The sequence below is a fragment of the Syngnathus typhle genome, linkage group LG12 (genome assembly GCF_033458585.1).
Source record: "Syngnathus typhle isolate RoL2023-S1 ecotype Sweden linkage group LG12, RoL_Styp_1.0, whole genome shotgun sequence".
Taxonomy (NCBI): Eukaryota; Metazoa; Chordata; class Actinopteri; order Syngnathiformes; family Syngnathidae; genus Syngnathus; species Syngnathus typhle.
The window spans coordinates 11,515,734-11,804,091 of record NC_083749.1 but is presented as its reverse complement, the minus strand read 5'-3'; the positions used below and the strand labels follow the sequence as shown (position 1 = coordinate 11,804,091).

Here is a 288,358-nt window from a genome sequence, read left to right as displayed (position 1 = left end):
GGTAACTACCTCCTGTTAACTCACCGCCATGTGGCTCACCTGCACCCTCTCTCGTCATACCTGTGTCGTCAGCCCTGTCCCGCCCCACCTGCCTGGGTTCTCTACCACAAATTCACTATCTCCTGTGACAACTGCATACGCATCATATCTCAGGTCCACCCACAGATGTAAGTCAAATAGTGCATTCAATACTTTAAGACGTCTTATTTAATATATACATAGTTCAATTAGCTTAAACACACAAAACTAGACACTTTTTATTTAACAAGAGTATTTGAGACAGAAAGTACTTGCTATTACGTTTCTCAGTCAGGTTTTTTTCAAACCACGTAACAATTCTCAGGGTGTTTGTATTGGTTCCGTTTTAGTTTGCTACGTTAACAAATGGTTAAAGGCAAGTTAATACCAAGTGTAAATACTGAAATTGATTCACCTTTATTATTGTTATTATTATTATTATTGTGAGTATTATTCATTTATCCGCCCATCCATCCATCCATACAAAATCCATCCACCCAATCCATCCAACCATTCATCCATCCATCTATCCATCCGTACCGCTTGTCCCCACGGGGGTCGTGGGCATGCTGGAGCCTATCCCAGCTGTCATCAGGCAGTAGGCGGGGGACACCCTGAACTGGTTGCCAACCAATCGTAGGGCACACAGTGATCATCATCATCATCGCCGGTCACTCCTTGTAGTATGACGGTCCTCCTTCCTGGTCTTTGTGGGTCTTCAGGTGGGTGAAGAGACTGATCCTGGACCCGATAACTCTAGTACAGTGTGGACAGGGGAATGTAATGGTGGTGGAATTAGGTTGGGCCTGCTTTGTGGAGGCATTCTCCTTTCTGCGTCTGCGTCACGGACAAGGTTTCTCCACGTCGTCCTGTCTGTGGCCTTGTCTTCCCAAGTTTTAAGGTTTATGTGACACTTCGTCAGGTTTGCTTTTATGTTGTCCTTGAACCTCTTCTTCTGACCTCCCGGGGCGCGCCTTCCTTCAGCGAGCTGGGAATAAAGGACTTGTTTTGGGAGGCGAGTCAGGCATGTGGATTACATGGCCAATCCATCGGAGTTGGTTTTGGGCAATGGTGGCAGTGATGGTAGGCAAGCCAGCCTCCTCCAGGACGCTGGTGTTGGTACGTCAGTCCTTCCGGCTGATCCTGAGGATTTTCCGGAGGCATCTCTGATGGTAGGTCTCCAGTGCCCTTAAGTGCCTGCTGTATATGGTCCAGGCTTCTGACCAATACAGATGGGTGGGGATGACCACAGTTTTGTAGACCAGGATTTTGGTCTTTGCTTGGAGGTCACGATTCTCCAAGACTCGCTTCGGTAGCCTTGAGCAAGCCCCACTGGCACAGCTGAGACGATGGTCAATTTCATCTTCAATGGTGGCTTTAGATGACAGGAGGATGCCGAGATAGGGGAAGTGGTCAACCTTTTCCAGTCAGATGTTATCAATAGAGATGTTTGGGGGGCGGACAGGCAAACTGCAGTTTGGTAGTGGTTGGTGGAGGATTTGGGTCTTTTTTACATCAATGGCTAGACCAAGCTGTTTGTATGCCTTCGCCAAGGCAGACAGAATACTCTGTAGGTCTTCTTCCAACAGGGCTACAAGGGCATTGTTGTCCGCATACTGCATCTCCATGATGGATATGGTGGTGGTTTGACCTTTAGCCCTAAATCGGTTGATGTTGAGAAGTTGACCGTCAGTTCTGTACATGATTTTGACTCCGTGGGGCAGATGCTTGCTTGTGTGGCGGAGGATAGCAGCGATAAAGCTGGAAAATAGTTTGGAGCGATAACGCATCTCTGTTTGACACCTGTGTCAACCCTGAAGGGTTCCGTCTCGTCTCCACTGCCGCTGACCACTGTGGCTGACATGTTATCATGCAGTAGTCTCAGTACTCTGATGTATTTGTCTGGGCAGCCAAGCTTTAATAGAACCAGCCAAAGGGCCTGACGGCTAACTGAATCGAAGGGCTTGGTGAGGTCTATAAAGGCCATGTATAGTGGTTGATTTTGTTCCCGGCATTTTTCTTGCAGTTGTCGAGCAATGGAAACCATGTCTGTGGTGCCTCTACTTGGGCGAAATCCACTCTGAGACTCAGGAAGGATGCTTTTTGACAGGGGTGTGAGTCTGTTGGCCAGAACCCGAGCAAGGGCTTTCCCTATAGTGGAGAGGAGAGAAATGCCACGGTAATTCCCGCAGTCCGCCTTGTCTCCTTTCTTGAATACGGAGACGATTAAGGCATTTCTGAGCTGCGCAGGGATTTCCTCTTCTTCCCAGATCTTAAGAAGCAGGGCATGGATGTGCTTGAGAAGGTTGGGTCCGCCTTTCTTCAAGACCTCTGCTGGAATTCCATCGGGCCCAGCAGCCTTGTTGTTCCTCATCTTCCTAATGGCATCCTGCAGCTCGTTCAGGCTGGGTGGCTCTCCCATGCTTTCAGCTGTGGGATGTTGTGGTAGTTGATCAAGAGCCTCCATCTCAGGTATAGTGTCCCTGTTTAAGAGGTTCTCGTAGTGTTCTTTCCACCTGTTTGCAATTGCCTCCTTGTCCTTCAGCAGCATGCCATCCTTAGAGCTAAGGGGTTAGGCCAGGGGTGGGCAAACTACGGCCCGCGGGCCACATCCGGCCCACGGGACCGTTTAATCCGGCCCGCCAACCCTGAACAAATTGTATTATTAAACTTTTTTTTTTTGGGTCATTTTGCCTGCAATGACTGCGTTTTCCCAGTAGATGGCGAAGCGCTCGCCTGCGCATTTACTACCGGAAGCCGTGTCAGAAAGCTCGGTGCACACTCACAAGTGCGTGTACGTACTCAGTAGTACGGACTTGGCGCACTCTCGCTCTATTCGTATCAGTCCCGAATTTAGAGCGTGGGCTTTGACGACAGCATTCTTATAATTCGCGCGCTGAGCTTTCAGATGCAGTTTTGCGCTAAAGCCACCCACAAACCTTCCCCTGGAATCCTTCCATTAAAATGAGTGGCCCGAAAAAAAGAAGTGAGTGCCGAGTGTTTAAAAAAGAGTGGCCGATTTGGCTCGACGTACGCAACGTGACGTTCAGCCACATCAACATCAACCCGTCACAGATCAAGGTAAACGGACCAACACCTCGGATCTCGCCTAAGAATTGCCACAACAAATTTTACTCCAGACTATGACGCACTAGCAAAAAAGGGACACCAACAACACTGTTCCCACTGAAAATGAACGGGAGGCTCTCAAGTTTATTGTAAAAAAATGCATTTTGAATATGATTTGTACACATAGCAGGGATTGAAACTAGCGACCATTCTCATTTTCAAACAATGCAGGATGCTCAAGGACATTGATGCACCACCTATTTGCGACTAATCTTAACCTGTAAAGTTCTTAAGTGTTTCCCGTTTCCTCACCTCTGTTACCAGGTGTTTGCGAGTTAAAACTCTGCTCTGATTTTCAGATACCCCTCACCGTGTTGCTGTTTTGATTACTTTATTTGGATGTATGCTTTCACCGATTCTTCAAGATGATATATTTGGTCAAAATGTTTGCCGTTTGATGTGATCCCATAAGATAAACATCTTTCATTAATCTGACCTGCAGGCACTGAAGTGATGGAGATTGTTATTCATAATAACAGTGTCGTATTTTATGAGAATCACTGATAGCAGTTTTTTAGTGAATTTTTTTTTTTTTTTAATGCTGTTAATGAATGCATTTGTTTTCAAAAAACTTGTTTGGAATATCCATGCTTTACTACCTACTAAAGGCCAAGATCTTTTATGCAATGACCTTTACAGGTCGCTTATATGACTTCACACAACGCCTATACCATCTGCTCCTGGTCCGGCCCTCCGGTCCAAATTTAGAACCCAGTTCGGCCCGCGAGTCAAAAAGTTTGCCCACCCCTGGGTTAGGCAGTGGTAGCTGGGACCATACACCGCTCTGGCATGAAAGAAGCCTCTCGTGTCTCCGAAGTCAGCAAGCTGGTCGATCTCCAGAGCCTTCTTTGTCCACCATTGGTTCTTCAGTTTCCTAACCTGTGTTTGGACGGCTGCTTTCGCTTTGGCATGGGCTACTCTTTTCACCCTGCAGTGGATGTCATTTTGCCAGGTGATGAAAGCATGCCGCTTGTTGTTAATTAGCTGCTGGATCTCAGTGTCATTCTCATCAAACCAGTCTTGATGCGTCCACTTTTTGTGACCGAGGATGTTTTTGCAGGTGTTAATTATGGTAGTCGAAAGTGTGCTCCAGTGTGTTTCAGTATCTTCTGGGTTGTGGTTGGGCAGCGCTGCACTAAGAGCCTCCTGCAGTTGTTGTTGGTAGGCGGTGTCATTCAACAGCTCGATGTGAATTCTTGGCCGGCACTGTCTTTTCTGCATCTGTTTTTTCTGCATTAGGCGGATGGACATGATGGAGCGAATGAGGCAATGGTCGGTTGAGCAGTCGTCTGCACTGGTCATTGCTCTGGTGTTTAGGACATCGCGGCGGACTTTAGAGCGGACAATGACATAGTCGATGAGATGCCACAGTTTGGAGCGAGATTGCATCCAAGATGTTTTGAACTTGTTTTTTGACGGAAAAGTATGTTGGTGATGACCAGGTTGTGTTCTGAGCACTTAGTAGTAATGTGCCATTAGAGTTTGTTTTTCCAACCCCTTCTCTCCTCAGCGTACCCCTCCATAGGTGGTGGTATCGTCCCACTCTGGTGTTGAAGTCTCCAAGCAGGGTTAGCTTATCCTCCTTGAGAACTTCCGATAGGACTGTCTAGGTCAGCGTAGAAGGCCTTCTTCACTTCGTCCTGTGCATCAAGTGTTGGTGCATAGGCACTAATGACCGTGGCCATCTGATTGTTGGCAAGCATCAGGCGTATGGTCATTAGGCGCTCGTTAATGCCCACAGGCAGTTCATGGAGCTGGTTGATGAGGTGGTTCGTGATAGCAAAACCCACACCGTGGATTCTTGGCTCAGTTGCAGGCTTTCCTTTCCAAAAGAAAGTATATCCACCTTTTTCCTCCATCAGCTGCCCTTCATCTGCCAGTCGGGTCTCGGAGAGTGCTGCGATGTCGATCTGGAACTTCTTTAGCTCTCTGGAGATGATGGCAGTTCGCCTTTCAGGGTGATCGCTGGCTTGGTTGTCCGTTAGGGTCCGCACGTTCCAGGCTCCAATGTGTACATGTTTTTGTTTCTGACCGCGTGGTGGTGATCCCTCTGGATGCGGTATTCCAGACAGAATTTTGTGAGGCAGGCTATGTTTAGGGTACCTTTTCTACCCCCCTCCCCTAATAGGGTGAGCAGAGTGGATCCTGAATAGGGCTGCTCAGTCATGGGTGCAGCTGCCGAGAAGTTTAGTAATTTGGTTTGTCTTCATTCGTGAAAAACATTGATATAAAATTATCCATGAGCTGATGCTGGGCTAGTAATTTACCGTTTTTTTCCATGTATAATGCGCCCTCATGTATAATACGCACCCTAGAAATGGCATGTTGATGCTGGAAAAAAGCCTGTACCCATGTATAATACGCACCCAAATTTTGACTCCTACTTAAGTCCGTAAACGTAAAATTATTTCAGAAAAAAGATCATCTTCGGGAACAACCGGATGTTATTCTGCCGGTCAGTATCACTGCGCATGCACTAGAAAACTCGATAGCGAAGAAATGTTTCGGATTTGTGTAGGGTACATTGTGACAGCAAACAAGCAGGTGATCGAGCAAGCGTCTGATACGAGAGCATTGTATCCGTATGGAGCGTGTTTGAAGTGAACAGCAGAGAAGAAAGCACATCTGTAATGGCGGCCTCCGTATCGTATCTGGATTAAAAAAATAATAATAATTTGTACCCATGTATAATGCGCACCCCAGATTTTAGGACAATAAATTAGACATTTTGCGCATTGTACATGGGAAAAAACGGTGTTGAGATGGGAGGGGTTAGCCGCGCGTCGGTTTATTAACTTGTAAAAATAAGACAGTATGAGCGGATTCAAGATTCAAGAGTTTTTATTCGCCATGTTTGAGCGTGCCAAACAAGGAATTTGACTTCGGTAAAAACACACCCTCTGTTCAACATTTAGGTGACTAACAACACTCAGGACATGTGAATAATGGCAAAAACAGTGTAGACAAATTCAAAAAGGTGTGAAGAGCAAGATGTTATTGCACAGTAATGACTCTGAGACTCTATGAGTGGTGTGAGTTCATCAGAGCAACAGCCTGGGGGAAGAAGCTCCCCCAGAAGTCTCTGTGTCTGCTGGTTTTGGCGTACCGAGCTCTATAACGCTGTCCGGAGAGGAGTAGTTCAAACAGACTGCAACCTGGGTGAGAAGGGTCTGTAGAGATGTTCCTTGCACGTTTCCTGGTTCTGGATAGGTACAAGTCTTGGATAGATGCGAGGTTGATTCCAATGATCTTTTCTGCAGTTCTGATTGTCCGTTGTAGTCTGTGCTTGTCTTGTTTGGAGGCCGATCCAAACCAGACAGTGATGGAGGTGCAGAGGACAGACTGGATGATGGCAGTGTAGAAGGTCTTCAGAAGCTCTCGCGGCAGGTTGAACTTCTTGAGCTGTCTCAGGAAGTACAGCCTCTGCTGGGCCTTCTTCTGGACAGAGTCTATGTGGCTGGTCCATTTCAGGTCCCGAGAGATTGTGGTTCCCAGGAACTTGAAGGTGTCTGTGGAGAGAATAGTATTACTGCGGATAGTAAGGGGTAAAAATGGTGAAGGGTCTCACCTGAAATCCACTGTCATCTCCACGGTCTTGAGCGGGTTCAGCTCCAGATGGTTTTGGCTGCACCAGTGGACCAGCCGCTCCACCTCCTGTCTCATCACCGTCCTGGATCAGTCCGATGAGAGTGGTGTCGTCTGCATACTTCAGGAGCTTCACAGAAGAGTCACCTGAGGAAAAATCATTGGTGTAGAGCAGTGCTTCTCAATTATTTTCTGTTACGCCCCCCCCTAGCAAGAAGAAAACTATTCGCGCCCCCCCTTCCCCACCGTGACTATCCTAACTTGTCTTGTAAGTCGTAAAATGTTGCACTGTCGCAAACGTCACAGAAGTAACAATGAGAGCGCCACTGCCCCCTGCTGTGAAGATTCGCAATTACACTTTATTCTAGTACTGCCAAAAAAAAAGCCTGTTCCCCAGGGTCACACGCGCCCCCCCAGGAATAGCACCGCGCCCCCCAAGGGGGGCGCGCCCCACTATTAGAGAAGCACTGGTGTAGAGAGAGAAGAGCAGTGGAAAGAGGACGCACCCCTGAGGGGCTCCAGTATTGGTGATCCGGGTGTCAGATGTGATGCCCCCCAGCCTCACACGCTGTCTCCTGTTGGTCAGGAAGCTGGTGATCCACTGACAGGTGGAGGCAGGCACCTGCTGTGAAGATTCGCAATTACACTTTATTCTAGTACTGCCAAAAAAAAAGCCTGTTCCCCAGGGTCACACGCGCCCCCCCAGGAATAGCACCGCGCCCCCCAAGGGGGGCGCGCCCCACTATTTGAGAAGCACTGGTGTAGAGAGAGAAGAGCAGTGGAAAGAGGACGCACCCCTGAGGGGCTCCAGTATTGGTGATCCGGGTGTCAGATGTGATGCCCCCCAGCCTCACACGCTGTCTCCTGTTGGTCAGGAAGCTGGTGATCCACTGACAGGTGGAGGCAGGCACCTCAAGCTGGATGAGCTTCTGTTGGAGGATGTCAGGAGCGATGGTGTTGAACGCCGAGCTGAAGTCCACGAACAGGATCCTGACGTACGTTCCTGGGGTGTCCAGGTGGTGCAGGATGTAGTGCAGTCCCATGTTGACCGCATCATCCACTGACCTGTTTGCCCGGTAGGCAAACTGGAGGGGGTCAAGCAGGGGGCCCGTGACCCCGTGGTTCAGCACTAACCTCTCAAAAGATTTCATGACCACAGTTGTCAGTGCGACGGGTCTATAGTCATTCAAACCTGTGATGGCGGGCTTCTTGGCCACTGGAACGATGGTGGAGCTCTTGAAGCACGAGGGCACCTCACACAGCTCCAGAGAACGGTTGAAGATCCGTGCAAAGGTGGGCGCCAGCTGCACAGCGCAGACTTTCAAGCAGGAAGGTTACACGCCGTCTGGGCCCCGTGCCTTCCTGGTCTTTTGTCTCCGGAATATCTGGCGCACTTCCTCCTCGCGGACCTGGAGTGCGGGCGCGGCCTCTGCAAGAGAGTGAGTGGGTGACAACGATGATAGAGGTGTGGACAGAGCAGTTGTGGGGAGAGGTGAGTATGTAGATTGTGCTGCAGGAAGTCCCGTTGTGTGGGAGGACCGATCAAACCTGCAGTAGAACTTGTTTAGCTGGTTAGCAAGTCTTGGGCTCTCTACAGGACGGGGGGTTCGTTTCTTGTAGCCCGTGATGCTCTGCAGAGCTTTCCACACCATTGAGGGATCAGGATTGGCAGAGAGGTGTCTCTTCAGGTTCTCCCCGTAACACCTCCTGGCTTTCCTGACCTCTCGGTTCATTGTGTTTCTGGTCTGCCTAAACAGGTCGCGGTCGCCGCTCCTGTAGGCCTCCTCCTTGACTTTGCGCAGCCTCCTGAGGTTCGGTGTAAACCAAGGTTTGTCGTTGTGCAGAAGGTCTTAGTCTGCACACACAGATCCTCACAAAAACTGATGTATGATGTGACAGTGTCAGTGAGTTCATGCAAGTCTGAAGTTGCAGCTTCGAAAGCTCCCCAATCGGTGCAGTCAAAGCAGGCTTGGAGGTCCTGCCTTGACTCCACTGTCCACTTCCTCACAGTCCTCACCACAGGCTTAGATGTTTTTAGTTTCTGCCTGTAGGCCGGGATCAGATGAACTAGACAGTGGTCCGAGAGTCCTAAAGCTGCACGAGCCGCAGAGTGGTATGCATCCTTGATCACGGTTTAGCAGTGGTCCAGAGTCTGTGCCCCTCCATCTTGTTCGCCAGGGAGCAAACATTCGCCAGATGAATTGACGGTAGGGCAGAACGGAACCCTCTCTGCCTCAGCCTTACGAGTGCTCCGGCTCGTTTTCCGCGCCGCCGTCGTCGTGCTAGCTTGTACAGCACCGCCGCTCCGGAGAGAACAGGAGAGAAAATACCAGAAGAAGTCTGTCCGATGTTTAACAGCGCTTCTCTGGTAAAAGTGATCCGGGATGGACAGCAGAGGACACAGAAAACACACAAAGTAAGACAAATAAACAGAGAGCGACTCACCGTGGCTGCCATCCGCGGCGCCATCGTATGCCTTACGGTTACGAACGAGATGGAGTAATGGACGCTCGCAGCAGGACCCACAAAGAAACTGACACTGATGGAACGGGAGATGCTCAAAATCAGTCTGGCACTGATTCATGTATTATGTGGATAAGCAAAGCCATGTATTTTGATAGCTCATTTTATAAAGGTAAATTGTTGACCATTTAAAATAGAAGTGAATAAGAAGTGATGATGTGGCTGATTTTTGTGCATTTTCAACTTCCATGATTCTATGTTGCATGCAGGCTTGTGGAGCTAACACCTCAGTACTTCCTGGGAAACCTTCCCTCTAGTGATGGCAAGGAGCTGCTCATCAAGCTGAGACAGAATACACAGCCTTACGGTTACGAACGAGATGGAGTAATGGACGCTCGCAGCAGGACCCACAAAGAAACTGACACTGATGGAACGGGAGATGCTCAAAATCAGTCTGGCACTGAGCTCTGTGTTGTTCAATGAATACTACATGTGGGTAATGTAGTGATGTGCTTTATCTTAAACTGGGCGTTTATCATTTACTGGTACAGGAAAACACTAATAGATTTTAATGATAAGTTCTCTAATGATTTTGGAAGAATGCACACCTTGTGTCTTTGTCCTTATTGCAGTGTACTGTACTGTTAACTTATTTATAGAATTCTGTCAACTTTTAAAGAAACAACGTTATTTTACTTTTGATATTGATAGGGGATTTGTTTCTTTCCATTTGTTCTTCAGCATATATTCCATTTGGAGAGTATTTGTAGAGAAAGGGAACCTGATAATATTTAAATTAACCATAGTCATTTCTCAGAATATGCAGTGTGTGGTAATGCACAAAAATGTCTCCAGACTATATATATATATATATATATATATATATATATATATATATATATATATATATATATATATATATATATATATATAGGGGTGTAACGATTCATCGATACACATCGATGAATCGATATATTGCTCTACGATTTATTGGCATAGATGCTAAACGTAAACATCGATTTATATCGCCGTGTTTGACCTCGGACATTAGACGCGACTTTATTTTGAAATCCAGTTCATTGTTGCTTGCTTCCTCTTTCCGGGAGCAGTGCGCGGCGTTGTTGTGTTGTGAGCAGAGCAGGCACGTGAAAGGGGAGTCGACAACTAGTACGCGGCTCCTGGGCTGGTACTATGGCTAGTGTCCAAAAAGACGAGGAAATTTGCTCCCCTTTAGGCTTCAAGTCATTCGTTTGGAAGCACTTTGGATTCCAAAGAAAAGATGGCTCAACGGACAAGACACGTGCAGTTTGTAAATCCTGCCATGCGGTGATCAAATATTCAGGGAGCACAAATCTCGCCGCACATTTAAAGATAAAACACGACATCAAAGTTCAGTGTTAAAATAAGCACTTTGTATACTACAATACTCTTGTAATTTCCTAAATAAAGAGTTTGCAGTACCTTGTTGATGTTGCGTATGAATTGTTATAAATCAGGATATTGTTCTATATTTTTTATTTAGAAAAAAAAAAATCAATCGAAGAGCACTATATCGTGATATATCGTCAATGAATCTACATGAATTTACACCCCTAATACATATATATATATATATATATATATATATATATATATTTTTTTTTTTTTTTTTTAATACTTCGATACTGTTTGTAGAGTCTTTGAGAATTCTACCTTGCTTTTTATCTGGCACTTTGGAAATAATGAAACACCTCTGTTTACAGACTCCTATTGAATTGGATGCATCTGTAGGTATTGCAGGGCTCAGATATTTAAGTCTTAAGATCATGTAAGTCATGACTTCAAAAATAAGGCCTGATTTTTAATGAAAATGTCTTAAATCATTCTTTCTTAAGAAGTGTTAACACATGGTCAGTAGAATTGTATGCTTGTAAATAGTCTCAAATCTAGATACCGTTTTTTTCCATGTATAATGCGCCCCCATGTATAATACGCACCCTAAAAATGGCATGTTGATTCTAGAAAAAAGCCTGTACCCATGTATAATACGCACCCAAATTTTGACTCCTACTTAAGTCCGTAAACGTAAAATTATTTCAGAAAAAATATCATCTTTGGGAACAACCGGATGTTATTCTGCCGGTCAGTATCACTGCGCATGCGGTAGCAAACTCGATAGCGAAGAAATGTTTCGGATTTGTGTAGAGTACATTGTGACAGCAAACGAGCAGGTGATCGAGCAAGCGTCTGATACGAGAGCATTGTGTTCGTATGGAGCGTGTTTGAAGTGAACAGCAGAGAAGAAAGCGCATCTGTAATGGTGGCCTCTGTATCATATCCGGATTAAAAAAATAAATAAATTCTTTCTTTTTTTTTTTGTACCCATGTATAATGCGCACCCCAGATTTTAGGACAATAAATTAGTACTGTCACATCTTTTGGCAACATGGAACATTGGGTATATTGTCATATTTCAAACTGAAGAAAAAAACAAAGTCTTGAATTTTAACTTACCTTAAGCTGTGGAAACCTTGCTTTTTTTCCCCCCATGAAATATAGACGTACAGACACTAAACAGCACAAATACAATCAAACACAAATACAAATCTGTGTAGCTCCAGTTAAGCCACTCCACCCATTTTATTTGATGTTCTAAAAATATTTCTGAATTATTCCCTGAATGTATTTAGTCCTGGGAGAGACAAAAATCCTGGAACCATGCCTGCTTTTTTTTCCTGATTTCATCACTTAGATTAGTGTTTCCAAACCATTGTGACGCATGTGGCACACTGGTGGGCCGTGAAAGATGTTCAGCTTTTCTGTGGGAAATTGTCCAATATTAATTATGGAGGGCATTGTAAACAGGAATACCAAACCACTGGTCAGTTAGCACAAGGCCTGGTCAGCTAATCGCTAATTACTAATCGCGCGTGCCTGGCTAATCTGAAAATCTTGAAATTTCATGTTGTGTCGGTCTGATTGTGATGCGTCTGCACATATTCAGTTTATGTGTGCTGCTGTGTGCTTTTAATAACAGTGACGCTTTGACGGCCGTGGTCCGTTTGCGGACGACTGGAGAAACTGTATTGTGCATACCGTATTGGCCCGAATATAAGATGATGTTTTTTGCATTGAAATAAGACTGAAACTTTTTGGTATGGCGCCGCTGTGAGTGGCAGCCTCCCAGCAGTGTTCTCTCTTTTCCTCTTTATTTCCTTCTTTTCTCCTTTTTCTTTCTATTTGTCCATACAGCGATGCTGGTGCCTTCTACCGCACCTCTGTGTGTGCGGATCGCTTCGGATCAGATATTTTTTTCCCTGGGACCGGGATGGCTGCGCACATCGGTCAGGACTGGCGTGACTCTACAACGGCTTCTTGCTCATCCGGCCGGTGCTGACCGGGCCCCTCGCCTTGGCCTCGCAGCCGCGACCCCTGTGGGGAGTCCGCTCCCTCATGCTCGTCGGAACCAACGACCTTCGCTGTGCCAGCCCCATGGTGACCATCTGCACATGCCCCCACTGGGTGCCCAGGACGCTGCTCACACCTTTGCCTGTTTTGTGACATTTTCACCGATTCACGACCACGGTCCATTGGGCGCCGTTGAACTTGACTGCCCTTACACCTCTTTATGGACCCCGTGGAGGCTATTTTGTGGGTTTTGGGGTCTTCTTTGGTATTGAGGAGGGCTGGTTAGCCGCTGTTACTTTTTTTTTTCCTTTGTCTCGTTGCTTTGTTTTGATGGCTTTTAACTTTCGCACTTTCTGGCTTTCTTTGTGGCGCCGTTGTGTGGCAGCCTTATAATAGCATATTGAGTTGCGCTCATGCCATCTGTGTGTCTTTTATATACCCGCTCTGTGGTATGAATACTGCTGGGGCCTGAATTTCCCCACCCCCGGGGATCAATAAATGTTCAATCAATCAAGAAGTGGGGGTCGTCTTACATTCGGGGTCTAGACATTATACCCATTCACTTGTGCGCAGCGGTAAGTTAAAGGTTGCTGGTATTGACTGAGTATGTTGCTGTGATCGTGTGCGTCTTTGACACAAAGTGAGTATATACATTTCATTGTTACTACTGTCCACTGTTGTGCCGTTTGTCTGATCGCGGCATGCTTCGTGTGCGCGCCGTTTAATTGACAGCTGCGGCGCGCTCTTTTAAGTTTACCTCGCATCGTACGAGTAGCCGTTACGCAGCGGCACGGCGACGAACGGTCGCCAGCAAATGTATTTTGTTGTCTCGATGACTTAAGTTTGGTGTGTTGCCGACAGTATTTCATTTATAGTTATTTAGTATAGCGCAGGGGTCGGCAACCCAAAATGTTCAAAGAGCCATATTGACCCCCCCCCCCCAAAAAAAACATAAAAACATGTCTGGAGCCGTAAAAGTCTAAAAGCTTTTTATAAGACCTTAAGATCAGGGGATGCTTTGAGAATAATTGTCAATTTCTGTCTATGTGAAGCCCTTTGAGACTGCTTGTGATTTAGGGCTATACAAATAAACTTGACTTGACTTGACTTGACTTGACTTGATAAGGCAACATAGACTGTCAATGCATGAGCTGTATGCCTACTATTAAAATAATTAAGTAGGCTACAAATACCATCTGCAATATCAGCAACGGTGATATTGTTTGCCATTCAAATGACCATTTCCTTCACTGTTTTTGCGGAGAGAGGCACGTCTTTAATTTTCTGACTGATCTCGGTTTTATTTTTGAAGTCCGAAAATAGGCACTCTGATATGTTAACGAATGAAACCTTCATGTACTCGCCATCGGTGAATGGTTTTCCGCGCTTTATTATCTCCCGGGATGCAACAAAACTTGCAGCAGTAGTAGAGTTTGGAGATGCAATCCACTTCTTGGAACTGTTTTTTTGTTCCTCAAATTGCACCTTTCCTCTCAGTTCCAACTGGGTGACCGGCAGGCAATTTAGCATGCTTTAGCTGAAAATGTCGCTCCAAATTGCTCCTGTTATATATGACAACTTCTCATTGCAAATCAAACATTCAGGCAATCCTTCGGCATTGGCAATGAAAGCAATTAGTTGAGTCCATTCTTTCTTAAACCCTCTGTTCTCATCAGCAATCTTTCTCTTTTTGCCTTTTGAATCCATGGCCCGTCACTCACACACCTGTTTTTTTGTTTTGTTTTGTTTGTTTGTTTTGTTTGTTTGTTTGTTTACAACTCGCCTGTGCTGTGTCGCTTGCTATGATGCAATTTTGCGCCATTCTGAAATTTGGTATTTTTAATATATTTACAACTACATACATTTTCTACAGCATAAGAATGATTACAATCTAAAAACCATATTTACCGTTTTTTTCCGTGTATAGTGCGCCCCCATGTATAGTACGCACCCCTAAGAATGGCATGCTGATGCTGGAAAAAAGCTTGTACCCATGTATAATACGCACCCAATTTTTATGGATTTTTAAAAAAAAGAAATTTAATTTTTTTTTCTTTTTTTTTTTAAGTCCCAATGATCGTCACACACGCAGGGAGGCAATGGGTCCCATTTTTATAGTCTTTGGTATGGTCTTAACTAGGCTGGATGTAATTTTTTTTTGTTGGCGTTGATTTCTCCGACTGCCCATAAACGCACCACCGCGCTCCGTGCGCACACGGGAAAGAGGCGGCTCTGTATGGGAGAGACGTTGAAGAGGAATAAAAACACCCTTGGAAACCAAAACTTGCCCCTCGTCGTGACTCGGAGCCGCAACAAATGTTTCGGATTTGTGTAGGGTACATTGTGACAGCAAACAAGCAGGTGATCGATCAAGTGTCTGATACGAGAGCATTGCGGTCGTATGGAGCGTGTTTGAAGTGAACAGCAGAGACGAAAGGAACAAGGCAAAGTGTTGTGAAATAAAATATGACCTGTAATATGCATTTTGTTATTTGCTGATTGAAATTGCTAATTAAACTGTGAATTGAAACTAATAGGAAGAAAACAACTCTCGCTCTTTATATAGCTGACGTGTCTTGCGCATCCGTTCTGCGCATCGGATCCATAGTGCGCATGCGCAGTCATACTGCCTCCGTATGACGTCCGGTCCGCGATGGAGATTAAAAAACAAACAATATTTGACAATAACACACCATCAAGGATTTCACCAAAGCATCAAACGATGTGTCGTCAATTATGAATTTTACTGACTAAGTGTGTTGGGCAGGATGGCTGAATGCGATGCGCGATTGACAACAAACAAGAAGAAAGGTGAGTTTTATTTCGGGGGAGATTTGTCATGTCTCGTCCCCAGTTTTGCTATGTGTCTAGGTTGCCATAGTTTCTGTTCGCGTCGCCCCTCTCTTCCTGTGTCACCTCAATCGATGTAACGTGTTTTGTATTTAAGTCCTGTCTGCCCCTCGCTCACCGTTGGATCATTGCATGTGTTACTGTCATTCTGTTCCTGTCTTTGGTAATGTCACCCTGTCTTTTTGTTCGACGACTTTGTCGGTCAGTCCTGTTGTTGGTTTTGTTGTACCATGACTTTCTTTAAAAAAAAAAAAAAAAATTAAAAAAAAAAAAAAAATTAAATTTTTTTTTCTTTGTACCCATGTATAATACGCACCCCAGATTTTAGGACAATAAATTACCGTTTTTTTCCGTGTATAGTGCGCCCCCATGTATAGTACGCACCCCTAAAAATGGCATGCTGATGCTGGAAAAAAGCTTGTACCCATGTATAATACGCACCCAATTTTTATGAATTTTTTAAAAAAACATTTTTATTTTTTTTTTTTTATTTTTTAAGTCCCAATGATCGTCACACATGCAGGGAGGCAATGGGTCCCATTTTTATAGTCTTTGGTATGGTCTTAACTAGGCTGGATGTAATTTTTTTTTGTTGGCGTTGATTTCTCCGACTGCCCGTAAATGCACCACCGCGCTCCGTGCGCACACGGGAAAGAGGCGGCTCTGTATGGGAGAGACGTTGAAGAGGAATAAAAACACCCTTGGAAACCAAAACTTGCCCCTCGTCGTGACTCGGAGCCGCAACAAATGTTTCAGATTTGTGTAGGGTACATTGTGACAGCAAACAAGCAGGTGATCGATCAAGTGTCTGATACGAGAGCATTGCGGTCGTATGGAGCGTGTTTGAAGTGAACAGCAGAGACGAAAGGAACAAGGCAAAGTGTTGTGAAATAAAATATGACCTGTAATATGCATTTTGTTATTTGCTGATTGAAACTGCTAATTAAACTGTGAATTGAAACTAATAGGAAGAAAACAACTCTCGCTCTTTATATAGCTGACGTGTCTTGCGCATCCGTTCTGCGCATCGGATCTATAGTGCGCATGCGCAGTCATACTGCCTCCGTATGACGTCCGGTCCGCGATGGAGATTAAAAAACAAACAATATTTGACAATAACACACCATCAAGGATTTCACCAAAGCATCAAACGATGTGTCGTCAATTATGAATTTTACTGACTAAGTGTGTTGGGCAGGATGGCTGAATGCGATGCGCGATTGACAACAAACAAGAAGAAAGGTGAGTTTTATTTCGGGGGAGATTTGTCATGTCTCGTCCCCAGTTTTGCTATGTGTCTAGGTTGCCATAGTTTCTGTTCGCGTCGCCCCTCTCTTCCTGTGTCACCTCAATCGATGTAACGTGTTTTGTATTTAAGTCCTGTCTGCCCCTCGCTCACCGTTGGATCATTGCATGTGTTACTGTCATTCTGTTCCTGTCTTTGGTAATGTCACCCTGTCTTTTTGTTCCACGACTTTGTCGGTCAGTCCTGTTGTTGGTTTTGTTGTACCATGACTTTCTTTATTAAAAAAAAAAAAAAAAAAAAAAAAAAAAATTTTTTTTTCTTTGTACCCATGTATAATACGCACCCCAGATTTTAGGACAATAAATTAGTTAAATTTTGCGCACTATACACGGAAAAAAACGGTAGTTAAATTTTGCGCACTATACACGGAAAAAAACGGTAACACTTTTTTCATTTTCATGCATTTTTGCATGAGCTCCAGGGAGCCGCTAGGGGTGTGCTAAAGAACCGCATGGGGCTCTGAAGCCGCGGGTTGCCCACCCCTACCCTATACAGTCCTCATGCTCCCCAAGAGTAGCGGTAGCAGTTTGCACTATATATACCGTTTTTTTCCATGTATAATGCATCCCCATGTATAATACGCACCCTAAAAATGGCATGTTGATGCTGGAAAAAAGCCTGTACCCATGTATAATACGCACCCAAATTTTGACTCCTACTTAAGTCCGTGAACGTAAAATTATTTCAGAAAAAAGATCATCTTTGGGAACAACCGGATATTATTCTGCCGGTCAGTATCACTGCGCATGCGCTAGCATACTCAATAGCAAAGAAATGTTTCGGATTTGTGTAGGGTACATTGTGACAGCAAACGAGCAGGTGATCTAGCAAGCGTCTGATACGAGAGCATTGTGTTCGTATGGAGCGTGTTTGAAGTGAACAGCAGAGAAGAAAGCGCATCTATAATGGTGGCCTCCGTATGATATCCGGATTAAAAAAAAAAAAAAAAGTTTTAATTTTTTTGTACCCATTGCGCACCCCAGATTTTAGGACAATAAATTAGTTAAATTTTGCGCATTATACATGGAAAAAAACGGTAATTATTTATTTTATTCAATTATTCAACTTTCTCCATATATAGAAATAGGACTTTGTTTATATCGCACTTTCACAACGCCTTTTGTCATAACATAACTAATTTTAATATAGAACCTGATGTAACTCCATGTAACCTTGGTGGTTGTGTGCTTTGAGATTTTTTCCATTGAAAAGATGTGCTGTGGATGAAGAAAGGTTGGGAAACACTGACTTAGATGTGGTTTGGAGCATCTGTGTTGAAAATGTGAGATCTCCTCTTGACAGACTCAAGGCCTTTAGAGGCACAATAACTTGAAGTCAAATCAACAATTAAGAGTCATTTAAGCTATGTCAAAATCTTTTTACGTTTACACAGGGTGCTGTTGTGATTTGCAAATGTAAACTATAATTATGTCCATATCTATATATACTACATGTATAGCATAGGCTATATATATTTTCATTATTCTTTTCAAATTGAAAATATTTCAAAACTCGATGTCATTTGTTCTTAATGGTGAAGAAATTGTCACAACACACGTTTACCTTCAGTTTTATTGTAGTTAGTGTACACATCATATCACATGTTCAGGTTACTTCCGCTCCACTTGAGTCATCTGTGTGTAGTTCAGTCTGACATGACTTTCTTTTTCTTCTTCAGCTCCATCTCAGTTTGCATGCGCATGGACTAAAGGTAGACCGAGAAATGCCATATTAATAAGTGACAAAACAATTATTGGTAGTGACCAAAAAACAAGGATTTTCTCACGCAACAATGAGACTACAGTAAATCAATTGTAAATATGTATTGTACTATAAATTGCATGAATGCACACAACCTAAAATGAATACTTTTTGGATTCCCTTTCTGCCAACATTGAGTAGTTTAGTAGTGTGAGGGCCCTGAGGCACTGTATGGGGTGATGGAATGGAGTGATAACAATTCCAAAGGGCCCATGACTAACACGAGTGCAAGAGTGCCCAAAGCTATGCTTTTATTTTTTTACCATAGCACATTTTTCAACTGTCTATAGCCCTCTATACACCCACAGTAAAAATAGTCTTACCGAACTTAAACCATAAACCATGTCCACCAGAGTCTCTTGCCATTGTACCAACTCCTACTGTATCACTGTACCTCCAATTCTTTGGTGATAGTATGGTTGGGGCCGTGGGTGACCATTAGAATGCCGTATGCTTTGCAGATCATGTTGTGTCCCAGCTCAGTTTGTCCCGACTGCCAATGCATGACACCTGCACGCATGTTGGCCAAGCCCAGTAGCGCGTTGTTGTGGGGATATAACTTCCTGTTGGTAAACATAGTTCGTTCAGTTTGAGTTCAACAGTAAGAGACAATACTGTGGTGTTGTGATATGTAGTAGATAGTGAGGCATGCCTTACGTGTATCCATCCACCATCCTCTGAGCGTACACTGCAGCCTCAGAGAACAAGCGCTGGTATGAAAGCACCTCGCTGGCTACACTTAGCACACGCAGTTTGTACAGATGAGTGTCAGCCAAGACGTTCTCCTGCTTATCCAAACACTCAGCACACAGCTTCACCACCTAAGAGCAGAAGAGGCCATCATCACACAGCTTCACCACCTAAGAGCAGAAGAGGCCACTTTGGGCGAAGCCCTGTTGGACGTGGCCATATTGGCGAATCAGAAAAAGAAGTCAAAGTCAAAGTCTGCTTTATTGTCAACATCTTCACATGCCGAGACACACAAAGAGATCGAAATTACGTTTTCCCTATCCCACGGTGACAAGACATATTACACGATAGACATACTACAAGTAAACGAGGCAATATAAAAAACAAGAAGGCACAAACAATAAATAATAAGAGTAACAATAAATAATAAATAAATAGATAACACAACGGATAAAAGCCAGTGTGCATACAGACAGTAAAAGTACAGGACTCTACGCAGAACGGGGAAGCGAGAAGAAGGCAGGTTCTCATGTTCTGATCATTGCCTTTCAAACTTTTTTTTTTTTTTACAACCCTGTTCCCATAAGCCATTTGTCCCTCAGCCTGTCAGTTAGTAGCCTCATTGTTTCCACCTGCTCCCAACTCTTTGTAACCTGCTCTATAGTTCTCTAAAGCCTTTATTTACCAACATGTTCTCAGACCCTGCTTCCTGCTCCCTTCTAGATATTGACCTTTTTTTCCATGTATAATGCACAAAATGTAACAAATTTATTGTCCTAACCTCTGGGGTGCGCATTATACATGGGTACCATTTAAAAAAAATATATATATATATATTCTTTTTTCTTTTTTTCTTTTTTTGACACGCGTATTACAGGTAATATTTTATTTCACAACACTTTGCCTTGTTCCTTTCTTCTCTGCTGTTCACTTCAAACACGCTCCATACGAACACAATGCTTTCGTATCAGACGCTTGCTCGATCACCTGCTCATTTGCTGTCACAATGTACCCTACACAAATCCGAAACATTTGTTGCGGCTCCGAGTCACGACGAGGGTCAAGTTTTGGTTTTCAAGGGTGTTTTTATTCCTCTTCAATTTCTCTCCCATACAGAGCCGCCTTTTTCACATGTCCGCATGTCACTTTCCTCTCTTTTCATTTTCACCTAACTGAACAAAAAAAATACATCCAGCCTAGTTAAGAAATCACCAGAAAGATCACCATGACAATTGTGAATAATAAATAATTATTATATATATTATATATATTATTATTATAATAAATAATTGTGACAAATAATTGGAACATCACTCAAATATTGGTGATCCCGTTGAGAGTCTCACATATTTCTTCACTATCGAGTTTGCTACTGCAACCTACAGCGACAACCGCATAGTGAAGTTTGCTGACGACACGACTCTGGTGGGTCTCATCACCAAGGGAGACGAGACTCAATACAGGCTGGAGGTTGACCTTCTGACCACGTGGTGCAGGGACAACAACCTCCTGCTGAACGTCGACAAGACCAAGGAGATTGTTGTGGACTTCCGGAAGGGTCACACCCAACACCTGCCGCTGACCATCGACGGTGCTGTGGTGGAGAGAGTGAGCAGCGCCAAGTTCCTGGGGGTGCACATCAGTGAGGATCTCTCCTGGTCCACCAACACCGCATCACTGGCAAAGAAAGCCCAGCGCCGCCTGTACTTCCTGCGGAAACTCAGGCGAGCGAGCGCTCCTCCGGCCGTCATGACTACATTTTACCGCGGCACCATTGAGAGCGTCCTCTCCAGCTGTATTGCTGTTTGGGGTGGCGGCTGCACTGACTACAACTTGAAGGCCCTGCAGCGCATAGTGAACACGGCTGGTAAGATTATTGGTGCTTCGCTCCCCTCCTTGAAGGACATTTACACCTCCCATCTCACCCGCAAGGCGACCACGATAGTGAGTGATGTGAGTCACCCCGCTCACTCTTTGTTTGAGCTTCTGCCCTGTGGAAAGAGGTACAGGAGCCTGCGCTCCTGCACCACCAGACTCTCCAACGGCTTCATACTCCAGGCTGTTAGGATCCTGAACTCGCCCCCCATTTCTGCGTAGCGTCCTGTACTTTGCGCTATGCTTACTGTCTGCTGTACGCACACTGGCTCAGTTTTGCTCCTCTTATTTATTGGGTTATTTGTTTATTATTTATTCATCACTCATTTTATTTATTTATTATTAGTTATTGTTTGTGCCTTCTTGTTTTTATTTCGTGTCGTCTACTTGTATGTTTATCGTGTACTGTGTCTCGTCACCGTGGGATGGAGGAAACGGAATTTCGATTTCTTTGTGTGTCTTGACATATGAAGGGATTGACAATAAAGCTGACTTTGACTTTTGACTTTGATACTGACCGGCAGAATAACATCCGGTTGTTCCCAAAGATGATCTTTTTTCTGAAATAATTTTACGTTTACGGACTTAAGTAACCCGTCCGGGTCATACCAAAGACTATAAAAATGGGACCCATTGCCTCCCTGCTTGGCACTCAGCATTAAGGGTTGGAATTGGGGGGTTAGATCAACAAATGATTCCCGAGCGCGGTGCAGCTGCTGCTCACTGCTCCCCTCTGCCCAAGAGGATGGATCAAAATCACACAGGGATGGGTCAAATGCAGAGGACAAATTTCACCACACCCAGATGCGTGTGTGACGATCATTGGGACTTAAAAAAAATAAAATAAAAATTGGGTGCGTATTATACATCGGTACAGGCTTTTTTCCAGCATCAACATGGCATTTTTAGGGTGTGTATTATACATGGGGGCGCATTATACATGGAAAAAAACGGTAAGTCTCTCTCTGTCTTCTCAGTCTTCTCAGTTTCCTTGTAAATTGGAAAATGGATTTGGATTGTTGATGCTTTTTGATATTTTTGTTTATAATGGATTCCCATTATTGGCTTTGGGCCTGGCTTAGATTTGGATTGCAGACCTCTGCCTCTCCCTTCCGGTCAGTCATCATAAGCACCAAGTAACTCAATATTTACTTGTCTGCTTTCGTCCCTGTTCCATTCCATCTGCTTTCCTCAATCTGTGCCTTTTTTCCTCATCATCCTGTGCCACATGTCTCAAGGGCGCTTACTAAAACCAATTCTTGTGAGTAGAACTAATTTGGACAATAGGCATCTTGTCACTGGATTCCTTTTAGACGCTCCATCCAGCATTTGCCATTGCAACTCGTTTGTCAATTAAAGACACACACTTGTGTTGTGGTGTTGAGTCGTACATTTGAGTCTAAACTGGTGAAATAACAGTAGCAGATTCAGAGACAAAATGATCATACCTCATGGAAATCTTTCTCAGAACGGCATTTCTCGATCTTGTCCAGACAGTCTTTACTGAAGGCAGTCACCTCTTTCAGCTTCTCAGCAGATGGCTATGAGGGATACATAAGCAGGTGCTACATGTATTTGACGGGACTCCTAGTGTGTTCAATAAAAGTACAAGAATCCAATATGCCCCTGCCCCATCTCACTTTGCCCTCTGCAGCAGCCATCATAAGGTCATCCTTGAGTTGTTGGCTGCAGTGTTGGCACATGCACTCAAAGTGGTAACGCTCCATCAGCTTCTTCTTGCGGTCACCAGACAGGTTTAAGAAGTCGATGTAGCTGACAGTCAATTCTTGACCCTCAGGGATTTTTCCTAAAGCTCGAAACTCAACCCTGACAAACAGGACCGAACTACTGCATTTAATGTGTCTAAGAGGCAAAATGACAAAAGCATTTGATCATGTTTATCCAAACCGTGGGGGTTATGTGTTCATTGTTTGGGTTTTGTTTGTAACTTCTGCCAAGAGTGAGAGCTTTCACTTTTCCATCGGTTTCAGTGAATATCTCAACAAAAGTGTGGTTAGGGTGGTTTATTTCACTTGTCTAAATTTTTATAGTCACTATGGAAATTCCGTCTTGTCCAAAAATGTGTATGGTGGAGTCCATCTGAGAAGGTTGCCCTGAATGACACGGCGTTTGTTTATCTTTTGCTGTAGTTCTGATTACACGTATTTGATACGGCTTCCATTGTTTGATTTCTACTGCTTCTTTTTGAGGTGCAACAAATAATCGATTTATTGACAACTATTGTTGTCTATTTTCCAACATGCGACGCACAAAAATGATTCATTTGTTTTTTGCATTATCAATTTGAAGTATGTTATATTTGGGTAAAGGGATGACAGTAAAAACATTTAAAATCAATAAAATGATCAACAGAATAATCTGTTATGGAACTAATCATTAATTGCAGTTTGTTTCAATTATGAAATACATACCTCCTCTGAGAATGGAGAGCAGAGCTCACAGCATTTTGGCTGCAAAAGAAAGCTGCAAATGAAATGCTTATACGGGATGAACCAAGCAGCCTTAATTAGAATCTAAATCAGATACGCTTAAATATGAAGCAAGTGCTACATACTTGCCATGGTTGAGGACAACAGAGCAGTTGGGCGAACAGTCATGGTTGACCAGACACAGGTTGGGGAAAAGCCCCAGGCCGACAGCTTGCAAGCCGTTCTGGTCCCTCATGGTGAATCCGTTACACATAATCTGCACAAACAAAAAGGAAACCTGTCAAGATGAACGTGGTGGTACCACCACAGTTAAAAGTAATAAATCTGTTTGTTCAACATTACAATGCCAAAGATGTGCGAGACGTAGTCAAATGAGTGCTGTTTGCTTCCATGGGACCAATATTTCAGGAAACTCTGAACATTGAGCCCGAGCTGTTTAAGGTTCTTCTCTGGCAGGTCAGGCACGTGGTCCTCCAGCTGTTCGACTGAGAGCAACTGACTGTCTGAAACAATGCCTGTATCCTTGTGAAGGCGCCACAGCACTCGAGCTGCAAGACTGCAGGTGAAATAAAAGCAGGAGGAGACATTTTTAAATTATATGGGGGAAAAAAACTAAATCAAAAACACTTGTTTTATTCTGATTCTGGTCTATGTTGAGACAATTAAACAGCCTGTTGTCGTCTTGAAAGGCAAACATAATTTGACAACACCTACTGCACAGAAGTGCTCTATTCTGCAACACGACAAGCCAAACAATAAATATTTTTGCAATTATCGTGCAGCCTCAGTCCATGGCATCTTGAGTGTCTCTTTGCCACTCATTTGGAACCACATCCAGAACATGATGACAGAGATCGAGGGGGATAGGCAAAGCATTTTTACATGATAACAATACCATATTCAAATTTAAATGATTTCCTTTTCCCTCCTATCATCCTCAAATATAATCACAAATCTGGTCCTTGAGGTCAATTTGAGCCTAGGCACATTTACCTACAGAAAATAATTTTAAGGATTTTGTTGCCCAACTTTGTGTGAAAGGCACTTTGTTTATTCGTTGAATACATAAATAACCATGAAAATCAGTGAGCTGGACTCTGGCGTCACCATCAGGTCAAATCTTTAAATTACAATTAATTTATCTTGAAGTTTTCATGCAAATCTTCTCAAATTTACTTCTCAACATTAATGACAAGTCTGGTTATGCTGATGATGGAATATGACCTATGGATATGACCTTTTTTTTTTAATCCAATTTTGTAATATATTTGTGGCTAGTAACTGTCACATATCACTCACCCATCCTCTTTTTGTTATCCAGGCTTGGGACCGGCTGCCCATATTCTTATGCTATATATGGCTGGTTTACTGCTAGGCATATATTGTCAGAATGGACAGCGCCCACGAAACGCAACTAAGCACTCATCAACAGTTTATACGGATTATAAAGTAGGGGTAATTGCAGCACCCACTTGTCCCACACATCCCACATATCACTCACCCATCCTCTTTTTGTTATCCAGGCTTGGGACCGGCTGCCCATATTCTTATGCTATATATGGCTGGTTTACTGCTAGGCATATATTGTCAGAATGGACAGCGCCCACGAAACGCAACTAAGCACTCATCAACAGTTTATACGGATTATAAAGTAGGGGTAATTGCAGCACCCACTTGTCCCACACATCCCTTACTGCCGCAAGTTTGTCATGTTCTCGTCGGCCCCGCCTTGTTTGTTTGTCATCAAATTGTATGGGACAAAACTTGGAATGTCTTCAGAGACATGAAGGTTGGAAATATTGCTCTTCTAGTCACAGCAGGCTGGCTGTTGCTTCACCTTTTGATTGGTAAACCCCAGCCAAAATTAGTAAACCAATGTAGGCTTCCAAGTCAGCTACATCCAAGTCTTTCCAACTGTCCTTATACACTCGCTTCACCTCTAAATTTGTCATCCCAAGAACAATATTTCTGAATGATGGTGTTGCGAAAAGCTCGAATGATGACTTGATGTCATCAACATGGGTGCCTCCATATCTGGTGGGTCCTGGAACCATTTTGATAACGTTGGGAGCACCAAGTCTACCCTGCTGATTCAGTGGGGAAACTGACCATCTATCTTTCAATTTTTAGAAATAAATTTGATTTTGCAGGAACCATCAATGTCCTTGTGGAATACCCCACCCTCCACAGTGCGTGAAAAAATCCGTTTTACTTTAGCAAGTGTGAGTACAGTAGGTCTCTCTCTCTCTCACACACGCACACACGCACACACACAGACACACACACCTTCATACCCATGGTGCGGGAAATCTCAAAGTTCTTGTGGTAATTGAAAAATAAAATACACAAAAATAAATATAATACAATAAATACAATGTATCAACTCAAATGTATCAAATTTGCACCTGCAGCTGTGGGAATGTTAGGTCACATACACTGACAGATAAATTTTAACAACTTTAACCGCTTGAGAACGACCAATGCGTGCAATATGTATTCAGTACAGTGAAAAAATATCATAAAAAAATTTTGCTAGGTCAACTGTCCCCATCAATTTTGGAAAAATTATGAAATATGAAGCAAAAAAAAAGTCAACTACTATTTTTTGAATGCTAAACATTGAATGGGGTCAACTTGACCCCTAGGACAATAGGAGGGCTAAGAAACAGGATTGATATCTCACTCAGTCCTCTATGAGCCCTGATCAACATTCCTGTTGAACATATAGTATGGAGAGAGCTGACACATGTCATCTGAAGACAGTTTCCTTCCAAGTTGGAGCAGTTTGGTCATGAAGGGTGGGCCAAAATACCTGTTGAAAGGTCCAGAGGTCTTAGTGACAAAACTTAAAAAAAATAATTGTAGTAATTGCCTCAAATAGATAGTTGTGCACTGTTCTCAATGCATTCAATCCGTAGCAGCTGGATTGATAGGTTTTTGGCCTCTCGGTGAAGCAAGCTTCAGTTCATGCGCATATGCTAGCTCAGCCAGCGCGCTTGCTTATTCCAGTGATTTTGTGTTGCAGCTATTTTTTTTTTTTAATGATCGACTGATGAGATGAACATTTAAGCATCTATTTAGGAGTTGTGCATTTGGATTCAAGCCTGGTTTGCTCGTGACATAGTGAAAGGAAAAATTTAGTCGCAATAAATCCCACGTTCTCTTATTCTAAATTTGGGCTGGATGCTTACCGAACATTTTCATTGGGTGCCTTGCCAATCTTCTTTATGGCTGCACATTCCCTCTTGTGTTCATCCCAGCATGCAACCTGACAAGTGCGGTTGCAGTAAAAGGCAAACTGGCATTGGGCGCAGCAATGTAGACTGGCCTGCTGACGGAAACAGCTATGGCACACCTGCATGAACAGACTGAGAGAGAGTAGAATAAGCATCAAAGAAACATGGCCCTGTCGGAAATCCTCATTTAGTATATAAAGCTTTAGATTACACTGGTAAACAGCAAATTCTAGGTCTATATGTCTATAGTATGTGGTATATATGAATATTTTACGCAAATTTAGAAAAGTTTATTTTTTTTCCAATACATCACGTTTTTGAGATACCGTTTTTAAAGATGGACCTAAACAAGCTTGTACAATAAAGACTTTACCATTCCATGTAATTTATAGCTGTTATATTTGAGAAAAAAAAACTTCTGTTGCTGAACCGAACCCTTAATTAAAAAATATTTCAAAATACTATATTACATTTATCACATTTGTATACAATATATTACGCATATTGGTGTCATTTGTAAGTAACGATCTAATTACATTTGTGTTCATTCAAATGGAAAAGTTGAATCCAAGTTTCTTTTCTCAGAACTGCAATTTGTGATGAATGATGTTGATTGTATTGCATGTAAAGCTCACATTTGTGTTGACGTGGCTGTGTAATGAAATATGTACAGTGTTATTCAACATAACACTAATTGTTTGCACAAAGTCTTTTCATCCACTCACATTTTATTGATACTGAACTAAAAGTGTAATTATATTTTAAAACTCAGAAAACACCCTTACATTGACACTGTATTACGTAGACCAGGTGATTAAATAGTAGTCAGGTTTTTTTTAGAACCATAAGACTCTATTTTTCCAGTGAGCAATTAGTATTCAAAGGTCTTGCAATTAATACAAACAAGTCCAAAATGAAGTCATGTCAAAGAACATCGTGTCAGACACTGTATCTGGTTTTACTGGTGTCATTGCAGTCTGAGCATTTAGAAATGAGCTCACCCAGACAAGGCTGGGGGAAGCATCTGTCGTCAAAAGAACAAGCTCACTGAGAAACGATGGTTGTCTTCTGTCTAATAGAACAATAATAGGATCCTCTTACCTGTCAAAGACAACAGCAGCAAAGCTGGGCTCTGCAAAGACCACCTCCCCGGTGCTGAGGTCTCTGCTGGCTCTAAGGCCGCGACCTTTCTGCCCAGCATCGAACAGCTCGACACTATCTATGTTCCCCACCGTCATTGTGCAGGCTGAACTAAACAACAGAAGAAAACAGGAGCAGAAGGAGGAACGGGTAGGGACCTCAGAAAGGCTACAGGGAAGTGGTAGGTTCTAAGGAACGTTAAGGGGCGCTGGCTCCTTGGCCCGACCCCTGCCACAGCCAAAAATACATTCACCTCCTCAAAGTAGCACATGTCCCAAGTTCAGGCTGGAAGACTTGCAGAGGAAGGTGAGAGGGTCCGAAGTGCCAAGGTGGGAGTCGTTCCCTTGTTAGGTTGCCTCCCCCTTATTTATTTTAGTCTGTGGCAGCTGTCGCCTTCCATCACAGGCACAAGTGAGTGAAATGGGGAAACTTGTTTTTACGGGATGTGGGGTAAACAAACACTAAGTAATAGGGGTGTAAATCGCGGGTTTTGTCACGATACGATATAATATCGATACAAAGAACTACGATACGATATTTGCCGATATCTTAAAGCCTGCTGCGATTCATTCACGATATATCGCGATATAGTGCTCTACGATCGATTTTTTTTTTTTTTTTTTTTTCAAAAACGTAAACATCGGTTTATATCGCCGTGTTTGACTTCGGACATTAGACGCGACTTTATTTTGAAATCCAGTTCATTGTTGCTTGCTTCCTCTTTCCGGGAGCAGTGCGCGGCGTTGTTGTGTTGTGAGCAGAGCAGGCACGTGAAAGGGGAGTCGACAACTAGTACGCGGCTCCTGGGCAGGTGCTATGGCTAGTGTCCAAAAAGACGAGGAAATTTGCTCCCCTTTAGGCTTCAAGTCATTCGTTTGGAAGCACTTTGGATTCCAAAGAAAAGATGGCTCAACGGACAAGACACGTGCAGTTTGTAAATCCTGCCATGCGGTGATCAAATATTCAGGGAGCACAAATCTCGCCGCACATTTAAAGAAAAAACACGACATCAAAGTTAAGTGTTAAAGTAAGCAATTTGTATACTACAATACTCTTGTCATTTCCTAAATAAAGAGTTTGCAGTACCTTGTTGATTTTGCGTATGAATTGTTATAAATCAGGATATTGTTCTATATTTTTTATTAAAAAAAAGAAAATCGATCGTAGAGCACTATATCGCGATATATCGTGATTGAATCGCAGCAGGCTTTAAGATATCGGCAAATATCGTATCGAAGTTCTTTATATCGATATTATATCGTATCGTGACAAAACCCGCAATTTACACCCCTAGTATTAATGATTTACAGAAAATAATGTATGAATAATATAAATATAAATATGATACGTGTGTAACATATGTAGATTTAGCTAAAGTACCGTAATTTTCTGACTATAAGTCGTGTTTTTTTCAAAGTTTGGGTGGGGGGGCGACTTATACTCAGGTGCGACTTGTTTTTTTTCCACAGATTTTTACTTGATCATTAAATTACAACACTTACAAGTATAGTTGACCACTTCACATGTTATTTTTTAGTATAGTTGATCACTTCACATGCTTTGATATCTTTATCTTGAACATATTCAAAACGTGAAAAATACAGAGAAAAAATCAAATAAAGTAATTAACACTTTGAAGCGCCATATCCTCTGGACATGTCCTCTGTCACCAGGATGACCTAAAGGACAAGAAATTTGAACGATGTTAAATAAAGGGCCGTTTACCAAACCCACGTCTTCCCTTGTACTTTGTTAACGCTACAATATATTTATATACTACATCTGTGGCATAAAAGGAGTCGCAACTGACTCAACTGACTCACGAGGCTGACGTCAGCTGCTCACGCGCGGCGTTGTTGACATAAAGGATGAGAAATTTGATCGATGGATTTAATGATTTGGAGTGACACAAATGGTTTGATAATATTGTTGTTTATGTGATAGTTATTTAAAATATAGTTTATATCGTTGTATGGGCGTGTGGAATAATTTGAACCGCGACACGGCACACGGCAATGTTGACAAAGGACTATCGATGGATTTAATGAATTGGAGTGACACAGATGGTTTTATAAATGTGTTATTTATGTGATAGTTTTTTTTTACATAACTGAATGTTACGTCAGGCCCGTTCTCAGCTCCTTGTTTGTGTTCGTCACGTTAGCATACCGTATCGTTTAGCCTGTTGTTGCTCGTTCATGTCTGTTCTTGGTGTTGGATTTTGTCGAATAAATTGCCCCCCAAAATGCGACTTGTACTCCGGAGCGACTTATATATGTTTTTTTTTCACATTTTTGGGCATTTTATGGCGGGTGCGACTTATACTCCGGAGCAATTTATAGTCCGTAAATTACGGTATACTTAGTGTAAATGTTTTTAGAACTCTTATTATAACAACTTTTTTATAACAAGTGTACATACTGTAAATACTGTCTTTAGCACTCTTATTATCATAACAATTTTTTTATAACAATTGTTATAAAACGTGAGTCGTCACCTTATCGTGGTGGAGGGGTTTGCGTGCTCCTATGATCCTAGGACCCATGTTGTGTGGGGCTTCATTCCCCTGGTAGGGTCACCCATGGCAAACGGGTCCTAGGTGAGGGGCCAGACAAAGCACGGCTCACACGAGCCCCTTATGACGAACAAAATATATGGATCTCGTTTTCCCTCGCCCGGACGCGGGTCACCAGGGCCCCCCTCTGGAGCCAGGCCTGGAGGCGGGGCTCGAAGGCGAGTGTCTGGTGGCCGGGCCTTCGCCCATGGGGCCCGGCCGGGCACAGCCCGAAAAGGAAACGTGGGTCCCCCTTCCCATGGGCTCACCACCTGTGGGAGGGGCCAAAGGGGTCGGGTGCAGTGCGAGCTGGGCGGCGGCCAAAGGCATCGTTCTACTGGGTGACTTCAATGCTCACGTGGGCAATGACAGTGAGACCTGGAAGGGCGTGATTGGGAGAAACGGCCCCCCCGATCTGAACCCGAGCGGTGTTCTATTGTTGGACTTCTGTGCTCGACACGGATTTTCTATAATGAACACCATGTTCAAACATAAGGGTGTCCATGTGTGCAATTGGCACCAGGACACCCTAGGCCGCAGTTCGATGATCGACTTTGTAGTCGTGTCATCGGATTTGCGGCCGCATGTTTTGGACACTCGGGCGAAGAGAGGGGCGGAGCTGTCAACTGATCACCACCTGGTGGTGGGTTGGCTCAGATGGTGGGGGAAGATGCCGGTCCGGCCTGGCAGACCCAAATGCTCTGTGAGGGTCTGCTGGGAACGTCTGTCAGGAAGAGCTTCAACTCCCACCTCCGGCAGAGCTTTTCCCACGTCCCGGGGAAGGCGGGGGACATTGAGTCCGAGTGGACCTTGTTCCGCGCGTCCATTGTTGAGGCGGCCGACCGGAGCTGTGGCCGTAAGGTCATTGGTGCCTGTCGTGGCGGCAATCCCCGAACCCGCTTGTGGACACCGGCGGTAAGGGATGCCGTCAAGCTGAAGAAGGAGTCCTATCGGGCCGTTTTGGCCTGCGGGACTCCGGAGGCAGCTGACAGGTACCGGGTGGCCAAGCGGAACGCGGCTTCGGCGGTTGCTGAGGCAAAAACCCGGGCGTGGGAGGAGTTTGGCGAGGCCATGAGAATGACTTCCGGACGGCTTCGAGGAAATTCTGGTCCACCATCCAGCGTCTCAGGAGGGGAAAGCAGTGCAACGTCAACACTGTTTACAGTGGAGATGGCGTGCTGCTGACCTCGACTCGCGTCGTGTGTCGGTGGGGAGAATACTTCGAAGACCTCCTCAATTCCACCTACACGCCTTCCATTGCGGAAGCAGGGCCTGGGGACTCTGAGGCGGACTCTCCAATCTCTGGGGTCGAAGTCACTGAGGTAGTTAAAAAACTCCTCGATGGCAAGGCCCCGGGGGTGGATGAGATCCGCCCGGATTTCTTAAGGGCTCTGGATGTTGTGGGGCTGTCATGGCTGACACGTCTCTACAACATTGCGTGGACATCGGGGACAGTGCCTCTGGATTGGCAGATTGGGGTGGTGGTTCCCCTCTTTAAGAAGGAGGGTGTGTTCCAATTACAGGGGAATTACGCTCCTCAGCCTCCCTGGTAAAGTCTATTCAGGGGTGCTGGAGAGGAGCGTCCGTCGGGAGGCCGAACCTCGGATTCAGGAGGAACAGTGTGGCTTTCGTCCTGGCCGTGGAACAGTGGACCAGCTCATCACCCTCAGCAGGATCCTCAAGGGTGCATGGGAGTTCGCCCAACCAGTCCACATGTGTTGTGGACTTGGAGAAGGGGTTCGACCGTGTCCCTCGGGAGGTTCTGTGGGGGGTGCTTCGGGAGTACGGGGTACCGAGCCAAGTGATAAGGGCGGTTCGGTCCCTGTATCACCGATGCCAGAGTTTGGTCCACATTTCAGGCAGTAAGTCGGATTCGTTCCCAGTGAGGGTTGGACTCCGCCAAGGCTGCCCTTTGTCACCGATTCTGTTCATAATTTTTATGGACAGAATTTCTAGGCGCAGCCGAGGCGTTGAAGGTGTCCGGTTTGGGAAGCGGTCGGGATGAGGGTCAGCACCTCCAAATCCGAGTCCATGGTCCTCGATCGGAAAAGGGTGGAATGCCCTCTCCGGATCGGGGATGAGATCCTGCCCCAAGTGGAAGAGTTTAAGTATCTTGGGGTCTTGTTCACGAGTGAGGGGAGGATGGAGCGCGAGATCGACAGGCGGATCGGTGCAGCGTCGGCAGTAATGCGGACTCTGTACCGGTCCGTCGTGGTAAAGAGAGAGCTGAGCCAAAAGGCAAAGCTCTCAATTTACCGGTCGATTTACGCTCCTACCCTCACCTATGGTCACGAGCTATGGGTCGTGACCGGATAAACGGAAGAAGATGGATGGATGGATGGATGGATGGATGGATGGATGGATGGATGGATGGATGGATGGATGGATGGATGGATGGATGGATGGATGGATGGATGGATGGATGGATGGATGGATGGATGTTATAAAATGTACAATACTGTAAATATGTTTTTAGAACAACTTTTTTATAATAAAGTACAAGTGCGTGTACTACAATTGTGTGGGAACTCCCTGCCTTCTGCTGGCGTGCGGTCAACCTTCGTGCCATAATTCCTCAATTTAGAATTTTGATTTTGAATTTGTGATTTTCTTTGGGGGGCAAGTCCGTGATATACTGAAGCCGTGGTAAATGAGGGATTACTGTGTTGCTAAATTGTTCTTCACATGAACCATCAATAAAATGAACTGGGGGGGATAGTTTAACTATTTTCATGTCCTTTCGTACATCTACAACATGTACCACTTCTCCCCACGAGCGCTAGGGTGCTTGAGCCTTTCCCGACCTGCTGAGGAAGGACGGCCTTCACCCTAACCGTGCAGGCGCCTTCACTCTTTCTAGGAATATAGATTACTGTTTGAGCCACACATGACAGGTCACTTTAGAGCAGGCCGGGTCACAGGTGATTAGACCACCTGTCAGAATGGGTTTGGAGTCTGTTAAGATAAAGTTAACTAGCGCTAGGCTAGACTCCCAGCATGCACATAGCTCCTTGTGTAGACTAGAGCGTGATAGTTTGAATAGTGCTACAGTACACATAAATGCACTTTCTACTGGGGTAGTAGACAAATCCAATCACTCCACCCCGACCGGTTTTGCTGATGAAACGGTGCCGGTTTCAGATAATTCTACACGTGTAACAAATATTTACTATCAGATTCCCACGGTCGTATCATCCCACCGCACTAACAAACATTTGAGAGGTGATGTCAGGCCTAGAGAAAACAATCTTACTCGCATCTCGTATAAATATCCTTCGATAGATACGCACCCAGATCGACCAATTACACTTAAACTTGGTTTTATGAATATTAGATCGCTTCATACGAAAGCCATTCTCGTTAATGATCTCATCACAGAACATAATCTAAACGTTTTTGGTCTCTGCGAGACCTGGTTAAAACCTAATGAACTGATGCCACTTAATGAGGCCTCGCCTCCAAATTTTGTGAGCTCGCATGTGGCGCGTCCTCGAAAAAAGGGTGGGGGTGTCGCCCTCATCTCTAATTCCGAGCTTAGTTTTAGGCCTCGTTTGATCAACGTATTTAAAACATTTGAGGTTCTCAATGTCCGATCCACCGCTTTACCGTCATTTTATCTTGCTGTTATTTACCGTCCACCCGAGGCTTACTCTGGCTTCCTGGATGAAATTTCAGAATTTATGGCTGATCTAGTAACCAATGCGGATAATATAATTATCATCAGACTTTAACTGATACGTTTGGTTTTACGCAAGCCGTACATGCAGCAACGCATAAGAATGGAAATACCATAGATCTGGTATTATCCCGAGGACTTGCAACCTCAAATATAGCAGTACTGCCATACACTACTGTTTTGTCTGATCATTACTTAATAAAGTTTGAAATTCTAGTTCCTTGTCAAAGACAAGAGAGCAATCAGCATTATTGGAGCCGTCATGTCAACTCCATGACTGCAACTGCGCTATCTGAGATCGCCGGCAACCGCTATATTTCTCACATACGCCGGCTCTATTGATAATCTTACAAATGAATTCAATGAGACATTGTTAAATGCCATTGACGCTGTGGCGCCGTTACGTCTGAAAACTCGCCGTAGAGTGCCTACTCCGTGGTTCACAGATGAAACGCGTACGCTTAAGCAATTATGTAGAAAGCATGAGCGCAGATGGCGTCTGACCAAACTTGAGGTTTTCCATCAGGCATGGCAGGATAGCCTCCTGAAATATAAAGATGCGCTTATCTTAGCAAAAACTCTGTATTTTTCGCAAGTTATTAATCTCAATAAAAATAATCTGAAACACCTATTTGATACAGTGGCAAAGCTGACTCTGCGCCAGACGACCACCGTTCCTTCCACTCAGCTGACGAGTTCATTTCAATTTTTTGCTCAAAAGATTGAATCCATTAGGGATGAGATCAAGAATACCATTCCAATCGCTCGGTCGAGCCCGCCGTTTACCAACGCTGATGATCATGCAACAACCCTCTCAACTTTTAAAAGCGTGTCTCTTGAAAGGCTTACACAATTGGTTAGTGCGGCTAAACAAACAACATGTTTACTCGACCCTCTTCCAGCCAAACTACTTAAAGAATTATTTCAAATTTTAGGACCGTCCGCCTTAAATATAATCAATCTGTCTGTCTCCTCTGGGATAGTGCCAGCAGCCTTTAAAACCGCTATCATTAAACCGTTACTTAAGCGACCAAATCTTGACCCGGACTGTCTCAGTAATTATAGGCCAGTTTCAAACCTTCCATTCATAGCAAAACTTCTTGAAAAAGTAGTAGCGCAGCAGCTTATTGATTACATGGTCGCCAATAATCGATATGACACTTTTCAGTCTGGTTTTAGAGCTAATCATTCCACTGAGACAGCACTTGCTAAAGTGACTAACGATCTCCTCATAGCTATGGATTCAAACACTTCGTCTGTACTGTTACTACTCGATCTTAGTGCTGCCTTCGACACTGTAGACTTAGATATTTTATTAGGGCGTCTTAAAAGTTGTGTTGGTATTTCAGGGTCAGCACTAGGCTGGTTCCATTCCTATCTATCAAACAGGACGCACCGAGTGGTCCATGGCAATGCGTCCTCGGAGCTCTATAATGTTACGTGGGGTGTCCCACAGGGATCGGTTCTCGGACCAATTCTTTTTAATATTTATATGATTCCGCTTGGCGACATAATACGTAAATATAATATTAGTTTTCAATGCTATGCGGATGACACCCAATTATATATGCCGTTATCGATGACAGATCCGCGGGATTGTTGTAATCTTGAGGCGTGCCTTGCGGAGCTCAAGCAATGGATGTCTCTCAACTTCCTTCGTCTTAACCCAGATAAAACTGAGATGTTGATAATTGGGCCAACTCGTTATCAACACTTATTCAAGGAAACCGCTATAACTATAGATAACCGTACTATCACTCAAAGCGATACTGTAACTAATCCCGGGGTAATATTTGACCAAACTCCCTCCTTTCAAAAGCACATTAAGAATAGAACCAGAATTGCGTTTTTTCACCTCCGTAATATTGCAAAGATTCGTCCGATCCTCTCGACCGGTGATGCAGAAACTATTATTCATGCGTTCGTCACGTCGCGCCTGGACTACTGTAATGTACTATTATCGGGTCTTCCTAAGTCCTGCATCAAAAGTCTACAGTTAGTACAAAATGCTGCTGCAAGGCTGCTCTCTCGGGCAAGAAGATTTGATCACATTACCCCAATACTAGCCAACTTACATTGGCTCCCGGTCCATTTAAGATGTGATTTCAAGGTTCTTCTATTAACCTATAAATCACTGCATGGCTTAGCGCCTTCATATCTCGTCGACCTAGTTGTTCCTTATGTTCCGTCTCGTAACCTTCGTTCGCAAAACGCTACCCTTTTAGTGACACCGAGGGCCAAGAAAATGTCTGCAGGCTCTAGAGCATTTTCTATTCGGGCTCCAGAGCTTTGGAATGCCCTACCAATGGATATTAGAACTGCTACCTCAGTAGAAACATTTAAGACACGTTTAAAGACACATTTCTATGACATGGCCTTTAACTAACCTGTAGTGGCCGATTCGGCTGGAGTTTGTTTTCTCTCCCTCTCCACTCCCTCCCTCCCCGGCCGGGGAGGTGGTTAGGTGGCACTCATGCTGACAGCGACTATCTGGATTCTCGTGGGTTAATTCAGGATGGGGGAACTGCAGCTCAACCTCCTCGTAGACACTGCCAGGACAATTGAGGGCTCCTTCGGCAGCCCTCTGCTCTGACATGGACATCCACTTTTTATTTCATTGATGTTCATGTTGTATCATTTGTGCCCTCTCTGCATCCATTCCAACCTGGTGATCCTGAAAAAGGGATCCTTCCATCTGTGGTCCCTTCTCAAGGTTTCTTATTTTCCCCCAGTAGGGGTTTTTAAGTTTTTCCTTGCCCTTTTGGGAGCTTAAGATCAGGGGATGCTTTGAGAATAATTGTCAATTTCTGTCTATGTGAAGCCCTTTGAGACTGCTTGTGATTCAGGGCTATACAAATAAACTTGACTTGACTTGACTTTCCCAGCCGTCCTGGGGCAGTAGGCGAGGTACACTGAACTGGTTGCCACAGAGTCGAATAACCATCCACACACGCACTCACGCATGTGGGCAATTTGGAGTGCTCAATTGGTCTACCAAACACATTTTTGGGATGTGGGAGGAGACCGGAGAACTCGGAGAAAACTCACGCAGACACGGGGAGAACAAACTCCACACAGGAAGGGCGGAAGTGGGATCAAATCCACACCCTCCGAACTGTAAAGAAGACGTGCTAACCAGTGCTTTACTGTGCCGCCCACTATTTTCATGTATTTAATTTTTTAAATTGTGAAATATTTTGAATTTTTATATTTTATTTTTACAAGTTACCTAATAGTGACATGGGTACTTTAAAAAAAAAAAAAAAATATATATATATATATATATATATATATATATATATATATATATACAGCTCAAAATAATTAATGGAACACTTTGAAAACACATCAGATTTCAACGGTGACAACAAAAATGTTGGATATCTATACTGATATGGACATTTTAATGTCTCAGGAACAAAAGGATGCCACATCTTTTGATGGAAATAAAAGAGGGCTCAGTATATACCGTAATTTTCGGACTATAAATTGCGTTTTTTTCTCATAGTTTGGGTGGGGCGGCGACTTATAATAAGGAGCCCCTTGTATGTGTTTTTGTTCCAAAATTTTCAAAAAAAGTGGAACCGGGATGTAGCAAGGGATTACTGTAATTTGAATTTCAAGTGACGTCAGCTGCGCGACGCGGCGTGGCGGTTGTTTACAAAAAGAACAAAGATTGATCACGGGATGGCGAAGGGCCCCACGTACTATTGGCACCATTAGCGGCTTTGTTTCTAAGTGACACGGAGGACGAAGAGTTTGAAGGATTTAAGGATTTGGAGTGACACTTTTACGCACGCCCGGTCCTACTCTACGGAGCTCTCTTTCACCTCCGTGGATTGAAGTCGGGGGCCGGCGCTCGGCTCGGGTGGCTGTCCGGGGACTGTGGATTGGGCTCGGACATGGCTTTTGTGCACGCCCGGTCCTACTCTACGGAGACTTGGTTGACTGTCAACATTCCGGACTCTGCTGTGCATCTGGAGCGGCTAGCGTGCTATCGGGCGGACCGGGCCATTGTAAAAGGGGGAAAATCGCGAGGAGGTGGAATATGCGTCTACATCTGTGACGAATGGTGCCGGGACTCTGTAGTGGTATGCAAGCACTGCTCGCCACTGGCGGAGTTTGTGATCATTAAGTGCCATCCTTTTTACCTGCTGAGGGAATTTACTGCAATTCTGCTAGTCGCGGTATACATCCCGCCTTCCAACATCGAAGGCGACAGGATCGCGGCTCTTAGTGAACTGTACCAGACTGTCAGTGAACAACAGACGGCGCACCCTGACGGTTTCACCATCTTCGCTGGGGATTTTAATCATGCCAACCTGAAGTCTGTTTTTCCAAGGCTTCACCAGCATGTTAATTTTCCAACACGTGGTGACAGCTTCCTGGACCTGGTCTACTCTACACATAAAGGAGCTTTCAAAGCCGCCCCCCTCCCCGATCTTGAACTTTCTTACCATCTCACTGTTATGCTTTTGCCCGCATACAGACAAATGGTGAAAGCATCCAGGCCGGTTCGCAGCGGATAAGGTTGTGGCCTGAGGGTGCCTCTGATGCGCTTCGAGACTGCTTTGGCACTACTGACTGGGAAATGTTTAAGCAGGCGGCCACTTGCAACGATCGGACGGACATAGAGGAGTATACCGACTCTGTTTCCTCTTACATCACGAAGTGCATTGATGATGTGACCCACTCGAAATTCATCGTCACTCGGGCTAACTGGAAGCCATGGCTGACAGGGGCTGTCCTCAGGCTGCTGAGGGCCAGGGACAAAGCCTTCAGAGCGGGGGATGAGGCTGGCTTGAGGACAACGAGGGCCGACCTGTCCCGGGGCATCAAGGAAGCGAAAAGGGCGTTCTCTTGCAAGATTACCGCCCACTTCAAGGACAGCAGGGACGCACAGAGCCTTTGGCAGGGCATTCAGACCATCACGGACTACAAGCCCGCGCCGCAGAGCTGTGAGGGCGACGTCCGTCTGCTCAACGATCTTAACCGCTTCTTTGCTCGGTTCGACGCTCAGAACAGCACTTGCCCGCTGAATACCCCTCCCCCTCCACACGAGTAGTCCGTGTGCCTCTCTGCCGATAGCGTGAGGAGGGCGCTTGCCACTATCAACACCCGTAAGGCGGCGGGCCCTGACAACATCCCAGGTCGAGCGCTGAAGGACTGCGCTGAGGAGCTGACGGGTGTCTTCACAGACATCTTGTCAGGTCTAAATACCATCAGACATTTAACCACACGCTGGAAGGAAGAGGAGAAAAGAACCAGAACAGGTTTACTCGCGAGGAGAACGATAGAGAGAGGAAACTCAGTTACAATCTCCATCAATTCTGAGTGCTCCCTCCACGTGCTCCTCTATTTAATGTTTTGGTTGCCCTGGTTACAGAGGCGTTGCTACACTAAAGGGAGGGAAGATTGTGTCTGTAGCAACGTTGATTAGCTAAGGAATGTAGTGTGGTGTGAATTAGCACTTCATTGTCGGCCCGTGACCCCCGCAGAGTTTGTCCATCTGTTCTTCTCCAGTTGTTGGCCGAGTAGTCCGCGAGTGAGATCAGATAACTTCAATTGCCGCTTTCCTGTGGAACAATGCAACTAAACCTTGGCTAGACTTTATCTACTTAGTAAATTAACACGCAATAACAATGAGTGACTTGTCCTAAACACTTGAACAAGACTTGAGTAAATATGGGATAACTTGTACGCAACCACTTCAAACTGTGTTTAACACTTAATAAAGAAAAACAGTTCTGATCAACAACAATCTATGAACCAAACCTACAGTTAACTAAAAAGAATGAAGTTTCTTTCAACCAAATAAGAACACTTCGCCTATGCAAATAAGCTCTGCTCATTGTTAGTGAAGGCCTCTTACAGGAACAAAAACACACAGATAACATAAGGACAGGAAGGATACATATGGCTGACAGGGATCAAAAGACATCCCTGTCACTAAAGAGAAAGAACCTAGATAAGAGGAAAGCCATAAACTCATAAATGACAAGGCTTTACTTAAATTATTCCAACACATCTTTAACATTTCCCTGCAGCAGGCCATTGTCCTTTTGTGTTTCAAGGCTGCCACCATCGTACCTGTGCCGAAGAAACCTGCTCCGTCCTGCTTCAATTTCTACCGCCCCGTGGCACTGACGCCCATCATCATGAAGTGCTTTGAGCGGCTTGTCATGGAGCACATCAGATCCATTCTCCCCCCCACCATAGACCCCTTCCAGTTTGCGTACCGAGCGAAACGGTCCTCTGAGGATGCCATCTGCTCTGCCCTCCACTTGGCCCTCACCCACCTGGAGAGAAGCGACTCGTATGTGAGATTGCTGTTTGTGGACTTCAGTTCTGCCTTCAACACCATTGTGCCACAACGACTCGTCTGCAAACTCGACAAGCTGGGCCTCAGTACCTACCTCTGCAACTGGCTACTGGACTTCCTCTGTCAGAGGCCTCAGGTGGTACGTGTTGGCGACAAAATCTCCGCCAGCATCACGCTGAGCACAGGGGCCCCCCAAGGCTGCATGCTCAGTCCGCTGCTCTTCACCCTGCTGACGCATTACTCCACTGCAACCTACAGCAACAACCGCATAGTGAAATTTGCTGACGACACGACTTTGGTGGGTCTCATCACCAAGGGCGACGAGACTCAATACAGGTTGGAGGTCGAGCTTCTCTGACCACGTGGTGTAGGGACAACAACCTCCTGCTGAACCTCAACAAGACCAAGGAGATTGTTGTTGACTTCCGGAAGGGTGACACCCAACACCTGCCGCTGACCATTGACAGTGCTGTGGTGGAGAGAGTGAGCAGCACCAGGTTCCTGGGGGTGCACATCAGTGAGAATCTCTCCTGGTCCATCAACACCGCATCACTGGCGAAGAAAGCTCAGCCCCGCCTGTACTTCCTGCGGAAACTCAATGGAGCAAGTGCTCCTCCGGCCGTCATGAATACATTCTACCGTGACACCATTGAGAGCGTCCTCTCCAGTTGCATCGCTGTTTGGGGTGGTAGCTGCACTGAATACAACATGAAGGCCCTGCAGCGCATAGTGAACACAGCTGGTAAGATTATTGGTGCTTCACTCCCTTCCCTGAAGGACATTTACACCTCCCATCTCACCCGCAAGGCGACCACGATTGTGAGTGATGTGCGTCACCCCGCTCACTCTTTTTGATCTTCTGCCCTCTGGGAAGAGGTACAGGATAGGGGTGTAAATTGCGGGTTTTGTCACGATACGATATAATATCGATATAAAGAACTACGATACGATATTTGCCGATATCTTAAAGCCTGGTGCGATTCATTCACGATATATCGCGATATAGTGCTTTTTTTTTTTTTTTACTAAAAAATATAGAACAATATCCTGATTTATAACAATTCATACGCAAAATCAACAAGGTACTGCAAACTCTTTATTTAGGAAATTACAAGAGTATTGTAGTATACAAATTGCTTACTTTAACACTGAACTTTGATGTCGTGTTTTTTCTTTAAATGTGCGGCGAGATTTGTGCTCCCTGAATATTTGATCACCGCATGGCAGGATTTACAAACTGCACGTGTCTTGTCCGTTGAGCCATCTTTTCTTTGGAATCCATAGTGCTTCCAAACGAATGACTTGAAGCCTAAAGGGGAGCAAATTTCCTCGTCTCTTTGGACACTAGCCATAGCACCAGCCCAGGAGCCGCGTACTAGTTGTCGCCTCCCCTTTCACGTGCGTGCTCTGCTCACAACACAACAACGCCGGGCGCACTGCTCCCGGAAAGAGGAAGCAAGCAACAATGAACTGGATTTCAAAATAAAGTCGCGTCTAATGTCCGAGGTCAAACACGGCGATAAAAATCGATGATAAAAACCACCAGACTCACCAACAGCTTCATACTCCAGGCTGTTAGGATCCTGAACTCTCTCCCCCCTTCTGCCGGGAGACAGTACAGTTGGCTCTGTCCTGTACTTTTGCGCTATATTCTGACTGTCTGCTGTATGCACACTTGCTCCATGTTTGCTCTTCTTATTTATTATGTTATTTGTTTATTTATTATTTATTCATCACTCTTATTCATTCATTGTTTGTGCCTTCTTGTTTTTATTTTTTTGTGTTGTTTACTTCTATGTATATTGTGTACTATGTCTTGTCACCGTGGGATAGTGGGAACGTAATTTCGATTTCTTTGTGTGTCTTGGCATGTTAAGAAATTGACAATAAAGCAGACTTTAACTTTGACTTTGAGCTCTCTTTCACCTCCGTGGATGGAAGTTGAGCGCCGGCGCTCGGCCGGGTGGCTGTTTGGGGACAGTGGATGGGGCTCGGTCATGGCTTTTACACACGCCCGGTCCTATTCTATGGATCTCTCTTCCACCTCCGTGGCTGCAAGTCCACGCCGCCACACACCTGGAAGTTTGTTTTGTTAAATAAAAAGCCGTTTACCAAACCCACGTCTTTCCTTGTACTTTGTTAACGCTACAATATAGTTATATACTAGATCTGTGGAATAACGACGAGGCTGACGTCAGGAAGCGAAAAGGGCGTTCTTGACAAAGGACGAGGAATTTGATCGATGGATTTAATGATTTAGAGTGCACAGATAGTTTGATAATATTATTGCTTATATAATAGTTAATAGTTACCGTTTTTTTCCATGTATAATGCGCAAAATTTAACTAATTTATTGTCCTAAAATCTGGGGTGCGCATTATACATGGGTACAAAAAAATATATATTATGATTTTTTTTTTTTTTTCATCCGGATATGATATGGATGCCGCCACAGATGCGCTTTCTTCTCTGGTGTTCACTTCAAACACGCTCCATACGAACACAATGGTCTTGTATCAGACCCTTGCTCGATCGCCTGCTCGTTTGCTGTCACAATGTACCCTACACATAACCGAAACATTTCTTGGCTATTGAGTTTGCTAGCGCAAGCGCAATGATACTGACCAGCAGAATAACATCCGGTTGTTCCCAAAGATTATCTTTTTTCTAAAATAATTTTACATTTACGGACTTAAGTAGGAGTCAAAATTTGGGTGCGTATTATACATGGGTACAGGCTTTTTTCCAGCATCAACATGCCATTTTTAGGGTGCGTATTATACATGGGGGCGCATTATACATGGAAAAAAACGGTATTTGATATCTAATTTATATATCGTTATATGGGGCTGTGGAATATTTTGAAGTGCAAGCACCGTCAGCGGCACGCACCCATTGTTGACAAAGGACGATCGATGGATTTAATGAATTGGAGTGACACAGACGGTTTTACAAACATGTTATTTATGTAATAGTTTTTTTTTTAATAACTCTGAATGTTACGTCAGGCCCGTTCTCAGCTCTTTGTTTGTGTTTATGTCACGTTAGCATACCTATCGTTTAGCCTGTTGTCTTGGTGTTGGATTTTGTCGAATAAATTGCCCCCCAAAATGCGACTTATACTCTGGAGCGACTTATATGTTTTTTTTTCAGTTTTTTGGGCATTTTATGGCTGATGCGACTTGTACACCGGAGCGACTTTTAGTCTGAAAATTACGGTAGACACCCCAAAAATCAAAGTGAAAAAATGATGAGGCAGGCTCGTCCATTTTGCCTAAATTCAATTTCTGCAACTCAAAATTCTTTTCAATATCTTGTGTGGCCCCCACGAGCTTGTATGCATGCTTGACGACGTCACGGCATGCTCCTAATGAGACAATGGATGGTTTCTTGTGGGATGTCCTCCCAGATCAGTCTAAGGGCATCAGCAAGCTCCTGTAAAGTCTGAGGAGCAACCTGGCGGCGTCTGATGGACCGAAACATTATGTCCCAGAGGCGTTCTATCGGGTTTAGATCAGGTGATCGTGAGGGCCATTCAATTGTGTCAATTCCTTCATCCTCCAGATACTGTCTGCATACTCTTGCCACATGAGGCCGGGCATTGTTGTGGATCAGGAGAAACCCAGGACCTATTGCAACAGCGTAGGGTCTGACCATGGGTACAAGGATTTCATCCCGATACCTAATGGCAGTCAGACTGCCGTTCTCTAGCCTGTAGAGGTCTGTTCGTCCCTCCATGGAAATGCCTCCCCAGACCATCACTGACCCACCACCGAACCGGTCATGCTGAATGATGTTGCAGGCAGCATCGCACTCTCCTTGGCTTCTCCAGGCCCTTTCACGTCTATCACAGGTGCTCAGGGTAAACCTGCTCTCATCTGTGAAAAGCACAGGGCACCAGTGGCGGACTTTTGCTGTTCTATGGCAAATGCCAATCGAGCTCCACGGTGCTGAGCAATGAGCACAGGGCACACTACAGGACGTCGTGCCCTGAGGCCAGCCTCGTGAAGTCTGTTTCTGACTGTTTGGGCAGAGACATTCACACCAGTAGCCTGCTGGAGGTCATTCTGTTGGGCTCAGGCAGTGCTCAACCTGTTCCTCCTTGCACAAAGTAGCAGATATCGGTCCTGCTGATGGAATGAGGACCGTCTACGGCCCTGTCCAGCTCTCCTAGAGTAACTGCCTGTCTCCTGGAATCTACTCCATGGTCTGGAGATTGTACTGGGAGACACATCAAATCTTCTTGCAACAGCACGCATGGATGTGCCATCCTGGAGGAGTTGGACAATCTGCGTAACTTCAGGAGGGTTAAGAAATCGCCTCATGCTCCCAGTCGTGATAATGACTCTAGCTAAAGCCAACACTAGTGGAAAAACAGTTAAAAAAGATCAAGAGGGAGGAACTTGAAATGGCCTCTGTTAGGGTTTGCAGAATATCTTTATCGTATGATTATGTTGGAATGTAACCTGTAATAATTTAACCAGCTTGTCCTGTCTTAACAAAAGTAGTAGACCAAAGTGCTAAGATCTTTTCAACTGATTGACTAGACGCAGAGGAAGCAATCAAAGTTGCTTTGTTTACAGAAAGTCGTAAAAGGCCCCCTGCTATGCTTTGATCAGCAGGGGAGCGGCGTCACCCTATCCTGTGTGTTCCCACACCCCCACTTTCAACCCCACTCTGTTTCTCTTAATAAATATGCACCTGAAAAGGCCTGAGTCAGACCTCCATTCGACCATCGCTGTAAGCACAGCTATGAATGGACTCTCCGCCTGCAGGTGTTTGAAATGACTTGCTTGACTCCTGTGTGGTTCTTGCAAAATAAGTTAGAGTGAGCACCACCCTAACAGCCTCCACCTGCAAAAACCAGTCCTGTTTTGGGGACCATCTCTGTTGGAATAATTTAAGTAAAGCCTTGTCATTTACATGTTATGACTTTCCTGTTATTTAAATTGTTCCTCTTTAGTGACAGAGATGTCTTTTGTTTCCTGTCAGCTATATGTCTCCTTACTGTCCTTTTGTTATGTGTGTGTGTTTTTGTTCCTGTAAGAGGTCTTCACCAACAATGAGCAGAGCATATTTGCATAGGCGAAGTGTTCTGATTTGGTTCATAGATTGTTGTTGGTCAGAACTGTTTTTCTTTGTCAAGCGTTATATACAGTTTGAAGTAGTTGCGTACAAGTTATCCCATATTTACTCAATGTTTGTTTAAGTGTTTAGGACAAGTTACTTATTGTTATTGCGTGTTACTTTACTAAGTAGATAAAGTCTAGCAAAGGTTTAGTTGCATTGTTCCACAGGAAAGCGGCAAGTCAAGTTATCTGATCTCACTCGCGGACGAGTCGGCCAACAATGGGAGAAGAACACCTGGACAAACTCTGCGGGGGTCACGGGCCGACAATGAAGGGCTAATTTACACCACACTACATTCTTTTGCTAATCAGCGTTGCTACTAGGGGTGTAAATCGCTGGTTTTGTCACGATACGATATAATATCGATACAAAGAACTACGATACAATATTTGCCGATATCTTAAAGCCTGCTGCGATTCATTCACGATATATCGCGATATAGTGCTCTACGATCGATTTTTTTTTTTAATAAAAAATATAGAACAATATCCTGATTTATAACAATTCATACGCAAAATCAACAAGGTACTGCAAACTCTTTATTTAGGAAATTACAAGAGAATTGTAGTATACAAAGTGCTTATTTTAACACTGAACTTTGATGTCGTGTTTTTTCTTTAAATGTGCGGCGAGATTTGTGGGCCCTGAATATTTGATCACCGCATGGCAGGATTTACAAACTGCACGTGTCTTGTCCGTTGAGCCATCTTTTCTTTGGAATGCAAAGTGCTTCCAAACGAATGACTTGAAGCCTAAAGGGGAGCAAATGTCCTCGTCTTTTTAGACACTAGCCATAGCACCAGCCCAGGAGCCGCGTACTAGTTGTCGACTCCCCTTCCACGTGCCTGCTCTGCTCACAACACAACAACGCCGGGCGCACTGCTCCCGGAAAGAGGAAGCAAGCAACAATGAACTGGATTTCAAAATAAAGTCGCGTCCAATGTCCGAGGTCAAACACGGCGATATAAATCGATGTTTACGTTTAGCATCGATGCCAATAAATCGTAGAGCATTATATCGATTAATCGATGTGTATCGATGTATCGTTACACCCCTAGTTGCTACAGACACAATCTCCCCTCCCTTTAGTGTAGCAACGCCCCTGTAACCAGGGCAACCAACACATTAAATAGAGCACGTGAAGTGAGAACTCAGAATTGATGGAGATTGTAACTGAATTTCCTCTCTCTATCGTTCTCCTCGCGAGTAAACCTGTTCTGGTTCTTTTCTCCTCTTCCTTCCAGCGTGTGGTTTAATGTCTGATGGTATTTAGACCTGACAATCTCGTTGTTGCCCCTCTAGTGCACCTGTTGTTAATTCCATCAACACCAATGCAGCTGAAACTGATTAACAACCCCTTATGCCACCTACCTGACCAAAATCTTATCAGAAAAGTCTAATTGAATATATATATTCGGCTGGATAGCTCAGTAGGATAGTCGCCAGACTATCAACCAGCGGGACCCGGGTTCGAGACTGGGTACCGCTGGTTGCCCCAAGAGGATATGCAAGCCTGAACAAGACAGCAACTGATCTGAAAGAAAAGATCATGACTCAAATGAACAGCGGCCAACCCCGAGGCCAACTACAATGGCTAAGTGAAGCACCACCAGAAAGTTTGGTAGAAGATCTGAATGCAGCACTGAGAGCAATCCCTACAACCACCATCACTGAAACCAATGAGTTGATATACACTTCAGCAACAGTGATCCTGGAGATGCTTGGTTACAAGAGCAATATCAAGCAAGAGATACAAGACCCACCATGGAAAAGAGGCTAAGATCAAGACAGTGCGGAGAGACGTGAGCCAACTATCAGAGATCCAGAAAGGTGCAATGAAGAAACCAGCACCCAAGAAGTACAGCCAGATGAACGTACCTGAAGCACTGGAGACTGCCAAACAGAGGCTCCTAGCCCTGTCCAGTCGCCTAAAGAGATGCACAAGAGAAAGTGAAGCCAGGCGAATAAACAGGCTCTTCACAACCCAACCAGAAAGTGTACTCTCAATGGCAGGGTAACAACAGCAGAACAGACCCACCAAGGCTGGAGACTGAGCAATACTGGAAGGGCATATGGGAGAAGGACACATCACACAACAGTGAGGCACAATGGCTAGCTAGTCTCTCTAAGAGAAGACCACAGCAACCACCCTGAGCAGAACCCAGTTACCATCACTGTGGCAGACATCCAAGAGAGAGTCTCAGGTATGAAGAACTGGACGTCATATCATTAAGAAAATGATATGTTCAAATAATGATTCAGAGGAATTGTCCCGTGCTATGAATGAAATACGTAAATGATGTCCACCACTCACACTCACATCCATTCAGAAATTCTTGTCACATGCAAACAGGGAAATTTTTGTCACCAAATTATCAGGTTCATCAAGGTTGAGGCTGCTTCATGTGCTGTATGCCCAGATGAACGCAACACAAGAGATCACTATTTAAAAAGTGTCATTGGTTTTGTTTTATTGAGTTTGTGACGTAGTGCATGATGATAATACAGTATTCATAAATGTGTCAGTAAAATAATTATGTTTTCTGATTCATACAACATCATTTAAAGACATACATACAACATGAGGGACAAAATGGAGACTTTAATACTTTGGTCTGTTTTAAAAGTTTGAAATGCAAAGGAGTGACGATAAACGTGTGGTCCTTATGTTATAAGCAAATATATCATCTCATCACACCAAGAACCACTAAAAACCGCCACTGTATGTAGCGCAACTGTCCAGTACGAATGGAAGAGGAGATTTAAATATGAATGATATACGAGAACAATTGAGTGGCAAGCTTCATCACGGAATGACTTAAACTCGTAAGTCACGGTACCGCACATCTCCTCCTCTGCATAGTCATGCGCGAACACGAAGACCACGGTGCGTGGGACAGTGCACTGGTGTTGTGAAGACGGAAGTGACAGGACGACTTCCCTCAGGCAAACACATTTTTGGAAATAGCTGCATGAAAAGATCGACGCTTGCCCAGATATGTCAGTTGCATACAAAAACAGGTACGTTCTGCGTGAGAAGATGGACGGGAAAATACCTCAAACATGCAATAAATAATTTTTGCTTTTTTTACTAGAGTGACAAAAGCATCCCGACCACACGATTGCATTTCGGGTTAGCAAAACAATAACTTTTGTTCAAGAGCTGCCGTAGATTGTATCACTTTGATTTCATTTTGCTCAGTTTGACATGTGACTGATGTCGTCAGGAAATCGTAGCGTTGCCCCCAAAACATATTCAGGTGTCTGTTTGACAAGCTAGCGATGTTAGCTCTCCGCTAGCATGTCAGCTGATAACCAACAGGAGCCTCTAACGGCTAATTTTGCTATCTCCCCGACTGTATAGTGTGTTAGAATGTGAATTCCAAAAGTCAGACTATCTTTAGGTGAATTAATGGACTGTGGTTCATTTTGTATTCAACCCCGTTTTCGTCAAATATACCCATTTCAGCAATAGGTATTTTGCCTCCGAATGGTGCTTATTTGACAGGAGTACGTTCTGAGACGGATCTAAATAACGCTTGATATTCTCATGAAAATAATGATTGTCAAATAGTATTTATTTATTTATTTATTTCGGCAAGTACAACACACTTATTACAACGTAATTTTACATGACTTGTCAAAAAGGGAAGCGGGTTGATGCTATTCTGCTTATCTCGTCCTGTCCCGATTACAACCAAGGATTTCACTGCCAGACACACAATCTCAAAAAGCCCCTTATGACGAATAAAATATATGGATCTCGTTTTCCCTCACCCGGACGCGGGTCACCGGGGCCCCCCTCTGGAGCCAGGCCTGGAGGCGGGGCTCGAAGGCGAGCGTCTGGTGGCCGGGCCTTCGCCCATGGGGCCCGGCCGGGCACAGCCCGAAAAGGAAACGTGGGTCCCCCTTCCCATGGGCTCACCACCTGTGGGAGGGGCCAAAGGGGTCGGGTGCAGTGCGAGCTGGGCGGCGGCCAAAGGCAAGGGACCTTGGCGGTCTGATCCCCGGCTGCAGAAGCTGGCTCTTGGGACATGGAATGTCACCTCTCTGGCTGGAAAGGAGCCCGAGCTGGTGTGCGAGGCAGAAAAGTTCAGACTAGATATAGTCGGACTTGCCTCCACGCACAGTTTGGGTTCCGGTTCAAGCCCTCTCGAGAGGGGCTGGACTCTCTTTCACTCTGGAGTTGCCCACGGTGAGAGGCGTCGAGCAGGTGTGGGTATACTTATTGCCCCCCCGGCTGGGCGCCTGCACATTGGGGTTCACCCCGATGAACGAGAGGGTAGCCTCCCTCCGCCTCCGGGTGGGGGGACGGGTCCTGACTGTTGTTTGTGTCTATGCACGAAACGACAGCTCAGAGTACCCACCCTTCTTGGAGTCCCTGGAGGAAGTGCTGGAGAGCGCTCCTTCTGGGGACTCCATCGTTCTACTGGGTGACTTCAATGCTCACGTGGGCAACGACAGTGAGACCTGGAATGGCGTGATTGGGAGGAACGGCCCCCGCGATCTGAACCCGAGCGGTGTTCTATTGTTGGACTTCTGTGCTCGACACGGATTTTCTATAATGAACACCATGTTCAAACATAAGGGTGTGCACTTGGCACCAGGACACCCTAGGCCGCAGTTCGATGATCGACTTTGTAGTCGTGTCATCGGATTTGCGGCCGCATGTTTTGGACACTCGGGCGAAGAGAGAGGCGGAGCTGTCAACTGATCACCACCTGGTGGTGGGTTGGCTCCGATGGTGGGGGAAGATGCCGGTCCAACCTGGCAGACCCAAACGCTCTGTGAGGGTCTGCTGGGAACGTCTGGTGGAATCCCCTGTCAGGACGAGCTTCAACTCCCACCTCCGGCAGAGCTATTCACTCGTCCCGGGGGAGGCGGGGGACATTGAGTCCGAGTGGACCTTGTTCCGTTCTCAGTGAGGGTTGGACTCCGCCAAGGCTGCCCTTTGTCACCGATTCTGTTCATAGTTTTTATGGACAGAATTTCTAGGCGCAGCCGAGGCGTTGAGGGTGTCCGGTTTGGGGACCTCAGCATCGCGTCTCTGCTTTTTGCAGACGACGTGGTGCTGTTGGCTTCTTCAGGCCGTGATCTCCAGCTCTCACTGGAGCGGTTCGCAGCCGAGTGTGAAGCGGTCGGGATGAGGGTCAGCACCTCCAAATCCGAGTCCATGGTCCTCGATCGGAAAAGGGTGGAATGCCCTCTCCGGATCGGGGATGAGATCCTGCCCCAAGTGGAGGAGTTTAAGTATCTTGGGGTCTTGTTCACGAGTGAGGGGAGGATGGAGCGCGAGATCGACAGGCGGATCGGTGCAGCGTCGGCAGTAATGCGGACTTTGTACCGGTCCGTCGTGGTAAAGAGAGAGCTGAGCCAAAAGGCAAAGCTCTCAATTTACCGGTCGATTTACGCTCCTACCCTCACCTATGGTCACGAGCTATGGGTCGTGACCGAAAGAACGAGATCCCGGATACAAGCGGCCGAAATGAGTTTTCTCCGCAGGATGTCCGGGCTCTCCCTTAGAGATAGGGTGAGAAGTTCGGTCATCCGAGAGAGACTCGGAGTAGAGTCGCTGCTCCTCCACGTTGAGAGGAGCCAGATGAGGTGGCTCGGGCATCTCATCAGGATGCCTCCTGGACGCCTCCCTGGGGAGGTGTTCCGGGCATGTCCCACCGGTAGGAGACCCGGGGGACGACCCAGGACGCGCTGGAGAGACTATGTCTCTCAGCTGGCCTGGGAACGCCTTGGGATCCCCCGGGATGAGCTAGATGAAGAGGCTGGGGAGAGGGAAGTCTGGGAATCCCTCCTGAAGCTGCTGCCCCCGCGACCCGACCCCGGATAAGCGGAAGAAGATGGATGGATGGATGGATGGATGGATGGATGGATGGATGGATGGATGGATGGACACACAATCTGGCAGTAAACAGTCCTACCTGTAATAGTACCATAACAATTGATATCAATTTATTTTGAATAGAGCAATGCCAAGTTGATGCAACATGGTTGACATCCCAGTCAAAAACCGTAATACCGAATATTGGCCTGAATATAAGACGACCCTGATTATAAGACGACCCAGTCTTTTTCAAGACTCAAGTTTGAAAAAATACTTTTTGAACACCAAATTTAAGTTTATACTGAAAAGAATTACAGTACATCTGAAACAAATGATTATTATTATTATTTATATTTTGCCTCATTCAGATCATGCAAAAACTGTCTCTCACATCTTAATATCTGAACATCTAAATATGTAAACTAAAGTGCAATCACATGAGTAAAGTCACAGTCTGCTTTATTGTCAATCCCTTCATATGTCAAGACACACAAAGAAACAGAAATTCCGTTTCCTCTATCCCACAGTAACAAGACATAGTACACGATAGACATACAAGTAGACGACACAAAGTAAAAACAAGAAGGCATAAACAATAAATAATGAATAAATAATATGAGTGATGAATAAATAATAAACAAATAACACAATAAATAAGAGGAGCAAAACTGAGCCAGTGTGCATACAGCAAACAGTAAGCATAGCGCAAAGTACCGTTTTTTTTCCGTGTATAATGCGCCCCCATGTATAATACGCACCCTAAAAATGGCATGTTGATGCTGGAAAAAAGCCTGTACCCATGCTTAATACGCACCCAATTTTTATGATTTTTTTTTTTTAAAAAAATTATTAATTTTTTTAAGTCCCAATGATCGTCACACACGCAGGGAGGCAATGGGTCCCATTTTTATAGTCTTTAGTATAGTCTTAACTAGGCTGGATGTAATTTTTTTTGTTGGCGTTGATTTCTCCAACTGCCCATAAAGGCACCACCGCAATCAGTTGCGGACACGTGAAAAAGGCATGCGGACGTGAAAAAGGCGGCTCTGTATGGGAGATACGTTGAAGAGGAATAAAAACACCCTTGGAAACCAAAACTTGCCCCTCGTCGTGACTCGGAGCCGCAACAAATGTTTCGGATTTGTGTAGGGTACATTGTGACAGCAAACGAGCAGGTGATCGAGCAAGCGTCTGATACGAGAGCATTGCGGTCGTATGGAGCGTGTTTGAAGTGAACAGCAGAGACGAAAGGAACAAGGCAAAGTGTTGTGAAGTAAAATATTACCTGTAATACGCATTTTGTTATTTGCTAATTGAAACTGCTAATTAAACTGTGAATTGAAACTAATAGGAAGAAAACAACTCTCGATATTTATATAGCTGACATGTCTTGCGCATCCGTTCTGCGCATCGGATCCATAGTGCGCATGCGCAGTCATACTGCCTCCGTATGACGTCCGGTCTGCGATGGAGATTAAAAAACAAACAATATTTGACAATAACACACCATCAAGGATTGCACCATCGCATCAAACGATGTGTCGTCAATTATGAATTTTACTGACTAAGTGTGTTGGGTAGGATGGCTGAATGCGATGCGCGATTGACAACAAACAAGAAAGGTGATTTCAAGTTTTATTTCGAGGGAGATTTGTCATGTCTCGTCCCCAGTTTTGCTATGTGTCTAGGTTGCCATAGTTTCTGTTCGCGTCGCCCCTCCCTTCCTGTGTCACCTCAATCAATGTAACGTGTTTTGTATTTAAGTCCTGTCTGCCCCTCGCTCACCGTCAGATCATAGCATGTGTTACTGTCATGATGTCTGTTTGGTTTCTGTTCCTGTCTTTGATAATGTCATCCTGTCTTTTTGTTCCACGTCTTTGTCGGTCAGTCCTGTTGTTGGTTTTGTTGTACCATGATTTTCTTAAAAAAAAAAACAATAAAAAAAAAATTGTACCCATGTATAATGTGCACCCCAGATTTTAAGACAATAAATTAGTTAAATTTCACGCATTATACACGGAAAAAAACGGTACATGTAAATGTAAAGTAAATGAATGGCTTCTGGTTTTTGAGTGCCCGGAGAAAACCCACGCGGGCCCGGGGAGAACATGCAAACTCCACACAGGGAGGGTCGGAGGTGGAATCGAACCCGCACCCTCCTAACTGTGAGGCGGACGTGCTACCCTGTGCTCCACCGAGCCGCCTCAATCAAACATAAGTAAGAAAATATAAAGAAGAATAGTAAAAACAATAAAAAAAAATCAATAAAAACCTGAGATGACAGCGGACGGGTTGAGAACGTGTAGGGTGAAACACGACAAAAACAACAAACAATGATAGCAACAACTTCCAGTGAAGATGAGGACCTTCCTCAATACTCCAGTTCAAACTTATTGTGTGATCTAAAAACCTGCTGGCCGATGTTAATATGCAGGAAAAGTCTCACACGGTCCCTCTGCCTTAGACAACCAGAATGCTAACAATAAAAAAAGAAAAAGAAAAACACAGAAACAGTACATCATTGTATCCATCACTTGCGAAGCATTTTTGATGGTCAAATCATCAAGTTTCTGTAAAACACGCTCTGTATAATAGCACCTACGCAATCCGCGTTTCATCATGGTCATCACATCCGTCACGACTAAGAAGTTGTATATGTACGTGTGCTACGGTAGAAGAGACAACCCTCGTCACAGCAGACTTCAAACATGGGATAACACAGGTCGTAAACAAGCACAACAACACCAGCACAACAAGCACAGGAGACACTAGTTTCAACAGCAGTTGCCACCAGTTGCCAGAGAATAGCCATGAAAAGAAACCCCACTGTTGTGGAACTTTGTCATTTGACATGGCCTGCTGTAAGTTCTTCAGTGAAGCCATGGCGTCGTAGATATGTGTGTCATTTTCTCCAGAAATGTATGTGCAACAGGAAGTCCCAATGATGTGGCACACACCACCTTGTGCTGCCGTCAATAAGTCCAGAACCATCCTGTTTTGCAAGACCATCAGCCTAATAGCCTGAATCTCTCTATTTTGTCCATCGTTGACTTGTAGTGAGAGATTCGCAAAGGATTGAAAACGATAGTTCAGTGTCTCGATGAAGAGTGAATGTTTTCCAACCGACCCAGGGAAAAAGCGCATGAACAACTTTGTCTCCAACGGACCATACTTTATGGTCGTCTGGAACATTCGCACCCCAGATAGGGTCATGAGGGTCAAAGGTTGCAACCGCTCTGCGTTGACGTCCAGAAGAGTTGTGTGCTGTCGTCAGCTGTCGATGTCGTATCCTGTAGGTGTGGTCTGTCACCCACACTGGTGCACACACTCCTGTCCAGTTGGCGGGCAGCATCGGATAAACCTTGTGACCACAAAGCCACCAGCCATTCTGTATGAAGTATGTTCCGTTCGATGGTGCAGACATGTTAGTCGGAGAGCCCTCCCTAACTGAAATGGCTCTCCTATCTTGACATTCAGCGGCGATGTCCAAAGCTCCCATCCAGTTTCCTCCTGGAGAGCAGTCACTGTCAATGCATTTGTGGGTCTTACTTCCTTGGATGTAACACGTATAGTTCACTCCAGGTCGCCGCTCTGTGTAGGCCACCTGCGGTAATGTTCGTCCTTTAACAGTCACATTGAGATTTGTCCAGAAAAGCTGATCACAGGTAGAGATGCACCGATCCGACTTTTTCAGTTTCGATACCGATGCCGTGGCTTTGCGTATCGGTCGATACCCGATACCGATCCGATATTATGGTTGACTCAACAAGCTACATATCTCTACATCTGGAACAGAAAAGACTAAAGGCAATGGCATCAGGCATGACTACACAGTTCTTTCCTAAGACAAAATGTAACAAGATAAAGCAGATTAATGCAATGAACTATTTATTTGTAACACAAATTGTGCAACAGCAGCAATAAAGTGTATCAGCATTTAAATTCAAGGAAATTAGGATACAAACTTCTTAAAAAGAATACAAATGTTGCAGCTGAAACTGCACTGGGCAAATATAGAAAGGGTGATCAAGCACACAGTAACCAAATATTAAAATAAATAGTAAACATGTAAACATTAGGTGCCGTTCCACACCACTCATGACCTGTTGATGCTCTAAATGCTCATTTAAGCAGCAATGAGAAGTGCTCCCTGAAAACAAGCTTTGCTAAGTCGAACACAAAAAAAACCCATTCATAATTATTTCTAAATACTGAAAGTGCAGAGTGGAATTAAAAATAAAATATAGCATCGGGACAAGAGAATAAACAAGTGACTTGGTCAAATACAATAATCAAGCAACGTAAACATGTCTCTACATAGTGCAATCGCACCATTCATGACCTGGTGCTCTGAAACTTGTGCAGTGTCACCCCCTCGTTAATGCTCACTTAAGCAGCAATGACAAATTCTTTGTCAAGAAGACAAGCATTTCTGCTCTGTCTGCAGTCAGTCTGTTTTGCTTGTCATTCACAGTGTTGGAAACTGTGCTGAACAATCGCTCACTTTCCACACTGGTGCAGGGGGCACAGAGATACTTTTTGGCAGTAGCAGCAAGATCAGGTAGCTGATGTTTGTTGGCTTCCCAGTAATTGTATGGGCTGTCTGATGCAGTGATGGTTTTCTCAGCTAAATATTCATTCAGTTGAACTGCAGGGCTTGAGCTGCTTGCTGCACCTGCATCCTCACTCTCCTCCAGAATTTGCTCAAATGCTTCCATGAAACTGCTCTTGCTTGGAGTTGCTACTGCTTCTGCTGCAGTCTCCATCCGAGGGACCTTCTCTGGTCGCTGTGAAGCCTCCACTGCTCCTGCTGTGCTGGTCAAGCCCCTGTCTTCAAGCTCCTTCAACAGTGCATCTTTTGCATGCTTGGTAGAGGTCTCACTTGTAAAGTATCTGAAACAGACATAGAACAGCTTAGGCTAAATATGAAAATATTGATCAAATTATAAACCCCATTGTTAACATACCGTTTTTTTCCGTGTATAGTGCGCAAAATTTAACTAATTTATTGTCCTAAAATCTGGGGTGCGCATTATACATGGGTACAAAAAATTTTTTTAATTTTTCTTTTTTTTAATTTTTTTTTTTTTTTTTTTTTAAGTCCCAATGATCGTCACACACGCAGGGAGGCAATGGGTCCCATCTTTATAGTCTTTGGTATGGTCTTAACTAGGCTGGATGTAATTTTTTTTGTTGGCGTTGATTTCTCCGACTGCCCATAAACGCACCACCGCGCTCCGTGCGCGCACGGGACAGCAAACGAGCAGGTGATCGAGCAAGCGTCTGATACGAGAGCATTGCGGTCGCATGGAGCGTGTTTGAAGTGAACAGCAGAGAAGAAAGGAACAAGGCAAAGTGCCATGCGTATTATACATGGGGGCGCACTATACACGGAAAAAAACGGTATGTGATCTGACAGTGAAACTTGAGACAGATCAAAATAATATACAAATACTGTAATAACATAATTAGTGTATAAGAAAGCATTTTTTTAATGTTATACTCAAATGCATGTCAAAGCATCTTCACATTCACATGTTAAACACTTTGCAACGTGACCCCAGTGACGGACAGTTTTTCTATGAGTGTACAGTTAATGGGAACGTTCAAATTAGCTCATGTGAATAAATAAACTCTGGTTAGATCGCTCACTAGCTTGAAAGCTAGTTTAGCAGTTTACTAACGTTGCATAGCAACCGCAGGCAGCCGGAAACTACTTTCTTGTAAATGACTTGTAATGTAGGCTAATTGTTATTAAATAAAACCGTTTTTATTGGATTGTGTCTATAACTTTCATATTGCCATACTTGGTATCTGTTATATAAAAGAAATAGCTCACTTCAGACCGTGATATGTTGTGATTATATCACAGCTAATAGCTCACGGCCTGTTGAGTATTTCAGCTTAAAATATCTTACCTGTCCTTATATATTGGGTCCAACAAAGTGGCCAGGGCGTACAGAGGCTCATCTTCTACTGAGTCAAAACGTTGTTTGACAGCTTGGAGCAGGGTCTTTTTCATCGTTTTAATGCCAGCATCTGCCTCGTCTTCCTTGGTCAGGATGCGCTTGAGGACAGTGATGGCTGGAATGACATCAGCAGTGGAGGCGGTGGATGAGCTTATTTTCCTGGTCAGCTCTTCAAATGGTTCCAAAACAATGCTAGTTTTCTCCAGCAAGGCCCACTGGTTAGCAGTCAGTGTTGTGGGCAGATCATAATCCACAACATAGTGCGCGCTTCTGTTCCAGCAGACTCTGTATCATGAAGTAGGTGCTGTTCCATCTTGTTCTGACGTCTTGTTGTAAGCGTTTAGGTTGCATTTGCATCTGGAGTTGGACGTCATATAGCCGTGAATAAGCAAGTGGAGAATGTTTGAAATGTTTCACAATCTGTCGGCCGTTTGCAATCGCATCGCTCACACTTCGCTGAGACAGTAGCCCCTCGTTAACAACGAGCTGTAGTGTGTGAGCAAAACAGCCCAAGCTGCACACTCCCATCTTTTCCATGGCCTTTTTCATATTGCTGGCATTGTCCCTGAGAATGACATGCACTTTGTTGAGCGGAATATTCCACTTATCAAGCATTGCCTTAATGGCAGTCGAAATTGTGTCACCGTTGTGTGCTCCAGGGAAGTTTTTAGCTTGCAGCACGGCACTGCGAGGGGTGTGATTCCTGTCTAACCAGTGCACAGTTAAACCCAACATAGACATGGGGCACACCTCCGAGCTCCAGATATCAGTTGTGAAGCTCATGGCATCTACATCTCTTAATTGTTGTGACAAGTGTTCGCACACTTTTTCATACATTTCTGACAGTGCGGTCTCAGAAAAATACTTGCGCGATGGCAAATTGTACCGTGGCTCCAGGTGCTCAAGTAAACGTCGGAAGCCCTCGTTTTCAACAACACTCATCGGTTGTCCATCCAAAACCATGAATTCCAGCACTTTCTCAGTAATTCTCGTTGCTTTTGCGCTATTGCCTAGGAATTTCTCCCGTCTTTGCAGTGCATCTGCTAACGTTAACTGCTTTGTAGGTCCACCTCCCGCTCCCTTTGATTTGCTCAACTGCTGGAACTCCTGGTGCTCCGTTGCGTGGTGTTTCTGGAGATGCTTAATTAAATTGGTAGTACTATAACTGGCAGTACTACCACCACCCCTGGCAACATTAGCATTGCATATATTACAAACTGCCGTCGAGCTAGTTGTCGTGTTAAGTTTAAAGTACCTCCACACAGCTGACTCTTTCGTTCGCTCCATGTTTGCGTTTGTTTAGAAAACTCTCGTGGCACGCGGCACACGTGCTGCTGACGTATGACGTAGACCGCGTCCCGCGGCACACGTGCTGCTGACGTATGACGTAGCCCGCGTCCCAATAGATTAAGGAAAGGATCGCCTCACAGATCGGCTGCATTTTTTGATACCCGATCCATTAATTTTGTTGATATCGGGGCCGATATCCGATCCAGATATCGGATCGGTGCATCTCTAATCACAGGTGCCTTCCGCAAGTCCAGGGCGGAAAGGGTCTTCATCGCTCACTTTGACAGCACGGTGTTGATATCCAACTCCTCCCATGGATGCCATACATTTCTCTTCAGTGACATTCATTGCTCTGGCCTCCAAGTGAACTTGCGTGGAGGAAGGGGGGAGTTTCGAACACACATAACATCCCTCCTGTGTGTGGGCTCTCACAGTGAACTTGACGTACCGGTACCACGTGTTGGTTTCGTATGGGTTTTTGGGGTCCCATGACCAGTCCTCAAAGTTCTCATCGTGTGACCATCGTTTTCCACGGTCAACATTGTCACTTGGTCTGTTCAAATGAGTCCATAGACCATAGCACGCTCCAACCACAACGCAGCAGAGGATCCATCTGGCATATGGAGCCCCGTTGCTACTAGGATGGCAGAGACACCGGGACATCCCCTCGCCTTGCGGAGTGGGGATCGTTGTTTTCTTCACCAACATTGAGACGTCCTACCCTAAACGATCATCATCATCATCGGCGGTCACTCGTAGTCGAGTATGACGGTCCTCCTTCTTGGTCTTTGTGGGTCTTTAGGTGGTTGAAGAGGCCGATCCTGGACCCGATAACTCTGGTGCAGTGTGGACAGGGGAATGTAATCGTGGTGGGTTTGGGTTGGGCCTGCTTGGTGGGGGCTCTCAGTTCTGGACATGATTTTGACTCCGTGGGGCAGATGCTTGCTTGTATGGCGGAGGATAGCAGCAATAAAGATGGAAAATAGTGTTGGAGCGATGACGCATCCCTGTTTGACACCTGTGTCAACCCTGAAGGGTTCTGTCTCGTCTCCACTGCCGCTGAGCACTGTGGCTGACATGTTATCATGCAGTAGTCTCAGTATTCGGATGTATTTGTCTGGGCAGCCAATCTTGGATAGAACCAGCCAACGGGCCTGATGGTTAACTGAATCGAAGGCTTTGGTGAGGTCTATGAAGGCCATGTATAGTGGTTGATTTTGTTCCCGGCATTTTTCTTGCAGTTGTCGAGCAATGAAAACCATGTCTGTGGTGCCTCTGCTTGGGCGAAATCCACTCTGAGACTCAGGAAGGATGATTTCTGACAGGGGGGTGAGTCTGTTGGCCAGAACCCGAGCGAGGGCTTTCTCTAAGGTGGAGAGGAGAGAAATGCCACGGTAATTCCCGCAGTCTGCCTTGTCCCCATTCTTGAATACGGGGACGATTAAGGCATCTCTGAGCTGCGCTGGGATTTCCTCTTCTTCCCAGATCTTAAAAAGCAGGGCATGGATGTGCCTGAGAAGGTCGGGTCCGCCTTTCTTCAAGACCTCTGCTGGAATTCCATCGGGCCCAGCAGCCTTGTTGTTCCTCATCTTCCCAATGGCATCCTGCAGCTCGTTCAGGCTGGGTGGCTCTCCCATGCTTTCAGCTGTGGGCTGTTGTGGTAGTTGATCAAGAGCCTCCATCTCAGGTGTAGTGTCCCTGTTTAAGAGGTCCTCGTAGTGTTCTTTCCACCTGTTTGCAATTGCCTCCTTGTCCTTCAGCAGCAGGCCATCCTTTGAGCGAAGGGGGGTTAGGCAGCGGTGGCTGGGACCATACACCGCTCTGGCATCAAAGAAGCCTCTCGTGTCTCCGAAGTCAGCAAGCTGGTCGATCTCCAGAGCCTTCTTTGTCCACCATTGGTTCTTCAGTTTCCTAACCCCTCCATAGGTGGTGGTTTCGTCCCACTCTGGCGTTGAAGTCTCCAAGCAGGATTAGCTTATCCTCCTTGGGGACTTCCGATAGGACTTTGTCTAGGTCAGTGTAGAAGGCCTCCTTATCTTCGTCCTGTGCATCAAGTGTTGGTGCATAGGCACTAATGACCGTGACCATCTGATTGTTGGCAAGCATCAGGCGTATGGTCATTAGGTGCTTGTTAATGCCCACAGGGAGTTCATGGAGGTGGTTGATGAGGCGGTTCTTGAGAGCAAAACCCACACCATGGATTCTTGGCTCAGTTGAAGGTTTTCCTTTCCAAACAAAAGTATATCCACCTTTTTCCTCCTTCAGCTGCCCTTCATCTGCTAGTCGGGTCTCTGAGAGTGCTGCGACGTCGATCTGGAACTTCCTTAGCTCTCTGGAGATGATGGCAGTTCGCCTTTCAGGTCGATCACTGGCTTGGTTGTCCGTTAGGGTCAGCACGTTCCAGGCTCCAATGTGTACATGTTTTTGTTTCTGACCGCGTGATGGTGATCCTTCTGGATGCGGTATTCCAGACAGGATTTTGTGAGGCAGGCTATATTTAGGGTACCTTTTCTAACCCCCTCCCCTAAATGGGGTGAGCAGAGTGGATCCTAAATAGGGCTGCTCAGTCATGGGTGCAGCTGCCGAGAAGCTCTTCTGCCTCAGTCCAAGAACTTAACGGCTGAATCTAACACCCACCGCCTGTGTGCCAGGTTGTGGCTAGGGGCTGCCAGACCTCACTGTCCTGCTCCCGTTACCACTTCCTGATCGCCACAGGACTTTGTTGTCCAGGATGTAAAATGGAATACGTTCCCTTCAGGAGGACGCCTGCGCGTGACTCACGTCTTTTAACGTGGGGAGACTGATGCGCCTGCAGCCACCACACGGTCCTTGGCAGAAAGGGGCCGGGATCCAATGGCATGGGTCCATGACGATTGGAGACCACCCTCTGTTGCAGCCTTCGTCCGCCTTCAGTGCCGTTGTGACTCACAGTGTCATCCTCCGCCACTCCCACCGTTGAGGCCCTAAACGATAGGACCCCTTTGAAGTTAGCCTTCCCCACCACTCCGAATTAGGGGTCCAGCACTCTCTGCAACTTGCAGTGGCTGAGGTGAATCCAGCTGGGCCGTTCAGCAATCTTCACTGCGGTGGGGGTAGTCAGCAAGACTTGGAATGGTCCCTCCCACCGAGGGCTGACCCAGTTCTTTCTTTTAACGACCTTGATGTAGACCCAGTCTCCTGGATTGATGGGGTTGTCGACCTGTGAGGAGGAAAGATCAGGCGGCAGTAGATTTGTATTTGACACATCTTTCAGTTTGAGCGTCCTTATCATAAAGTCTGCCAAGGACTGTTCTTCATCTGCTTTTTGCAAATCTGCAGGGAACACAGGCAGTCTATATGGTCTCCCATGGATGATTTCAAAAGGTGTTAGCCCTTCTGAAGTGGGAGTAATTCTCATATAGAGCTTCACTAAGTCTAGGCACTCTGGCCAAGATCTGCCTGTTGTTTCCATGCATTTTTTCAACCTGCTTTTGATAGTGGAGTTTGCTCGTTCCACCAGGCCAGCGCTCGCAGGATGCCAAGCGCAGTGGTTTTTTTAACGTTATCCCAAGGTGTACAGCCATGTTCTGTACAACTTGGTTCACAAAGTGTGGAGCATTGTAACTGTAAATTGTTTGGGGGATGCCATGAGTCGGTATGATGGCTTTGCAGATGGCTTTTCCCACTGTTAAGGCATCTGCTTGTTTAGATGGAACTATTTCCACCCATTTGGAAAATGCATCAATCATCACTAAGCAATATTTGTGAGGTCCACTTTGTGTGAGCTCAATAAAATCCATGTGCATGATTTGAAATGGGTAAGACGGTTTTGGAAATGAGCCTCTCTTAAGTCTCATATTTCCTTGTGGATTATGTTTCACACAAACAGGACATGCTTTACAAACATTTTTAAGTAAGCATCTAAACCAAAGGAAGTGAATTTTTGATGTATGATAGACTCAGGGCTCGAAACTAACGTTTGCCCGATTGCCCGGGGCAAGTAGCGTTGGCAGACGGGCAAGTAGAATTTTTTCCTCACTTGGCCGAACTTGCCCTGCCATAATACCATGTTTTCAAGCTGTAAAAAGACGATTTTGTGCATAATTTCTCGCAACTTCTGCCGCTTCTGGTCCGACATTTTGTTTTCTAGGGAGCGGTTAGTTTCTCGTGTAAGTCTGCAATACATTGATAACGGCAAAGCGCTTCGTAATTAAATGCATGCTGCCTCACCCGTCCCTGGCTCTTCTGCGCCTGCGCACCAGCAGAGCTTGTTTCCGGTTGGCGGATACGAAGGCATATGAAGGCAAAACTTATAGTGTTGTCTTTTTTATTGCAAAAATGTGTCGGGCAAGTAAAAATCCACTCCAAAAAAATTCGGGCAAGTAAAATTTTGTTTCGGGCAAGTAAAATTTTCTCCAACTTGCCCGAGGGCAACTTGGGCAAAAAATAAGCTTCGAGCCCTGAGACTTCATCCCTCCTGTCGACACATGGCAAGGCCCATGTGTCGCAATCTCTGCTGCCTTAAAAAGTGATTTTGGTAAAACAGGTTTGTCATTGATGCGGTGGATATTATCTGTATCCATCATTGCACCTTTTGTCGTCCACATTCGTTTTTCCACCATTGGAGCATTGCCCTGCATATCTGTCAGTATAGTCTTATCTATGAGTTGCGTGTCCTCTGAATCTATTTTAAAAAATTAATGGCCATGTTTCCCTGCTTCTGCTTCTTTAGCAATTTTGTCTGCTAATCTGTTTCCATTTGAGACTTCATTTGTGCCAGTGGTGTGAGCAGCACATTTACACACAGCTAATTAAGCAGGTAAATGAATGGCCTGCAACAAGTCTTTTAACAAGGAGGCATGGGTAACCGGCTTACCGGTCGATGTTGTCATCCCTCTGCGCTCCCATTGTTTCGCAAAATAGAACAGAGTGGAAAACGCATACTGACTGTCTGTGTATACAGTGACTTCCTTATCTTCCGCTAATTGACAAGCTCTTGTTAGTGCAATTAGCTCAGCAGCCTGCGCTGACCTGTTGTATGGAAGCTTCTCTGCTTCAACAATCTGGTTTGGCAATTTCACAATTGCATAACCACTTTTATTGTTTCCTTTAGGATCCTTTGAACATGATCCATCCACAAACCATTTTTCCCTTTTGTCAAGTGGCGTGTCACGTGAATCGTCTCTGGGCAGCTGTAGATGTTCTGTGGCATCCAAACAGTTATGTGGGGTACCATCCCCTGGCAACGGGATCAACGTTGCTGGGTTAAGGACTGTGCACCGTTTTATCACAATGTGTGGTTGTGACAGAAGTGTAGCAGTGTAAGACAGGTGTCTGGCTGGTGACAAAAAGTTCATTTTACTTTGCAGTAGCAACACGTCTACAGCATGTGGAACCAGCAGCTCCATTTTGTGAAAGAGCACCACATCTGCAGCCTGTCTCACTGCAAGCGCTGCCGCGCACACTGCTTGGACACAGTCTGGCAAAGGCCGAGCCACTGGATCCAGTTTTTTGGAATAAAATGTGTTAGGGTGGTGCTCACTCTAACTTATTTTGCAAGAACCACACTGGAGACAAGTTAGTCGTTTTAGACACCTGCAGGCGGAGAGTTCACTCGTCGCTGTGCTTACAGCGATGGTCGAATGAAGTCTGACTCAGGCCTCGTCAGGTGCTTATTTATTGAGAGAAACAGAGTGGGGTTGAAAGTGGGGGTGTGGGAACACACAGGATAGGGTGAAGACGGTCCCCTGCTGATCAAAGCATTGCAGGGGACCTTTTACGACGTTCTGTAAACAAAGCAACTTTGATTGCTTCCTCTGCAGCTGGTCAATAAGTTGAAAAGATCTTAGCACTTTGGTCTACTACTTTTGTTAAGACAGGACAAGCTGGTTAAATTATTACACGTTACATTCCAACATAATCATACAATAAAGATATTCTGCAAACCCTAACATATCCCTCCTGTTTTATCATATGATTATGTCAACCTCGATCAGTCAAACATAAGAAAATAGAATGAAAGCAATAACTTCCAGTGAAGATGAGGTTTTTCCTCAATACTCCAGTCCAAATTGTGTGTGTAATTTAAAAACCTGCGGCCAGATTAAATGCAGGAAGAGTTACACGGTCCCTCTGCCTTAGGCGACCAGAAAGCTATCAATAATAACAGTTCAATACAAAAATTGCTCGTGATTGTTCAGGCGTTGGGGGCTTGGCACGCCCACTGGTGGAGGGTGAGCACGATTCTCACCCCCTTCGCAGCTCTGCTCCGTCCGGGGAGAACTTGGAAACATCTGCTGCGCGGTCGTTGTCTTCAGTGGCTCAGGGTGGACTACCTGGCCACCAAGGGGGAAAAGGATTATTCTGCCTCTGTTTGTACTGGGGGCGGGGACGCTGTCGATGGCGGATCTGGTTCCTTGCAGGAACCCTTCACTGGGGCGCACTGGAACAGATGATACCACGTATCTCCTTTGCCGGCCAGCTGATGCGCTCCACCAATTTATAGGGTCCAGTCGACGCAGGCTCCGTCCCCCTCCTTCTTGGGACCTTCAGCCAGAACGTTGGGGTGATCTGGACCTCGGTCTTTGCTTCCGTATCCGCAGTAGTTTGCTGACCAAATCCTGATCTGGATCCGCCACCGAAAGAGCAGCAGCATGTCCGGAAAACAGCAAAAAACAGCACCTTTTCTGCAACCTTTGCATTAGTCATTTGAGATGTTTCTTCTGCTCCTTTTATCACTGTTTTGGTTGCCCTGGTTACAGAGGTGTTGCTACACCAAAGGGAGGGAAGATTGTGTCTGTAGCAACGTTGATTAGCTAAGGAATGTAGTGTGGTGTGAATTAGCACTTCATTGTCGGCTCGTGACCCCCGCAGAGTTTGTCCATCTGTTCTTCTCCAGTTGTTGGCCGAGTCGTCCGCGAGTGAGATCAGATAACTTCAATTGCCGCTTTCCTGTGGAACAATATAACTAGAGCTTTGCTAGACTTTATCTACTTAGTAAATTAATACGCAATAACAATCAGTGACTTGTCCTAAACACTTGAACAAACATTGAGTAAATATGGGATAACTTGTACGCAACTACTTCAAACTGTGTTTAACACTTAACAAAGAAAAACAGTTCTGATCAACAACAGGAAGGATACATATGGCTGACAGGGATCAAAAGACATCCCTGTCACTAAAGAGGAAGAACCTAAATAAAAGGAAAGCCATAAACTCGTAAAGCCAAGGCCTACAGGTCTAGCAGGCCAAGGCTTCACTTAAATTATTCCAACATGTCCCTCCTGTTTATCACACATTTGCTCAATTTTGACATTACCAAAAACAACCACTTCTCTTATATTTCCACCAAAAAGGATAAATGTTGCGACATCATCCTTCGGAAACACAGAACTGGGAAAAAGCCTGTAAACTCAAGTGCAAAAATTGCATCATCATCATCGTTATCATCAACATGCTGCCGTTCAGACATTAGGCATACCCAAGCCATCTCGTCGTCCATGGGCGAGATTGCTGTAGTGATAAGACGATTAAACCGAGCACGGAGACATGGAATACAACAACATCCACACAAGGTGAGTATAGCAGTAATTGAGGACACAAGGGCTCTATACTTCCCAAAAGCAGTCGTCCACTTGTTGTGCTCTTTCATCCTCGTGTTGAGGGATTGCAAGCTTGCAATCACCTTCGTCAGGCTCCCATCAGGGGCGGTGTCATTCTGGATGAAGGTGCAGCATCGTTCCCTGAACATTGCGCAGACCCTTCCTTTCCCAGACAACAACATAACAAGAGCATTGCGGTTCTGGATTGACATTAGGGAAGGCGTGGCTAGCTGTTCGTGCACTGCCTCAAGTCCCGCTTGTGACCGTTTGCCCAATTTCTGCATGTTGCAATGGATGTAATTTATCCTGCCAACGTTCTTGTTCATCGTCCACCAGCAGCAAATGGAGGACTCCCATCCCGCTTCAATTTGGTCAATTAATTCTTATTAATCAGGAACTCCTCTGGGGACTCTAATTGCATCAATTTCAGTCAGATCATCGTCGCCTCTCAAATTTAAAGACATTATGTTTTTGTTTTTTCCAGCTTTTTCCCAGATCTTGGCACGTCGGTACATATATAATTTTGGTAGACTACAGTCTCTAAAAGCAATGGTTTCTTTTCTTTTTTTTTTCTTTTCAACGGATATTATTTAGAACACATTTCACAATCAGTAGACAAACTATCCACATTCATTTTCAAGATATTGATTCCATTCTTTAACATCTACAGCAGTTGTTGACAAACTATTATTTCTTTACATAACGTTTTTTCCTCTGTTAAGGCATTCAGTGTTTATTTTGAAGCCAATTCAATCCAATTTTAGAATGCATCTATTATGACCAGGCATTATAACCCTGTGGATTGTGTTTAGCACATGTTAAACAAGCTCTACAAAAAATGTTTTTACAAACGTTTTGAATATGAATCAAATTCATATGTTGTATAAAGCTGACTGAACTGCCCTTCCATCCCCCCTGTTGGCTCAATACAGCTGCCCATTTGTATCGTTTCCTTTCCTTTCTCAACGTAACAACCCAATCCACCAATCGAATAAAAAAAAAAAAAAAAAAAATCAACAAAATAACTGCTGGTAAAGTAATATAATAGTTAACGGACAAAAAAAAAAGAATACGCCCTCCTTCAATTAAGAAAACGAAGCTCTCTTTTTTCTTAACCCGTTCCTTCCACTGGGACTTGAACCCAAGCTGTTCTTTGGCCGGAAAAACGTACAAAGAAAAATCTACACTCTTCTTTGACTAACAAAAAAGAAGCTCCGTGTTTCTTAGCACGTTCCTTCCACTGGGACTCTAACCCAAGCCAGATCCCTCAGCTTGGAAAAACAGACAAAGAAGAATCTACACACTTCTTCGATGAACGAAAAAGCTCTGCTTTTCTTAGCCTGTTCCTTCCTCTGGGACTTGAACCCAAGCTGTTCTTTGGCCGGAAAAACGTACAAAGAAAAATCTACGCTCTTCTTTGATTAACAAAAAAGAAGCTCCGTGTTTCTCAGCACGTTCCTTCCACTGGGACTCTAACCCAAGCCAGATCCCTCAGCTTGGAAAAACAGACAAAAAAGAATCTACGCACTTCTTCGATGAACGAAAAAGAAGCTCTGCTTTTCTTAGCCTTTCTTCCTCTGGGACTTGAACCCAAGCTGTCTCCCGTGTACCTTTTACGCGTTTCACAACCACACAATTTTTAACTTACCTGACCCATGGTTTGTTGCATTGCCGGACCCCGTCAATCCACCTCTGGCAGACGAAGGCAGACCCAAGATGCTGGCCCAGTGAAGAAATTCTCTTCCCAGGACTTTCTTTTCCAGGTCCCCCTAAAGGACGCTGGCTTGTCGACAATACAGCACGTCCTCCTCCGTCAGCCAGATGGCGGGTATGAGGGTCCCGGGTTTCGGCACCAAAATGTTAGAGTGGTGCTCACTCTAACTTATTTTGCAAGAACCACATGGGAGACAGTTAAGTCTTTTTGGGCACCTGCAGGCGGAGAGTTCATTCGTCACTGTGCGTACAGCAATGATCGAATGACGTCTGACTCTCGCTTCCCACAAGAGCATCTTTATTAAGAGAAAAAGGGTGGGGGTGACAGTGGACTGAATAGACAAGTTAAAAGCCCTTGACCTCTAGATTAGCAGAGCAGGGGATGTTTTACGACATTGTGTAGGATGGAACAAGCTAGGTTATTTATTACTGGTTACACACCAACATAAGCATAAAACTAATCTACCTAGGTTATTTATTACTGGTTACATACATTCCAACATAATGATATGATCAAGATAGTTTTGGAAAACCCTGACATCCTCCACTTGGGGCAGGATCTCATCCCCGATCCGGAGAGGCCATTTAGGCAGGCACCAACGACCTTACGGCTACAGCTCCGGTCGGCTGCCTCAACAATGGAGGCGCGGAACCTGGTCCACTCGGACTCAATGTCCCCCGCCTCCCCCGGGACGTGAGAAAAGCTCTGCCGGAGGTAGGAGTTGAAGCTCTTTCTGACAGGGGATTCTGCCAGACGTTCCCAGCAGACCCTCACAGAGCGTTTGGGTCTGCCAGGTCGGACCGGCATCTTCCCCCACCATCTGAGCCAACCCACCACCAGGTGGTGATCAGTTGACAGCTCCGCCCCTCTCTTCACCCGAGTGTCCAAAACATGCGGCCGCAAATCCGATGACACGACTACAAAGTCGATCATCGAACTACGGCCTAGGGCAGGGGTGGGCAAACTACTGCCCGCGGGCCACATCCGGCCCACGGGACCGTTTAATCCGGCCCGCCAACCCTGAACAAATTGTATTATTAAACATTTTTTTGGGTCATTTTGCCTGCAATGACTGCGTTTCCCCAGTAGATGGGGAAGCGCTCGCCTGCGCATTTACTACCGGAAGCCGTGTCAGAAAGCTCGGTGCACACTCACAAGTGCGTGTACGTACTCAGTAGTACGGACATGGCGCACTCGCGCTCTATTTGAATCAGTCCCGAATTTAGAGCGTGGGCTGTGACGACAGCATTCTTCTAATTCGCGCGCTGAGCTTTCAGATGCAGTTTTGCGCTAAAGCCACCCACAAACCTTCCCCTGGAATCCTTCCATTAAAATGAGTCGCCCAAGGAAAGGCAAGGTGGACACAGTGCCGAACGTTTAAAAGAGAGTGGCCAATTTGGCTCGACGTACGCGACATGACGTTCAGCCACATGAACGTCAACATCAACCCGTCACAGATCGAGGTAAACGGACCAACACCTCGGATCTCTCCTAAGAATTGCCACAACAAATTTTACTCCAGACTATGACGCACAAGCAAAAAAGGGAGACCAACAACACTGTTCCCACTGAAAATGAAGGGGAGGCATTTTGAATATGATTTGTACACATAGCAGGGATTGAATCTAGCGACCATTCACATTTTCAAACAATGCAGGATGCTCAAGGACATTGATGCACCACCTGTTTGCGACTAATCTTAACCTGTAAAGTTCTTAAGGCTTACTTTAAGGAATTGTTTCCCGTTTCCTCACCTCTGTTACCAGGTGTTTGCGAGTTAAAACTCTGCTCGGATTTTCAGATACTCCTCACCGTGTTGCCGTTTTGATTACTTCATTTGGGTGTATGCTTTCACCGATTCTTCAAGATGATATATTTGGTCAGAATGTTTGCCGTTTGATGTGATCTCATAAGATAAACATGTTTCATTAATGTGACCTGCAGGCACTGAAGTGATGGAGACTGTTATTCATAATAACAGTGTCGTATTTTATGAGAATCACTGATAGCAGTTTTTTTGTGAATTATTATATTTTTAATGCTGTTAATAAATGCATTTGTTTTCAAAAAACTTGTTTGGAATATCCATGCTTTACTACCTACCAAAGGCCAAAATCTTTTATGCAATGACCTTTACAGGTCGCTTATATTACTTCACACAAACACTACGTCCATCTGCTCCTGGTTCGGCCCTCTGGTCCAAATTTAGAACCCAGTACGGCCCGCGAGTCAAAAAGTTTGCCCACCCCTGGCCTAGGGTGTCCTGGTGCCAAGTGCACACATGGACACCCTTATGGTTGAACATGATGTTCATTATAGAAAATCCGTGTCGAGCACAGAAGTCCAACAATAGAACACCGCTCGTGTTCAGATCGGGGGGGCCGTTCCTCCCAATCACGCCCTTCCAGGTCTCACTGTCATTAACCACGTGAGCATTGAAGTCACCCAGTAGAACGATGGAGTCCCCAGAAGGAGCGCTCTCCAGCGCTTCCTCCAGGGACCCCAAGAAGGGTGGGTACTCTGAGCTGCCGTTTGGTGCATAGACAAAAACAACAGTCAGGACCCGTCCCCCGAGCCGAAGGCAGAGGGAGGCTACCCTCTCGTTCAACGGGGTGAACCCCAATGTGCAGGCGCCCAGCCGCGGGGCAATAAGTATGCCCACACCTGCTCGACACCTCTCACTGTGGGCAACTCCAGAGTGGAAGAGAGTCCAGCCCCTCTCGAGAGGGCTTGTACCAGAGCCCAAACTATGTGTGGAGGCAAGTCCGACTATGTCTAGTTGGAACTTTTCTGCCTCACACACCAGCTCGGGCTCCTTTCCAGCCAGACAGGTGACATTCCATGTCCCTAGAGCCAGCCTCTGCAGCCGGGGATTGGACCACCAAGGTCCCCGCCTTTGGACGCCGCCCAGCTCACTTTGCACCTGACCCCTTTGGCCCCTCCCACAGGTGGTGAGCCCAGGAGAAAGGGGACCCACGTTTTCTTTTCGGGCTACGCCCCATGGGCGAAGGCCCGGCCACCAGGCGCTCGCCTTCCAGCCCCACCTCCAGGCTTGGCTCCAGAGGGGGGCTCCTGTGACCCGCGTTTGGGCGAGGGAAAACTAGATCCAATTTTCTTAATCATCATAAGGTGTATATGTATGTATATGTATATATCGATATGTATAAATATGTATATATGTATATGTATGTATATATATATATATATGTGTATGTATATGTGTATGTGTATATGTACGTATATAGTATGTATATGTCTATATATGTATATATAGGTATATGCATATATATGTATATGTATATGTATATATTAGGGGTGTAAATCGCGGGTTTTGTCACGATACGATATAATATCGATATAAAGAACTACGATACGATATTTGCCAATATCTTAAAGCCTGCTGCGATTCATTCACGATATATCGCGATATAGTGCTCTCCGATCGATTTTATTATTTTTTATTTTTTTATTTTTTAATAAAAAATATAGAACAATATCCTGATTTATAACAATTCATACGCAAAATCAACAAGGTACTGCAAACTCTTTATTTAGGAAATTACAAGAGTATTGTAGTATACAAATTGCTTACTTTAACACTGAACTTTGATGTCGTGTTTTTTCTTTAAATGTGCGGCGAGATTTGTGCTCCCTGAATATTTGATCACCGCATGGCAGGATTTACAAACTGCACGTGTCTTGTCCGTTGAGCCATCTTTTATTTGGAATCCATAGTGCTTCCAAACGAATGACTTGAAGCCTAAAGGGGAGCAAATTTCCTCGTCTCTTTGGACACTAGCCATAGCACCAGCCCAGGAGCCGCGTACTAGTTGTCGCCTCCCCTTTCACGTGCGTGCTCTGCTCACAACACAACAACGCCGGGCGCACTGCTCCCGGAGAGAGGAAGCAAGCAACAATGAACTGGATTTCAAAATAAAGTCGCGTCTAATGTCCGAGGTCAAACACGGCGATATAAATCGATGTTTACCTTTAGCATCGATGCCAATAAATCGTAGAGCATTATATCGATTAATCGATGTGTATCGATGTATCGTTACACCCCTAGTATATATATATGTATATGTATATTTATATGTATATGTATGTCAGTTTAACAGCGGAAATTAGTTAATATAGCCACAATGTTTGAACTCTTGACACAGAGCAGTTCTGTCCAACTGCATAGCCTGTCATCATAGACAGGCGTGTGATTACGCAATCCTCAGAGGAGGCTAGACCGGAAGTTGGCTCCTCCGAGCGAATAGTCTTCGGTTTTAAAATAACTATAAAAATTCAGCGATTTTGGTTCAAAATGATAGAAAACTATTGAAATTAAAAGGAAAATGACTTCATAATAAAAACATTTTTTTTCCCTTTTTCATGATGGCAGGGGAGGCGCCTCCTCTGACCGCACGTCCCTGCTAAATAACCATAAATGAAATACTCTTGGCAACACACCAAACATAAGTCATTGAGACAACAAAATACATTTGCTGCCGACCGTTCGTCGCCGTGGCGCTGCGTAACAGCTACTCGTACGATGCGAGGAAAACTTAAAGGAGCACGCCGAAGCTATACATCAAACAGCGCACACACAAAACAAACAGTAGACAGTAGTGACAATGAAATGTACAGTGCCTTGTGAAAGTATTCAAAGTCAAAGTCAAAGTCTGCTTTATTGTCAACGTCTTCACATGCCGAGACACACAAAGAGATCGAAATTACGTTTTCTCTATCCCACGGTGACAAGACATATTACATGATAGACATACAAGTAAACGACGCAATATAAAAAACAGTCTCTCGATGTTGTGTTGAACCTTTCAACATTTCGCCAAATTTCAGGTTTCAAACATAAAGATATAAAAGTAAAATTTTTTGTCAAGAATCAACAAGTGGGACACAATCGTGAAGTGGAACAAAATTTATTGGATAATTGAAACTTTTTTAACAAATAAAAAACTGAAAAGTGGGGCGTGCAATATTATTCGGCCCCCTTGCGCTAATACTTTGTAGCGCCACCTTTTGCTGCAATTACAGCTGCAAGTCGCTTGGGGTATGAGTTTTGCACATCGAGAGACTGGAATTCTTGCCCATTCTTCCTTGCAAAACAGCTCGAGCTCAGTGAGGTTGGATGGAGAGCTTTTGTGAACAGCAGTCTTCAGCTCTTTCCACAGATTCTCGATTGGATTCAGGTCTGGACTTTAACTTGGCCATTTTAACACCTAGATACGTCTATTTGTGAACCATTCCATTGTAGATTTGGCTTTGTTTTGGATCATTGTCCTGTTGGAAGATAAATCTCCGTACCAGTCTCAGGTCTTTTGCCGACTCCAACAGGTTTTCTTCCAGAATGGTCCTGTATTTGGCTCCATCCATCTTCCCATCAATTTTAGCCATCTTCCCTGTCCCAGCTGAAGAAAAGCAGGCCCAAACCATGATGCTGCCACCACCATGTTTGACAGTGGGGATGGTGTGTTCAGGGTGATGAGCTGTGTTGCTTTTACGCCAAACATATCGTTTTGCATTGTGGCCAAAAAGTTAGATTTTGGTTTCATCTGACCAGAGCACCTTCTTCCACATGTTTGGTGTGTCTCCCAGGTGGCTTGTGGCAAACTTTAACGAGACTTTTTATGGATATCTTTGAGAAATGGCTTTCTTCTTGCCACTCTTCCATAAAGGCCAGACTTGTGCAGTGCACGACTGATTGTTGTCCTATGGACAGACTCTCCCACCTCAGCTGTAGTTATCTGCAGTTCATCCAGAGTGATCATGGGCCGCTTGGCTGCATCTCTGATCAGTCTTCTCCTTGTTTGAGAGGAAAGTTTGGAGGGACGGCCAGGTCTTGGTAGATTTGCAGTGGTCTGATACTCCTTTCATTTCAATATAATTGATTGCACAGTGCTCCTTGAGATGTTTAAAGCTTGGGAAATCTTTTTGTATTCAAATCCGGCTTTAAACTTCTCTACAACAGTATCTCAGACCTGCCTGGTGTGTTCCTTTGTCTTCATGGTTCTCTCTGCGCTTTAAACAGAACCCTGAGATTATCAAAGAGCAGGTGCATTTATACGGAGACTTGATTACACACAGGTCCATTCTATTTATCATCATCAGTCATTTAGGACAACATTGGATCATTCAAAGATCCTCACTGAACTTCTGGAGTGAGTTTGCTGCACTGAAAGTAAAGGGGCCGGATAATATTGCTCGCCCCACTTTTCAGTTTCAAATTTCGTTCCACTTCACGATTGTGTCCCACTTGTTGTTGATTCTTGACAAAAAAATACAATTTTATATCTTTATGTTTGAAGCCTGAAATGTGGCGAAATGTTGAAAGGTTCAAGGGGGCCGAATACTTTCGCAAGGCACTGTATATACTCACTTTGTGTCAAAGACGCACACGACCACAGCAACATAATCAATACCAGCAATTTTTAACTTACTGCTGCGCACAAGCTCCAACAATCGCGTTAAAATGAGGTACCGTTTTTTTCCGTGTATAGTGCGCCCCCATTTATAATACGCACCCTAAAAATGGCATGCTGATGCTGGAAAAAAGCCTGTACCCATGTATAATACGCACCCAATTTTTATGAATTTTTTTTTAAATTTTTTTTTTTGTTTTTTTTTTAAGTCCCAATGATCGTCACACACGCAGGGAGGCAATGGGTCCCATTTTTATAGTCTTTGGTATGGTCTTAACTAGGCTGGATGTAATTTTTTTTGTTGGCGTTGATTTCTCCGACTGCCCGTAAACGCACCACCGCGCTCCGTGCGCGCACGGGAAAGACGCGTGCGGACGTGAAAAAGGCGGCTCTGTATGGGAGAGACGTTGAAGAGGAATAAAAACACCCTTGGAAACCAAAGCTTGCCCCTCGTCGTGACTCGGAGCCGCAACAAATGTTTCGGATTTGTGTAGGGTACATTGTGACAGACAGCAAACGAGCAGGTGATCGAGCAAGCGTCTGATACGAGAGCATTGCGGTCGCATGGAGCGTGTTTGAAGTGAACAGCAGAGAAGAAAGGAACAAGGCAAAGTGTTGGGAAATAAAACATTACCTGTAATACGGATTTAGGTAGAGAACTGAACTCTCGCTCTTTATATAGCTGACGTGTCTTGCGCATCGGTTCTGCGCATCTGTTATGGCGGCCTCCGTATGATATCCGGTTTGCGTGTGTGCGAGAGCGAGAGAGAGAGCGCGAGCGAGAACGCTCAACCGTAGCGCGCCGCCGACCGCCCAACTGCACCGCGCTGGTCGCATTATTGTGACAGAGCCGTCGCTGAAATCTAGAAGATATTCTTAAAGTCCTGATGTACTTTCTAAAATTTAAGTGGACCTCACTGCGCACTGCGCAGGGAGCTTAATTTGGTGCGGTCGCGCAACCGCAGCGCGCCGGGCGCTCACTGTCGCATTGCTTAAAGAGCGCCTTTGTGTTTTAGGATGAACAGCAGAGACCAAAGGAACAAGGCAGTGTTGTGAAATAAAATATTACCTGTAATACGCATTTTGTTATTTGCTGATTGAAACTGCTAATTAAACTGTGAATTGAAACTAATAGGAAGAAAACAACTCTCGCTCTTTATATAGCTGACGTGTCTTGCGCAGCCGTTCTGTGCATTTTATTTCACAACACTTTGCCTTGTTCCTTTCTTCTCTGCTGTTCACTTCAAACACGCTCCATGCGACCGCAATGCTCTCGTATCAGACGCTTGCTCGATCACCTGCTCGTTTGCTGTCTGTCACAATGTACCCTACACAAATCCGAAACATTTGTTGCGGCTCCGAGTCACGACGAGGGGCAAGTTTTGGTTTCCAAGGGTGTTTTTATTCCTCTTCAACGTCTCTCCCATACAGAGCCGCCTTTTTCCCGTGCGCGCACGGAGCGCGGTGGTGCGTTTACGGGCAGTCGGAGAAATCAACGCCAACAAAAAAATTACATCCAGCCTAGTTAAGACCATACCAAAGACTATAAAAATGGGACCCATTGCCTCCCTGCGTGTGTGACGATCATTGGGACTTAAAAAAAAAAAAAAATTAAAAAAAAAAATTAAAAAAAATTTTTGTACCCATGTATAATGCGCACCCCAGATTTTAGGACAATAAATTAGTTAAATTTTGCGCACTATACACGGAAAAAAACGGTAATTCACGCGAGACTTAAGCCGCGGTGACGTAACTGTCCAACATTTTGACATCAACATAGGTATCTTTCTAACAGTTTCTCCATTTTCTGTTATCTTTTCTCTTATTTTCTTCTCTTTTCTTTCTTACCGCTATTTTTTATTTTTCTTCTTCATGCTACCGCTATTTTTATTTTTATTCTTTGTAAAGGGTTCGCTTTGGCCTGGGGAGTTAAATTCAGCATTCGCTTTAAAGATATATGGCGCCATCTAGCGTTGTGAATGGGTATAATGTCTAGATCCCGAATGTAAAATGAACCCCACTTTTTCAGTCTTATTTCAATGCAAAAAAACACCGTCTTATATTCGGGTTCTAACGGTTTTTAACTTTTAAAACATGTTTTAACATTTTCAACTTTCTGCCGTAATGGAAACAATAGCTACTATAACTTGTTGCTATCAGTTAAGTACTATGTTAAATACTTTTTTTCCCCCATTTGTTTCTAGGTTTGCCTAAACATGTAATACTGTAACATTACACCTGTGCAATTGTCCACATACATGGGGTTTATTCAGGACATTCAATGAACACATGCTGTAAATAAAAATGCTGTAAAGAAAAATTAAGGCAATTGTGGTTGTCTAATTTGTAAAGAGACGGACGGGTGCCTTGTTTAAGGATTTCAACCTGAAGAGACACTATCAGACTAAACATGCTAACACATACGACAAGCTAACAGGGAGTGACCGCGCTGATAAAGTGAAGCAGCTCCAAGCTGAACTGGGATCACAACAGTGATTTTTCACGCAGGGCGGTGAGTCAAAAGTAAATCAAAAGTAAATATTACTTATTAACGTAATTTTCGGACTATAAGTCGCTTTTTTTTTTTTCATAGTTTGAGTGGGGGGGCGACTTATACTCAGGAGCGACTTATATATATATACTTTCGTGTAATATGTCTTGTCACCGTGGGATAGAGAAAAACGTAATTTCGATCTCTTTGTGTGTCTCGGCATGTGAAGACGTTGACAATAAAGCAGACTTTGACTTTGACTTTTTGATATGTTTTTTTCCACAGATTTTTACTTGATCATTAACACATCACTTACAAGTATAGTTGACCCCTTCACATGTTATTTTTAGTATAGTTGATCACTTCACATGCTTTGATATCTTTATCGTGAACATATTCAAAACATGAAAAATAGAGAGAAAAATCAAATAAAGTAATTAACATTTTAAAGCGCCATATCTAAGTCCACTGTATGCACTTTTTGCTCCTCTTATATTTATTATGTTATTTGTTTATTTATTATTTATTCACACTCTTATTTATTCATTGTTTGTGCCTTCTTGTTTTTATTTTTTGTGTTTCTTTGTATGCATATTGTGTACTATGTCTTGTCACCGTGGGATAGTGGGGACGTAATTTTGATCCCTTTGTGTGTCTTGGCATATGAAGAAATTGACAATAAAACAGACTTTGATGAAACAACCAAATTTTTGTTATGGTTATTTGATATATATTTTATTTTGTGTAGCAACTTCTATATGTTTTTATCATTACAGTTCATAGTTGTTGGCTCGTTGAACTCTTGTTTTGTTAAATAAAGGGCCGTTTACCAAACCCACGTCTTCCCTTGTACTTTGTTAACGCTACAATATATTTATATACTACATCTGTGGCATAAAAGGAGTCGCAACTGACTCACGAGGCTGACGTCAGCTGCTCACGCGCGGCGTTGTTGACATAAAGGATGAGAAATTTGATCGATGGATGTAATGATTTGGAGTGACGCAAATGGTTTGATAATATTGTTGTTTATGTGATAGTTATTTAAAATATAGTTTATATATCGTTGTATGGGCCTGTGGAATAATTTGAACTTCGGCGCGGCACACGGCATTGACAAAGGATGATCGATAAAAGACGAGAAATTTGATCGATGGATTTAATGATTTGGAGTGACACAAATGGTTTGATAATATTGTTGTTTAAGTGATAGTTATTTAAAATATAGTTTATATATCTTTGTATGGGCCTGTGGAACAATTTGAACTGCGGCGCGGCACACGGCATTGTTGACAAAAGAGATGATAAAGACGAGAAATTTGATCGATGGATTTAATGATTTGGAGTGACACAAATGGTTTGATAATATTGTTGTTTATGTGATAGTTATTTAAAATATATTTTATATATCGTTGTATGGGCCTGTGGAATAATTTGAACTTTGGCGCGGCAGACGGCATTGACAAAGGACGATCGATAAAAGACGAGAAATTTGATCGATGGATTTAATGATTTGGAGTGACACAAATGGTTTGATAATATTGTTGTTTATGTGATAGTTATTTAAAATATAGTTTATATATCAGGGGTCCCCAAACTTTTTCCTGTGAGGGCCACATAACCTTTCCCTTCTCTGATGGGGGGCCGGTGTCAGTTTGTAACAGAAAAAGTATGATGATTGTAGGGGAGCTTAAAAAATTTATTGTTTTCCAGAAAGCCACACATAACCAAATAACGGTTATTTAATAACCCTTTCCAGGTTCTTTACAGAAAAAAAGTCAGGAAACAAATAATAACACTATTAATGAAATAAATAATAACTAAATAACCCTCTCTGAGTTCTTCACAGAAAAAACAACTAAAAAAATAACTAAATAACTCTCTCTGGGTTCTTCATAGAAAAAAAACCATGGAACATTAACTTTCTGTTGTGCCATGCACAATCTTAACAGATAAAAGTTCAGCTCAATTGTCAGAGCAGAACCTCTCTGACACATATGAGCAGTCTCTTAAAGTTCTTGTGTTCCTTCCTTATAATCCTTTTGTAGGTTCCAGTAGGCTTGTAGACACCGCTGTCTTTTTTGTTAAAGTTTGATAGTGCGTCATAGTCTGGAGTAAAATTTGTTGTGGCAATTCTTAGGCGAGATCCGAGGTGTTGGTCCGTTTACCTCGATCTGTGACGGGTAGATGTTGACGTTCATGTGGCTGAAACTGCATCTGAAAGCTCAGCGCGCGAATTACAAGGATGCTGTCGTCACAGCCCACGCTCTAAATTCGGGACTGATACAAATAGAGCGCGAGTGCGCCATGTCCGTACACGCACTTGTGAGTGTTCACCGAGCTTTCTGACACGGCTTCCGGTAGTAAATGCGCAGGCGAGCGCTTCCCCACCTACTGGGGAAACGCAGTCATTGCAGGCAAAATGACCAAAAAAAAAAGTTTAATAATACAATTTGTTCAGGGTTGGCGGGCCGGATTAAACGGTCCCGTGGGCCGTATCCGGCCCGCGGGCCGTAGTTTGGTGACCCCTGTTATATATCGTTGTATGGGCCTGTGGAATAATTTGAACTGCGGCGCAGCACACGGCATTGTTGACAAAGAAGATGTTAAAAGACGATAAATTTATCAATGGATTTAATGATTTGGAGTGACACAAATGGTTTGATAATATTGTTGTTTATGTGATAGTTATTTAAAATATAGTTTATATATCGTTGTATGGGCCTGTGGAATATTTTGAACTGCGGCGCGGCACACGGCATTGTTGACAAAGGACGATCGATGGATTTAATGAATTGGAGTGACAAAGACGGTTTTATAAACGTGTTATTTATGTAATAGTTTTTTTTAAATAACTGAATGTTACGTCAGGCCCGTTCTCAGCTCCTCGTTTGTGTTTGTCACGTTAGCATACCGTATCGTTTAGCGTGTTGTTGCTCGTTCATGTCTGTTCTTGGTGTTGGATTTTGTCGAATAAATTGCCCCCCCAAAATGCGACTTATACTCCGGAGCGACTTACTATATATGTTCTTTTTCACATTTTTGGGCATTTTATGGCTGGTGCGACTTATACTCCGGAGCGACTTAAAGTCAGAAAATTACGGTATTAAATGTTACAAAGTGGCCATGTTAATACTGTTGATGTTATGAACCTGTAGACGTGACACAAACTATTACCTTCTGAAAGATATTATAAATGACAAGACCAAAATTCACTTGTTTTAATTTTTAATAATAACAGCCAACTTTGCATTACTTATAACTCCTGTTTAAAACGTTCATGAGGCAAAAATTATTTTAAACTCATGTAAATTTAAGGTATTTCATACAGTTTGTTCAATGTTATCTGACTTCAGATATGAATGAAAGGCAGAATTTGTGTTTTTAGAGTTGTTCACATCTGCCTGAGTTGCTTATATTTGGTTATTTTGTCATTTAAAAATAAAGACAATTGGGACAATGAAATTTGTTTTATAACAGTGTGTATTTGCATGACATTTTTGTAGTTAAAAATGTCCAAAATAACTATTCCTTGGGCCCCTTCACTTTATCAAATCTGGCCCTCCTTGCAAAAAGTTTGGACAACCCTGGTGTACAGAAACACAACAGCAGCACATGGAAATACTTGGACCTCTTTCTGTCTATTGATAGCGCCACAGCACCAGTAACCCATCCATCCGTTTTCTATACCGCTTGTCCCCACCATCAGTGGTTAATTCTAGAACGAACAAACTTTGACAAGTACTGTACAACGGGGCATTATGAGAGGATTGGACATTATTTTCTGTTTGTTAAATCTTAAAACAGTTAAATCATAGTCCATTTCAGAACTTCCACAGGCACATGGTATTTTTCCTAACCATATCCTCCTGATGGACACAGCAATCATGAGTTAGGTAAAAATGACAATTTTGACTGTAAGATTAACTGCATGAAAGAAGTTTTACAAAAAAAAATCCCTAGCACCTTTGTAAAACATGCATGACCCCTTGTAAGTTAACCCTGTAATATTTTGTAATATGGACAGAATACAACACGCTGGCATGGTGGCATTTCTGTTTGGATTACTTTAATTCAAGATGTAATTCAGGTTCTGCATTTCTCCCTTCTTTTTCACAGAATACAGGATTTCAAAGTAACTTTGATGGAAGAAAACATAAACCTGAAAACACTAAGAGAGCTGTGCTTCAATGGTAAGTTTCCATCATCTTGCACAGGTGTCAAACTCCAGGCCCGGCCGGGCACAAGAATCCAGCCTGCTACATAATTTTGTGCAGCTTGCCAAAGCAAATTAGGTGCATCAACTTCACGGTTCTTGCTAAAATACATCCATCCATGCATTTTCTATAACGCTTGTCCCCACGGGGGTCGCGGGCGTGCTGGAGCCTATTCCAGCAGTCATCAGGCAGTAGAATACAAAAACTGCAAATTGTTTTCACTTTTAAAAATTTTGAGATGTCTATTCAAATTACAGTATTTTCCGCACTATTAGGCTCACTTACAAACTTAAAATTTAATAAAAAAAACACAGTGCGCCTTATAATGCAGAGCGCTTTATATATGGATCAATTGATGAATTTGTTGATCCATACCCGTTGTACACAGCGCTCTGCCAAAATGTTTTAGTACGTTTCAGTACGACTAGTAAATTACAAGGTCGCATCGCTTCCCCGCATTACGGCAACCGTGGTCAGGGGGCATCACTGAATAGCTGTTGTACCCGCGAGGCTATTTCATTTCAAAATACCGTTTTTTTCCGTGTATAGTGCGCAAAATTTAACGAATTTATTGTCCTAAAATCTGGGGTGCGCATTATACATGGGTACAAAAATTTTTAAATTTTTTTTTTTTTTTTTTTTTTTTTTTTTTAGAAAACAAAACCAACAACAGGACTGACCGACAAAGTCGTGGAACAAAAAGACAGGGTGACATTACCAAAGACAGGAACAGAAAGCAAACAGACATCATGACAGTAACACATGCAATGATCCGACGGTGAGCGAGGGGCAGACAAGACTTAAATACAAAACACGTTACATTGATTGAGGTGACACAGGAAGAGTGGGGCGACGCGAACAGAAACTATGGCAACCTAGACACATAGCAAAACTGGGGACGAGACGTGACAAATGTCCCTCGAAATGAAACTTGAAATCACCAAGTTTTGGTTTCCAAGGGTGGTTTTATTCCTCTTCAACGTCTCTCCCATACGCCTTTTTCACGTCCGCACGCCTCTTTCCCGTGCGCGCACGGAGCGCGGTGGTGCGTTTATGGGCAGTCGGAGAAATCAATGCCAACAAAAAAAAATTACATCCAGCCTAGTTAAGACCATACCAAAGACTATAAAAATGGGACCCATTGCCTCCCTGCGTGTGTGACGATCATTGGGACTTAAAAAAAAAAGAAGAAAAAAAAAAAGTCATAAAAAAAAATTCATAAAAATTGGGTGCGTATTATACATGGGTACAGGCTTTTTTCCAGCATCAGCATGCCATTTTTAGGGTGCGTATTATACATGGGGGCGCACTATACACGGAAAAAAACGGTAGGCTGTTCCGTTAATGTTTTCGAGTACGTTTACGGATCAATATCCAACGGAATCATAAATAAGCAGCACCAATGTGTTAAATCAGTCTTTAGTCGGTTCGGATCACTTGTATGGGAGAGATTTTTAGAAACGTGATTGTTTACAGGGGGCTGCCACGTCACTTTGCTGAGACTCATGGGAGTTTACGGGTGGCTAATGCTATAATGATAGCTGCTATACGCACGAGGCTATTTCATTTCAAAATAGGCTGCTCTGTTAATGTTTCGAGTAAATATACGGATCGATATGGAAGGGAAAAATATGTAAGCAGTACCAATGTGTTAGATCGAACTTTAGTCAGTTCCGATCATTTTATAGGAGATAGTTTGAGAAACGCCATTGTTTACAGGGTGCTGCCACGACACTTTGCTGAGGCTCATGGGCGTCTGCGAGCTGAGGCTCATGGGCGTCTGCGAGCTGAGGCTCATGGGAGTTTGCTGGTGGCTAATGCTATAATGATAGCTGCTATACGCACGAGGCTATTTCATTTCAAAATAGGCTGCTCTGTTAATGTTTCGAGTACATTTACGGATCGATATGGAAAGGAAACATAAGTAAGCATTACCAATGTGTTAGATCGAACCTTAGTTCCGATCATTTTATAGGAGATAGTTTGAGAAACGCAATTGCTTAGAGAGGGCTCATTGGTTATTGGCTAGTGGATGCATACCCCAAGCCTAGTCAAGAATAGAATAGAATAGAATAGAATAGAATAGAATAGAATAGATCTTTATTTGTCATTGTCACCTGTACAACGAAATTTAAAAAGTGCCAACCGATCCGCGCATGAGATAAAAAAATAAATAGAATAATAGAATAATAAAAAATAAAAAAATATTTAAAAAAAAAATACAAGCTAAAACCCACAGAAGAACATACACAGACATAATCATTTATGTTTAGTTGCAGTCAATGCGACTACCGCTGTAGGGTAAAAACTGTTGGCAAATCTGCTAGTCCTTGACCTAATCGCTCTGTAGCGTCTGCCTGATGGCAACAGTTCGAAAAGGGAATGGGAGTGTCCTTCAGAATGTTCTGTGTTTTTTTGAGACAGTGGGTTCTGTGTAGCTCTTCCAGTGTGGGGAGAGGGCAGCCAATGATCTTCTGTGCTATGTTGATGACCCCTTGGAGTTTTTTCCTCTGAGCAGCAGTGCAGCTGGAGTGCCAAACACATATACAGTACGTTAAAGTGCTTTCTATGGAGCAGCGATAGAAGGACACCAGCAGTCTTTGTGTAATGCTGTGTCTCCTCAGCACCCTTCAGAAGTAGAGTCTCTACTGGGCCTTTTTGAGCAGCTCAGAGGTGTTCACGCCCCAGGTGAAGTCCTCCTCGATGTGGACACCCAGGTAGCGGAAGGAGGACACCCTCTCCACACAGTTGATGATAAGTGGTGGAATGTCCGTTTTATTTTTCCTCCTAAAATCAATGACCAGTTCTTGGGTTTTAGCCGTGCTTAGGAGCAGATTGTTCTCTCCGCACCACTCCGATAGCCGGACCACTTCGTCCCTGTAGGCAGACTAATCCCCCTTTGAGATGAGTCCCACCACGGTTGTGTCATCCGCAAATTTCACAATGATGTTGCTACGGTGGGCGGGGGTGCATGCATATGTGTAGAGTAGGTATGTGTAAATCGTGGGTTTTGTCACAATACGATATCATATCAATACAAAGAACTACAATACAATATTTGCCGATATCTTAAAGCCTGCTGTGATTCATTCACGATATATCGCGATATAGTGCTCTACGATCGATTTTCTTTTTTTATTTTAAATAAAAAACATGGAACAATATCCTGATTTATAACAATTCATACGCAAAATCAACAAGGTACTGCAAACTACCGTTTTTTTCTGTGTATAGTGCGCAAAATTTAACTAATTTATTGTCCTAAAATCTGGGGTGCGCATTATACATGGGTACAAAAAAATGTAATTTTTTTTTTTTTTTTTTTTTTTTTTTTAATTTTTTTTTTTTTTTTAAAGTCCCAATGATCGTCACACACGCAGGGAGGCAATGGGTCCCATTTTTATAGTCTTTGGTATGGTCTTAACTAGGCTGGATGTCATTTTTTTTGTTGGCGTTGATTTCTCCGACTGCCCGTAAACGCACCACCGAGACGTTGAAGAGGAATAAAAACACCCTTGGAAACCAAAACTTGCCCCTCGTCGTGACTCGGAGCCGCAACAAATGTTTCGGATTTGTGTAGGGTACATTGTGACAGACAGCAAACGAGCGGGTGATGGAGCGTGTTTGAAGTGAACAGCAGAGACGAAAGGAACAAGGCAAAGTGTTGTGAAATAAAATATTACCTGTAATACGGATTTAGGTAGAAAACTGAACTCTCGCTCTTTATATAGCTGACGTGTCTTGCGCATCCGTTCTGCGCATCTGTAATGGCGGCCTCCGTATGATATCCGGTTTGCGTGTGTGCGCGTGTGTGCGAGAGCGAGAGAGAGCGAGAGAGAGAGCGCGAGAAAGAACGCTCAACCGTAGCGCGCCGCCGACCGCCCAACTGCACCACGCTGGTCGCATTATTGTGACAGAGCCGTCGCTGAAATTTAGAAGATATTTTTAAAGTCCTGATGTACTTTCTAAAATTTAAGTGGACCTCAGTGCGCACTGCGCAGGGAGCTTAATTTGGTGCGGTCGCGCAACCGCAGCGCGCCGGGCGCTCACTGTCGCATTGCTTAAAGAGCGCCTTTGTGTTTTAGGATGAACAGCAGAGACCAAAGGAACAAGGCAAAGTGTTGTGAAATAAAATATTACCTGTAATACGCATTTTGTTATTTGCTGATTGAAACTGCTAATTAAACTGTGAATTGAAACTAATAGGAAGAAAGCAACTCTCGCTCTTTATATAGCTGACGTGTCTTGCGCATCCGTTCTGTGCATTTTATTTCACAACACTTTGCCTTGTTCCTTTCTTCTCTGCTGTTCACTTCAAACACGCTCCATGCGACCGCAATGCTCTCGTATCAGACGCTTGCTCGATCACCTGCTCGTTTGCTGTCTGTCACAATGTACCCTACACAAATCCGAAACATTTGTTGCGGCTCCGAGTCACGACGAGGGGCATGTTTTGGTTTCCAAGGGTGTTTTTATTCCTCTTCAACGTCTCTCCCATACAGAGCCGCCTCTTTCCCGTGCGCGCACGGAGCGCGGTGGTGCGTTTCCTGGCAGTCGGAGAAATCAACGGCAACAAAAAAAATTACATCCAGCCTAGTTAAGAACATACCAAAGACTATAAAAATGGGACCCATTGCCTCCCTGCGTGTGTGACGATCATTGGGACTTAAAAAAACAAAAACAAAAAAAATAAATTAAAAAAATTCATAAAAATTCATAAAAATTGGGTGCGTATTATACACCGTGTTCCAAATTATTATGCAAATGATATTTATCTCAGATTTTCCTAAATAGTCGATGCAAATGAGTCAGCATAATTTTCAAGTCATCAACCATTAGTTTAATGAATTCGAATGTTATTGAACAAACCTCCCAATGATAACAGAATTTTTCAAAAATAAAAAACTTAAAATGCACTGTTCCAAATTATTACGCACAACAGAGTTTTATAACATTTTATAGGTTGTTATGAACTGAAATGCTCATCTTTAGAATTTACAGCATTAGGAGGTCATATTTACTGAAATCAAAAGCTATTTCAATCAAAAACATCTTAACAGGTCAAGTTACATTTTAACATAGGACCCTTTATTTGATAGCAGCTTCACAATTCTTGCATCCATTGAACTTGTGAGTTTTTGGAGAGTTTCTGTTTGAATTTCTTTGCAGGATGTCAGAATAGCCTCCCAGAGCTGCTGTTTGGATGTGAACTGCCTCCCACCCTCATAGATCTTTTGCTTGAGGATGCTCCAAAGGTTCTCAATAGGGTTGAGGTCAGGGGAGGATGGGGGCCACACCATGAGTTTCTCTCCTTTTATGCCCATAGCAGCCAATGATGCAGAGGTATTCCTTGCAGCATGAGATGGTGCATTGTCATGCATGAAGATGATTTTGCTACGGAAAGCACGGTTCTTCTTTTTGTACCATGGAAGAAAGCGGTCAGTCAGAAACTCCACATACTTTACAGATGTCATTTTCACACCTTCAGGGACCCTAAAGGGGCCAACCAGCTCTCTCCCCATGATTCCGGCCCAAAACATGACTCCGCCACCTCCTTGCTGACGTTGCAGCCTTGTTGGGACATGGTGGCCGTCCACCAACCATCCACGACTCCATCCATCTGGACCATCCATGGTTGCACGGCACTCATCAGTGAACAAGACTGTTTGAAAATTAGTCTTCATGTATTCCTGGGCCCACTGCAGCCGTTTCTGCTTGTGAGCGTTGTTTAGGGGTGGCCGAATAGAGGGTTTACGCATAACTGCAAGACTCTGGAGGATCCTACACCTTGATGTTCGTGGGACTCCAGAGGCACCAGCAGCTTCAAATATCTGTTTGCTACTCTGTAATGGCATTTTAGCAGCTGCTCTCTTAATCCGATGTTTTTGTCTGGCAGAAACCTTCCTCGTTGTGCCTTTATCTGCACGAACCCGTGTGTGCTCTGAATCAGCCACAAATCTCTTTACAGTACGATGATCACGCTTAAGTTTTCGTGAAATATCTAAGGTCTTCATACCTTGTCCAAGGCATTGAACTATTTCACGCTTTTCGACAGCAGAGAGATCCTTTTTCTTTCCCATGTTGCTTGGAAATGGTCATCTGCTTAATAATGTGGAACGCCATTCTTAAGTAGTTTTTCCTTAATTGGGCTCACCTGGCAGACTAATTATCACAGGTGTCTGAGATTGATTTCAGTGATCCAAAGAGCCCTGACACACAATACCGTCCATGAGTTTAATTGAAAAACAAAAAATGTAATCTTTATGACACTTAAATACAATTTGCATAATAATTTGGAACACGGTGTACATGGGTACAGGCTTTTTTCCAGCATCAGCATGCCATTTTTAGGGTGCGTATTATACATGGGGGCGCACTATACACGAAAAAAAAACGGTATTTAGGAAATTACAAGAGTATTGTAGTATACAAAGGGCTTATTTTAACACTGAACTTTGATGTCGTGTTTTTTCTTTAAATATGCGGCGAGATTTGTGTCCCTGAATATTTGATCACCGCATGGCAGGATTTACAAACTGCATGTGTCTTGTCCGTTGAGCCATCTTTTCTTTGGAATCCAAAGTGCTTCCAAACGAATGACTTGAAGCCTAAAGGGGAGCAAATTTCCTCGTCTTTTTGGACACTAGCCATAGCACCAGCCCAGGGGCCGTGTACTAGTTGTCGACTCCCCTTTCACGTGCCTGCTCTGCTCACAACACAACGCCGCCGCGCCCTGCTCCCGGAAAGAGGAAGCAAGCAACAATGAACTGGATTTCAAAATAAAGTCGCGTCTAATGTCCGAGGTCAAACACAGCGATATAAATCGATGTTTACGTTTAGCATCGATGCCAATAAATCGTAGAGCATTATATCGATTAATCAATGTGTATCGATGAATCGTTACACCCCTAGTGTAGAGCGTGTAAAGCAGTGGGCTCAGTACGCAGCCCTGTGGGGAGCCGGTACCAAGACTAAGAGGTGTGGATGTATGACGGCCCACTCTCACCCTCTGGCTGCGACCCGTCAGGAAGCTTTTAATCCACCTACAAGTATTACGTGGAAGTCCCAGGCCCTCCAGTATGTCCACCGGTCTGTGGGGGAGGATGGTGTTAAAAGCAGAGCTAAAGTCCACAAAGAGCATCCGCACATAGCTCCCCGGCTGCTCCAGGTGGGACAGTGCAGCGTGGAGGGCTGTAGCTACTGCGTCCTCTGTGGATCTATTTGCCCTGTAGGCAAACTGGTGGGGGTCAAAACCTCTGAACAGGAGTGCTGTGATGTGACCCCGTACCAGCTTTTCAAAGCACTTCATGACCACCGGGGTGAGTGCGACTGGCCGGTAGTCATTACGGCTGGTGATGTGACGTTTCTTGGGCAGGGGGACTATAGTGGAGGATTTTAAACAGGATGGGACGGTGGACTCTGTAAGGGACTGGTTGAAAATCTTTGTGAAGACTCCAGCCAGCTGATCTACGCAGTCCTTCAGTACACGCCCAGTGACGCCGTCAGGACCCGCAGCCTTCCTCGAGTTGATGGTCCGCAGCGTACGCCTCACCTCGTGCTCCTTCACTGTGAAGGTGAAGCTGCTGCGGTCTGCGGGATGTGATGTGGCCGCTTTAGGTGGCTCGGACTCGAACCGGGCAAAGAAGGTATTGAGGACCTCTGCCAGTGAGGCGTCCCCTTCAGCAGCTCCGATGGTGGTTCTGTAGTTGATGAGATGCTGAACTCCCTGCCACACCTACTTGCTGTTGTTGCTGTCCAGGTGATCCTCAATCCTCTTTTTGTAGGCAAGCTGGGCCTCTCTGATGCCTCTCCTCAGGGTGGCTCTGGCTGTGCTGTAGAGAGCCCCGTCCTCAGACCTGAGGGACAGAGCGATGTCCCTCTCCTCCAGCAGCCGAAGGACCTCCCGGGTCATCCAGGGCTTCTGGTTGGGGTATATCTGTATAGGTTTGTCCACTGTGACAGTGTCTGTGCAGTGCTTGATATAACACAGAACACTGTCTGTGAACACGTTCAAGTCCCGGTGTTCGAAGATGTCCCAGTTAGTCCTGTGGAAGCAGTCCTGCAACTGCTGAGAGGCGTCATCAGGCCAGGTTTTAACAGTTTTAGTGATGACAGGAGCTGATCTGCTGATGGTGGTATATGCCGGGATTAATAGCAGTGACATATGGTCAGACTGGCCCAGGTGAGGTAGCTGTTTTGCCCTGTAGCCTAGCTTAATGTTGGAGTAGACCTTGTCCAGAGTGTTAACTCCTCTAGTGGCACATTTAACATGCTGGTGGAAACTAGGGAGTGCTGCTTTCAAATCTACATGATTAAAGTCCCCTGCCATGATGTGGACTGCGTCAGGATAACTGCTCAGCTGGCTGCTAATACTGCCATGTAATAGTCCAATAGCTAGCTTAGCATTAGCATCCGGAGGTATGTAAACAACAGTCGTCATGACTACGGTAAATTCACGAGGGAGGTAAAAGGGCCTGCATTTAATAGTCACATACTCCAGGTCCGGGCAGCAGTGACTGTCTACAGTCACCATATTAGTACACCAGTTGTTATTGACGTACATACAGAGACCCCCCCCCCCTTGCTCTTGCCGGAGTTCTCAGTCCTGTCATGACGCTGTGTGGTGTAGCCTGCTAGCTCGATAGTAGAGTCCGGTATGAGTGGATGAAGCCAGGTTTCGGTGATCAGTACCATGCAGCAGTCCTTCACGGTCTGGTTCGCAGACATCTGTAGCCTTAGTTCATCCATCTTGTTAGCAAGAGACCTGGCGTTGGTAAGAAACAGGCTAGGGAGCGGTGGTTTGAACGGCCGCTTCCGTAGCCTGGTTAGCGCGCCGGCCCTGCAGCCTCGTTTCTGCCTCCTCTCTATGCGCTGCCTTCGCTTCTTCCCAGCAGGGATGGTGATCCAAGGGGAGCCGGGGCGTCTGATGATATCCTCCGGTATGTTTTTCGAGCGGTGAAACTCCGCTGCGACACTCAACTCGCAGCAAACACCTATCCTGAGGAGCTCCTGCCGGTTGTAGGTTGTGTATGAACGACAGTGGGTACAAACACTAACAAAAAACAAACAATGCGTAGATCGGGAGAGCACTGAGCCGCTGCAACTGCGTGCGCCGCCATCTTGTCCGCCATCTTGTCCCCATCTTAATTTTCAGTCAACCTCAGTTTGTTGCAGTATAGCTTCTATTTTATGCGCGTTTTAATCCGGTGCGCCCTCTATATGAAATAATTTCTAAAATAAAAACATTATGTGAGGGTGTGCATTATAATCTAGTGCGCCTTATGGTGCAAAAATTACAGTAATGTAATAATTAATCAAACATATTTCACAGGTCTCTTCTGATTTCAAATGTAGTATATTATATGCACATAATACATTTGTTTGAGTTCACAGTTATAGAAAATGGATGGATATGTTGTTATATGAGTCGATAATACATTTGTTTGGGTTAAGAGTTATAATAGCCCTTTGAAGGAAAACCTAACAACGATGTGGCCCTGTGACAAAATAAAGAGTTTGGCACCCCTGCTGTATTGCATCGTATTGTTCTGCTAAGTTATTGTCGAACAGTGTTTGACCGTCCTTCATTCATCGTAGGAATTCCATTTGAAGGAGGCATTCGGGCACTTTGCTGGAAGGTAAGCATGATTTATGCGCTTTGCAGTAATTGGTTCTTCCTGCCATAATTTGCTTATTTAGTGTACTGTTATTACATATGCATTAAATATGTCTGAAGCTGTTAATATATACTGTACTGCATTTCATGTGAGCAACGGTGGAGGGAAGAGTGAATTATTAGCCTTCCTTATGTTATCGATGGTCGGAAATCTAGGAATCTCCTGTGACCTACATTTAAAGCCCACACCCCACTGAGCGGTGAACGTTGGGTTGCGTTTTTTTCAGGGTTCATTCAAGATCACAAACGCTTGCCAACAGTTGAGAAGTTTGTTTTTTTGTTTGTTCAAAATCTGTCTGGGATGCGGGCTTAAGGGATCTGACCACCATTTGCTTTTGTTTTAGTGAATAATGGGAGTTTGTAAAACGCACGTTGCAAACGTTTTTTTCGTCAGGGTCCTAATTGATTACCTTGTCACAAATAAATTTTGAACATGGCTTTCTACTCTACTCATTTTAGATCCTTCTTAATTACCTTCCTCTTGATCAAACACGATGGGACTCATTCCTCAAAAAGGAAAGGTAGGGCAAATATTCTGTTGGTTAAATGCCACATTGCTTATTATTGTATGGCATTGTGTTGTAGTGGGAAAAAAAAAGAAGTGCCAGCGGTCTTGGATATGACATACTATTTATTACATTCCATTACGGTCTTCTTATACTGTCTGGGGAGGGGCATCATTGCCGATTCTAGAATTGTTGCCATGTCTGACTCCACTGGTTTTAAATGCTTTCAGCTAAAATATGACTCTTTTGGAAATATTAGAAAAAAAACAGATTCCAATAAATATTCATTAATACTCCATCCATCCATCTTCTTCCGCTTATCCGGGGTCGGGTCGCGGGGGCAGCAGCTTCAGGAGGGACTCTGACATCCCTCTCCCCAGCCACTTCATCGCGCTCGTTCCCAGGCCAGCTGAGAGACATAGTCTCTCCAGCGCGTCCTGGGTCGTCCCCGGGGTCTCCTACCGGTGGGACATGCCCGGAACACCTCCCCAGGGAGGCGTCCAGGAGGCATCCTGATGAAATGCCCGAGCCACCTCATCTGGCTTCTCTCAACGTGGAGGAGTAGCGACTCTACTCCGAGTCCCTCCCGGATGACCGAACTTCTCACCCTATCTCTAAGGGAGAGCCTGGACATCCTGCGGAGAAAACTCATTTCGGCCGCTTGTATCCGGGATTTCGTTCTTTCGGTCACCACCCATAGCTCGTGATCATAGGTGAGGGTAGGAGCGTAAATCGACCGGTAAATTGAGAGCTTTGCCTTTTGGCTCAGCTCTCTCTTTACCACGACGGACCGGTACAGAGTCCGCATTACTGCCGACGCTGCACCGATCCGCCTGTCGATCTCGTGCTCCATCCTCCCCTCACTCGTGAACAAGACCCCAAGATACTTAAACTTTTCCACTTGGGGCAGGATCTCATCCCCAATCCGGAGAGGGCATTCCACCCTTTTCCGATCAAGGACCATGGACTCGGATTTGGAGGTGCTGACCCTCATCCCGACCGCTTAACACTTTGCTGCGAACCGCTCCAGTGAGAGCTGGAGATCACGGCCTGAAGAAGCCAACAAAAAGCACAGACGCGATGCTGAGGTCCCCAAACCGGACACCCTCAACGCCTCGGCTGCGCCTAGAAATTCTGTCCATACAAATTATGAACAGAATCGGTGACAAAGGACAGCCTTGGCGGAGTCCAACCCTCACTGGGAACGAATCCGACTTACTACCTGAAATGCGGACCAAACTCTGGCATCGGTGATAAAGGGACCGAACCACTCATCAGTTGGCTCGGCACCCCATACTCCCGAAGCACCCTCCACAGAACCTCCCGAGGGACACTGTTGAACGCCTTCTCCAAGTCTACAAAACACATGTGGACTGGTTGGGCAAACTCTCATGCACCCTTGAGGATCCTGCTGAGGGTGAAGAGCTGGTCCACTGTTCCACGGCCAGGACGAAAGCCACACTGTTCCTCCTGAATCCGAGGTTCGACCTCCTCTCCAGCACCCCTGAATAGACCTTACCAGGGAGGCTGAGGAGTGTAATTCCCCTGTAATTGGAACACACCCTCCGGTCCCCCTTCTTAAAGAGGGGAACCACCACCCCAATCTGCCAATCCAGAGGCACTGTCCCCGATGTCCACGCGATGTTGTAGAGACATGTCAGCCATGACAGCCCCACAACATCCAGAGCCCTTAAGAAATCCGGGCGGATCTCATCCACCCCCGGGGCCTTGCCACCGAGAAGTTTTTTAACTACCTCAGTGACTTCGACCCCAGAGATTGGAGAGTCCGCCTCAGAGTCCCCAGGCCTTGCTTCCGCAATGGAAGGCATGTACGTGGAATTGAGGAGATCTTCAAAGTATTCTCCCCACCGACACACGACGTCCCGAGTCGAGGTCAGCAGCACGCCATCTCCACTGTAAACAGTGTTGACATTGCACTGCTTCCCCCTCCTGAGACGCCGGATGGTGGACCAGAATTTCCTTGAAGCCGTCCGGAAGTCATTCTCCATGCCCTCGCCAAAATCCTCCCACGCCCGGCTTTTTGCCTCAGCAACCGCCGAAGCCGCGTTCCGCTTGGCCACCCGGTACCTGTCAGCTGCCTCCGGAGTCCCGCAGCCCAAAACGGCCAGATAGGACTCCTTCTTCAGCTTGACGGCATCCCTTACCGCCGGTGTCCACCAGCGAGTTTGGGGATTGCCGCCACGACAGGCACCAATGACCTTACGGCCACAGCTCCGGTCGGCCGCCTCAACAATGGAGGCGCGGAACAAGGTCCACTCGGACTCAATGTCCCCCGCCTCCCCCGGGACGTGGGAAAAGCTCTGCCGGAGGTAGGAGTTGAAGCTCTTCCTGACAGGGGATTCCGGCAGATGTTCCCAGCAGACCCTCACAGAGCGTTTGGGTCTGCCAGGTCGGACCGGCATCTTCCCCCACCATCTGAGCCAACCCAGGACCAGGTGGTGATTAGTTGACAGCTTCGCCTCTCTCTTTGCCCGAGTGTCCAAAACATGCAGCCGCAAATCCGATGACACGACTACAAAGTCGATCATAAACTGCGGCCTAGGGTGTTCTGGTGCCAAGTGCACACATGGACACCCTTTTGTTTGAACATGGTGTTCATTATAGAAAACAACACCGCTCGGGTTCAGATCGGGGGGGCCGTTCCTCCCAATCACGCCCTTCCAGGTCTCACTGTCATTGCCCACGTGAGCATTGAAGTCACCCAGTAGAACGATGGAGTCCCCAGAAGTAGCGCTCTCCAGCACTTCCTCCAGGGACTCCAAGAAGGGTGGGTACTCTGAGCTGCCGTTTGGTGCATAGACACAAACAACAGTCAGGACCCGTCCCCCCACCCGAAGGCGGAGGGAGGCTACCCTCTCGTTCACCGGGGTGAACCCCAATGTGCAGGCGCCCAGCCAGGGGGCAATAAGTATACCCACACCTGCTCGACGCCTCTAAGAGAGTCCAGCCCCTCTCGAGAGGGCTTGTACCGGAACCCAAACTGTGCGTGGAGGCAAGTCCGACTATATCTAGTCGGAACTTTTCTGCCTCGCACACCAGCTCGGGCTCCTTTCCAGCCAGAGAGGTGACATTCCATGTCCCAAGAGCCAGCTTCTGCAGCCGGGGATCAGACCGCCAAGGTCCCTGCCTTTGGCCGCCGCCCAGCTCGCACTGCACCCGATCCCTTTGGCCCCTCCCACAGGTGGTGAGCCCATGGGAAGGGGGACCCACGTTTCCTTTTCGGGCTGTGCCCGGCCGGGCTCCATGGGCGAAGGCACGGCCACCAGACGCTCGCCTTCGAGCCCCGCCTCCAGGCCTGGCTCCAGAGGGGGGCCCCGGTGACCCGCGTCCGGGTGAGGGAAAATGAGATCCATATATTTTATTCGTCATAAGGGGCTCGTGTGAGCCGTGCTTTGTCTGGCCCCTCACCTAGGACCCGTTTGCCATGGGTGACCGTACCAGGGGCATGAAGCCCCAGACAACATGGCTCCTAGGATCATAGGGGCACGCAAACCCCTCCACCACGATAAGGTGACGACTCACGGAGGGGTCATTAATACTCATGTTTTATTAATCATGGTCAGTGATGCCAGAGGTTTACATTTGCTATTTGTCATGAAAAAAAACATATTAGTATCCAAAAGCTGATGGTTTACTTTTTTATTTTAAACATTAGTTGTTGTTTAGTTTTGTATAGATAATAATAATAATACCGCACCACTGAAAATGGTAGACTTGTGCCATAAACATTTTCATTTGGCCTCGAGCAGAAAACAGAATTTACTTGTTTTGAATTGGTATGAAGGACTTGATAAGGTTCTTCTACTTCCTACCCCTTTTAAACATGGATTGTATTTTGTCTGATGACACGTCAATTTACCTACTGTTTTACTAATACCGTCCACATCAAATATCTGTGGTTAATTCTTCTTTTTTTTATCCCTGTCTTCTTTAAACTTCCTCAATTAATCAATCAATCATTTGCTACAGGGAAGTTTATTCGCAGTTTCTGAAAGAAATGATTATCCAACCCGGCATTGCTAAAGCCAACCTGGGTCTCTCTCGAGAAGATGTTACAATGGAAGACCATGTAAGTCTTTTTTTTTCTCTACAGACTGTTGCTTGAATCAATTGACACCAACACATACACACAGACCAAATTGTTGATACCCTTCCATAAAAGAAAGTGAAAACAGCCATCATTGTCACTGAAATAACTTGAAATCTCTATGACTAATTTACTCTAAAACCCCTGAAAAGTGAAGAGAAGAAATTTGACATACCACAGGTGTTAGAGTGGTGGTCACTCCACCTTATTTTGCAAGAACCACTTGGGAGACAATTAAGTCTTTTAGGGCACCTGCAGGCGGAGAGTCCCTTCGTCACTGTGCGTACAGCAATGATCGAATGGAGGTCTGACTCTCGCCTCCTGCATGAGCATTTTTATTAAGAGAAACAGGGTGGGTGTGACAGTGGACTGGAAGAGAAAGCCCTTGACCTCTAGTCAAAGCATAGCAGGGGATGTTTTACGACATTGTGTAGGATGGGACAAGGTAGGTTATTTATTACTGGTTACACACCAACATAAGCATAAAACTAATCTAGCTAGGTTATTTATTACTGGTTACATACATTCCAACATAATCATACGATCAAGATAGTTTGGAAAACCCTGACAACAGGGAATAGTGTTGGTAGCCTGATAATTGTGAATGGATAAATAAATTGGCACGGGTATTGAAATAGGGCTAAAAAAATGAAAAACTGAGTTTCCCTCAGCTCTCGGACTCTGTGGGCGTGTCCACTGACTACTCTGTAAGCACCTTTCTTGACTGTTACTCATCTGGCATTATGTGCTTAAGTGTCTTGTCATGTCAGTAGTATAATCCACAATTTGAACAACATGCACCATTTCAATAAACAGTGGCTGGATAAATGTTTATCTATGGTTGAAGCCTGTGTGACAAAAGGTCAGAAGGTTTAAGGGGGCCAATACTTTCGCAAGGCACTGTCTGTTCAGATCTAAGTTGTCCATTTTACTGAAGCTACATAAGACCGAAAGCAACTTGTTTGTTGCACTAGCTAATGGTTAAGTCTCTAGTGATTATAATAAAATAAATATTTTGGTTTTCAGCCTCTAAATCCAAATCCAGAGAGCAGGTGGAACACATACTTCAAAGATAATGAAATCCTACTTCAAATTGATAAGGATGTAAGGTATGGACTGAACTCAATACGGGAATATATTTCTATCTGAATCCGCTTTTGTCTTCTTCAGTACATCAGAATTAAATTACTGAATATTTGGTGCTTACATTTTCCAGGAGGTTGTATCCAGACATGGCCTTCTTTCAGCGTCCTACGGACTACCCTTGCCAACTTATCCTGGACCCTCAAAATGATTATGAGACATTGCGTCGGCGAGTGGAACAAACTACGCTGAAAGCACAAACTGTAAATCGCAACCGCAGTGGAGTAACCAATGTATGTTTGTATGTTTCTTCTCTCACAAATGTTATTTGGGAAAACACCTGTTTGATTAGTTATGTTCAATTTGTAAAGGTGAAGAGAAAAGGAATATTCATTGACCACGACGTAAAGCTGGAGCAGCCGCTGTGTGAATAGAGGAAATCTTTTTAAGGCTCATTTGTCACTCATTTGTGTTGAAAGCAATTGTCATTGTCTATATTAGTATTGCATAATAGGGAATGAACAGAGTAGTTGATGCATTAACTTTGCCATTCCACATTTCTAGTTAGTGCTTGAAGTTGATTACCGTAATTTGCGGACTATAAGTCGCGTTTTTTTTTCATAGTTTGGGTGGGGGGGGATGCGACTTATAATAAGGAGCGACTTATGTGTTTTTCTTTTTTTTCAACCCCCCCCAAAAAAAAGGGAAACCGCGATAAACGAACCGCAATGTAGCAAGGGATTACTGTAATTTGAATTTCAAGTGACGTCAGTAGCGCGACGATCAAAGGACAAAGATTGATCACGGGATGACGAAGGGCCCACCGTACTACCGGCATCATTAGCGACTTTGTTTCTAAGTGACACGGTGGACGAAGAGTTTGAAGCAGGGCTGTGGACTCGGTTGGATTTTTGCACCTAGTCCGAGTCCGAGTCCGGCCTCTTGGCCATGAGTCCGAGTCCGAGTCCGGCTGTCCATTTTTTCTGTTAAATCATGTGACTGCTTAGTCTTTATTCAAGGCTAATTTAGATCAAAATCTAAATAATTACAACAGTTTTGTGCTGGCTTTGTCTTTATTAAACATATAAACGAATACAATAAACAGATACTTTCAAGTTTTAATCATTAATTACACCATTATAGCTCAGACATTTATCTAAACACAAATAATTAGTGACGACCCCTTATTTGGAAAGCGAAAAACCCATGTCGTACGGCGTCAGCACTACGTTGTTTTCAATAAAAACATGAAGAACTCACGTTTGCGTCAGTCAATTTTTATTTTTATAAAGGATTATTCTCATTTGATGCCATCCGCGTTCTGCCATTGAAGCGGGGTGCATTCAAAGACCAGTCGTACAGACGGAACACTCATTCACTTCACCAAAACGCAACAATATAATTACGTGAGCTCTTTCATAAACCTCGATGCAAAGAAACTCCTCTTTTTGGGTACAGGCTACAAGGAGTATATATTACAAAGGGGACTTTATACTTAATTGTGATCATCATTCATCCATCCATCCATTTTATTTTATTACTCAGGTATTTTCAAAGCAAATTAATATTGTTGCATTTATTAATTTGCTTTAACATGACAGCGCAGTATAATTAAAAGCTGACACGATAGCAATGTCAAACGTGTTGATTTAAGAAAAAGCCACACACGTTTTGTGATCAAATCTTTCATAACGAGAATGATTTGAGTGGATTGATTTTACAATTTTAATCCCCCCTCCCCACCATCTGTCACTTTGCTTGGGACAAAAGTAGCCTTCAGAACTGAAATTTCGTCTCAATTATTCATTCAAATCAATTCACTCAAATCATTCTCGTTATGAAAGATTTGATCACAAAACGTTTCCGTCTGTACGACTGGTTTTTGAATGCACCCCGCTTCAATGGCAGAACGCGAATGAATTTAAAGACATCAAATGAGAATAATCCTTTATAGAAATTAAAATTGACTGACGCAAACGTGAGTTCTTCATGTTTTTATTGAAAACAATAAATAGTAGCATAGTGCTGACGCCGTGCTGACGCCGTACGACGCCGTACGACATCGGTTTTTCGCTATAATTCGGTATAATTTGAGGTAGTCCACGCGCACCCAAAGTTAAGGTTTCATGGGAATATTATTGTCATAATTGTCTGGACCATATATGATAATTGTCTAATGTCAGTTATTGATAGATCTTGAAGATGTCAAGTTATAGGTGCATATAGCACGTTCATTGTAAGAGGGGAAGAGATGTTGTGTATTTTGGGCTAACTCAAATTCCGGGATGGGCGCATTCTGTGTTGTTGTGGTACGCCCTGTGAACGCACTGTGAGTAAGGAATAAAGCAGTTATCATTCACGTCGTTGTCCGACCTATTCTTGCTATCTAAGAACCTGGAAAATAGTAAGGATATAACATATATCACGGGTCATTACGACGAGTTTGGTGGAGTTTTTACTGCTTCTTCCAACTCCTACCGCGCTGACTGTAACCTGACACTCTCTGGCTGCGTCTTGCCTCTTTTTTTTTTATTGTCGGACTCGGTGGACTCGGTCAAAATCAGCACTGAGTCAGAGTCCGAGTCCGGCAAAAATGACCGAGTCCGATTCCCCGAGTCCGAACCAAGTCCACAGCCCTGGTTCGAAGGATTTAAGGTTTTGGAGTGACACAGAAGGTTTGAAAAACTTTTATGGCTTTTACCCACGCCCAGTCCTACTCTACGGAGCTCTCTTTCACCTCCATAGATTGAAGTCGGGGGCCGGTGCTCGGCCGGGTGGCTGTCCAGGGACGGTGGATGGGGCTCGGACATGGCTTTTACGCACACCCGGTCCTACTCTACGGAGCTCTCTTTCACCTCCGTGGATGGAAGTCGAGGGCCGGCGCTCGGCCGGGTGGCTGTCCGGGGACGGTGGTTGGGGCTCGGTCATGGCTTTTACGCACGCCCGATCCTATTCTATGGATCTCTCTTCCACTTCCGTGGCTGGAAGTCCACGCCGCCACACGCCTGGAAGTTTGTTTTGTTAAATAAAGAGCCGTTTACCAAACCCACGTCTTTCCTTGTACTTTGTTAAGGCTACAATATTATTTTATACTATCTATGGAATAACGACAAGGCTGATGTCAGCGCAGCGTTGTTGACAAAGGACGAGGAATTTGATCGATGGATTTAATGATTTAGAGTGCACAGATGGTTTGATAATATTATTGCTTATATAATAGTTATTTGATATCTAATTTATATATCGTTATATGGGCCTGTGGAATATTTTGAAGTGCAAGCGCCGTCAGCGGCGCGTACCATTTTTGACAAAGGACAATCGATGGATTTAATGAATTGGAGTGACACAGATGGTTTTATAAACGTGTTATTTATTAGGAGTGTAACGATTCATCGATACACATCGATTAATCGATATAGTGCTTATTTATTTATATAGATTTATTGGCATCGATGCTAAACGTAAACATCGATTTATATCGCCGTGTTTGACCTCGGACATTAGACGCGACTTTATTTTGAAATCCAGTTCAATGTTGCTTGCTTCCTCTTTCCGGGAGCAGTGCGCGGCGTTGTTGTGTTGTGAGCAGAGCAGGCACGTGAAAGGGGAGTCGACAACTAGTACGCGGCTCCTGGGCTGGTGCTATGGCTAGTGTCCAAAAAGCCGAGGAAATTTGCTCCCCTTTAGGCTTCAAGTCATTCGTTTGGAAGCACTTTGGATTCCAAAGAAGAGATGGCTCAACGGACAAGACACGTGCAGTTTGTAAATCCTGCCATGCGGTGATTAAATTTTCAGGGACCACAAATCTCGCCGCACATTTAAAGAAAAAACACGACATTAAAGTTCAGTGTTAAAATAAGCACTTTGTATACTACAATACTCTTGTAATTTCCTAAATAAAGAGTTTGCAGTACCTTGTTGATTTTGCGTATGAATTGTTATAAATCAGGATATCGGCAAATATCGTATTGTAGTTCTTTGTATCGATATGATATCGTATCGTGACAAAACCCGCGATTTACACCCCTATTATTTATGTAATAGTTTTTTTTAAACAACTCTGAATGTTACGTCAGGGCCGTTCTCAGCTCTTCGTTTGTGTTTATGTCACGTTAGCATACCTATCGTTTAGCCTGTTGTTGCTCGTTCATGACTGTTCTTGGTGTTGGATTTTGTCGAATAAATTGCCCCCGAAAATGCGATTTATACTCCGGAGCGACTTATATATGTTTTTTTTTCACATTTGTGGGCATTTTATGGCTGGTGCGACTTGTACTCTGGAGCGACTTATAGCCCGAAAATTACGGTAATCACATCTGTTTTTGTGTAGGACTAACAAAACTAACTCCTCCTGACTTAAATCAGCAGGTGGTCAGTCTCGCAGTACAGTAATCCCTCATTTATCGCGGATAATTGGTTCCAAAAACCACCCGCAGTAAGTGAAATCCGCGAAGTACGGTCACCAACAAGAAGTACTGGGCAGGCTAATGAGTTAGCAGAAAGATGCTAGTTCGCAATCGTGCTAATTCATGATCGTGGTAACACGCGAAAACGGACTTCTAAGGGAATGTAAATGAACATTTGGAGCAATACTACATTGTCCTAAAGGTTAGACACGTTTCCTCAATTTAGAAGTTTTATTTTGACTTTTAAATGTTTTTTTTAGTTTGGAAAAGAAAATGCGCGATGTAGTGAAGCCGCGATAAACGAAACGCGAAGTAGCGAAGGGAACACTGTAGTCTTAAATATTCAGCTAAAATTGGGAATTAAAAAAAATATTGTTTTAATCATGAAATTCCGCCGTTTGCTGTGTGTAAGCACCATCAGACTGGTTTGTATTTTTATTCCCTGAATGTGCTGCGTAAATATGATAATTGCACATTACTACATCACTATTGAAGAAATTGTATCTATCCTCCCAGGTCAGCTCCCCTGGAAAGTCTTTGAATTTGTACCCATCTAATGAATACGAGGTGTTGCCCAATGGGAGTGAAGCTCACTGGGAAGTGGTGGAGCGCATCCTCTTCATCTATGCCAAACTCAATCCTGGAATTGCTTACGTCCAGGGCATGAATGAAATTGTTGGTCCAATTTACTATACCTTTGCCACAGACCCCAACAGCCAATGGAAAGGTAGGTAGGCCCTGTTGTTTTAAAATGTTAATTGCAGGAAGAGGAAGAACAAAGTGAACACTCATTACATTTGCATCTCAAAATAAAAGAAATAGTCACCTGGGTTTTTATTTTGTATTTTTGCAGAGCACGCAGAAGCGGATACTTTCTTCTGTTTCACCAACCTGATGTCAGAGAACAGAGATAATTTCATCAAGAGCCTGGATGATTCCCAGTGTGGCATAACATACAAGATGGAGAGTGTGTATTCAATGCTCAAAGAAAAAGACCAGGAGCTCTATTTCAAGCTGGTATGGACACAATAAAAAAAAAATCTAAGGACAGTCATGCATTCACCCAAAGAAATGTGTGGTTTTATTTAGGGTATTGAAAGACAGAACTATCTTAAGTCTACACACCCCTGTTCAAATGCCAGGTATTTGAGGTGGAAAAATAGTGACAAAGATAAATGTAAAATAAAAAAGTGAAAGTGGTTTCACAAGTGCATAACGTATAATTTGTTTATTCAGAGTGAACCAATCGCATTCAAAGCCATCTACCACTATTTAAAGTACCACAAATGCAGTTCATTTTGGCATTAATGGTGTGGTTTTCCTCCTTTTTCTTTGCACGTAGCTAGAGCAGAACATCAAGCCTCAGTACTTCACCTTCCGCTGGCTGACCCTGTTGTTATCGCAGGAGTTCCTCCTACCAGATGTCATCCGCATTTGGGACACTCTGTTTTCTGACCAGGACCGCTTCTACTTCCTCATCCTGGTCTGCTGTGCCATGCTCATGTGAGATGCTCAGCCCCATGATAAAATGAATACCGTTTTTTTCCGTGTATAGTGCGCCCCCATGTATAATACGCACCCTAAAAATGGCATGCTGATGCTGGAAAAAAGCCTGTACCCATGTATAATACGCACCCAATTTTTATGATTGATATGACAATTTTATTTTTAAGTCCCAATGATCGTCACACACGCAGGGAGGCAATGGGTCCCATTTTTATAGTCTTTGGTATGGTCTTAACTAGGCTGGATGTAATTTTTTTTGTTGGCGTTGATTTCTCCGACTGCCCATAAACGCACCACCGCGCTCCGTGCGCGCACGGGAAAGAGGCGTGCGGACGTGAAAAAGGCCGCTCTGTATGGGAGAGACGTTGAAGAGGAATAAAAACACCCTTGGAAACCAAAACTTGGTGATTTCAAGTTTCATTTCGAGGGACATTTGTCACGTCTCGTCCCCAGTTTTGCTATGTGTCTAGGTTGCCATAGTTTCTGTTCGCGTCGCCCCTCTCTTCCTGTGTCACCTCAATCGATGTAACGTGTTTAGTATTTAAGTCCTGTCTGCCCCTCGCTCACCGTCGGATCATTGCATGTGTTACTGTCATGATGTCTGTTTGCTTTCTGTTCCTGTCTTTGGTAATGTCACCCTGTCTTTTTGTTCCACGACTTTGTCGGTCAGTCCTGTTGTTGGTTTTGTTTTCTAAAAAATAAAAATAAATAAAAAAATAAATAAATTAAAAAAAATTTGTACCCATGTATAATGCGCACCCCAGATTTTAGGACAATAAATTTGTTAAATTTTGCGCACTATACACGGAAAAAAACGGTACTTAAGCAATGTCATCTTCCTTATGGTTTCTCTTGACCTAACACATTTACAGACTGATCCGGGATAACCTTCTGGCCGGAGACTTCACAGTGAATATGAGATTACTACAGGTAGGTGTCTTTTGGTAAACGCTACAGAGGTCTTTCTTCAGTATATTTAGTTGGTTGGCTGGTTTTCTTTTCTTACCCATTCTTAAAATCAACGCAAACTCAAATGCATCCCAACAAACCATATGAGAAGGCTAATTTCTTATTGGATTTAGAAACATGAACAGAACTCAAATATCCTATCTCAAAATATTAGAATATCATAAAAAAGTACACTAGTAGGGTATTCAACTACCGTAATTTTCGGACTATAAGTCGCGTTTTTTTTCATAGTTTGGGTGGGGGCGCGACTTATACTCAGGAGCGACTTATATATGTTTTTTTCACAAATTTTTACTTTATCATTAACACATCACTTACTTACAAGTATAGTTGACCACTTCACATGTTATTTTTAGTATAGTTGATCACTTCACATGCTTTGATATCTTTATCTTGAACATATTCAAAACATGAAAAATAGAGAGAAAAAAATCAAATACAGTAATTAACACTTTAAAGTGCCGTATCCTCTGGACATGTCCTCTGTCACCAGGATGACATAAAGGACGAAGGCTAATTTCTTATTGGATTTAAAAACATGAACAGAAAGGTTTGTGGTTTAAACTCACCTTAGAGCAAATATTTTAATTTGTTGACAGGCTTTATTGCTTTTTTGTTCTTTTTTTCTTATTTATTTTGCCTCTGTGCTGGGTTGTAACAATAGTGATTTGAATTGGAAATTTTTTTTTTATTTTAAAGAAGCGTCCATCAAATCAAACTGAATCAAATCATTCCACTTTAAAATATATTGAGATCTGTACCAAATTGTCTTATTGGAAAAACATATCTAAGGGAGCTCCACATTTAAATTAGTAACACGTTCTTTCACATGTACATGTGCATAAAATGGCAACAAGAAACTCATTGCATCATACCATCTCAAACAGAGCCATACCATATAGAATCGAATCATTCCACTTTAAAATCGAGCCATTTCCGATTGTATGGCTCCTATGTATCAAGAAGCATATTGAATTGTCTCTTATTGGAGTGATGCATAACCCTACCTCTGTAGCATAATGCACATTTTGGAAATTAACACTACACATACAGGACCGTCTCAGAAAATTAGAATATTGTGATAAAGTTCTTTATTTTCTGTAATGCAATTAAAAAAACAAAAATGTCATACTTTCTGGATTCATTGCAAATCAACTAAAATATTCCAAGCATTTTATTATTTTAATAATGCTGATGATGGCATACAGCTTAAGAAAACTCAAATATCCTATCTCAAAATATTAGAATATCATAAAAAAGTACACTAGTAGGGTATTCAACTACCGTAATTTTCGGACTATAAGTCGCGTTTTTTTTCATAGTTTGGGTGGGGGGGCGACTTATACTCAGGAGCGACTTATATATGTTTTTTTTCACAAATGTTTACTTTATCATAGACACATCACTTACTTACAAGTATAGTTGACCACTTCACATGTTATTTTTAGTATAGTTGATCACTTCACATGCTTTGATATCTTTATCTTGAACATATTCAAAACATGAAAAATAGAGAGAAAAAAATCAAATACAGTAATTAACACTTTAAAGTGCCGTATCCTCTGAACATGTCCTCTGTCACCAGGATGACATAAAGGACGAGAAATTTGATCGATGGATTTAATGATTTGGAGTGACACAAATGGTTTGATAATATTCTTGTTTACCGTTTTTTTCCGTGTATAGTGCGCAAAATTTAACTAATTTATTGTCCTAAAATCTGGGGTGCGCATTATACATGGGTACAAAAATTTTTTTAATTTTTTTTTTTTTAATTCTTTTTTTTTTTTTTTTTTTTTTTTTTTAAGTCCCAATGATCGTCACACACGTAGGGAGGCAATGGGTCCCATTTTTATAGTCTTTGGTATGGTCTTAACTAGGCTGGATGTAATTTTTTTTGTTGGCGTTGATTTCTCCGACTGCCCTTAAACGCACCACCGCGCTCCGTGCGCGCACGGGACAGCAAACGAGCAGGTGATCGAGCAAGCGTCTGATACGAGAGCATTGCGGTCGCATGGAGCGTGTTTGAAGTGAACAGCAGAGAAGAAAGGCAAAGTGTTGTGAAATAAAATGCACAGAACGGATGCGCAAGACACGTCAGCTATATAAAGAGCGAGAGTTGTTTTCTTCCTATTAGTTTCAATTCACAGTTTAATTAGCAGTTTCAATCAGCAAATAACAAAATGCGTATTACAGGTAATATTTTATTTCACAACACTTTGCCTTGTTCCTTTGGTCTCTGCTGTTCATCCTAAAACACAAAGGCGCTCTTTAAGCAATGCGACAGTGAGCGCCCGGCGCGCTGCGGTTGCGCGACCGCACCAAATTAAGCTCCCTGCGCAGTGCGCACTGAGGTCCACTTAAATTTTAGAAAGTACATCAGGACTTTAAAAATATCTTCTAAATTTCAGCGACGGCTCTGTCACAATAATCAACCAGCGCGGTGCAGTTGGGCGGTCGGCGGCGCGCTACGGTTGAGCGTTCTCTCGCGCGCTCTCGCTCTCTCTCGCTCTCGCACACACGCAAACGGGATATCATACGGAGGCCGCCATTACAGATGCGCAGAACGGATGCGCAAGACACGTCAGCTATATAAAGAGCGAGAGTTCAGTTCTCTACCTAAATCCGTATTACAGGTAATATTTTATTTCACAACACTTTGCCTTGTTCCTTTCTTCTCTGCTGTTCACTTCAAACACGCTCCATGCGACCGCAATGCTCTCGTATCAGACGCTTGCTCGATCACCTGCTCGTTTGCTGTCCCGTGCGCGCACGGAGCGCGGTGGTGCGTTTATGGGCAGTCGGAGAAATCAACGCCAACAAAAAAAATTACATCCAGCCTAGTTAAGACCATACCAAAGACTATAAAAATGGGACCCATTGCCTCCCTGCGTGTGTGACGATCATTGGGACTTAAAAAAAAAAAAAAAAAAAAAAATTTAAATTTTTTTTTTTTAAAAATTCATAAAAATTGGGTGCGTATTATACATGGGTACAAGCTTTTTTCCAGCATCAGCATGCCATTTTTAGGGGTGCGTACTATACATGGGGGCGCACTATACATGGAAAAAAACGGTATGTGATAGTTATTTAAAATATAGTAGTTTATATATCGTTGTATGGGCCTGTGGAATAATTTGAACTGCGGCGCGGCACACGGCATTGTTGAGTGATGTGAGTCACCCCGCTCACTCTTTGTTCGAGCTTCTGCCCTCTGGGAAGAGGTACAGAAGCCTGCGCTCCCGCACCACCAGACTCTCAAACAGCTTCATACTCCAGGCTGTCAGGATCCTGAACTTGCTTCCCCGTTCTGGGTAGCGTCCTGTACTTTTACTGTCTGTATGCACACTGGCTTTTATTCGTTGTGTTATCTATTTATTTATTATTTATTGTTACTCTTATTATTTATTGTTTGTGCCTTCTTGTTTTTTATATTGCGTCGTTTACTTGTATGTCTATCGTGTAATATGTCTTGTCACCGTGGGATAGGGGAAACGTAATTTCGATCTCTTTGTGTGTCTCGGCATGTGAAGATGTTGACAATAAAGCAGACTTTGACTTTGACTTTGACAAAGGACGATCGATAAAAGACGAGAAATTTGATCGATGGATTTAATGATTTGGAGTGACACAAATGGTTTGATAATATTGTTGTTTATGTGATAGTTATTTAAAATATAGTTTATATATCGTTGTATGGGCCTGTGGAATAATTTGAACTGCGGCGCGGCACACGGCATTGTTGACAAAGGACGATCGATAAAAGACGAGAAATTTGATCGATGGATTTAATGACTTGGAGTGACACAAATGGTTTGATAATATTGTTTATGTGATAGTTATTTAAAATATAGTTTATATATCGTTGTATGGGCCTGTGGAATAATTTGAACTGCGGCGTGGCACACGGCACTGTTGACAAAGGACGATCGATGGATTTAATGAATTGGAGTGACACAGATGGTTTTATAAACGTGTTATTTATGTAATAGTTTTTTTAAAATAATTGAATGTTACGTCAGGGCCGTTCTCAGCTCTTCGTTTGTGTTTATGTCTCGTTAGCATACCGTATCGTTTAGCCTGTTGTTGCTCGTTCATGTCTGTTCTTGGTGTTGGATTTTGTCGAATAAATTGCCCCCCAAAATGCCACTTATACTCCGGAGCAACTTATATATGGGTTTTTTTTCACATTTTTGGGCATTTTATGGCTGGTGCGACTTATTACGGTAATCACTTGAATCGTCTAATTAACTCGAATTACCTGCAAGGGTTTCCTGAGCCTTGAAAAACACTCAGCTTGGTTCAGTAAACTAAATCACAAGTATAGGGAAGACTGCTGATATGACTGTTGTCCAGAGGAGCATCATTGACACCCTCCATCAGGAGGGTAAGACACAAAAAGAAATTTCTCAAAGAGCAAGCTGTTCACATACTGCAGTTTCAAAGCACATCCACAGTTTTTTGGAAGGGGGAAATGTGGCAGGTAACGCTGCATAACCAAGAGAGATGACCGCAGCCTTAACAGCATTGTGAAGAAGAATCGCTTCCAGAATTTGGGGGCGCTTCAAAGACTGAAGCTGGAGTCCAGGTACCAAAAGCCACTGTTCACAGACGTGTCCGGAAAATGGGCTACAATAGCCGTATTCCCATGGTCAAGCCACTTCTGAACTCAAGACAACGGAAGAAATGTCTGACTTGGGTTATGGAAAAGAAGCACTGGACAGTTGCAGAGTGGTCCAAAGTCCTCTTTTCAGACAAAAGCAAGTTTTGTATTTCATTTGGAAGTCAAGGCGCCAGAGTCTAGAGAAAGGCTGGAGAGGAGCAAAATCCAAGTTGCTTGAAATCCAGTGTAACGTTCCCGCAGTCAGCGATGGTTTGGGGAGCCATGTCAGCTGCTGGTGGTGGTCCACTGTTTTATCAAGTCCAGAGTAAATGCAGATGTGTACCAGGAGATTTTAGAGCACTGCATGCTTCCATCTGCTGAAAAGCTCTATGGAGATGATGATTTCATTTTCTAGCATGATCTGCCACCTGCCCACAGTGCCAAAACCACCAGTAAATGGTGTACTGACCATGGGCTTACTGTCCTCGATTGGCCTGCCAATTCCCCTGACCTAAACCCCATAGAGAATTTGTGGGCTATTGTGAAGAAGAAACTGAAAGACAGCAGACCCAACAATGCAAATGAGCTAAAGGCCGCTACTGAAGCATCCATAACACCTCAGCAATGCCACAGGCTGATTGCCTCCATGCCACGCCGCACTAATGCAGTAATCCGTGCAAAAGGATTCCCAACCAAGTACTGAGTGCATTAATGGACATTTTCAAATTAATTTGTTTTGCTGCTATAGATGTTTTTTTTTACTTGGTCTGAGGAAATATTCTACTATTTTGAGATATGATTTGAGTTTTCTTAAGCTGTATGCCATAATCAGCAATATTAAAATAATAAAAGGCTTGCAATATCTCAGTTGATTTGTAATGAATCCAGAATGTATGACGTTGTTGTTTTTTTAATTGCATTACAGAAAATAAAGAACTTTATCACAACATTCTAATTTTCTGAGACAGTCCTGTACATAAGAGAAGGGGGGAGGGGGGCAAAACAGCCCTACTTATGATTAAATATTAGTATATTGCACATAAAATAAAATAAATGATATTAAAAAATTCGATAAAAGTTAAGAAACAAATGGGTCTTGGAAATTAAATCTAAGTGTACTGCACTAGAATTTCAGTACAACTAAACAGTGCTTGGCCAGAAATTATTTTGTGTAACACTGGAGAGAGCTTGTGTACCTCCAGTACAAATAAACTTTGAGAATCACTTCTTTGAAGAGACGAGGGTTGAAAAAATCCACCTGGAATTGACAATGTACTAGACTCGTGACGTCACCTCTTGGAGCCATGTGCTGGTTTTGTCTTCAGCAGGACTGTTTTGTGCTGATGCCGTTTAAAATAACTCTATAGCGAGCGTTTAGCAAGAACTCAGAGCACGTACCAAAGTAATGTAAACGGTATGCTAACGTTACATGACACAACGAACTGAGAACGTGACTGGTATGTTAACATAACATCTTAAGAGTTATCCAGACAACCATGTACAGCAGTGGTCCCCAACCTTTTTTGCGCCACGGACCGGTTACATGTCAGAAATATTTTCGCGGACCGGCATTTATACAAATAAATAATACATTTATATAAATAAATAAATAAATAATATATTTATAATAAATAGGAGGGTGCGGGTTCATCATCGGTTTAAAGTCCGCTTTCCAGGCGCCGCTGGGTTGGACTGGGTTCTCGATATGGCCTTCTTCCACCGGGAACGGTCCATGGCCATCTCGTGGTTGATGCCGAGTGCCTCCATGTCGGCTGCCACGGTCACCTGCCAGGTCTTTTTAGGTCGGCCACTGGGTCTTGTTCCCTGTACGTTATACAACATAACTTTCTTCACCCAGTCGTTCTCGTCCTTCCTCACTACATGTCCGTACCATCGCAGTCTGCCTCTCCTCACCACATCCACTATGGCCTCCACTCCCATCTTCTGTCTCAGCTCTGCACTACTCTTTTCTTCCCTCATTGAAACACCACACATCCATCTGATCATTCTCATTTCTGCTCGGTTTAGTTTGTCTTCGTGTTCTGTTTTCAGGGCCCATGCCTCACTTCCGTACGTCATACTACCTCTAACACAGGCTGAGTACACTTGGCCTCTCATCTTCAGGGATGGGGCCTTAGATGTTAAAAAGGGCATGAGTTCCCTGAATTTCTTCCACCCGCTTCTCACCCTTGTGGTCACTGCTAGGTCCACCCCCCCATCAGCGTTAAGCATGTCTCCAAGATAGCAGAAGCTGCCCACCACCTCGTACATCTCCCCATCTACCACAAGCCCCTCTTGCTCAGCTGGGTTTGCTTGGGCGACTTCTACCCTACACCGCTTGCAATGGAAGGTCTCACTTGCAGCTAGTAGGCTGCCTTTTACTCCGCTGCATCTTCGATGTACCCATCTGTGGCAACCCTTGCACCGAATAGAGTAAGCTTGCACTCCCTTCCCGCAAACTCCACATGGCCATGCTCCTGACTGCAATATCACTCCCAGGCCAGCACCACCGACCATGACCTTTGATTTTGCCGCATTCACCTTCATTCCTTTCACTTCCAGGCATGTCTTCCAGGCCGCTAGCTTGCTTGCTAGGTCTTTTCGGCTGTGAGCCATCAATACTAGAGGTGTAAATCGCTGGTTTTGTCACGATACGATATAATATCAATACAAAGAACTACGATACGATATTTGCCGATATCTTAAAGCCTGCTGCGATTCATTCACGATATATCGCGATATAGTGCTCTACGATCTATATATTTTTTTTTTAATAAAAAATATAGAACAATATCCTGATTTATAACAACTCATACGCAAAATCAACAAGGTACTGCAAACTCTGTATTTAGGAAATTACAAGAGTATTGCAGTATACAAAGTGCTTATTTTAACACTGAACTTTGATGTCGTGTTTTTTCTTTAAATGTGCGGCGAGATTTGTGCTCCCTGAATATTTGATCACCGCATGGCAGGATTTACAAACTGCACGTGTCTTGTCGGTTGAGCCATCTTTTCTTTGGAATCCAAAGTGCTTCCAAACGAATGACTTGAAGCCTAAAGGGGAGCAAATTTTCCTCGTCTTTTTGGACACTAGCCATAGCACCAGCCCAGGAGCCGCGTACTAGTTGTCGACTCCCCTTTCATGTGCGTGCTCTGCTCACAACACAACATGCGCGCACTGCTCCCGGAAAAAGGAAGCAAGCAACAATGAACTGGAATTCAAAACAAAGTCGCGTCTAATGTCCGAGGTCAAACACGGCAATATAAATCGATGTTTACGTTTAGCATCGATGCCAATAAATCGTAGAGCATTATATCGATTAATCGATGTGTATCGATGTATCGTTACACCCCTAATCAATACCAGGTCATCCGCGCAGAGCAGCTCCCATGGTCGTCCACCCCTCACTTCCCTCGATACCACATCCATCACGATAGCAAACAGTAATGGGCTGAGCACTGATCCCTGGCGCACCCCTACCCTTACTTCAAACCCATTACTGTCGCCAACTCCTGTTCTAACAGTTGTGCAGGCTCTGCAATAGAGAGCCATCACAGCCTTTACTAGTCCCTCTTCCACACCCGACTTCCTTAGGGCCCACCTCACCACCTCCCTTGGCACCCTGTCGAACGCTTTTTCCAGGTCAACAAAAGCAAATTACAACCTCTTCCTCTTCTCCTGATGTTTCTCTTGCATCTGTCGGATGACAAAAATTGCATCTGTTGTACCTTTACCAGCCATGAAGCCATACTGCATCTCGCCCACCTTTACCCGTGTCCTCACCCTCCTTTCCAACACCCTCTATAATAACTTCATTCCATGCTCCAGGAGCTTTATAGCCCTGTATGACCCGCATGCAAGTGGGTCCCCCTTCCCTTTGAATAGAGGCACCAGGACGCTTCTTGTCCATTCCTCCGGAACGTGCCCCTCAGCAATGACACTGTTACACAGGTCGGTCATCCACTGCACACCGACGTCTCCTGCTGCCTTTAGCATCTCTGCCACCACTCCAGATGGTCCAGCTGCCTTTCCATCCTTCATGGCCTTCATGGCTTTTCCCACTTCTGTCCGTGTGATCGGGTCACATTCACCCTCCACTTCGTCGCATCCTGTCTCACCATCCCAGTCATTCTCCACATTCAGCAGCTTCTCCATGTACCTCCGCCATACGTCCTTCACTTCTCTGTTGTCTGTCACGATGTTGCCATCCTCGTCCTTCACACAGTTTGCACCGGTCACACCACGCCTGTCCTAAACCATTTGCTTCGATATCTTGAAGAAGCTCTTTTGTCCTCTCTCACTCTCCAATTCACTTGCAAATTCTTTCCTCTTGGTCTCTTGGGCCTCCCACACCGCTGTCCGTGACGCCCTCCTTGCCTCTACATACGGCACTCGGTCTGCCTCCCTTTTAGATTTCTTCCATACTTTATGGCACCTCCTCTTCTCATTCACCGCTCTTTCGACGCTGTCATTCCACCACCATGTCTCTCTTTGTCTTGCTTTATCCTTTGACCATCCGCACACCTCCTCTGTGGCTTCAAGCAGAGCCTTCTTTATTGCCTGCCACTTGCCATCCACACCACCCGACTCCATCATCTCCTCCACTTCTTCTGCTATATGCTCAATCTTCTCCCTAAACTCGTTTTTATTCCCTCCGCTATGTAGCTTCCACACCTTCAACTTGGGAGGATACTTCTTAGCCCCCACATACTTGATCCACAGAGTTAGGTCCCCGATGACTAGGCGATGCTGAGATACACACTCTTCTCCGGGGATTGCCTTGACATCCCTAACCAGGACGCGGTCCTCCTTTCTGACCATGATGTAATCTATTGTGCTCTTGCAGCCACCTGAACTGTATGTTACTAATTTGGCTTCGTCCTTCTTGAAAAACGAATTGCACAGCACCAGCTCCAGTGCGTCGCCGAACTCCAGGATCCTCTCTCCCTCTGCTTTCCGCATGCCGTACCCCTGTCCCCCATGTACCCCCTCAAAGCCATCCGACTCCCTCCCCACGTGTCCATTCAGATCACCTCCCAGAATTATAACCTCATTCTGGGGGATCCCTGACAGCACCACGATGGCCTTGTCCCAGAACGCATCCTTCTCGTCCTGACTTCTGCCAACTTGAGGGGCATAGATTGAAATTATGTTTGTCAGACGCTTCCCAATGATCAACTTCACAACGATGATCCGCTCATTTACCCTGCTAATAGTTAGCACTTGATCTATCCACTTTTCAGCAATAAGTACACCAACACCACCAGTCCCTTCGTTGCAGCCTTGCCAAAAGAACTTGTACCTTCTGCCGATTGCACCCAGCATCCTTGCACTTCCACCCTTCCATCTCGACTCCTGGACACAGCAGACATCCACCCTTCTCCTGTGTAGAGCCTCAGCCACCTCCCCCGATTGGTGTGACATGCTGCCGATGTTCCATGTAGCCACCCTAACACGTGCCTCCTGCCCCTCTCTATTCCGGTTCAGGCCTCCCCGCAGTCCATCGGGCTGAGGGCCGTCATATAATCTACCTGCAGTTTGGCCTCCTTTTCCATCATTCTTTTTGTCGTAGGCTGATGAAAATGCCCACGGAGTACTTAAGGCTGTACCCCGCCTCTCCTGTGTTTGTCTAGCCATACTGAGAATTTTCGGAGCAAAAACTTTTTACAGCCGGATGCCCTTCCTGACACCAACCCAATTGACTCCCTTAGCCCATTCCTCTCCCGAGGAGCCCGCTGGGCAGTGGTACTATTTAACCCATAGTTGGGGGCTGGTTCGTGGGCACCAGGGCGTGTCCACACACCGGTGGGCCTGCGTGCCGCACGTCTAGGGGCCAAACCTCCTCCGAGTCCCTTGTAGTTTAGCCTGGGTCCGTGTTGTACCCAGTTACCATGTGTCGCCGCGTGGAGGCACTACATAGGGCTTGCTGTTAGAGAGGCTGTGTACTGGCAGGGAGAGACTTACGCACTCGGTTCTCCCGTTCGCATACTGCTAGCCAGCGGTGAGGGTTGACAGAGAAGTGACATGCACTGGGCACTCCACCAACACGCTAGACGCATCACAACAACCCGACTTGGTGTTATGAAGTCAGACACATAGTTCGATTCCACCTCCGGCCCTCCCAGTGTGGAGTTTGCATGTTCTCCCCGGGCCCGCGTGGGTTTTCTCCGGGCGCTCCGGTTTCCTCCCTCATCCCAAAAACATGCTTGGTAGGCCGATTAAAGACTCCAAATTGTCCCTAGGTATGAGTGCGAGTGCGGATGGTTGTTTGTCTCTGTGTGCCCTGCGATTGGCTGGCAACCGGTTCAGGGTGTCCACCGCCTACTGCCCGATGAGGGCTGGGATAGGCTCCAGCGCGCCCGCGACCCCCGTGGGGACTAAGCGGTTCAGAAAATGGATGGATGGATAATAAATATATAAATACGATGAAATAAAATGATACGACTGTCATAAAAACAAGTACAAATGACAAAAATAAAACTCACCATTACGTTGAATTAGTGGGAGCACTGAGTTTGTTTCTCAGAAACGAGCCGGTCCCATCTAGACGTAATCGGAGACAATGACACCCGAAGTGATTAAGGTTTGTCTTTTATTGCAGGATGCTTGGTCTCCATGTGTTGAAGCAGTTTTGAATGCTTCATTGCCTGGATAGTTAGCCTGTCGCCACATATTAGCTTTGCGGGCTCGACTGGGGAAACATGTCACGTGACCGGGACGAGTGTCTTGACCTGAATTAATTGATCGTCGATAATTTTGTTTTTTTTCTGTGCGTCTTGGCGGCCCGGTACCAAGTGACCCACGGACCGGTACCGGTCCGCGGCCCGGTGGTTGGGGACCACTGATATACAGCATAAATAACGTGCTAACAAGTTTATCGAACCGTTCATGTACTCCAAATCATTAAATCAACGAAATCTTCATCCTCTGTGTAACCTAGAAATAACTCCGTTAAACCCCGGAAGTAGAAGATGCAGCGCTTCCTCTTCTACGTGGCTTACGTCACACTCATCATCAGTTGCAGTTCCAATTATTCCCCAGGCCTAGAGCGCCCTCATGCGGTTTAGTGTGAAAATAACATGTGAAATGACATAATGTGTTAATAATTTCACACATAAGTCGGTCCTGAGTATAAATCGCGCCCCCGGCAAAACTCTGAAAAAAGCTGCGATTTATAGTCCGGAAAATACAGTAATTAAATTCATTGTATACTATTTTTTTATTTCATGATTTTATTTTCTACTCAGGATTACCCTATCTCAGATGTCCATACCATTCTGACTAAGGCCAAAGAGCTCCAAGACAACTCGTAACCTGTTCACCCTTCCAGTGGCTGCTTCCTGTCAGATTAAGTTAGTGGAAGCACAAACAACAACAAAACATTTTCAGTTATATTTAAAGGACCTCAACGCATATGTTGTGTGGAAGAAAAAAACTGCATATTGCCTTTTAACTGTATGACTGATCTTGTGGTCAGAGGTGACTGCTAAGAAAACAACAAAGCAACCATCATTGTGGTGAGGAGGAAATGCATCTCAGTGCATGATGGGGAACAGGTCCCTGTGTGGTCATCCTCCATTCTCAGCCATCTCTCCCATGGAGACTTGTTACCCTGACTAATTTAGCATCTGGAGCAGTGGGAGGCATATGGCATCGGTCTAACTAACTAACCAACAATCATTCTGAAAACATTCCGGAGAGCTTCAACAATGTTGTCAGCATTTTAACGAAACACTGCAATCGTATTTGTTAGCGTATTAAATTTGTTTTGTTTTTTTCTCGATGTTTTTGGTTCTTGTGTGTTTTAAAAACGTGATGAATCCTGTAATTTTCTGATCTTTGACAGTGACAATGTTAGAAAGGTAATTATGATGAAATAACGTGTTTTGGAAAATAATTAGTACGACACTTCAGCATTGTGCCTTTAGCCCTGTTAATAAATGTATTTTGTTCTATATCACACCAACATATATTGAATTTTATTGAAAGGATTGGGAAAACAAACAAAACATCTCGAGACAATTCACACTACCAATTATGTTCTGTTCTAAGTGCAGTAAATTTGCCAACTTTTTTTTTATATATTATACTTTTAAAAATACTTGATAAACTAGGTTTATGTTGCAAGCTACCTTGGGAAAAAATGTTGTCATCCATTTTAATTTTCTTTGCAGATTATGTGCCCTTCATGCAATCATTCAAAACTCACTTTTTCAACATTCTAAGGTTATTTACTGATCAACCCATTTTTTATTCGAAATTTTAAATCCTTTCTCCCAGTTTCCTGACAGATTAAATCATTGCAAGCCTTTTGGCAGTTTTGAATTACAATATGAATGTAAAGAATGTATCCATAAGCCTTGGTCTACCACATATCATCGTCTCACGAACATGTTAACAGGGTAAAATCTATAAGTAAACTAACGTTTCATCATATCATAATTACTGTTTGTTTGTTTATTGCGGCGCGCTGGAGCACTGGGTAGCACGTCCGCCTCGCAGTTAGGAGGGTGCGGGTTCGATTCCACCTCCGGCCCTCCCTGTGTGGAGTTTGCATGTTCTCCCCGGGCCCGCGTGGGTTTTCTCCGGGCACTCCGATTTCCTCCCACATCCCAAAAACATGCTTGGTAGGCCGATTGAAGACTCCAAAATGTCCCTAGGTGTGAGTGCGAGTGCAAATGGTTGTTTGTCTCTGTGTGCCCTGCGATCGGGCTGGCAACTGGTTCAGGGTGTCCCCCGCCTACTGCCCGATGACGGCTGGGATAGGCTCCAGCACTCCCGCGACCCCCGTGGGGACTAAGCGGTTCAGAAAATTGATGGATGGATGTTTATTGTAATGCACATAAACTGTAATGGAGTTCCTTATTGATTAATTACTTTGTGCATTGGTTGAATGTCGAGAAAAAGTGTTTAATGTTGGCCAATCTCTTTATGTGTAATGCCAACTATTATTATATATATATCTTTTAATCTGTGTTTTGGGAACCGCAGTTACTGACTATTGGGGCACTTGACCACACACCATGTACACCATACTACCCTATGGTTTTTTTACACTAAATAAACTCTCCATAGAAATTTGAATGTTGCACATTTCATGATTCACTGTTGATGTACTGGTACTTTTTGTGTTCAACATTAACTTTGTTTTCATCAGAAAGCTGCTTAAAGGAATGTATATTTGCTGAGGAGAGGGTGAAGATGAGAAACTCAACAGGGCTATTGGCATTGTGTGTTGCCAATGTAAAAATAGCTTATCAAATGTTTCAAATTCAAGAGACCAATATTAATTCTCCAATGTTACAATGAAACTTTTGCATTTTTACCACATCTACTTTTTATTGGACAATTGCTATTTATTTCATATATGTATAATATTGGCACCAACACAATCAAGGAAATAACATTTTCCTTCCAGTAGTCTCCATACAATCATTATAAAAGTGCCACCTCCAGTTTAATTGTACCAAAACTGTAACATGTGCATGTATTCACTACAAATAAACCTTTTTAACGTCAAAGAACCCCTAATTTTAACATTCTAATATTCCAGGTGTGTGCAGTGTAAACCATTATGAAGAACCTTACAATAGAAGTTTGTGTTGGGGACTGGTGGAGAGTGGAATAATAGTGTTCAATATACTTGATATAAAGGGTTGTCATGTTGCATGTTCCAAAGTTTATAATCATCATTTTGTAATGGATCCGGTGTTAATAGTTGTATATATGTTTTTACTTGTTTTCTGATGTGCATTAAATTGAATGATGATGATACAACTTCCTTTACAGGAGTTTGAATTTAGCTGTCAGATGCTGGGTTTTTAATTAATATGATGAATGGTGTTAACAAAAATCAATCCTGTCTGCCATTTTGATTGGGGATGTACTTCTACTGCCAAAGAGTAACATTGCTCAAATCTGAATTTAGTCCTCGAGACTATTAGCTCTAGTCTCTCTTCAAGACAGAAGATATTTAACTCAAGACGAGGATGAGTCTGAAACGATTTTAATCCATATTTTAGAAAGCTATTCCTATAAAGCCTGGATTAAAAAGTGAATTCACCTAGAACTAGACTCTGCAAGAAACTGGTGCCGTTATGTTTAAGTTATAGCAGAGTATCTGCATATTCATTGAGGATTGCTACATCTGAGCAACATACATTACACATTTCGCTCACCAAGTGGGGAGAAAATTGGACTGATGTATTACTCCATTGCTTGCATTATTATAAATGGCAAAATGGTCAAACATTACCCAAGTACATTTCTATTACTACTCAATGATTCTCATTTGATTTATACAGTATTTAACATGTGTTAAACATAATCAGGTCAGTTGGAGTGTTCGGCTGAATCCAACAATCTTCACATTGGTCGTTGCATTTTATTTGGCAAAAATACCCCTGAGAAAAAAAAGTGGCGAACGGAAAAACAGATTCCTGGACACAATGTTTTTCTTTTGTCTGGCTTATGTATCGTTTAAATAAAACGCAATGGAACCTTGTATGGTACAGCCACTGATGCTCTCCATGTTTTATTTATGGCAAGAGGTAACAGGCTCATTCATTCAATCACACCTCACACTGACACTCACAATTTGTGCTTTTTCACCTTGACAAGACAACTCACAACAAAGAGACAAAAACAAACAGCAACCTTTTACCTTGGTCAACTACAAGTATTTACAAAGAGTGCTACACTATCACCACCATATAATAATGGGTGTATTTTAAGTTTGGATCATCAACTCACATTTTTACCGTGTTCATTTCCATAAAAAAATGCTGTGATTACTTCATGACTGTACACAACAATGCTGCAGTACAACAAAATTATACTTTTACTTTAATGAAAGGCAAATCTCACTGCAACGACAATAAAACACCCCCCCCCCCCGCCCCCTCTACCTTTGCATAGCAACGCGAGAAAACGAGGAAGAGGGACAGAGGGTAGGTCGGACTTGTAGTAGAGGTAGGAGGAGGAGTCTGTTTGTTGACATCAGACGAAAACGAAAATCAGATGAGCGAAGACTGGTGATAACTCCGTTTGTCACCTTTATCAAGACGCAAAGCCTTGGCGAAAGCTAAGGTAGAGCATTAGATGATGACTTATCTACTCAGAAATCGCTGACCATTGATTGTTTCCTGTATTTCCACAAATGTTTGGACCTAGCGCTAGCCGCACAGCTAAGTTCGCTAACATTGCAGGGAAAGTCATCGTTAGCCGAAAGCTAACGTAACCTGAAATACACTAGTGATGCCGGCTATTGGAACACAATATAGAATAACAACTACTTGTAAGTAGTGTGTGCAACTGATCAAGTAGTTCGCTGCCCGGTCATATCTGATTGTTAGGCGTTGGTGTTATTTAAGAAAATTGTTCTACTTAATCGCTATCTAGCTTGCTTGCTAACTTAGTCGCTTTGGATTCATTGCTTAATTGCTAACAACCCAGTAATAGCCACCACAAGAAGGTGAATCTATGCATTTATCCAATGTCCACCTACAAGAGTTGTATATTACGACAATAGATCATATTGTTTTAAATGTTGAACAAGTTGTAAAGTAGTGAAGTTTAGTCACCAACAATCAGCAAGATGGCCAATATTGTACTTTTTTTTTTTTAATGTAAATTGTATTTACACAGTCCTTCGATTGGGTAACTGCATGACAATTTTTCCTTCACACGGTTTTTAAAAAAAATGTTTTTTTTATTTCGAAATTAATCCAGAGACAGGATACATTTTAGATCTAAGATTTTTTGGGGGGGAATGGCAAGTGTGCCACTTGCATCCGCTTTAAATGTATATATTAGGGGTGTAACGATACATCGATACACATCGATTAATCGATATAATGCTCTACGATTTATTGGCATCGATGCTAAAGGTAAACATCGATTTATATCGCCGTGTTTGACCTCGGACATTAGACACGACTTTATTTTGAAATCCAGTTCATTGTTGCTTGCTTCCTCTTTCCGGGAGCAGGGAGCAGTGCGCGGCGTTGCTGCACGTGAAAGGGGAGTCGACAACTAGTACGCGGCTCCTGGGCTGGTGCTATGGCTAGTGTCCAAAAAGACGAGGAAATTTGCTCCCCTTTAGGCTTCAAGTCATTCGTTTGGAAGCACTTTGGACTCCAAAGAAAAGATGGCTCAACGGACAAGACACGTGCAGTTTGTAAATCCTGCCATGCGGTGATCAAATATTCAGGGAGCACAAATCTCGCCGCACATTTAAAGAAAAAACACGACATCAAAGTTCAGTGTTAAAGTAAGCAATTTGTATACTACAATGCTCTTGTCATTTCCTAAATAAAGAGTTTGCAGTACCTTGTTGATTTTGCGTATGAATTGTTGTAAATCAGGATATTGTTCTATATCTTTATTAAAAAAGAAAAAAATCGATCGTAGAGCACTATATCGCGATATATCGTGAATGAATCGCAGCAGGCTTTAAGATATCGGCAAATATCGTATCGTAGTTCTTTATATCGATATTATATCGTATCGTGACGAAACCCGCGATTTACACCCCTAGTATATATATATGTGACGTGCGGTGAGGTTCATGACTGGGGAGGCCTCCGAGCGAATCATCTTCAATTTTAAAATAACTATAAAAATTCAGCGATTTTGGTTCAAAATTATTGAAATTAAAAGGAAAATGACTTTCCCCTTTTCATGATGGCAGGATAGGCGTCCTCTGACCGCACATCCCTGATGTTATATATATATATATATATCCACCCAATACACACACCACACACTTATATCTATATAGTATCTATCTCTATATATGTAAATACACACATGGAGTTAGGTCGTCCTCAGACGAGCTTCCATAGTAGAACCTATACATTGCTAACTGACTGTGGGGCGCAGCTCCTCACAGCATCCCCAATCCAACCCTTAATGCTGAGTGTCAAGCAGGGAGGCATCGGGTTCCATTTTATAGTCTTTTGGTATGACTCAGCCGGGGATCAAACCCACGACCTCCCAGTCTCAGGGTGGACACTCGTACCACAAGGCCACTGAGCTGATGTATGTATGTATGTATGTATGTATGTATGTATGTATGTATGTATGTATGTATGTATGTATGTATGTGTATATGTATGTGTATATGTATGTATGTATGTATGTATGTGTATATGTATGTACGTGTGTGTATTAGGGGTGTAAATCGCGGGTTTTGTCACGATACAATATCCTATCGATACAAAGAACTACGATACGATATTTGCCGATTTCTTAAAGCCTGCTGCGATTCATTCACAATATATCACGATATAGTGCTCTACGATCGATATTTTTTTTTTTTATAAAAAATATAGAACAATATCCTGATTTATAACAATTCATACGCAAAATCAACAAGGTACTGCAAACTCTTTATTTAGGAAATTACAAGAGTATTGTATACAAAGTGCTTATTTTAACACTGAACTTTGATGTCGTGTTTTTTCTTTAAATGTGCGGCGAGATTTGTGGTCCCTGAATATTTGATCACCGCATGGCAGGATTTTCAAACTGCACGTGTCTTGTCCGTTGAGCCATCTTTTCTTTGGAATCCAAAGTGCTTCCAAAGAATGACTTGAAGCCTAAAGGGGAGCAAATTTCCTCGTCTTTTTGGACACTAGCCATAGCACCAGCCCAGGAGCCGCGTACTAGTTGTCGACTCCCCTTTCACGTACCTGCTCTGCTCACAACACGCGCGCACTGCTCCCGGAAAGAGGAAGCAAGCAACAATGAACTGGATTTCAAAATAAAGTCGCGTCTAATGTCCAAGGTCAAACACGGCGATATAAATCGATGTTTACGTTTAGCATCGATGCCAATAAATCATCGAGCATTATATCGATTAATCGATGTGTATCGATTAAGGGTGTAAATCGCGGGTTCTGCCACAATACGATATAATATCGATACAAAGAACTACCAGGGCTCGAAACTAACGATTGCCCGATTGCCCGGGGCAAGTAGCGATGGCAGACGGGCAAGTAGAATTTTTCCTCACTTGCCCGAACTTGCCCTGCCATAATACCATGTTTTCAAGCTGTAAAAAGACGATTTTGTGCATAATTTCTCGCAACTTCTGCCGCTTCTGGTCCGACATTTTGTTTTCTAGGGAGCGGTTAGTTTCTCGTGTAAGTCTGCAATACATTGATAACGGCAAAGCGCTTCGTAATTAAATGCATGCTCCCTCACCCGTCCCTGGCTCTTCTGCGCCTGCGCACCAGCAGAGCTTGTTTCCGTGTCGGGCAAGTAAAAATCCACTCCAAAAAAATTCGGGCAAGTAAAATTTTGTTTCAGGCAAGTAAAATTTTCTCCAACTTGCCCGAGGGCAACTTGGGCAAAAAATAAGCTTCGAGCCCTGACTACGATACGATATTTGGCGATATCTTAAAGCCTGCTGCGATTCATTCACGATATATCGCAATATAGTGCTCTACGATCGATTTTTTTTTTTTTTTAATAAAAAATATAGAACAATAACCTGATTTATAACAATTCAAGTCCCAATGATCGTCACACACACACCTGGGTGTGGTGAAATTTGTCCTCTGCATTTAACCCATCCCCATGTGATTTTAATCCATCCCCTGGGGGAGAGGGGAGCAGTGAGCAGCAGCGGTGCCGCGCTCGGGAATCAGTTGGTGATCTAACCCCCCAATTCCAACCCTTAATGCTGAGTGCCAAGCAGGGAGGCAATGGGTCCCATTTTTACAGTCTTTGGTATGACCCGGTCATACGTAAAATCAGGTGCTTATTTTAACACTGAACTTTGATGTCGTGTTTTTTCTTTAAATGTGCGGCGAGATTTGTGCTCCCTGAATATTTGATCACCGCATGGCAGGATTTACAAACTGCACGTGTCTTGTCGATTAGGGGTGTAACGATACATCGATACACATCGATTAATCGATATAATGCTCTATGATTCATTGGCATCGATGTTAAACGTAAACATCGATTTTTATCGCCGTGTTTGACCTCAAACATTAGACTCGACTTTATTTTGAAATCCAGTTCATTGTTGCTTGCTTCCTCTTGCAGGGAGCAGTGCGCGGCGTTGCTGCACGTGAAAGGGGAGTCGACAACTAGTACGCGGCTCCTGGGCTGGTGCTATGGCTAGTGTCTAAAAAGACGAGGAAATTTGCTCCCCTTTAGGCTTCAAGTCATTCGTTTGGAAGCACTTTGGATTCCAAAGAAAAGATGGCTCAACGGACAAGACACGTGCAGTTTGTAAATCCTGCCATGCGGTGATCAAATATTCAGGGAGCACAAATCTCGCCGCACATTTAAAGAAAAAACACGACATCAAAGTTCAGTGTTAAAATAAGCACTTTGTATACTGCAATACTCTTGTAATTTCCTAAATAAAGAGTTTGCAGTACCTTGTTGATTTTGCGTATGAATTGTTATAAATCAGGATATTGTTCTATATTTTTTATTAAAAAAAAAAATCGATCGTAGAGCACTATATCGTGATATATCGTGAATGAATCGCAGCAGGCTTTAAGATATCGGCAAATATCGTATCGTAGTTCTTTGTATCGATTATATATCGTATCGTGACAAAACCCGCGATTTACACCCCTAGTGTTAAAGTAAGCAATTTGTATACTACAATACTCTTGTAATTTCCTAAATAAAGAGTTTGCAGTACCTTGTTGATTTTGCGTATGAATTGTTATAAATCAGGATATTGTTCTATATTTTTTATTAAAAAAAAAAAAATCGATCGTAGAGCACTATATCGCAATATATCGTGAATGAATCGCAGCAGGCTTTAAGATATCGGCAAATATCGTATCGTAGTTCTTTATATCGATATTATATCGTATCGTGACAAAACCCGCGATTTACACCCCTAGTATCGATGTATCGTTACACCCCTAGTATCGATGAATCGTTACACCCCTAGTGTGTATATGTATGTATTAGGGGTGTAAATCGCGGGTTTTGTCACGATACGATATAATATCGATACAAAGAACTACAATACGATATTTGCCGATATCTTAAAGCCTGCTGCGATTCATTCACGATATATCGCGATATAGTGCTCTACGATCGATTTTTTTTTTTTTTTTTAATAAAAAATATAGAACAATATCCTGATTTATAACAATTCATACACAAAATCAACAAGGTACTGCAAACTCTTTATTTAGGAAATTACAAGAGTATTGTAGTATACAAATTGCTTACTTTAACACTGAACTTTGATGTCGTGTTTTTTCTTTAAATGTGTGGCGAGATTTGTACTCCCTGAATATTTGATCACCGCATGGCAGGATTTACAAACTGCACGTGTCTTGTCCGTTGAGCCATCTTTTCTTTGGAATCCAAAGTGCTTCCAAACGAATGACTTGAAGCCCAAAGGGGAGCAAATTTCCTAGTCTTTTTGGACACTAGCCATAGCACCAGCCAAGGAGCCGCGTACTAGTTGTCGACTCCCCTTTCACGTGCAGCAACGCCGCGCACTGCTCCCTGCTCCCGGAAAGAGGAAGCAAGCAACAATGAACTGGATTTCAAAATAAAGTCGCGTCTAATGTTCGAGGTCAAACACGGCGATATAAATCGATGTTTACGTTTAACATCGATGCCAATAAATCGTAGAGCATTATATCGATTAATCGATGTGTATCGATGTATCGTTACACCCCTAGTATGTATGTATGTGTCTGCATGTATCCATGAATGCATGTATCTATGAATGCATTTATGCATGTAGTATGTATGTTCAATTGACCTTTACTTTCAGTAGTGTTAGAAATTATTTCTGATTTGGTGCTGTATCTGTTTCCCTTGCCAAATTAATCTCTCATCTCCATAGCCTTAATGTCTTTATATGGTTCTAAACATATAAAATATAGAATGATCAAAATTTGGGTACTGCTCATCCACACTGTTTTGAAGGATGTCCTCGTCCTTAGAATGCCTGTAATTTGTCGTTGTCTCTTCAGGTCTCCTGCACTCCCCAGTCTTGGATCTGAGCCGGACAAGAAGAGGCAAACATGGCAGCCAAAGAAGGAGACAACCCTGACAGCCTCATGACTCTGGCCACAGTATTCTGCTTGAGGAACCTCAGAAAGACAATGTGCTATCAGGGTTTGAGGGACAAGCTCTGTTTGCGCTCAGACATCTTTCTTCCCAGTGAAATCTGCGACAAATTGGTCAACGTGTATGTATATGGAATTATTATGAACACTTGTCTAATTTTCATGTTTTTAGTTTAGTCAGTGAGCTTTCTTATTGTATTACAGATTCCATGCATTTCAAGTTGTATGATTTGTTTGCTTAAACAGGTACATGGAGTTGGTCCATACAGACAGTAACTTTGAACCAGAAGAGAACTTTTTCCAACTATTCTCGGAACCCCGGAGCACCAGACTCACCAGGGTGCAGCTGAAGGAAGACTTTGTCCATGACAGAGACTTGGAGGCTATAAGAAAACAGGTAAAAGGCTGTACTGTATTTGAATGAAGATCAATTTTCATAATGTGTCTTTATTAGGGGTGTAAATCGCGGGTTTTGTCACGATACGATATCATATCGATACAAAAAATTGCGATACGATATTTGCCGATATCTCAAAGCCTGCTGTGATTCATTCACGATACATCACGATATAGTGCTCTACGATCGATATAGAACAATATCCTGCTTTATAACAATTCATACGCAAAATCAACAAGGTAGTGCAAACTCTTTATTTAGGAAATTACAAAGTGCTTCCAAACGAATGACTTGAAGCCCAAAGGGGAGCGAATTTCCTCGTCTTTTTGGACACTAGCCATAGCACCAGCCCAGGAGCCGCGTAGTTGTCGGCTCCCCTTTCACGTGCCTGCTCTGCTCACAACACGCTGCGCACTGCTCACGGAAAGAGGAAGCAAGCAACAATGAACTGAATTTCAAAATAAAGTTGCGTCTAATGTCCGAGGTCAAAAACGGCCGATATAGATCGATTTTTACGTTTAGCATCGATGCCAACAAATCGTAGAGTATTATATCGATTAATCGATTTGTATCGATGAATCCTTACACCCCTAATATTTATGTGTAATAGAACAGACCATATGCGGGGAACAGTTATAAGTGAAGTACATTCACATTGTTTTTATACTCATCTGCTCTGTGTAATTCTGACAACAAATATAAGCTTTGTAGTTAATCAATTTCCAGGATACTATTGAAAACTAAAAAAGAAAACACTCAAAAGACAAACTACTAGTAATGGACAGCTTAATCATCATCATTTTCATTGTTTCATATTTTCATTAGACCAAAGCAATAAAAGATTTTACTTTGGCGCCATCGAGTGGAACATTGGTGCTGTTAAGTGTATTCGTTGATACTGTTGTGTTTTCACTCTGATGCGTTCGTTTCAAAGTGCTTTATAAATAAAAGGAAGTTCAGTTGTAAGTCCTTGAATGGACGTCATGCACAGTAAATGTAAAACTGAAAGTATTTCTCTGCTTCTCTCCCAAAGTACTATTTGTGTAGTTTACTTTGCTGTTCGACTTGTTATCTTAAGATTTATTATCCTGTCTAAATGTCACAAGGTGCATTTATTAATTTAATGCCTGTTTGCATGAAGCGCCAGTACACATTTGTTTGCCCATGTGTGGAGGGAGGTCACATCCATTTGAACTTTGAACCAGTTAGTCAGTTTTACAAATATTAGTTAGCATTGTAGGTAATACTGTAATATTCGGACTATAAGTCGCTCCGGGTTACAAGTCGCATCAGCCATAAAATGCCCAAAAAGTGAAAAAAAACATATATAAGTCGCATTTTTGGGGGCAATTTATTAGACAAAATCCAACACCAAGAACAGTCATGAACGAGCAAAAACAGGCTAAACGATAAGTATGCTCACGTGACATAAACACAAACGAAGAGCTGAGAACGGCCCTGACGTAAAATTCAGAGTTATTCAAAAAACTATTACATAAATAACACGTTAATAAAACCATCTGTGTCACTCCAATTCATTAAATCCATCGATCGTACTTTGTCAACAATGCGTGCGCGCCGCTGATGGCGCTTGCACTTAAAATATTCCACAGGCCCATATAACGATATATAAATTATATACAGTGCCTTGCGAAAGTATTCGGCCCCCTTGAACCTTTCAACATTTCGCGACATTTCAGGCTGAAAACATAAAGATATAAAAGTTTAATTTTTGGTCAAGAATCAACAAGTGGGACACAATCGTGAACTGGAACGAAATGTATTGGATAATTTAAACTTTTTTAACAAATAAAAAACTGAAAAGTGGGGCGTGCAATATTATTCGCCCCCCTTGCGCTAATACTTTGTAGCGTCACCTTTTGCTGCAATTACAGCTGCAAGTCGTTTGGGGTATGTCTCTATCAGTTTTGCACATCAAGAGACTGGAATTCTTGCCCATTCTTCCTTGCAAAACAGCTCGAGCTCAGTGAGGTTGGATGGAGAGCTTTTGTGAACAGCAGTCTTCAGCTCTTTCCACAGATTCTCGATTGGATTCAGGTCTGGACTTTGACTTGGCCATTCGAACACCTGGATACGTCTATTTGTGAAACATTCCATTGTAGATTTGGCTTTATGTTTTGGATCATTGTCCTGTTGGAAGATAAATCTCCGTCCCAGTCTCAGGTCTTTTGCAGACCCCAACAGGTTTTCTTCCAGAATGGTCCTGTATTTGGCTCCTTCCATCTTCCCATCAATTTTAGCCATCTTCCCTGTCCCTGCTGAAGAAAAGCAGGCCCAAACCATGATGCTGCCACCACCATGTTTGACAGTGGGGATGGTGTGTTCAGGGTGATGAGCTGTGTTGCTTTTACGCCAAACATATCGTTTTGCATTGTGGCCAAAAACTTTAAATGAGACCCTTTTATGGATATCTTTGAGAAATGGCTTTCTTCTTGCCACTCTTCCATAAAGGCCAGATTTGTGCAGTGCACGACTGATTGTCCTATGGACAGACTCTCCCACCTCAGCTGTAGTTATCTGCAGTTCATCCAGAGTGATCATGGGCCTCTTGGCTGCATCTCTGATCAGTCTTCTCCTTGTTTGAGATGAACATTTGGGTCTTGGTAGAGTTGCAGTGGTCTGATACTCCTTCCATTTCAATATAATTGCTTGCACAGTGCTCCTTGAGATGTTTAAAGCTTGGGAAATCCTTTTGTATCCAAATCCGGCTTTAAACTTCTCCACAACAGTATCTCGGACCTGCCTGGTGTGTTCCTTTGTCTTCATGGTTCTCTCTGCGCTTTAAACAGAACCCTGAGACTATCAAAGAGCAGGTGCATTTATACGGAGACTTGATTACACACAGGTGCATTCTATTTATCATCATCAGTCATTTAGGACAACATTGGATCATTCAAAGATCCTCACTGAACCTCTGGAGTGAGTTTGCTGCACTGAAAGTAAAGGGGCCGGATAATATTGCACGCCTCACTTTTCAGTTTTTTATTTGTTAAGAAAGTTTAAATTATCCAATACATTTCGTTCCACTTCACGATTGTGTCTCACTTGTTGGTGATTCTTGACAATTCTTTTTATATCTTTATGTTTGAAGCCTGAAATGTGGCGAAATGTTGAAAGGTTCAAGGGGGCCGAATACTTTCGCAAGGCAGTGCCTTGCCTATCAAATAACTATTATATAAGCAATAATGTTATCAAATAATCTGTGTCACTCCAAATCAATAAATCCATCGATCGTCCTTTGTCAACAATGGGTGCGCGCAGCTGACGGCGCTTGCACTTCAAAATATTCCACAGGCCCATATAACGATATATATATATAAATTAGAAATCAAAAAACTATTATATGAGCAATAATATTATCAAACCATCTGTGCACTCTAAATCATTAAATCCATCGATCAAATTCCTCGTCCTTTGTCAACAACATCGCGCATGAGCCTGACGTCAGCCTCGTCGTTATTCCACAGATCTAGTATAAACAGTTTTTTTCCATGTATAATGCGCAAAATTTAGCTAATTTATTGTCCTAAAATCTGGGGTGCGCATTATACATGGGTACCAAAAAAAAAAAAAAAAAATTTCTCAAAATCTTTTTTTTTTTTTTTTTTCTTAAATCCGGATATCATACGGAGGCCACCATTACAGATGTGCTTTCTTCTCTGCTGTTCACTTCAAACACACTACATACGAACACAATGCTCTCGTATCAGACGCTTGCTAGATCACCTGCTCGTTTGCTGTCACAATGTACCCTACACAAATTCGAAACATTTCTTCGCTCTCGAGTTTGCTAGCGCATGCGCAGTGATACTGACCGGCAGAACATCCGGTTGTTCCCGAAGATGATCTTTTTTCTGAAATAATTTTACGTTCACGGACTTAAGTAGGAGTCAAAATCTGGGTGCGTATTATACATGGGTACAGGCTTTTTTCCAGCATCAACATGCCATTTTTAGGGTGCGTATTATACATGGGGGCGCATTAAACACGGAAAAAAACGGTAACTATATTGTAGCCTTAACACAGCACAAAGAAAGATGTGGGTTTGGTAAACGGCTCTTTATTTAACAAAACAAACTTCCAGGCGTGTGGCGGCGTGGACTTCCAGCCACGGACGTGGAAGAGAGATCCATAGAATAGGACCGGGCGTGTGTAAAAGCCATGACCGAGTCCCATCCACCGTCCCCGGACAGCCGGGCGTGCGTAAAAGCCATAATAGTTTTTCAAACCTTCTGTGTCACTCCAAATCCTTAAATCCTTCAAACTCTTCGTCCGCTGTGTCACTTAGAAACAAAGCCGCTAATGATGCCGGTAGTACGTGGGGCCCTTCGTCAACTTCGTCATCCCGTGATCAATCTTTGTCCTTTATGTAAACAACTGCCGCGCCACGCCGCATCGCGCTGCTGACGTCACTTGAAATTCAAATTACAGTAATCGCTGTATATAACTATATATAACAATAACTACATCGCGGTTCGTTTATCGCGGTTTCACTTTTTTTGGGGGGGGGGGTGGAATTTAAAAAAAAAAAAACCATATATAAGTCGCTCCTTATTATAAATCCCCCACCCCCCCCCCCCGCCCAAACTATGAAAAAAACGTGACTTATAGTCCGAACATTACGGTACTAATACTACTAGTACTTCTAGCTTATTCTGAAAATGGATCATTTGTAATGAGTAATTTAACTGAATCCAGTTGTTTATTGTTTATGATTCAGTACATGCTAGAATGGTTTTGATAATTTTCATCTCCATTCAAGATATAACCCGGACGTAAGATTGAGTTTCATTGATGATCTTGATTATTTAGGATTATTGACAGTGCCCCTCCCCCAAAAGTTTCTATTGAGCCTAAATTTGCTGTCCACTAAAAGTCCTTTAATACTTTTGAATGTGTTCCTCCAGGACCTGATTGAGCTTCACCTCACCTACTGCAACAGTCTGTCATCCCGCAGCTTGAAAACACTGACTTGCTTCCGCGAGACGCTGGTCTCTCTTTGTCTTTTTGGCTGCAGCAACATATTCTATAGAAAGGGCGGCGCCCCATTAGCTTGCAATGAAGATACAGAGGATGACGAGGAAGAAAGCCCTGTGTCAAGGCAGGCATTAAAGACGGACTTTAACTTTCAGGGGTTTAACCGCCTGCGGTTGCTCAACCTGGGTGGCCTACCAGATGAGATGCATGCTGAGACTTTGATCAAACCCTTGAAGTCGCTCACCTCACTAGATCTGTCAAACGTACAGTTACTGGGGACAACCTTTCTAACTCAGTGGAAAGACAGACTGGCATCTCTTGTTCTCTACAATGTGGACCTTTCAGAAGAGTTGGTCAATACGGTGGTGGAACTTGTCAATCTCAGGTAAGTTCCAAGGTTTGTTTCTCCTCATTTTTCAACAAGTCTGTTGCCTAAAATTTTCTTGCATTTCTTTTTTTTTTTTATTTATATATATATATAAATTATTAAAAGATACATTTGCAGACAAATGTGCTAGTCCGCTTCTTTGAGAGGTTTTGGTGGTTGCTTAACGGTAGCTCAGCAGTGCTCAGAAAGACATCTCTTGAGCAACCAGTCCTAATGGATGTTGCTTTGTAAACTCGTGAACCGCAAAAAAAGTGATAACCAATAAATAGGCTTTTGCACCGTACTCGTGGAGAGTGGTTTTACTTTCATTTCAATATCTGATCAAACACAATCTTAGTTTAGTTGTTAAAATGAGCATGTAAACCATTCTGAAAGTCCACCATTAACTAATAAACCTGCATTCCTCAGGCACCTTGACATCTCGCGTGAGAGTAGGAGGACTTCCAAGTTTAAGATGACAAGGAAGATCTTGACTGCTATCGTTCAAAGACTGGTCAGTCTGGTCTCACTGGACATTTCAGGTCACATCATGCTTGACAACTGCACAGTTCCACACCTAGAAGAAGCTATGGGCCGTCCAAGGTGGGTAAATAGCATTAAACTAAGCTGACGATGGTTATAAAAAAAAAAAAAAACGTTTATGATCTTCTGAGAGCATTTATTCTTCTCTAGTAACGAGCCATGCAAGAGCAGCATCTACCCTTTCCAAGAGCTGAAGAGGCCCCTGCAGTTTTTGGGTTTATATGACACTACCCTTTGTAATGTGACGCACATCCCAGCTTATAAGGTACTACTGACACAAATGTCTTAAATCTTGAAAGTAAGGTATTTCTAATGCATTATCTTATAAACTTGTGGTGTAAACGTAGCCTAAGAAACCAGAAAACTCCAGCTGTGATCGATTCAATGGTCTGAGAGTGACCAAGATGATGAGACAATTCATAGGCGCAATCAACAATATAACAAATCAAGTTACGTTTTAGTATACCAGTAACAGTTTTTGTTTGTGCTTTTTGGTGGTGTGGTGCATTTGCAGGTGACTGGTTCAAAGAATGAAGACCAGGTCCTAAATGCTATTGAAGCTTACACTGAGTTTCGTCCTGAATTGGCCCATAGAGCTATCAATCAACTGTTTGACATTGCCAGAATACAACACTGCGTCCAGCTACTCCGAGCGTTACAGGTATGAGACTTTAAAAGCAAGACCATCAACGAATCGACAAAGTTCTTTTGACAAAAAAAAAAGTTGGATAATGTCATGTTTCAGCTTGTTATAGCAGCATTGAAGTGCCACAAATATGATAAGAGCATTCAGGTGACAGGAAGTGCTGCGCTCTTTTACCTGACAAACACCGAATACCGCAGTGACCAAAGTGTGCGGCTTCGCCAGGAGGTCATCCGAGTGGTTTTAAATGGAATGGAGCAATACCAGGAGGTCACTGTAAGTGTGCTCTTTTTATTAATGCCATGAAGAAGGTTCATCCTTTTCTAGTTCTGTTATGTATGAAGTGTACCATCCATCCTTCCATTTTCTGAACTGCTTCTCATGAGGGTCGCAGGCGTGCTGTAGCTTATCCCAGCTGACTTCGGGCAGTAGGCGGGGGACACCCAAATTGGTTGCTAGCCAATTGCAGGGCACAAATAGACAACCATTTACACTCAGACTCACAGCTATATGCAATTGGGAGTGCGCAATTGCCCTACAATGCATGTTTTTGGGATGTGGGAGGAAACCGGAGTGCCCGGACGAAACCCACGCAGGCGCAGGGAGAACATGCAAACTCCACACAGGAAGGCCTGATGAGCTAACCGGTCGACCATCATGCCACCATAGTGTACCATGTTGTTTCAATCTGTATTAACCAGGGATGAGAATTTTCCGCGGATTCGCGGGTTTCCCTGTTTTTTTCCGTCGAAAGTATCATTTTCGTGAATCGTGTAAATCTGTCGATAAAATGTTGTTTATATATATGGGGGGGGGGGCTGTAGGGAAGCGGGCAACGTTAGCCTCGGCACTCACGAGCATTAGCTCGCCCGCCGTGAAGTTATCTTCTGGAAATCGGCTTGCCTCTGTAAACCTAACTAACTGGCAACACTGATGCGACAACATCCGCCTTATTTTCTGCAGCATTTTGGCGCTACTTTCGTCACATCATTTCTCCTTGTTAACTTAACTTACGCAGAGAACTAAGTGTTTTTACACCACCACAATGTGAATTTGCAATTGGGTTTTCATCACTTGTAGACGAGTTATTTAGTTGGATAGATCTACGGTAGATACGTATATATAAATATATATCACCCCCCTAGAACCCCGGCTACTTTTAAGTGATTTTTCACATTTGCCATTCTCATCCCTGATTAACACATTAAGTAAAGAACTGAACTTTATGATTTTGGTCGGGGAATGCAAAGCTTCTTTGCAAAATTAAAAAAAAAAAAGTACTAACATAAAATTGTCACTCTTATTATTCATTCTCTTACTGAAGTCTGCTGTGTCATTTGTTTGTTTGATCTAATTGAGCTGGTAAAAATGTAGAATAAGCATGCATCATTACATTGCACAATGTTAAGTGTTAATTCCCTCCCCATCTCCACACAAGGTTCAAAGGAACTGCTGCTTGACTCTGTGCAACTTCAGTATTCCCGAGGAGTTGGAGTTTCAGTACAGTCGGGTAAACCAGCTGCTGCTAAAAATCCTGGAGCCGGCACGGCAGGATGAATCCATTCAGAGAATCGCTGTGCACCTCTGCAATGCTTTAGTCTGCCAGGTTGACAACCACCATAAGGAAGCTGTGGGAAAGATGGGTTTTGTGAAGGTAACATTAAGATGAAGTTTTTGATTAGTAGAGTGAGTCTTTTTTCCAACCAAAAACACATATTTAAGGCTTTATCAGAACGGGTGGATGTATTTGCTGTTGTAGTCTTTTGCAGCAAAATATTTTTTTCTTGTCATCCCTAGATGGTGCTAACCGCTTTATTTTCTGATCATTTTCAATTCATTCTTCTGTGTTCTCAGACAATGTTGAACTTAATACAAAAGAAGTTACAGGATCGAATGGTGAGTTGCAAGTCATTGATTTCGGTTTTCATTGAGGTTGTCTCAGTATGTTCATTATTTTAGAATTCTATGTACCGTAATTTTCGGACTATAAGTCGCGTTTGTTTTCATAGTTTGGGTGGGGGGGGGCGACTTATATATGTTTTTTTTAACAAATTTTTACTTGGTCATTAACACATCACTTACAAGTATAGTTGACCACTTCACATGTTATTTTTAGTATATCACATGCTTTGATATCTTTATCTTGAACATATTCAAAACATGAAAAATAGAGAGACAAAATCAACTTTAAAGCGCCATATCCTCTGGACATGTCCTCTGTCACCAGAATGACCTAAAGGACGAGAAATTTGATCGATGGATTTAATGATTTGGAGTGACACAAATGGTTTGATAATATTGTTGTTTATGTTAAAAAAAGTTAAAAAGTCCCAATGATCGTCACACACACATCTGGGTGTGGTGAAATTTGTCCTCTGCATTTAACCCATCCCGGTGGGATTTTGATCCATCCCCTGGGGGAGAGGGGAGCAGTGAGCAGCAGCAGTGCCGCGCTCGGGAATCTGTTGGTGATCTAACCCCCCAATTCCAACCCTTAATGCTGAGTGCCAAGCAGGGAGGAAATGGGTCCCATTTTTTTTATAGTCTTTGGTATGACCCGGCCGGGGTTTGAACCCACAACCTTCCAGTCTCAGGGCGGACACTCTACCACTAGGTCACTGAGCTGGTCTATGTGATAGTTATTTAAAATATAGTTTATATACCGTTGTATGGGCCTGTGGAATAATTTGAACTGCGGCGCGGCACACGGCATTGTTGACAAAGGACGATCGATGGATTTAATGAATTGGAGTGACACAGATGGTTTTATAAACGTGTTATTTATGTAAAAGTTTTTTTTAAATAACTGAATGTTACGTCAGGCCCGTTCTCAGCTCCTCGTTTGTGTTTGTCACGTTAGCATACCGTATCGTTTAGCCTGTTGTTGCTCGTTCATGTCTGTTCTTGGTGTTGGATTTTGTCGAATAAATTGCCCCCCAAAATGCGACTTATACTCCGGAGCGACTTATATATGGGTTTTTTTTCCACATTTTTGGGCATTTTATGGCTGGTGCGATTTATACTCCGGTGCGACTTATAGTCCGCAAATTACGGTATCTTGTTTTAATGTGAAGTCGATATGCTAGCGCTGTTGAAGGTATTGAATATGAATAAAACTGTATTGTTAGTTAACTTACGTTTGTTTACACTCAGTGTGACCAGGTGATGGAGTTCTCTTGGAGTGCTCTGTGGAATATTACTGATGAGACACCAGACAACTGTCAGATGTTCCTCAACTGTCATGGAATGACTCTCTTTTTAGACTGTCTAAAAGTGAGTTTGTTGTTCCCACATGTTCCAAAGACTCAGAAATCTCTGTGGTTTATATTTTTAGCTGTGATTAAAGCCTCTTCTGTTCTTTTGAAACTTAATTGAAGGAGTTTCCAGACAAACAGGAGCTACATCGCAACATGCTGGGGCTTCTGGGTAATGTTGCTGAGGTCAAAGCGCTACGACCAAAGCTGGTCACACCACAGTTCATTTCTGTTTTCAGGTAAAACCAGTGAGGCATGAAGTCAATTCTCATTGATATATATGAAAATACAAAGTCTGTGTTGAAGGGACTGACTGTGTCTAAAGCCACCACTTGGGTACCATACCACTGTCAGAGTCAGAGTCAGCTTTATTGTCAATTCCTTCATGCCAAGACACACAACAGTTACTCTTAAAAAAAGAGACCTAATTAAAAAATTCCCAATATGTTTTGGTACCTGTCACTACGTTTGACAATTGAAAAGCAAATTGTGTCTCATGGTGAAATTCCATCTTGCAAATTTAAAAAATTCTCTCCAAGTACGTAATATTATTGTCTTTTTTCCTTTCACCTACGTGGCAGTAATCTACTGGACAGTAAGGCCGATGGTATTGAGGTATCATACAATGCATGTGGCGTGCTTTCCCACATTATGTTTGATGGACCGGAGCTTTGGTCGATGGAAGAGCCACTAAGAGACACGGTGATGAACAAGATGTGGGATGCGATCCAAAGCTGGGACGTCAGCTCACGTCGCAACATCAACTACAGGTACAGGTGACAATATCATCCTCACCATGAACATAATGTGACTAGAGTATGTTAGTTTACTTAGTTTGGTTGTTAGTATATACAGTGGGACCTGCAATTACAAAATTAATTGGTTCAATGAGCCCGTTGTTACACAAAAAAATCATAAATCGAAGTACCGTAATTTTCGGACTACAAGTCGCGGTTTTTTTTCATAGTTTGGGTGGGGGGGCGACCTATACGCAGGAGCGACTTATATGTTGGGTTTTTTTCAAAAATTTTCAAAAAAAAAAAAAAGTGGAAAAAAAAAGCAGCTCGTCGAGTCAATCTTTGTCCCTTATGTAAATAACCGCCGCGCTGCTGACGCAGCGTCGCGCTGCCTCGTCGTTATTCCACAGATCTACTATATAACTATATTGTAGCGTTAACAAAGTTCAAGGAAAGACGTGGGTTTGGTAAACGGCTCTTTATTTAACAAAACAAACTTACAGGCGTGTGGCGGCGTAGACTTCCAGCCACGCAAGTGGAAGAGAGCTCCATAGAATAGGACCGGGCGTGCGTAAAAGCCATGACCGAGCCCCATCCACCGTCCTCGGACAGTCACCCGGCTGAGCGCCGGCCCTCGACTTCCATCCACGGAGGTGAAAGACAGCTCGGTAGAGTAGGACCGGGCGTGGGTAAAAGCATTGTCCGAGCCCCATCCACCGTCCCTGGACAGCCACCCGGCCGAGCGCCGGCGCCCGACTTCAATCCACGGAAGTGAAATAGAGCTCCGTCGCGTCGCGCGTCAGCAGCGTGACGTCGCGTCAGCAGCGCGGCGGTTGTTTACATAAAGGACAATGGTCGACTCGTCCAGGGAGTCCACACGCCTTTAAATTTGTTTTGTTAAATAAAGAGCCGTTTACCAAACCCACGTCTTTCCTTGAACAATATAGTTATATAGTAGATCTGTGGAATAACGACGAGGCTGACGTCAGGGCGCACGCGCGGCGAAGTTGACAAAGGACGAGGAATTTGATCGATGGATTTAATGTTCTCCCCGGGCCCGCGTGGGTTTTCTCCGGGCACTCCGGTTTCCTCCCACATCCCAAAAACATGCTTGGTAGGCCGATTGAACACTCCAAATTGTCCCTAGGTGTGAGTGCGAGTGCAAATGGTTGTTTGTCTCTGTGTGCCCTGCGATTGGCTGGCAACCGGTTCAGGGTGTCCCCCGCCTACTGCCCGATGACGGCTGGGATAGGCTCCAGCACGCCCGCGACCCCAGTGGGGACTAAGCGGTACAGAAAATGGATGGATGGATGGTCCCCTACATTTTTTGCGCCACGGACCGGTTACATGTCAGAAATATTTTCGCGGACCGGCATTTATATAAATAAATAATACATTTATATAAATAAATAAATAAATAAATAAATAATACATTTATAATAAATATATAAATACGATGAAATAAAATGATACGACTGACATAAAAACAAGTACAAATGACAAAAATAAAACTCACCATTACGTTGAATTAGTGGGAGCACTGAGTTTGTTTCTCAGAAACAAGCCGGTCCCATCTAGACGTAATCGGAGACAATGACACCCGAAGTGATTAAGGTTTGTCTTTTATTGCAGGATGCTTGGTCTCCATGTGTCGAAGCAGTTTTGAATGCTTCATTGCCTGGTTAGTTAGCCTGTCGCCACATATTAGCTTTGGGGGCTCGACTGGGGAAACATGTCACGTGACCGGTGTCTTGACCTGAATTAATTGATCGTCAATTAAAAAAAAAAAAGAAAATTTCTGTGCGGCTTGGCGGCCCGGTACCAAGTGACCCACGAACCGGTACCGGTGGTTGGGGACCACTGATTTAGAGTGCACAGATGGTTTGATAACATTATTGCTTATATAATAGTTATTTGATATATAATTTATATATCGTTATATGGGCCTGTGGAATATTTTGAAGTGCAAGAGCTCTCAGCGGCGCGCACGCATTGTTGACAAAGGACGATTGATGGATTTAATGAATTGGAGTGACGCAGATGGTTTTATTAACGTGTTATTTAGGTACCGTTTTTTTCCGTGTATAATACGCACCCTAAAAATGGTATGTTGATGCTGGAAAAAAGCCTGTACCCATGTATAATACGCACCCAATTTAAAAAAAAATTTTTTTTTTTAGATTTTTTTTTTTTAAGTCCCAATGATCGTCACACACGCAGGGAGGCAATCGGTCCCATTTTTATAGTCTTTGGTATGGTCTTAACTAGGCTGGATGTAATTTTTTTTGTTGGCGTTGATTTCTCCGACTGCCCGTAAAGGCACCACCGCGATCAGTGCGGACGTGAAAAAGGCGGCTCTGAATGGGCGAGACGTTGAAGAGGGATAAAAACACCCTTGGAAACCAAAACTTGCCCCTCGTCGTGACTCGGAGCCGCAACAAATGTTTCGGATTTGTGTAGGGTACATTGTGACAGCAAACGAGCAGGTGATCGAGCAAGCGTCTGATACGAGAGCATTGCGGTCGTGTGCAGCGTGTTTGAAGTGAACAGCAGAGACGAAAGGAACAAGGCAAAGTGTTGTGAAATAAAATATTACCTGTAATACGCATTTTGTTATTTGCTGATTGAAACTGCTAATTAAACTGTGAATTGAAACTAATAGGAAGAAAACAACTCTCGCACTTTATATAGCTGACGTGTCTTGCGCATCCGTTCTGCGCATCGGATCCATAGTGCGCATGCGCAGTGATACTGCCTCCATATGACGTCCGGTCCGCGATGGAGATTAAAAACCAAACAATATTTGACAATAACACACAATCAAGGATTGCACCATCGCATCAAACGATGTGTCGTCAATTATGAATTTTACTGACTAAGTGTGTTGGGTAGGATGGCTGAATGCGATGCGCGATTGACAACAAACAAGAAGAAAGGTGATTTCAAGTTTTATTTCGAGGGAGATTTGTCATGTCTCGTCCCCAGTTTTGCTGTGTCTGGTTGCCATAGTTTCTGTTCGCGTCACCCCTCCCTTCCTGTGTCACCTCAATCAATGTAACGTGTTTTGTATTTAAGTCCTGTCTGCCCCTCGCTCACCGTCGGATCATTGCATGTGTTACTGTCATGATGTCTGTTTGGTTTCTGTTCCTGTCTTTGGTAATGTCACCCTGTCTTTTTTTCCACGTCTTTGTCGGTCAGTCCTGTTGTTGGTTTTGTTGTACCATGATTTTCTTTAAAAAAAAAAATAAAAAAAATTCGAATAAAAGAAAAAATTTAAAAAATATTGTACCCATGTATAATGCGCACCCCAGATTTTAGGACAATAAATTAGTTAAATTTCGTGCATTATACACGGAAAAAAACGGTGATAGTTTTTTGAATAACTTTTTACGTCAAGGCCGTTCTCAGCTCTTCGTTTGTGTTTATGTCACGTTAGCATACCTATCGTTTAGCCTGTTGTTGCTCGTTCATGACTGTTCTTGGTGTTGGATTTTGTCGAATAAATTGGTCGGCCGATTGAGCACTCCAAATTGTCCCTAGGTATGAGTGCGATTGGTTGTTTGTCTCTGTGTGTCCTGCGATTGGCTGGCAACCAGTTCAGGGTGTCCCCCGCCGACTGCCCGATGACTGCTGGGATGGGCTCCAGCACTCCCATAGGGACTAGCGGTACAAATAATGGATGGATGGTTGACTTCATACTTTCTTTTTTTCCCCCCCTAGTTAAATACTCTGGTTAGGAGCACAAGAGCAAAAAAACGTGATTCTATTTTATTATTTTCAAGTTTGCTGGATGTTGACTGGCTGCAAGGCTGTCATGGGGTTTGCTCTGTTAAAATTTTTATTTTGCCTTAGGTCATTCGAGCCCATCTTGCGACTTCTGCCTCAAAGTATCGCTCCAGTTAGTCAGCACTGGGCCACGTGGGCTCTGTACAACCTGGTGTCAGTTTACCGTGAGTATCCTAAGGTGTAGCCGTTGTGTCAAAATAGCAATATGATATGCAATATAAAAAAAATATGCAAACAGATTCAGCAGTCACACATACAGCGTTTGAGTTATATTTTCCTCTTGTTTTTATTGTATATCATGTATTTACTATATGTCCACTTTAAGTATTAAATTGTATCGATCATTTGTTTCTGTTTTAATATTTCACTTACCTGCTTGTTCTTATCCTCTCTTTCAGTACACATATACATACATGCACAGACATACACGTGCAGTGCTTCTCTAAATACATTTTGTGGTATGCCCACGTTCTTCAAATCTTTGCTCATGTTCCATGTGCAGCAAGCAAGTACTGTCCCCTGCTCATAAAAGAAGGAGGAATTGGCCTTTTGGAGAAAGTTTTGGAGTTGGAAAGTTCGCAGCCAGAGACAAAAGACATGGCCGTGTAAGACAGGCTTTTTCACACGCTCAATGCAAGTTACATGACATCTTTTTCATAAAGCTAAAGACTACAGCAAATACCTAAACCACATTAAGCGATGGGGGGGTAGGCGGGGGATTAGACTTATGGCTGATTGGACAAGAGGGACTGTATTCCTCTCCTCAAATCAGACAGTATTGCATCTATTTATTTATAAATAAGAAATTTACCATATTTAGTCATAATGTTATTTGTGTAAAAAAATTAAACTAATAAATAATAATTGGATTGCATCATCCCACAGTTCTTTCCAGGCATGTGAATTTCTTGATTTTCTTTTTTTCAGGAAAGTAATGGAGCAGTGTGAGAGCTTCAAAGAAGACCCCATGGAAACAAATCATGTACACGAGGTAAACTATGGACAAAGAGGTTGACACGGCGGCACCTTGATATCTGGCAAAACAACCTGAAGCTCCTCGTTATCACCGCAAGGGTCAATGTGTGCATTTTCTTCTCGTAATTAGATTTTATTTTGTTGGCAGAGCTGCGTCTCTGACCCTTTTCACAGCAGTCTGAGCACCAGCTTAACATATATGACGTATAGGGGTTAAGAAGGTGGATGGTGTTTTTACCTTTGCTGCTCATAAACGTCTCCTCTGATGGGCTGGAGGGTTGTGTTGGTGGGTGACTGTTATCGCTCAGTGTGGGTTTTGTGAAATATTACTTGATAGAACATAGCAGTTGATGCTTGATTCTCAGTGGAAGGAAACAGACACGCTTCGCAGCACACAACAATAGCCGGGTGGCAATGACCTCAGTAGAGGTTAAAGGTCATGTGGTGTTTTCCAACACCTACAAATGGTGGCCACCCCATCCTAGTTGTGGTCACGTTCACAGTGGAGATGAGCCAATGGGCAAGTAGGCAGGGGTTGGCCGGAGGGAAGGCTCTGCAGATAGTCCTTTTGTTATATATGTAAATATTGTTTGTCCCCTCCTTTAAATGTGTGTATGTTTTATAATATAACTGTAAACACTTAAGGCTGTACCCTCCATTTAAAATTATTTAGGTTGGACTGGCAAATGTTCAGTGCATACTCAACTGTGGTCTAACCGCCTGTGGTCGATAAAAGATCATTTGGATTTGATGCAGACTCACTTTATTCTGGCTTTTTAAAATTTTTATCCTTTTTTTTACATTTCCATTCACTTGAGAGTTGGCGAGAAAAAGTCAGCAAGCTTCCCTTGAAACATGGAAGGTAACATATAATTCATGTTCAGTACCTTCTTAGTCACAGTTTCACACTCGCACAGCAAGTCAGAGTGTCAAGGTACAATTTGCCAGTATCAATAAATAACATCATCTTGGTTAAACAGCAAATAGAAACCGCAATCATGGTGGCTATAAATGCAGATATTTCTATATAATTATATGTTCAATGTGTGTCCCAGGTTCCTCATTTGTCATTGCTGCAACAGCGTTGATTACATTCATATTTACATAATAGCGTACATTTGTTGCCTTTTGTTTGCATCCACAAATCACAGCCATTGCCTATTCACGTCAGATGGATGGAAGATGTTTATGTTGAAAGAAATGATTATTCAGTTTTACTGATTAATCAGATTGCTGCACTATCACTTTAATCATCAAACGTTTCATAAGCTACTGAGGAAAACCATTTAGAATTTAAATTGAGTACTAATGAAGCATGTGGCTCTCAAAGATTTGCTCAACAAAATTAATACGAGAGTTGAGTGCTACATCATGTAGCACAGGTTAGACGACTCCTAAACTTTCATGGCTTCGGTTCTTTGGGGTTTAAAATATTTTTGAGCTAGCTTTCTCCAATGCATTTGCTGTTGTTAAAGTAATGTAGATATCTTGCAAATAGTTTACATGCCTATCATTGGTGCAGGCAATGTGTGTTCACTTCCCACTCAGTGTGACAGCGAATGAAGGGTTATCTGTCTTGAAATGGGTCCTGTGACTGACTGGCAACTAGTCCAGGGTGTAGTAAGGTGGCTTTGGCTTTAGCTCACCAGTGACCCTGAAGAGCATAAGCGGTATAGAAACTGGATATTTTATTCTTTTCACATTTTTCTTTTGGCCCTTGTACTACCCTTTACCAAACTCATTATGCTGCTTGCACAAGATGCCACAAACATGGCCTCAACTTAAAAGCATCGAATAGTATTTTGTGACATGCTACCTGTAAAATCGCATTATTTGTGAATTGAGTTAAGGATCCACCGTTTTAACAATTAAAAAAAAAATGTATTTGGCAAAAACAGATTGGTGTGACCTTTGGCTTTTGTACCATATGGGTGAGGATTACTGAGTATTGTATATGGCGTCAAAACAGATCAAGGAAATTGACTTACATTTGTTGAACTAGTGAGTACAACCCATTGGATTATAACATTGGTGGAGAAAGATAATACCATCTGTTAGATTTTGTCCCAGTTCTTTATCTTTAACTCTCGCTATGCTAATAGTAATTACCAGGAGTCTGCCTTCTCAGTTTAACTATTTTTGTACATTGTACAGATTCATATTACATAGCTTTACTGTTATTTCATTCAATTGTCTTTTCAGTGTTTGTGTGGAGCAAAAGTGATTATAAAGTATTCCCTGAATTGTAATTGATTTCTTCATTGGATTTTTTTTCTGTAAATTATTTCAATCTGATTGACTGTATCGAAAAGGATTTTAAGAACTCTAATCTTTACATTGTAATGTTTTTTTCAATGGAGTATTTCTGTTCCCTCAAATACATCAATCCATCCATCTGATTTTTGGAGCGCTTATCCTCATCACAGGTGAGGTGGAACCTATCCAGGTAGACTTTGGGCGAAAGCCAGAATGCAACCTGTACTAGTCCTACATATTGTATACTCGCTGGCCGAAAATAATGGGAGCTGCTATTAATGAGCAGCAATCAAACAGTCCTTTCTTCAGGTTCCCACAGCAATCAATTAAATATTCACATTGTTGCCACTTGCACCTGACATATTTCATAAGCTAATGGAAATGCATCACAGTGTGTGTTGCAGGATCTGGTTCCCAATATTAACTAACAACCTCTTTAGAGTGCATCACTGAATTCTCTTCCACTATAACTAATATATTCATGCCTTTTATGAAAGCCACGCCCTATCAGTTCATGATCCATGTTGGGTTTACTAACCACTTTTCTCATGTACAGTTGTGCGTGTGCGTGAGTGCGCGCGTGAGCGCACCTTACTCATGGCAGTCTCAATTGGTACTTTCATTGGGGCAGTTTCGTTTTTAGTGATTCGCATTCATGAAGGTGAGGTTGTAGTTTGGAGTGGAAAAAAAAAAACACTCTTCAAGTCTTCAGATTCATATTTCTATGTGAACGAGTTTTTGATTATGAAAATCTCAAGTGCTCACTTTTCCTAAGCTTTAATACAGTTGAAAGGGCGTCATGCTGTTGCTACTATTGAGATGCCGTCTTTATTGATCACATACTATTTATTTAGTTAATACTGAAAGTAGAGATAATCATTTGGGATTTCTCAAACCATAGTATATCAATTTGACCAGTAGTTATATAAAGTCAACAACTGGTTTATTTTGTAGCTGCAAGTGTAATTCAAATCTGAGTGAATTTGATCCTCACATTGTGGATTTGTATTCCTGATATAAATAGTACCTGGCCATTACTGTAAAGGTGTAAAAGCAATAAACATGGAGTGGTGAACAAACTAATCGAAGTTTGTTATTTTCTGGGGTGGGGGGTGTAATCTCCAAGACAGTGATAAAACCTTTATTATTTCGTTTTACATACCATACCATCACTGTCAGGCGAAAACGTTCTTAATGCAAACAAAATCAACATGTATGTTTAAAAACTTCATTTGCCAAATGACTGTTCAACCCTTCCTTTTGCTGCACGCTAATCCAAAAATAAACACATTTAAAAGTAGATCATAAAATATTTTATATGAAATTGACAAAGATGAAAATGAAGGACATTTATGCACAAATGTAAGTTGTTCAATAAACATTAAAGGTAGTTTCAGTTAATTTTTTTAAACCACTTCACTTTTAGTTTAGTTATTTGAATTTCTTTACTTTTTGTTAATTACAATAACCTCGGTTCGTACATCCATAGTCTTTGAAACGTTTGTGTAATTGTTTTAATGAAATGGCAAAAGCAACAGCTCCACTTCCTCAAGCGATAGCGTGTAATCATGCAATCCACTAATCAGCTATGTCAGAAGGAGCGCTTGTAGCGTGGTATTTGTTAATGCTGTCAAAAACACAGTCCGTCGGATTAATGAGCGAGATTATGAATATTTCTCAGTTCTGGGGAAAGTGTATGTAGTTAGAAATCGTGTTTCATCGTGTCACTGCCGTCGTGAATTGTAACTGGATGTGCTGTCTCTTTAAACGCAGGGCGGAGAGTCGATTTCCAATTGTGGATGGGGTAGATTACTGCTTTAGTCTGATGCTACATCATCTCATTTGACTCTGACAGAGGATTCCCTTTGTGGGGGAGCAACCAACGAGCCTCCTGTGCAAAATCAGCTCAGTCCAGCAGCATGGATTTTAACGTAAAAAAACTGGCTTGCGATGCGGGGGTCTTTTTTACCAGGGCGGTGCAGGTAAGCAAAATCACTCATCGATTTACAGTCAGTGGAACTGCATTTAGCATCGGGCCTCTGCTCGATCTACCTCTAAGTGCGACGTTGTAAGGAATTTGTGTTTGTGTAAATGCTAAACCAGTAATGTATTTTCGCTTCACGGGTACAAGTGTAAGATGATGAAGGTCCCTCAAACCTCCATCTATTATTGATGAACGTGAGGGTTACAAGTCACGTGATTCGACGCTCTGCTGCCCACCGTCAACAGAAAGCGCCAAAACTCTACAACGCCAATGTCTGACCCAAAATAACGCACACTTAACACACGCACACGAAAACGGAAGACATTTTAAATGACTAACTTTACGTTCATCAACAGTACATACTTCCAGATAAAAACTTAAAATGCATGTAGTATACCGCTTTATATTGCGGGGGTTGCGTTCCAGCCCCACGTCTGAAAATCCGCGGTATTAAGAGACCAGGTTCACTAGTCTTACAATTCCCACATGCTTCAAACACGTTTACACTCATTATAACGCTCAAATTTACACTTTCGAAGTTCTTGCGTTCTTGTGTTTGCTTCAAGGGGTTTCATTAGTCACTCTCGGTTAAAGTTTACTTATAAAAAAAAAAAACCTCACCACACTGTACTTTGCAACGATCAACTCCCTGACGACCTCTTTCATTATGTCATTGGACAATGTTCTATTTTAGAGTGGCCACATCGTAATGTCACAAGGCGCATCCAATAGGAGAGGGACTGGCAGAGTGATTTCAGATTTCAGCTGTTTTGACAGTTCTGTTAAGACTCTTTCTTTCTTAAAATATTACAAAAATGCGTTTAAACTGAAACATGAAACAAAATCAAATAAAATGCATATTACAATACCATACAATAAAAAGTCCAACAGTTTAATCTTATTTTAGACATCCATCCATTTTCTGTACCGCTTTGTCCCCACGGGGTTCACGGGCATGCTGGATCCTATCCCAACAGTCATCGGCCAGAAGGCAGTGGACACCCTGAACTGGTTGCCAGCCAATTGCAGGGCACACAGAGACGAACAACCATCCGCACTCACACCTAGGGCCAATTTGGAGTGCTCAATCGGCCTTCCAAGCATGTTTTGGGGATGTGGGAGGAAACTGCCGTGCCCGGAGAAAAGTACCCACCTACGAGTACGAGTACCCTCCTAACTGTGAAGTGGACGTGCAAACCAGTGCGCTTGCATCTGAGACCGTTAATGTATATTGTTGTTTTGGTAATTAAAACCACAAACATTACTTTAACATACACAAAGCTGGGGCCTATCATCCACTTACATAGGGTCATGACATGATTGCAGCAGCGTTAGATGTATTGTCTTGGCATCGTCTCTCATCCAGTCAGATACTCAACCCACTTCATCTGACTCCTCTCAACGCAGAGGAGCAGTGGCTCTTTCCTGAAACTTTTTTCATGATCGAACTCCTCACCCTACAATAGTGCACACACATGTAGAGGAAACTAAATGCGTCTGTTTGTGTTCACTACACTGACAGTTTACCACTACAAGGTTAGGACTGTGCATAAACCAATAAATTGTCTTCTCAGCAGACTGATGCAGACTTTGCACCACTGCAGATAGACCCAAGAGCCTGCCTGTTGATCTCCCACTACTAAGAATTGATTGATTGATTGATGGATTGATGGATTGATTGATGGATTGATTGATGGATTGATGGATTGATGGATGGATTGATGGATGGATTGATGGATGGATTGATGGATGGATTGATGGATGGATTGATGGATGGATTGATGGATGGATTGATGGATTGATGGATTGATGGGTTGATGGGTTGATGGGTTGATTGGTTGATTGGTTGATTGGTTGATTGATTGATTGATTGATTGATTGATTGATTGATTGATTGATTGCCCTGGAATATGTTTCTAGTTCACAGAAGAGAAGTTGGGCCAGGCTGAGAAGACTGAGCTTGATCCTCACCTTGAAAATCTGATCACTCGGGCAGACTGTACCAAGAATTGGACTGAAAAGATCTTGAGACAAACGGAAGTGCTCCTGCAGCCAAACCCAAGTAAGCACTCTCATGGTTTTCAGTGAAAAAAACTACATTAGTAGTCCTCACTGAGGACTTGAGAGACACCAGCACCTTGCTGCTCATCAGTGCTGTTTTCTTGATGTAATATATTTGCCTGACAGAAGCTTTACTTCATTCACCTTTATTGGAAGGAACCATTTTGGTCTTTGAGGAAGACACACATTTTTTAATAGAATAGAATAGAATACAATAGAATACAATAGAATACAATAGAATACAATAGAATGCCTTTACGTATTGTAATTGTACAACAGCTATACAACAAAATTGCTCCCTTGGTGCTTTGTAGGGGGCAGAGGGGTGTGGAACATAGAGTCGCATAACATAGGCATATATAAGGAGGACAGTATAGAATTTAACTTTGCCCACCGGTGCAGGATTGGAATTGTTGAACAAGTGAGACAGCACACTTTGATTGCGTAATCCATCTCACATGAGGTCAGTCTGTTGTTTTTTTGGTATGCACAGTATGGTTTTCACTTTGCATTTTTTAAATGTTCTTGAACCCATGTATCATTAGAGTTTTTTTAATGCAGTGCCGTTTGAGGGAAGTGGTGGTCACAAACGTGCACTCAGATTCTGAAAATCTTTTGATATCATGGACGCAAGGAACATGCTGCAGGTGTATAATTTACAATGAGAGAATATTTGCAAAAACAATTGCGTTGATCTGTTTGAACATTAAATATCATTTTACTCTATTCCTTTTCATTATGTTGGAAATGATTCAAATATAATTTTATTCACTTTTTATGTTTTACACGATGTGCCAACTTCATCGGAATTGGGGTTTCGATTCAACGCTGTTCATATATAGATAGTTCCCCCCCCCCCCCCCATCAGTCATAAAAACTGCATGGGCTAATTATGTCAAGAAACTTCTTTAAGTGTTTTTTCTTTAATTGGGCTTGACTGTGTTGTTAATTATCAAACCTGTCCAAGATTATCTGTCAAAATAGACAGGAGAAACAACATATATTATTAAAACTTCCCCATTGTGCTTAAAAAGAGGAAAATAATTAGAATATTCAATTTCAACGGAACTATCCTCAACAAATCTACTGTACAGGATAAACAAGTTTATGCACAGTATGAGCAGTGAATTCAGTGATTCTTCCACATCCCACTGTAGGGAGTCTGCATACTTGTACCACATTTTAAGCACCATTGCGCTAGAATACAGGCTGACAGGCAGGAATAGGAACACAGTGCTAGAAAAGTGTATTATTAACCATGTACTTGTTTTAAACCCGCCCCACCCCATGCTTCAGTTGACCACACTGGTGAGTTCTGCCTTTATTTTCTAATGTAAGATACTGTATATAGTATAATAACTAAAAAGTATAACTAGGAAATGCCCTTTTCAATTGTTTCAAAATGGAGACAAAAAAACTCAATATTTCACTGAGGTGCATCGTTGACTTCTGAATGTAGTTCCAAGTGTAGTTATTAAGACTAAAAGAATTCCAAGAAATGTGTCAAATAGATGCATCTTGTGTCAACTGGTGCCCAGCGAGCCGTATGTAGGAGACCACTATCTTAGTGGAACCTTTAACTTATTTTCTTATACGTGTGTAATAAACATACCGTATTTTCCGCCCTAAAAGACGCACCTAAAAACCTAAATTTTTATCAAAAGTCAACAGTGCGCCTTATAGTCCGGTGCGCCTTATATATGGATCAAGTGATGAATTTGTTGATCCATACTGGTTGTACACAGTGCTCTGCCAAAATGTTTTAGTACGTTTTAGTACGACTAGTAAATTACAAGGTCGCATCGCTTCCCAGCATTACGGTAACTGTAGTCAGGGGGCGTCACCGAATAGCTGTTGTACTCGCGAGGCTATTTCATTTCAAAATAGGCTGCTCCGTTAATGTTTTGAGTAAATCTACGGATCGATATGTAAGGGAAACATAGGTAAGTAGAACCAATGCGTTAGATCGAACTTTAGTCAGTTCTGATCATTTTATAGGAGCTCGTTTGAGAGACGCGATTGTTTACACTTTGCTGAGGCTCATGGGAGATTGTGAGCTGAGGGTCATGGGTTTTTGCGGATGGCTAATGCTATAACGATAGCTGCTATACGCGCGAGGCTATTTCATGTCAAAATAGGCTGCTCTGTTCATGTTTCGAGTAAATCTACGGATCGATATGGAAGGGAAACATAGGTAAGTAGTACCAATGCGTTATATCGAACTTTAGTCAGTTCTGATCATTTTATAGGAGCTCGTTTGAGAGACGCGATTGTTTACACTTTGCTGAGGCTCATGGGAGATTGCGAGCTGAGGGTCATGGGTTTTTGCGGATGGCTAATGCTATAACGATAGCTGCTATACGCGCAAGGCTATTTCATGTCAAAATAGGCCGCTCTGTTCATGTTTCGAGTAAATCTACAGATCGATATAGAAGGGAAACATAGGTAAGTAGTACTAATGCGTTAGATCGAACTTTAGTCAGTTCTGATCATTTTATAGGAGCTCGTTTGAGAGACGCGATTGTTTACACTTTGCTGAGGCTCATGGGAGATTGCGAGCTGAGGGTCATGGGTTTTTGCGGATGGCTAATGCTATAACGATAGCTGCTATACGCGCGAGGCTATTTCATGTCAAAATAGGCTGCTCTGTTAATGTTTCGAGTAAATCTACGGATCGATATGGAAGGGAAACATAGGTAAGTAGTACCAATGCGTTAGATCGAACTTTAGTCAGTTCTGATCATTTTATAGGAGCTCGTTTGACAGACGCGATTGTTTACACTTTGCTGAGGTTCATGGGAGATTGCGAGCTGAGGGTCATGGGTTTTTGCGGATGGCTAATGCTATAACGATAGCTGCTATACGCGCGAGGCTATTTCATGTCAAAATAGGCTGCTCTGTTAATGTTTCGAGTAAATCTACGGATCGATATGGAAGGGAAACATAGGTAAGTAGTACCAATGCGTTAGATCGAACTTTAGTCAGTTCTGATCATTTTATAGGAGCTCGTTTGAGAGACGCGATTGTTTACACTTTGCTGAGGCTCATGGGACATTGTGAGCTGAGGGTCATGGGTTTTTGCGGATGGCTAATGCTATAACGATAGCTGCTATACGCGCGAGGCTATTTCATGTCAAAATAGGCTGCTCTGTTCATGTTTCGAGTAAATCTACGGATCGATATGGAAGGGAAACATAGGTAAGTAGTACCAATGCGTTAGATTGAACTTTAGTCAGTTCCAATCATTTTATAGGAGATCGTTTGAGAAACGCGATTGTTTACAGTGGGCTCGTTGGTTATTGGCTAGTGGGTGCATACCGCAACCCTAGTCAACCTCAGTTTGTTGCAGTAAAGCTTCTATTTTATGCGCCTTACAGGCCGGTGCGCCTTATATATGGACAAAGTTTTAAAATGGGGCGTTCATTGAAGGTGCGCCTTATACCCCGGTGCGCCTAATAGGGCGGAAAATACGGTACTTATCAGACTTGCCCAAGTGATACACCTAGAAGTCTGTCCTCTTGACACATTTACTTTCATGATTTTTGTAGGTGCTCGAATCGAGGAGTTTATCTATGACAAACTGGAGAAAAAGCTTCCCTCCAGGACAACCAATGCAGAATTGCTTGGCCAATACATGCTGGATGCTGCCAATGAATTTGGCTCCGGTACACCTTACGGTCAGTTGATTCGTTTCTGACATTAACACTGTTAGCAGTTTATGAGACTTTTAATGTTGCCAAATTAATATTGAGAATAAAATTGTGTTATTTGATTCCTACACTTTTACCAAGGTCTGCCGCACATCAAGCGACAAAGCTGAACGCAATGGAAATGTAGAATTGCAAACAAATTACAGTGCCCATATTATACCCGCACACTTGGCGATCGACCCTAACACACACACGCTGAATTATCTATGGAAAAACTGCGAGCCCCGGTGTGTTCTGTCTGCATGATTTTCAAGGAAGAAATTGTGACGGTCACTCTAGCAGAAAAAAAGGCGAGAAATAGAGTGTTTGGAGTGTGGATATTTGAAAGGCTGTGCAATGATTGGGCCATTCATTGATTATACTCATGTACAGTAATCCCTGGTTTATCGCGGACAATTGGTTCCAAAAACCAACTGCGAAATCCGCGAAGTACGGTCACCAACAAGAAGTACTGGGCAGGCTAGCGAGTTAGCGGAAAGATGCTAATTCGCGATCGTGCTAACCCGCGAAAACGGACTTCTAAAGGAATGTAAACGAACATTTGGAGCAATACTACATTGTCCTAAAGGTTAGACCAGGGGTCCCCAAACTTTTTCCTGTGAGGGCCACATAACGTTTCCCTTCTCTGATGGGGGGCCGGTGTCAGTTTGTAACAGAAAAAGTGTGACGATCGTAGGGGAGCTTAAAAAATTTATTGTTTTCCAGAAAGCCACACATAACCAAATAACGGTTATTTAATAACCCTTTCCAGGTTCTTTGCAGAAAAGAAGTCAGGAAACAAAAAATAACACTATTAATGAAATAAATAATAACTAAATAACCCTCTCTGAGTTCTTCACAGAAAAAACAGGAAATAATTAATAACTAAATAACTCTCTCTGGGTTCTTCATAGAAAAAAAAGCCATGGAACATTAACTTTCTGTTGTGCCATGCACAATCTTAACAGATAAAAGTTCAGCTCAGTTGTCAGAGCAGAATCTCTCTGACACATATGAGCAGTCTCTTAAAGTTCTTGTGTTCCTTCCTTATAATCCTTTTGTAGGTTCCAGTAGGCTTGTAGACACCGCTGTCTTTTTTGTTAAAGTTTGCTAGTGCGTCATAGTCCGGAGTAAAATTTGTTGTGGCTATTCTTAGGCGAGATCCGAGGTGTTGGTCCGTTTACCTCGATCTGTGACGGGTTGATGTTGACGTTCATGTGGCTGAACGTCATGTCGCGTACGTCGAGCCAAATTGCCCACTCTCTTTTAAACGTTCGGCACTGTGTCCACCTTGCTTTTCCTTGGGCAACTCATTTTAATGGAAGGATTCCAGGGGAAGGTTTGTGGGTGGCTAATGCGCAAAACTGCATCTGAAAGCTCAGCACGCGAATTAAAAGAATGCTGTCGTCACAGCCCACGCTCTAATTTCGGGACTGATACAAATAGAGCGCGAGTGCGCCATGTCCGTACTACTGAGTACGTACACGCACTTGTGAGTGTGCACCGAGCTTTCTGACACGGCTTCCGGTAGTAAATGCGCAGGCGAGCGCTTCCCCATCTACTGGGGAAACGCAGTCATTGAAGGCAAAATGACAAAAAAAAAAGTTTAATAATACAATTTGTTCAGGGTTGGCGGGCCGGATTAAACGGTCCCGTGGGCCGTATCCGGCCCGCGGGCCGTAGTTTGGTGACCCCTGGGTTAGACAGATGTTTCCTCAATTTAGAAGTTTTGTTTTGACTTTTAAATGTTTTTTTCATTTGGAAAAAAAATCCGCGATGTATTGAAGCCACGATAAACAAAACGCAAAGTAGCAAGGGATCACTCTATTACAAAGACTCTCCATGATTAGCTTTTTAAGCACAGGTACATATAAAATTGTAAATGTGCTTTTGAGTGTATTTGTCTTCATTTGATTGGTTATGTGTGGTTTGCTTGTTTGAAACGAATAAATTCAATTAAATTCAAAAAGTATACAAACACACACCTGCACACACACATACATATTCATAGATTTACACTCATACACATAAACACATACTGTTTAATGTGTTTTTTGAACGTCTCTAAATTACATTAATGTAGTGCAAACAGTTTTGCTAAGGCAAAAGATTAAAGTATATCAGACCCGTATCGGAAAATGCACGCCTAAAAAAATCGTATAAAATCGAAAGACTCAACAAACTTGATGGGGACATCGCTAGTTATGACATGGCATTTGTGATTGCTCGTTACGTGTGTGCCATTGCAATGCCCTTCAAATTTCAGATCGCAGCAAAAGTAGTTGCTGACTGTTGGCCATTCATGAAAACACGTTTTTTGGTGCTCCATGCAACAAAACTTCGCACATTGATCATTATATCATAACAATGTAACTGTAGCGTGTGACTATGGTTATATCTTTGTGTATGCTGCCAACTCTAGGTAGTACCCTGATTACTGTGGGTGAATACCAGAAAAGACTGGGAACTGCTGAGCGAGAGTTCCTTCAAACATCTGCCACTACATTTCTCACTCCATTACGTAACTTCCTGGAAGGAGACTGGAGGACTATATCAGTGAGTGCAACCTTCTCGCCAATATTGCTTGCATTATTTGTTGTGTTTATAAGCCTCATACACTTTCTGACTGTATTTCACTTGGCCTCTCACAGAAAGAGAGGCGAATACTGGAGAATCGCCGGCTGGATCTTGACATCTGCAAAACACGTTTGAAAAAAGCTAAGCAGGCAGAGGTCAAAGCAGCAGTGAGTTTTGTTATCATTATTATTATTGTTATTATCTTTTACCTTGTGAAAGTGAGTGGTAATAAGCAAGTAGGTGATGAGTATAAATGAATGGTATAAATTATTATTAACCACAAAACTCACAGCAGACAATAGTACCGTAATTTTCGGACTATAAATCGCTCCGGATTACAAGTCGCATCAGCCATAAAATGCCCCAAAAAGTGACAAATAAAACATATATAAGTCGCTCCGGAGTATAAGTCGCATTTTGGGGGGCAATTTATTCGACAAAATCCAACACCAAGAACAGTGATGAACGAGCAACAACAGGCTAAATCAGTGCTTCTCAATTATTTTCTGTTACGCCCCCCCCTAGCAAGAAGAAATCTATTCGCGCCCCCCCCTCCCCACCGTGACTATCCTAACTTGTCTTGTAAGTCGTAAAATGTTGCACTGTCGCAAACGTGACAGAAGTAACAATGAGAGCGCCACTGCCCCCTGCTGTAGTAAACGCGCAATTACACTTTATTCTAGTACTGCCAAAAAAAAAAGCCTGTTCCCCAGGGTCACACGCGCCCCCCCAGGAATAGCACCGCGCCCCCCAAGGGGGGCGCGCCCCACTATTTGAGAAGCACTGGGCTAAATGATAGGTATGCTAACGTGACATAAACACAAACGAAGAGCTGAGAACGGCCCTGACGTAACATTCAGAGTTATTAAAAAAACTATTACATAAATAACACGTTAATAAAACCATCGGTGTCACTCCAATTCATTAAATCCATCGATTGTCCTTTGTCAACAATGCGTGCGCGCCGCTGACGGCGCTTGCACTTCAAAATATTCCACAGGCCCATATGACGATATATAAATTATATATCAAATAATTATTATATAGGCGGCTCGGTGGCAAACTGGGTAGCACGTCCGCCTCACAGTTAGGAGGGTGCGGGTTCGATTCCACCTCCGGCCCTCCCTGTGTGGAGTTTGCATGTTCTCCCCGGGCCCGCGTGGGTTTTCTTCGGGCACTCCGGTTTCCTCCCACATCCCAAAAACATGCTTGGTAGGCAGATTGAAAACTCCAAATTGTCCCTAGGTGTGAGTGCGAGTACGGATGGTTGTTTGTCTCTGTGTGCCCTGCGATTGGCTGACAACCGGTTCAGGGTGTCCCCCGCCTACTGCCCGATGACAGCTGGGATAGGCTCCAGCACGCCCGCGACCCCCGTGAGTACTAAGCGGTACAGAAAATGGATGGATGGATGGATGGATAACTATTATATAAGCAATAATGTTATCAAACCATCTGTGTCACTCCAAATCATTAAATCCATCGATCGTCCTTTGTCAACAATGGGTGCGCGCAGCTGACGGCGCTTGCACTTCAAAATATTCCACAGGCCCATATAACGATATATAAATTAGATATCAAATAACCATTATATAAGCAATAGTATTATCAAACCATCTGTGCAATCTAAATCATTAAATCCATCGATCAAATTCCTCGTCCTTTGTCAACAACGCCGCGCGTGCGCCCTGATGTCAGCCTCGTCGTTATTCCACAGATCTAGTATATAACTAGATTGTAGCGTTAACAAAGTACAAGGAAAGACGTGGGTTTGGTAAACGCCTCTTTATTTAACAAAACGAACTTCCAGGCGTGTGGCGGCGTGGACTTCCAGCCACGGAGATGGAAGAGAGATCCATAGAGTAGGACCAGGCGTGCGTAAAAGCCTTGCCCGAGCCCCATCCACCGTCACTGGACAGCCACCCGGCTGAGCGCCGGCCCCAGACTTCCATCCACGGAGGTGAAAGAGAGCTTCATAGAATAGGACCGGGTGTGCGTAAAAGCCATAATAGTTTTTCAAACCTTCTGTGTCACTCCAAATCCTTAAATCCTTCAAACTCTTCGTCTGCCGTGTCACTTAGAAACAAAGCCGCTAATGATGCCGGTAGTACGTGGGGTCCTCCGTCATCCCGTGATCAATCTTTGTCCTTTATGTAAACAACCGCCACGTCGCACTGCTGACGTCACTTGAAATTCAAATTACAGTAATCCTTTGCTTCATCGCGGTTTCACTTTTTTTTGTTTGGAAATTTTTTGAAAAAAAAACACATATGTCGCTGCTTATTATAAGTCCGCCCCCCCACCTAAACTATGAAAAAAAACTGCGACTTATAGTCCGAAATTTACGGTAATATGAAAGGAGTTAACCATTTGCGGTTGTGACATGTTAGATTTTGATTACTTAATCATTCTTAATGTGCATAAAATATACATAATGTATTTTAATTAAGTTCAAATATGAACGATGGTGTAGTTCACAGCACTTTTGCACGATTACAAACAAACACAATTACTGTCAAGTTGTATTCTGACTTAACATATTGTTAAAACACTTCACTCACTTCACTCTTAAGACTTCACTTAACTTTAACTTATTTTGAGGCACGTTCTTTTATGCTTCATCAAATAATTTTTGACTACTAAACGAAACATCAGAGATTTTAGCAGAGCATGAGTACCCAATGTGGCTGTGCTGACAATTTACGTTACTTTGGCCTGGCCCCTCCCCACACGGCTTTTTAAGCATGAGTCTTGTCTTGTCACAAGCTACTGCATGTTTTGCACTTAGCAATTTTGAGTCCCTAAATATGAAATACTGCTGCATTTAGCTTGTCTTTAATAACTTTTTAATGCTTTTGTCACATAGTTATGCTTTTGGTGCTCTTGTTTCGTTTCACTAATGATTGGAAATCCATGACTTTGCCAATGTTTGTTCCCTCCTCCCTGCTCGTAGGCTGCACCTGATTTTCAAGAGACAAGGCCTCGAAATTATGTTCTTTCTGCCAGTGCATCAGCGGTAAGAATCCCAAGCAGAGCAAATGGCACAGACATTCAATACCAGGAGCTAATAATATGCTTACTGTTCTGCCATCTATCTATCAATACCCATAGCAAAATTAATCAATGAGCTCAGTTTTTTTTTACAAAAAAATGTAAATGTCAATTTCACAGGAAGTCACAGAATCAAAGTCAAAGTCAAAGTCAGCTTTATTGTCAATCTCTCCACATGTCACAACACACAAAGAGACCGAAATTACGTTTTTCTCTATCCCACGGTGACGAGACACATAACACGATAGACATACATGTACGCGACACAATATAAAAACAAGAAGGCAAAAATTCAAACAATCAATAGTAAGAGTGATGAATAAATAATAAATAAACAGATAACACAATAAATAACGGAGCCAGCAAGCATAGCGCAAAAATAAAAAACATCATAAACAAAAAGGCACAAACAATAAATAAGAGTAATAACAAATAATAAATAATAAGAGCCAGTGTGCATTCAGACAGTTCAGACAGTAAAAGTACAGGACGCTACGCAGAACGGGGGAGCGAGTTCAGGATCCTAACAGCCTGGAGTATGAAGCTGTTTGAGAGTCTGGAGGTGCGGGAGCGCAGGCTTCTGTACCTCTTCCCAGAGGGAACACATTATAACTGTAGGAGTCTGAATAATTGTCTAACTGAGAAAATGTTAGCATGGGAATGTTTCAGCATGTTTGTTTTTATTAATATTTGTTTTGTTAGAATTAAGATTCAATCACACTGGAACTTCTGAGTTCGTACACAGTTTGTTGTTGAGTGCTCTCTCGTGGGAAATACCGGTTATGAAAAGAACAAATTGCCGGCACTCAAATGTTTGCCATCAGAAAACCATTAAGTGTACTGATACTTCAGCAACAGTTAATATTAATAATAAACAACTGTTAATATAAGTCAACCATTGTGAAATCAAATACTAGGACTCCATTGTCTGTCAGGGGCACCACTAAGTTGACCCCCTGTACCTCCCACCACACCCCGTTGGCAAAATAGTTTCAGTGCATGAAAAACCGGTATTCGTACGATTTGCACGTTGTCAACATTATCCTCCGACTTCTTTCCTTATTCATTTACCCCGTACCTTTTGGGCACATTTTCCAGCCACCATTTTCCATGCCCGTGTGACCTGACATTATGATAAATACTTAAAGTCCACCTTCAAGAAGTTAAAAAACCACTTCATGAAAATAAATTCCCAATGACAGTGGCACATTGGGGTTTACGTCAGTATTTTTGGTGTATTTAGTGGGATGGGAATGTGGCGCTTACAGTGAGATTATAGTGTATTGTAAATCTGTGATGTCATGCACGTGCATCTTGGACTGAAAGCTTATAGTACGTGCATGACATGCACTGCATGTGTAGTCAGGGGAAGGAAACTGCACAGTGTGTAAGAGGAAATGATGCCGCAGTGACCATGACAAAATGCATTTTTTTGCTTTGTTTATTTCAGGGCTGTGGACTCGGTCAGATTTTTGCTCCGAGTCCGGCCTCTTGGCCATGAGTCCGAGTCCGGCTGTCCATTTTTTCTGTTAATTCATGTGACTGCTTAGTCTTTCTTCAAGGCTAATTTACATCAAAATCTAAATAATTACAACAGTTTTGTGATGGCTTTGTCTTTATTAAACATATAAATGAATACAATAAACAGATACTTTCAAGTTTTAATCATTAATTACACCATTACTTCTCTGGTTCTTCTAGAAGGCGGAAGATTCCACCGAAACATGTCAGGTAAATGAACCTAAAACAAATTTGTTTGATATAGAAGAACCAGAGAAGTAATTGAGAAAGAAAAAAACAAGATGAACCTAGTACAACTATTAATTACACCATTATAGCTCAGACATTTATCTAAACACAAATAATTAGTGACGACCCCTTATTTGGAAAGCGAAAAACCCATGTCGTACGGCGTCAGCACTATGTTGTTTTCAATAAAAACATGAAGAACTCACGTTTGCGTCAGTCAATTTTAATTTTTATAAAGGATTATTCTCATTTGATGCCTTCCGCGTTCTGCCATTGAAGCGGGACCATTCAAAGACCAGTCGTACAGACGGAACACTCATTCACTTCACCAAAATGCAACAATATAATTACGTGAGCTCTTTGCATAAACCTCGATGCAAAGAAACTCCTCTTTTTGGGTACAGGCTACAAGGAGTATATATTACAAAGGACATTCATCCATCCATCCATTTTATTTTATTACTCAGGTATTTTCAAAGCAAATTAATATTGTTGCATTTATTAATTTGCTTTAACATGAAAGCGTAATATAATTAAAAGCTGACAGGATAGCAATGTCAAACGTGTTCATTTAAGAAAGAGCCACACACGTTTTGTGATCAAATCTTTCATAACGAGAATGACTTGAGTGAATTGATTTTACAATTTTTATCCCCCCTCCCCACCATCTGTCACTTTGCTTGGGACAAAAGGAGCCTTTAGAACTGAAATTTTGTCTCAATTATCCATTCAAATCAATTCACTCAAATCATTCTCGTTATGAAAGATTTGATCACAAAACGTTTCCGTCTGTACGACTGGTTTTTGAATGCACCCCGCTTCAATGGCAGAACGCGGATGAATCTAAAGACATCAAATGAGAATAATCCTTTATAAAAATTAAAATTGACCGACGCAAACGTGAGTTCTTCATGTTTTTATTGAAAACAACATAGTGCTGACGCCGTACGACGCCGTACGACATCGGTTTTTCGCTATAATTCGGTATAATTCGACGTAGTCCAAACTCACCCAAAGTTAAGGTTTCATGGGAATATTATTGTCATAATTGTCTGGACCATATATGATAATTGTTTAATGGTAGTTATTGATAGATCTTGAAGATGTCACGTTATAGGTGCATATAGCACGTTAATTGTAAGAGTGGAAGAGATGTTGTGTATTTTGGGCTAACTCAAATTCCGTAGTAGAAAAACCCCAGAAGTGGGATGGGCGCATTCTGTGTTGTTGTGGTACGCCCTGTGAACGCACTGTGAGTAAGGAATAAAGCAGTTATCATTCACGTCGTTGTCCGACCTATTCTTGCTATCTAAGAACCTGGAAAATAGTAAGGATATAACATATATCACGGGTCATTACGACGAGTTTGGTGGAGTTTTTACTGCTTCTTCCAACTCCTACCGCGCTGACTGTAACCTGACACTCTCTGGCTGCGTCTTGCCTCTTTTTTTTAATTGTCGGACTCGGTCAAAATCAGCACTGAGTCCGAGTCCGGCAAAAATGACCGAGTCCCCGAGTCCGAACCGAGTCTACACCCCTGGTTTATTTCATTAAATTTATTATTATGTTGTCTTTTAGTTAGTGTTTATTAATGTTTTAATTTATTAATAATTACCTTTATTATTATTATTGTGTTGTTTTGTTTTTCAGGAAGATATACTTTTACATATTGCAAGAGCTAAAGGGAATCCAATAAACAATAAATCACCAGATTAAATTGCTAATATTTTACACATGCACGCACACACACGACTGTACTTCTAAGTTTCTTCTCTTGTATCCTACCCACCCAAATTCTTACATATGCTCTTACACTGCTATGGGGACAAGTCCTTCAGTCAAACTGCCCCTCAACCTGCAACTTGATCGCCACACCTCCAAACACACATCTTCAAATGACCCTGCTCTCTCATTATTACACCAACTGCAAGATTTGTCAAAAGTTACATGGACGGTTTTCCAATACACTTTACTCATTGTTCTTCTTATTCCACAAATGCAAATTGGGCATTACTTAAAAGGTATATGAACAGGTATCTGATGGCATAACATTTACAGTTTGTGATACTATCAAATGATATTCCTTGTAGTTTGTATTTTTTGGTTTATTGTTTTATGACTGTACCAGTTGCAGAGCGATTGGGAGAGTTGGGATGTGGAGGCAGAGCCTAGTAAAGCAGAGCAGCAAAAGGTTGTAAATATGGGCCTTGTGTCAACTTAGAAATGTAAACCCTTTGTTGTGTGTCTGGACAGTTAAGTGTTTAGTTACATCCCTCATGCAATTGTAGTTCACATGTAGTCATTTTGTCACAAAAACGTTTTGGACTATGACTTAGTAGTTGAAATCAGGTTGGTTTCATTTGTATATTGCTGATTCGGAGCAAGGCATATTTTCTTACGAAGCAGGCCCAGGATCATGCACCTCACACATTTGAGTAATTGATGTGGTAATATAAACCTGTTCATGACAGGCTTCAGGATAAGGTAATGCTATTGTCTTTCATAAAGTTTGTTGCTGGAGTTCTGACTTCCCATGGACTAAAATGTTGTTTTGGCACATTTCATAATTAGAGTGAATGATTGGAGTTACAATAGTCCCACAATATTATAGAAGAACATTTTGAACAGATCCTCCTTATCATAGTCCACCTCATAGTTTCACATGTGTGATACACACATATTTAAATTGTTAAGATGATGTGATGTTGAGAATGGCTTTCTGTTTCTGCTCTCTCAGCTCCTGAGTGAGGAAGTGGACAAAGTAAGTGACACTTTCAAAGCAAATTTGCTCATCAATACAAGACAAAATCAAAGTGTGTGGTTGTACACATTCTGTATTATTAATGAATAATAAGATTTATTGACGCTTCTTTCCTTCATGATCCTTTGCTGCAGGCAGAGCATGAGCTCCGTGTTGCACAAACTGAGTTTGACAGACAAGCTGAAGTCACCAGACTGCTGCTTGAGGGCATTAGCAGCACCCATGTGAGTGTGTCATGATAATCGCAACTCCTACACTGCTGTATGGTGTCTCAGTCAAAAGGTATACCATAATGCAATGTAGCCTTATCAACGTTAGCTTCTGATAAATAGAAAATGCTTGTTTGCTGAAATGGTGGTAGGGTTAAAGTGTTCCCACGGATCCTTAAAGTAATGAAAGGCACTGAATCCACAAACCTAAAATAAGTTATTGATTAGCATTAAAGTGCTAATATATTTCCCAAGAAACTCGCACACTAATGGCACACAGAGACGAACAACCATTAGCACTCAAACCTATGGGCAATTTGGAGTGCTCAATCGGCCTACCAGGCATATTTTTGGGATGTGGGAGGAAACCGTAGTGCCTGGTTGAAGCCCACGTAGGCGCGGGGAGAACATGCAAACTCCATATAGGCAGGGTCGGAGGTGGAATCAAACCCACACACTCTGAACTGTGAGGCGGACATTCTAACCAGTGCCCCCACCATGCCACCCTACTTAGAAATGTCCTTATTTTTAAAATAAAATGACTATTTATTTCAAAGAGGATAACATTAAAATAATCAGGAATATCACCTATACATTGTTAATATGGTAAATGACTATTCTTGCCGTGAACCTCTGGTTTTTAATGCAATATAAATCAAAGTCCATTTCCAGCAACGATCCCTCCAGTGTTCTAATGGTCCATTGTGTTTGCTAATTGGGTTAGAAAGCTAATACGTTGATGATTAGAAACCCCTTGAAAACCCTTGTGCAATTATGTTAGTTTTCATAGAAAACACTAAACACTTTGGTGACCCCAAACTTTTGAAGTAAGCAAGTCGTATCAAAATTTATGAGTGAGTTGATTTTTGAGGAGAAAATGTGCCAAATGAGATCAGAACTTGATGTTGCTTTCCCTTTGAGCAGTTTTGTGCCATCTGTGAATGGGAATATTCTCTCAAATACAAAATTTGGTTTGCAAGTGCCCAGTCCGGTCTGGCAGGGGCGCATGCTTGCAAAAATTTGGGACCCCTTCCAGTTGCCCATTCTTGCTCTAGATTATCTAAATGTTTTTTGTGTGCACTGTGCTTGGCTGGCAAAGTCAGCTGGGATAGGCTGCAGGTCAACTCACAATCTCAATATGCATAAATAGTATACAAAATGGATGGATGGATGGTCATCGTGCAAGTCATAATGTTGTCTCGTACCGTATGGTTTCACTTAAAAGTGAAGATCGCAATTTTCCTATAGTAGAATTTGATTGCTGTCATGGTAAACAATTTTGCAGGATCCTTTTACGAAGTCATCTTTCTCTTCACAGCTAAACCACCAGCGTTGTTTGCAAGATTTTGCGGAAGCCCAAGCCACCTACTATGCTCAGTGTCATCACTACATGCATGAATTACAGAGGGAACTTAGTAGGTGAGTGCAAAAGACAATTCAACCTTTTGTGACATTACGGACATGATGACAGAATCGCTTATAATTGGTATGATATTTACGATACTGAATTACTTCTAAATCTATTTTATTCCACGATCTTCATACAGATGTGCTAATTCAGTTAGCGTCCCCCACCAGTCTGCTGCTTGTCCCAACCCTGTATCTGCTGCATTCCCATCTGGACCATCTTCACCTGGTACCATAGTCCCCACCTCTTTGAGCAATAAGCCCAAAACACTGGCTATGGAACAAACCCAGCTTCCCATTACAGGCACCAGAAAGGCCAAAGTACTGTATGACTACGATGCTCATGATTCAAGCGAGCTGTCCCTATTGGCTGATGAGGTACGGTTGAGAATTATTTTGAATTCTACCAGTCCAAAGTACAAATTCTCACAATGTCTGTTTTTATTATCAACCGTAAATACAATACGATACGATACGATACAATACAATGCATCTTTATTGACAGAGTGCTTTCATGACTGCTTCCACTGTAACAAATCACTCTACAAAAAAATAAAAACAATAGCATTTGGGGCATTGAAAAATGAAGGGCAGTGGTCTTAAAAGTTAACAACAACTTTGACAAAACCATCTCCGCAAAGCACATATTCGATAACCAATTAATTTGGTTATCGAATATGTTTGTTAGCATGATTACACGAACCCTACGCTGAGGATTTTCACAATTCTTTGTGGTCCCACTGCATTTTGACATATTGATTAAACAATTTACAGCATCTTCTCTTTGCTGCCTGAGACATATTAGAATGATTTGAATAATTCCTCATAAATTAGTAATGATAAAAAGTATACAAACATGGAAGGCAGTACCAGACCGATTATGTTTGGGGCTAATGAATAGGTGGTATATAACACTGCACTGTTTCTTACTTTACTCATTTGAATATATATACGGCCGTAGCTTGTTGCAGCTGTGTAGAATAAATAATTTGTATTTTTTTTGGTCCTGAAAATTATTTGGGGACTGCTTTTCAGTCCTCTCACAGGGGCTCTCACAATGTTTTTCTTTTTATATAAACAACAAACCAACTAAAAATCATATAGTAATTTGTGTTGGAAACATAATGAAAAAAATTCTTTGATATACAGTAAACAGTGTTGTCTTTTTTCAACCCCCAAAAGTCTTGGGCTCATCTCAATGCTCTGTAGTATCAATTTCTTTTTCTTTTTATATAAACAACAAACCAACTAAAAATCATATAGTAATTTGTGTTGGAAACATAATGAAAAAAATTCTTTGATATACAGTAAACAGTGTTGTCTTTTTTCAACCCCCAAAAGTCTTGGGCTCATCTCAATGCTCTGTAGTATCAATTTCTTGGTCTTGGTTGGTGTGTTGACTGCAAAATTCAACACCTGAAGTGACAAGATTTTAAAAAGTTGCAAAGCTTGTTACTGTGTGTTGTTGCTGACCACATTTTGTTATATATCCTTCACACCTGCTTCAATAATAGGAAGCAATATTGAAATGTTTTATTACGTATTTATGATGCAACATCAAGATTTGTTTGTGTTTGTAGTATACAAAAAAGTTATGTATATCGGGATCAGTTTGGAGAAGTAGGAAGTTATTGATACGGGTCGGACACAAACTGTTATTGTGCATCCCTGATACAAACCCACACCAACAAAAATCATTTGGAAACAAATCGGAACAGCTACACCTAAACACTTACCCATGACCTTGTGGTGGCTATACAAATTAATTTTTAGATTAATTTTATTGACAATTTTTCATGTTTGTTTGAATGAAGTGTTCTCTGTGGTCACAAATAATAAGTATGGTATAAATAATAGCAAGATGGCAAAATAATTTACACATTTCCCCCACTGTTAAAGCAATCCATAGTAGACATAATGTGAGGTGTAATAATTGGGGTAATGGTGTTGGCTAACCCTAACTCCTTAAATACACCCAGTATTGTTACTTGAATAAATGAGAATGTGATTTTGCTTTTGGTTATATTTCAGCTTATTACCGTCTACACTGTACCTGGCATGGATCCTGATTGGCTGGTTGGAGAACGAGGCAATGAAAAGGGAAAGGTCCCTGTCACCTACCTTGAACTGCTGAGCTAATGGACCACATAACATTACAAACATAAAAATGCAAAATGCTCTTTCTATTGTCACTCTGTATGTTAATTTAGTGCACTTCATTACTCCTACTTTGGCTGGTATATGAAACACATTCAAACTTTCTGTGACTATAAAGGCAGAAATCGCATATGTGGCTATAGCCATAGATTCAGTTCACATGGAATTGCAAATGACGATAGTAATCTGTTTTAGCAAACCACCATCGCTTTGCTAATGTATTCATACATTTTATTTATTCATTTAATTTTGGAAACAAGTCACACCACCTACAGCTAAACATTTACCATGATGGACCTTGCGGTGGCTTTACAGTAAATCTTTAGATCCCTTTTACAAACAATTTTTCAGGTTAGTTTGAATGAAGTGTTCTCTATGGTCACAAATAATAAGTATGGTATAAATAATAGCTAGAGGACTAGATAAGGAATACAATTCTGCATTTGTCTAATTATTTTCTGGTAAAAATGTTTTGATTAGTACAAGCACGTAATTCCTGACAAATTTAGTTTGAATTTTGTCAAACCTTTGAATTTGAGCGGACTTACTCTACAAATATTTTTTAAAAATGCGTAAAACTGAAAGTCCACACCAACTTATTGCAAACATTCTTTGAACTGAATCCATAAGTGATAGCTTATTTCCTTGAATATTTTTAAGTTGGTCCAATGATTTTGATACTTAAACAACAGGAAAATAGAACAATCTTCATCAGAGGAGAGACATTGTTCAAGAATGTGAAACACATGGGTTTTAAGCAATTCGTCATTCTACTTTAATTTATAACCACATGTATCAGAGAAGTTCCATGACTGGTGTCACATAAGATACATTTCACAATTTCAAATTTTTCCCTTTGAAGCCTTCATGTACCCCAGCAGGAATTATTTCCATCTCAATCTCATTCATATTGACCCATTTGAGCTGGGTTAATAAGAAGAAAAAAAGAAAAGAAAATCACACGCCGCCAGGTCTGGTAACTGGGGAGGTTGATTCAGCATGGCACTGTTCGTCTTGGCCTGGAACTGCTCAAAACTCAGGACAATGTGAGCAAGCGTGTTGTCATGGTGAGGAATGGTGTTGTCCTACCACAATTCTTGCCTTTTTCACTGAACAAAGTAAACACTGAATGAACTCTTTGTCGACGGTGAAAACTCGTAGTTTGGGTTTTGTGACCTCAATTCTGGACCTTTTTGAACACACCATAGATTGAGCACTGTTCTGAAAATATTAGAATAATAGTTGAGAAGAGATATCTAATTGCGATGGTGACTGCATTCTGCTAGATGTACCATTTTAACTTAAAAAATAAATTTGAGTTCAGAAAATTGTATTGATAACCAGCACTGTTTAGTACACATGAATTGCAAACTTTATTCTAAGTTTGAAGTGAGCTGAAGTTTATTAAATATATGTGATGATAGTTATCTGTGATTGGTTTATGTGCAAAATTGAAATTAGAAATGACTTGTGAAAAGATGTAAACTGCAGGTCGAGTACTGCTGTTCATTAACATGTACCGTATTTTCCGGGCTATAAGGCGCACCTAAAAACCTGAAATTCTCTCAAAAGCCGACGGTGCGCCTTATAGTCCGGTGCGCCTTATATATGGACCAAATTCCTAAATTTAAACTGGCCCGAACAATTGTGTCATGAAATCAATCATAAGTGGCCCGCTGAAGACTATGAATCATGAATCAAAAAGACTACGGATCATTATTTTGTCATTATAAAGTAATTAGTTGCGTCTGAAGTTGAAATAAAAAAAGATAAAATGGAGAATGATTTGATTAGGATTAAAAATCTGACACGACGCATTCATGGTGCGCTTTATAGTCCGGTGCGCCTTATATAAAGACAAAGTTTTAAAATGGGCCATTCAATGAAGGTGCACCTTATAGTCCGGAAAATACGGTAATTGTTTTACATGGATTCCCCAAAATAATGTCACAAATTTTCAGTATGCATGAACAGTTGTCATGTATGTAACAATGTGGGGGTTAGTAGTATGCGTGGCTCAATTCAGAATTTTTCATTAGTTTCTTTCTGCTGTTCATATTTTGAATTTAATGTTACGTCCACAGCCAAAACTAGTAATGGCACTTGTTAACCTAGTTTTTGTCTGGCATGGAGCACAATAAACTTGCATGAGTGGAACAGTAACAAGTGATTTTGATTTTTAATAGTTTTTTTCAGTTACCCTTGAGTCCCTGACATTCATTTGGTGTGAGGTAAAAAAACAACTGGAATTTCAACTGCAACCACCCCAGGGGACACACCCACCAGAGAGATACTGTTAATAGGACCCTACACCTAAAATTTAGAACTCAACAGATGTACAGGACTGTCTCAGAAAATTTGAATATTGTGATAAAGTTCTTTAGTTTCTGTAATACCATTAAAAAAACAAAAATGTCATACATTCTGGATTCATTACAAATCAACTGAAATAGTGCAAGCCTTTTATTATTTTAATATTGCTGATTATGGCATACATCTTAAGAAAACTCAAATATCCTATCTCAAAATATTAGAATAGCATGAAAAAGTATACTACTAGGGTATTCAACTAATCACTTGAATCGTCTAATTAACTCGGAACACCTGCAGGGGTTTCCTGAGCCTTGAAAAACACTCAGCTTAGTTCAGTAAGCTAAATCACAAGGATGGGGAAGACTGTTGATCTGACTGCTGTCCAGAGGACCATCATTGACACCCTCCATCAGGAGGGTAAGACACAAAAAGAAATTTCTCAAAGAGCAAGCTGTTCACAGAGTGCAGTTTCAAAGCACATCCACAGAAAGTCTGTTGGAAGGGGGAAATGTGGCAGGAAACGCTGCACAACCAAGAGAGATGACCGCAGCCTTAACGGCATAGTGAAGAAGAGTCGCTTCCAGAATTTGGGGGAGCTTGAAAGACAGTGGATTGAAGCTGGAGTCCAGGTGTCAAAAGCCACTGTTCACAGACGTTGCCAGCTGAGGCTCATAGGAAATTGCGGATGGCTAATGCTATAACAGTAGCTGCTATACGCGCGAGGATATTTCATGTCAAAATAGGCTGCTCTGTTCATGTTTCGAGTAAATCTACGGATCGATATGGAAGGGAAACATAGGTAAGTAGTACCAATGCGTTAGATCGAACTTTAGTCAGTTCCAATCATTTTATAGGAGATCGTTTGAGAAACGCGATTGTTTACAGAGGGCTTGTTGGTTTTTGGCTCGTGGGTGCATACCGCAACCCTAGTCAACCTCAGTTTGTTGCAGTAAAGCTTTTATTTTATGCGCCTTATAGTCCGGTGCGCCTTATATATGGACAAAGTTTTAAAATGGGCCGTTCATTAAAGGTGCGCCTCATACCCCGGTGCGCCTAATAGGGTGCAAAATACGGTACATAATAACATGTTTATAAAACCATCTGTCACTCTAATTCATTAAATCCATCGATCGTCCTTTATGGAAATGATGTCGCGTGTGCACCGCGCCGCTAACATCTAAATATTCGAAATATTCCACAGACCCATATAACGATATAAAGTATATATCAAATAACTATCATACAAACAACAATATTATCAAACCATCTGTGTCACTCCAAATCATTAAATCCATTGATCAAATTCCTCGTCCTTTGTCAACAACGTCGTTATTCCACAGATCTAGTATATATATATTATAGCGTTAACAAATTACAAGGAAAGACGTGGGTTTGATAAACGTCTCTTTATTTAACAAAACAAGAGTTCAACGAGCCAACAAGTACTGAACTGTAACGATAAAAACGACTAGCAGATTCGCCAACAGTTTTTACTCTACAGCGGTAGTCACATTAAATGCCGCCAAAAAGGGATGATTATGTCTGTTAGGGTTTGCAGGGTTTGCAGAATATCTTTATCGTATGATTATGTTGGAATGTAACCTGTAATAATTTAACTAGCTTGTCCTGTCTAGACAAAAGTAGTTGACCAAAGTGCTAAGATATTTTCAACTGATTGACTAGACGCAGAGGAAGCAATCAAAGTTGCTTTGTTTACAGAAAGTCGTAAAAGGCCCCCTGCTATGCTTTGATCAGCAGGGGAGCGGCGTCACCCTATCCTCTGTGTTCCCACACTCCCACTTTCAACCCCACTCTGTTTCTCTCAATAAATATGCACCTGAAAAGGCCTGAAGCAGACCTCCGTTCGACCATCTCTGTAAGCACAGCTATGAATGGACTCTCCGCCTGCAGGTGTTTAAAATGACTTTCTTGACTCTTGTGTGGTTCTTGCAAAATAAGTTAGAGTGAGCACCATCCTAACAATGTCTGTGTATGTTCTTCTGTGGGTTTTTCGCTTGTATTTTTTTATCTTTTTATTCTATTTATTTTTTATTTTATGCACTGATCAGTTGGCACTTTTTAAATTTTGTTGTACATGTGTGACAATGACAATAAAGATCTATTATATTATATTCTACAAGTTGCATACATAAATAGTTGCGATACGAAAATTTGTGAAAAAATTCACATATAAGTCGCTCCGCAGTATGAATCGACCACGACCCCCCCCCCCAAAAAAAAAACAGCCGTCATCGGGCAGTAGGCGGGGGATACTCTGAACCGGTTGCCAGCCGATCGCAGGGCACACAGAGACAAACAACCATTTGCACTCGCACTCACACCTAGGGACAATTTGGAGTCTTCATTCGGCCTACCAAGCATGTTTTTTTGGGGATGTAGGAGGAAACCGGAGTGCCCGGAGAAAACCCACACGGGCCCGGGGAGAACATGCAAACTCCACACAGGGAGGGCCGGAGGTGGAATCGAACCCGCACCCTCCTAACACGTGCTACCTAGTGCCCCACCGAGCCGCCTACATCGCAGATCGTTTTTCAAAATATATATTTTTTTAAAAGTCAAAGTAAAACTCTTAAATTGAGGAATTGTGGCCCACACGCCAGCAGAAGGTAAGGAGTGCCCACACAATTGCAGTGCGTACACTTGTACCTACCTTTTTATAAAAAAAAAATGTTATAAGAGTTCTAAAAACATATTTAGTGTTGTACCTTGTTATAGAATTTTTTTTATAATCATAGAGTTCTAAAAACATATTTATAGTATGTACACTTGTACCTTGTTATAAAAAATGTATACCGTAATTTTCCATGTAAAATACGCCCCTGTGCATAATACGCACCCTAAAAATGGCATGTCGATGCTGGAAAAAAGCCTGTACCCATGTATAATACGCACCTAAATTTTGAAGTCCGTAAACGTAAAATTATTTCACAAAAAAGATCATCTTCGGGAACAACCGGATGTTATTCTGCCGGTCAGTATCACTGCGCATGCACTAGCAAACGCGATAGCGAAGAAATCAAAGTCAAAGTCTGCTTTATTGTCAATCTCTTCATGCCAAGACACACAAAGAAATCGAAATTACATTTCCCCTATCCCACGGTGACGAGACACAGTACACGATAAACATACAAGTAAACAACGCAAAATAAAAACATGAAGGCACAAACAATGAACAATAAGCGTGATGAATAAATAATAAATAAACAAATAACACAGTAAATAAGAGGAGCAAAACGGAGCAAGAGTGCACAGCAGACAGTCAGAACAAAGCGCAAAAGTACAGAACGCCACGCAGAAGGGGGGAGAGAGTTCAGGACCCTAACAGCCTGGCGATCACAAACTCCGCCAGTGGCAAGCAGTGCTCGCATACCACCACAGGGTCCCGGCACCATCCGTCACGGATGTAGACGCACATCCCACCTCCTCGCGACTTTTTCCCTCGTACAATGGCCCGGTCCGCCCGATAGCACGCTAGCCGCTCCAGATGCACAGCAGAGTCCGGAATGATGACGGTCAACCAAGTCCCAGTGAACACGAGTACACAGCAGTTACGCACTGTCCGGTTCGTAGATCTCAGCAGGCGAATGTAAACCATGTTGATGTCCAGCGACCGAACATTCGCCAGAAGAATGAAAGGCACGGCCGGGCGAGCTGGGTTGGCCGCCAGCCTGGCCCGGACGCCCCCGCGCTCGCCCCTCTTCAGCCTCCTTGTACACCGCTTCCGACGCTTCCCAACCGGGGGAGGAATAGCAGGCGAGTCCGGCGACGCTTCAGGACCTTTAATGTCCCCGCTTCAAACTTGTGACAGCAAACGAGCAGGTGATCGAGCAAGCGTCTGATACGAGAGCATTGTGTTCGTATGGAGCGTGTTTTAAGTGAACAGCAGAGAAGAAAGGAACAAGGCAAAATGTTGTGAAATAAAATATTACCTGTAATACGCATTTTGTTATTTGCTGATTGAAACTGCTAATTAAACTGGGAATTTAAACTAATAGGTAGAGAACTGAACTCTCGCTCTTTATATAGCTGACGTGTCTTGCGCATCCGCTGTGCGCATACTGTCATGGCGGCCTCCGTATGATATCCGGTCTGCGATGGAGATTAAAAAACAAACAATATTTGACAACAACACACCACCAAGGATTGCACCATCACATCAAACGATGTGTCGTCAATTATGAATTTTACTGACTAAGTGTGTTGGGCAGGATGGCTGAATGCGATGCGCGATTGACAACAAACAAGAAGAAAGGTGATTTCAAGTTTTATTTCGAGGGAGATTTTCTTCAAAAATTGTTGTACTCATGCAAAATGCGCACCCCAGATTTTAGGACAATAAATTAATTAAATTTTGAGCATTATGCATGGAAAATCACGGTAATAATAAAAGTTGTTCTAAAGCAGTTGTTTAAAGTATTTGTTAAGAATTCTCCATGTTATTTATGTTATTCACCCGTGCTTTGATTTGAGTTAGAGTGATTTATTTTGAAGGCCGTTTTCAGGCGATACCACTTCCTGTTTTACGTTCGTGTACGTATGTCGGTTACAGTGGTACAGGAGTCATTGACGATGTAAGTGGGTCTCCTAACAAGAGAAATGAACGATCACATGTGTCTAACCTTTAGGACAATGTAGTATTGCTCCAAATGTTCGTTCCTTTAGAAGTCCGTTTTCGCGTGTTAGCACGATCGCGAATTAGCATCTTTCCGCTAACACGTTAGCCTGCCCAGTACTTCTTAACATGTTCCACGCACACACGTATAATATTTATATTTTCAGTATTTATCAAAAATATGTATGTGTGTTATTTATACTATTAATGTATTATTTACATGTTTGAAACAATTATTTAATGTTTTAATAATAAAATTGTTTCATATACATTTATTGACACACAAAAAATCTACAGATAAAAAAAAAAGTGAAAGAGTGACCGTACTTTGCGGATTTTACTCATCGGGGGTGGTTTTTGAAACCAATTATCCGCGATAAACGAGGGATTACTTTATCATTATTTTTTCAATAAATTGTGCAGCCCTACTCTGCAGTTTGCATGGCTTTAAAATGCTGCAAGCATGTATGTGTGGCAAAATCAAACGTGGTCTACCAAAATATTTACAACAAAGTCTACATCTTTATTTGGCTGGGTAATGATCATGTTCCTTCATTACACTAGGCTTTTCTTTAGCTTTCTATATTTTATTTGAAATCATTTAGTCCAAATCTATTTACTTTTTATTCACACTCACACACATATACACTTAAGGCCAATTTAGAATATTCAGTTAAACCTAGATGCATGTTTTGGCAATATAATAATTCATTTAATTTAATTTCAATATGTGAGGAAACTAGAGAACAATGGAGAAAACTCAAGCGTGTGGAGAAGATAGACTTCGTTTGGGAAGCAGAAGGTGAGATTCAACCCCTCAGTCTCAGAACTGTGAGACAGTAAGTTGCTTTAACTCTTCACAAATTAGTATATATCTATTTGCTATGCTCTAGCACCCACTGACACAGCCGAGTGCAGTACATCTGCGGACTTACTGTGGAGAATGTCCGTCCGGGATGCCTCAGTCTCTTCCACCAATATTCCAATCTTTTCTTTAAACTGTAAACTGTAAAAATATCAATGATGCCAATGAAGTAGCGTTGATCAGGTCCATCAATGACATGCAGAGCATTCTTTAAATTGAGCAGTAAACGTCTGTTTTGGACTTCAAAGTCTGGCAGCTCTTCTGTTTCATTGCCAGCAATGTGATGTGTTTCTCCACTTTGGCCGTCTCTTGCTTGCTTCAAATAGTCACTATCAATTTGTGATGAAATGAAGGTGGCGTGATCCTCTGGGACTGCCCCGGTAACAGAAGGGATACTATAGATGGGGCTGGTGCTTGGATTCACGGATCTACAGCAATTGACACACACATGCACACGCAAGCACATGCACACGCAAGCACATGCACACGCAAGCACATGCACACGCAAGCACGTGCGTGCGCGCGCACACACACACGCACACACACACAAAATCAGTCAAGCAATGAGCAATCACATTTGTGTGAAATCGATGGTTGGATTTTATGATTTTATGATGAAAGATGTGTTTCAGGTACCATCTTAGAGTCTGAATATAATTGCTAATTTAGGCTGTGCTTTTATTTGCATTTTTGTACTACAGTAAAAAAACACACACGTGAAGTTGCAATAATGTACATTTGTGGGTTATTGTGTGACGAATCAACTTTTAAAACATTAAGGCTATCTTCTTGACTATATGCTTATGTGTTGTTAGGCAAGGTATCAAAAAGGGCTTTAGATATTATTACCGTTTTTTTCCGTGTATAGTGCGCCCCCATGTATAGTACGCACCCTAAGAATGGCATGCTGATGCTGGAAAAAAGCTTGTACCCATGTATAATACGCACCCAATTTTTATGAATTTTTTTCAAAAATGTTTTTGATTTTTTTTTTTTCTTTTAAGTCCCAATGATCGTCACACACGCAGGGAGGCAATGGGTCCCATTTTTATAGTCTTTGGTATGGTCTTAACTAGGCTGGATGTAATTTTTTTTGTTGGCGTTGATTTCTCCGACTGCCCCTAAACGCACCATCGCGCTCCGTGCGCGCATGGGCTGCGGACGTGAAAAAGGCGGATCTGTATGGGAGAGACGTTGAAGAGGAATAAAAACACCCTTGGAAACCAAAACTTGCCCCTCGTCGTGACTCGGAGCCGCAACAAATGTTTCGGATTTGTGTAGGGTACATTGTGACAGACAGCAAACTAGCAGGTGATCGAGCGAGCGTCTGATACAAGAGCATTGCGGTCGTATGGAGCGTGTTTGAAGTGAACAGCAGAGACGAAAGGAACAAGGCAAAGTGTTGTGAAATAAAATATTACCTGTAATACGCATTTTGTTATTTGCTGATTGAAACTGCTAATTAAACTGTGAATTGAAACTACCGTTTTTTTCCGTGTATAGTGCGCCCCCATGTATAGTACGCACCCCTAAAAATGGCATGCTGATGCTGGAAAAAAGCTTGTACCCATGTATAATACGCACCCAATTTTTATGAATTTTTAAAAAGTCCCAATGATTGTCACACACGCAGGGAGGCAATGGGTCCCATTTTTATAGTCTTTGGTATGGTCTTAACTAGGCTAGATGTAATTTTTTTTGTTGGCGTTGATTTCTCCGACTGCCCGTAAACGCACCACCGCGCTCCGTGCGCATGGAGCGTGTTTGAAGTGAACAGCAGAGAAGAAAGGAACAAGGCAAAGTGTTGTGAAATAAAATATTACCTGTAATACGGATTTAGGTAGAGAACTGAACTCTCGCTCTTTATATAGCTGACGTGTCTTGCTCATCCGTTCTGCGCATCTGTAATGGCGGCCTCCGTATGATATCCGGTTTGCGTGTGTGCGAGAGCGAGAGAGAGAGCGCGCGAGAGAACGCTCAACCGTAGCGCGCCGCCGACCGCCCAACTGCACCGGGCTGGTCGATTATTGTGACAGAGCCGTCGCTGAAATTTAGAAGATATTTTTAAAGTCCTGATGTACTTTCTAAAATTTAAGTGGACCTCAGTGCGCACTGCGCAGGGAGCTTAATTTGGTGCGGTCGCGCAACCGCAGCGCGCCGGGCGCTCACTGTCGCATTGCTTAAAGAGCGCCTTTGTGTTTTAGGATGAACAGCAGAGACCAAAGGAACAAGGCAAAGTGTTGTGAAATAAAATATTACCTGTAATACGCATTTTGTTATTTGCTGATTGAAACTGCTAATTAAACTGTGAATTGAAACTAATAGGAAGAAAACAACTCTCGCTCTTTATATAGCTGACGTGTCTTGCGCATCCGTTCTGTGCATTTTATTTCACAACACTTTGCCTTTCTTCTCTGCTGTTCACTTCAAACACGCTCCATGCGACCGCAATGCTCTCGTATCAGACGCTTGCTCGATCACCTGCTCGTTTGCTGTCCCGTGCGCGCAAGAAGCGCGGTGGTGCGTTTATGGGCAGTCGGAGAAATCAACGCCAACAAAAAAAATTACATCCAGCCTAGTTAAGACCATACCAAAGACTATAAAAATGGGACCCATTGCCTCCCTGCGTGTGTGACGATCATTGGGACTTAAAAAAAAAAAAAAAGAAAATTAAAAAAAAAAAATTTTTTTTTTTTTTTGTACCCATGTATAATGCGCACCCCAGATTTTAGGACAATAAATTAGTTAAATTTTGCGCACTATACACGGAAAAAAACGGTAATAGGAAGAAAACATATCTTGCTCTTAATATAGCTGACGTGTCTTGCGCATACGTTCTGCGCATCTGTAATGGCGGCCTCCGTATGACGTCCGGTCCGCAATGGAGATTAAAAACAAACAATATTTGACAATAACACACCATCAAGGATTGCACCATCGCATCAAACGATGTGTCGTCAATTATGGATTTTTTTGACTAAGTGTGTTGGGCAGGATGGCTGAATGCGATGCGCGATTGACAACAAACAAGAAGAAAGGTGAGTTTTATTTCGGGGGAGATTTGTCATGTCTCGTTCCCAGTTTTGCTATGTGTCTAGGTTGCCATAGTTTCTGTTCGCGTCGCCCCTCTCTTCCTGTGTCACCTCAATCGATGTAACGTGTTTTGTATTTAAGTCCTGTCTGCCCCTCGCTCACCGTTGGATCATTGCATGTGTTACTGTCATTCTGTTCCTGTCTTTGGTAATGTCACCCTGTCTTTTTGTTCCACGACTTTGTCGGTCAGTCCTGTTGTTGGTTTTGTTGTACCATGACTTTCTTTAAAAAAAAAAAAAAAAAAAAAAAATTTTTTTTTTTTTTTTTGTACCCATGTATAATACGCACCCCAGATTTTAGGACAATAAATTAGTTAAATTTTGCGCACTATACACGGAAAAAAACGGTATTCCCTTTTTTAAGCTACGCGTTGATGCAAGCACACACAGATGGAGAGATACAGATCCTAAGATGTGATTCAGACACCTTTCCACTTTACTTTTAGCTGTCACTAACACTGCTCCATGAAGCAATCGCACTAACTGAAGCAAACCGAGACGTGGTCTGTTTTGTTTTTAGATACACTCCATCAGTGCAATTTCGTTTGAACCTAACATGACAATTGTGAAAAAAGTTACTAACCGCTTAGTTCTCATGATTAATGAAGCAAAAGAGATAGCACGGTGACGTTCATCTTGTTGCAAAGGCTGATGGGCAAGCAGAAGACTGTAATCCAATACGTTGAGGCTTCGGAGAAAGTCTGTGTCTATCTCCATTTGCCGCAGGAGCCAGGAACGCTGTTCGTCTGAGTGCACACATTCACACATATTATTTTACTCCATTGCATATTATTCACATCCGATCCAATCCAAACATATAGATAGTAAAAAAATTATACACAACACTTTCCCCTACCAAGAGTAATGTACTGTCCTTCAAAGTTGAGGTCTTTGAGGACCACAATAATCTGGCATCCATCTGGTGACGGATCTGTCCAGCGACTCACTTCACAACCTTTTATATCGTACCTAGCAAGTAGCATCACAAAGCCCCAATTAACATACATAGAGCTCAAGTATTGGTATTGTTCTTTGTAATAATACTTAATTACTAGGGGTGTAACGATACATCGATGCACATCGATTAATCGATATAATGCTCTACGATTTATTGGCATCGATGCTAAACGTAAACATCGATTTATATCGCCGTGTTTGACCTCGGACATTAGACGCGACTTTATTTTGAAATCCAGTTCATTGTTGCTTGCTTCCTCTTTCCGGGAGCGCACTGCGCGTGTTGGGTTGTGAGCAGAGCACGCACGTGAAAGGGGAGTCGACAACTAGTACGCGGCTCCTGGGCTGGTGCTATGGCTAGTGTCCAAAAAGACGAGGAAATTTGCTCCCCTTTAGGCTTCAAGTCATTCGTTTGGAAGCACTTTGGATTCCAAAGAAAAGATGGCTCAACGGACAAGACACGTGCAGTTTGTAAATCCTGCCATGCAGTGATCAAATATTCAGGGAGCACAAATCTCGCCGCACATTTAAAGAAAAAACACGACATCAAAGTTCAGTGTTAAAATAAGCACAATACTCTTGTAATTTCCTAAATAAAGAGTTTGCAGTACCTTGTTGATTTTGCGTATGAATTGTTATAAATCAGGTTATTGTTCTATATTTTTTATTAAAAAAAAAAAGATCGATCGTAGAGCACTATATCGCGATATATCGTGAATGAATCGCAGCAGGCTTTAGGATATCGGCAAATATCGTATCATAGTTCTTTGTATCGATATTATATCGTATCGTGACAAAACCCGCGATTTACACCCCTATTAATTACATGTGTAGACGATGGGGGTGGTGGTTGGTGCATTCCCTAATAGGGGAGTTTGCCCCAAAAAAGAATTTATTTTGCCATACAGTTTGTTAAAACTGTCTGAATGACCTAAATGATTTTAAAACTTGTCACATACGGCAAGGAGAGCCTATCACAGACTGTTGTGGCAGAAGGTGTGACCAAAGCAATAATTAGAATATTGCCGTGCAGACATATTACTCACACACTCAGTCTGCCACACGCAGACACCGCGTTTTTAGTTTTTTCGTGTATATTATGAAACTAGGGTGAGTAAAAATTGTTACAAATCTGAAAATTGAAATTTTTTTAAATAATTATATTGATTGAGTGTATATTCCACCCAAATACATTAAACCAGTATCATTTAGGGCCCTATTTTCAAGACCAACGCAAGCTACCATATTTTTAAAAAAGCCGTGTGCGCAGTTGTGGGTGTGACTTCATTCACCATCAATCATTGCAGCTCATCTCATTCCTTTTAAATGTGCCGCACTCATATCATGCATTGAGACACCTCTTTGTGGATAAGGACGCAGTAATCCATGCGTGATCAGAGCATTGTCACTGCACTTTGACAGCATCAGATAAAGTAAGCAAGTGGGTCTATGTACATTGCCGCAGAACTCAGAGTAGGCCTGTCTGTGCCAGGATCAAATTAAGCCAAATTGCATTAGATCATCTGTGCTAGTATTTACACATGGCATAACTTTAGAACAGGAGTATCCAATTAGTTGATGGAGGTCTGTGCACCAATCCCAAGACAACTGGGAGGAGTGTAGGGGGTGGGGGGAATTATAACATTTAAAAAATAATAATAATAATAAAAATAAACACCACAGCCATTTATGGGGCATGGCTTTGGTTAGGGACCAAAAGGGGAACGGGAGGAGTAAAGCATACCATTCGAATCATAGCAACTTTCAAGTTACGTTTAGAATTTATTGTGTCCAAGTTTTGGGTAAAATAATTCTTACCTGGCATTTATTCGTTCATCTGGATAAAACACACTGTGCATAACGATGAAGTACTTCTGCAAATGAAATGAAAATTTGCTTGACAAGAATGCTTTGGTACACTGAAAAAGTGGTTATACAAACTTACTGTACCTTTTGCCAACATGAAATTTTGATTCTGTGAACACCTTACAGGAAAAAATTAAACAGAAAATCATGTAACAAGTTATTTCAGTTATGTGGTGTCTCAGTGTGAACACTAGGGGCACTCTGTAAATGGTATACATAAGAGATACGAGATAGATTCAGTGACTGGTCAGCTGACCTGACGCACGTGGAAGGTGCTTAGGAGTGGAGGAGCTCTGAAAGGTATGGTCACGGTGGAGTGAGACTATTTAAAATCAATTAAAATAATATTTTTTATAGTAATAAAACCAAATAATTTACAGACACAAAGAGGCTTTACAATTTTAGAAAGTCAGGAAAAACACAGTTAAAACATATATACTAGTTGTAACTGTTAGAATTATATATGTGTTTTGAAATATAGAAGTTCCTTCAAAATATAGAAATATACATTTTAGAAAGTCAGGGAAAACATATACTGTATTTTCCGCACTATTAAGCGCACTTAAAAACTTAAAATTTACTCAAAAACGCACAGTGCGCCTTATAATGCAGAGCGCCTTATATATGGATCAATTAATGAATTTGTTGATCCATACTGGTTTTACACAGCGCTCTGTCAAAATGTTTCAGTACGTTTTAGTACGACTAGTAAATTACAAGGTTCCATCGCTCCCCAGCATTACGGCAACCGTGGTCAGGGGGCATCACTGCTGTTGTACCCGCGAGGCTATTTCATTTCAAAATAGGCTGTTCCGTTAATCTTTTCGAGTACGTTTATGGATCAATATCCAACGGAATCATAAATAAGCAGCACCAATGTGTTAAATCAGTCATTAGTCGGTTCCGATCACTGCTGTCCATCCCGGATCACTTTTACCAGAGAAGCGCTGTTAAACATCGGACAGTCTTCTTCTGGTATTTTCTCTCCTGTTCTCTCCGATTCAGACTGTTTGTCGGAGATTCTGCCCAGCGGTGGGCAAACTACGGCCCGCCAACCCTGAATAAATTGTATTGTTAAACATTTTTTTTTGGTCATCTTGCCTGCAATGACTGTGTTTCCCCAGTAGATGGGGAACCGCTCGCCTGCGCATTTACTACCGGAAGCCGTGTCAGAAAGCTCGGTACACACTCACAAGTGCGTGTACGTACTCAGTAGTACGGACATGGCGCACTCGCGCTCTATTTGTATCAGTCCCGAATTTAGAGCGTGGGCTGTGACGACAGTATTCTCGTAATTCGTGCGCTGAGCTTTCAGATACAGCTTTACGCTAAAGCCACCCACAAACCTTCCCCTGGAATCCTTCTATTAAAATGAGTCGCCCAAGGAAAAGCAAGGTGGACACAGTGCCGAGTGTTTAAAAAAGAGTGGCCAATTTGGCTCGACGTACGCAACGTTCAGCCACATCAACATCAACCCGTCACAGATCGAGGTAAACGGACCAACACCTCGGATCTCTCCCAAGAATTGCCACAACAAATTTTACTCCAGACTATGACGCACTAGCAAAAAAGGGAGACCAACAACACTGTTCCCACTGAAAATGAAGGGGAGGCTCTCAAGTTTGTTGTAAAAAAAAAATGCATTTTGAATATGATTTGTACACATAGCAGGGATTGAAACTAGCGACCATTCTCATTTTCAAACAATGCAGGATGCTCAAGAACATTGATGCACCACCTGTTTGCGACTAATCTTAACCTGTAAAGTTCTCAAGGCTTACTTTAAGGAAGTGTTTCCCGTTTCCTCACTTCTGTTACCAGGTGTTTGTGAGTTAAAACTGCTCTAATTTTCAGATACCCCTCACCGTTATGCCGCTTTGATTACTTTATTTGGATGTACCGTTTTTTTCCGTGTATAGTGCGCCCCCATGTATAGTACGCACCCTAAGAATGGCATGCTGATGCTGGAAAAAAGCTTGTACCCATGTATAATACGCACCCAATTTTTATGAAATTTTTTTAATTTTTTTTTTAATTTTTATTTTATTTTTTATTTATTTTTTAAGTCCCAATGATCGTCACACACGCAGGGAGGCAATGGGTCCCATTTTTATAGTCTTTGGTATGGTCTTAACTAGGCTGGATGTAATTTTTTTTGTTGGCGTTGATTTCTCCGACTGCCCCTAAACGCACCACCGCGCTCCGTGCGCGCATGGGCTGCGGACGTGAAAAAGGCGGATCTGTATGGGAGAGACGTTGAAGAGGAATAAAAACACCCTTGGAAACCAAAACTTGCCCCTCGTCGTGACTCGGAGCCGCAACAAATGTTTCGGATTTGTGTAGGGTACATTGTGACAGACAGCAAACTAGCAGGTGATCGAGCGAGCGTCTGATACAAGAGCATTGCGGTCGTATGGAGCGTGTTTGAAGTGAACAGCAGAGACGAAAGGAACAAGGCAAAGTGTTGTGAAATAAAATATTACCTGTAATACGCATTTTGTTATTTGCTGATTGAAACTGCTAATTAAACTGTGAATTGAAACTAATAGGAAGAAAACATATCTTGCTCTTAATATAGCTGACGTGTCTTGCGCATACGTTCTGCGCATCTGTAATGGCGGCCTCCGTATGACGTCCGGTCCGCAATGGAGATTAAAAACAAACAATATTTGACAATAACACACCATCAAGGATTGCACCATCGCATCAAACGATGTGTCGTCAATTATGGATTTTTTTGACTAAGTGTGTTGGGCAGGATGGCTGAATGCGATGCGCGATTGACAACAAACAAGAAGAAAGGTGAGTTTTATTTCGGGGGAGATTTGTCATGTCTCGTCCCCAGTTTTGCTATGTGTCTAGGTTGCCATAGTTTCTGTTCGCGTCGCCCCTCTCTTCCTGTGTCACCTCAATCGATGTAACGTGTTTTGTATTTAAGTCCTGTCTGCCCCTCGCTCACCGTTGGATCATTGCATGTGTTACTGTCATTCTGTTCCTGTCTTTGGTAATGTCACCCTGTCTTTTTGTTCCACGACTTTGTCGGTCAGTCCTGTTGTTGGTTTTGTTGTACCATGACTTTCTTTAAAAAAAATAAAATAAAAAAAAATTAAAAAAAATAAAATTAAAATTTTTTTTTTTGTACCCATGTATAATACGCACCCCAGATTTTAGGACAATAAATTAGTTAAATTTTGCGCACTATACACGGAAAAAAACGGTATGCTTTCACCGATTCTTCAAGATGATATATTTGGTCAGAATGTTTGCCGTTTGATGTGATCTCATAAGATAAACATCTTTCATTAATCTGACCTGCAGGCACTGAAGTGATGGAAACTGTTATTCATAATAACAGTGTCGTATTTTATGAGAATCACTGATAGCAGTTTTTTAGTTTTTTTTTTAATGCAGTTAAATGCATTTGTTTTCAAAAAACTTGTTCGGAATATCCATGCTTTACTACTAAAGGCCAAAATCTTTTATGCAATGACCTTTACAGGTCGCTTATATTACTTCACACAAACACTACGTCCATCTGCTCCTGGTTTGGCCCTGCGGTCCAAATTTGGAACCCAGTTTGGCCCGCGAGTCAAAAAGTTTGCCCACCCCTGTTCTAGCCGGAGCGGCGGTGCTGTACAAGCTAGCGCGACGACGACGGTGCGGAAAACGAGCCGGAGCACTCGTAAGGCTGAGGCAGAGAGGGTTCCGTTCTGCCCTACCGTCAATTCATCTGGCGAATGTCCGCTCCCTGGCGAACAAGATGGACGAACTGCTGCTCCTCACTTCAAGGAACACGGACTTCAGTAGATCCGCCGCGCTGTGCTTTGTGGAAACGTGGCTCAGCGAACGAACCCCCCACCACGCCGTGGAGCTAGCCGGGTTCAGGCTAACGCGAGCAGATCGCAGCGCGGAGCTCTCCGGAAAATCAAAGGGAGGTGGTCTCTGCTTCTACATTAATGAACGTTGGTGTACTGATGTCACGGTGTTTTAAGAGTTTTGCAGCCCTCTCCTAGAAACACTTTTCATAAACTGCCGGCCGTACTATTTACCACGGGAGTTCTCCTCGATCGTCATGGCGGCTGTTTACATCCGACCACACGCACGTGCGAGTGAAGCCACGCAGATGCTGGCTGACCAGGTAACAGACATGGAGAAACTTCTACCAAACTCACTAATCATTGTTCTGGGTGATCTTAACAGGGCGAACCTCGCACACGAACTCCCCAGATACAGACAGCACGTAACGTGTCCCATCAGAGGGGCACAGACTCTGGACCACTGCTACACCGTGATCAAGGATGCATACCACTCTGCGGCTCGTGCAGCTTTAGGACTCTCGGACCACTGTCTAGTTCATCTGATCCCGGCCTACAGGCAGAAATTAAAAACTTCTAAGCCTGTGGTGAGGACTGTGAGGAAGTGGACAGTGGAGTCAAGGCAGGACCTCCAAGCCTGCTTTGACTGCACCGATTGGGGAGCTTTCGAAGCTGCAACTTCAAACTTGCATGAACTCACTGACACTGTCACATCATACATCAGTTTTTGTGAGGATCTGTGTGTGCAGACTAAGACCTTCTGCACGTACAACAACGACAAACCTTGGTTTACACCGAACCTCAGGAGGCTGCGCAAAGTCAAGGAGGAGGCCTACAGGAGCGGCGACCGCGACCTGTTCAGGCAGACCAGAAACACACTGAACTGAGAGGTCAGGAAAGCCAGGATGTGTTACGGGGAGAACCTGAAGAGACACCTCTCTGTCAATCCTGATCCCTCAACAGTGTGGAAAGGTCTGCAGAGCATCACGGGCTACAAGAAACGAACCCCCCCCCCCGTCCTGTGGAGAGCCCAAGGCTTGCTAATCAGCTAAATAGGTTCTACTGCAGGTTTGATCGGTCCTCCCACACAACGGGACTTCCTGCAGCACAATCTACATATTCACCTCTCCCCACAACTGCTCTGTCCACATCTCTATCATCGCTGTCACCCACTCTCTCTTGCAGGGGCCGCGCCCGCACTCCAGGTCCGCGAGGAGGAAGTGCGCCAGATGTTCCGGAGACAAAAGACCAAGAAGGCACCGAGCCCAGACGGCGTGTCACCTTCCTGCTTGGAAGTCTGCGCTGAGCAGCTGGCGCCAACCTTTGCACGGATCTTCAACCGTTCTCTGGAGCTGTGTGAAGTGCCCTCGTGCTTCAAGAGCTCCACCATCAGTGGCCAAGAAGGCCGCCATCACAGGTTTGAATGACTATAGACCTGTCGCACTGACATCTGTGGTCATGAAATCTTTCGAGAGGTTAGTGCTGAACCACCCGAAGGAGGTCACGGGCCCCCTGCTTGACCCCCTCCAGTTTGCCTACCGGGCAAACAGGTCAGTGGATGATGCGGTCAACATGGGACTGCACTACATCCTGCACCACCTGGACACCCCAGGAACGTACGCCAGGATCGGCGTTCAACACCATCGCTCCTGACATCCTCCAACAGAAACTCATCCAGCTTGCGGTGCCTGCCTCCACCTGTCAGTGGATCACCAGCTTCCTGACCAACAGGAGACAGCGTGTGAGGCTGGGGGGCATCACATCTGACACCCGGACCACCAATACTGGAGCCCCTCAGGGGTGCGTCCTCTCCCCACTGCTCTTCTTTCTCTACACCAATGATTTCTCCTCAGGTGACTCTCCTGTGAAGCTCCTGAAGTATGCAGACACCACTCTCATCGGACTGATCCAGGACGGTGATGAGATTGCGTACAGACAGGAGGTGGAGCGGCTGGTCCACTGGTGTAGCCAAAACCATCTGGAGCTGAACCCGCTCAAGACCGTGGAGATGACAGTGGATTTCAGGCGAGACCCTTCACCACTTTTACCCCTCACTATCCGCAGTAATACTATTCTCTCCACTGACACCTTCAAGTTCCTGGGAACCACAATCTCTCGGGACCTGAAATGGACCGGCTACATAGACTCTGTCCGGAAGAAGGCCCAGCAGAGGCTGTACTTCCTGAGACAGCTCAAGAAGTTCAACCTGCCGCGAGAGCTTCTGAAGACCTTCTACACTGCCATCATCCAGTCTGTCCTCTGCACCTCCATCACTGTCTGGTTTGGATTGGCCTCCAAACAAGACAAGCACAGACTGCAACGGACAATCAGGACTGCAGAAAAGATCATTGGAATCAACCTCCCATCTATCCAGGACTTGTACCTGTCCAGGACCAGGAAACGTGCAAGGAACATCTCTACAGACCCTTCTCACCCAGGTTGCAGTCTGTTTGAACTACTCCCCTCCGGACGGGGTTATAGAGCTTGGTACGCCAAAACCAGCAGACACAGAGACAGCTTCTTCCCCCAGGCTGTTGCTCTGATGAACTCACACCACTCATAGAGTCTCAGAGTCATTACTGTGCAATAACATCCTGCTCTTCACACCTTTTTGAATTAGTCTACACTGTTTTTGCCATTTTTCACATGTCCTGAGTGTTGTTAGTCACCTAAATGTGTAACAGAGGTTGTATTTTACCGAAGTCAAATTCTTTGTTTGGCATGCTCAAACATGGCGAATAAAAACTCTTGAATCTTGAATCTTTTATGGGAGAGGGTTTGAGAAACGTGATTGTCTACAGGGGGCTGCCACGACACTTTGCTGAGGCTCATGGGAGTCTACGAGCTGAGGCTCATGGGATTTTTGGAGTGCTCAATTGGCCTACCATGCATGTTTTTGGGATGTGGGAGAAAACCGGAGTACATGCAAACTCCACACGGGAAGGCTGGAGCCGGAACCAAACCCATAACCTTCACACTGTGAGGCGATGTGCTAAGCATTGCTCCACCGTGCTGCCCAGAGATAGGTATTAACAATACAAATTTTGTGAAACATGGAACCCGCGATGAAAGGGGGAAAGGAGGTGCTTGTATGAGGGTATGTATACCTAGCAACTTCACCAAAAGAGAATGGGGGTATTTCTGCAAATGTGCCATGTAGTTCTTCAGGTTGTCCAGAAGGAATCGTATTTCCCGTTCATTCTGAGTCTTCAAAAAGAAGCGTTTATCATTCCTACAATGTAAAGACACCAAAGAAAAGCACATCTCAGTTGAGCTAATTCACTCTTACGTTTATTTATTTGTTATATTTGTTAGTGAATAGAACGCAGTCTTATGGGGACACAAGCCAGTGTAAACGCGATCCCAAAAAGCTCGGATAAATGCAGAGGGTTGCGCCATGAAGGGCATTTGGCGTAAAACTAAAAGATTGATAGACATAATGAGGAAAGACATGTGGGCTGTTCGAGTTAAAGAGGAGGATGCAGATGAGAGGCTTAAATGGAAAAGGGTGATTCGCTGTAGTGAACCCTAGCAGGATAAGCCAAAAAGAAAAGAAAAGAGGTTTTTATGTAAGATTTCAAAAGTTGATTAGTGGGTTTACACATCAATTCACTCCAAAACAATTATGTTGAAGTGAATTGTTTCATTTAGATAACAGCAGTGCTTTGCCATTTTGGTTCCAAGGAACTATGTGAGTTGAACAATTTAATTTAGAAAAAAAAAAAGTATTTTGCAGCCAACGTTTGGAATCATAATGCAAGAAGATACTCTTTTAGCGTGTCAGTTTTTCATGAATGTTCAGATATGTGCTGTACAGTAACATCTCTGCATTATTCTCATTTCATTCTAAAAAAAAAAAAAGTCATGCAACATTGCCTAGTGACTCACGTGAGGAAGAAGTCAGCCTTGCTTTTAGAGTTGCTTATGAACTGAAGGTAGCACTTGTCGGAGCAGAGGGATTGCTGATACTCCTGTTCTGTCACACCTAAAGATCGCCGTAGATTGGCAAACACTGGGGCAGCAAATGTCTCCAACATAAAACCCTACACACATACATGTAAGTTGGCAAAACAAACCAGGGTCATGAATGTAAATGAAAAAATTACATTCACCTTACCTTATGAATCTGAGTGTCCTCTGCTCTGAAATCATCTTCTAACACTTGATTCTAAAGTGGAAAGGGGTTAGAGAAAATTATTGAGAATGTTTACTTTCACCAAGGGTAATGTTAACATTTGTGTTGTTTGCACAACTAACATGTTTAATTTGTTTTGCATACTAACGCCAATAATTCCTTTGAATCTATTATTTCTCATTGAAAAAAATTATTATAACAATCGAAATTTTTATTACTCTTGTTTTAAAAATTCATATAAGAGCAATTGCTGTAGCATCATTTTGTTTTGATAGGGGAAAAAAACACACCAAAATTTAGTGCAGGGCTCATTGAAGAATTCTAAACTTGATGAAACACAATTAATGTGAGGGGACAAACAAAGTCTTACTCTATTGTTTTCAGTCTAAAGAGACGGTTTGTTTTCAACCATAAACATCGATGCTGTTCAAAATACGCATTGTTAAGTTTTTAACAAAGCTCTTCTTGTGCCTTTCTGATGCAGGGAGCTCTCTATAGTGCACCGCATGGCCCCGGAGTGTGTATTGTATTTTTGGGACTGTGCACTCCACAACAAACCAGACAGTCATGAAATAATCTGCAGATTCAGCACGTTGTGCTCCACTGGGATTACCTATGACGTAGCAGTGCACAACAGTGTGTTGGGCAGAATTGAACTGACACAATGCACAATGTGTGCACTTGGCTTCAGTTAATTTTTATCAATTTTTGTTCTTGATATACCTGACTTACTTAGCGTACCTTGTAAATTCTTATTGGGTTTTTCTTGTAAATTTAAAGGACACATCGTGGAAATTTGACTTTTTTTGCTTTTAAAATAATTTTATTGTGTATATGGAGTGTCCAGGAGTGTGGGAAAAGTGTATATATATCACTCCAGGGGCTGCAGAGATACTGTTAAAATAATTTTGGGGGGCTATCTTTCACTCTGTTCAGATTTCTCCGTTTTCTATGACTTATTTTTATCTATTACGTCACATCGGTTGGGGCGGAACAAACCAAACAAGGTAATGGGTATTGCCAAATGGAAATCCGAGTAACAAACATGACCTCAAAGAAACAAACCTCAAAGAAGTGCCTGGTCAAATTTAATTTTTCAAGCAGAGTTCCCACGTCTGTAGGCAAAGTCCTGGTTGTTAACGAGTGTTTCAGAAATCTTTTGTCAGTATAAAGAGGGATTTGCCGAAATACTTAATTTCGTTGATGGTTAGATTCATTCAATCTATGGAAACGACGGACCCAGTAAAGCCGTAAGTTTGAGATGACACAAAAATAATAAAATGTACTTCACTTTAATAATATTGTGTGTCTCCACTCATTTTCATAGCATTAGCGTCAGACTTTCTGCTGATTTTGGAGCTGTGGACTCTATGTTTTCACTTCTTGTGGGTGTATTTTGAGTAGTTGTATCAGATGAATTGCTTCGAAGGTGGAATTGCATTGAAGGTGCTGTATTGTTCTTGGGTAACACAATGTGTTTAATGCATTCGTTAGCTTCTCGTCAATGCTAGCGCTAGCATTAGATTACTTCATAGCTTGAATGCAGTGCTTGTTTACATAGGGTGACCAGACGCCCTGTTTTTCCCGGACATGTCCTACTTTTGAGACCTGAAAAAATGTCCGGGGATAATTTCAAAATTGTCCGGGATTTTGTTCAACTGCCGCTGCCCACTCCAGCTCACCAACAACTCTGCCAAGCAACTCTGGCAAAAGAAAGTCTAACCTCGTGCTATTTTTTTCTTTCGTGCTGACGTGTGTCTGACTTCATAAGACCAAGTCGGGTTGTTGTGATGCGTCTAGTGTGTTGGTGGAGTGCCCGGTGCATGTCACTTCTCACGGTCAACCCTCACCGCTGGCTAGCAGTATGCGAATGGGAGAGCAGAGTGCGTAACTCTCCCCCTGCCAGTACATAGCCTCTATAACAGCAAGCCCTATGTAGTGCCTCCACGCGGCAACACATGGTAACTGGGTACAACACGGACCCAGGCTAAACTACAAGGGACTCGGAGGAGGTTTGGCTCCTAGACGTGCGGCACGCAGGCCCACCGGTGTGTGGACACGCCCTGGTGGCTACCAACCAGCCCCCAACTATGGGTTAAATAGTTATAGTTCTATAGCCAGTGGGCTCCTCGGGAGAGGAATGGGCTAAGGAAGTCAACCCCTACAGAAAATCAATTTCCCCTTGGGTTGGTGTCAGGAAAGGCATCCGACTGTAAAACGTTTTGCTCCAAAAATATTCTCAGTATGGCTAGACAAACACAGGAGAGGCGGGGTACAGCCTTAAGTACTCCGTGGGCATTTTCATCAGCCTACGACAAAAAGAATGATGGAAAAGGAGGCCAAACCGCAGGTAGATTATATGACGGCCCTCAGCCTGATGGACTGCGGGGAGGCCTGAACCGGAATAGAGAGGGGCAGGAGGCACGTGTTAGGGTGGCTACATGGAACATCGGCAGCATGTCGCACCGATCGGGGGAGGTGGTTGAGGCTCTACACAGGAGAAGGGTGGATGTCTGCTGTGTCCAGGAGTCGAGATGGAAGGGTGGAAGTGCAAGGATGCTGGGTGCAATCGGCAGAAGGTACAAGTTCTTCTGGCAAGGCTGCAACGAAGGGACTGGTGGTGTTGGAGTACTTATCGCTGAAAAGTGGATAGATCAAGTGCTAAGCATTAGGGTAAATGAGCGGATCATCTTTGTGAAGTTGATCGTTGGGAAGCGCCTGACAAACGTAATTTCTATGCCCCTCAAATTGGCAGAAGTCAGGATGAGAAGGATGCGTTGTGGGACAAGGCCATCATGGTGCTGTCAGGGATCCCCCAGAATGAGGTTATAATTCTGGGAGGTGATCTGAATGGACACGTGGGGAGGGAGTCAGATGGCTTTGAGGGGGTACATGGGGGACAGGGGTACGGCATGCGGAACGCAGAGGGCGAGAGGATCCTGGAGTTCGGCGACTCACTGGAGCTGGTGCTGTGCAACACGCTTTTCAAGAAGGACGAAGCCAAATTAGTAAGATACAGTTCGGGTGGCTGCAAGAGCACGATAGATTACATCATGGTCAGAAAGGAGGACCGCGGCAATCCCCGGAGAAGAGTGTGTGTCTCAGCATCGCCTAGTCATCGGAGACCTCACTCTGCGGATCAAGAAGGTGGGGGCTAAGAAGCATCCTCCCAAGTTGAAGGTGTGGAAGCTACATAGCGGAGGGAATAAAAACGAATTTAGGGAGAAAATTGAGCATATAGCAGAAGAAGTGGAGGAGATGATGGAGTCGGGTGGTGTGGATGGCAAGTGGCAGGCAACAAAGAAGGCTCTGCTTGAAGCTACAGAGGAGGTGCGCAGATGGTCAAAGGGTAAAGCAAGACAAAGAGAGACATGGTGGTGGAATGACAGCGTCGAAAGAGCGGTGAATGAGAAGAGGAGGTGCCATAAAGTATGGAAGAAATCTAAAAGGGAGGCAGACCGAGCGCGGTATGTAGACGCAAGGAGGGCATCACGGACAGCAGTGTGGGAGGCCCAAGAGACCAAGAGGAAAGAATTTGCAAGTGAATTGGAGAGTGAGAAAGGACAAAAGAGCTTCTTCAAGATAGCAAAGCAAATGGTTAAGGAGAGACGTGATGTGACCGGTGCAAACTGTGTGAAGGATGAGGATGGCAACATCGTGACAGACAACAGAGTGAAGGAAGTATGGCGAAGGTACATGGAGAAGCTGCTGAATGTGGAGAATGACTGGGATGGAGAGGTGGGATGCGACGAAGTGAATGTGGCCCAATCACGCGAACAGAAGTGGGGAAAGCCATGAAGGCCATGAAGGATGGAAAGGCAGCTGGACCATCTGGAGTGGTGGCAGAGATGCTAAAGGCAGCGGGAGACGTCGGTGTGCAGTGGATGACCGACCTGTGTAACAGTGTAATCGCTGAGGGGCACATTCCGGAGGACTGGACAAGAAGCGTCCTGGTGCCTCTATTCAAAGGGAAGAGGGACCCACTCGCATGCGGGTCATACAGGGCCATAAAGCTGCTGGAGCATGGAATGAAGCTATTAGAGAGGGTGTTGGAAAGGAGGGTGAGGTCACGGGTAGAGGTGGACGAGATGCAGTATGGCTTCATGCCTGGTAAAGGTACAACAGACGCAATTTTTGTCATCAGACAGATGCAAGAGAAACACAGGGAGAAGAGGAAGAGGTTGTACTTCACTTTTGTTGACCTGGAAAAAGCGTTCGACAGAGTGCCAAGGGAGGTGGTGAGGTGGGGCCCAAAGGAAGTCGGGCGTGGAAGAGGGACTGTGATGGCTGTGATGGCTCTCTACTGCAGAGCCTGCACAGCTGTTAGAACAGGAGTTGGCGACAGTAATGGGTTTAAAGTAAGGGTAGGGGTGCACCAGGGATCAGTGCTCAGACCATTACTGTTTGCTATCGTGATGGATATGGTATTGAGGGAAGTGAGGGGTGGACTACCATGGGAGCTGCTCTACGCGGATGACCTGGTATTGATGGCTCACAATTGAGAAGACCTAGCTAGCAAGCTAGCGGCCTGGAAGTGAAAGGAATAAAGGTGAATGCGGCAAAATCAAAGGTCATGGTCGGTGGTGCTGGCCTGGGAGTGATATCGCAGTCAGGAGCATGGCCATGGGGAGTTTGCGGGAAGGGCGTGCAAGCTAACTCTATCCGGTGCAAGGGTTGTCAGAGATGGGTACACCGAAGATGCAGCGGAGTAAAAGGCAGCCTACTAGCTGCAAGTGAGACCTTCCAATGCAAGCGGTGCAGGGGAGAAGTCGCCCAAACAGACCCAGCTGAGTAAGAGGGGCTCGTGGTAGATGGGGAGATGTACGAGGTGGTGGACAGCTTCTGCTACCTTGGAGACATGCTTAACACTGATGGGGGGGGGGTGGACCTAGCAGTGACCACAAGGGTGAGAAGCGGGTGGAAGCAATTCAGGGAACTCATGCCCTTTTTAACATCTAAGGCCCCATCCCTGAAGATGAGAGGCCAAGTGTACTCAGCCTGCGTCAGAAGTAGTATGACGTACGGAAGTGAGGCATGGGCCCTGAAAACAGAACACGAAGACAAACTAAACAGAGCAGAAATGAGGATGATCAGATGGATGTGTGGTGTGTCAATGAGGGAGGAAAAGACCAGTGCAGAGCTGAGAAAGAAGATGGGAGTGGAGGCCATATTGGACAGACTGCGATGGTACGGACATGTAGTGAGGAAGGACGAGAACGAATTGGGTGAAGAAAGTTATGTCATATAATGTAGAGGGAACAAGACCCAGTGGCCGAACTAAAAAGACCTGGCAGACGACCGTGGCAGCCGACATAAAGGCACTCGGCATCAACCACGAGATGGCCATAGACCGTTCCTGGTGGAAGAAAGCCATATCGAGAACCCAGTCCAACCCAGCGGCGCCTGGAAAGCGGACTTTAAACCGATGATGATGTGCTGACGCTATTTTCCCCATCTCCCACTTTCTAGTTTTTTCTAACAATGCCTTTTAAATTCATATTCTCACTCATTATTCCCGCTTCTCCTGACTGCAAAAGGTGATATCAAACTGTGAAGGAAATACAAATGGGAATTGAAATACCAGCCATTCAATATTTCTACTCTCTTAGCTCTACTTAACAAATCATTACATTCACCTTTAGGTAGGCTTGTGACGTTAATGTTAATCTTCCTTACTTTTTGTGGAGCACCCACATTGTGTTTGATGTCGATGCGGATGACATGTCTAAAATTCCTGATGCGCATGATCAGTTGATCCATACTCACTGTAGATGCATGGTCAATGGTGGTTAGGATTGATGAAAACAATCCCTCCTTCATCATGCAAGTGAGGCTGTAGAACTCGTGGTGCTGATCAATCTCAAATAAGCCCAAAAGCTCACACTGCCGTCTCAAACCGCCCCATCTTCTTCGCTTTAGTGTACCGCAATGCTTTCCAAAGCCACGCGGAGCCATCGACCTCTGCATCTGACATACAGAAAATTAGCAATGAAAAATAAATTATCGACCATGAAAATAATTAAATGTAAGGTCAAAATTGTACATTTGTGCATCATGACCAATTAATTGTGCTGCTTCTTTTGGTATGCTCACATTGGCCACTGGGGGACAGTATAATACAGTCACAGAAATCAACATAGAGTGACTACTACCGTATTTTCTGGATTATAAATCACTCTGGAGTACAAGTCGCACCAGCAATAAAATGCATAATAAAAGAAGGAAAAGACAGTACCGTATTTTCCGGACTATAAATCACTCTGGAGTATAAGGTGCACCAGCCATAAAATGCATAATAAAGATGAAAAAAACATATAAATCACACCAGCGTACATGTCGCATTTTTGGGGGAAATCCAACACCAAGAACAGACATGAATAGGTAACAACAGGGTGAACGGTACGGTATGCTAACATTACATAAAAACATAAATGAGGAACTGAGAACGTAGCTGACGTAACATATTAAGAGTTGTTCAAATAACTAACATGAATAACAAATTTGTCGAACAATCCGTGTCACTCCAAATGATTGAATCCATTGACATGACGTAACATATTAAGAGTTGTTCAAATAACTATAACATAAATAACAACTTTATCGAACCATCCGTGTCACTCCAAAGGATTAAATTCATTGAAATATTTGTCCTCTGAGTCACTTATAAACAACTCCACTGACTCCGGAAGTGTGGCTCTGATGTCAGCCTCCTTGTCAGTTGCGGCTCCAGTTATTCCACAGATCTACGTATATATTATAGTCACTCCCAGTATGCCGCCAATTGCGGCTCTGACTTCCTGTATGCCGCCAATTGCGGCAAGGACTCCCCGAATGCCGCTGATTGCAGCGCGGACTCCCGGAATTACGCCGATTGCGGCGCGGACTCCCAGAATGCCGTCGCTTGCGGCGCGGACTCCTTGAATGCCGCCGATTGCGGCGCAAACTCACGAATGCCGCCGATTGCGGCGCGGACTACCCGGATGCCGCCGATTGCGGCTGGGGCTCCCGGGGAGTACAATATAGTTACCGTATTTTCCGCACTATTAGACGGACTTAAAAACTTTACTCAACACCCACAGTGCGGCTTATAATACAGAGCGCCTTATATATAGATCAATTGATGAATTTGTTGATCCATACTGGTTGTACATAGCGCTCTGCCAAAATGTTTCAGTACGTTTTAGTACGACTAGCAAATTACAAGGTCGCATCGCTTCCCAGCATTACAGCAACCGTGGTCAGGGGGTGTCACTGAATAGCTGTTGTACCCGTGAGGCTATTTCATTTCAAAATAGGCTGTTCCGTTATTGTTTTCGTGTAGGTTTACGGATCAATATCCAACGGAATCATAAATAAGCAGCACCAATGTGTTAAACCAGTCTTTAGTCGGTTCGGATCACTTGTATGGGAGAGATTTTTAGAAACGTGATTGTTTACAGGGGGCTGCCACGACACTTTGCTGAGGCTCATGGGAGTCTGTGAGCTGAGGCTCATGGGAGTTTGCAGGTGGCTAATGCTATAATGATAGCTGCTATACCCACGAGGCTATTTCATTTCAAAATAGGCTGCTCCGTTAATGTTTCGAGTAAATTTACAGATCGATATGGAAGGGAAACATATGTAAGTAGTACCAATGTGTTAGATCGAACTTTAGTCAGTTCCGATCGTTTTATAGGAGATAGTTTGAGAAACGCGATAGTTTACAGGGGGCTGCCACGACACGTTGCTGAGGCTCATGGGAGAATGCGAGCTGAGGCTCATGGGAGTTTGCGGCTGGCTAAGGCTATAATGATAGCTGCTATACGCACGAGGCGATTTCATTTCAAAATAGGCTGCTCCATTAATGTTTCGAGTAAATCTACGGATCGATATGGAAGGGAAACGTAAGTAAGCAGTACCAATATGTTAGATCGAACTTTAGTCAGTTCCGATCATTTTATAGGAGATAGTTTCAGAAACGCGATTGTTTACAGAGGGCTCATTGGTTATTGGCTAGTGGATGCATACCGCAACCCTAGTCAACCTCAGTTTGTTGCAGTTTAGCTTATATTTTATGCCCCTTTTAATCCGGTGCGCCCTATATATGAAATAATTTCTAAAAATTCAATGGTGCGCCTTATAATCCAGTGCGCGTTATGGTGCGAAAAATACGGTAAATCTCTTTACTCCGGAAGTCAGTGTATGGAACTCATTGTCAGTGAGGCTCTAATTATTCCACAGCCATTGTCAAGTTATGTCAATGTTTCACCCAGTTCTAGCTTAAACTTGACAAAAGCCTGGTCTGAAGAATGCAAAGGGACAACTCCAATCTTCATTTAGTTTTGCTCTAATTGGGTTTACATTCCTTTTAGGTCCCAATTAAGGTTGTGATGTTGATTGTATATCAGGTAAAAAACCTTTAAACAAGAACAGAAAATAAAGAATGTAAAAATAAACATTTTGTCTCATCATAATTGTAATTCAAAATAAACATTTGTCTGGTCTTATATTTCAAAATAAACATTTGTCTAAATTGACACACTTAAACTTTGAAACAAGGACTCAAACTTCACATTTCAACTTAAATTGACCATTCAAATCGATAAAGTTACTCAACAATCAATACAAATGTCCATTTCACACCAGTTGCATCTTGACCGTGAGCTGAGTTACTATGTTTTGTTGTCTGTTCCAGTGCTACCGAACAATTTTCCTTTGTTCACTGCTCTCCATGCCATGCAGGGTACAGGACAGGAAGTATATACCGTAAATTCCGGACTATTAGCCGCACCGGATTATCAGCCGCACCAGCTAAAATTGGGGGATATTTTAGTTTTTTTCTTATATAAGACGCACCGGACTATAAGCCGCACGTGCACACGCGTTTTTTACAAAGAAAGACCGTTCACAGAAAGCCTTTTTAAAGTTTTAATAACATACTTTAACATGTCTTTCTAAACATTGCCTGTGACGCAGCAGTAGTACCGCAGCAACACGGAAGTGTGCACGCAAGTTATTAACAAAGAAAGACTGGACACAGAAAGCTTTTTTAAAGTTTTAATAACATACCTTAACATTTCTTTCCAACGCGAGTTATTAACAAAGAAAGACTGGACGCAGAAAGCTTTTTTAAAGTTTTAATAACATAGTATAAAATAGTATTTTTGTTGTTGTTTTTTCTTCAAGATACCGCAGTGTATAAAAGTGAATTTTATTTTATTTTATTTTTTGCCATTTTTCACATGTCCTGAGTGTTGTTAGTCACCTAAATGTTGAACAGAGGGTGTGTTTTACCGAAGTCAAATTCCTTGTTTGGCACGCTCAAACATGGCGAATAAAAAACTCTTGAATCTTCATGTGATCAACTCATCACAAAAATCACGAAAAAATCCTTATATAAGCCGCACCTCACTATAAGACGCAGGGTTCAAAACTTTGGAAAAAAGTTGCGGCTTATAGTCCGGAATTTACGGTAGGTAGTTCCAGAGCTCAAGGGTTGGACTGTTTTGTCTGACGGTTTGATCTTTCACTGCCCCCTGCAGGTTGGGAGGTTTGGAGCTGATTGCAAGTTGCCTGTTTGAGTGCCTGTTTGAGTGAATGTGGCATTCGCCTCGGAGTTGACGCGACAGTCACAGTGCGCCTCATGCGGTTTAAAGTGAAAATAACATGTGAAGTGATCAACTATACTAGTAAGTAGGGGTGTAAAAATACATCGATACACATCGATTAATCGATATAATGCTCTACGATTTATTGGCATCGATGCTAAACGTAAACATCGATTTATATCGCCGTGTTTGACCTCGGACATTAGACGCGACTTTATTTTGAAATCCAGTTCATTGTTGCTTGCTTCCTCTTTCCGGGAGCAGTGGCGCGGCGATGTGTTGTGTTGTGTTGTGAGCAGAGCAGGCACGTGAAAGGGGAGTCGACAACTAGTACGCTGCTCTTAGGCTGGTGCTATGGCTAGTGTCCAAAAAGACGAGGAAATTTGCTCCCCTTTAGGCTTCAAGTCATTCGTTTGGAAGCACTCTACACACCATTCACTTTATTAAGGCCATCGCCTTCACACGTTATTCTACTCCGTTCTCTATTATTATTATTGTGTGAAGGCGATGGCATTCACACATGTTATTCTACACCATTCACTTTATTATTATTATTGTGTGAAGGCGATGGCCTTCACACATATGTTATTCTACACCATTCACTTTATTGTGTGAAGGCGATGGCCTTCAGACATGTTATTCTATACCAGGGGTGGGCTAACTTTTTGACTTGCAGGCTGAATTGGGTTCTAAATTTAGACCGGGGCCGAACCAGGAGAAGATAGATGTAGTGTTTGTGTGAAGTAATATAAACGACATGTAAAGGTCATTGCATAAAAGGTTTTGGCCTTTAGTAGATAGTAAAGCATGGATATTCAAAAAAAGCCTTTTTAAAACAAATGCATTTATTAACAGCATTAAAAACATTTCACCAAAAAACTGCTATCAGTGATTCTCATAAAATACGACACTGTTATTATGAATAACAGTCTCCATCACTTCAGCGCCTGCAGGTCAGATTAATGAAAGATGTTTATTTTATGAAGCAAAATCACATCAAACGGCAAACATTCCGACCAAACATATCATCTTGAAGAATCTGTGAAAAAATACATCCAAATAAAGTAATCAAATCGGCAACACGGTGAGGGGTATCTGAAAATCAGACCAGAGTTTTAACTCACAAACACCTGGTGACAGAGGTGAGGAAACGGGAAACACTTCCTTAAAGTAAGCCTTAAGAACTTTACAGGTTAAGATTAGTCGCAAACAGGTGGTGCATCAATGTCGTTGAGCATCCTGCATTGTTTGAAAATGAAAATGTTCGCTAGTTTCAATCCCTGCTATTTGTACGAATTATATTCAAAATGGATTTTTTTACAACAAACTTGAGAGCCTCCCCTTCATTTTCAGTGGGAACAGTGTTGTTGGTCTCCCTTTTTTGTTAGTGCATCATAGTCTGGAGTAGAATTTGTTGTGGCAATTCTTAGGAGAGATCCGAGGTGTTGGTCCGTTTACCTAGATCTGTGACGGGTTGATGTTGATGTTCATGTGGCTGAACGTCGCGTCGCGTAGGTCGAGCCAAATTGTCCACTCTTTTTTAAACACTCGGCACTCAGTGTCCAACTTGCTTTCCCTTGGGCCACTCATCTTAATGGAAGGATTCCAGGTAAAGGTTTGTGGGTGGCTTTAGCGTAAAACTTTATCTGAAAGCTCAGTGTGTGAATTACAAGAATCCTGACGTCACAGCCCACGCTCTAAATTTGGCACTGATAGAAATAGAGCACGAGTGCGCCGTGTCCGTACTACTGAGAACGTACACACACTTGTGAGTGTGCACCGAGCTCTCTGACACGGCTTCCGGTAGTAAATGCGCAGGCGAGTGGTTCCCCATCTACTGGGGAAACGCAGTCATTGCAGGCAAAATGACCATAAAAAAAAAAAAAGTTTAATAATACAGTTTATTCAGGGTTGGCGGGCCGGATTAAACGGCCCCGTGGGGCGGATGTGGCCCGGGGGCCGTAGTTTGCCCATGTCTGTTCTACACCATTCACTTTATTATTATTGTGTGAAGGCGATGGCCTTCACACACGTTATTCTACACCATCCCCCATTATTATTTTATTCTACACCAGTGGTCCCCAACCACCGGGCTGCTGACCGGTACCGGTCCGTGGGTCACTTGGTACCGGGCCGCCAAGCCGCACAGAAATTTTTTAATTTTTTTTATCGACGATCAATTAATTCAGGTCAAGACACTCGTCCCGGTCACGTGACATGTTTCCCCAGTCGAGCCCGCAAAGCTAATATGTGGCGACAGGCTAACTAACCAGGCGATGAAGCATTCAAAACTGCTTCAACACATGGAGACCAAGCATCCTGCAATAAAAGACAAACCTTAATCACTTCGGGTGTCATTGTCTTCGATTACGTCTAGATGGGACCGGCTCGTTTCTGAGAAACAAACTCAGTGCTCCCACTAATTCAACGTAATGGTGAGTTTTATTTTTGTCATTTGTACTTGTTTTTATGTCAGTCGTATCATTTTATTTCATCGTATTTATATATTTATTATGAATGTATTATCTATTTATATAAATGTATTACCGTTTTTTTCCATGTATAATGCGCAAAATTTAACTAATTTATTGTCCTAAAATCTGGGGTGCGCATTATACATGGGTACAAAAACAAAAAAACAATTAATTTTTTATTTTTTATTATTATTATTTTTTAATCTGGATATGATACGGAGGCCGCCATTACAGATGCGCTTTCTTCTCTGCTGTCCACTTCAAACACGCTCCATACGAATACAAAGCTCTCGTATCAGACGCTTGCTCGATCACCTGCTTGTTTGCTGTCACAATGTACCCTACACAAATCCAAAACTTTTCTTCGCTATCGACTTTGCTAGCGCATGCGCAGTGATACTGACCGGCAGAATAACATCCGGTTGTTCCCAAAGATGATCTTTTTTCTGAAATAATTTTACGTTTACAGACTTAAGCAGGAGTCAAAATTTGGGTGCGTAATATACATGGGTACAGGCTTTTTTCCAGCATCAACATGCCATTTTTAGGGTGCGGATTATACATGGGGGCGGATTATACATGAAAAAAAACGGTATTTATTTATATAAATGCCGGTCCGCGAAAATATTTCTGACATGTAACCGGTCCGTGGCGCAAAAAAGGTTGGGGACCACTGTTCTACACCATTCTCTATTATTATTACCGTTTTTTTCTATGTATAATGCGCAAAATTTAACTAATTTATTGTCCTAAAATCTGGGGTGCGCATTATACATGGGTACAAAAAAAAAAAAAAAAAAAAAAAAAAGTAATTATTTTTTTATTTTTTTAATCCGGATATGATACGGAGGCCGCCATTACATATGCGCTTTCTTCTCTGCTGTTCACTTCGAACACGCTCCATACGAACACAATGCTCTCGTATCAGACGCTTGCTCGATCACCTGCTCGTTTGCTGTCACAATGTACCCTACACAAATCCCAAACATTTCTTTGCTATCGAGTTTGCTAGCGCATGCGCAGTGATACTGACCGGCAGAATAACATCCGGTTGTTCCCAAAGATGATCTTTTTTCTGAAATAATTTTACGTTTACCCCCGAACGGTGTTTTGTTCGTCTAATGAGTGTTTGTCCGGCAGTTTCTTTTGTTCGTCTCGTCGTACTGAGTCGTACTACAAGTACGGCAGGCAGGTTCTGCTTGACATTGGCGAAAGCGAGTTTTGTCGAGTTCTGGACTTTGATGCGGGGACATTAAAGGAGCTCGGACTGCTACGTCCTGAAGCGTCGCCGGGCTCGTCTGCTATTCCTCCCCCGGTTGGGAAGCGTCGAAAGCGGTGTGCGAGGAGGCTGAAGAGGGGCAAACGCGGGGGCTGGCGGCCAACCCTGCTCGCCCAGCCGTGCCTTCCATTCTTCTGGCGAATTTTCGATCGCTGGACAACAAAATGGCTTGCTGCGATTTGCGAACCGGACAGTGAGTGACTGCTGTGTGCTCGTGTTCACTGAGACTTGGTTGACCGTCAACATTCCGGACTCTGCCGTTCATCTGGAGCGGCTAGCGTGCTATCGGGCGGACCGGGCCATTGTACAAGGGGGAAAATCTCGTGGAGGTGGAATATGAGTCTACATCCGTGACGAGTGGTGCCGGGACTCTGTAGTGGTATGCAAGCACTGCTCGCCACTGGCGGAGTTTGTGATCATTAAGTGCCGTCCTTTTTACCTGCCAAGGCAATTTACCGCGATTCTGCTAGTCGCGGTTTACATCCCCCCTTCCAACATCGAAGGCGACAGGATCGCGGCTATTAGTGAACTGTACCAGGCTGTCAGTGAACAACAGACAGCGCACCCGGACGATTTCACCATCTTCGCTGGGAATTTTAATCATGCTAACCTGAAGTCTGTTTTTCCGAGGCTTCACCAGCATGTTAATTTTCCTACGCGTGGCGACAGCTTCCTGGACCTGGTCTACTCTTCGCATAAAGGAGCTTTCAAAGCCGCCCCCCTCCCCCATCTTGGACTTTCTGACCATATCACTGTTATGCTTTTGCCCGCATACAGACAAATGGTGAGAGCATCCAGATCGGTTCGAAAGCGGGTACGGGTGTGGCCTGAAAGTGCCTCTGATGCGCTTCGTGACTGCTTTGGCTCTACTGACCGGGACATGTTTAGGAGGGCTGCCACTTGCGACGATCGGACAGACATTGAGGAGTATACTGACTCTGTTTCCTTCTACATCAGGAAGTGCATTGATGATGTGACTCACTCAAAATCCATCGTCACTCGGGCTAACCGGAAGCCATGGCTGACGGGGGCTGTCTTCAGGCTGCTGAGGGCCAGGGGCAAAGCCTTTAGAGCAGGGGATGAGGCTGGCTTGAGGACTGCGAGGGCCGACCTGCCCCGGGGCATCAAAGAAGCAAAGAGGGCGTTCTCTTGCAAAATTACCGCCCACTTCAAGGACAGCAGGGACACACGGAGCCTTTGGCAGGGCATTCAGACCATCACGGACTACAAGCCCGCGCCGCAGAGCTGTGAAGGAGACGTCCGTCTGCTCAATGACCTTAACCGCTTCTTTGCTCGCTTCGACGCTCAGAACAGCACTTGCCCGCTGAAGGCCACTCCCCCTTCACACGAGCTGCCCCTGTGCCTCTCCGCCAATAGCGTGAGGAGGGCGCTTGCCGCTATCAACATCCGTAAGGCGGCGGGCCCTGACAACATCCCGGGTCGAGCGCTGAAGGACTGCGCTGGCGAGCTGACGGATGTCTTCACAGTAGGGGTGTAAATCGCGGGTTTTGTCACGATACGATATAATATCGATATAAAGAACTACGATACGATATTTGCCGATATCTTAAAGCCTGCTGCGATTCATTCACGATATAGCGCGATATAGTGCTCTACGATCGATTTTTTTTTTTTTTTAAATAAAAAATATAGAACAATATCCTGATTTATAACAATTCAAACGCAAAATCAACAAGGTACTGCAAACTCTTTATTTAGGAAATTACAAGAGTATTGTAGTATACAAATCGCTTACTTTAACACTGAACTTTGATGTGGTGTTTTTTCTTTAAATGTGCGGCGAGATTTGTGCTCCCTGAATATTTGATCACCGCATGGCAGGATTTACAAACTGAACGTGTCTTGTCCGTTGAGCCATCTTTTCTTTGGAACCCAAAGTGCTTCCAAACGAATGACTTTAAGCCTAAAGGGGAGCACATTTCCTCGTCTTTTTGGACACTAGCCATAGCACCAGCCCAGGAGCCGCGTCCTAGTTGTCGACTCCCCTTTCACGTGCAGCAACGCCGCGCACTGCTCCCTGCTCCCGGAAAGAGGAAGCAAGCAACAATGAACTGGATTTCAAAATAAAGTTGCGTCTAATGTCCGAGGTCAAACACGGCGATATAAATCGATGTTTACCTTTAGCATCGATGCCAATAAATCGTAGAGCATTATATCGATTAATCGATGTGTATCGATGTATCGTTACACCCCTACTTCACAGACATCTTTAACACTTCCCTGCAGCAGGCCATCGTCCCGTCGTGTTTAAAAGCTGCCACCATCGTACCTGTGCCAAAGAAACCTGCTCCGTCCTGCTTCAATGACTACCGCCCCGTGGCACTTACGCCCATCATCATGAAGTGCTTTGAGCGGCTTGTCCTGGAGCACATCCGTTCCGTTCTCACCCCCACCATTGACCCCTTCCAGTTTGCGTACCGAGCCAAACGGTCCTCTGAGGATGCCATCTGCTCTGCCCTCCACTCGGCCCTCACCCACCTGGAGAGAAGGGACTCGTATGTGAGATTGCTGTTTGTGGACTTCAGTTCTGCTTTCAACACCATTGTGCCACAACGTCTCATCAGCAAACTTGACAAGGTGGGCCTCAGTACCTACCTCTGCAACTGGCTACTGGACTTCCTCTGTCAGAGGCCACAGGTGGTACGTGTTGGCGACAAAATCTCCGCCAGCATCACGCTGAGCACAGGGGCCCCCCCAAGGCTGCGTGCTCAGTCCGCTACTCTTCACCCTCCTGACGCATGACTGCACTCCAACCCACAGCGACAATCGCATAGTGAAGTTTGCTGACGACACGACTCTGGTGGGTCTCATCACCAAGGGAGAGGAGACTCAATACAGGCTGGAGGTTTACCTTCTGACCACGTGGTGCAGGGACAACAACCTCCTGCTGAACATCGACAAGACCAAGGAGATTGTTGTTGACTTCCGGAAGGGTCACACCCAACACCTGCCGTTGACCATCGACGGTGCTGTGGTGGAGAGAGTGAGCAGCGCCAGGTTCCTGGGGGTGCACATCAGTGAGGATCTCTCCTGGTCCACCAACACCGCATCACTGGCGAAGAAGGCCCAGCGCCGCCTGTACTTCCTGCGGAAACTCAGGCGAGCGAGCGCTCCTCCGACCGTCATGACTACATTTTACCGTGGCACCATTGAGAGCGTCCTCTCCAGCTGTATTGCTGTTTGGGGTGGCGGCTGCACTGACTACAACTTGAAGGCCCTGCAGCGCATAGTGAACACGGCTGGTAAGATTATTGGTGCTTCACTCCCCTCCTTGAAAGACATTTACATCTCCCATCTCAACCGCAAGGCGACCACGATTGTGAGTGATGTGAGTCACCCCGCTCACTCTTTGTTTGATCTTACGCCCTCTGGGAAGAGGTATAGGTGCCTGCGCTCCCGCACCACCAGACTCAACAACAGCTTCATACTCCAGGCTGTTAGGATCCTGAACTCGCTTCCCCTTTCTGCGTAGCGTCCTGTACTTTTGCGCTATGCTTACTGTCTGCTGGATGCACACTGGCTCCGTTTTGCTCCTCTTATTTATTGCGTTATCTGTTTATTTATTATTTATTCATCACTCTTATTATTTATTGGTTGTGCCTTCTTGTTTTTATATTGTGTCGTTTACTTGTATGTCTATCGGGTAATATGTCTCGTCACCGTGGGATAGAGAAAACGTAATTTCGGTTTCTTTGTGTGTCTTGACATGTGAAGAGATTGACAATAAAGCTGACTTTGACTTTTGACTTAAGTGGGAGTCAAAATTTGGGTACAGGCTTTTTTCCAGCATCAACATGCCATTTTTAGGGTGCGTATTATACATGGGGGCGCATTATACATGAAAAAAAAAACGGTATATTTTATTCTCACTTTTCTGTCCTTCTTCTTCCACATAATTCAACCGATTCACTCCATTCCACTTTTGATGTGTTCCAAATATTCACGCGATGAGCGCTTCTATTTTTCCCCAAATCTTCCGTTTTCGCAAAATTCGCAAATTTACGACAAATTTCTCCCCATTCATTCTTAATGGCACATTCAACATTTCGCCATTACGTCGTTCCAGTTTGAAATTTACATCATTCGAATCACATTCGGAAAGATTCTCGAGATTCCCAAAATTCAAACATTTCACGTTTTCACGTTTAAAATTTCCCACAAAATTTCATTTTTCACCTCTAATTTCTACATTTTTCAACCGATTCAACCCATTCCAACTTTCAATTGTTCATCTTTTGCCTACCTATTCCACAACTTCCCACTTACAAAAAATTCAAAATTTTCAAATTTGGAATTCAACCAAATTCTCCAAAATTTCATTTTTCTACTCCAATTTCTACATTTTTCAACCGATTCAACCCATTCCAACTTTCAACTGTTCATCTTTTTTCTACCTATTACAGAACTTACCACTTACCAGAAATTCCAAATTTGAAATTCAACCAAATTCTCCAAAATTTCGTTTTTCTACTCTAATTTCTACATTTTTCAACCGATTCAACCCATTCCAACTCTCAACTGTTCATCATTTGCCTACCTATTCCACAACTTCCCATTTACCAAAAATTCCAAAATTTCAAATTTGAAATTCACGCAAATTCTCCACAATTTGGTTTTTCCCTTCTAATTTCTACATTTTTCAACCCATTCCAACTTTATTCACTTTGTTCACCTTATGCTTACCATATTCACCCCCTTCACCCCCACTATGCTTACCAAAATCACCCCTTCACCCCCACTTCAACAGTGTGGCGGCCATCTTGGATTGACCCAGAAGTGCCCCAAAATGAACACAAAGTGAACCGGAAGTGCCCCAAAACAAACAGGAAGGGCCCCAAAATGAACAGAAAGTGACCCAATATGACAGGAAGTGAACCGGAAGTGCCCCAATTTTAATAGGAAGTGAACCAGAAGTGCTCCAAATCAAACCGGAAGTGGCCTCTTTAAACCGGAAGGGGCCCTTTAAAACAGGAAGTGACCCCAAATAAACCGGAAGTTACCTCAGCTAAACCGGAAGTGCACTAAATTAAACCGGAAGTGGCCCAAATAAACCGGAATTTACTTTATTTCAACAAGAAGTGCCTTGAATCAGTGGTCCCTAACCTTTTTTGCGCCACGGACCGGTTACATGTCAGAAATATTTTCGCGGACCGGCATTTACATAAATAAATAATACATTTATAATAAATAAATAGATAAATAATACATTTATAATAAATATATAAATACGATGAAATAAAATGATACGACTGACATAAAAACAAGTACAAATGACAAAAATATAACTAACCATTACGTTGAATTAGTGGGAGCACTGAGTTTGTTTCTCAGAAACGAGCCGGTCCCATCTAGACGTAATCGGAGACAATGACACCCGAAGTGATTAAGGTTTGTCTTTTATTGCAGGATGCTTGGTCTCCATGCGTTGAAGCAGTTTTGAATGCTTCATTGCCTGGTTAGTTAGCCTGTCGCCACATATTAGCTTTGCGGGCTCGACTGGGGAAACATGTCAGTGTCAACAGTGTCTTGACCTGAATTAATTGATCGTTGATAAAAAAAAAAAATATTCTGTGCGGCTTGGCGGCCTGGTACCAAGTGACCCACAGACCGGTACCAGTCCGCGGCCCAGTGGTTGGGGACCACTTCCTTAAATGAAACCTGAAGTGACCTAAATATAACATTTGCCCTAACTTTTACAATTTTTGTCCGATTCAACCCGTTTCAACTATTGAACTCCAAAGTGAACCGAACCTCTTGAACTTGTAGTTTTCGTTTTGTTCCAAATTTTAAAAAAAAATTGGCGCAAATTCTTTTTAAATTCCCATTCATGGTCTTCGTCTTCACACGCAATTTCTCCAGAAATTGCATTTTCTAGTTGCTATGTGTAATTATCTGCAGTATTTTGTCTGTGGAACGAATTAAACGAATTACAGTGTGTCCATATGGGAATATTTGATCCAACATACACCTATTTCAATATACGTCCCGGAACAAATTAGATTTGTATGTAGAGGTTTGACTGTAGTCTCATTACTGTTGGTGACCACTTTTCCATACCACTGCACTTTAAAGTGCTCAAAGACTCTCTGGATCATTTTCACCAGTAGCCTTCAAACCTATTCTGCAGGTTTCCTGGATGGCTTTGCAGGTTTCCTGCATTCCAGAAAGCAGGTTCAACATACTCTGAGTCTATCCCTGAACTCTGAGATGGGAGACTCTGAGTATTAAAAAGCCATCATCAATGAAGCCCCGATACCACGAATCACCATGACAACTGAGGAAAAACAGATCACCTTATTTTACCACAATGGAGTTGGAGGTCCTTATGCAAGTCTACGGCGAGTACCAACGTAATCTTCGCTATAAATCTCATACGGCTGTAGCAGTCATGGGAGGAATTTGCTGCCCGTTGCGCAAGTTTGAATGTACTATTTCATTGATGTAACATCTAACCATAAGATCGTAGCATAGCCTATAGTTATGAATTTAAGTAGTAATGAACTCGGATTTTCATTTAGGTGCAATCCAACAGGAGAAAGAAAAGACTTGGAAACAGCTTAAAATGAAACGTAAAAACATTAGTCAAAAAAAGGGATGTTTTGCTAGGCTGTGATTGCACCTCACTTTGCTTTTAATTTAATTATTTAATGGACTGATGCTATTAAACAATGTCAATATTAATTTAAACTAAAATATTAATTCAGTGGCTACTTCAAATAATTTAAACCCCAAGGAAAATGTTTTCCAAGGTCCTCTCAGTTAATTCTACACTTCATGGATTAACACTTGACACTAGGGGTGTAACGCTACATCGATACACATCGATTAATCGATGTAATGCTCTACGATTTATTGGCATCGATGCTAAAGGTAAACATCGATTTATATCGCCGTGTTTGACCTCGGACATTAGACGCGACTTTATTTTGAAATCCAGTTCATTGTTGCTTGCTTCCTCTCTCCGGGAGCAGTGCGCCCGGCGTTGTTGTGTTGTGAGCAGAGCACGCAGTACGCGGCTCCTGGGCTGGTGCTATGGCTAGTGTCCAAAAAGACGAGGAAATTTGCTCCCCTTTAGGCTTCAAGTCATTCGTTTGGAAGCACTATGGATTCCAAAGAAAAGATGGCTCAACGGACAAGACACGTGCAGTTTGTAAATCCTGCCACGCGGTGATCAAATATTCAGGGAGCACAAATCTCGCCGCACATTTAAAGAAAAAACACGACATCAAAGTTCAGTGTTAAAGTAAGCAATTTGTATACTACAATACTCTTGTAATTTCCTAAATAAAGAGTTTGCAGTACCTTGTTGATTTTGCGTATGAATTGTTATAAATCAGGATATTGTTCTATATTTTTTATTAAAAAAAAAAAAATCGATCGTAGAGCACTATATCGCGATATATCGTGAATGAATCGCAGCAGGCTTTAAGATATCGGCAAATATCGTATCGTAGTTCTTTATATCGATATTATATCGTATCGTGACGAAACCCGCGATTTACACCCCTACTTGACACAAATGCATTTATGTTTTATACCTATTGTAGTAATTCAAAATGTTACGCTGTAGCCTACACCAACACTCATTAAAATACTGAGTTCTGCTCAGCCAATAGAAGAAAAGTAATGCGCGGCCCTCCCTCTCTCTCCCTCTCTCTCCCTCTCTCTCCCTCTCTCTCCCTCTCTCTCCCTCTCTCTCCCCCTCTCTCCCCCTCTCTCCCCCTCTCTCCCCCTCTCTCCCCCTCTCTCCCCCTCTCTCCCCCTCTCTCCCCCTCTCTCCCCCCGCATCCGTGGCATCATAACATGTAGCGAATTTGTACAGGTGGAGCAGCTCCGTACAAATTAATAGGGAGCTTCCTTTAACGCAAAATATGGCAACGACGTGACGTCATTTTCAGCGTGACAAGACCACACCGCCGGTGTCCAACAAGCTGTCAAATCTGGCATCGTTTCTATGGAGACGGGCCGTGGGTTAAGGCTATGAAAACGTGACCTTCGCAGCCTTCATTGCCTGGCTCATCTTCTACGCTGTCCTACTCTCTTCTTCGTTTAATATGTGGAGCCACCTGAAGATGACATGTCACTTGTGTTTGTAACGTCAAAATAAATGTACCACCGTAAACACTTAACACGTGTACAAGAGCTTTTTCATCTTTGTTTCCGACAGCTTGGGCTGGTGGACATGTCAAGCAATGTAAAAGACATTGTTGTAGTATAGAGTGGAGCAATGTGGGCAGTCTGCTATGACGCCACCGTCACAAATATGAAATCTCACCTGCAAAACACATTGACATTAATTGGTGAGTTGGTCAAGCATGGCTTGCCCTGGGATCAGATCATTAATTTTTATTGATGATGTAACACTTGATGACAAAAGCAAAAACACAAAGAAGAAAAAGTTTAGAGGGAAAGAGGTGGAATGTTTTACTGGCTCCAGGGTTTGACCCATTAGCGCATGTATTTATTTTATTTTTTTAAACCTTCTAAAGAAGACTAGGAAATAATAGAGGCTGTTAAAAAAAACATCACAAAGGATAATGGAAAGGTTTGGTTATGTCAGTCGGTCACAGGCTTGGTGAAGTTATTGCAAGCAAAGGACTTGCAACTAAATTCTAAGTCTATTCAATGTTAAGTATTCTTAGGTCTTCATCTGTCCCTTCTTCGGTTGGACGTGAAGCAAGGAAATGGCAGTGCTACTTTGCTGAAAGGTAATCGAAAGGATAGACACTGTCTGGCCTAACAGACAAGCACATCTGCGTCTATTACACCCATGGAAGGCCAAATGACAAAGAGGGTACTGGTGGCAGACAAGATGAAGAGCGGCTTCCATGTCCTGATTCACAAGTTCTATTTTAGCCATTGGATTGGGGAAGAAAGGCTGTAAGAGGCTCTCAGTGACTTACAGAATGTCCTCCAGACGTGAGAAATTAACTGTGGTCCCTGATCAACAACCAGTGTCGAAGGGTATGCCACAAATTCCGAAGATGTCCTTGATCAAGAGGTTGGCTGTCTCCAGGAGGAAAGCAACAGCAGTGTGATGAAATAAGTCACCTTAGTGAAACGATCCACCACATTAGGACTAATTGAATATTCGAGACTGAGGGTGGAACGGGATGGGAAGTGGACAATGCTGACCAGAAGGAGGACAATGGAGCATCTTATTATGAGCACAAACAGAGCATGCAGAGATATATTCTGTCCACCAGAACCTTGGGTAATCAGAAAATGGGTCCAATTGATTCCCAACATGCACAGCATATTGGCAGATTTGTACTGTATTTATTTTGGCAATTAAACAAGCAAGCCTTAATGTATGAACACAGTTTTGCAAAGTGACATCAAATATGGCCGAAAATTCAAAACAACTATGGAAAAGCAGACAGTCGCAATTTGTTCACGACAGTAAAGTTGATCTTCCCTGGCTCAGAGTGCTTCACCTATAATTCTCTGACATTAGAATCGCCGCTGGGGGAATCAATTACAAATGTTATGGCTTAAAATGGGAAAACATTGTCAGTCTTATACCTAAAAGCCAAGTACATCTGCAACAATAGACAGATCTTGTTTTCAACATCAACTGTACTGTGCTATCTTTATCACGGGTCTCGGGAGTGCAATTAGAGTTCATGTGACATTTCTTAAAAACAAGACCGACAGTCACGCTCCCAAAAATTGTATACGACACAATCTGTTTTTTAAGTGCGATTGCTGGTGTATTTACTCGTCGTGTCCACCGGAGGAAGGCAACTCCCCGCCGCAGCTGCAGCGGCAGCGCTTAAATGTCTTCCCGGTGTTGTGCTTGATTTAGTTCCCCCGTGAGATTTTGTTTCCCCTGCCGCGGGAGCGCGCACGCCTTATTTGGAAAGCGAAAAACCGATGTCGTACGGCGTCGTAGGGCGTCAGCACTACGTTGTTTTCAATAAAAACATGAAGAACTCACGTTTGCGTCAGTCAATTTTAATTTTTATAAAGGATTATTCTCATTTGATGTCTTTAAATTTATCCGCGTTCTGCTATTGAAGCGGGGTGCGTTCAAAGACCAGTCGTACAGACGGAATACTCGTTCATTCACCAAAAAGCAACAATATAATTACGTGAGCTCTTTGCATAAACCTCAATGCAAAGAAACTCCTCTTTTTGGGTACAGGCTACAAGGAGTATATATTACAAAGGAGACTTTATTCTTAATTGTGATAATCATTCATCCATCCATTTTATTTTATTATTCAGGTATTTTCAAAGCAAATTAATATTGTTGCATTTATTAATTTGCTTTAACATGACAGCGCAATATAATTAAAAGCTGACACGATAGCAATGTCAAACGTGTTCATTTAAGAAAAAGCCACACACGTTTTGTGATCAAATCTTTCATAACGAGAATGATTTGAGTGAATTGATTTGGATGAATAATTGAGAAGAAATCTCAGTTCTGAAGGCTCCTTTTGTCCCAAGCAAAGTGACAGATGGTGGGGAGGGGGGATAAAAATTGTAACAAGAACTCTATAAAAAATGTCAAGTCGTTAGGATATGTTTACCCCCCCCCCCCCTTTTTTTTTTTATTTTGAGAACGGTGAGTGCTGGACTACAGCAGTTTTTCTTCTGTCTTCCTGGGGGTCCTTTCAGGTTGTGTGGAAAATTTGAACAGGTTCCCTCATTCCTAGGCCAAATTACAGGGGGGGAACAAATCCTCACAGCTGCCCTGTGAGAATATGTTCCCCCCCCTTATTTTGAGAACCGTGAGTGCTGGACTCCAGCAAATTTTTTTCTGTCTTCCTGGGGGTCCTTTCGGGTTGTGTGGAAAATTTGAACAGGTTCCTTCATTCCTAGGCCAAATTACAGGGGGGGAACAAATCCTCACAGCTGCCCTGTGAGAATATGTTCCCCCCCCTTATTTTGAGAACCGTGAGTGCTGGACTACAGCAGTTTTTCTTCTGTCTTCCTGGGGGTCCTTTCAGGTTGTGTGGAAAATTTGAACAGGTTCCCTCATTCCTAGGCCAAATTACAGGGGGGGAACAAATCCTCACAGCTGCCCTGTGAGAATATGTTCCCCCCCCTTATTTTGAGAACCGTGAGTGCTGGACTCCAGCAAATTTTTTTCTGTCTTCCTGGGGGTCTGTTCAGGTTGTGTGCCAAATTTGAACAGGTTCCTTCATTCCTAGGCCAAATTACAGGAGTCCAGCACTCACGGTTCTCAAAATAAGGGGGGGGAACATATTCTCACAGGGCAGCTGTGAGGATTTGTTCCCCCCCTGTAATTTGGCCTAGGAATGAGGGAACCTGTTCAAATTTGGCACACAACCTGAACAGACCCCCAGGAAGACAGAAAAAAAATTGCTGGAGTCCAGCACTCACCGTTCTGAAAATAAGGGGGGGGAACATATTCTCACAGGGCAGCTGTGAGGATTTGTTCCCCCCCCTGTAATTTGGCCTAGGAATGAAGGAACCTGTTCAAATTTTCCACATAACCTGAAAGGACGCCCAGGAAGGCAGAAAAAAATTTGCTGGAGTCCAGCACTCACCGTTCTCAAAATAAGGGGGGGGAACATATTCTCACAGGGCAGCTGTGAGGATTTGTTCCCCCCCTGTAATTTGGCCTAGGAATGAAGAAACCTGTTCAAATTTTCCACACAACCTGAAAGGACCCCCAGGAAGACAGAAAAAAAACTGCTGGAGTCCAGCACTCACCGTTCTCAAAATAAAAAAAAAAAGGGGGGGGGGGGGGGTAAACATATCCTCACGACTTGACATTTTTTATAGAGTTCTTGTTACAATTTTTATCCCCCCTCCCCACCATCTGTCACTTTGCTTGGGACAAAAGGAGCCTTCAGAACTGAGATTTCTTCTCAATTATTCTTCCAAATCAATTCACTCAAATCATTCTCGTTATGAAAGATTTGATCACAAAACGTGTGTGGCTTTTTCTTAAATGAACACGTTTGACATTGCTATCGTGTCAGCTTTTAATTATATTGCGCTGTCATGTTAAAGCAAATTAATAAATGCAACAATATTAATTTGCTTTGAAAATACCTGAGTAATACAATAAAATTGATGGATGGATGAATGATGATCACAATTAAGTATAAAGTATCCTTTGTAATATATACTCCTTGTAGCCTGTACCCAAAAAGAGGAGTTTCTTTGCATCGAGGTTTATGCAAAGAGCTCACGTAATTATATTGTTGCTTTTTGGTGAATGAATGAGTATTCCGTCTGTACGACTGGTCTTTGAACGCACCCCGCTTCAATGGCAAAACGCGGATGAATTTAAAGACATCAAATGAGAATAATCCCTTCTAAAAATTAAAATTGACTGACGCAAACGTGAGTTCTTCATGTTTTTATTGAAAACAACGTAGTGCTGACGCCGTACGACGCCGTACGACATCGGTTTTTCGCTTTCCAAAAAGGCGTGCGCGCTCCCGCGGCAGGGGGAACAAAATCTCACGGGGGAACCAAATCAAGCACAACACCTGCCGCCTGGAACTCTGCACGGGGCGTGTTTCGTCCCGCGCAGCGGTACCAGATCGCGCTGCGCCGTCAGCCGAGCCGCGCGCGGTCCGCTGGGTTTTTAATCATAATCCTGAAGGAAAGTCAACTCTGCGTGCTTAGTTTATGAAATCGTTATCCCTGGACCCTTACGTTATCACTCGATACGTTTACAACTCTTGCAAATTACAGTTGACAGCATGACAAATACGTCCGTACGATCACTGTGAATAACACACATTTAATTCAGGTTAAAATCTTTGACTGAACAAGCTTTACCTGGCTGCTGGGGTGGACGATGAATAGCATGCGCGCCTGCGCGTGTACGTTTCACTATCACATGTCAGCTCACCGCGTCATCATGCGTAGCAGCCTGTTCCAGAGTTGACTCAGGCGACACACGATGCAAAAGTACGGCGGGTGTGTCTTTCTGGGTGGAATTTATATCGGTAGCGCAATTTACGCGAGTGGGGAGAGGAAAAGATACGTGCATATACATCAATTTGTCAGAGTTTAATTGAAAAAAATCTTGATTGAACAGGTCTGAACACAATCAAGCTTGGGTGTGGTCAGTGAAAAGGAATCCATACCCCACCTTCCTACTACCATATCCAGAATAATGCCCAGGCCATCATAGTCAACCATTCGAGGTAAAAAGTAAGTTTTTCCTCAGCCGAATTCACTAGTTAATACAATTTACTTGCTTTGCTTTTGTGTAGTCTCATATCTAATTTTGCTTCATACACTGATTTACTAACTCAGTGGCTCTCTCTTGTTCGGTCATGTACCACCTGTGAAATGTTATTTTCAGCCAAGCACCCCCCAACCAAATCAAAGCATTTTGCATGGGGGGCGGGGGGGACAATGCTGTGTATCAGTGTCTGGAATTCTCTCCTTTTTTACTGCCATCTCTGGAACTATTTGCATATAAAAGAAAATAACTAAAAGAAAAATTAACTAAATTGTAATTACTGTGTGTACATAAAAATACCTCTGTACATAAAGTGTCCTTTGTATAGTGTGCATGTGTTTGTCCCCTTCCTAATTCATTCCTTAGCATGTTTGTCACACCTAAATGTTTCCAATTATCAAAACAAATGTATATAGTAGTCCAAGACAAGTAAACATAACAGTTTTAGAATGAAGATTTTTATTATTCAGGGAGGATTAAAAAGGACCTGTGAAAAAAAGTGACTACAGCTCCTAAGTCTAAAAATAATTTGGACCAACTTGTCTTTGCAGAATTGTAATTCAGCCTCATTGTCAGGTTTTCAAGCATGACCTGCCTTTATAACTAAACAAACTTTTTTAAAGCCTTTAGTAGGGGTGTAACGATACATCGATACACATCGATTAATCGATACAATGCTCTACGATTTATTGGCATCGATGCTAAAGGTAAACATCGATTTATATCGCCGTGTTTGACCTCGGACATTAGACGCGACTTTATTTTGAAATCCAGTTCATTGTTGCTTGCTTCCTCTTTCCGGGAGCAGGGAGCAGTGCGCGGCGTTGCTGCACGTGAAAGGGGAGTCGACAACTAGGACGCGGCTCCTGGGCTGGTGCTATGGCTAGTGTCCAAAAAGACGAGGAAATTTGCTCCCCTTTAGGCTTCAAGTCATTCGTTTGGAAGCACTTTGGATTCCAAAGAAAAGATGGCTCAACGGACAAGACACGTTCAGTTTGTAAATCCTGCCATGCGGTGATCAAATATTCAGGGAGCACAAATCTCGCCGCACATTTAAAGAAAAAACACCACATCAAAGTTCAGTGTTAAAGTAAGCGATTTGTATACTACAATACTCTTGTAATTTCCTAAATAAAGAGTTTGCAGTACCTTGTTGATTTTGCGTTTGAATTGTTATAAATCAGGATATTGTTCTATATTTTTTATTTAAAAAAAAAAAAAATAATCGATCGTAGAGCACTATATCGCGATATATCGTGAATGAATCGCAGCAGGCTTTAAGATATCGGCAAATATCGTATCGTAGTTCTTTATATCGATATTATATCGTATCGTGACAAAACCCGCGATTTACACCCCTAGCCTTTAGCTATTACAGCGCTAATTCCTCACTAAAGACACTCCTTAACAGCTCATCAGTCTTCTGAAACTGAGCCATGATTGGTTGTGACCTGAGACCTGGCAACTGTGACGTCATCTTTAGTTGACGGCATGTGGCAGAGAATGGACGGGGACAGGTGGATTTTGCCCGTTTATTTCATCAACCAAAAACGAAACATCAGAAAACTGTGCTTCGACTTAATGGGCTGCACAGAACATAAAGAAAAGACAGACTGACACTGATTGGACATAATTCATTAAAATGTGTGTTCATAATCTGAAACGCTTTTTCCTCATGCGTGCTAGAACTAGAGATGTCACGATAACAGAATTTCAGTAGTCGGTACCAATACCTGTGAATTTCCACGATGTCGATACTAATTCGGTACCAGGATAAAAAACAAAATTCACTTACTTTAAAAATCACTAACCTATCTGCTACAGCCAAGGCTTGCGCACACAGCCTCAACTTGCCCAAACGTAATTTTGCACATTTGCCTTTGTCTGCGCACTTTGTCTACGTGTTTGACATTAAATACGTTTAGTAACCGTATTGCCCCAGCTGACTCATGCCGAAATGACTGCACGTAGGCATATTCGGTCAACGTATTTATAAAGTAACGTGGCACAACAGTGATAGTAAACGGACGAATCTATAGTTGCCCGGGTGTATCCACCTCGATTGCAAAATATTTCCACACACGACTCTTTGAGCGACCTGGCTTCTCAACAAGCAGGCGTGTTGGACTTCCACTTGCTGAAGCCATTGTTATGAAAGACCGAAAGTTTTCTTCACTGCCGCTGACTGCCGCTTCGTTCTGCTCGCATGCGTATACTCCCCCCTTCACACCAGCTCAGTGGTAGAGTGTCCGCCCTGAGACTGGAAGGTTGTGGGTTCAAACCCCGGCCGGGTCATACCACTATAAAAATTAGACCCACTGCCTCCCTGCTTGGCACTCAGCATTAAGGGTTGGAATTGGGGGGTTAGATCACCAAATGATTCCCGAGCGCGGCACCGCTGCTGCTCACTGCTCCCCTCTCCCCCAGGGGATGGATCAAAATCACATGGGGATGGGTTAAATGCAGAGGACAAATTTCACCACACCCAGATGTGTGTGTGACGATCATTGGGACTTTAACTTTTTTCAGTTCCGGCAAGAATCGACAGAGCTCGAGTGAAAAATTCAATATTCGGTACCATAAAACGCAGGTATCGACATATTTTTTGCGTGTTGGTACCGAATTGGTACCGAAAGTATTGGTTCTTGTTAGAAAGGTTCCTATGTTGATGTTGAAAATCAATTTATATTTTGTAGGGGTGTAACGATACATCGATACACATCGATTAATCGATATAATGCTCTACGATTTATTGGCATCGATGCTAAAGGTAAACATCGATTTATATCGCCGTGTTTGACCTCGGACATTAGACGCGACTTTATTTTGAAATCCAGTTCATTGTTGCTTGCTTCCTCTCTCCGGGAGCAGTGCGCCCGGCGTTGTTGTGTTGTGAGCAGAGCACGCAGTACGCGGCTCCTGGGCTGGTGCTATGGCTAGTGTCCAAAAAGACGAGGAAATTTGCTCCCCTTTAGGCTTCAAGTCATTCTTTTGGAAGCACTTTGGATTCCAAAGAAAAGATGGCTCAACGGACAAGACACGTGCAGTTTGTAAATCCTGCCATGCGGTGATCAAATATTCAGGGAGCACAAATCTTGCCGCACATTTAAAGAAAAAACACGACATCAAAGTTCAGTGTCAAAGTAAGCAATTTTACAATACTCAAATCATTAAATCCATCGATCACATTTTTCGTCCTTTATGTCATCCTGGTGACAGGGGACATGTCCAGAGGATATGGCGCTTTAAAGTGTTAATTACTTTATTTGATTTTTTCTCTCTATTTTTCATGTTTTGAATATGTTCAAGATAAAGATATCAAAGCATGTGAAGTGATCAACTATACTAAAAATAACATGTGAAGTGGTCAACTATAAATGTGTTATTGATCAAGTACAAATTTGTGAAAAAGAACATATATAAGTCGCTCCTGAGTATAAGTCGCCCCCGCCCCAAACTTTGAAAATAAAACGCGACTTATAGTCCGAAAATTACGGTAATATGTCTTGTCACCGTGGGATAGTAGGAAACGCAGTTTCAATCTCTTTGTATGTCTTGACGTGAAGAAATTGACAATAAAGCAGACTTTGACTTCGACTTTTCATCCACGCTGATGTCGCCGCATTCAGGGAAGTTCAAGCCGAGATGTGAAGGCTAACCGACACAGTACTTAGCCTTCAACAGGCTATGCCACAAATCGTCAACCAACAAGAACCCTATTCAGCCCGCCTTGAGGAGGGGGAGGAACAGGATTGGCTCGAACACCCGCCGTGGCCCGACACTGTCGAGCTGCCTCCGGCACCAGCAGTGACGGACAAAATAGATGAGCTAATCTCCGAGTTACAGCGGATGAAGAGTCAAGCATCCAGCAATGGCGACACGTCACCAGCGAAGCCCTTCCAACGAAGCCTGTTTTCCGCCTCTACAGCGCTTCCAGTCCCCAGTGCAGACTCTACCTCAGAGACCAGAGTACCAGCTCCCGCCTAGCCGGGCTACACCCTACGCTGCTGCTTGCGCAGTTCAGCAGCCTTCAAACTTTCATCAGCCTGCCTACGCACAGCCTCTACCTCCTAGACTTGCTTCCTATGCAGCAACCAGTAACACTCAACAGTTTGCTCAACCACCAGCCGTTGCACAGCGGCCATCAAGGACGCCAGGACAAGCCTGGCAGGGCCCAGCCACCTTTCCCCGTGATTCAGCCGTCACAACCGAGCAGAGCTACAGGGGGCAGCGCCCAACCATACCTCACTTCAGCCGCCGAGATCCATGTGAGTGCACGTTTGAAGATGGCCCTGGAGAACCTTCTGCCAGAAGAAGCCACCTGTTGGAGCCTAGTTAATTCCCTATATTGATTGTATTAATATCATTATTATTTGTGGTCTGGCCTATGAATTATTGTTGTTCTATATGTGAAGCCAGATAGGGCCAGTGCCAGTCAGGTCTCCTCCTCCTTTGCTGCCACCTCCTACCTATAATGAGGGAGTTAGGACAGGTGTGTTTTCCTTTTGGCTTTTCTTGGTTTTGAAGGAGGAGTAGTGTTATAGTTTTTTCAACCACTAAGATCACTAAAATCATTACTAGATTATTATTATTTTTATTGTTTTACTTTTCTTGTATGAAAGTCAACCCGGAGATTTATGTTTAATGTAAATAAATACCTCTTTTGGTGTGAAGAACTATCTCCGCGAGTGCTTTTTGGTTTAGTGGGTTTAAGACCTCCTCCTTACAAGCTACTCTTTTATTTTTGTGGTGACAATTTTTGGAATGCAAGAGTAGCCAGAACACCACCGAACTCTTCAAGTACCAGATTCTGGTTGATCACCTTAAACTCGAGGAGGCTAAATTGATCGCCGATTCCTACCTCAACTCACCTACGCTCGACACGGACACCATGTCCGCCCTCAACGAGAAATCTGGTCAGCCAGACCAACTAGCTCTCAAGAGGATCGCCAGCGTCCTTGACCCCCCTAACGTTCGCCGTGGTGATACCACAGAACTTCGAGTGGTTCGCCCTTCATATCCACTCGCTGGTTGGGCTTCTAAAGACACTGGGCGCTGATGGTGAAGCTGAACTTCGCTGTGGGTCCCACGTGGTGCGAGTCCTCAGCAAACTACCGCCAGAGCAGCGAGCAGACTTCCGTCGGTGCACCTTCCAACAGGCAGGCACTACGCCTAACCTGCTTGACCTGGCTCAGTGGCTGAAATATGAATCGTGATGCCAAGACTTCGATGGGCCGACCGCATCTAGAGGGCTGAGAGAGAGGCATGCACCTAAGTCTGAGAGCCATCAAGGACAGCGGACTGTCACTGTTTTCCATGGCTCCTAGAGGACACGGAGCACCCAGAGAGACCTGAAGAGTAAAGGGGGGAGAGCCAGACCCTACTGCCCTTTCTGCGAGAATGAAGAGCACTTCCTCAGTCAGTCTACGGAAGTTACCAAGTTGAGCAGAGAAGCACTCGTCGACTGGATAAAGGCCAACAAAAGGTCCTGGTGCTGTGCAAGGCCCCACCAAGCAGCTAAGCTCAGTGCGACCTGAAGAAGCTTTGTGGTCTGTGCTAAGGTAAATATCTACAGGTCCTTCACGAGTTCAACGACAGGCGGCCTAGACCTTCAAACCGCGACGACAGTCAACAGGCGAGCCCCACAACTGAGGTACCGTCGACCGCCCACCAGAAGGCAACAGAGTCCTGCTAAAAGTCGTCCAGGTCATTCTTCGACATGACAACTGTACCCTGACAACCTATGCCATCCTGGACGACGGCTCAGAAAGAACAACTCTGCTCTCAGCAGCTGCCCAAGAGCTTGGCATGCGAGGACTGAGGGAGGACCTTCCACTGCGGACCATCCGGCAGGATGTTGTCAAACGTGTACTTATCAATAAAGTGCCTCCGGCTCCCCAGTAACGGGTTCGATAAGCCGGGGCGAAGGGACTCGTCCGCCGCTGACCACCCGAGTTAAATTAATTCTCTTGGAATCAACCCAACTTCTATACGACGTCAATCCCGCTTAAGTCATCCGACGCGCAAGCCGAGTAACTCAATTCGAGGCAAGTCGCCGGTATGACCGCGCCGTATTGATGGCTCCCTTCAATGGTTTGATGCTGGTATTTCGTTACGGATGTTTTTAGATGCCCTTGTTAAGGCCTCAGGGATTCGTTAGTCTATAGCGCCCCGTAGCGCTGCTCTCGCCGAAGTAACTTTTAATATGGCCCCGCTCTGGCCGGTTTGGGGAAGTAAAGAGATTACTTCCCTTTTTTCGGTGGAAAGTCAGCTTGACTAAAGTATGACAATGATAGGATTGAAAAGAGAACTTTAGTACATTAATCACTAATTCCAACGATATATATATAAACACTTAACCGTAAAAGCGCTCCCTCGCACTCAATTGTTTCCAACAAAATAATATTTTACTTAATACAGGTTCAAGTGATTTAATCGAATTATTATTATCCTGTAATAAATTCTGAGGGCAAATTAATCCCTCAAAATCATCCAAAGTGGCTTTGACGCGGCCCGAGTATATTAAATACTTTGGCTCAGGCCCCGTTCCGCTTTTGATAAAGCCGCAAGCCTACTTCCCTTTTTCCGGGAGTAAGTCAGAATAGCAGAAGTAGGACAATGACAGTGTTTAAGAATAAGTTTAATACATTATTTACTAATTCTAACGTTATTTATATAAACACTTACTCTAAAAGTGCTTTCTCAACTTCGATTGTTTCCAACAGAATAATATTTTACTTAATACGGGTTAAAATGAATTAATCGAATTACTATTATCCTGTAATTAATTCTGAAGGCAAATTAATCCCTCAAAATCCTTCAAAGTAGCTTTGACGTGGCCCGATTGAATTAAATGCTTTTGGTCTGGCCCCGTTCCGCTTTTGATAAAGCCGCAAGCCTACTTCTCTTTTTTCGGAAGTGAATCAAATTAGCAGAAGTATGGCAAAGACAGAGTTTGGAAATAAATCTAATGCCTTAATCTCCGATTCTAAAATCTCCCGTTGATAAATCGTCTTATCTACCCATCGACAAGCAATCGACTGCATAAATTATACAAATTAGCGCACAACGAATTAAATGAGTATATACAACTCTTTTGTTGAAGAAACATGAAATAAAATTACAAATCACAATCCTCCAAAAACTGAACAATTCCACTCACTGATGCCCTTGCAAATACAATCATTAAATCCTGGAGTAATTTTGATTGCAAAAATTAAATCAGAAAAGAGGAAAAGGAGGGTGCCAATTGGGGGTTATTTTTTGGTGGAAATAAAGTCGAGTGATCAATTCGATTCTATCTCTAAAAATCCAATTTAGAAACTAGTCTTGGTCACGGGAGGACCCACTACCCGATACGGTCTCCCTCCCCGCACGGAAATACAGAAAGAGTCGGTCCTCTCACCTAGTTTCTCAAGCAAAGTTGTCCAGTCCAATTCTTTTGAGTAAATCCAAGTTAATCCGTGCCAGCAATCTTGCGTCTTACACAAAAATCTCGAAGGCTTTGGAAAAACGTCTTGAAACTCCTACCGGCTTCTGTTCGTTATGACCGCGGTCCAGGAGAGAGCCCCGTAGATGTCCAAGGTGACCTTTTTATAGACTTCTCTGGCCCTTCCCTTTTCCGCTGGCCTCTATACTGTCCAGTTTCCCACGCCCACGGCTTCTGTACTGTCCAGTTTCCCACGCCTACGGCTTCTATACTGTCCAGTTTCCCACGCCGACGGCTTCTATAATGTCCAGCTTCCCACGCTCATCCCCTGCGGTTTTTCCGGGCAGCTCATTTCCGTTTCACTCTTTCCACCGAAATTCTGTGGAAACCCCCCTGGCAAGCACCCTACTTCCTCTTTTCTTTACTTCGCCTTTTATAAAACCAATACTTCAAAGTCAGACTTTGGTCAACCATTAAATCAAAATAAATCAAAGCCTTTGAATTGATTTCTTTTCTTTTTTTCAACACACCCGTATTCTCATAAGGGTGGGCATCTTAGTCTAATTCTGTGATAATATTGCTTTAAGCGGTTACCGAATACATTCCAGCCAAGCAATTAAAATAAAATACAATTTAAAGAAAATAAAATAAAATTAAAAGAAAACAAGAACTCATCTGTTCTTACCCTTTTTAACACACCCCTATTCTCATAAGGGTGGGCAGCTTAGTCTAATTCTGTGATAATATTGCTTTAAGCGGTTACAGAATATATTTCACCCAAGCAAGTAAAATAAAATACAATTAAAAGAAAATAAAAACCACCTTTGTGCCCTCGTGTGTGTTCCATTGATCAGACCACGTTCAATTTTGGTTTCTGGCAACGATTTGGCCCCATCTTTTGGAAAGTTTTGGAATTTCAGCTTTGCCAATTCACTCACTAATACCTAACTCAGATTTTGCACTATCTGCTGTTAAAATTTGGAATGTCGGCCCCGCTAATTTATTCCTGGGAGCAATCCATACTCACTTTTTTGCACCATTTGTTCCTTCCCCACACTCCATGTTACATGACAATGTCCAGACACTTCGTGGCTCTGCTGTGTCCTTCCGCATCTCCCCGGCTGCTGACCCAAAGACCAGCTTCAAAGTCTCCAAGGCCTTCACAACAGCACGGCTTGGCCTGGCAGACCAGTCCTACCCGACAAACCAACTCCAGAAGAGGTACTCTCACCTTATTGGACCACCAATAAGGACTTTCCACAACATCAGACCATTGGTGCTATTAGGCTCTGATCACCTACATCTGATTACCGCCGTCAAACCAATCAAGACTGGGCAGTCCAGGCAGACTAGTCGCTATCCGTACCAGACTGGGTTGTCTGTCAAAGTCTGCTTTATTGTCAACATCTTCACATGCCGAGACACACAAAGAGATCGAAATTACGTTTTCCCTATCCCACGGTGACAAGACATATTACACGATAGACATACAAGTAAACGACGCAATATAAAAAACAAGAAGGCACAACAATAAATAATAAGAGTAACAATAAATAATAAATAAATAGCTAACGCCAGTGTGCATACAGACAGTAAAAGTACAGGACGCTACGCAGAACGGGGAAGCGAGTTCAGGATCCTGACAGCCTGGAGTATGAAGCTGTTTGAGAGTCTGGTGGTGCGGGAGCGCAGGCTTCTGTACCTCTTCCCAGAGGGCAGAAGCTCGAACAAAGAGTGAGCGGGGTGACTCACATCACTCACAATCGTGGTCGCCTTGCGGGTGAGATGGGAGGTGTAAATGTCCTTCAAGGAGGGGAGCGAAGCACCAATAATCTTACCAGCCGTGTTCACTATGCGCTGCAGGGCCTTCAAGTTGTAGTCAGTGCAGCCGCCACCCCAAACAGCAATACAGCTGGAGAGGACGCTCTCAATGGTGCCGCGGTAAAATGTAGTCATGATGGCCGGAGGGGCGCTCGCTCGCCTGAGTTTCCGCAGGAAGTACAGGCGGCGCTGGGCTTTCTTTGTCAGTGATGCGGTGTTGGTGGACCAGGAGAGATCCTCACTGATGTGCACCCCCAGGAACTTGCCGCTGCTCACTCTCTCCACCACAGCACCGTCGATGGTCAGCGGCAGGTGTTGGGTGTGACCCTTCCGGAAGTCCACAACAATCTCCTTGGTTTTGTCGACGTTCAGCAGGAGGTTGTTGTCCCTGCACCACGTGGTCAGAAGGTCAACCTCCAGCCTGTATTGAGTCTCGTCTCCCTTGGTGATGAGACCCACCAGAGTCGTGTCGTCAGCAAACTTCACTATACGGTTGTCGCTGTAGGTTGCAGTGCAGTCATGCGTCAGGAGGGTGAAGAGCAGCGGACTGAGCACACAGCCTTGGGGGGCCCCCGTGCTCAGCGTGATGCTGGCGGAGATTTTGTCGCCAACACGTACTACCTGTGGCCTCTGACAGAGGAAGTCCAGTAGCCAGTTGCAGAGGTAGGTACTGAGGCCCAGCGTGTCAAGTTTGCTGATGAGGCGTTGTGGCACAATGGTGTTGAAGGCAGAACTGAAGTCCATAAACAGCAATCTCACATACGAGTCCCTTCTCTCCAGGTGGGTGAGGGTCGAGTGGAGGGCAGAGCAGATGGCATCCTCAGAGGACCGTTTGGCTCGGTACGCAAACTGGAAGGGGTCAATGGTGGGGGGGAGAACGGATCGTATGTGCTCCATGACAAGTACTTCATGATGATGGGCGTAAGTGCCACGGGGCGGTAGTCATTGAAGCAGGACGGAGCGGGTTTCTTCGGCACAGGTACGATGGTGGCAGCTTTGAAAGATTACGGGACAATGGCCTGCTGCAGGGAAGTGTTAAAGATGTCTGTGAAGACATCCGTCAGCTCACCAGCGCAGTCCTTCAGCGCTCGACCCGGGATGTTGTCAGGGCCCGCCGCCTTACGGATGTTGATAGCGCCAAGCGCCCTCCTCACGCTGTCAGCGGAGAGGCACAGGGGCAGCTCGTGTGAAGGTGGTGGCCTTCAGCGGGCAAGTGCTGTTCTGAGCGTCGAAGCGAGCAAAGAAGCGGTTGAGGTCATTGAGCAGACGGACGTCGCCTTCACAGCTCTGCGGCGCGGGCTTGTAATCCGTGATGGTCTGGCCCTCAGCAGCCTGAATGAAGACAGCCCCAGTCAGCCATGGCTTCCGGTTAGCCCGAGTGACGATGGATTTTGAGTGAGTCACATCATCAATGCACTTCCTGATGTAGAAGGAAACAGAGTCAGTATACACCTCAATGTCTGTCCGATCGTCGCAAGTGGCAGCCCTCCTGAACATGTCCCAGTCAGTAGAGCCAAAGCAGTCACGCAGTGCATCAGAGGCACCCTCAGGCCACACCCGTACCTGCTTGCGAACTGGCCTGGACGCTCTCACCATTTGTCTGTATGCGGGCAAAAGCATAACAGTGATATGGTCAGAAAGTCCAAGATGGGGGAGGGGGGCGGCTTTGAAAGCTCCTTTATGCGAAGAGTAGACCAGGTCCAGGAAGCTGTCGCCACGCGTAGGAAAATTAACATGCTGGTGTAGCCTTGGAAAAACAGACTTCAGGTTAGCATGATTAAAATCCCCAGCGAAGATGGTGAAACCGTCAGGGTGCGCTGTCTCTTGTTCACTGACAGCCTGGTACAGTTCACTAAGATCCGCGATCCTGTCGCCTTCAATGTTGGAAGGCGGGATGTAAACCGCGACGAGCAGAATCGCGGTAAATTCCCTTGGCAGGTAAAAAGGACGGCACTTAATGATCACGAACTCCGCCAGTGGCGAGCAATGCTTGCATACCACTACAGAGTCCCGGCACCATTCATCACGGCTGTAGACGCATATTCCTTCTCCACGAGATTTCCCCCCTTGTACAATGGCCCGGTCCGCCCGATAGCACGCTAGCCGCTCCAGACGTACAGCAGAGTCCGGAATGTTGACAGTCAACCAAGTCTCCGTGAACACGAGCACAGAGCAGTCCCGCACTGTCCGGTTTGTAGATCGCAGCAAGCGAATGTAATCCATTTTGTTGTCCAGCGATCGAACATTCGCCAGAAGAATGGAAGGCACGGCCGGGCGAGCAGGGTTGGCCGCCAGCCTGGCCCGGACGCCTCCGCGTTTGCCCCTCTTCAGCCACCTCGCACACCGCTTTTGACGCTTCCCAACCGGGGGAGGAATAGCAGACGAGCCCGACGACGCTTCAGGACGTAGCAGGCCGAGCTCCTTTGAAGTCCAGAACTCGACAAAACTCGCTTTGGCCGATGTCAAGCAGAACCTGCCTGCCGTACTTGTAGCACAACTCAGTACGACGAGACGAACAAAAAAAACTGCCGGACAAACACTCATTAGACGGACAAAACACCATTTGGGCGGGACAGAGAGAGGTCGCTGCGTATGCACGCGCCGCCATCTTGAATCATCATAATAACACTATTAATGAAATAAATAACTAAATAACCCTCTCTGAGTTCTTCACAGAAAAAACAGGAAATAAATAATAACTAAATAACTCTCTCTGGGTTCTTCATAGAAAAAAAAGCCATGGAACATTAACTTTCTGTTGTGCCATGCACAATCTTAACAGATAAAAGTTCCGCTCAGTTGTTAGAGCAGACTCTCTCTGACGCATATGAGCAGTCTCTTAAAGTTCTTGTGTTCCTTCCTTATAATCCTTTTGTCGGTTCCAGTAGGCTTGTAGACACATGTGGGTGGCTTTAGAGCAAAACTGCATCTGAAAGCTCAGCGCGCGAATTACAAGAATGCTGTCGTCACAGCCCACGCTCTAAATTCGGGACTGAACAAATAGAGCGCGAGTGCGCCATGTCCGTACTACTGAGTACGTACACGCACTTGTGAGTGTGCGCCGAGCTTTCTGACACGGCTTCCGGTAGTAAATGCGCAGGCGAGCGCTTCCCCATCTACTGGGAAAACGTCATTGCAGGCAAAATGAGCACAAAAAAAAGTTTAATAATACAATTTGTTCAGGGTTGGCGGGCCGGATTAAACGGTCCGGCCCGCGGGCCGTAGTTTGGTGACCACTGCCTTAACAGTTCTGACGTGGCTGCAGTCCGAATCCTGTCGTTTCAAGATCTTTGTTGGTACGAGAGTGGAACTCACCAGCCCTGACTCCTGGCGGTACGTAAATTCAGAGAGAAATCCCGCAGATGACATCACAACAGGTAAGCGACTGTATGACCTTGTGAAGCCCAACAGGTGGAGCCAAGAGCCCGCATTCCTTCTCCAACCTCCTGAAGAATGGCCAGTCAGACCCAGCGCTGACCCCGAAAATGACGCCTCCGAGCTCAGAAAGTCTGTCTTTTGTAGTGTTACCACTAGGGGTGTAAATCGCAGGTTTTGTCACGATACGATATCATATCGATACAAAGAACTACGATACGATATTTACCGATATCTTAAAGCCTGCTGCGATTCATTCACGATATATCACGATATAGTGCTCTACGATCGATATATATATATTTTTAAATAAAAAATATAGAACAATATCCTGATTTATAACAATTCATACGCAAAATCAACAAGGTACTGCAAACTCTTTATTTAGGAAATTACAAGATTATTGTAGTATACAAAGTGCTTACTTTAACACTGAACTTTGATGTCGTGTTTTTTCTTTAAATGTGCGGCGAGATTTGTGCTCCCTGAATATTTGATCACCGCATGGCAGGATTTACAAACTGCACGTGTCTTGTCCGTTGAGCCATTCTTTCTTTGGAATCCAAAGTGCTTCCAAACGAATGACTTGAAGCCTAAATGGGAGCAAATTTCCTCGTCTTTTTGGACACTAGCCATAGCACCAGCCCAGGAGCCGCGTACTAGTTGTCGACTCCCCTTTCACGTGCCTGCTCTGCTCACAACACAACAACGCCGCGCACTGCTCCCGGAAAGAGGAAGCAATCAACAATGAACTGGATTTCAAAATAAAGTCGCGTTTAATGTCCGAAGTCAAACACGGCGATATAAATCGATGTTTACGTTTAGCATTGATGCCAATGAATCGTAGAGCATTATATCGATTAATCGATGTGTATCGATGAATCGTTACACCCCTAATTTATAGCAATAATTAAAATTTTCTTTTGAATAGACTATTTATTTAACACTATGCAAATCTAACTCAAATCTAATACAACAAGCTTTCAAGGCTGTACAATAGTTGAACACATTTTATTTAAGCTAATTTAGGGTAAATCAGTTATAATTTCTTCACTAATTTGTTTTAAATGGCATCGAAATCAACAAATTACTTGAACTTTTCACTTAGTAGAACACTGACAAAATGATGACTTATGCTTTTTCAGACTTCTGGGAGTTTATACACACCTAAGATTTATATGTACAATAATTTGTGATACATAATTTTAACACTGAGCCTATTTAAAAAAACAGATCAAATGAATCCTATATAAGGAATTAAAAGCAGATATCAAATCAGGCAGAGGCGTAGCCAGGAATTTTTGATGAATCGATGTGTATCGATAAATCGTTACACCCCTAGTTACCACAGTCACAGCCAATGCAGCAGATACCCAGCAGCATGACGCTTGGCAAGACTTGCTGCATGCTACAGTCCAGGAGCTGCACGGGGCGGCAGATCAGAGCAGCAAACCCACCGCTGAAGATTACCGTAAAGCAGAGATCCTTATCTTCAAGCGATCCCAGCGTGAGAGCTTCCCCGACGACCTGAGACTCGTGACAGCTGGTAGGCCTGTCCCGGTGAACAGTAGATTGCTCACCTTGTCCCCCGAGAAGGACCAAGAGGAGCTCATTTGCGTCGGAGGTTGGCTCCGCCATGCTGAAGACCTTAACTAAACAGCGGTACACCCCATTGTGTTGGACCGGAGCCAACCCCCTATCCAGTCCTCAAGCTCCCCAACATTTCTTGTGACAACACTAGCTGGAACCTATGCCAGATGACTACGGCGGGGGACACCCTCAATACATACATAGACAAATAACCATTCACACTTCAATCACACCTATGTGCAATTTGGAGTGGTCAATTGGCCTACCATGAATGTCTTGGAAATGCCGGAGGAAACCCACGTAGGCACGGGGAGAACATGCAAACCACACAGGAAGGCCAAAGCCGGAATAAAATCCACAACCTCCGCTCTATGAGGCAGATTCAAGATTCAAGAATTTTTATCCGCCATGTTTGGGCGTACCAAACAAGGAATTTGACTTCAGTACATCACAGCCTCTGTTCAACATTTAGGTGACTAGCAACACTCAGGACGTGTGAAAAATGACAAATATTCTCAGACATGTGCTAATTAGTCCATCACCTTGCCACCCTTTTTGATGATTAGTTTTTATTTATTTACAAAAATACCTATTGGTATTTGAGGAGCATTGACGGATAATTGGAGGGAATGATTCTATATTTATTTACAGTTCCACACTATATATAAAATCAAGAGCAATCCCATTTTGAGGTTAATTAACTTTTTTGGGTTTTTGATTCTTCCAAAGGACTATAGCAGTGAAGGCCCCTGTGGAGGAGAAAGATACAGCATTGATTAATTTATTCTAAATTTTTAAATAAAAAAATGACACTGAAATTATTTTATCACATGAGAAAGTGAATGAGGCGTGTGGCAATATGCAGTGGGGAGATTTGGCACCAGGCTTACCAATACAAAGGAGCAGTAGTACAGCTGCGATACCAGGCAGAATGACTGAGTATTCCCGTGGTAGAAAATACTTGTGTAGCACATGATCAGTGTCCATGAAAGGCTGGAAAGCGGCAAGATACAAAACATTTAATTTGAAAACCTGAGATGAATCACAGACAACACATTTGAGTTAATTGAGACAACAAATTAGAGCTAGCAGGCAGGTAAAAAGGAAAACTAGTCAGACCACGATTCTGCCACCAATTTATCTATGGAGGGAGCTTCTTTTGCTTGGAAGCTAATAATCTGTTTTAGAGCTTGTTTTGCTAGTGTCATGCTAGACGGGATTAAAATATTTTGAGATAAAGTTGCTCAAAATGAAACTATTTATACATTGCGTCATTTATCCCATTGCGTCCATTCAAACTCACAATTTAGATCCTTTGTCACAAGGGAAATGGAACACTAAACTATTACATATACAAATCGTTAATCACACATTCTGAGAGTTGTTTTAGGACATACACAGCTTTCATTGAAGTAGAATTTAAGGATCCCAACGTACCAGAACAATTACCCAGATAGAATAGTAAGTAAATAGCATGAGGCTGAAGACGATAAGACTCATGCCTGCTGCTTGATCCACTCCAGTAGCCTGGGAACAAAGTAAAAAAGAAAAAAAACCTGAGTCAGTAATGGTTTAGCAGTGTATTTGTCTGACTTCCGTAAAGGCAGCTTGGTGTGAATATAGGAGTGAATGGTTGTGACTATAAATGTGCGCTGCAACAGACGGTGAGCAATTCAGGGTGTGCTTTGCATTTTGCTCAGAATCAGCAAGTATATGTGACCTTGAACAGGATAGTACCAGTTACAAGAACTTAGACCTCCAAGTAAAACCATGGGTCCATGAACAACATTATAGCATAGCATATCTGTGGTCCCTTCTCAAGGTTTCTTATTTTCCCCCAGTAGGGTTTTTAAGTTTTTCCTTGCCCTTTTGGGAGCTTAAGATCAGGGGATGCTTTGAGAATAATTGTCAATTTCTGTCTATGTGAAGCCCTTTGAGACTGCTTGTGATTTAGGGCTATACAAATAAACTTGACTTGACTTGATATGAAAAATATGTGATATGAATGCTGCTAGAAACCCAAATTTCCTCCCGCGGATCAATAAAGTTTCCGTCCGCCCGCCTGTGTGTCCATCCATCCATCTATCTATCCATCCATCTAATTAATCAAAAAATTATATATACCGTTTTTTTCCATGTATAATGCGCTCCCATGTATAATATGCACCCTAAAAATGGCATGTCAATGCTGGAAAAAAGCCTGTACCCATGTATGATACGCACCCAAATTTTTTATTTTTTTATTTTTTAAGTCCCAATGATCGTCACACACGCATCTGGGTGTGGTGAAATTTGTCCTCTGCATTTGACCCATCCCTGTGTGATTTTGATCCATCCCCTGGGGGAGAGGGGAGCAGTGAGCAGCAGCGGTGCCGCGCTTGGGAATCATTTGGTGATCTAACCCCCCAATTCCAACCCTTAATGCTTAGTGCCAAGCAGGGAGGCAATGGGTCCCATTTTTATAGTCTTTGGTATGGTCTTAACTAGGCTGGAGGTATTTTTTTTTGTTGCCGTTGATTTCTCCGACTGCCCATAAAGGCACCACCGCGATCAATTAGGTTAAAATGAAAAGTGTGGACATGTGAAAATGGCGTGCGGACATGTGAAAATGGCGGCTCTGTATGGGAGAGGTTGAAGAGGAATAAAAACACCCTTGGAAACCAAAACTTGCCCCTCGTCGTGACTCGGAGCCGCAACAAATGTTTCAGATTTGTGTAGGGTACATTGTGACAGCAAACGAGCAGGTGATCGAGCAAGCGACTGATACGAGAGCATTGCGTTCGTATGGAGCGTGTTTGAAGTGAACAGCAGAGACGAAAGGAACAAGGCAAAGTGTTGTGAAATAAAATATTACCTGTAATACGCATTTTGTTATTTGCTGATTGTATTAAACTATCACATTCATTGTCAGTCAAGAAGAAAAGAGGACTATTCGCATCGGATCCATAGTGCGCATGCGCAGTGATACTGCCTCCGAATGACGTCCAGTCCGCGATGGAGATTAAAAAACAAACAATATTTGACAATAACACAGGTTTCTGTTCCTGTCTTTGGTAATGTCACCCTGTCATTTTGTTCCATGTCTTTGTCGGTCAGTCCTGTTGTTGGTTTTGTTAGAGTTATGTTAGTTTACCAAGTCTGTGTTTTGAGTTCCTCCAATGAACCCTGGTCCAAGCTGCACTTGGTCGCCCTGCTCCTTTCCACACTCCATCCGTGACAAGCTTTTCTTCAAAAATTGTTGTACCATGATTTTCTTCAAAAAAAAATAAATAAATAAAATTAAAAAATTTTTTTACCCATGTATAATGCGCACCCCAGATTTTAGGACAATAAATTAGTTAAATCTTGCGCATTATACATGGAAAAAAACGGTACTTTTAACTGAAAAAAAGGGGGCATAGGCAACGTTCAAAATTGAAAATCTTTGATAAATTGAGAGGGAAAAGGGACTTGTATTTTTTGTAAACAAATGTACAAACCGGATTCGGTTGAAGTTGGGAAATTGTGTAAAATGTCAATAAAAACAAAATACAATGATTTGAAAATCCTTTTCAACCGATATTTAATTGAATACACTACAAAGACAACATATTTAATGCTCAAAGTCAACTTTTGGGAGTGTTGCTGCTATTATTTTTCTAAATACTAATTAAATTAGAATTTCATGGCTGGAACCCATGCAGTAGAAGTTGGAAAAGGCATGTTTACCACTTTGTTACATCACCTTTCCTTTTAATAACATTTAAACGTTTTGGAAGAGAGGAGACTAATTCTCTTAGCTTCTCATGTGGAATTCTTTCCCATTCTTGCTTGATGAACCGCTTCAGTTGTTCAACAGTCCGGGGTTTTCCCTGTCGTATTTTACACTTCATAATGCGCCACACATTTTCAATAGGAGACAGGTCTGGACTGCAAGCGGGCCAGGGGAGAATCTGGACTCTTTTACTACGAAACCACGCTGTTGTAACACGTGCAGAATGTGGCTTGGCATTATCTTGTTGAAATAAGCAGCATATGTTGCTCCAAAATCTGTATGTACTTTTCAGCATTTATGTTGCCTTCACTAAAATGTAGGTCACCCATGCCATGGGAACGAATGCACCCCCCATTACAGATGCTGGCTTTGCGTTGATGTTCATAAACGACTTTTGCTATGCATGGTAGAGTTTTAACGCGCACTTACTGATGTAGTGACGAACTGTATTTACTGACAGTGGTTTTCTGAACTTTTCCTGAGCCCATTTGGTGATATCCTTTACACACTCATGTCGGTTTTTAAGGCAGTGCCGTCTGAGGGATCGAAGGTCACGGTCATTCAGTCTTGGTTTCTGGCCGTGGCGCTTACGTGCAGTAATTTCACCAGATTCTCGGAACCTTTTGATGATGTTATGGACCGTAGATGTTGAAATCCCTAAATTCCTTGCAATTTTGCTTTGAGAAATGTGGTTCTTAAACTGTTCAACTATGTTCTCACGCAGTTGCGGACAAAGTGGTGAACCTTGCCCCATCCTTACTTGTGAATGACTGGGCATGTTTGGGGAGGCTCCTTTTATACCCAATCATGGTACTCACCCGTTCGCAATTAGCCTGATCACATGTGGGATGTTCCAAATAGGTGTTTGATGAGCTTTTCTCAGCATTTTTTGCCACCTTTCCCAACTTCTACTGGACGTGTTGCAGTCATGAAATTCTAAGGTAATTATTATTTGGCAAAAAACAATTAAGTTTATCAGTTTGAACATTAAACATGTTGTCTTTGTAGCGTATTCAATTGAATAAGGGTTGAGATGGATTTTCAAATCGTATTTTGCTTTTATTTACATTTTACACAATTTCCCAACTTTAACCAAATCCGGTTTGTATTTGAGTTTGGTAGTAGCGCAAAATAATGTGCAAAGATGCATGCATTGAACAATTGCAGGCTGCAGATGTACTGTATGTCTTTGAAGTCTAAAAAAATCTATGTGACAATGAGGAGTTTAGTAACTGTCAGTGCCACATGCGATTGAGCTTACTCAAATCGATATTTTAGCAGACAAATCCTCAACTCTTTAATTATGTATATATATACCGATGGCAAGAATGTAGTTTGCATTAAAATATCTGCAAAATAATCAATATATTTTCAGATAGTTTCGGCCGTCTATATGAATATACTGGAGCACTTGCATCTACTGTTATTTAGGACATTTTTAAAAGAAATGTTTCATAATTAAAACACTGCAACACATCACTACGTCATGTTCGGATGTTACTAATCAAGTTATGATGACCAAATTTTATGTTTCACATTTCGACACAATCTACTACAAAAGAAATCAAGAAAAATAACTAAATTTCTGGCACATTTTGAGTTAGTCTCAAATATATTTTCCGGCCGATCGTTGGGTCTTAATTTAAAAATAGTGCCTTATTCAACTCATCCCATGAGATGTACCATACGTGAGCACAAGATCAAAACCAATGCACCAAGAGTCCCTGTTTCAGACTACCCGAAAACCGTTGCATTGACTACGGTAAAAACAAATTTATGATTGTGTGAGACCCACAAAACGTTGCATCTTTATACCTTCATGTTAAATTCCATCGTCTTACCATTTTTCTGACGGGCAATATATGCGGACGCTTCCTGGTTGTCTTCTTCTTTGTAAATCCGGCTGCTGAGACGTGGTTGCTAATAGCTGCTGTCCCCTCTTGGTCAATATGCAAAACGTCTACAAAGTATAGGACAGTGCTGCAGTACAATACAATATGGGAACAAGATGAGACTTCTACAAACATTATAAAACATATACCATAGTGTTGTCTGTCTCGCATTCGAAACCTTAATTTTCAGTCGATCTCAAAAGTTTTTAAACCCATAAATGCGGGCTGAATTTTCAGATTTGGCTACATCAGTGCTTCTCAATTATTTTCTGTTACGCCCCCCCCCCAGCAAGAAGAAAACTTTTAAGAAGAATAAGTTTTCCCTCAGATTGTAAATATTGAAATCCTTATTGGTCTTTCCATCTCTCAATTGACAGAGCGAGAGAGAGAGAGCAGCCTGCTGATCTGAAAATAAAACAGAGATAATTCTCTAATGGAACGTATTCATATTCCAAATTTCTAATGGCTACAGAAGTCCACCGTACAATAATTAATAGTTGAAGTACACAAATGCATCCGTAGTGTTTTTCTCTCATTTGTTTTTCTAACAAATCCTTAGCAGTATCTGATTAAAGTCTATTGCTGACCATATTTCCCCCATTAGAAGCAAGCCAAACACTTACAGAGAGACATGGCCTGCATGCATGGGATGTACTGTATTACACACGCATACTGACATACACTAACACAGCAATACTGTCAGCAAACACAAATGTGTCCAGTGGAGGGAGGGTCCATTGTTTACTCTGACAGTCTTGGCACATTGAAGGCTTTGTGGTGTCCCAGCCATGGGACGGGCGTTACTGCAGCTCCATACACAATTTGACAAGAGCAGAATTTTCACAAACAGTTCAAAAACAAAATGGATTTTCTTGTTACATAATCAATGAGTAGCATCCCCCAACATATCGCGTCACTCAGACTCAAACTGTCAAGAGATGAAAGTGCAATGTAAATTCAAGTTGAGTTTGTTGTGAAATTACTGTAGTCCTAAGAAAAGAATTCAAATGTGTACACAAATACTATGCGCAAGCCATCGAAAATAGGAGTGGTTTTATGTAAATTGCACTGAAATGGGGCACAAATTCATTGGCGTCTTATTGTTCTGATGAGCCTCGACACCTCTCATTTTCCCTAGCTCAGTGCAAGGCAACCTCAACCAAAAATAGTGGACACCTTGCTGAATGCAAGTGAGTTCTATTAGTGTTTATCATGTATATTATATTAAAGTGACTAAGGTTGAAATGATAGAGGAGCAGTTTGTCTCGTCTTTACTCTAGATCAGGGGTCACCAACTCCGGTCCTCAAGGGCGCCAATCCAGCCTGTTTTAGGTGCAGCCCTACAACAACACACCTGATTCAAATGATCAGCTCATCAGCAAGCTCTATTAAGGCTGATAGCGATCTTGATTATTTGAATCAGGTGTGTTGTTGTAGGGCTGCACCTAAGACAGGCTGGATTGGCGCCCTTGAAGACCGGAGTTGGTGACCTCTGCTCTAGATGGACTTGTCAAGCTACACTTTACATTACATTGGCTAGAAATGCATTGTCAATGTTGAGATCACAAGTCGTTTTGTATGTGAACACACATTTGAACATTATCTAAACAAAATTGTGACCTGTGAACCGTTTAGTAATTTGCTGGTTTCATTTAAAAAGAATGAAAACATAACGTTAAAAGAGCATTTAGATATAGTACAGAGATACATATGGCCCGCCATATGATCCTACATTTGAATAAAAGAAAAAAACATGTTTGCTATTTATCCTGTGTTGTGCATTGCCTTTAAGAGGTTCTAACAATTCTCTTAGATGTGTGCAAAATTGGAGCAGGGATCACGTAACAATATACGTAGAACCGAACAGAAGCTTTGAGGCCAGTTGTATGGACATTACTACCTACAACATACGACCTAATCTTGCCTGATTTCAGAGGCGCAGCCAAGCCGGGGCGAGCCGGGGCGGCGCCCCGGTTAGGACTCCCTGCGCCCCGGTTGAAAGAAATCGAGCTTTTTCAATTTTTCATTTTCATGCCGTTTTTTTCTCTCGGTCTTGCGCGAATGTGCTTGCGCTATTCTATGTGCGCGATGTTATCCATTCACTGTTTTCCTCCCGGACCCGGATGTTGTTTTAGCGATCAGCGAACGGCATGGGTGATGTTCGATTTTTTTTCCTGTGGGCGTGCGCCCCTACTGGAAAAATTCCTGGCTACGCCTCTGCCTGATTTGATATCTGCTTTTAGTTCCTTATATACGATTCATTTGATCTGTTTTTTTAAATAGGCTCAGTGTTAAAATTATGTATCACAAATTATTGTACATATAAATCTTAGGTGTGTATAAACTCCCAGAAGTCTGAAAAAGCATAAGTCATCATTTTGTCAGTGTTCTACTAAGTGAAAAGTTCAAGTAATTTGTTGATTTCGATGCCATTTAAAACAAATTAGTGAAGAAATTATAACTGATTTACCCTAAATTAGCTTAAATAAAATGTGTTTAACTATTGTACAGCCTTGAAAGCTTGTTGTATTAGATTTGAGTTAGATTTGCATAGTGTTAAATAAATAGTCTATTCAAAAGAAAATTTAAATTATTGCTATAAATGAGGGGTGTAACGATTCATCGATACACATCGATTAATCGATATAATGCTCTACGATTCATTGGCCTCGATGCTAAACGTAAACATCGATTTATATCGCCGTGTTTGACCTCGGACATTAGACGCGACTTTATTTTGAAATCGAGTTCATTGTTGCTTGCTTCCTCTTTCCGGGAGCAGTGCGTGGCGAGTTGTGTTGTGAGCAGAGCAGGCACGTGAAAGGGGAGCCGACAACTACGCGGCTCCTGGGCTGGGGCTATGGCTAGTGTCCAAGAAGACGAGGAAATTTGCTCCCCTTTAGGCTTCAAGTCATTCGTTTGGAAGCACTTTGGATTCCAAAGAAAAGATGGCTCAACGGACAATTAAAATTATTGTAAATAAATAGTTCAGTAATGCATTTTAAAGTTAATGGTATTACAAAAAAAGAAAGAATATTCATTTTTCTTTACTTATATGAGAAAAAATATAGGAATTTGATAAAGTTCAGTGTTAAAATAAGCACTTTGTATACTACAATACTCTTGTAATTTCCTAAATAAAGAGTTTGCAGTACCTTGTTGATTTTGCGTAGGAATTATTATAAATCAGGATATTGTTCTATATTTTTTATTTAAAAATAAAAATATCGATCGTGGAGCACTATATCGTGATGTATCGTGAATGAATCACAGCAGGCTTTAAGATATCGGCAAATATCGTATCGCGGTCCTTTGTATCGATATGATATCGTATCATGACAAAACCGGCGATTTACACCCCTACTATAAATGTTTCACAATCAAGGATACTGTAACTCCTTGACATTCAACAAGGCTCATCAGGCTCTTGTACATAATAACCTTTCTTTATGTAATTATATTTACACTGCTTGTCCTTATTGGGGACGTGCTAACCAACCTCACTATGCTGTTGTTTATCATACGTAGCTGTTTCTTTTTTTTTTAATTCAGGTTTGGGACATGGAATCGAACCAACCTGCACTGTCGCCAAGAATGGCAGCGGCATGTACCACTACAGATTTGCACATACAGTACTTGTACACACAGTCACATACAATCTGATGCTTGAGAATCCTGATGTAGCTCATCCTGCTGCAGACGTGATGTTGCATCGTTCAATGCGTCGCAATGACCACAGCTTCAAAGACACCAGGTGTTACTCTGAAGGCACACATGAAGAAACAATTGTACATTTTTGATTAAATAGTGGGGCATTTTTGGTGAGATATGAGGGAAAAACAGACAACAGTGTACCTGTTGGAGAGTTGTGCCCCACTGAGTGTTGTGGTCCCGTCTTTGCTGACAAACAATTGCAAGTTGCTGTCTGGAAGGGAGCGTGTTATTTTTACTCATGATTGCATTTTACAGCAATGAACTTATAAGCACTGCAACCAAAACTGCAAAGATTACACATTATCTCAGGAAGTAACACAAAAACAACGCTAAAGGTATTCATTCAAGGTCCTATTAGAGTAAATTTCAAACCCAGAAAGAGCAAGAGCCCAAACCTTCATTGTTGCTTTTGTCTGAAAAATTCTGACTACGAACAATCTTTTCCACAATGTCATCAGCATCAATGCGGGTATCATCCACACAGCTATGCTGCTTCTCCATCATGTCATTCTTCCTTCTGTGCACAACAAATAGAAGTTTTATATCTTACACTTTGAATTAGCATAAACAGCTGATGTATGAGTCAAAGCTCATTATACAGTGGTAATGTCCTGAAACTTTGGATGGCTGAAAAAACACTCAGAAATTCAAATTATCATCATTTTGAATGTCACCACATATCAAGCAGGGGAACTTCAGTGGACATCCTGTTTTTGTTCAGTTTTTGTTTTTTCCCTGACTAAAGACGATAGTGACAAGGAGAATTTGTGAATTGTATTTGCATTATTTATGACTGGCTTACATGTATTTACATATTTGTGATGTTTGACAAGAATTACATCGAGTGAAGATGTAGGCTGCTTCATTGGGTTGTTTGGCTAACCGAAAGCTAGCTAGCCACTGAATGCTTAGCTGCCGCATGCTTGTCAGTTGCGCTCAAGATGATTACCGCATTTTCCGGACTATAAGGCGCACCGGACTATAAGGCGCACCTTCAATGAATGGCCCATTCTAAAACTTTGTCCATATGTAAGGCGCACCGGACTATAAGGCGCACCATCAATGCAATCACAATATAATAACTTGAAATAGTGAAAACAATAACAATATATCAATAATGTTAATATCACACAACACATTTCGGCCGCGGGCCCGAATTTGGTCCATATATAAGGCGCACTGGACTAGAATTTTTAGTCAATAATACGTCTCCGCTCCTCAGTGGCGCCGATCGCCACGCGGAGTGGAGCTTATCCATGCCTTCTCCTTGCTAGCCTCGTGTGTCACATTGCGTGTTTTGTCGTCATGGTGTCCATTTACGTCTCTGTCCCGCGTCTGTGCTCCCGCCCCTCCCGCCTGTGTCCGATCCGTAATCATTGTAATCACCGTCACCTGCCCCTCGTTACCCATCTTGTATTCAAGCCCGGTCCGCGTGTCACTTCCTGTCGGATCATCCTGTTTACCCTGTTTCTCTCGTTTTCCCTTTTTACTCCGTCCGCGTCTTCCCACGTATGGTTCCCGTCCGTTTCTGGTCCCCGTACGTTGCCATGTTCTTCTGCCTGTTTGTTCCCATCATCATGTCCTTCACCACCCTTTTCCCTTCAATAAACCTTGGTCCAAGCTGCATTTGATCGCCCTGCTCCATTCCGCACGTGACAGTCAGACAGAAAGCCTTGACGAAAGACTGACATATTTTCTGATAAGACACACGTCTCTTGCAATACTGAAATTGAATGACGGGTCAATGTGATTGTGGCTTGATAAAACTATATTATGGAACTGAGAACTTTTGCAAGCAACAAGCTTATATAACGTCAATGTTAAACACACTGAAAATGTATACTTAACCCAGACTCAAAAAATTCTTGAGGAATGTCAAAATGGTCCCAGTGGGAGAGAAATGTGGTTGATATTCTACAGGATCTGGGTTTGTTTGCAAAAAGCAGAGCATGTCTTATCACCTGGATGATCTATTAGACATGATGGCAGCTACGGAGGGTAGTGGAGGCCTTTCTGGTTTGGTGGGAGTTCCTTGCTGATGCAGTTGTGTTGGGGTGGAGGGATATGGCAGTGCAAACCCACATGAAGCATTGCTGCTGGAAGAGGTGTTTCGATGGTGACTGAGATCAGTCAGGCTGGAGGAGCGAGAGTGACCTGTGCTGTAACCTAGAGTAGGAGACAAGCTTTGACCTTTAACAACTACTTAACTGGTTATTTCTGATAAAAAAGTTAGGTTTAACTAAGCAATGTAATATAAACAGTAATACAGATTTGTAACATTTTCTGGGGCGTGCTGGAACCTATCCCAGCAGTCATCGGGCAGTAGGCAAGAGACACCCTGAACTGGTTGCCAGCCGATCGCAACCATCCGCATTCACACTCACACCTATGGCCAATTTGGAGTGCTCAATCGGCCTACTATGCATGTTTTTGGGAAATGGGAGGAAACCGGACTTCCAGGGGAAAACCCACTCAGACACGGGGAGAACAAAAAACCCACACGGGCACAGGGAGAACATGCAAACTCCACACATGGAGGGTCGGAGGTGGAATTGAACCTGCACCTTCTGAACTGCGAGGCGGACATGCTTACCAGTGCCCCATCGTGCCGCCCTTTTATTGTAACATTAATATTACAAACAGGTTTCAAGGGTAGATGAGATCATAAGACTTTTATATTATATTTCAGGTACCTCAGTGGAAATATGTATAATGGTACCGCAGAGTTTAACAACAATCTGCTCTGTGATGTTCATTGAACATTCAACACACAATTTCTCATTGAAATCAATTTGTATTAACAGTAAATTATTCTGTAATGATTCCAGAGTCCAAACTATTTCAATCATAAAACAATTAACAGCGCAGCTCATTTTAATACAAGAACAGCGGTAGTGTTTGATTTATACCTTAATCTACATATTAAATGTTGTTTACCATGTTTAATTTGTTCCACTATTGAACTTCTAATTTTAATTGTTTGCCATTTTCACCATAAAATGTGTTGACTTATTATTTGGATCATATTGATCATTTATCTCTTCCACCACATTCATAAATATTTTTTTGTTTATTTTTATTGAAGAAAAATAATAATAAAACCAATAATGTAAAATGTTATATTTCAGCTATTGAGTTGGTGGTACTTAGAGTAGACTGTGTCGCTTTGAACCAGTCATTACCTTCAAAAGTCAACAGCAGACTTGGAAGGCTACAGGACTCATCCCCTTAACACTTCGTAAGTTCACATGCTCAAGACCATTTATGAACTCATTACCCAGTGCGGAGAAGGCCACAAGAAACGTTGCCATAAATAACCGGGTAAAATAATGCTTAACAGAGCACCACAGACATTTACAAAAGAAAGTAAAATTCCTGACATTGGTTCAAGAATAAGGAAGTTGTCTGACCCGATATCTTGCTGTGCTGGCTGGCAAAGCTGGAGTTGCGGAAATGACCAGTGTGAAAGACCTCATCTGGGTTGGAGACATTGCCCTCATCAAGCTGTCCTGCAGCCCAAACATCAAGTGGGGTTAGGGGAGGGTAGTCAGACAAAGTCTTGCAAAAATATATTAAGATTAACATCCCTCCATACTCATACAAGTGCTAGACATATCAGGTTTACAGTGAATACAAAGAAATAGAAACACCTTGAAGATCTGAGTTTCTTTGCACAACAAATGTGGCATTAAAACTAGCATATAACAGGTATTCCGGACTTTAAGTCGCAGTTTTTTTCATAGTTCGGCCGGGGGTGCGACCTATACTCAGGAGCGACTTATGTGTGGAATTATTAACACATTATATAATTTCATATGTTATTTTCACACTAAACTGCATGAGGGCGATCTAGGCCTGTGGAACAATTGGAACTGCAATTGACTGTGAGTCTGATGTAAGCCACGTACAAGAGGAAGCGCCGAGTCTTCTACTTCTGGGGTTAGCGGAGTTGTTTATAAGTGACACAGAGGCTGACGATTTTGTTGGATCTAATGATTTGGAGTGATATGGATGGTTCGATAAAGTTATTTGAATAACTCTTAATATGTTACGTCTCTGTTCCTCATTTATGTGTTGATGTAACGTTAGCATACCTTACCGTTCAGCTTGTTGTTGTCTATTTATGTCTATTGTTGGTGTTGGATTTTGTCAAATAAATTTCTGCCAAAAATGCGACTTATACTCCAGTGCGACTTATATCAATATTTTTCTTCTTTATTATACATTTTATGGCTGGTGCGACTTTTACTCTGGAGCGATTTATAGTCCGGAAAGTACGGTAGTTGGATTTAGACAAATGTGTGTGACTGAATCAAGAAACTTTACATTATGAGTACCGTATTTTCCGCCCTAAAAGGCGCACCTAAAAACCAAAATTTTTATCAAGTCAACAGTGCGCCTTATAGTCCGGTGCGCCTTATATATGGATCAAGTGATGAATTTGTTGATCCATACTGGTTGTACACAGTGCTCTGCCAAAATGTTTTAGTACGTTTTAGTACGACTAGTAAATTACAAGGTCGCATCGCTTCCCAGCATTACGGTAACTGTAGTCAGGGGGCGTCACCGAATAGCTGTTGTACCCGCGAGGCTATTTCATTTCAAAATAGGCTGCTCCGTTAATGTTTCGAGTAAATCTACGGATTGATATGGAAGGGAAACATTGCTAAGTAGTACCAATGCGTTAGATCGAACTTTAGTCAGTTCTGATCATTTTATAGGAGCTCGTTTGAGAGACGCGATTGTTTACACTTTGCTGAGGCTCATGGGACATTGCGAGCTGAGGGTCATGGGTTTTTGCGGATGGCTAATGCTATAACGATAGCTGCTATACGCGGGAGGCTATTTCATGTCGATATAGGCTGCTCTGTTAATGTTTCGAGTAAATCTACGGATCGATATGGAAGGGAAACATAGGTAAGTAGTACCAATGCGTTAGATCGAACTTTAGTCAGTTCTAATCATTTTAAAGGAGCTCGTTTGAGAGACGCGATTGTTTACACTTTGCTGAGGCTCATGGGAGATTGCGAGCTGAGGGTCATGGGTTTTTGCGGATAGCTAATGGTATAACGATAGCTGCTATACGCGCGAGGCTATTTCATGTCAAATTAGGCTGCTTTGTTGATGTTTCGAGTAAATCTACGGATCGATATGGAAGGGAAACATAGGTAAGTAGTACCAATGCGTTAGATCGAACTTTAGTCAGTTCTGATCATTTTATAGGAGCTCATTTGAGAGACGCGATTGTTTACACTTTGCTGAGGCTCATGGGAGATTGCGAGCTGAGGGTCATGGGTTTTTGCGGATGGCTAATGCTATAACGATAGCTGCTATACGCGCGAGGCTATTTCATGTCAAAATAGGCTGCTCTGTTCATGTTTCGAGTAAATCTACGGATCGATATGGAAGGGAAACATAGGTAAGTAGTACCAATGCGTTAGATTGAACTTTAGTCAGTTCCAATCATTTTATAGGAGATCGTTTGAGAAACGCAATTGTTTACAGAGGGCTCGTTGGTTATTGGCTAGTGGGTGCATACCGCAACCCTAGTCAACCTCAGTTTGTTGCAGTAAAGCTTCTATTTTATGCGCCTTATAGGCCGGTGCGCCTTATATATGGACAAAGTTTTAAAATGGGCCGTTCATTGAAGGTGCGCCTTATACCCCGGTGCGCCTAATAGGGCGGAAAATACGGTACATGTCAGCAAATTCTGTGAGACAAAGTCCTGGCAGAGGTTGATTAAGACAACAATCATCCTATGGAAAAGCTCATGAAATTCTACATTATGCTAAAAGTAGAACAGAGTGTTTATGTGTGTACAAAGCAGTTACCTAAGCTCCGAACTGATGTCTGTCGAGGTTTAAAAGCACAAGGTCCCTCCAAAATTGTGCTGAGTGGTTGTATTTTGACATCAGTGCTATCACCCTTACAGTCTAGCTGCAGGGTGGGATCCTCATCTCTGTCCGAGACAGATTTTGCTGTGCTGGGAGGCCTGTTAATAAAAAACACATTATTTTTTAAGGAACCGGAGGGGAATTGCTCTGTGACAGAAATAAAGACGTACATTTTAAAGCATGGATCTCCAGACAGGAGCGCCATCCCAATCATTACCTAATAAAAAAAAAAGGAAAATACTTGAATGATTCAGTGAATTTGCTGAGCTGACTAGAATAATTGTCTACCTTACCTTGAGAATTGAGTTGTCCTGGCGGGTATTTTTTGTGTCATAGCCCTCCAGGATGCAGCAGCGAACTGTAGAACTAGACCCCGCAAATTCTGCAATGTTCAGATCAGCAAAACCAAGCTGGACATAGTAACACAAGCAGATTAGAGGAAAGGAAACAACTGAACATTTATGGTGGAATCATGAGCACATAACCACAAAATTTAGGCCTTATGAATGGAATCTTGTTGAATCTTATTTTGTTCTTATTTCATTCTTATTTCATATAGAAGGTTAGGGTTAGTTCTATGTTTGTTACTTTTTGGAGTGCAATTCTGTCCATGTACGTATATAATGTCTTCACATAACTGTGTTCAAATGAGTCTCATTCATTATATTTTGAGGTAAAACCTAATATTACACGTTTTAAGTCTACACCAAAAATAAAAAATAGTCATCCTATCCTAATAGATTTGGAAATAATCTATTGTGGTTTATGTGAATTGCCAATTATTTTGTCTTTTCTATTCTATTGTGGTCTGTTCCAACAGTTACATGCTTTTGTAGATCAGAGTATTTGCTGAAGTTACTCAATAAACTCGCATGAGATTGTTAGTTCTAATTAGTATGGAATCATGAAGGAACCATAAAACATTTCAATATGTTAGCTAAGACTTATGAGCAATTGTTTTATATTACTGTATTTTCTGGACTATAAGTCACAGTTTTTTTTCATAGTTTGGGGTGCGACTTATACTCGGGAGCGACTTATGTGTAAAATTATTAACATATTATATAATTTCACATTTTATTTTCACACTAAACCGCATGAGGGCTTTCTAGGCCTGTGGAATAATTGGAACTTCAACTGACGATGAGTCTGACATAAGCGACGTAGAAGAGAAAGTGCTGCATCTTCTACTTCCGGGGTTAGCATAGTTGTTTATAAGTGACACTGAGGATAAAGGTTTTGTTGGATTTAATGATTTGGAGTAATGCGGACGGTTCGATAAACTTCTTAGCAAGTTATTTATCCTATAGTTTTTTTAATAACTCAATATGTTACTTCAGGCACGTTCTCAGTTCCTTATGTGTTTATGCAACGTTAGCATACCGTACCGTTTAGCCTGTTGATACCTATTCTATTTTTATTTTAAATTGGCTTTCAAGGCAACCTAACCATCCTCAATAGAAAATCAACTGGAGTGGACTTGGAACTGAATGGAGGTAACAACACAAAACACAAACATAATGCTCAGGGACACTACCCAACCTACATCAAGCAACAATGGACATGTAACACAGTGGATACAAGAACATGAACAACTCCAAGTAACGTTTGATTACAGTGCAAGCAGAACTCTGGACATAGATCCGGACATCGACCCAGACAATAATTTCTTCTCGACCACAAGCAACACATGTTATTATTACAGCAATGATCAATACAATACGGACATCTTAACAAAAGATAAGCTACCTATTATCCATTTCAATAGCCGGAATCTATATAAAAATTTTAGTAGCATTCGGGATTACTAAATGTTGGAATAATTTAAGTGAAGCCTTGGCCTGCCAGACCTGGAGGCCTTGTCTTCACGAGTTTATGACTTTCCTTTTATCTAGGTACTTCCTTTTTAGTGACAGGGATGTCTTTTGATCCCTGTCAGCCATATGTATCCTTCCTGTTCTTATGTTGTCTGTGTGTTTTTGTTCCTGTAAGAGGCCTTCTTCACTAACAATGAGCAGAGCTTATTTCCATAGGCGAATTGTTCTTATTTGGTTCAAAGAAACTTCATTCCTTTTAGTTAACTATAGGTTTGGTTCATAGATTGTTGTTGGTCAGAACTGAAGTAGTTGCATACAAGTTATCCCACATTTTGTCAATGTTTGTTTAAGTGTTTAGGACAAGTTGATCATTATTATTGTGTGTTAATTTACCAAGTAGATAAAGTTAGCAAAGGTTTAGTTGCATTGTTCCACAGGAAAGTGGCAATTCAAGTTATCTGATCACACTCGAGGACGAGTCAGCCAACCATGGGAGAAGAACAGCTGGTTGAGGAAAGAGGACAAATTCTGCGGGGGTCACGGGCCGACAACGAAGTGCTAATTCACACCACACTACATTCCTTAGCTAATCAGCGTTGCTACAGACACAATCTCCCCTCCCTTTAGTGTAGCAACGCCTCTGTAACCAGGGCAATCAAAACATTAAAAAGAGGAGCACGTGAAGTAAGGACTCAGAATTGATGGAGATTGTAACTGAGGTTCCTCTCTCTATCATTCTCCTCGCGAGTAAACCTGTTCTGGTTGTTTTCTCCTCTTCCTTCCAGCGTGTGGTTGATTGTACTTAGACCTGACACTTAAACACATTCAAACAACCATTTAATATACTGTAATTTTCGGACTATAAGTCGCTCCGGAGTATAAGTCGCACCAGCCATAAAATGCCCAAAAATGTGAAAAAAAACATATATAAGTCGCTCCGGCGTATAAGTGGCATTTTGGGGAGCAATTTATTCGACAAAACCCAACACCAAAAACAGACATGAACGAGTAACAACAGGCTAAACGATACGGTATGCTAACGTGACAAACACAAACGAGGAGCTGAGAACGGGCCTGACGTAACATTCAGTTATTTAAAAAAAACTATTACATAAATAACACGCTTATAAAACCATCTGTGTCACTCCAATTCATTAAATGCATCGATCGTCCTTTGTCAACAATGCCGTGTGCCGCGCCGCAGTTCAAATTACTCCACAGGCCCATACAACGATATATTAACTATATTTTAAATAACTATCACATAAACAACAATATTATCAAACCATTTGTGTCACTCCAAATCATGAAATCCATCGATCAAATTTTTCGTCCTTTATGTCATCCTGGTGACAGAGGACATGTCCAGAGGATATGGCGCTTTAAAGTGTTAATTACTTTATTTGATTTTTTCTCTCTATTTTTCATGTTTTGAATATGTTCAAGATAAAGATATCAAAGCATGTAAAGTGATCAACTATACTAAAAATAACATGTGAAGTGGTCAACTATACTTGTAAGTAAGTGATGTGTTAATGATCAAGTAAAAATTTGTGAAAGAAACCATATATAAGTCGCTCCTGAGTATAAGTCACCCCCCCCACCCAAACTATGAAAAAAAACGCGATTTATAGTCCGAAAATTATGGTAACAACTATTTCTGAGACCTGGATTACGACTGAGAAGGGAATGCACTTCGAGATGGAAGGCTATGAATTCATATATAACAACAGACAGATTAAAGGTGGGGGTGGTGTTGCAATCTATGTTGATTTGAAGATGAAATTCAAGATTGTAGAGGCTATGACACAGGTGGTGGACAATCTTCTTGAATGTCTCCCGATACAGATTTGTGTTGAAAAGAAAAGAAGACATTATTATGAGCTGTGTCTAGAGATGCACCGATCCGACTTTTTCAGTTTCGATACCGATACCGATGCCGTGACTTTGCGTATCGGTCGATACCCGATACCGATCCGATATTATGGTTGACTTAACAAGCTACATAACTCTACATGTGGAACAGAAAAGACCAAAGGCAATGGCATCAGGCAGACTACACAGTTCTTTGCTCTAAATTAGGGGTGTCCAAACTAACGGTCCAGTTTTTATTGGCCCGCAGCAAATTCTGAAAACATAATTGAATATGGCCCGCACAAGAAGCTTGAGCTCAGCTTCTCAGTTTCCACACTAGATGGAGCCCGGCACACAAAGCGTTTAACGTCCCATTAACACCCCCCCGGAAGAGAAGCGAACACGCAGCGTTTGACATCCGATTAGCCTCCCCCCCCCCCATTCGGGAGAGAAGCGAACGCGCAGCCTTTGACGTCCCATTAGCAACCCGAAGAGAAGCGAACGCGCAGGGTTTGACGTCCGCTTAGCAACCCGGGGAAGAGAAGCGAACGTTCGCTCCATGTTTGCGTTTGTTTAGAAAACTCTCGTGGCGTGCGGCACACGTGCTGCTGACGTATGACGTAGCCCGCGTCCTAATAGATTAAGGAAAATATCGGCTGCATTTTCCGATACCCGATCCATCTATTTTGTTGATATCGGGGCCGATATCCGATCCAGATATCGGATCGGTGCATCTCTAGCTGTGTCTATAGAGTTCCTGGTTCTAGCATTGAGACATTCACAGAATGGATAGAAAGTGTGATTATACAAAAAGGCAACAAAAATGTTTTTATTTGCGGGGATTATAACATTGATCTATTAATCCAAATAAGCAACAAAATATTGATGATTTTTTAAATTTAATGCATAGCCTGAGTCTCTTTCCTACAATCACTAGACCAGGGGTGCCCAAACTTTTTTAGCTCGCGAGCTACTTTTGAAATGACCAAGTCACAAAGATCTACCCACTAAAAAAAATTATATATATATATATATTAGACGCGACTTAATTTTGAAATACAGTTCATTGTTGCTTGCTTCCTCTTTCCGGGAGCAGTGCGCGGCGTGTTGTGTTGTGAGCAGAGCAGGCACGTGAAAGGGGAGTCGACAACTAGTACGCGGCTCCTGGGCTGGTGCTATGGCTAGTGTCCAAAAAGACGAGGAAATTTGCTCCCCCTTTAGGCTTCAAGTCATTCGTTTGGAATCACTTTGGATTCCAAAGAAAAGATGGCTCAACGGACAAGACACGTGCAGTTTGTAAATCCTGCCATGCGGTGATCAAATATTCAGGGAGCACAAATCTCGCCGCACATTTAAAGGAAAAACACGACATCAAAGTTCAGTGTTAAAATAAGGACTTTGTATACTACAATACTCTTGTAATTTCCTAAATAAAGAGTTTGCAGTACCTTGTTGATTTTGCGTATGAATTGTTATAAATCAGGATATTGTTCTATATTTTTTATTTAAAAAAGAATATCGATCGTAGAGGACTATATCGTGATGTATCGTGAATGAATCACAGCAGGCTTTAAGATATCGGCAAATATCGTATTGTGTTTCTTTGTATCAATATGATATCGTATCGTGACAAAACCCGCGATTTATGTTATATATATATATATATATATATATATATATATATATATATATATATATATATATATATACACATAGACATATACATATATATACACATATACATATATATACATATACATATACAAAATTTAAAAAAAAAAATCCCCTCTCACCCTCCGCGGGTGGTCTCCCACTACAAGCTCGGGTCCTCTACCAGAGGCCTGGGAGCTTGAGGGTTCTGCGCAGTATTTAGGCTGTTCCTAGCACTGCACTCTTCTGGACTGAGATGTCTGATGTTGTTCCTGGAATCTGCTGTAGCCACTCCTCCAGTTTGGGGGTCACTGCCCCAAGTGCCCCAATGACCACGGGCACCACCGAGGCCTTCACTTTCCAGGCCTTCTCAAGCTCTTCTTTGAGGCCCTGGTATTTCTCTAGCTTCTCAAGTTCTTTTTTCCTGATGTTGCCATCGCTTGGTATTGCTATATCCACTACAACGGCCTTCTTCTGCTGTTTGTCCACCACCACAATGTCCGGTTGGTTCGCCATCACCATCTTGTCAGTCTGGATCTGGAAGTCCCACAGGATCTTGGCTCGCCCGTTCTCTGCCACCTTAGGGGGTGCTTCCCACTTTGAACTTGGGGCTTCCAGTCCATACTCTGCACAGATGTTCCTGTACACTATGCCAGCCACTTGGTTATGACGTTCCATGTATGCTTTCCCTGCTAGCATCTTACACCCTGCTGTTATGTGCTGGACTGTGTCAGGGGCCTCTTTGCACAGCCTACACCTTGGGTCTTGTCTGGTGTGGTAGATCTTGGCCTCTATTGCTCTGGTGTTCAGAGCCTGTTCCTGTGCAGCCATGATGAGTGCCTCTGTGCTGTCCTTCAGTCCAGCTTTTTCCAGCCATTGGTAGGATTTCTTGATGTCAGCCACTTCACTTATCTGCCGATGGTACATCCCATGTAGGGGTTTGTCCTCCCATGATGGTGTCTCTAGCCACTCTTCCTCTGTTTGCCATTGTCTGAGACATTCACTGAGCACGTCATCCGTTCGGGCCTTTTCCTTGATGTACTCATGGATCTTGGCTGTTTCATCCCGAACAGTGGCTCTCACACTCAGTAGTCCTCGGCCTCCTTCTTTACGGCTAGTGTACAGTCTCAGGGTGCTGGACTTAGGGTGGAACCCTCCGTGCATGGTTAGGAGCTTCCGTGTCTTGACATCTGTGGTCTGCGTCTCTTCCTTTGGCCAGCTTATTATTCCTGCAGGGTATCTGATGACTGGCAGGGCGTAGCTGTTTATTGCCCGGATCTTGTTCTTGCCATTTAGCTGACTTCTGAGGACTTGCCTTACTCGTTGTAGGTATTTGGCTGTGGCTCCTCTCCTTGTGGCTTCATCGAGGTTGCCATTTGCTTGTTGGATACCAAGGTACTTGTAGCTGTCCTCAATGTCTGTTATTGTTCCTTCTGGGAGTGAGACCCCTTCTGTATGGACTACCTTCCCTCTCTTTGTCACCATGCGACCGCACTTCTCTAGTCCGAATGACATTCCAATGTCTGTGCTGTAGATCCTGGTTGTGTGGATCAGTGAATCGATGTCTCGCTCGCTCTTGGCATACAACTTTGTCATCCATGTATAGGAGGTGACTGATGGTGGCCCCATTGCCCCAATAACAGACATTGTTACATATATATACATATACATATATAACAGACATAAAATATATATATTTTAGGGATGCACCGAAAATTCGGCCACCGAAAATGACCCAAAAGTGCATTTTCGGTTTTTGGCCGAAAGACCTAAATCACCGAAACAACACGGGCGAAACTTGTGATAACGTGAGCAAACAGTGCAGCCAGCACGCGGGAAAACGGGATAAGAGCCAGCATGTCTGCGGTGTGGACTGATTTCACTATCTCAGAGAAAGACCCACGGATAGCGATTTGCAAAACATGCAATGCTGAAATTTAAAGAGGGGGTGCATCTGCAAAAAGTTTCTCCACGTCGGGTTTAAGTCATCACCTGAAATCCAAACATCCCGATCGCCATTCTGAATACGAGAAGAAGGCGACACAGAAAAAGAAACTGACACCGAGCACGCCCACTCCGGCTGTGGCGGACGTTTTTGAAAAGACAGTGAGAGACTGTTCAGTGCTGCAGCTCATGTTCTTGATGAGAAGAGGAACAGACTTCACTGTGACAAAGCAGAAAAGCTACTCTTCATCAAGAAAAACCTGCCACTTTACCTCAAGAAGTAGAATGGGCGTGTGTCTAGTGTTAAAATATTTGTTTTCCAGTTTGTGCAGCCACAATTCTTGGTGGATTTGTTGTTGATAAAGGCTATGGTAACCATTGTTTTGATACACTTTTATGTTGTACACACAGAACAAAATTTAAAAGGCACTTGACTTATGCACTTTGTGTTTTTATAAGAGAACATATTTAATTTTACAGTCTTTCAGCAGGCCAGTCAGTTATAAGCCTGTAAATTATTATTTAATGTACACATGAGTGGGGTCAAGTTAAACATTTTATTTTTGTTTTTTTATTTTTGAATTTTTATTTATATTGTGCATTGTTGTAATGTCAGTGCTAAATAAATATTTGCATACTTTTGTAACTGGTTTATTGCAATGCCTTGATTTTAGTGAAGTTAGTACACATGTAGCCATAAATGCTGTGGTTCTAATAACTGACAATCATTTCTTTCGGTGTTTCGGTTTTCGGCCTTGGTTTCCTCATTTTTGGTTTTCGGTTTCGGCCAAGAATTTTTATGTCGGTGTATCCCTAATATATATATATATATATATATTAGGGATGCACCGAAAATTCGGCCACCGAAAATTTTCGGCCGAAAACGACCCAAAAGTGCATTTTCGGTTTTTGGCCGAAAGACCTAAATCACCGAAACAACACGGCCGAAACTTGTGATGACGTGAGCAAAGAGCGCAGCCAGCACGCGGGAAAACGGGCTAAGAGCCAGCATGTCTGCGGTGTGGACTGATTTCACTATATCAAAGAAAGACCCACGGATAGCGATTTGCAAAACATGCAATGCTGAAATTTCAAGAGGGGGTGCATCTGCAAAAAGTTTCTCCACGTCGGGTTTAATTCATCACCTGAAATCCAAACATCCCGATCGCCATTCTGAATATGATAAGAAGGCGACACAGAAAAGGAAACTGACTCCCACTCCATCTGTGGCGGACGTTTTTGAAAAGGCAAGAAAGTTCTCCAGTGATTCTGCCAAGGCAACGGGCATAACACACAAAATTATGGAATTCATTGCCTTAGATGATCAGCTGTTCTCTATCGTAGAAGATGTGGGATTTCGTAGGCTGATAGATCACATTGAGCCCCGTTATGCTATGCCAAGCAGATGACATTTCTCAGACGTGTGTTTACCTGAGCTGTTTAATATCGTTGCAACTCGTGTCCATGAGCTTCTAGCATCAGATATTACGGCGATCAGTTTCACGACCGACATATGGAGCTCCGACGTCAGCCTCACCAGTATGCTCAGCCTAACCGCGCAGTGGATCGACAAAGATTTCAAGCTGCAAAAGATTCTGCTCCATTCACAAGAGTTTAGAGGCTCACACACAGCAGCAGCGATTTCTGATGCATTTACCAATATGTGCGACACCTGGCATATCGACCGATCTAAAGTGCATGCCATAGTGAGTGACAATGCAAGAAATATGACAAAAGCGATAGAAGACAGCCAGCTGAAAGGAATACGGTGCATGGCCCACACACTACATCTGGCTGTGAACGAGGGAGTGTTGTCTCAGCGCAGCGTAAAAGACATATTGACTATAGGCAGAAGAATAGTTGGCCACTTTAAACATTCTCAGCTGGCGTATTCCCGTTTACAGTCTATGCAAGATCAGCTTGGAACACAAATAAAACGGTTCCAACAAGACGTGCGTACACGCTGGAATAGCACTTTTTACATGCTCGAAAGCCTCTTTGCACAAAAGCGAGTCTTGGCTGCTTACAGCGCAGATCATGAGCTCCCCGCGACATTCACTTCACACCAGTGGGTCTTAATAGAGAACATTCTCTCTGTCCTTGCCCCCTTTGAGCAGCTAACGAAAGAGATCAGCTCCTCCGATGCATCTGTTGCAGACGTAATACCGTTAGAAGACGCTTTAGTGCCGCAATTAAGTAAAGAAGTTGAGACGGACCACGGGGTGAAAACAATCAAAAGTACACTCTTAGAGTCTGTCAAGAGACGTTTCACTGAGAGCAATGATGATCCTCTGCACTTCATCGCGACTGTACTTGATCCGCGTTATAAGGATCATTACTTGGATGTGAGAATAAAACAGCGCGCACGAGAAATGATCCAGGCCGCGAAGCATGCGGACAACCCGCTTGGAGACGGGCCAGCGCACAGCGCAGGAGGAGAGCAGAGCGCAGAAAAAAGGACCCGTCACTCTGCACCAGATGAGGGGCATGCGCCTTTGTTGTCTGATATGTTCAATGAGATCCTGCAAGAGAGTGCCCCAAACAATAGGTAGGCTATTCTGTTCTGACTGACTATATATGACTGATTATTTCATTTTTCTGAGTTTTTATTTTGTTTATGTTTATGCACTGGCCCTTTATCTTTCTCAAATGTCAGACAGCCAACAAGCTCAACCGCTCAACAATTAGATGGTTATCTGTCTGAAGTCCCCATCTCCAGAAGTGATGACCCTCTTGCCTACTGGAGATATAACCATGGACGCTTTCCTGACCTGGCAAAGATGGCACGCAAGTACTTGTCTGCGCCGTGCACAAGCACTGACAGTGAGAGACTGTTCAGTGCTGCAGCTCATGTTCTTGATGAGAAAAGGAACAGACTTCAGTGACAAAGCAGAAAAGCTACTCTTCATCAAGAAAAACCTGCCACTTTACCTCAAGAAGTAGAATGGGCGCGTGTCTAGTGTTAAAATATTTGTTTTCCAGTTTGTGCATCCACAATTCTTGGTGGATTTGTTGTTGATAAAGGCTATGGTAACCATTGTTTTGATACACTTATGTTGTACACACAGAACAAAATTTAAAAGGCACTTGACTTATGCACTTTGTTTTTATTAGAGAACATATTTAATTTTACAGTCTTTCAGCAGGCCAGTCAGTTATAAGCCTGTAAATTATTATTTAATGTACACATGAGTGGGGTCAAGTTAAACATTTTATTTTTATTTTATTATTGAATTTTAATTTATATTGTGCATTGTTGTAATGTCAGTGCTAAATAAATATTTTCATACTTTTGTAACTGGTTTATTGCAATGCCTTGATTTTAGCGAGGTTAGTACACATGTAGCCATAAATGCTGTGGTTGTAATAACTGACATAATCATTCCTTTCGGTGTTTCGGTTTTCGGCCAAGAATTTTTATTTCGGTGCATCCCTAATATATATATATATATATATATATATATATATATATATATATATATATATATATATATATATATATATATATATATATATATATATATATATATATATATATATATATATATATATATATATATATATATATATATATATATATATATATATATATATATATATATATATATATATATATATATATATATATATATATATATATATATATATATATATATATATATATATATATATATATATATATATATATATATATATATATATATATATATATATATATATATACGTATATTATATATATAAAAATATATACTTTTTTAGTATATATATTAGGGGTGTAACGATACATCGATACACATCGATTAATCGATATAATGCTCTACGATTTATTGGCATCGATGCTAAACGTAAACATCGATTTATATCGCCGTGTTTGACCTCGGACATTAGACGCGACTTTATTTTGAAATCCAGTTCATTGTTGCTTGCTTCCTCTCTCCGGGAGCAGTGCGCCCGGCGTTGTTGTGTTGTGAGCAGAGCACGCGCGTGAAAGGGGAGGCGACAACTAGTACGCGGCTCCTGGGCTGCTGCTATGGCTAGTGTCCAAAGAGACGAGGAAATTTGCTCCCCTTTAGGCTTCAAGTCATTCGTTTGGAAGCACTTTGGATTCCAAAGAAAAGATGGCTCAACGGACAAGACACGTCCAGTTTGAAAATCCTGCCATGCGGTGATCAAATATTCAGGGAGCACAAATCTTGCCGCACATTTAAAGAAAAAACACGACATCAAAGTTCAGTGTTAAAATAAGCACTTTGTATACTACAATACTCTTGTAATTTCCTAAATACAGAGTTTGCAGTACCTTGTTGATTTTGCATATGAATTGTTATAAATCAGGATATTGTTCTATATTTGTCATTTAAAAAAAAAAAAAAATCGATCGTAGAGCACTATATTGCGATGTATCGTGAATGAATCGCAGCAGGCTTTAAGATATCGGCAAATATCGTATCGTGCAGCTTTGTATCGATATGATATCGTATCGTGACAAAACCCACGATTTACACCCCTAATATATATATATATATATATTAGGGGTGTAAATCGCGGGTTTTTTCACGATACGATATAATATCGATATAAAGAACTACGATACGATATTTGCCGATATCTTAAAGCCTGCTGCGATTCATTCACGATATATCGCGATATAGTGCTCTACGATCGATTTTTTTTTTTTTTTTTTTTTTCCAATACACTTTTTATTCACATTTTTTCCATGTACAACATTCATAAACAATTTCACAAAATACGTCTTACATGGTATTTCTTTACAAAAAAATACAAATAGTGAAATAATGAAGTAGCAAAATCTAGAATGAGCAAAGCATGTATCCCAAACATTTTGTCTATTATATGTTCAAATTAACTTAAAAGAACAAAACAAAACAGCTTCTCTTTATTTGTAATATTGCAACTGGCAAAATGAGTGTTTCCTGCAGGGGCTCAAAAGTCAACAAGGTTATCAGAAAAGTCCAAGTCTTTTACGAAATCAATAAAAGGCCTCCAAATCCCTTCAAACAAATGTTGTTTGGCTTTACGTATATATGTTATTCTTTCCAATGGAAGACAAGAGAGCATCTGTTTTAGCCACTGGGAGGTGCTCGGTCCAGTAACATTTTTCCAGGTCAGAGCAATACATCTTTTGGCCATTAACGAGCTTATATCAATAAAAATCGAGTCTGTTCTACTGAAGGTGTGTTTCTTTGGATATAGAGCCAGTATAAACAGCGAGGGCTCCAAAGTAAGCTCTTTTGATATTATTTTCTCTATTTGATCCTTTACTTCTAACCAAAAACGTTTTATCTGACTGCATTCCCACATACAATGTATTAACGTCCCTTTTAAGCCACACTTTGCACAGATATCCGGAATATCCTTATTGTATTTATTCAATGTAACAGGTGTCGTGTACACTCGCTGCAGCCATTTAAATTGTATTACTCTTAGACGGCTATTAATAGATATTTCTTGTGATTTTTTGCAAACTCTTCCCCATTCTTGCTCACTGATTTTAGTATTTAGATCATTGTTCCAGGACAATAATTTACTTCTTGAATTTTCATTTGAATTTGTTTGTAGTAGGATGTAAAATTCTGAGATTATGCCTTTTCGTAATTTATTCTTCAACAGCAAGTTTTCCAGCCGTGTTAATGGGATCCGTCGTAGGTCACTTTGATACCCCTTTACAAAACTTCTCAGTTGCAGGTATTTAAAGTAGTGTTTTTTGTCAAGATTGAACTCAACCTCGAGTTCTCCAAAGGTCATAAAGTCATCAGACTGTGGAGGGTAGAGATTCCCAACTGTCCCCAGCCCCTTAGTCGCCCATATTTTGAAAGTGGCATCTGCTCTCCCAGGAGTAAACAACTGGTTACCCCATATCGGACTTAGTTGCGATAATGTTTGTGTATCTCCGAGATACTTTCTAACATCATACCATACTTGCACCATGTGTTTCAAAAGAGGATTTGTTATTTGTTTTAATAATTGTTTTTTTGTGTCAGAATAAAAAAACGTGTGCAGGGGTAATTTTAAATTTTGACCTTCCATTTCCACCCAATGCGGGTTATTGTTATCGTTATTGAAATAGAAAGTCAAGGAGCGCAGTTGCGCAGCCCAGTAGTACCACAAGAAATTGGGACATCTTAACCCTCCCCCATCGAATGGCATGTATAAAAGAGAGAGACGAATCCTTGATCTTCCATTGTTCCATATCAAACTCAAAATAATTTTTCTTATCCAGGTAAACAAGTCAGTGGGAGGGGGCAAAGCAATATTTTGAAATAAGTATAACAATTTTGGCAATATAATCATTTTTAAAGTACTTATTCTTCCCATAATCGATAGAGGCAATGACTTCCATCGGTCCACAGACGTTCTGATTTCTTCTTTAAGCCTGCCATAATTAGCCTCAACCATTTTTTCTGTGTATGGTAATATTAGAATTCCCAGATATTCGAATTGGTCTATCATTTTGAATCTGTAAGCTGTAATTTGGGCATTGGGATGCTTTCTTTCTATTGTGTTTAACAGTAACATTGAAGACTTTGTTTCATTTACTTTATATCCTGAGATAGTCCCAAATAATTTTATTACTTCCAAAACTGCCGGGATTGAGGACGTAAGTTTTGATAGAAATAGTATGACGTCATCGGCAAACAGTGCGATCTTATGTTCATGCTGGCCTATTTTTATTCCTGATATTTGCGGCTGAGAGCGTATTGCCGTTGCAAAAGGCTCTATCGCTAAGGAGAAAAGCAGGGGAGACAGAGGGCAGCCCTGACGACAGCCTCTTTTTATTTGAATTGGTTTTGAAAAATGTCTGTTAGTTAAAATTTCTGCTGTTGGATTTCTGTAAAGTATTTTTATCCACTTTGTAAAATTGCTTCCAAGGCCAAATCTATCTAAAATATTAAAAAGATAGGGCCATTCCACCCTATCGAAGGCCTTTTCTGCGTCAAGAGAAAGGAGTGCACAGTCTTTTTCCTCTTTCTTGTAATGCAGAACATTTATAACCCTCCTCACATTGTGAAAGCCTTGTCTTCCACTTATGAACCCATTTTGATCGTTACTTATTACCGTAGGGAGGATAGTCTGAAGCCGCCTTGCCAATATTTTACAGATTATCTTGAGGTCAGAGTTTAAAAGACTGATAGGTCTCAGGTTTTCACATTTCGTCGGAGGTTTACCGGGTTTTGGCAGTAGAACTATTGACGCTTCATTCAAGGACAGCGGGAGGCAATTTCTTTCAAATGCTTCTGTTATCATATCCAACAAAGGCGCCAGCAGTTTATCTTTAAATTTCCTGTAGATATCAATAGGAATGCCATCCGGGCCCGCCCGTTTACCTAACTTCATTGCGTCAATGGCACTTGCAATATCTTCCTTCGTTATTTCTAATTCCAGTTCGTTTTTTTGTACATCTGAGATAGTCGGAACATTTAACCTATCCAAGACGTCATCCATGGTCTGAATATTACAGTTTGTTTCTGTGTTGTACAAATTTTGATAGTATTCTTTAAACGCATCATTAATCTCTTTTGGGTTAACTATTGTTTGACCTCTATTTTCTAAAGTAGTAATTGCTGTTTTCGATTCAAGTTGCTTTATTTGCCACGCTAATAGCCTTCCAGCCCTGTCCCCTTGTTCGTAGAATGACTGCTTTAGCCGTAAGAGACTGGATGCAGCCTTAAGGCTGGATTGTTTTTCATATTCTGCTCTCAGGAGTAGAAGTTCTTTTGCCGCCACAGGATCGTTGTTCTGAAATACTCTCTCCTGGGCTTTGTTGATATTATTTTCCAGGAGTTTTAGTTCTTGTTTAGCTTTCTTAGCTTTTCGGCCAGTATAACTAATTATATGTCCTCTAAGGAATGCTTTAAAAGCGTCCCATCTGACTCCTGCAGATGTTTGATTCCTATTAAATAAAAAATACTCATCAATTTGATTTCCTATAAATTGTATGAATTCTTCATCTTGTAACCACTTGTGCTGAAACCTCCATCTCGGTGGGTCACAGGTGATATCATCATCTCGATAAACTAGCTTACAAGGCGCATGATCTGATATAGCAATATTATCATATGCACAACTTTCAATTTTTGATACCAAATCTGCTGAAATTAAATAATAATCTATACGTGAATATGTTTGGAATGTTGCAGAATAACATGAATATGATTTACTTTGTGGATTCTGTGTTCTCCAAATATCTGTTAATTTCAGGTCCTTCATGAATTGCTTTATAGTCGATCTACAGTTATTATGAGACTGGTCCACTCCCGTTGAGCGGTCCCACCCTGGTTCTAACGTACAATTGTAGTCCCCTGCTATTATATGATGTCCCGACAGAGATGGAAGCATAAGAAACAAGTCTTCATAGAAAGAAGAGTCATCAATATTAGGACCATACACATTTACTAAATTTATGCTTTCTGTTAATAGCGACCCCTGAATTATTAAGTATCGGCCCCTCTTATCTTTAATAACATTGTTTACCTGGAATGGAACAGTTTCATGAATGAGTATCATTACTCCTCTTGCGCGAGAGGTAAATGCAGATGTATATATATTACCCCGCCACCTTCTTCTGATCCTTTTTTCATCACCCTCCATTAGATGAGTTTCTTGTAAAAACACCACTTTAGCATCCATATTTTTCAGTTTGCTCATGACCTGCTTAACCTTTTTATAACGTTGGAGCCCCCTGCAGTTCCAAGTTACAAAATTAAGATTTACACCTTGCGCCATGTTAACACTCTAAAGTTAGCCATAAAACAAAAGTATCAGCGCAACCTTCTTGTGAACAGTTGTTGCCAAATTACCAGTAAACATAAATAAGATTTTGAGAGAAGCATAACATTGAACACAACAAACCCGTGTATAACACCCCAAAACAAAATTACACCCCAACCCCCGCGCCCGTGGGCACCCCTCCCCCCTTGATGCAGCCTCCGTCATCGCCTGCGATTGATCCACACTGCGTGAGGAGCAGTCTAACCTTCCTCTTGTCCCAAAAACATATGCAAACCGCTGCTATATGCGCTTCTGTTCGTATTAGTATATCCCAGCTGCTGTCCTTTGGTTGTATTAAATGCAGAGCAGTGATAAAGTAGTCATTTAACTTCAAATAAGTAACCAACCATGACACTCTACTTATAAACTTAACAAATACTGATATAAATTACAACCCTACGCTTCTTCACCATTCTGGGTCTTACGTATGAATTTCCAAGCCTCCGCTGGCGTCTTGAAAGCAAAAGTCTTTCCATCTTGGGTCACCAGTAGCTTTGCCGGGTGTACTATTCCATGTCTCAGTCCCAATTTGCGCAACTCTTCTTGGACAGGATCAAACAGTTTGCGTTGCTGGTGTATCTCCGCGGCAAGATCAGGGTAGAAGCGTAATTGTTTCCCCTCGTAGTGAATGTTCCCTTTTGCTCTCGCCGCAGTAACTGTAGCCATCTTATCCCGACAGTTAAGGAATTTCATGATCAGAACACGGGGCAATTCGTTGTTATCTCGTCTCGGGCCAATCCTGTGGGCTCTCTCGATGATGAAGGGAGTAGCATAAATTCCACGACCAAATGTCTCCGGCAGCCATTTTTCCAAAAACTTACAGGGGTCTCGCCCTTCAGATCCTTCTGGCAGAAACGCGAGTCTTAAGTTGTTGCGCCTGGACCGCGATTCCAAGTCCAGCATCTTTTCCTCGAGCACTTTCTGTTTCGCTTCCATAGTAGATGTTTTAGCCCGCAGGATCTCCACTTCGTCTTCCGCATTAGAAATGCGGGTTTCGGCTTCGTTGACTCTTTTGACACAATCCTTTATCTCCTCACGGATATTGTCCAAGTCTGTCTTGATAGTAGTGACAATATCAAGGATTTTATCCACCTTACTGTCCTGAGTTTTTCCCTCCGCGCCTGTAGCCCCAGCTAGCTGCGCAGTATTGCTGCTGTCGCCAGCCTTAGCTTTTACCTGGTCACGAAGAGTGTAGTCCATTAGCTTGGATTGTTTTGTCTTTTCGTTGGCATCCTGCGGAGTTTTTATTGCTTTTGGAGGCATCTTAAAGAGTTAGGAGTGGTAATGAATCACACTTTGCAGCTAAGGAAAACTTTTTGCATCAGAAATTAGCGCAAATAGCGGAGCGGCGAAAAAACACGTCTTCTCACATGGCCGCCATAACCGGAACTCCTTTTTTTTTTTTTTAATAAAAAATATAGAACAATATCCTGATTTATAACAATTCATACGCAAAATCAACAAGGTACTGCAAACTCTTTATTTAGGAAATTACAAGAGTATTGTAGTATACAAATTGCTTACTTTAACACTGAACTTTGATGTGTTTTTTCTTTAAATGTGCGGCGACATTTGTGCTCCCTGAATATTTGATCACCGCATGGCAGGATTTACAAACTGCACGTGTCTTGTCCGTTGAGCCATCTTTTCTTTGGAATCCAAAGTGCTTCCATACGAATGACTTGAAGCCTAAAGGGGAGCAAATTTCCTCGTCTTTTTGGACACTAGCCATAGCACCAGCCCAGGAGCCGCGTACTAGTTGTCGCCTCCCCTTTCACGCGCGTGCTCTGCTCACAACACAACAACGCCGGGCGCACTGCTCCCGGAGAGAGGAAGCAAGCAACAATGAACTGGATTTCAAAATAAAGTCGCGTCTAATGTCCGAGGTCAAACACGGCGATATAAATCGATGTTTACCTTTAGCATCGATGCCAATAAATCGTAGAGCATTATATCGATTAATCGATGTGTATCGATGTATCGTTACACCCCTAATATATATATATATATATACACCCCTAATATATATATATATATATATATATATATATATATATATATATATCAAAGTCAAAAAGTCAAAGTCTGCATTATTGTCAACGTCTTCACATGCCGGGACACACAAAGAGATCGAAATTACATTTTCTCTATCCCACGGTGACAAGACATATTACACGATAGACATACAAGTTAACGACGCAATATAAAAAACAAGAAGGCACAAACAATAAATAATAAGAGTAATAATAAATAATAAATAAACAGATAACACAACAAATAAGAGCCAGTGTGCATACAGACAGTAAAAGTACAGGACGCTACGCAGAACGGGGAAGCGAGTTCACGATCCTAACAGCCTGGAGTATGAAGCTGTTTGAGAGTCTGGTGGTGCGGGAGCGCAGGCTTCTGTACCTCTTCCCAGAGGGCAGAAGCTCGAACAAAGAGTGAGCGGGGTGACTCACATCACTCACAATCGTGGTCGCCTTGCGGGTGAGATGGGAGGTGTAAATGTCCTTCAAGGAGGGGAGCGAAGCACCAATAATCTTACCAGCCGTGTTCACTATGCGCTGCAGGGCCTTCAAGTTGTAGTCAGTGCAGCCGCCACCCCAAACAGCAATACAGCTGGAGAGGACGCTCTCAATGGTGCCGCGGTAAAGTGTAGTCATGACGGCCGGAGGAGCGCTCGCTTGCCTGAGTTTCTGCAGGAAGTACAGGCGGCGCTGGGCTTTCTTTGCCAGTGATGCGGTGTTGGTGGACCAGGAGAGATCCTCACTGATGTGCACCCCCAGGAACTTGCCGCTGCTCACTCTCTCCACCACAGCACCATCGATGGTAAGCGGCAGGTGTTGGGTGTGACACTTCCGGAAGTAAACAACAATCTCCTTGGTCTTGTCGACGTTCAGCAGGGGGTTGTTGTCCCTGCACCACGTGGTCAGAAGGTCAACCTCCAGCCTGTATTGAGTCTTGTCTCCCTTGGTGATGAGACCCACCAGAGTCGTGTCGTCAGTAAACTTCACTATACGGTTGTCGCTGTAGGTTGCAGTGCAGTCATGCGTCAGGAGGGTGAAGAGCAGCGGACTGAGCACGCAGCCTTGGGGGGGCCCCCGTGCTCAGCGTGATGCTGGCGGAGATTTTGTCGCCAACACGTACTACCTGTGGCCTCTGACAGAGGAAGTCCAGTAGCCAGTTGCAGAGGTAGGTACTGAGGCCCAGCGTGTCAAGTTTGCTGATGAGGCGTTCTGGCACAATGGTGTTGAAGGCAGAACTGAAGTCCACAAACAGCAATCTCACATACGAGTCCCTTCTCTCCAGGTGGGTGAGGGCCGAGTGGAGGGCAGAGCAGATGGCATCCTCAGAGGACCGTTTGGCTCGGTACGCAAACTGGAAGGGGTCAATGGTGGGGGGGAGAACGGATCGGATGTGCTCCATGACAAGCCGCTCAAAGCCCTTCATGATGATGGGCGTAAGTGCCACGGGGCGGTAGTCATTGAAGCAGGACGGAGCGGGTTTCTTCGGCACAGGTACGATGGTGGCAGCTTTGAAACACGACGGGACGATGGCCTGCTGCAGGGAAGTGTTAAAGATGTCTGTGAAGACATCCGTCAGCTCACCAGCGCAGTCCTTCAGCGCTCGACCCGGGATGTTGTCAGGGCCCGCCGCCTTACGGATGTTGATAGCGGCAAGCGCCCTTCTCACGCTGTCGGCGGAGAGGCACAGGGGCAGCTCGTGTGAAGGGGGAGTGGCCTTCAGCGGGCAAGTGCTGTTCTGAGCGTTGAAGCGAGCAAAGAACCGGTTGAGGTCATTGAGCAGACGGACGTCGCCTTCACAGCTCTGCGGCGCGGGCTTGTAATCCGTGATGGTCTGAATGCCCTGCCAAAGGCTCCGTGCGTCCCTGCTGTCCTTGAAGTGGGCGGTAATTTTGCACGAGAACACCCTCTTTGCATCTTTGATGCCCCGGGACAGGTCAGCCCTCGCAGTCCTCAAGCCAGCCTCATCCCCCGCTCCAAAGGCTTTGTCCCTGGCCCTCAGCAGCCTGAAGACAGCACCTGTCAGCCATGGCTTCCGGTTAGCCCGAGTGACGATGGGTTTTGAGAGAGTCACATCATCAATGCACTTCCTGATGTAGGAGGAAACAGAGTCAGTATACTCCTCAATGTCTGTCCGATCGTCGCAAGTGGCAGCCCTCCTAAACATGTTCCAGTCAGTAGAGCCAAAGCAGTCACGCAGTGCATCAGAGGCACCCTCAGGCCACACCCGTACCTGCTTGCGAACTGGCCTGGACGCTCTCACCATTTGTCTGTATGCGGGCAAAAGCATAACAGTGATATGGTCAGAAAGTCCAAGATGGGGGTGGCTTTGAAAGCTCCTTTATGCGAAGAGTAGACCAGGTCCAGGAAGCTGTCGCCTAGCGTAGGAAAATTAACATGCTGGTGAAGCCTTGGAAAAACAGACTTCAGGTTAGCATGATTAAAATCCCCAGCGAAGATGGTGAAACCGTCAGGGTGCGCTGTCTGTTGTTCACTGACAGCCTGGTACAGTTTACTAAGAGCCGCGATCCTGTCGCCTTCGATGTTGGAAGGCGGGATGTAAACCGCGACTAGCAGAATTGCGGTAAATTCCCTTGGCAGGTAAAAAGGACGGCACTTAATGATCACGAACTCTGCCAGTGGCGAGCAGTGCTTGCATACCACTACAGAGTCCCGGCACCATTCGTCACGGATGTAGACGCATATTCCACCTCCACGAGATTTCCCCCCTTGTACAATGGCCCGGTCCGCCCGATAGCACGCTAGCCGCTCCAGATGTACGGCAGAGTCCGGAACGTTGACAGTACACCAAGTCTCAGTGAACACGAGCACACATCAGTCCCGCACTGTCCGGTTTGTAGATCGCAGCAAGCGAATGTAATCCATTTTGTTGTCCAGCGATCGAACATTCGCCAGAAGAATGGAAGGCACTGCCGGGCGAGCAGGGTTGGTCGCCAGCCTGGCCCGGACGCCCCCGCGTTTGCCCCACTTCAGCCTCTTCGCACACCGCTTTCGACGCTTCCCAACCGGGGGAGGAATAGCAGACGAGCCCAGCGACGCTTCAGGACGTAGCAGTCCGAGCTCCTTTAATGTTCCCGCATCAAAGTCCAGAACTCGACAAAACTCGCTTTGGCCGATGTCAAGCAGAACCTGCCTGCCGTACTTGTAGCACGACTCAGTACGACGAGACGAACAAAAAAAACTGCCGGACAAACACTCATTAGACGGACAAAACACCGTTTGGACGGGACAGAGAGAGGTCGCTGCGTATGCATGCGCCGCCATATATATATATATATATATATATATATATATATATACATATATATATATATACATATATATATATATACATATATATATATATACATATATATATACATATATATATACATATATATATACATATATATATATATATATATATATATATATATATACATATATATATACATATATATATACATATATATATATATATATATATATATATATACATATATACATATATATATATACATATATATATACATATATATATATACATATATATATACATATATATATACATACATATATATATACATATATATATACATATATATATACCGTTTTTTTCCGTGTATAGTGCGCAATATTTTACTAATTTATTGTCCTAAAATCTGGGGTGCGTATTATACATGGGTACAAAAAAAAAATTTTAATTTTTTTTTTTTTTTTTTTTTTAAAGAAAGTCATGGTACAACAAAACCAACAACAGGACTGACCGACAAAGTCGTGGAACAAAAAGACAGGGTGACATTACCAAAGACAGGAACAGAATGACAGTAACACATGCAATGATCCAACGGTGAGCGAGGGGCAGACAGGACTTAAATACAAAACACGTTACATCGATTGAGGTGACACAGGAAGAGCGGGGTGACACGAACAGAAACTATGGCAACCTAGACACATAGCAAAACTGGGGACGAGACATGACAAATCTCCCCCGAAATAAAACTCACCTTTCTTCTTGTTTGTTGTCAATCGCGCATCGCATTCAGCCATCCTGCCCAACACACTTAGTAAAATTCATAATTGACGACACATCGTTTGATGCGATGGTGCAATCCTTGATGGTGTGTTATTGTCAAATATTGTTTGTTTTTTAATCTCCATCGCGGACCGGACGTCATACGGAGGCCGCCATTACAGATGCGCAGAACGGTTGCGCAAGACACGTCAGCTATATAAAGAGCGAGAGTTCAGTTCTCCACCTATTAGTTTCAATTCACAGTTTAATTAGCAGTTTCAATCAGCAAATAACAAAATGCGTATTACAGGTAATATTTTATTTCACAACACTTTGCCTTGTTCCTTTCGTCTCTGCTGTTCACTTCAAACACGCTCCATACGACCGCAATGCTCTCGTATCAGACGCTTGCTCGATCACCTGCTCGTTTGCTGTCACAATGTACCCTACACAAATCCGAAACATTTGTTGCGGCTCCGAGTCACGACGAGGGGCAAGTTTTGGTTTCCAAGGGTGTTTTTATTCCTCTTCAACGTCTCTCCCATACAGAGCCGCCTTTTTCACGTCCGCAGCCCATGCGCGCACGGAGCGCGGTGGTGCGTTTAGGGGCAGTCGGAGAAATCAACGCCAACAAAAAAAATAGGCTGGATGTCATTTTTTTAAGTTAAGACCATACCAAAGACTATAAAAATGGGACCCATTGCCTCCCTGCGTGTGTGACGATCTTTGGGACTTAAAAAAAAAAAAAATTAAATTTTTTTTTTTTAAAAAATTCATAAAAACTGGGTGCGTATTATACATGGGTACAAGCTTTTTTCCAGCATCAGCATGCCATTGTTAGGGGTGCGTACTATACATGGGGGCGCACTATACACGGAAAAAAACGGTACATATATATATACATATATATATACATATATATATACATATATACATATATATATATATACATATATATATATACATATATATATATACATATATATATATACATATACATATACATATACATATACATATACATATACATATACATATATATATACATATACATATACATATACATATACATATACATATACATATATATACATATACATATACATATATATATACATATATATATATATACATATATATATACAAAAAAAATAAAAAATTCCCCTCTCACCCTCCGCGGGTGGTCTCCCACTCCAAGCTCGGGTCCTCTACCAGAGGCCTGGGAGCTTGAGGGTTCTGCGCAGTATTTTGGCTGTTCCTAGCACTGCACTCTTCTGGACTGAGATGTCTGATGTTGTTCCTGGAATCTGCTGTAGCCACTCCTCCAGTTTGGGGGTCACTGCCCCAAGTGCCCCAATGACCACGGGCATACATATATATATATATATAAAATTCTTTTTTTATATATATAAAATTCTTTTTTTTAGTATATATATATATATATATATATATATATATATATATATATACACTATGTCATCGTGAAAAAAAAAGTCCTACTCCCATTCCCTATGAAAGTGATACTTCTTACTATGGCCAGCTGCCCCACTCATTTTTATACCCTTTCTTAAGTTTAAGAGAAAAAACAGGGTTCTGACAATTGGAGGGAACTCGCGAGCTAGCGTGTTTGTGTTGTGTTGTTAGCGTCGTTGTTTGTACACGCGTCAAGTGTGAGAAGGAAAAAAAAAATAGTGGCTTGGCGATCGACCGGTCGATCGGATCGCGATCGACGTATTGGGCACCCCTGCACTAGACCCACGAGAGTAACATCACTACTCTGCTACTCTGATAGATAACATATTCACCAATATAATAAAAAACAGGACAACAAGCGGGTTATTAATTACTGATACTACTGACCACCTTCCAGTGTTTACAGTATATGACAATAATTTCAAATCTGAAATTGGGGTGTATAAACAACAAAGAAGAATTAGGACAGATGAGACAATTGCTACTCTAAAACATGAATTAATGCAGTGCTTCTCAAATAGTGGGGCGCGGTGCTATACCTGGGGGGGCGCGTGTGACCCTGGGGAACAGGCTTTTTTTTGGGCAGTACTAGAATAAAGTGTAATTGCGCATCTACTACAGCAGGGGGCAGTGGCACTCTCATTGTTACTTCTGTCACGTTTGCGACAGTGCAACATTTTACGACTTACAAGACAAGTTAGGATAGTCACGGTGGGGAGGGGGGGCGCGAATAGTTTTCTTCTTGCTAGGGGGGGGGCGTAACAGAAAATAATTGAGAAGCACTGAATTAATGGAACAGAACTGGGATGCAATATATAAAGAAAAATATGTAAATAATGCATACCATAAATTGATGACTATATTCACTTCATTATATAATAAGCAATGTCCAATTAAGGAATATAATAAAAAAACTAAATATAAGAACAGTCCATGGTTGACGAAAGGCTTAAGAAATGCCTGTAAAAAGAAAGATTTACTCTATAGGAACTTCATAAAACAGAAAAGAAGGCAGACTTTGACTTTGAAAATAAAACATCTACCGACTGCAATGGGATTGATATGACATTAGTTAAGCAAATCATTGAGGGGATTTCAAAGCCACTTGTGTGCATCTGTAACTTGTCATTTTTAACTGGTACATTCTCAAGAAAGATGAAAATTGCTAAGGTCATTCCTCTTTATAAAACTGGGAGCAAACACAACTTTACAAACTACAGACCTACATATCTCAATATTGCCACAACTCTCAAAAATATTGGAAAAGCTTTTTAACAGTAGAATGGATGGATTTTTGGAAAAACAAATTATTTGCAGGGAACCAATATGGTTTTAGAGTAAACAGATCAACAGCACAGGCATTAATGGAATCAATCGAGGAAATCACAGATGCAAGAGACAACAAACGACATGCAGTAGGAGTTTTCATTGACCTCAAAAAAGCTTTTGACACAATTAATCATAATATACTATTCAATAAATTAGAAAAATATGGGATGAGGGGATTAGTATTAGACTGGATAAAGGATTATCTGCGAGAACGGCAACAGTATGTAAAGTTGGGTAATCACTGCTCTGGATATTTGGACATAGCTTGTGGTGTTACAAGGGTCAGTTTTAGGCCCTAAATTATTTATTTTGTATATAAATGACATGTGCAAAATCTCTAAATAACTAAAACTCGTCATTGTTCAGGTGATAACATCCAACAAGTGGAGTCAGTGTTGAATGAGGAAATGAAAAAAATAAAATAAAATTTGGTTCGACTGGAACAAATTATCATTAAATGTAAGTAAGACCAAGTTTATGGTATTTGGCAAAGCGAACATAAAGATACGAATAGAAATAGATGGGACTGAATTTGAAAGGGTGCAGGAAAACAAATTTCTTGGGGTTATAATAGATGATCAAAAACGTAAAGTCTAAAATTTCAAGATGCATGGCAGTCATATACAAAGCAAAAGAATTACTGGATTATCATTCACTTCATACACTTTATTGTTCTCTTGTCTTGCCCTATTTGCATTACTGTGCTGAGGTTTGGGGAAATACTTATAAAACTTCACTACAGCCACTTATCATTCTGCAGAAAAGAGCAATAAGGACTATTCATAAAGTCAACTACTTGGAACACACAAATCCACTTTTCATACAATCCAAACTATTAAAATTCACTGACATAGTATTTTATCAAACAGCAATCATCATGTATAGGGCAAAAGCAAAACAACTACCAGAAAATATCCAAAACTTATTTAGGAATCGGGAGGGAGGTTATAAGTTAAGGGGGAATCACAACTTCACAGTCTTAAACATAAGAACAACCTTAAAAAGTTTCTGTATAACTATAACCGGGGTCAAACTATGGAACAATCTAAGTGAGGAACTCAAGCAAAGTCCAAATATCCACCAGTCTAAAAGAATGTACAAAAATATGTTGTTTAGCGGGTACAGAGTAAAAGGAAATGTACTTTCGGCAGTTTGCAAACACATTTGATTAAGGCTCCGTTAGACACATATAATCATATCAATATAATTTCTAGTAGTAGTGTGGTCGCTTAATAAGTGGAAAGGAATGTGCAGGCTACATGAATTTGTTTTCTTCAAAGTATTGTGGAACAGGAGGTCCAGAAAGGGAGGATATCTCAAGGCCGATGGGAACGCGAAAAACAACTCGTCTTTGTGGTCCAGACACCTGTGCTGGGCAGGGGAAAAACCCAAACGAGGAGGAGATGACCATCGACCATCGACCAATCACCACACAATCTTTTGCATGTTTGAATATTCATATTGTGTTTCTTTAAAACTGGGCAACCCGGAAGAATGTGTCGTCTTTTCTGGTCACGAAGGCACACGCGTTTTTGTGTTAAGGACCCAAGACCCAGGCGCCTGTATTAGCTTGCTTTGTCAAGATTAAACAATTGGTAAATTCGGTCTGATTGATCTACTGGTCTTCTCTTTGACAGAACGAACTCGCAAAATTGTTAGGTGCGCCAGTGTGTGGATTAGAACATAGCAATTCTTTTGTTAAGTGTTGATCACAATTTGGAGTCAGATCAATAGCTAAAATCCGTATCCTAACAGTTTCTTGGTGACCCCGACGTGATGTCAAGAGAAGGGTTATTGACAACTCGTGGTCTGTGTCCAAGTCATCGGACAGTTAGTCTGGGACAGCTGTCTCCTGGTCGGCGTACCGTTGGAATAAAGAATAAGCGCACAACGTTGAGCTGGTACGACGTCTCCTAAACCGATGAGGTAAGCAGAATACCTGTTACTATATGTCGAAATTCTGCAAATTGAAAGAGGAAATTTAAGAGGAGACTGTCGTTCAGATCAAATAAGGTGTGCAAGAAGTTACATATACGGTAAATAAGTTTGGAACTTTCGTGTGTATTAAGTTACATATACGGTGAATAAGTTTGGAACTTACGTGTGTAACGTGTACGGTAAAGTCAGGGACTTGCGCGTACTAAGGATAGGTCAGGGACCTAGTGCTTCGTCGTGGCGGACAAGGGTGCGGTGACGATCGCATTCAAATAGCTGGGGTGCTTGTGAGATCCCCGAGGAGAAGTGAGGCCTCCTCAAAAAGTATCCGGTGGTAACAGTTCCTCCTGTGAGAGACCAGACCGCTAAAATATCCAAAATGTGCAACCAAATTGGGGGGAGTGTGTGTGTGATGAGAGGAATGAATGGAGTGAGATTGAGTGGAATGTATGCTGATGTGGAAGCGCAAATCGTGAGCTACATGAGAGATGGATTCGAATCCCTTTGTCTGTGTGTTCTGTGTATGTGCGTAATCTCTGTAAAAGTTTGTGTCAGTCTGTCGTCGTTCGTCTGAGCTCTGTGCGAGCACTTTGTGTATTGGCGTGCGTGCCGTGCGGATGCGTGTGTGTATGCGCGGTTGTGTGCGCGCTCGCTGTGTGTGCGTTATGTGCACATGTGTGGGTGCGGGCGTGTGAGGAGGAAGATGGGATGGATCAGAGAATGTTCAAGAAAGGAGGGGGCCCATTCGGCTCATACCGGCAAGGGTGGGGGCCAGCGGGACGTGCGGGCCTGGCCAGATTGTGACGTCAACATTGATACAATGTATAGGAGAAGTGAGAGAAGAGAGGGGGGCTAACTTGTAAATAGTGAGGAGATAATTGCTCAATTGATGGGGGTTAATAATTATCCCAATTTTAGTCACATGTTTTGAGGGACCACAGCAACAACATTGTATTTGCAGGCCATTAATTTAGTAGGTGATGACAGTGTTTAGATAAGTAGACTGTTTTATCAAAAAATGTGAGTGAAGGAGGAGGTGTGATTTGTAATCTGGCATTTGGGTGCCATTTTTAAGAGTCTGTGTAGGAGCATAGATTGTTTTTCGTTGTTTTTAAAGATATATTTAACAGTTTATTTCGGTGCAGTAAGGCAAAATTAAAAGCAAAATTACATTTTAATTCTGACATATGCCATCATCATTATTTTTTAGGAGGGTCAGTTATGCTTGTGAGAAGATGACTGAGGGAACAAGGTAACAGTAAAAGGGAGTGCTCTATAAATTGTTGGTTCTTTGCCAGAGGTAGTTATTTGGAGGGATGAATTTAAACTGAAAGCAAAATGGAACTGTTTAGTGGAAGAAATATGGGAATGTGGAAATATTGAAGTTACAGCTCAACACAAAGTGTCAAATAGTCTAAGTGAGAGATGTGAGCAAACTAAATGGGGAGTTAAATCATGTTCCAGCATTATGCATATTGGCAAACGATGAGAGGACAGGAAACCAGACAATTAGATATTAACTTTGGATTTAAAATAAAAAAGGGAAATTTTAATTGAGGAGAAAATTTTGCGTAGGGAGGATTCCTTTTACAATTTCATATTGTATGTTTTATGTGTGTGTTGTGGGATGACAGTTTGTCTGTAATGGTGTATGAATGTCAAGTCTGCTTGTGGTGTGGTGTTTGTGTATTGTGAATGGTTGACATGATTCAAAGTTGGGGTGATGTGATCACAGCAGAGGATAACATTCCTCTCAACTGAAAAATATAAAGATACTACGGATTTGAAAAAGCACGATTGATCAGGACTAATTTTAGACTAAATATGGGTTTAGGATTACTCAGGGGCACCATCGACGACAAAACAGTGCGATGGAGAAGGCCCATTTCAGTAATATGGTTAGACAAGACAGAACTAGTATCGAACATTAAGACTTTGGACGATTTGACGTGTGACGACTTTGAGCTCACCCGACGGGGTGACGGACTAGGTGGACAGTGACCAAATGTTTGACACTTGAGCTTGCTTGCGACAAGTGCACGCTCTGCTTTGTTATTCTGTGTGACTTAATTTTTTTTGCAGCAGCAGCAACAGCCACCAGCCAAGGAGCGGATTGCACGCTGCTTGCGTAACTTGTTTTCGTTCTTGCAGGTTGTCGATTGCGTTCGTGGAAAGTTTGTATTGAATTTACAAGAATATGTTAACCCTTGCCCTTTTGGTTTTTATGATGAACTTGTTGATGACATGGTTTTCAGGACATGATCCGCGGGCGCCAGGATTCATTTTATGACTGTTTTTATTCTGATACTTGATGTCTGTTTTTGTACAAATGTCCGCTGTCAGCAGGGCTATAAGCTCACTGACAGGAGTGCGATGATTTTTGTTTGTGTTGCTGAGCGTGTGGTGGACGAGCTAGAGGTTCCGCAGGCCTGGCTACAATGAGTGTGGTGATGAGAGGGGATGCTTAGCAGGTTCCTTTTGATACATAATGACACATTGGGTGAATGTGTCAAAAGGGGGAGTGGTAAAATAGAAATGGGTGAGTATGTGGTAAGATAGAATTGGGTGAGTAGGTTGTAAAATAGAAATGGGTGAGTATGTGGTAAGATAGAATTGGGTGAGTAGGTTGTAAAATACAAATGGGTGAGTAGGTTTCAATTTGTAATTTTGATATCCAAAGTTTTTTTCCAAATCCACTTGTTTTTAAGCTTTAACAGGACATGCCAGAATTCAACTAGCAGTGATGGAAGGAGCAGAGGAAGACCAGTGACAACTGGTTGTGGTGTGGTGACAACAGATTATAGCATCGCTTGCCAAAGGATGCATAGGGTATCTGTGCCCTCGTGTCTTTGATAATGCCTGTAGTGGTTGTCCCCATTGAAACACAGAATCTCAATTGGAACATGGAGTCCCCACTGGCGGGGCTCCTGAAGTGAGCCAAAAGAGACGTTTTGCCCCCATGGTTGAGCGACAACGATCCAACATATATTGACGCCATAGGTGTGCCAGATAAGTATGAACTCGTTAATCAAGTGTCCTCGGGATTCAAAACCATTTTCCTATGGATCACCCCCAATAAAAATGTATCATTTGCAGCGGTCCATGAACAATTGGCATTGATGTCGTTCCAAAATAGAATTGCGTTGGACATGCTATTGGCTAAGGAACATGGTGTGTGCGGAATGTTTGGTGATGCATGTTGTACTTTCATCCCCAACAACACAGCACCAGGGGGCTGACTGACCCAGGCGTTGGAAGGACTAAGGACACTGAATAGAAAGATGAAAGATCATTCAGGTGTACGCACCGATATTTGGTCTTATTGGATGAAAACGTTCGGAAGCTGGAAAGGCCTCATCATGTCTGTGCTCGTTGCTGTGGCTTTACTGCAGTGATGATTTTGTTGTTGTATTCCATGTATTAGGTCACTCACTGTCCGGTTGATCGAGAAAACCGTTGGCCCGTTGTCACCGAACGGCCAATATACCCTGGTGACTCAACATGAGCCACGGGGGGAAGAAAGGACCGACAGCGTGCTGGTCGCTGCTTGCTAGAGTAACGGGTGATGACCTCATAAATGAGGTCATGAGAGGGAATAAAGGGAAATGTACTTTCGGCAGTTTGCAAACACATTTGATTAAGGCTCCGTTAGACACATATAATCATATCAATATAATTTCTAGTAGTAGTGTGGTCGCTTAATAAGTGGAAAGGAATGTGCAGGCTACATGAATTTGTTTTCTTCAAAGTATTGTGGAACAGGAGGTCCAGAAAGGGAGGATATCTCAAGGCCAATGGGAACGCGAAAAACAACTCGTCTTTGTGGTCCAGACACCTGTGCTGGGCAGGGGAAAAACCCAAACGAGGAGGAGATGACCATCGACCATCGACCAATCACCACACAATCTTTTGCATGTTTGAATATTCATATTGTGTTTCTTTAAAACTGGGCAACCCGGAAGAATGTGTCGTCTTTTCTAGTCACGAAGGCACACGAGTTTTTGTGTTAAGGACCCAAGACCCAGGCGCCTGTATTAGCTTGCTTTGTCAAGATTAAACAATTGGTAAATTCGGTCTGATTGATCGCCTGGTCTTCTCTTTGACAGAACGAACTCGCAAAATTGTTAGGTGCGCCAGTGTGTGGATTAGAACACAGCAATTCTTGTGTTAAGTGTTGATCACAATTTGGAGTCAGATCAATAGCTAAAATCCGTATCCTAACAAGAGGCTAAAACTGCCAAAGGGCTACACACAAGTAAAAATGAAACAGAAAAATAAGTGTGAAAGTCTGTCTACTTGTGTTCTGTTGTAGAATTACAGTATATGTTGAATCATTGGTTTAATGGATAAAGTGAGAAAGGGGTAGGAATCTAAAAAGCTATGCTTCCTCCTACTCCTTTTCGAGCATTCTTTATTGATTTATTTCCTTCTGTATTATTAATTAATTAATTAATTAATTTCTGTTTGTTGGTTTATTTTTTGTTTGTTTGTTGTATGGACTTATATGTGACATTTTAGAGTTGTTTTTTTTTCTTTTTTGTTTTGGACGTTCGAAATAAAGATATCAATCAATCAATCAAACAATGTGACATGTTTGTTAGGTGTTGGATTTTATCAGATAAATTTCCCCCCAAAATGTGACTTATACCGGTGCGACTTATGTCTTATGTCTTTTTCTTCTTTATTATACATGACTTTTTTGTACAGTTTTGTAGATCAGGAGTCTACTTTACCTTTGAAAAGGCCTTTCCTCCTTTAAGCTCCTGCAAAGATAAATATAAAATGATCAAAATATAACAAGGGTCCATTAAATACACACAATGGACAACCATGTTATTTTGAGACTTGTTGTCAATGGGATTTAACTTAATCTTATGAATGTCATACTTTCTCAGTGAATTTTAATTGTGAAGGCAATGATATTGAAGATGATGTGGTAACTGTGCTATTTGACAAATACCGTTTTTTCCGTGTATAATGCGCAAAATTTAACTAATTTATTGTCCTAAAATCTGGGGTGCGCATTATACATGGGTACAATTTATTTTTTATTTTTATTTTTTTTTTATTTCTTTTTTTTTTTTAAGAAATCATGGTACAACAAAACCAACAACAGGACTGACTGACTGACAAAGTCGTGGAACAAAAAGACAGGGTGACATTACCAAAGACAGGAACAGAAACCAAACAGACATCATGACAGTAACACATGCAATGATCCGACGGTGAGCGAGGGGCAGACAGGACAAATACAAAACACGTTACATTGATTGAGGTGACACAGGAAGGGAGGGGTGACGCGAACAGAAACTATGGCAACCTAGACACATAGCAAAACTGGGGACGAGACATGACAAATCTCCCTCGAAATAAAACTTGAAATCACCTTTCTTCTTGTTTGTTGTCAATCGTGCATAGCATTCAGCCATCCTGCCCAACACACTTAGTCAGTAAAATTCATAATTGACGACACATCGTTTGATGCGATGGTGCAATCCTTGATGGTGTGTTATTGTCAAATATTGTTTGTTTTTTAATCTCCATTGCGGACCGGACGTCATACTGAGGCAGTATAACTGCGCATGCGCACTATGGGTCAGCTGCGCAGAACGGATGCGCAAGACACGTCAGCTATTTACTAATGAGCGATGAATGTGATAGTTTAATACAATCAGCAAATAACAAAATGTGTATTACAGGTAATATTTTATTTCACAACACTTTGCCTTGTTCCTTTCGTCTCTGCTGTTCATTTCAAACACGCTCCATACGAACGCAATGCTCTCGTATCAGACGCTTGCTCGATCACCTGCTTGTTTGCTGTCACAATGTACCCTACACAAATCCGAAACATTTGTTGCGGCTCAGAGTCACGACGAGGGGCAAGTTTTGGTTTCCAAGGGTGTTTTTATTCCTCTTCAACGTCTCTCCCATACAGAGGCGCCTTTTTCACGTCGGCACTGATCGCGGTGGTGCCTTCACGGGCAGTCGGGGAAATCAAGGCAAAAAAAAAAAATTGCCTCCCTGCGTGTGTGACGATCATTGGGACTTAAAAAAAAAAAAAAAAAAAAAATTAAATTGGGTGCGTATTATACATGGGTACAGGCTTTTTTCCAGCATCAACATGCCATTTTTAGGGTGCGTATTATACATGGGGGTGCATTATACACGGAAAAAAACGGTAGTTTGTGTACACCAGGCCTTAAAAACCAGCAAGTTACACAGACGGTATGTACCTGGCAGACATCAAGTAAAGTCCAAACATTAACTAAACATACGTAATCCAACTAAAAGACAAACCCATAACACATATTTTTTCCTGAGAAGAAAAGTAATGTGCCTATTTGAAAGTTCTGTTTTTTCAGCCATGGTGTTGATTAGAAGGACATAAATTATCCTTGAAATGAAAAAGCCTTGAAAAGTTAAATGCCAGTGAAAAAGAAATTAAACCTCAAAACCTTCATTGTTACCTAAAGTTTCACCCTATAATTGTGAATCACTCACTCTTCACTTAATATCTGGATATATAGTTTAGATTTTAAAAGATGTAAGATGATGAAAAGGTTATTTACCTTGCGTACAGAAACCCTACAGATGCAGGGTTCCAATATGCCTGTGACTGGATTAGCGCTCATTTTACACACAAAGGAGAATTTCTTCCCCCATCGGACACAATTCTGTTGCACCTCCTCCCTGTGGACAGACACACACATGAAACGTGTGACAAAGCACAACACGAATGAACAAAATGACACAGGTCTAAAATGATTTTCGAATGGGCACTGCAGATGTGAATTGCAAAATGGAACATTTACTATATTCTGTGCATCGGGGATGTGCGGTCAGAGGAGGCGAGGGAGGCGCCTGCCATCATGAAAAGGGGAAAAAGCAAATGCAATTGTTTTTAATATAAAGTCATTTTCCTTTTAATTTGAACAGTTTTGTATCATTTTGAACCAAAATCGCTGAATTTTTATAGTTCTGTTAAAATCGAAGACGAGTCGCTCGGAGGAGCCAACTTCCTGCCTTGCCTCCGCTGAGGATTGCGTAATCACACGGCTGCCTATTCTGACAGGCTATGCAGTTAGACCAGACATGGGCTAACTACAGCCCACGTTTAATCCGGTCCGCCAAACCTGAATAAATTGTATTATAAATTTTTTGGGGGGTCATTTTCCCTGCAATTACTATGTTTCCCCAGTAGATGGGGAAGCGCCCGCCCACGCATTTACTCCCGGGAGCTGTGTCAGAAAGCTCGGTGCACACTCACAAGGGCGTGTGCGTACTCAGTAGTACGTAGTAATTTCATCTATCAGTGCCGAATTTCGAGTGTAGGCTGTGACGTCAATATTCTCATAATTCGCGCGCTGAGCTTTCAGAAACAGTTTTACGCTAACGCCACCCGCAAACCTGCCCCTGGAATCATTCCATTAAAATGAGTGGCCCGAAGAAAAGAAAGGTGGACACTGAGTGCCGAATGTTAAAAAAGAGTGGACAATTTGGCTCGACCTACGTGTGTGAGAAGACGTTCAGCCACATGAACGTCAACAAAGCCCGTCACAGATCTAGGTTAACGGACCTACACCTCGGCTCTATCCTAAGAATTACCACAACAAATTTTACTCCAGACTATGATGCACTAGCAAAAAAGGGAAACCAACAATACTATTGATTTCTTTATTACTTTATTTAGATGTATTCTTTCACGGATTCTTCAAGATGATGTATTTCTTTAGATGAACTAAACGGCTTTGAAAAGAGACCTTACGGAGGCAACAAAAAAACGTCAGTGCCTCCCCAGTCATAAACCTCACCGCATGTCACTGCTGTGCATATAATGAGATAATTAAACACCTTTTATTGGATTTGATTCCACCGATTAGTATTACCCACTCTCGTAGTCACAGCACTGCAGTTCAAATGGAAATGAATGGCAAAATAACAAGCAGAATTTATTTTAGGAATTTGGGAGTTAGCAGAGCAAAATGTGGGCTCATGGGAATGTAGCTCTCCCTCCTCAGCCTGCAAACAGATTTTTCAAACTAAACTAATAAATGAGAGCCAGAGGAAGAATCCACCCTAATGCCCAAATTGAAACAATGTTACTAGAAAGAAAGAGGTCATTGGTTAGCAAATGTCACAAAACACACACACTGCTGGAATGGCCTGTTGGCTTTTCCCAGCATCAGAGGCGTAGCCAGGAATTTTTCCAGTAGGGGCGCACGCCCACAGGAAAAAAAATCTAACATCACCCACGCTGTTCGCTGCTCGCTAAAACAACATCCGGGTCGGGGAGGCAAACGGTGAATGGATAACATCGCGCACATAGAATAGCGCAAGCACATTCGCGCAGGACCGAAAGAAAAAAACGGCATGAAAATGAAGAATCGAAAAAGCTCGATTTTTTTTCAACCGGGGCACACGGAGTCCGAACCGGGGCACCGCCCCGGCTTGGCTACGCCTCTGCCCAGCATAGTGGTGAACTCTGGTGTTATCTCTCCCTGTCAAGATCATGTTGGAGGACATATGAACAAATCTCCACATGAGAAACTTCCAGATCTCGACATGAGCTGCACCTTGCAGTAATTACACAACACAGTGCGGACTCTTGAAAGACAGAAACATATCACAGAAGTTTTATGAAGTGTCAAAATGTATGGTTAATCAAACTTATTTATGCTTGATCAAACTGAAAACAATGATTGGTGCATTATTGTTTTAATAATTCATGGTTTATCGTATTGGCTCGAATCTAAGACGTTGTTTTTTGCATTGAAATAAGACTGAAAAAGTGGGGGTCGTCTTACATTTGGGGTCTAGACATTATACCCATTCACAACGCGAGATAGCGCCAGATATTTTTAAAGCGAATGCTAAACTTAACTCCCCAGGCCAAAGCGAACCCCTGTCACAAAGAATAAAAATAAAAATAGCGGTAGCACGAAGAAGAAAAATAGCGGTAAGAAAGAAAAGAGAAGGAAATAAGAGAAAAGATAACAGAAAATGGAGAAACTGTTAGAAAGGTTCCTATGTTGATGTTAAAATGTTGGACTGTTACGTCACCGCGCCTTAAATCTCGCGTGAGTTACCTCAGCTTATCGCGGTTGTTCAAGCTTGCTGATATCGACTGAGTGTATCGCTGTGATCGTGTGCGTCTTTGACACAAAGTGAGTACCATTATTTTCAGACTATAAACCGCACCGGACTATAAACCGCACCAGCTAAAATTCGGGGATATTTTAGTTTTCTTTTCTTGTACAAGCTGCACTATAAGACGCACGTACGCATGAGTTATTTACAAAGAAAGTACACAGAAAGCCTTTTTAAAGTTTTAATAACATACTTTAACATGTCTTTCTAAACGCTGCCTGTGACGCAGCAGTAGTACCGCAGCAACATGGAAGTGTGCACGCGAGTTATTTACAAAGAAAGACGGTACACAGGAAGCTTTTTTTAAAGCTTTAATAACATACCTTAACATTTCTTTCCAAACACTGCCTGCGACGCGGCAGTAATACCGCAGCAAAATGGAGGTAACACAGTACTAATAAGGCTGGATTAAAAAAAACATACCAGTAAAAGTCATTGAGAAGCGGCGGTAACACAGCAGAAACACAGTAGCACAGCACTAACAGGGCTGGTTAAAAAAACATACCAGTAAAAGTAAAAAAAAAAAGACCCGTCTTCATCTTCCTCCTGTGCACTGAAACTATTGAAGTCTTCCTCCTCAGTGTCTGATTGGAATAGCGTAAAATCTCCTTCACCACACACTTTCTCAGTCTCCCTTTCTTCGTTGCTTTCATGCATTTCTTCTTGCATTTTCCTTGATGGTCTGTTCATGCTAATTGTATTCATGCACGAAGCGCTAAATTACATTAAACTAGCGAGCGACACATAGTATAGCTCCAGAGTAGACGTGACTGGGAAATAAAGAAAGAAAAGGGTGACGCAACACAATGTCATCAAAAATGGGCCAAATCGACTGCCTTTGACTTAAAAGCGGTATAATATGCATTTCTTTTGTCCCCCATAATGACGGTTTGTGTATAAAAGCTTCCTTTTAGTAATGTCCGTCTTGATCTCGTTCTGCCTCTTCTTGTGTGAATTATACGGCACTATTTGCCTGGCGGATAGACATGCGATCAACACACCACTTTTCTCCCCAGTGACCGTGTCACATATCCCTCTGCCCAGCAAAGCGGTGCCGCACAACAGCGGTCCACAGCCTTTTTACGAGTGTATAAAAGTGATCAAGTCATCACAAAAATCACGGAAAAAATAATATATAAGTCACAGGGTTCAAAATTTTAGAAAAAGTTGCGCTTTATAGTCCCAAATTTACGGTATATACATTTCAGTGACGTGCGGTGAGGTTCATGACTGAGGAGACACTGACGTGCCCCCCCCGGTAACATTTGTCTGAAACCTAACCGTGTCAAAAAAAAGGTTGGGGAACGCTGCTCTAGAGTGGCTTTTTTTTCTATTTCTATTTTTCTATTTCTATAGTGGCTATTCGCATCGGATCCATAGTGCGCATGCGCAGTGATACTGCCTCAGTATGACGTCCGGTCCGCGATGGAGATTAAAAACCAAACAATATTTGACAATAACACACCATCAAGGATTGCACCATCGCATCAAACGATGTGTCGTCAATTATGAATTTTACTGACTAAGTGTGTTGGGCAGGATGGCTGAATGCGATGCGCAATTGACAACAAACAAGAAGAAAGGTGATTTCAAGTTTTATTTCGAGGGAGATTTGTCATGTCTCGTCCCCAGTTTTGCTATGTGTCTAGGTTGCCATAGTTTCTGTTCGCGTTGCCCCTCCCTTCCTGTGTCACCTCAATCACTGTAACGTGTTTTGTATTTAAGTCCTGTCTGCCCCTCGCTCACTGTCGGATCATTGCATGTGTTACTGTCATGATGTCTGTTTGGTTTCTGTTCCTGTCTTTGGTAATGTCACCCTGTCTTTTTGTTCCACGTCTTAAAGTTTAAAGCCGGATTTGGATACAAAAAGATTTCCCAAGCTTTAAACATCTCAAGGAGCACTGTGCAAGCAATTATATTGAAATGGAAGGAGTATCAGACCACTGCAAATCTACCAAGACCCGGCCGTCCCTCCAAAGTTTCATCTCAAACAAGGAGAAGACTGCAGATCAGATATGCAGCCAAGAGGCCCATGATCACTCTGGATGAACTGCATATATATATACCGTTTCTTTCCATGTATAATGCGCAAAATTTAGCTAATTTATTGTCCTAAAATCTGGGGTGCGCATTATACATGGGTACAAAAAAAAAAACCTCTCAAATCTTTTTTTTCTTTTTTTTTAAATCCGGATATCATACGGAGGCCGCCAGTACAGATGTGCTTTCTTCTCTGCTGTTCACTTCAAACACACTCCATACGAACACAATGCTCTTGTATCAGACGCTTGCTAGATCACCTGCTCGTTTGCTGTCTTCGCTATTGAGTATGCTAGCGCATGCGCAGTGATACTGACCGGCAGAACATCCGGTTGTTCCCAAAGATGATCTTTTTTCTGAAATAATCTTACGTGCACGGACTTAAGTAGGAGTCAAAATCTGGGTGCATATTATACATGGGTACAGGCTTTTTTCCAGCATCAACATGCCATTTTTAGGGTGCGTATTATACATGGGGGCGCATTATACACGAAAAAAAACCCCGGTATATATATATATATATATATATACACACACACACACACACACACACACACACACACACACACACGCACACACACACAGAGTAATTTTCGGACTATAAGTAATAATATTATCAAACCATCTGTGCACTCTAAATCATTAAATCCATCGATCAAATTCCTCGTCCTTTGTCAACAACACCGCGCATGCGCCTTGACGTCAGCCTCGTCGTTATTCCACAGATCTAGTATATAACTATATTGTAGCGTTAACAAAGTACAAGGAAAGACGTGGGTTTGGTAAACGGCTCTTTATTTAACTAAACAAACTTCCAGGCGTGTGGCAGCGTGGACTTCCAGCCACGGAGGTGGAAGAGAGATCCATAGAATAGGACCGGGCGTGCGTAAAAGCCATGACCGAGCCCCATCCACCGTCCCCGGACAGCCACCCGGCCGAGCACCGGCCCCAGACTTCTATCCACGGAGGTGAAAGAGAGCTCCGTAAAGTAGGACCGGGCGTGCGTAAAAGCCATAATAGTTTTTCAAACCTTCTGTGTCACTCCAAATCCTTAAATCCTTCAAACTCTCCGTCCTCCGTGTCACTTAGAAACAAAGTCGCTAATGATGCCGGTAGTACGTGGGGCCCTTCGTCATCTTCGTCATCCCGTGATCAATCTTTGTCCTTTTTGTAAACAACCGCCGCGCCACGCCGCGCCGCTGACGTCACTTGAAATTCAAATTACAGTAATCCCTTGCTACATTGCGGTTTCACTTTTTTTTTTGTTGAAAAAATTCACATATAAGTCGCTCCTCATTATGAGTCGCCCCCCCTCCCTACCCAAAATATGACAAAAAACGCGACTTATAGTCCGAAAATTACGGTAGAAATCTATCTGTTCAAATCTGACTGTCAAAAATCACCCCTAACTCAGATTTGCTGCATGTTGAAGCATGCGATCTTAAATACACAGCTTTTCTTTTAAGTAGTAATCACAGCTCCTATTTACTTCGACTTTTCTCAACGTTTTTTTTGTTGCCTCCTTTGTACACAAGAGCCAATACTATCAATATTTGCAACATAAACACAATCAGAGGGACTTTCCCTGTTTTCTTAGGTCAACGCTGGCTCAAAGTCAAGAAACAAGGAATAGTCTAACAGGTTCTGCAACATTTTTTTTACCACCCATTATTTCACAATCACACCATTGTACGGCAGGTAGCTACAAGCAGTGCTCTTTATCGCAGTGCGGTTACGCATTACAGAGCCGGTGTCATACAACACCCAGGACACGTTTTATTTGAGAACAATTATGAAGGTCAAACAATCAATAGCAAATTTGGTCAAACAACCCCCCCACCCAAAAACAACAACAACTTCTTTTGATAGTCTTTCGACCAGCAGAGACAGCCTTGCTGTACATACTTTCTGATCCTCTGATATTGGCGGGACGCCTATAATGTGCTGTTCATCATCAATGAACAGCTTAATTACTTCCACCAGTATGGTTAGCTCAGTGCTTCTCAAATAGTGGGGCGCGACCCCCCCCCGATACCAAGGGGGGCACGTGTGGCACCAGGTAACATGCTTTTCTATTGGCTGTACTAGATTAAAGGGTAATTAGACACCTGCAGTAGGTGGGAGTGGCAGTATCACTGTGTACAAGGAGTAGTCGCTCTACAACAGGGGTCACCAACACGTTGCCAGGTCGACCGTGAGGACCGCATGAGTCGCCCGCAGGACTGTTCTAAAATTACCGTTTTTTTCCGTGTATAGTGCGCAAAATTTAACTAACCGACAAAGTCGGGGAACAAAAAGACAGGGTGACAGTACCAAAGACAGGAACAGAATGACAGTAACACATGCAATGATCCAACGGTGAGCGAGGGGCAGACAGGACTTAAATACAAAACACGTTACATCGATTGAGGTGACACAGGAAGAGAGGGGCGACGCGAACAGAAACTATGGCAACCTAGACACATAGCAAAACTGGGGACGAGACATGACAAATCTCCCCCGAAATAAAACTCATCTTTCTTCTTGTTTGTTGTCAATCGCGCATCGCATTCAGCCATCCTGCCCAACACACTTAGTCAAAAAAATCCCTAATTGACGACACATCGTTTGATGCGATGGTGCAATCCTTGATGGTGTGTTATTGTCAAATATTGTTTGTTTTTAATCTCCATCGCGGACCGGACGTCATACGGAGGCCGCCATTACAGATGCGCAGAACGTATGCGCAAGACACGTCAGCTATATTAAGAGCGAGATATGTTTTCTTCCTATTAGTTTCAATTCACAGTTTAATTAGCAGTTTCAATCAGCAAATAACAAAATGCGTATTACAGGTAATATTTTATTTCACAACACTTTGCCTTGTTCCTTTCGTCTCTGCTGTTCATTTCAAACACGCTCCATACGACCGCAATGCTCTTGTATCAGACGCTCGCTCGATCACCTGCTACTTTGCTGTCTGTCACAATGTACCCTACACAAATCCGAAACATTTGTTGCGGCTCCGAGTCACGACGAGGGGCAAGTTTTGGTTTCCAAGGGTGTTTTTATTCCTCTTCAACGTCTCTCCCATACAGAGCCGCCTCTTTCCCGTGCGGAGCGCGCTCGTGCGTTTACGGGCAGTCGGAGAAATCAACGCCAACAAAAAAAATTACATCCAGCCTAGTTAAGACCATACCAAAGACTATAAAAATGGGACCCATTGCCTCCCTGCGTGTGTGACGATCATTGGAACTTAAAAAAAAAAAAAAAACTTTTTTAAAATTCATAAAAATTGGGTGCGTATTATACATGGGTACAAGCTTTTTTCCAGCATCAGCATGCCATTCTTAGGGTGCGTACTATACATGGGGGCGCACTATACACGGAAAAAAACGGTAGCTGAAATAGCAGCACTTGTCAGTGAGCTGCATCTACGTATTTATTTTACAGTCATACCTCGGTTTTCGAACGTCCTGGTTCTCGAACAAATCGGAATTCTAACAAAAAAATTCTAGATTTTTTTGCTTCGGTTGTCGAACAAAATTCGGAGGTCGAACCTCGCGAGATGAGTCGGGAGGACCCGAGAAAACCCGACCGCGCGGCCCGGATGCCGACTGACTCCGTTGTTATTGTATTTCCGTTACTTTGAGGATTGTATTAAACCCCTAATCATGCCTCCAAAGACAGCAAATGGGAGCAGTAAAGCCATCCTAAAACACAAAGACGCTCTTAAAGCAATGCGACGCTGAGCGCCTGGCGCCCTGCAGTTGCGCGATTGGACCCAATTAAGCTCCCAGCGCACTGAGGTCCACTTAAATTTTGGAAAGTACATTAGGACTTTAAAAATATTTTCTAAATTGTAGCGACGGCTCTGTCACAACAATGCGACCAGCGCGGTGCAGTTGCGTGTTCGGCGGTGCGCTGCAGTTGCGCGGTCGGACAAAATGAAGCTCCCTGCGCACTTAGGTCAACTTAAATTTTCGAAAGTACATCAGGACTTTTAGCGACGGCTCTGTCACAATAATGCAACCAGCGCGGTGCAGTTGCGCGGTGGGCGACACATTACGGTTGCGCGTTCGGCAGTGCGCTGCAGTTGCGCGATCGGACAAATATGCGCAAATGAATAAATGCTTAAAAAAGGTGGGGGTTTTTTGTCTTGAAACGGATTAAAAAATGTTCCATTATTTGTAATGGGAAAAATAGATTCGGAATTCGACCGATTCGCTTCTCAAACCGCCTTCTGGAACGGGTTGTGGTCAAAAACCAAGGTTTGACTGTATTTTTGCTATTCTTGTTAAAATCACACTTACATGTGAACTGGAAATGACAATAATAACACAGTGAAAGCCAAATTGAGCAAATTGGCTATTTCAGAAGTCTGTGTCAAACTGGTAGCCCTTTGCCTTAATCGGTACCCAGGAAGTAGCTCTCGGTTTAAGAAAGGTTGGTGACCCCTGCTCTACAGTGTAGCGCGCACGGAACATACGCACACACAGCACAGAGCATGCGATAAAAAGTGCAGTGGGACACCATGGAAAAATATTGAACAGGGTTGAAAAGAACAACGGAGAGAGACGGAGATAAGAGAATTGAGAGTCACACGAAAGCTAAGACAAGGAAATATGACGAAGCGTACATAGCGCTCGGCTTCAGTGCGACTACGATAGTAGACGAGGAAAGACCGGTGTGTTAACTGTGCCTTACAATGTTGGAGGCAGACAGTATGAAGCCAAATAAATTAAGGCGGCACTTATGAAGTCATTGCACTCCAATCACACTGATAAGATGCTTGAGGTTTTTCAGCGAAAACGGGCTGAATATTGCCAACAATCATCCCACTTTGTGAATGCTACTTCAGTCAATCAGCAAGTACTGTAAGCATCATACAAATTAGCGTACTAAATTGCTCAGTGCAAGGAAAAAACCACACCATTGCAGAGGAGCTGATACTACCTGCAGCCGTGGATATGGTCTCCGTCATGCTGCCTCATTTTGAGCAAAATTGTTTTATTCATTTTTGTTTTGTAGGTTAAAATGTTTTATATATTGTGCTCCTGAGTTAATGTTGCTGATTACTTTGAATTGAATATTATTTAGTGCTGTTATCTAATTTAATATTATGTATGTTTATTATTATTTTATTGTATTTTTTCCATCATAAAATGGCAGTTGGTCAATAATGTTTATAGTTTAAATAATTATAATTTATTTTTTATTTCAGGCAAAGTGATGCACATTGAATCTGTTCTGTTACAGACTAAGAACGATGTCATTAATAGTTATTCTTTATTGTAAGTTGATCTTTCTTTTTTATTTATATTTTGTTTTCTTTAATGTTAATAACATGGCGTTGGGGGGGCGCGAAATGTTTTCTTCTCCCTGGGCGGGGCATGACAGAAAATTATTGAGAAGCACTGGGTTAGCTTAAGACACTGCAGAAATACATTGACTGAATCCACCAGTATGGTTGGGTTGTTAAGACTGAAACTTTGCGGAAATACATCTATTAAATAGTCAGTAATTCATTTCTAACCATCAAAAAAACGTTCCTATTTTTTTCTCCCCTCCTCCAGTATGATACTGTTTAAGTGTCAAAGTCAAAGTATTTGTGGCCTCTTGCAGAGAGAAATATGTCAGATATGATTGACCAGGCAAATAGTGATGAACTAAGGTACTAGTTGGGTAAACATTACTAAACATTGATCTAATCCGTCTCACACATACTTGAAAAACGTTTTGGAAGGAAAAGCATTGTTTTCAACTTCTCTCTGTCTCTTTTTATTTGTTGTGCAACAGTTCTTGTTGTCATGGGGAACACCTTGGTTTCACTGACGAGTGTCTGAGTGGCTCTCGGTGAGCAATAGTCACTATATATTTTTAAAGTAAAGTCGAGTACCATTCAAATAAATAACGTAAGTTCATCAGGAAGAAAGTCACGTCCGTGTTACAACATGCGAGTTAATACTGTGCCTCACCCCTTTTTTAATAACCGAGATGTTATATAATTTAAGTAGTTAATGTGTCATTATTCAATTTGCTCATTGTGCATTTCATTAACACTCAGCACTTTCTCAAACTTGACTTCAGTACAGACAAAACCAATAAACAATAGACCAGGGGTGTCAAAGTATTTTTTTTTCGCGGGGCGCATCGTAGTCATAGCTTCTTTAGGAGGCCAGTATGACTGTCAATTCAAATAAATGCATGAGCACCTCATATTATACACAGTAAAAGTTACAAAACAAAGTGACAACTCGTTTTCAAATCAGGCGAGTAAAAACTGGTCAAATATTTTTTAAAAAAAGTTATTAATAAAAGTGAAGACAATTTACAATTCTAGTAATGACACACGAATTTGATGCACAATTTGTTTTCGCGGGCCATATAAAATGATGTGGCGGGCCGTATTGGCCCCCGTGCCTTCAGTTTGACACCTGTGCAATAGACAATACTTAAACATAATGGAAATCCAGAAAAGTGCTCTCATGAAGCTTATTGCTGTAAACCCCCGTTGCAGCTTTGCCCAGTGGGCCTTTTTGACATCCCAATTGATACCAACATGCTACAACAGAATGACTCAAAGCTACAGTTAGGGCACAGGTGTCAAACTCAAGGCCCGGGGGCCAGATACGGCCCGCCACATCATTTTATATGGCCCGCGAAGATAAATTGTGCATCAAATTCGTGTCATTATTAGAATTACAAATTGTCTTCACTTTTAATTTTTTTTTTTTTTTTTAATATTTGACCAGTTTTTACTTGTCTGATTTGAAAACGAGTTATTTGTCAGTTTGTTTTGTAGCTTTTACTGTATATAATATGAGGTGCTCATACATTTATTTGTCATAATGGCCCTCCGAAAGAAGCTATGACTACAATGCGGCCCGCCAAAAAAATGAGTTTGACACCCCTGAGTTAGGGCAACTTTACCAGGAAACAAAAAGGTGAACGTAATGTAAAGGTTAACTGAACCACATGCAGAGACATCTGCGACTTTCTCCTTTGTTAATAAATAAAGAAAAAAGCTGCAGGAACACTATAGAACACCACCCTGCTAAGACCAAAGTCAACACTATCCCTGACCTGAGTGCGTACTGTAAAGGTGTGTTTATATACCTGGATGACAAAATGCCAAAGTCCCCACCATCGATCAACCGGATCTTACAGAACAGCACTCCGTTGACAACAGGTACTGCTGTAAGCTCCTCTAATGTAAAATCCACTCGAAACGTGAACTTCTTCTTTTTCATCAAAAAAGACATTGTTCTCTGTGCGCTCTCGTCTTGGCATTTAAAGAAAATCCAGAAAATGAGAGATATTGTGTTCGGCGTCACAGCGGCGCTTCGAATTCCCTTGATTTTGGGTTATGCATCTCGGTTGTCTGACCTGAAATATAAGGATAAATACACTTACTACATACAGCATACTGAGCATCTGAAATTTAAAAGAAGCAAAAACGCACATACTAATTTGTGGTTTTGTTTAGGACAAAACAACTAACAACGCATTTCATTTGGGGCGTTGCACTTGTTAGTTCTTAAACGGACTTGGTTTTGCAGAAGAGGCGTAAAATAAAACGGTTTGGTTGGTTCGGAGTATCTTGAAAACAGCTGCCACGCAAACACACTCACTCGACTCGTTTGAAATATGACGACGAAATCTCACCGTTCTGGCGGGTTGCTGTTCCACACTCGGTGATACTGTTGCAGGTGGGCACCGCTGATGACAACTGCTACTTGGTATTTTGTCACTCCCAACGCTCGACTCGAAACGACCTTTTACCTCCGCAACACTTACCGGCCAGTGAGGTTCTTGAACGTATCACGGGGAGTTTAGGGACTGTCCAGAAAGTCAATGTACCGCTACGCGTGCAAAAGTTGTTCGAGGAGAGGCCCGAATAGCAATCACTGATTTCAATTCCAAACTAACCGCAAAATCATGGCATTAATGCTGCACATGCGTTTTCATTTTCTTGTGTATGGGCAAACGATGTCGATCTCCAGCGATACATAATGTCATTTGAGTACCTATGGGAGAG

The 288,358-nt window shown here is 42.8% G+C and overlaps 8 protein-coding genes and 2 long non-coding RNA genes across 36 annotated transcripts in view; 5 read left to right on the top strand and 5 right to left on the bottom strand.

Moving 5' to 3' along the window:
- The window catches only part of dqx1 (DEAQ box RNA-dependent ATPase 1), a 45,614-nt gene extending 33,988 nt beyond the window's left edge, over window positions 1-11,626 (top strand). For 2 of the 4 annotated variants that reach the window (XM_061293279.1, XM_061293276.1), the window contains 2 exons: window positions 1-167; window positions 9,465-11,626. The exon at window positions 1-167 is cut by the window's left edge and continues 24 nt beyond it. In XM_061293279.1, the coding sequence (XP_061149263.1) occupies window positions 1-167; window positions 9,465-9,678 (381 nt within the window). In that variant the 3' untranslated portion in view covers window positions 9,679-11,626. The remainder of the gene's footprint in view (window positions 168-9,464) is intronic. The other 2 variants (XM_061293277.1, XM_061293278.1) reach the window with 2 other exon arrangements.
- On the bottom strand, window positions 5,975-7,487 carry LOC133163418 (uncharacterized). The gene is made up of 3 exons (XR_009716389.1): window positions 7,239-7,487; window positions 6,716-6,879; window positions 5,975-6,656 (listed from the first exon to the last, which is right to left on the bottom strand). It is a non-coding gene; the product is annotated as an uncharacterized LOC133163418 (long non-coding RNA).
- Window positions 11,627-18,292: 6,666 nt separating the features above from the next.
- On the bottom strand, window positions 18,293-28,275 carry LOC133163416 (histone-lysine N-methyltransferase Smyd1-like). Of its 2 annotated transcripts, XM_061293280.1 has the most exons (11): window positions 28,144-28,275; window positions 27,852-28,001; window positions 26,706-26,882; window positions 23,857-24,070; window positions 23,640-23,770; window positions 23,497-23,535; window positions 22,705-22,909; window positions 22,513-22,605; window positions 19,157-19,320; window positions 18,894-19,062; window positions 18,293-18,443 (listed from the first exon to the last, which is right to left on the bottom strand). In XM_061293280.1, the coding sequence occupies exons 2-11, from the start codon at window positions 27,986-27,988 to the stop codon at window positions 18,384-18,386; spliced, it is 1,389 nt and encodes a 462-aa protein (XP_061149264.1). In that variant the 5' UTR covers window positions 27,989-28,001; window positions 28,144-28,275; the 3' UTR covers window positions 18,293-18,383. The 2 variants fall into 2 exon arrangements, with proteins under 2 accessions (XP_061149264.1, XP_061149265.1); XM_061293281.1 differs by lacking the exon at window positions 28,144-28,275 and having other exon boundaries at window positions 22,705-22,891; window positions 27,852-28,137.
- A 20,157-nt stretch (window positions 28,276-48,432) lies between these two features.
- tbc1d13 (TBC1 domain family, member 13) lies at window positions 48,433-117,735 on the top strand. 4 transcript variants are annotated; one of them, XM_061293283.1, is made up of 12 exons: window positions 48,433-48,593; window positions 81,000-81,073; window positions 90,695-90,735; window positions 91,233-91,294; window positions 95,270-95,369; window positions 96,414-96,496; window positions 96,604-96,763; window positions 101,393-101,603; window positions 101,730-101,893; window positions 102,219-102,379; window positions 103,255-103,312; window positions 115,206-117,735. In XM_061293283.1, exons 1-12 carry the CDS (start codon window positions 48,571-48,573, stop codon window positions 115,269-115,271), a joined length of 1,203 nt encoding a protein of 400 aa, XP_061149267.1. In that variant the 5' UTR covers window positions 48,433-48,570; the 3' UTR covers window positions 115,272-117,735. The 4 variants fall into 4 exon arrangements, with proteins under 4 accessions (XP_061149267.1, XP_061149268.1, XP_061149269.1 ...); XM_061293284.1 differs by lacking the exon at window positions 81,000-81,073; XM_061293285.1 differs by lacking the exon at window positions 103,255-103,312.
- Window positions 117,736-118,891: 1,156 nt separating this feature from the next.
- zer1 (zyg-11 related, cell cycle regulator) lies at window positions 118,892-144,066 on the top strand. 4 transcript variants are annotated; one of them, XM_061293379.1, is made up of 16 exons: window positions 118,892-119,046; window positions 124,932-125,149; window positions 125,274-125,424; window positions 130,353-130,807; window positions 131,219-131,392; window positions 131,483-131,597; window positions 131,847-131,993; window positions 132,078-132,251; window positions 133,414-133,629; window positions 133,830-133,871; window positions 135,129-135,248; window positions 135,353-135,468; window positions 135,811-135,999; window positions 139,819-139,916; window positions 140,255-140,357; window positions 140,680-144,066. In XM_061293379.1, the coding sequence occupies exons 2-16, from the start codon at window positions 124,983-124,985 to the stop codon at window positions 140,765-140,767; spliced, it is 2,355 nt and encodes a 784-aa protein (XP_061149363.1). In that variant the 5' UTR covers window positions 118,892-119,046; window positions 124,932-124,982; the 3' UTR covers window positions 140,768-144,066. The 4 variants fall into 4 exon arrangements, with proteins under 4 accessions (XP_061149363.1, XP_061149366.1, XP_061149364.1 ...); XM_061293380.1 differs by lacking the exon at window positions 118,892-119,046 and adding an exon at window positions 119,057-119,254; XM_061293381.1 differs by lacking the exon at window positions 118,892-119,046 and adding an exon at window positions 120,768-120,999.
- Window positions 144,067-144,559: 493 nt separating this feature from the next.
- Window positions 144,560-166,791, top strand: LOC133163814 (endophilin-B2-like). 6 transcript variants are annotated; one of them, XM_061294064.1, is made up of 13 exons: window positions 144,565-144,965; window positions 146,888-147,029; window positions 150,577-150,705; window positions 153,140-153,273; window positions 153,369-153,461; window positions 156,245-156,307; window positions 160,220-160,282; window positions 160,829-160,852; window positions 160,987-161,076; window positions 162,380-162,480; window positions 162,609-162,697; window positions 162,773-162,846; window positions 164,500-166,791. In XM_061294064.1, the coding sequence occupies exons 1-13, from the start codon at window positions 144,903-144,905 to the stop codon at window positions 164,605-164,607; spliced, it is 1,173 nt and encodes a 390-aa protein (XP_061150048.1). In that variant the 5' UTR covers window positions 144,565-144,902; the 3' UTR covers window positions 164,608-166,791. The 6 variants fall into 6 exon arrangements, with proteins under 6 accessions (XP_061150051.1, XP_061150048.1, XP_061150046.1 ...); XM_061294062.1 differs by having other exon boundaries at window positions 144,567-144,965; window positions 162,609-162,846; XM_061294067.1 differs by lacking the exon at window positions 150,577-150,705 and having other exon boundaries at window positions 144,560-144,965; window positions 162,609-162,846.
- pip5kl1 (phosphatidylinositol-4-phosphate 5-kinase-like 1) lies at window positions 159,041-220,582 on the bottom strand. Of its 8 annotated transcripts, none has more exons than XM_061294059.1 (11): window positions 212,434-212,573; window positions 192,068-192,268; window positions 186,284-186,334; window positions 186,055-186,209; window positions 185,274-185,398; window positions 178,436-178,470; window positions 178,304-178,359; window positions 176,385-176,497; window positions 176,112-176,274; window positions 172,507-172,864; window positions 159,041-160,831 (listed from the first exon to the last, which is right to left on the bottom strand). In XM_061294059.1, exons 1-11 carry the CDS (start codon window positions 212,461-212,463, stop codon window positions 160,781-160,783), a joined length of 1,338 nt encoding a protein of 445 aa, XP_061150043.1. In that variant the 5' UTR covers window positions 212,464-212,573; the 3' UTR covers window positions 159,041-160,780. The 8 variants fall into 8 exon arrangements, with proteins under 8 accessions (XP_061150043.1, XP_061150041.1, XP_061150038.1 ...); XM_061294057.1 differs by lacking the exons at window positions 159,041-160,831; window positions 212,434-212,573 and adding exons at window positions 162,886-163,884; window positions 220,251-220,561 and having other exon boundaries at window positions 192,068-192,262; XM_061294054.1 differs by lacking the exons at window positions 159,041-160,831; window positions 212,434-212,573 and adding exons at window positions 162,886-163,884; window positions 220,251-220,558.
- On the top strand, window positions 212,127-214,023 carry LOC133163817 (uncharacterized). Its single transcript, XR_009716450.1, has 3 exons — window positions 212,127-212,565; window positions 212,696-212,811; window positions 213,654-214,023. It is a non-coding gene; the product is annotated as an uncharacterized LOC133163817 (long non-coding RNA).
- Window positions 220,583-227,441: 6,859 nt separating the features above from the next.
- dpm2 (dolichyl-phosphate mannosyltransferase subunit 2, regulatory) lies at window positions 227,442-234,104 on the bottom strand. Of its 2 annotated transcripts, XM_061294069.1 has the most exons (5): window positions 232,656-234,104; window positions 230,194-230,313; window positions 228,498-228,587; window positions 227,951-228,053; window positions 227,442-227,809 (listed from the first exon to the last, which is right to left on the bottom strand). In XM_061294069.1, exons 1-5 carry the CDS (start codon window positions 232,875-232,877, stop codon window positions 227,754-227,756), a joined length of 591 nt encoding a protein of 196 aa, XP_061150053.1. In that variant the 5' UTR covers window positions 232,878-234,104; the 3' UTR covers window positions 227,442-227,753. The 2 variants fall into 2 exon arrangements, with proteins under 2 accessions (XP_061150053.1, XP_061150054.1); XM_061294070.1 differs by lacking the exon at window positions 230,194-230,313 and having other exon boundaries at window positions 232,656-234,100.
- A 1,794-nt stretch (window positions 234,105-235,898) lies between these two features.
- Window positions 235,899-288,153, bottom strand: LOC133163351 (early estrogen-induced gene 1 protein-like). Of its 4 annotated transcripts, none has more exons than XM_061293151.1 (12): window positions 287,986-288,150; window positions 287,437-287,706; window positions 275,721-275,841; window positions 273,882-273,911; window positions 242,608-242,724; window positions 242,485-242,531; window positions 242,252-242,412; window positions 239,831-239,929; window positions 238,382-238,586; window positions 236,816-236,937; window positions 236,562-236,631; window positions 235,899-236,468 (listed from the first exon to the last, which is right to left on the bottom strand). In XM_061293151.1, exons 2-12 carry the CDS (start codon window positions 287,580-287,582, stop codon window positions 236,423-236,425), a joined length of 1,164 nt encoding a protein of 387 aa, XP_061149135.1. In that variant the 5' UTR covers window positions 287,583-287,706; window positions 287,986-288,150; the 3' UTR covers window positions 235,899-236,422. The 4 variants fall into 4 exon arrangements, with proteins under 4 accessions (XP_061149135.1, XP_061149136.1, XP_061149138.1 ...); XM_061293152.1 differs by lacking the exon at window positions 287,986-288,150 and adding an exon at window positions 287,787-287,971; XM_061293154.1 differs by lacking the exon at window positions 287,986-288,150 and adding an exon at window positions 275,964-276,012 and having other exon boundaries at window positions 287,437-287,561.
- Window positions 288,154-288,358: the final 205 nt, after the last annotated feature.

Coding starts and splice junctions, on each gene's coding strand:
- LOC133163416 (XM_061293280.1), bottom strand. CDS start 27,988: ATGACGGTGGGGAACATAGATAGTGTCGAGCTGTTCGATGCTGGGCAG. Junction 23,536..23,639: donor GTTGTCCTCAACCATGGCAA/GTATGTAGCACT, acceptor TTTCTTTTGCAG/CCAAAATGCTGTGAGCTCTG. Junction 19,063..19,156: donor AGGATGGTGGATGGATACAC/GTAAGGCATGCC, acceptor GTTTACCAACAG/GAAGTTATATCCCCACAACA.
- tbc1d13 (XM_061293283.1), top strand. CDS start 48,571: ATGTCAGTTGCATACAAAAACAG. Junction 90,736..91,232: donor TTCGGGCACTTTGCTGGAAG/GTAAGCATGATT, acceptor TACTCATTTTAG/ATCCTTCTTAATTACCTTCC. Junction 95,370..96,413: donor ATGTTACAATGGAAGACCAT/GTAAGTCTTTTT, acceptor TTTGGTTTTCAG/CCTCTAAATCCAAATCCAGA.
- zer1 (XM_061293379.1), top strand. CDS start 124,983: ATGGCAGCCAAAGAAGGAGACAACCCTGACAGCCTCATGACTCTGGCC. Junction 131,994..132,077: donor AGCTACTCCGAGCGTTACAG/GTATGAGACTTT, acceptor GTCATGTTTCAG/CTTGTTATAGCAGCATTGAA. Junction 133,630..133,829: donor GAAAGATGGGTTTTGTGAAG/GTAACATTAAGA, acceptor CTGTGTTCTCAG/ACAATGTTGAACTTAATACA.
- LOC133163814 (XM_061294062.1), top strand. CDS start 144,903: ATGGATTTTAACGTAAAAAAACTGGCTTGCGATGCGGGGGTCTTTTTT. Junction 153,462..156,244: donor AGGCAGAGGTCAAAGCAGCA/GTGAGTTTTGTT, acceptor CCCTGCTCGTAG/GCTGCACCTGATTTTCAAGA. Junction 162,481..162,608: donor TTACAGAGGGAACTTAGTAG/GTGAGTGCAAAA, acceptor ATCTTCATACAG/ATGTGCTAATTCAGTTAGCG.
- pip5kl1 (XM_061294053.1), bottom strand. CDS start 212,463: ATGCTATTCATCGTCCACCCCAGCAGCCAG. Junction 186,335..192,067: donor CCATTGACCATGCATCTACA/GTGAGTATGGAT, acceptor TTTCCACTTTAG/AATCAAGTGTTAGAAGATGA. Junction 172,865..176,111: donor TTAATCATGAGAACTAAGCG/GTTAGTAACTTT, acceptor CAATTGCTGTAG/ATCCGTGAATCCAAGCACCA.
- dpm2 (XM_061294069.1), bottom strand. CDS start 232,877: ATGCGAGACAGACAACACTATGGTATATGTTTTATAATGTTTGTAGAA. Junction 228,588..230,193: donor GAACTCAAAACACAGACTTG/GTAAACTAACAT, acceptor CTTTGTTCCCAG/GCTACTGGAGTGGATCAAGC. Junction 228,054..228,497: donor CTATCTGGGTAATTGTTCTG/GTACGTTGGGAT, acceptor GCCGCTTTCCAG/CCTTTCATGGACACTGATCA.
- LOC133163351 (XM_061293151.1), bottom strand. CDS start 287,582: ATGTCTTTTTTGATGAAAAAGAAGAAGTTCACGTTTCGAGTGGATTTT. Junction 275,842..287,436: donor TTTGGCATTTTGTCATCCAG/GTATATAAACAC, acceptor GTCTGTCCACAG/GGAGGAGGTGCAACAGAATT. Junction 273,912..275,720: donor GTAGGGTTTCTGTACGCAAG/GTAAATAACCTT, acceptor TTATCTTTGCAG/GAGCTTAAAGGAGGAAAGGC.